This window comes from Heliconius melpomene, chromosome 17 (genome assembly GCF_056956725.1).
Source record: "Heliconius melpomene rosina isolate 202511_hmr_F chromosome 17, ASM5695672v1, whole genome shotgun sequence".
Classification (NCBI taxonomy): Eukaryota; Metazoa; Arthropoda; class Insecta; order Lepidoptera; family Nymphalidae; genus Heliconius; species Heliconius melpomene.
In genome coordinates, this window is record NC_140405.1 from 12,156,594 (window position 1) to 12,395,227 (window position 238,634).

Below are 238,634 nucleotides of genomic sequence, written 5' to 3' on the forward strand. Positions count from 1 at the left end.
TCCCCAGGTTCCCTCCGTCCACCCTGCTAGGTGCGGTATACAGCGTAAAACTAAAAAAAGAAAAACAAAACTTATACAATTATTATTATTACTTATCAAATTCTCAACCCGTGTGCAGCGACCACGTGGCGTATCCATTTTGTCGAAATTGCTGTTTAGGGCGCGCACATATTACAGGTTATTTATATCTGACATTTTTATATTTTTTTTATTTATATAATTAATTGTATTGATTTTAATAATATTTTTTTAGTTTAACAGAATATTTATAATTAAAATTATTTTTGGTTTTACAATATGTATAGATAAAGCGCAGTTTTGAAGTCTGTTTTATTCAATGAGTAATATCTATATTATAAGTGAAAAGTGGAGATCGAAGTGTCGTAACACTAGGTTCTCTTTGACTAGATATTTGACAATAAACTAATCCTAGGATATCTATCAAATTATATAACATTATATATCCGTACGGAGGTTTGAATTTTAAAGTAAGTTATTTTTAAATATAACTAATAATTACTACTATTACTTACTTATTAAATATCGAAAACGTATTCGTGATAATATGCTTCACTAGAAATAATTATAAACATCTTTAGTGAGGAGGTATTTATTGTTTTATCATTTATAATGAACGTGATTGTGATAATCTTATATTAGTTACATTATTTTTATTAATATTTGTATGTTTGTATATGAAATTAATAATATTTTGTATTATATACGAAATAATCTATAGGGCCAGTCGTGGCGCAGGGGCAGGTTGTGGGTTCAATTCCCGCTTGAGGAAATTAAGTATTTAATATTTTCATTTCTTCTCTCTGGTGTCAAGGCAAAGCGCGGCGTTAAGTTCCACTACTGAACACGCTTTGCTTCCAGAAAATAAGGAACGGAGTGTCTTAATACTAAGCTTTTTTTACTAGCTATTTTCATAAAGTTGAAGAGTTTCTTTGGTTGAGCGTGATAATCCCGGGAACTTCTGGATTAAATAGATTTTTTTTGTTGGATAGTTCATCAGTCAAGGAACCCTACAGGCTAGAAGCTGCAGGTACTAGTTACGTATATTTAAGTGTATTCATAACGAGTTTAAAAGAGAGCTTGTGGCTCTACTCTATGATTCTATTCCTTCTACAATAAATATATTGATTATCTTAAAAATAATACAAATACATAATAGATAAATATATTTTCCAAGGTATATGTATGTGTGACAAATCTACAACAAATTTTAACAAACAAACATAAAATCTATCGTATTTTTTTTCTATATACATTTTTTTTATTTAAAAATCAGTGGTACCCTATTTTTAATGCAGACAGTTACGTGTATGTTTAAATGATAACGTAAACTTGCATTCAAAAATGATTTCTATAAAAACGTAATAAGGTTCAAATCTGTTTAATCAATGTTTTAAGGAAACATTTGATTTTGAACTTTATTGAAATACAATTAAAGTTTCATTTTATTTATTATGTTTTGAAAATTATTTGAAAAGCGTAAATACAAGAGTGTGTGTAACTTTGGTCCACATTAGGCGAAACTTATGGTAATAATAATAATATTATTGAGACCAAGGCAAATGGACATGACTGTAAATGCGACGGTTGTGGGTTCGATTACCACCCGGGGAAGTGAAATATTTAAAATTTTCATTCTGCGCTCTGGTACGATCAATATTTTACAACCACTTCGTAAAAATTATAAAACAGTTTTTTATCTGTATTTGTGCAGATATTTCTCATGACCTTAACAACTTGGTAATCGCTGGATAAATACTGCTTATTGCTGAACAATAAAAATAGTTCATTAAATTAATATATTTATATATTATTAATAACGTATAAGTATACGTTATTAATAATATATACCTAAATATTTTTTCTTAGCTTAGGCAGATTCCTGAATTTTCGAAGCATTGCAGGCAATGCTGCACATAGTTTTCCATTTATATATCAGTATATATTTTTATTTCACTAATTTAGTGCGATACTAATTAATATAACCCACGGTCCGTTGTTTAACGCCGCGTGAAAAACGTATTTACTATAATATGTATTATATATAAAATAAAATTATTACTAAATTTTTATACGCAACTTCATAGCAGTTAGTGGCGGAATTCAATTCTGCTCTTTGTCTTTTTATCAGAACGAAGAAATGAAAACAATTTATTCTCCGCAGTAGGAAACAAACCTACAACCATCACGCTCGCATTCAGACGTTGTTCCAATGTGCTATCATGAACACATAATTATTTCTTACTTTAAAATATTTTTTTTATACGTAGATATGTAACAAAGAAACACCTTTACAAACTTTTCAAGTAAACAAAAAAATATATAGCCATCTCTCATTTCGTCGTGTCTCTTTTTCTCCTTTTCACTTATTTACTAAGAATTCAATAAAATATTTAGGTGTAATACACAAACATATGCAATTTAAACATTTATATATTAAATTAATATTTATATATATATATATTATTTTGTTTAAGAAACTTTACTCCCAATTCCAATTAAGACACCCGTTTGCCACTTTTCGACGAATTCTGGCCGCGTGTTGAGTGGCGAAACTCAAGATATAAAAATATAAAACTTTTCATTATCGAACCCACAACCGATGCGTTGACAGTCGCACGTTTGCGCCACTACTGGCCTTATTAATATAATTAATTATTTTAGCTAAATAGTTATTTTAAGTTGAAAGTATTGAATAAATATTACAATAAGGATGTATAACCGCGAGCGGATGCTAGTTTAAGTATAAAAAAAAGAAAAGAAAAAAATCATATAAATACAGTTTATTATACTCTTGCCTTTATATTGTTTGAGTGTTAGGGTTGTACATCTATTTATTGTATTATTTTTTAAAAATATTTATTAATTAAGATATATAGATTATATATTATTACTATTACTATTATTATTATATAGTGTTTGTTATTATTTGAAATGTTATATCTATATAGATACTTTAATAAATATGCGAATGTGTTGATTAGTTATTGTTTTAAGTTACGTTTTGTCAAAAAAGTCATAAATATTTAACAAAATACTAATTTAACTGTTAAATTTCAATATGCAATGAAAATCTAATTTTATTTAGATAGAGATAGAATTTAGATAGAGATAGAATTTTCTTCACATTAATAAAATTATAAAACGATTTTGTTCTTCTAATCAATAAAAGTTTTTAGCGCTCAAATTTTTTTTACTAAATGTCTTAAAAATTTACTAAGACGCGTACTTTCATAGTCAATTTAAAAAATTACAAAGACACCAATAAAGTAATTTTCATCAACATTTTACACTAAATATTAAATATAACAACATTAAAAAAATAAATAAAATAAACTATGCCCAAAATATATACAGCCCTGCGATCGTGTGAGAGGGTGCGACAGATACGGCGCGACCGTCCCTAGGAGCGGACGTTCCCGCGCTTTTACACGTCAAATGTAACGTCAAACCGCCATATTTATATATTTAAAAAAAAATCATTTTTCAAATATTAATAATTATTATATTGTTATTACAATAAGCATTTGTTTTTATAATAATTGTTTTATGTGTGTTTGTGTTTAATTATGTTGTTTTGATTAAACAAGTTGTGTTTAGAGTGATGTGAGTGTTGTGTTTGGATTTTGCAATGGAGAAACCATCTTATAAGGTAATTTTAATATTTATTTTATGTTTATGTTTAAACAAATTTATGTATTAATTCTGTTTTATTAAACAATTTCGCAGATTATTTAAATTTGTTTTATATGGGATGACGTCATCCATTGTCTTGAGAAAAAATAATAGGTATTTAGGTATTATTGTTTTTTTTTATTCTATTTCAACTTTCATTTTAATTTTTTTTTAATTGAAACTGATGAATTATAAATTGTTGAAAATCTTTGACTTTGATTAGTTTCTAATTACTTTATTACTCATATGTCTATTATTAATATGTTTTATATATAAATATATGATATATATAAGACATATTAGTTGTTATAGTAATATATATTATATTAATAATACATTTGCCAATGTAATATTAGATTAAATTTTAGTTTAAATCGAATCATCGAAGCGTAACATTGTTACTAGTCCAACCCTGTACGCCATATCAGCAAAATATTAGTGATGTGACTAATATCGACGTCGATGTCGATGTCTTTTAATTATTTAAATTAATTATTTTTTTTGCCGTAGAACGTTATCTGTAATCTTTATACATAATCTTTATATACTAATGATACGTGATTTATTGAATATATAAGTAAAATACAATGATTTTAATTTAGAGTAAAAGTTATTTAATTTTTGAGTTGGTTATTTAAATTTTGGAAAAGTAAAAATTGATTGCTTATAATAGATTTTGATAGTAATTATTCTATATACATACAAGTGGCGATGCACTCGTCGTCTTCCTGACTACATTAAACTGAATTAGAACGTCTATTTATATAACACCTCGCGCTTCACCGGTTTTTTTATGATCGCTTAGTCAAATTTATAGCTTGATTGTTTAAAAATCGTACTCAAGATTTGACTTAATTCAAGATTTGACTGTCGATTGTGTTTATTTTTTTATTTGTTATTAAGTTTATTTTAAGTTTTGTAATTCGATTATTTTATATAATGTGTAGTTTTAGGAAAAAATGGATTAATAAGAAATTGTTGATAGATTTTTTTTTTTTTGTTTTTTTTTTTGTTTTTTTTTTTGTTTTTTTTTTGTAATAAGTATAAAATCTTTAGATTACAATTACATTTATATTTTTTTGAAACTATGTTACAAACTACGAAACAAACATTGATTTTTAATAAAATTTTACTGCTCTTACATTGTAATGGACAATCGATACGGGTTGCGATTCAGAGTGTTATCGATTGATTAATTTGAGTTTACTTGTATTGAAATAACCATTAATTAAAAATGGAATTTATATTAATATTTTGTGCCTACACTAGTTTAACCGTAATTAAGATAATGTTGAATTAGTTTATTTCTGCAAGTTGATAGCCAACTATAATTATTACAAGATTCATCAATAATATAATATATATTGTAATATATTATTTATATTAAAATTAGTAATACTAAACGTATTTCAGTATTAATATATAATATTTTTATGCAGTTACTGGGCAGGGGAAACAGTGATAAAATATTCCATTCCCACTTTCCGTCCAAATTTCGAGACATTACGTGTTGAGTGGCGGCCCTCGGTGTCGTGCTTTTTCATGTTATCAGAGTTAGATAATGGAAATAATTCATTCGCTCAAAAAGGAATCGAACCCAAAACCATAGCGCTTACATTTTACTATTAAAAAATCTCTTTATATATAAACGATTCTTATACACACTCTCCTTTTTTATATGAACACAGCAAATAGTACTTAATTTGAATATCATTAAGTATTTAATAAACCCTGAAATTAGTAGGTTCATATATAAGTATATAATATATTGAGTTCTATGTTACATGAAATAAAATTTAAAATAGTTTAAAGTAGTCAACGAACAAAACAAATAAGTAAATGTAAGTCTTAATTAGGTCAAACGTATCCGAAATGGCTTCGCAAGTTTTCCAAAAATAAATATACGATTCACGAGTAACGCAATTTTAACATTTCACAAGTTAAATTGAAATTATAATGTATGACCATGCTATGTTGGTCAAAATAGCCATTCTTCTAGTTTTTCCTGGGTAGTTTTCTTGATTGATTTAATCATTATAATAACTCAGTAAGAATAAGTAATATTTAGCATCTAATCAAAGTGATTTTCCAAAATAATTCCAGAAGATATATATATCTTCTCTCAATAAACAAAGATTACAAAGTAACAACAAATTAATAAAATTCAATGAAACGAAGGGTAAGACAAGTTTTATTTAACGACTCCTTAGAATTGATATCGGTGCATAATAATAAACGTGTGTAGTGTCCGTGTGTTTTTTTAATAGTTAACTATTATTCTAGGAGTTAATGTCAATACAGTTATTTATTTATTATAAACCTAAGTATATTTTGTTGTAATATTTCATTATATGGAAGACAAATTATAGTGAAATATTATTCCGTTGTCCTTTTTTGCCATTTAAAGTTTTGTGGTAAGTTTTGATACAATCTTATATTTGAATATTAACATTCTATTAAATTGTATATTATTAACCTAGTATTACTATATGCTATTTAATAATATCTATATTCACAAAAAATATTAAACAATACCAAATTATATTATATTTCATACATATAATTTTTAAATATTATTTAAGGAAGTCAACATGATTATATGCTTGTATGACATAAACCTAACATAAAAACAAAAATAATAAAAAAAACACTAAGTAAATAAAAAAGTTTACATGAAAAAAAATTACATATCGATAATATATAAATTGTAGAAATAACAAACAACACTACGGAAGCCATTCTTTGGCATTATGGAGTTTAATTTTTTTTATTGAGGCCTGAGTCCTTAGAGTGGCTTAGAATAAAAGTGGTGTCGAACATAATAATACACAAAAAATGGTTAAATACAGTGGATAAACGCAACTGTCATGGGTTCGATTTCTTTAATATTTTCGAGGCCAAACGCGGGGAACGTAAGTGTCTTAATGGGAGAACGGAGTGTCTTAACATTAAGTTTCCTCTGTCTACAGTGTATATGCGAGGTACAGCGTGAAGAGTGATATAAAAACTAATTTAGGTGACACATATAATTTTTACTTATGATTTGATTTAATTGACCTTTAACAGAAGCTACCGATAAAAAAATGCAAGTGCAAAAACTAAGAGGAAATTATTGTTTGAATATCTTAATGCGAATCATTGGATATAAAATGGAGGTCACAGATTCAGTTTTTTTCATTGCGCTTTTTTATATGCTGGTTTTATTTTAAGAAATATGAGAATTAATATTTATTTGGTTTTCTAACTTTTATTAGGTCGATATGTAACTATGTAATAAAATCAAAGAAACTGAATTTAACCCACTGGTAATAATTGTTTTTCGTTTTGTTCTTTTTTTAGTTTTTAATTTAACACACAAGGTAGACAGAGGGAACTCGTGTTAATACACGTAGTTCCCGTTAAGACAATTCCATTCACCATTTTTGATGGAACTGAACGCCGCTTTGCCTCGGTACTAGAGCGAGGAAATGAAAATATTAAAGATATCATTCCCCCGAGAGGAATCGAAGCCACAACTCTCATGCTTACAGACACATGCTTGTGCTACTAAAACTAACGAGAACGATCACGATAGCCTCTTACAGCTCAAATCTTACAATTGTTAAATATTTAGAATATATTACAATTACCTATTATAGTTTGTTTATTATAGTTTCACTTGTGACATTTCTACATAATCCCACATCTGTCCTCAAGGTACAGTTGGCCGTATTTTTTATGTTAATTAAGTAATGGCGATGTGTTCTGTATACTTATGATATTTTTTTTAGTGTATGCCTTATTCACAACAAAAAACCCTCCGTTCTCCGCTTTGCATTTAAATTTGAGATAGTGCGTTATGAGGGGGGAAACTTAACGCGACCGACACTTTGTTTTACTAGAGGGGGAGGTAAAAATAATTCATATTTCTGAGTGGAAATTGAACCCGCAACGGTCGCACTTACAAAAGCTGTCCCACTGCGTCACAACGGTCTAATTGACTAATTAACTTAACAAGGTTTTTTTAAATTCAACCCGTATTTGGCACACACATACATACGCTTCACAAGGAAAGTAGAGGGAACCTGGGAACCTACTGATAAGGCACCTCGGTCTCATTAAGACACTCTTGTTTCTCACTTTCCGCCGAAATTTTCGAGTCTACTATATAGCTGAAAAAGAAGTTTGTATGCTTGAGCGCGGTAATCTCAGGAACTACTTGTTTCCGTGCAACTTATAAAGGCTAAAGCAACCATATTGAATTCTTTAAAAGAATTGAAATTGAATAAAGATGCTAGTTTTCAACAAAAATAATACATTTAACTAACAATAATAATAAGTATAAAAATCTTATTTATATCCATATTTGGCGTGTTATCAAAACACTATCTGTTACTGATAAGAATTGATAAAGTAACACGATAATTTGACAATAATGTTTTATTAGGGATCCTTGTGAGGTGAACCTTTAGTTTAGAATAGTGTCTCAATCTCAATACTAGAGTTTCCATGTATCCCAATGTTTATCAATAAAAATGTGTAAAAGATTCCAGGTTCACTTCCGTGTACGGAAATTTCTATAATCTACTGAACTTAAATGTAATAAAAATATTTTACTGTTTTTTGTACTTAAAATTTATAGAATATCTGTTAAATTATATATTTTGTTTTATAAAAAACAAAATAGAACTACCGATCACTTAAAAACAAAATAAAGCCACGCATTGCACTCACAGGTACATTCTATATCTAAAATAGTTCACAGAGCTCATGACGAAGAAGTTATTTTTGTTCGTACAAATATAACTATGTTTTCTTTCTTATATATAATGGAACTAGCGACTCACGCACGGCTTCACGCGCTTTATTGTTATACTATAGACAAATTATACAATAAGTTCAGTAGTTTTTGCGTTAAAGTGGAACAAACTGCATCCTCACAAACTTTCATATTTATAACGGAATAGGACCGATACCGGAAGAGGTACGATAGGACTGTAAGATGTGCATTTCTATGTTTGAACACTAATGCACACGTAAGTAGTTATTTTCGTTAAAATTGGGAATTTGTCAGTTAGAGAGAGATAGAGATATTTATTTTGGTTCACGCTCATAACATTGTAGGTAGATGGAACTTCTCATTAAGACACTGCCGTCCCCGTCCACTATCCGCTGTTGTAAAAAAATATATATTTATTTCCCCTGAGTGGGAATCGAACCCACAACCGTCGCGTTTACAATCAACGCTGTTATATTTATTTTGTAAACCCTCTGTTATCAGTTTGACATGTATGTATATTGTAGATATGTGTATGTGTGTGATAGAATTGGCTAATATTTGAATTTTTTATGGTTTTTAAAGAAAAGAATTCGAAATTCGAATTATAAAAATTTAAACGTACCGGAAATCAAACACGTAGGTACTACTCGTAATCGTACGTCTGTTTCGATTTAGCACGATAAGAAAGTTTTCAGCTTATTTGGGCAAAAATAAAAATACAAATTATGAATAGTATTAAATTCTACCCTTTCTGTAGTTTTTAGAAATAATTGATTGAATAATTGAACCGACTATCCTCCTACCACTAAACCAATATAAACATGTCTAATTAAATAATAATAAACTTTAATATCTAACAATGGGAAGTCGCCCTTAACTATTGCCGTGTCGTTCTAACATATCAACTAATGTGTTGCCATCTCTATCGCACACGCCGAGGTTGTTTCAATTTTATACTTATTGATTCCGTGCTCGTCCTGTTTTGTAGAGTTGACAGAATAATTTTTATTTAGTTTTTTTTGTTTGTTATTTATATTGTGTATAAATATATATTTTTTAATTATTAACATTTTCCTAACATACAGTATAGTATTTAATATATGTTATAGGTTTAATAATTATTTTATAAAATTAACTAGTAATTGTTAATAATTTATTCTAATGTCGTGTTTTTTGTTATTGTGCTTGCCCGCTTTTGTTGATCGATAAATAACGCAAAATATTTTAAATATATATATTTTTTATTTCATTGTTCATTTCTCTATAAAATAAAACTCTTTCGTTACTGAGTGACTAACAAAAATGTACAGAGGAAAATATTGGACTTTCAAAGCTGAATTATGGCTTTGAATTTCATGTTATGTAAAAAAAATTGCGCCTGTATGCAATTTGAGTTAATGATTTGTTATAATGCATATAAATTTAAATATCGGTTTCCTTATTGCCGTACCTACGAGTATCTTATACCTGGAAAATAACAGAAACGATGGGTAAAATAAACCGCTTTGAAATAATGATATGCTACTCTATTTTCATTGCAGATATTTTCATTTTAGTTATACTAGTTAGTTAAACTCATTTCCGCCCGAATTGTAAATGTATTTTTTGATTCTTTGTCTTCCACAAATCAGCTATAAAATGAAACTACGCTGTCTCCCGCACACAGGGTAAGCAGAGAGCAAAGCAAAGCAGTGTACTCAAACTTCTAGTCAATTGTTTCAAATTATCAATAACTTATTGTAAATTTAGATTGTACATGTAATATCAGATATATGCATATTATATTTTATTTTAAAATAAAATACCAATACAAAACGTGACATTTGATATAATTAAAAATTTCAACACAAATCGCCAACACATTTCGGTGTGAAGCGCACGTTCATTACAAAATGCACAAAAACTAAATTATTTTTACAATACATTAAAAATGTGCCAATGTACAGTCTAGCTTTTTTGTTGCCAACTATGAAATTCTTCAACTAGTGCCAATAAGAAGTTGTAGCAAAACAGTTTAGATTATCTATCAGAAGGGAAGTTAGATTCGATTTTGGATATAACTAGTGGTTAGTAACTCCTTTTGCTAAGCCAAAAATTACGGAATTGATATCCATATAAATCAGGTATTTATATGCATAAAAAAATTAATGTACTTAATTTATATCTAGGTATAATATATCTATTATTTATCATACAGTAATTAAAAATATTATATTTAACAATATCTTTTATTAATATAAATAATATTGCCTGATTGTTGTATGTTTTCAAATAAATATTTAATTTCCCAAATAAACCTTTATTTAACTCTCTTTTTCAAATTACATAGGACATAACAACTACCATATGTCATGCGCAAGATAGCGAAAATATGTGAAAAATGCTATGGCATTATTTACACAAGGTTGTATTTAATAAAAAACCAGACAAGCGCGAATCGGGCTTGCCCACCGAAGGTTCCGTACAGAAATTCGAGCTTTTTCTGAAATTGTTGAAGCTGAGCTTAGCCCGAATTCTTTCATCTAATACCTCACTTAAACTAACGGCTTTAATACCAAATTTTGCTCCTTTTTAAGGCTATTATTTTTTAGGATTTAACTACAAATATAAGGTTTTCAGATTTTTCCTCAATTTGTACTATCTGTCGATGCAAAATTTATAATTTTAGGTCAACCGTAAGTACCCTATTAATTTTGATTCCCTTTATAGTGTCGAAATACGCATTTATTGCGATTTAAGCGGCTATGTCTTTTGTTAAGTAGATGTAGAAATACGAATTTTTTCCGGAAATCAAGGGGATCTAAGGAAGAATTGAGTATATGGTTTGAATTTCCACTCGATATATCCAAGCGTTCCTGAGATAAAGGCTCTTGACAGACAGACGAACGGACAACAAAGTGGTCTTTTAGAACGGAACCCTATAAAGACTACTTATCTAATTTACTCTTTATATCGTAGCTCCCACGGAAACAAGTAAATCTGCATTCTATGTGGTTTAGATAAAAATAAGTGTATGTTTTAAAATACTATAACTTTTCACACCTTTGTTTTAAAACGTAATTAAACGTATAATTTTAACGAAATTATACATTAATTAATAATAAGCACCGTCATAGCGCAAGGGCATAAGTGTGCGACTGTAAACGCAACGGTTAGGAGTTAGATCCCCACTAGGGGTATGAATTAATGTTATGTCCACGTTCTGGTAACAAAATAAAGCGCGGCGTTAAATTCCACCACTCAACTCAAGTATTGGTAAAGTATGTCGGTGGTAGCTCGTACATTATGATAATAAATAAATTGCTTTCTGCAATCCTTCTCCATATCAACTTTATGTATACGGATATCCGCATTACGTTCTAGTGTTTCGTTTGGTATTACCAAACGCTTCTTCATATATACACAATTTTTAAATAACAAATAGATTAATTTAACTAACGGTACAATGTGATGGCAACGTGATGATTACCTTATTTTTTACGAATATTTACACTTTTTCAAACACATAATATACAATATGTAAAATATAGAAAGAAACAAATTAAAAAAGAAAATAATAATGTTGATTTTATTGTATTCTGTTTTTTTTTCTAAAATCGCAACAATTAAGTAAAGTAGAGTGGTGATCAAATATTTTTTTGCCGACCCTACACCAAAATGGTTATATCCGGCGTCAGAATTGTGCGTTCATTTTACTTAACGTAACTTTGTTATTATTACTATAAGACACTAATATGCCGCTAATGTTGAGAGAAATTGATGGCGGGATAGTGATTAATTATTATATTTAACTATTTTTGCAGTTGCTAGGGTTAACACGTGAATATATGTATGTATGTATGTATGTTTGCAGTTGCTTAACGTATTTTCTGAACGGGCTCGAACTCACGACCTTTGTCTTAGTCAATCATAAATTACTACAGGAATAGGCAAATAATATAGTTTACAGTACTTAATTAGCAGCTATTACACTCTAAGTGTTAGCGGTAGTATTCATTATGAGTTTATAGTAAAAATGTGAATATGATTAATTAGAATGAAACGAAATGTGTAAGTTGTGTATTTAAATAAAGAGAAGTTGTTATGATATTATTATGACTGAAGATAAAAATATAAATGAAGTACTTTTATTAATATATAATAATGTTAGCGGTAGAATTCATTATGAGTTTATAGTAAAAATGTGAATATGATTAATTAGAATGAAACGAAATGTGTAAGTTGTGTATTTAAATAAAGAGAAGTTGTTATGATGTTATTATGACTGAAGATAAAAATATAAATGAAGTACTTTTATTAATATATAATAATGTTAGCGGTAGAATTCATTGAGTTTATAGTAAAAATGTGAAAATGATTAATTAGAATGAAACGAAATGTGTAATTTGTGTTGAAGTTACTATGTTATGTTATGTTATGTTATAAATGATGGCAGCACTGAAACTATCTTTATTGTGAATTATGAATATGAGATACATCCGGTAAGCTTAGTTTTGGAGGGAAATTGTAACCTATAAAACACCCCAAAAACAGAAATGAGCACAGTCTTCCCGACGTTGTAATACTGCCAGCAAGCTCTAAGCAAACGTTATTAAGTGATAGTTTAAGTGCTGAGTGTTTAAGTGTCAGTCTTAAGTAGAAAGTGTTCATAATAAAGCGATTTAAAAAGTGAAGGTTTATAATTGATCTACCCAGTGAATAGATGTTTTCTTTCACTTCAGAAGCGGGACGCAGGACTAAATAACGCCCATTAAAGACTGAAGGTTAGAAGTGTTATATATTGTATAATATTATTATTATTTTTTTTTTCTATTGAATTTTGTTGTTCACAAGTGACTATTGTTCTTCTTATTATTTTTACTTTTGTGGTTACTTTTATTAAGTAATTGTTTCTTATTAGGGTATTTGTTATATTTAAATTTATATGCTGGTTTGAATCACTATAATACTACATTTGTAAAGACTATAGGATTTGCTTATACTTAAAATGGGGAAACATAAGCGAAGTTGTACCGTTACCTACTAGTAATAATCATGTGCGAGATATTTACCCTCACAATAATTTTCCTGCTTTATGTAGTGTTTTAATCCTAAATATCATTAAGGCAAAAAAAATGAACGACAAGTGGTTCAAAGGATTACCCACATTGTTATTTTCTTGGGAAGAATTGACACAAACATTAAAATTAGTGTTTTTATTAAATGAAATTACGGTGATCTTTTAACGGATATGCTAAAAATTAGGTGTAAAATTGGTCAATCTTTAGAGAATTATTATTATAATAAAATGATTTTAATAAAAAAAAAAACGTGTAATTAAGGATATTAAGGCGGTAGGATGTTAATACATGCCATGATAAATTTATAAGAATGGGAGCGGGAACTTGCACATTTGAAGAACCTGAACAAGTTTTAAATTATTGAAGTACTTTATCTCAATGACTTTACATAGTATAACCGGTTGAAAAATATTGATAACAATACAAGTAACAGAGCTTCAAATTGTAGTAGTATGGGGAAATTTTCAAGGATTAAGGTGTTTTAATTGTAATAACATTTTCATTATCAAATGCTATATCAGTATCAAATGTAATCGACTAATTCAAACAAGTAACTATTATTTTAAATTAGGCCATGAAACAAGATTGCTATAAACGAAATTTAGTATATGATTCCAATAGTAGTATTAATAATGATACTTATGATAAATATTACAAACGTTCACGTTAATGGTGTCAATACAACAACCTACGTTGACTTAGAACTAAATGTTTTAATTTTATAGGTGAAGGTAGTACTTTGACTAGACTACTTCTTGACATGCATTCTCTTAATGTGTGATATAGTCTTTTTTTTACTGTACAATCTCCTTCGTGTGTTCTCCATACGTGACATTGACGATGTGATTGATCCTCAACTTTCACGCTCGAAGCGCCGTTAGGTAATTTTGTTGCAAGATTGCAAGTAAATAAGTGCGGACGTAAATTTGTTAGTAGTTGGTGTTTTCTATTTAAAAGTACCTACCTTAATTGGACATACTTTCTGTAAAAATGTATATAATGATTTACAAAACAAATAAAAATTTTATATTCGTTGAAGTCCCTAATATAAATTGTGGACAGTGACAAATTTAAACTTCATACGGTAAAATATCGAATTATTGAACCGCGAAGCACTATACCTGTAGACGTTGTTGTTATTGATTACTGTAGTTGTTAGTGTTAGGTAAAAGTAATCACTGATTACTTTGCAATTCGTAGCGTTATGGGACTTATTACCTACAAGTGCCCGGTGGTATATTATAATGCAAGAATGTCGTCTTATTGTTGAACACCGTAATAGCCGAGCGGATGATGCATGTTGATGCTTTATCACGAAGTTCTATTTCAGAAGAGAAGTGTAGTTAAATTAGAGATATATTCCTAGCGGACACGGACGCGGTTTCGCCTGCTTGAACTATACGAATATTTAGTAAATATATTTATGAAATTATTTTCAGTTAACGATAGACATAGTGAGAAAATATAAATAATCAAGAGAATAAATGGAGACTTATTTGTATATTATATTATATTATATTATAATATTCTCTTTCTAAAAACAAAACCTACAAAATAAACACTGTCATAGTAAAAATAGTGACGGGAACGAGAAATAAAGATAAGCTTGTTACGCCAAGTTTTCGCCTCCAAAAAATTAATAAATCTTTTCTGGGTCTGAGTATACGTGTATATAATAAAATTCCGCAGTGTATTCTAAGTTTGCCACTACCCAAATTTTAAGTAATTGTAAAAAAAAAAAGGTCTAATAAGTAAAGCTTATTAAAGCACTGTACAAGAATATTTAGAGGATAAGCGTGTATGGAATTAATGTCTATTAAATGTCAGGCAGGATAGATGTCAGCTAATGTAACAGTAAACTATATCATTGACTTTGAAAAGAGCAACTATTGAGATTCTTGCCAGCTCTGCTTAGCAGAACTGCCTTCCGAACCGGTGGTAGCTTTGTGTCTATATGTTCAGTCGAAGATTCAAAAGTGCTTGTGATAGTAAAAGTAGAATTTATTATTAGAATAAAAAATCTTGAAATTATTGGTTAGAAGTAGAAATAACTAAAGGATATTCTTAGTATTGGATAAAGTACCTAAATTCCGTGCGTGCGTACGTACATATATATCGATTCTATGAAATAACTAAACATTTTTCTATATTAAATAGGATAATTTTTGTGAGCAATATCAGATAAAATAAGAGAACCAAAATGTAGATTAGATTAATTATAAACAGCGAATAATTACATACAAGTTAACAATAGTTCGAAAATGTATGAAAATTTATAAAACCGTCAACATCGTCTGCCCGTTTGCGTCGGTCATACCTAATGTGCCGCCAGAAGGTAATTTTTAATCAGTGACATCTCCTTAATTATTTATTAGAATGTTATACAGTAAACTATAATCTCGATTTAGATAAAATGCAAAAAGTGACTATTATATTTATTTTCATAAGGATGAATATCAAAATATAAAAAAACTATACATTAACAAAAATCCAATTTTAAAGTAAATTAATCAAAATAGTTATTTTTGTTCAAGCTTCAGAGATAAACATTTAACATCGCGGAGTTTACATTATGTAGAACAATATTTTTGTTAAACATTGTTTGTATGCATCTCATAAGGTTGAGTCAGCACTCGCCATATATGAGTTAAGCAAGATCATTTTGGGTGACGTTTCCTTAAAAACAAACAAGCGTTGCAAACCGTTGCTTAGCAAAAGTCGCGTCGCGACGGTTATTAACATAGAGGAATAACTTACATGTCAAATTATAAAATATTTTAATATATTAGTATATATGTGTAATGTAATGTAGCCTATAGCACTTTGAAGAATGTTTTCGCAGCTTTCATACAAAAACAAAGTAAATCGGACCAGTAGATCCAGAGATCTTAGCGTTCAAACAAACAAACAAACTCTTCGCTTTATTATATTAGTATAGATTGTTATTAGACGAAAACACGTGGTTAAAGTCGTTACATAGTCAAGATTCTGAAATACAATGTAAAGATTTAAAAACGAAAGATATTACAAAAGGTTATAAAAATGATTTAGAAAAGAATGGTAAATTATATAGAATTATAAACAAAAATGAACCCAGAGATTTAGTTCGTGTGGAAGAAGTTGTTCGATCAGAACCAGGTCAAAGTAGGAAGGTTGTGCCTAAATGTAGTGTAGACCTTTCTTTCGTGCGACTAGGGTACATAGGGTGATCGCCATTAAAAGAAGGGAGTTCTTCTTACAAAGGGATAATATATAAGTGGATAAATTCCACCCTTGGTTAGTTTTTAATAACGATGTAATATTTAGTGATTCGGATAATAATAAAATTCATAGGTGTATAAAATGGTGCTTTTTTCTAATTCATACTTGATATTGTATTTATGATATCGAAATGTTCATCAGATATTTTATTAGTTGTCAAATTTACATATTTTTAATGATTTATTGAAAGTAAATATAATATAATATTACATTACGTTCTATACAGTGATGTTGAAATGTACTCGTATGAAATATACTTTTAGTGATTTATAAAAATAGAGAAAATAATAATGTTTTTCTAATTCATTTAAAATATTATACTTGATGTTGGACTTAGGATATTGAAATGTTCATCAGATATTGTTTTTAGTGATCAAATTTACATATTTTTAATGATTTATTGAAAGTAAATATAATATAATATTACATTAGGTTCTATACAGTGATGTTGAAATGTATAAACATGTATTTGATTAATTGTACTCGTATGAAATATACTTTTAGTGATTTATAAAAATAGAGAAAATAATAATGTTTTTCTAATTCATTTAAAATATTATACTTGATGTTGGACTTAGGATATCGAAATATTCATCAGATATTGTTTTTAGTGATCAAATTTACATATTTTTAATGATTTATTGAAAGTAAATATAATATAATATTACATTAGGTTCTATACAGTGATGTTGAAATGTATAAACATGTATTTGATTAATTGTACTCGTATAAAATATACTTTTAGTGATTTATAAAAATAGAGAAAATAATAATGTTTTTCTAATTCATTTAAAATATTATACTTGATGTTGGACTTAGGATATTGAAATGTTCATCAGATATTGTTTTTAGTGATCAAATTTACATATTTTTAATGATTTATTGAAAGTAAATATAATATAATATTACATTAGGTTCTATACAGTGATGTTGAAATGTATAAACATGTATTTGATTAATTGTACTCGTATGACATATACTTTTAGTGATTTATAAAAATAGAGAAAATAATAATGTTTTTCTAATTCATTTAAAATATTATACTTGATGTTGTACTTATGATATGGAAATGTTCATCAGATATTGTTTTTAGTGATCAAAGTTACATATTTTTAATGATTTATTGAAAGTGAATATAATATAATATTACATTAGGTTCTATACAGTGATGTTGAAATGTATAAACATGCATTTGATTAATTGTACTCGTATGAAATATGCTTTTAGTGATTTATAAAAATAGAGAAAATAATAATGTATTATGGTGTTAATGTTATATTTATGTAGTGTAATATGAATGTAATGTGTCAAGTGAATTTTGTACAGTCAATTGTATTGAATAGTGAGTAAAAAGCGAGTCGTTTGCAGAAGTTGCACTCGATATAAGTGAATAGTGAGTCGTTTGCAGAGTTGCATTCGATATAAGTGAATAAGAGAATCGTGTGCAGAGTTGCACTCGATATAAGTGAATAGTGAGTCGTTTGCAGAGTTGCATCCGATATAAGTGAATAGTGAGTCGTTTGCAGAGTTGCATTCGATATAAGTGAATAAGAGAGTCGTGTGCAGAGTTGCACTCGATATAAGTGAATAGTGAGTCGTTTGCAGGGTTGCATTCGATAAGTGAGTCGTTTGCAGAGTTGCATTCGATATAAGTGAATAAGAGAGTCGTGTGCAAAGTTGCACTCGATATAAGTGAATAATGAGTCTTTTTCAGGGTTACATTCGATGGTCGGTGCCGGCCGAGTGGGTCGGTTGCAGTGATCTGCAATCGATATTAGTGCGTTGATTGCAAAGCATGCAATCGGCGTACATTCATCAAAACCAGGGAAAAGTGAAAGCCTTGCAGAAGGCTTCAAGTCGGTGAAGAGTCAGTGTTAGTAGTCAGTGTTAGTAGAGTCAGTGTTAGTGAAGAGTCAGTGTTAGTAAAGAGTCAGTGTTAGTAAAGAGTCAGTGTTAGTAAAGAGTCAGTGTTAGTAAAGAGTCAGTGTTAGTAAAGAGTCAGTGTTAGTAAAGAGTCAGTGTTAGTAAAGAGTCAGTGTTAGTAAAGAGTCAGTGTTAGTAGGTACGTATGGCGGTTAAAAATAGTAATAAAAATAGTAAAAGTGATGAAAACTAGTGATTTGACTATAAAACTTAAAAACTCTAGTGTTTATATTATTTTATGTTTAAATTATGTATTATGTATTAATTATTAGTTTTGTTTAATCGCTACTAAACGCGAGGGCGCGTTTACGTCAGGATTGGCCGAATGTTAGCGGTAGTATTCATTATGAGTTTATAGTAAAAATGTGAATATGATTAATTAGAATGAAACGAAATGTGTAAGTTGTGTATTTAAATAAAGAGAAGTTGTTATGATATTATTATGACTGAAGATAAAAATATAAATGAAGTACTTTTATTAATATATAATAATGTTAGCGGTAGAATTCATTATGAGTTTATAGTAAAAATGTGAATATGATTAATTAGAATGAAACGAAATGTGTAAGTTGTGTATTTAAATAAAGAGAAGTTGTTATGATGTTATTATGACTGAAGATAAAAATATAAATGAAGTACTTTTATTAATATATAATAATGTTAGCGGTAGAATTCATTGAGTTTATAGTAAAAATGTGAAAATGATTAATTAGAATGAAACGAAATGTGTAATTTGTGTTGAAGTTACTATGTTATGTTATGTTATGTTATAAATGATGGCAGCACTGAAACTATCTTTATTGTGAATTATGAATATGAGATACATCCGGTAAGCTTAGTTTTGGAGGGAAATTGTAACCTATAAAACACCCCAAAAACAGAAATGAGCACAGTCTTCCCGACGTTGTAATACTGCCAGCAAGCTCTAAGCAAACGTTATTAAGTGATAGTTTAAGTGCTGAGTGTTTAAGTGTCAGTCTTAAGTAGAAAGTGTTCATAATAAAGCGATTTAAAAAGTGAAGGTTTATAATTGATCTACCCAGTGAATAGATGTTTTCTTTCATAAGAAAGTCCATATGTTTGTTAAAATGTTAATTAGAACTAGGTAAATATTTTATATAAATCGATTTGTTTGTTTATACAAATATAAACTTTATGAGCCTAAAATTAAATTATATATTACAATAACACTGTTAGGTAAATTTAATACGTGGGTATATTTGAATCAATAATATCAATTTGTAGCAGGCTTTATTTATTTTTTCAGCTTCCTCTATTTAATGTTCTACTTTTCTATTATAAATTCGAGATATTGCGTGTTGAATAGCGGAACTAAGCGCCGCATTTTATCTGACCAGTGTGAGAAAACGAAAATAATTAATTGCCCCGAATCGAATGAATAACAATGAACGTTTTCAGTCAGACTTGCTGCGCCACGATAGTCTCTAATTTTACATTTTCCCCTAGTTACATTATAGAATATTTAACTTTTATTTTGTTAAATTAAGTACTATTACGTCATTGTTGCACCAAATGAGCGATGTATTCTTTATGGAATTTCACCATTGTTTAATAATAAACAAAAAATCTTACCTAATTTGTCAAAGAAGTAAACTAAAAACAATAAATATGGATATATTTGTATTTTATAATACTACATTTTTATGTCAACGCTACACAAAAATATCTACATCCGCTCGTAACTTGCGTTCAAATGTTCTTGATTTATTTAAAAAAAACTCAAAAAGCTAATTAAATTTATTCAAAGACTGTTTCAGACGATTCCGCTCATTCGCATATTTCACTAGTATGACTATGCTTTTTATCTTTTCGCTCAGTAGACAGAGAAAACCTAGTCATGAGACTATTCTGGTCAGTAAATTTTGCTTCAAAGTGGAACACGCATCCATCCTCAGTAGTAGTAGTATTAGTAGGTCGAAATACACTAACAATATGATGTCAGTTATGTCAGTCAAGTCAGTCAAAGTTGCTTTTTAATTCCAGCTCGTGGGCGCACCATGCGGTCATCACGGGCAGTACACGTTCTACAAGGCGATCAGACTGACCGGGCCTAAAGAGAAAATTGTGGCTATAGGTGACTTCTTCTTTGTCAGGATATGGCAGGACTCGGAGTTGGTTTCTATTGGTAAGTAGAGATTGTAGTAGCGGAACTTAACGCTGTTTATCAGTTCATTTGCTCAAACTTGGCAATTATACGTAGCTTCGGTGACAATACAATATTATGGTATCAACGAGCTGGTGTGATGCTGGAGCCAGGACTCGAATAATGGAAGTTTCAGGGGTTATTAGTAAATGATTGGACTTTAGGCTCATACAATTTAAAGCTCCGAGCACATTTTGTAGCACTTACATTACTTGGTGTAGAAAAGCGAGATTTTAAAACGATGTATTATTTTTGTCCACAGGTGAACTTCAATTGCTTTGGACAGACAGAGTATCGGATCAAACGCTAGTGTCATTGCGGTTATACTTCCTACCTGAAAACACTCCTGATGGCAGGCACATACATGGCGAGGTGAGAATTTTATATTTTACCAGCGACCTGCTCGCGGCTTCGCCCGCCTGAACTACACTATTATTTATTTACTAATCTTAAGTAGATACTTTCGTGTTCTAATAATATTATGACTTTAGAAACAATATCTATACGTCTAAAACTAAAGTTTTAGACAATTCTATTAAAAAAAAGTAGCAGTTTTGTTGAACTGAATACTTTGAATTGACTTAACTTTCTTATTTATGAACCGATGAAAATAAAACAAACACTATGTTAAAGGAAGCTTCTCAAAATGCAATAGTGAAATCTAAACCGGGGAAGCCCTTCCTGAGATTAACGTGGACAAACGCACAGACAAACAATTTACAAAAATCATTGTTTTGGGTTCTATTACAGTAATAAATCCATTCGATAATACTTTTTGTCAAGTCGGCCATCTTTCATGTACAGACAGAAGTTAATGTATATAGACTAGCGACTCAAACGCGGCTGTACTCGATAAATTTATTGTTATATTATAGCCAAATTATACAAAATGCTTACATAAATCGTAGCCTATGTGCTATTCTGAAGTATTAGCTACGTAACTGTAGAGTTTAATCTAAATTCGTTCATTAATTTTTGCGTGAAAGTGTAACAAACATGCAAATTATAAACTTTCATATTCACAATAATTATGTAGAAGTTAACGTGACGGTTGTGGATTCGATTCCCACTCGGGCGAATGAATTATTTTCGTTTTATTGCTCTGGTAACAAGACAGAATAACATTGTGTTACGCTATTCAACACACAATGTCTCGAAAATTGGGTGGAAAGTGAGAACGAAATGTCTTAACCCCTCAACTTCCCCTGCTATATGCGAGATAGAGCGTGAAGAAAAAATAATTAAATAATCTTTAATTCCGTCACGTTTCGCTTGTTTTGTATAATTATATTGTGAGGTGAAATACGGAACCTAACGCCGTGCAATATCTTCTTTAGAAAAAATCGAAGCCGTTGCCATCTAATAGTATAGTCAAACATACAACTAAAAGACGAGATATATACGTTTATTACTATATACGTTTATTTAAAAAAACTGTTCTGTTGATAAACTGTTCTGTACTGTGCTTAAGCTAAAATAAAAACAATATTTCTTTTTTTATATTTTAATAAAAAAACTTAAACGTTTTGAGTAAAAATCATAATAAATTTTAAACACTAAGTAAACTCGTATAGCTCTGTCTCGCTCTAATACTATTCATCTGTCTCACTCTAATCCCTATTTGGTAACGGCAACTATTTCATGGATGAAATTACTTGTATGTCTAAATAAGAAGAGGTAGCGGGTTCGATTTTCTTATTTATATCGATTTTTTGATAATATCATTTCATATCATCATCATCATTAGATATGTGTTTATTTTTTACTACTCTATTCATATTTTGTTTTATTTCGGAAGAATAATAGTAAATAAATTTGTATTTTTTTTATCTTCACGTTGTATTTCGCATAAAGCAGAGTAGGCAGCAGGAACGTAGTGTAAGACACTCCGTTCCCCGCTCTCTGCCAAACTTTCGGCGTTTATATCCTCTACTCGATATGTAATGTTCTTTTATTTTATATATATTAATAATTCATTCCACCAAGGGGAATCGAAACCACAACCGTCGCTTTTACAATATATAGAAAATAAAAATAAATGTATATTTATAATTTTCTTTGTACCATACATCATAAAATGAAGAATCTAAATAGTATCTTATTACAAGGTAATAAAGTTGAATACTGTATGGGAGGTCGTTTCAGTAATTGTGTTGTACTTTATGGCTTTTGTAGCGTTATGTGGTCTTGATACTTTAGTTTTTTACCTTTTTAGGCTTAAGTAGTAGGTTCGATTCGTATTTGAAGGCTTTATACAAATGTTATTTTTGTATGTAATTAGTGAATAGATAACAGAGACTCTTATTTTTTTACTTTTATTTTTTTTTATATTATTTTACAAAATATGATTATTGTAAAAAAAACTCCTAGATAATTTAGTAAATTTCCAGGTTTGTATTATAAATATTACTAATTATAATTATTATAAACAAATATTGTACACATTAAAAATATGAAATAAACTTATAAAGAAGGACTTATATCTTAATAATTAGGGATCTCTTCCATACACCATATGGAAGTGGTTAAGCGACAAGCAGGTTTTTGTTTTAAGTTATACATATAATCGTACAAAATCACCTTGCTCTGGACTTGAAACTGTTACCACCAGTTGAGTTAAAACTCGAATTAGCTAACTCATGATGTTATTCCGTCGGCCTTGATGAACGAATGTAACTGGTAACTTGCCAAATTTATAATTGTCGTTTAATTAATGAGTTCGTCTTATCAACATAACTGTTCAGTGAAAGGATGGTGGTAATTACAAAACTTGATTTACATACATTTTTAAATATTTTTATAGTTTAGACAAAAATCATAGATCTAATGTTATTATAGATTATAGATGGGAAGTGTAGTGAAATGTTTTTATGCATTTTTATTAATATTCTCATTTTTAAAAAATAAATGTCAGCCAGTTATTGCCAGCCTGCTATCGCAATATTTTCGTTTTAATATGTATATTCGGTAAGACGTAATTTTATTATAAATTCACTTTTAACTTTAATACGAGCGGGAAATAAAGGTATATTATGTTTTTTAAAACCACTTTTGTCTTTTTTTAAATTTAACTTCACAGATAAATTAATCATTCAGTAATTATAATGTAAGTAAATGTTTTTATAATCAATAGCATTTTTGCTATATCACTTGATATGATCAAATTACTAAATTGAGATAAGAAATAATGACACATCCAAACTGATTTTATCAAAATTATATGTATAAGTTGTATAAGTTTTTGTCTATAAATCTACTCGACTATATTTACTGTTACTCTTCGCATATATTGTAAAACGAGTGGTTTAGCTTATAAATTTAAAGGTTTTTGGGTAAAATAAATAAATAAATGTCAATAATCGCTATACTTATATATAACATACTATATAGTATGTTCCATATAATGCGATTATTAACATTTATACATTTATATGGACTTATTTCAAAATACCAATATTTTTGTAACATTTCAAAAATATTGATTTATACTATAGTGTGTTAAACAAAGTTGCGCTTCACTAATAGATAGATTGATTTAAAGAGATAGCTTATATATAATATGCATGTTTGTATAACATGCATATTATATTGGTGTAGTGTAGTCTATGCGGAGTAACTGAAACAGTGATATACAAATTTTATTGTTTGTTTTTCCACATAGCAGGGTAGGTAAGGGAATCTTGTGATTAGAACTTAACACGACTTAACACTCCAATTCCCACTTTCTTCCCGATAGCCCAAGACATTGCTTGATAATTTCCGAAACTTAACGCTACATCACATATATTTGAACTTTCGTTATTCAGGCATCTAGAAATAGAAATATAAATACTATTAGAAAATTCAATAAATATAAGTGTCTCGATGTCAACTTGGAAACAACTTTCCTTTAAAGAAGTATCCAAATAAAAATAATAAATAATAAAAGATCAAAACTGTTCAAGCGTGTACACAATACATTCACGATGCGCTCAAACTTACGAACTAAAATATGTAGAGACGACTTGTACATACATAAATTTAATATTATTTTCTTATTATATCTACACATATAATAAAATTATAACTGATCGCTGTCTGTATACGGAAGATATAAGAGAAAATCTATTACATTTCATCCCTTGAACTCAAAACAATGATTTTAATTTTTTTTGGTTGTTTGTCGGTCGGCCTGTTTGCCTGTGCGCTTGTGCGTGCTAATCTCAGAAGCGGCACAACCATTTCAAGTGCAGTTTTCAAGATTGTATATTGACACGGAGTAAAAAATATTTATTATTAAAAATTAAATAATCAAAATCTATCACCGTGTTGTTATCTTAATAAACTAATTTTGTACTCGTAATAAACTTCTGAATTCTTTGTTAAAGCTATTTAAATAACGTTTATTGCTGATATTATGACAGTCACCGCTGTACGTTTAACAATACCCACTGCTATTGCAATATAAAAGGCTAATACTAAAATTCTTAATAATTTATTAATATTTGTCAGAAACTTGACTTCTTTGATTGGATTCAAATGATTTTTTGTCATTACACTTTTTTTTCGAATAAAACCGAATTCCCGATATTTTTCCGTGACATGTGACTCCATTTTAGATCACCATAAAAATTTAATATTCTAGAATAATTCTTTGGAGAATATGTATGCCTTGATATAATGTTTCATGTCACAATCTTCATCATATTATCTCTTATCTTTAATAGTTTTTTTGAGATTACGCAATCCCATACTCTGTTGTACAATTGTTTTTTTATCTTACTATTCCTACTTGACTATAGTTGTAAGCGTAACTGAAGCTGTAATGTAATCAATTTTTCCCAAATATACAAAAGTGAATTATTCTGTAACTGTCTCACTCCCTCCCTCTTTCTCTCTCTCCCTCCGTATTCGTCGAATTTTTAATAATAAAAATCTGCTCTGCGCAGGATTTAAATCTATAATATGCGTATAATTGTTGCAGATGATTCTTGTTTGTTTATTAAACGTGACATATTTAAGAAAAACAAAAATACTGTCTGTGTTTATAACCCTTTCTTTATTACACGAAAGAAGAGAGTACTGAGAGTACTCTCCATTTTTTGTTTTTGGATACTTGGCATGTTGGCTTAATGGAATCCAATAATTTAAATACGAACATCTTCTCACACGTTGATCAAACCCACAAATACTAATTCTAATACAGCCATATATATTTTTTTAATTAAAAACTAATATAGATGTAGTTTTAGAAATTCATATTAAATAAAATTAAGATTTCTATAATTTAATATCCAAACCGAATTGTCCTTATTGACAAGTTGGCGTCTATGTGTGCATGTGTGCATTTGTATCTTATCGCGGGTTCGCTTTGTATAAATAACTGATAAGGAATGAGTCGGTACTATCATGATCACTGGTGATTATATTATTAAGAATAATATTAAAATAAGAATTAAAGACATCTTAAGAAATTCTACTTGACACGAAAATAACGAAATGATGGACGTTTATCCATAGTTTCAAATCGTATTATTATAATTTACACTAATATTATATAAAATTTGTTTGGTTGAATCTCAAGAACTACTTGTTCACATTGAAAATATGTGTGGTGGATAATTAATTTATCGATGCAGGCCAATAGCTAAATTATATTACATTCATTGTTATAATCGTAAAATTTAATTCAAGGACGATATTAAGGACAAAATCTAAGTAATAACTTAACCTATTTTGACTTTATGAAAATTAAAACTTTATACAAATATTATTACCAATGCTACTGTCGCCTCGTGCGTGTGTTACCATAATAGTGCGGGTTCAAATATCACAGTCTGATCAAACGATTACATTTTATTAAATAAATATTTATGTTATTTTAATGATGTTTGCGTGACATGCAAAAATTTTATGATAATTCAGGAAATTAATGTATCGAATATTATGTTAATAGAAAATAATATGAAATACAAAAGTTGCCTAATTTTTATTATAAAGAAAAATAAAGGTATTTCTCATACATTTTATTTTCCCATAGGTGACGCAATTGCGTTGTATTTGGCATTATTAATGAGCAATAGTTACGGTTTCAATTTTGTTTAAATAAACTAGATTCTGTCTATCTATCTGTACTGTTTATATATAAGTATTAGAAAACTGGTGAGTATATTTGTTTCAAAGCGCAAAATTCAAGAACTACTGATTTAACAAAACTTTTTTTGGGATTGGATATTCCGTTTACCGAGAAAGGCTATATTACGTGACGTTAGTCGCTTGTAATACATTTTATTTAGGGTCAGTTATCTCTGGCACTTAGAATGTGTCGTGTGTCTTATACAATACTTAGTAATAATGATATGACGCGGGCGAAGCTGCAATTAAAAAAATGTATATATTATCTGCGAAAAAATGGGAGAAAAAAGAAGTAAAGAGTTTTGTATAGGACTGTCCAGAAAGTAATAATAACAATATTTTGTTGAGTCGAACGATGTAAATACCTTTTTTTATGTCCGTAGAGATAAGATGATGGGCAATCCTCAAACTGCTCGTATTTTTGTCGTTATTTCAATTAAATTATATGATTTTATTTAAATATATTATTTTTACTATACCGTTACTTTAAAATATTGAAATGTCTTGAATTTGTGGAAATTGATGTGTAAATCAAAAAGGTATGAGAAATTGTTAAGGTCATCATGTAGCAGTAGGACAGCGTATGACTGTAAACGTGATGGTTGCATGTTTGATTCCAGAAAATGATTATAATTAAATTATTTAAAAAAACCCTTAGCACACAATGTCTCCAAAATTTTACGGTGCGTGGGTAACACAATGTCTTAACAGTATTTTCCCACTGCCTACCCCACTTTGCGAGAACAACCGGGAAACTGTTTTTGTTTTGTTTTATATAAAATTGTGAATTATGTCGTTTTGTTATATTTATAAGTAAATACAAATAAATTTATAATTTTTGCTATTTCGAAACTAGGTACATTAAACTTTTCAAGAATCTGACCTTACGTCAATTCTACGTCACTTGTAGTATTTTACATATTATATTACTTATAAAATATATATTACCACTTAAAAAAGTATGGATTTATTTTTGAAAAAAGTACTGTTGTAACATATAATAATACAAACGCGTTAAATATTTACCGATAACTTTACGAGGTCAACGACATAATTACACGAACGTATTATATTACGAGAACGAGTGAAAATTTCAACTTAAATTACAGAAATCAAAACTATCATAAATTTGATTATGTATAAAAAATATATTTATATGTATGCAGTATAGCATAATGGGAATTGAACTAGCTACCTTCGCGTACAGACACATGATTGCGTCACAAGATGGCGTCACAATTTCACAATGTCATAAAATTATCTGTCTCAAGTAACATAGAGTCGTGAAAGGGAGATGGATATACAATACGATGCTTGTTCTAATTTCTAATGGTTTAACCTATTTATTCAATTTGTATGAATCATATAAATTATGGAAATTAAACTTTACATACGTGCAATATTTTTATAAATTTCACATATCAATTTAAACCTTGATTTAATACTAATTGGTAATTATTTATCTTTACTTCTCTACAAATATTACTAGAAAAACGACTCATCTCATTATTTTCCTATAATTGCGACAATCATTTATATCTAGCATTTATTAAATTTTATAAAAAAATAATAGACACAAGACACATCCACACACAGTCGCACACATCAACGCAGGCACACCAACACACAAGCACACACACACACACAAACACAAAGAAATCAATTAATCTATTAAAAAAGAAACTTAGAAAAAAAACAAAAAGCAACGTTCTACTCTAAAGCATCTCAATTCACCAATTATTTGACAGCGCACGGATGCCAATATTCATATTACATACACTCCTATACAGAGACGTAATGAAAATTTTAATTTTTTCTTCATTTTGCGTAGAAATGTGAAATAAAATAGTGTAATAAATAAACACTCCGTTGAACTCCATAAAAATATTTACTTTTTAAGTTTTTTTTATTTTCGCACTGAATCCCGCGTATACAGAGAGAACGTAGTGTTATGATACTCCATTCCCTACTCACCGTTCAAATTTTGAGACATTGATTGTTGAGTGGCGGAACACAGAGCCACGCCTTCTTTCTTCAGAGCGAAATGAGAAAAAATAATAATTTAGGTATTCAAAAGGAATAGAACCCATAACCGTCGCGTTTACAGTCAGTCGCCACGACTTAGAGATGAAATGGAATTATAAATTTTATTTTCTTTGTCATTTTACGACGAAATTTTTAGTTTTTCGCGAAAACAGAGAGAATCTAGTGTTTTGACACTTCTGTTCTGATCTGTTTTTGCATTTAACACATTTCGTGTCGAGTGACAGAACTTAACGCCATTTTTATTCTTGAAAATAAAATATTCGATTATACCTACATACTATTTTCTACAATCGGTTTGAAAACTGAAACTTCATGTCCATACATACATTACTTATTAACAAACGTATATGGTATATCGATTTTGCTACAAGAGTATTATACATTGCTTTTAGGGTATACGATTTGTCGTATCGTATAAAAATGTCGTGACATGTTATGTAAGAATCTATACTAATGCTATAAAATTAACGTTAGTTCGGTTGAACGCGCTAATCTCATGAACTATTGGTTTGAATTAAAAAAATATTTTTGTTTAGTTATAGTTCATTTATGAAGGAATGTTAATTGTGCGGTGCGTGGGAACGGAGTCTCCTATGACATTAGGTTCCCTCTGACCACACTGCTATTTGTGGGATACAGGGTGAAGAAAATAAAATAATATAAAGCAAAATCTTAATAAGTATGAAATTAAGTGAAAGCAGCATAAAAACCGCTATTCGGTTACAAGTTTAACTGAAAGAAAAGTTGTTGTATAATACCTTTACTAACATTATAAAATATGAAGAGTTTGTTTGGTTGAGCGCTCTAATCTCTGAAACAACTGGTTCAAATTGAAAATATATTATACCTAGTCCATTTATTGGGAAAGGCTATAAACCTCGTTAATCGTTTGGATGTAACCCTGCGAGTAGAGTTACTTCCCACACTTAAAATGTCTCATATGTTATATACAACGAGTAGTTATTTGTCTTAAGACTACTTACTAGGTTCCCAGGTTCCCACTACCTACAGCGGAATATCTCTAGCAAAAGAATACTTTAAATTTAAGTATTTGAAGCGGTATGTAAAAATTGGTTCTCCTATTAAGTGTACAGTACTTTCCGATTGGATATCGAACCTACAACCACCATAAGTGATGGCCTCGTCCATACATATATTTAAATTTAAAAAAAACACAAATTAAACACAAACGTACACAGAATTTTAATAGTTTAGGTATCGCGGCCAAGGACACTATACGATCGTTCTCTTAGAAAAATATTGTATGAAAATGAAATGAATTGAAGTGATACTTTATGTTACTAGGTATTTTTAAACTTAGTGTAGAAAAAACCCACTGTTTTGTTTTTTTCACTTGTAATAGAGTGTATCCCGTATATAGCAGGGTACCTACACAGAAAGAATCTACTTTTTTAATAGTAATACAATATTACTATGTCGCAGTGATATAGTATCTAACAGTAAACGCGACGGTTCTGGGTTCGCTTCCCACTCGAGGGAATTAATATTTAATACGCCCTGGATACAGCGTGGAGTTAAAAATACGCAATATATAGAATTTGGGCGGAATGTGAAGAGTGGTGTGACTTTCCATAAGTTTCTTCTTTCAACCCTCTGCTATATATCTGTATAATGATTAATATAGCTGATTTTTCCAGTAGTTCCTGAGATTAGGGCGTTCAACCAAACGAACTCTTCAGCTTCAGTATATGTATATTTAAAGTTTTTTTCTATACAAAAGTTTACAATTTAACCGATTTCAAATTAGACTATGTTTTAGGGCAATACACGCTTCACGTGTATTATCCCGCATATAGCAGGGTCAGAAGTACCCTAGTGTTAAGATACTCCGGTTACGCATCGCCCAATTATCAAGACATTGCGTGCGGAGTGGCGTAACTCAACACCGTAAGAATTTAAATATTATCTATTCACTGATAAGATTGAAATATCATTATTTTAAGCGGTTTTTCTTGCAGTTTGAGCAATTTTAAATCTTATTACTAATAATTTTAAGGTCGATTATAGTTCGTTGGTGGTTTTAGTATTCGTGAAGCATAAAATTAGTTGTACTTGTGTGTGTGTATTAAAGGTTGCCGGGTTGAGTGGAACAATATTGTAACCTTATTTGGATTTTTCATATTTTTTTATTTTCTTTTCCTCTTTGACGAGAATGTGGAGAGTTTTCTGTTTGGTTTTGTATTCTTAGTATGTTTTGTATCGTTATCACTAATAAGAAAATCTGAGTAGTAGACCAGTTGGTTATAATAATAATATATTAATATCTTTACTTAGACTGTTTAAAAAAATGTTATTTAAATTTTTTAAAATAGTTGATATAATACAATTTTCTTGTTTTTCTTAATCTTATACAAATATGGACACAGGTAAAGAAAACAAGTTGCAATAATATGAAGTGGAGCCACATAAATATTAATACACAATCGTGTAATTTCTTTGTCGTAATACTATACTGTTTTTATGGATTTGCTTATTTTTTTTTATTATTTTCATTTTCTCACTCTGGTAACGAGGTAAAGCGCGGGGTTGAGTTCCGCCACTCAATACGTATTGTTGAGATAATTGGTTCGTGGGGATCTTAACACTAAGTGAAAAAAAAACACTTTAGGAAGAAATTTAATGACAATTTACTTTAATGACATTTCCTACCCGCTTTCCGGTTTTAGAGACTGCGTGCTGAGTGGCAGGAATAAACGCCGCGATTTCTTCTTGGTACCAGAGTGGTGGTGGTACCAGAGGAAGTGAATATAATTAATTCCTCTAATCGAACCCACGACAGCCGCGATTACAGTCGGACGCTGTGCCACTGCGCCACTATGGTTAATATTTGTAATAAGAATAACCATTTAAATATACTTAATTCAATACCTACTTGTAAATATTGTATGCTTATTAATATTGTTAAACAGAATGATGTCATAAGTGTATTAAAAAAAGAATAAAACTTTTTTAATAGAATATTTTCCTATATTTTTTGTCTTTAAAAAATCTAAAAATCAGCTTCACGCTGTATCCTGCATACAGCAAGGTTGGAAGAGGGAACCTAGTGTTAAGCCACTCCGTTCCCCACTTTCTCCCGAATTCTGAAAGCTTGCGTGTTGAGTGGCGGAACTCAACACCGCACTTTGCCTCGACACCATTTCACTTCCTCGAGTGGGGATCGAACCCACAACCGTCGCGTTACTGTCACACCCTTGTGCTGCTACGACGGCGTCTTTTCTTTTATTTTCTTTTCTTTCTTTCTTGTTTTAAATTTTTTAAATAAATTTATTTTGATTATTTGTCATAATTATGGGACGAAACAGTCACATCACAGTCACGAAATATAAACGATATTTACGAAAAGTTTTGAATATTACTTAATTAGTTAACTTATCTTTCAGTTATAACCGGTTTGAACTAGACGTTTTGTGCCACTAAAATTGTAAAACAAACTAAATTATAAAGTGACAACTTTTTTTTATCAACTAGTTAAATAAATTAAGTGTAGATTCACTCTGTTTTTCGAGAGATTAGAGACTTCAACCAAACAAAATTTTCAGCTTATCAATATAAATAAGTATTGATTTTAATTCTAAATTGACATTTCTTAAAACACTCCATTCTCTATTCGGATATACGGAATTGGAGACACTCTGTCGTTTTGAAGCGATATGGAAGTAATTAATTTATTCATTCTAAATGGAAGTTAAACCACAGCCATCGCCTACAGACTGAGTGGGTAAACTGATCTTTCCCAGAAACATTTATTTCTATTGATTCCTAAAAAATAACATAAAGAAATAGAAAAAAATAATTCTTTTTAAATTCAAACAACTCCAAAAATACTGTATTAAAAAAAGGAAACAAAAAAAAAACAATTTCATTTGCATATTCTATAGTTTTCATTAAAAGAATTTCAATTCTCGTTTATTTTTTACGACTGTCCCCGTCTCGCTCTAACGTCGTTTAGTTATATGCATCCGAAAGAGATAGATATAGTTTCGTAATCTAATTCGCTCCGCTCTTACTAACAGTGTAAAGAAATCAATTTTACTTAACCGACTTAGAAAAATAACCAAAATGTTTTAATATTAATGTTAGGGATGTTCGCCTGTAAATGCGACAATTGTGGATTGGATTTCAATAAGGGGAAGTTAAGACATTCCTTTCTCATTAAGACACTTCTGTTTCTTACTTTCCGCCGAATTCTGGCATTGCGGGTTGAGTGGCGAAACTGAACGCCGCACTTTGTCTATTTGCCGTTACGAAGAAATGAAAATGTTAAATATTTTATTTCAGGGTATGAGTAATATTTACAATTATTTACAACTTGATTGAATTAATTTGATTTTGATTGATTATTACTAATTCTAATTGAATTCGTTACCAAGGTCTTTCAAATAATATGGAGAACAAATCATTCAACCTATATATATTATTTCACCTGTTTATTTTTTAGGTTCCGTACCCAAATTGAATAAAACGCACTCTATTGCTATAACTCCTCTGTCTGTCCGTCTGTCACCAGACTCTATCTCATGAACCGTGAATCAAAATAATTAATTCCTTTTCATGAGAATTGAACCCACAACGGTGATGTTTAAAGTCACACACTGTGCCACTATGCCACGAGGGCCCCAGATATAATATTTAAACACTTCATTGTATAAATGTGATAATTTTTAAGTTTCACAAATGATAAGATCTCGAAATTTTAACCTACTTTAGGTTCAGTGCTTCAAAACTTGTGTTTTGGCGCGGCGATGCTTACTTGAATATTCAAATTATTTATTGATTCCTTTTAATATTCTGTAGTCGTGGATTCGAATTTAATTCGTAATTGTTTTTTCGATCGTAGTGGCGCATGGGAACAATTATGCGCGAGAAAGAAATATTTAATAGGTAATATTATTTAGGTAATATTATAATCATTCCCCGAATGGAAATCGAACCCACAATCATTACATTTACAGTCAAACGCTGTCCAACTATTCCTAAATGCACTTACTGCACTTATTAATGCACCATACTAGTATTTTATCCTAATTTAAATATAGAACTCTTTGTTACTAATTCATAGAAATGTTATTTTTAGTAAGAAACTAAGAATGTAAATAAGACTTAGTCATATAAGCTTCTTGTAATAGATCCAAAGGCCCTCGTGTCAAAGTAGTACAGCTTCTGACTATAAGCGATGGTTGTGGGTTCAATCCCTTTGGTAACACAAAAACGTTGAGCTCCGCTAAAATAAATGTCCTAATAGAGAGAGTCTTAGTTATGGGGTCCAGTTTTACCTTTTGGGTACGGAACTCTCTGTCTGTCTGTAATATCTATTACATTGCATGCTATGCATATTTAAGATTCATCACAAAAAATATAATTTAGAGCCCGTTGTGGCGTAGAGGTCTGACAAGTGTCTGACTGTAAATGCGACGGTTTTGAGTTCGATTTCCACTCAGGGGAATGATTTATTATTTATTAATATTTTCATTGTCTTCGCTTTGGTACCAAGGCAAAGTGCGGCGTCGGGCTCCGCCACACAACACTCAGTGCAATGAACACGAAAAATTCGGGCAAAAAGTGAGAAACGGAGTGTCTTCTCACTAGGTTCTCTCTGTGTACCCTGCTATAATTATGTGGGATACAACGTTAGAAAAATTATTATTCATATAGCAATACTTTAAAATTTTAAAATTTATTATGTAATACATTATTTTTGCTCGAATACTTATAGAAATATGTTATAATAAGTTTTATAAAAAAAATAATCTAAATAGTCACAGCTACAGCTACGTTCACGTGGAAGTGAGACAGAGATATAATAAAAACGAGACAGCAATACTCCTAGTTATGCTATGGAGTCGAAATGAATATTTAAACAAAAAAATATAATTTTTTTACGTAAATACATATATTGTTTTTATATTTTTTTTAATAAAAGATTTTTTTAATTATCTTATTTTCTTTGTTATGTATAATTTGATATTTATACGACACGGCGCAACGTTGGTTCATTCGCGCGTGTCATTGAGCTTGGTAAGTGAGCTGTCGGCGCCCTTGTAATATATTAAATTTAACTCATTACATAAATGTACATATAGTAATTATCTTATTTTGCCTTTTATATATATAAAAAGTAAAATATTTTATAGAAAGTTTGAAAACTATTTATATAAAAGCTATACCATCGCAAACTATACGAATATACTCAGCGTGTGATTGTAAAGACGATGGTTGCGGGTTTGATATGGAACAAGTGGGAAACCTCTGCCTACCTTATGGAATTAGGTGTTAAGTGAAAATGGTGATAAAATATACCTACATCTGGTATTTTTTTGCTTCACGTTGCACATAGCAGGGTAGGAGAGGGAGCCTAGTGTTAAGACGTTTCCATTCGCACTTACATTACACTCTAAATAAAAAAGTTTAGTACTTAAAAGTAAATTTTTCAGTTAATTATATATTTGCTAATAAAGCAGTAGATCAAATATAGCAATTATATCTTGTTTTGTTATTTTTAACATTTAAAAAAACATTAATTAATTAAAAAGAAACAAATAAACCGCATCTTTTGCGTCATCAAGCCGAATGTAATGAGCGCTTTTTAGCTGAATCCGGTTATTAGCTTTGAATTATACATATTTGTAGGATGCATTCAAATTTATGTTCAATAAATAACTTTTTTTTATCATATTTAAAGTGTTATTTTAAACTAAGATTAGAAAAATATTAATTGATTTAAACATAGCGGAATTCGAACTCACGCTTCTCAGAAACCGTTCAAGCGCTCTTACCACTAAGCCATACGTTCCTAAGCCATCTTTCCAAAAGACGCCGGCTTAGACCTACGCATAATTTTTTATACGTATATCTATAACATATAACCTTTTGTTTTAATTTTGGTTAGAATTATGAAATAGAAGAGACACTTATAATTAATTGTACCATTAACATAAATTATGTATAATTAAAAATAATTCACACATACTTTACTTCATTTTATATTCAAATAAGAACATTGTAATTTTATAATATACTAGAGGACTCAGCCGGCTTTAGTTTTACGATGAAATTTACTAGTAAAATTAGTATAAAATAAATATAAAAGGAAGATTTTTTTCCCATTTGTAATTTTCCTAACAAAACAATATTTTATTGAGCCATATTGTTAACATAACTTTTTCTAAAGATATTTATAAAAATCTATTTATAACACAAATGTAATAATATATAATGTTTAAAAAATGGTACTTAAAAAATTACATATATATAATTTTAATTCGACTCGTCGGTTTCCTGTTCTTGAGTGAAAAAATATCGGCCGCATACTGAGGGGTTAGGGATGTCGACACAAATAATAAAATATATTTTATTGTTATTTCATTATTTATTTAATTGTATAATAAAAAAGAAATCACTTATATAAAAATGGGTATTTTAAAGTAGCTATTTGTAGAATGTTGTAGGATGACTACTAATTATCTATTCAAATGATGATGACTTACAGCGGAACTCAACGCCGCGCCTTGTTCGATTTATTTCATTTAATAACATGGTTTTTGAGTAATAACAAAACTCATTACCCTCAATTTTACTATCAAATATTTGCCAACTATGGGTGTGTCTATATATGTATTTGAATATTAATGTAACGCTACCCTGTCAAATACTTAATAAATCCAAATTTAGAAATCTTGAGATTGTATTTAATTTTATCTACTAAAGTTCTTCAAAACAAAAAATATGTGATATATTTAATATCTTTAATTTTTAATTAAAAAAATTACGTCGTATATGGTTGGGTAAAAAATAAGAAATTATAAGAAAATATAATAATAAGAATTTACTCGACATACAAACAATAACGTGACGAATGTGAATTTAAATAATTATCTATAGCCAAAGAACACCTGTTCAAATTGTACAGTCAGTAAAAACTTAGCTATAAATTAATTTTTCTTAAATAATTAACAGATGTTAAAATATTTTAACAAGTATTAATAAATATCTTGAATATGTATTATATATTATAAGTTGTGTAAAATACAATATTGATATTGTTCAACGCTAACATATTCACATTTTTGCAAACATTGTTTAAAATAAAAAAAGTTTTAGTATGTAAGAAAATAGAAACACTTATATATATGGAATATTCTTTAATACATAACAAAATGTGCAATATGTATATTAACCGCAATAATAATAATAATAATAATTAAATTTTATATTTTTTTAATATATTGTGTACAGCCCTGTGCCCTCGAGTTTGCTTCGTTTGCTTGCTTTACTTAGCACACAGTGAATGTATAAAGTCGCAACTGAAATGTTTAAAGTTTTATTTTATATTATTCCCGACTGCTAAGGAAGGGTTATTTATTTAATATAATATGTAAGTAAGAAGAAATAAGTTATGAAATTAACTATATTATTATAATAAGTACATGTAAATGATAATAAATTTTACCTATTATAAGATTAGGAAAAATTTACCAACATTTTTTTTTCTTTTATAATTTATTCGTATATAATATAAATACTAATATATATCTAACAATAATAGTAATAGTTTATATTGATTAATAAATTATAATAAGTAAAGTCATGTATGTACTAGTGCTTTCACTGACGTGGTTTGGTTACGGAAGCCTTTTTTTTCCTTTAAAAAAGGCCTGAATTATGAAAAAAGGAAAGAAATGAAAAATACAGCATAATATGACATACATATATCCAATAAAATTTTATAACACTTTAAAAACAATAATAATGATAAAAATAACAATAATTAAAACAAACAATATAATAATATATAATAAAATTTTCACATACACACATATGTTCGTGTACCGTCGGAACATTTCGTAAGCGACGCGCGACGGATTCCGCCCGATGTACTGCAACCGATAATGTTTGATACTTTATACACTAGTTACCTAGCCGCGGCTTTACCCGCCTAAATTTAATGTTATATTATAGCCAAATTTTACAAATACTTACGTAAATTGTAGGCGGGTATATGTTATTCAAATATATAAGCTATGTTATTCTAAAGTTTCATTAAAATCGGTCCAGTAATTTTGGCGTGAAGGTGGATTAAACATTCATCTTCATAAGATTTTACATTTATAATATTGTCGTCGTGGTACAGTGGTACAGAGCCTGATTGTAAACGCGATTGTTGTGAATTCGATGTCAATTCAGGGCAATGAACGTTATACACTATTATATTCGAAAAATAAAAAACTGTACGCGACAGTTGTTTTTTCGATTATCATCTATATTTGAATAAAGAATACTTAAATTAGAATTTAATTTAATCAGGTAGGTGTAGCGCAGTGGCACAAGCGTGCGACTGAAAATATTTAACATTTTCATTTCTTCGATCTGGTAACGAGACAAAGCGCGGCGTTAAGTTTCGCCACTCACCACGGTGTCTGTATGGGAACAGTGTATCTTAACATAACCTAGGATCCCAGATTCCCACTAGATGCCCTATGAGCGGGATGCATCATTAAGCTAAAAAAGACTTTATTTTACTTTATTTTTAAAGATTAAATTTGCAGATATTTTAGAACAGCGAAACAATAAGAATAAAAATAGAATTACTTATTTACGTTTACGTTATTACAAATAACCTGTATATTAAAAACAAATTAATTTCAAGTGTTTAAAAAGAAACTTAAATAACAAATAACACAACTGTCTGTTGAATCATAAGGGCGATGTTTCAGTGTCCTCAAAATAGTTTTACCTGGATATCAACTATATTTATATTTAGTTTCTAATGTATGTCTTAAAAATGGTAATATTATTAAAATACGAAATTAATTCAGTTTAGTAAACACGTAATAATAATCATAGCAAAAATTTCAAGCGGACGAAGCCGCGAGAAGGTCCTTACGATTATGAAGTATTTATGACATATATTAACATTTATAATACTTTCTATTCGTTAAACGTTATAACATATCTCTTAATGTAAACTGAGGTAATGTTTTATTTCCGTCTGGACACAAATATTGAACGAGTGTACTGCTACTGAATCTCGTGACGTCCTGAATTCGGGCGAAAAGTAGAGAACGAAGTGTTTTGACACAAATTTTACTAAGTTATTAAAACTTTATTCTTAAGTCCATGCAGATATCAATTTACATAGAAGTAATTGTTCTGTATATCAATAAAAATATTTTATAGGAATATAAAAATTGCCCTACACGGAATAGAACTTGTAACCTCCTATACAAACTTTCATTTACCTTATAATAGAAAGTCAAAGAAGATAACAATCTAACCCGTAGCCAAATATCCGATGAAGCTTGAATCAACTGAAAACGGCTTTAATCCAGTTCATTCTGGCTCTAGCCGGTTTTAACAGCTCATTTTATAAGCGTTAGCGATTTTGATGTTCATTATTATATGACTATTGTGTGATGTATATCCTCCTTATCTTAATTAATATTGATTTTTAATATTTATAGATTTACAAAAAAGGATAGATTGACATTATCAATATCTATTTATAATGACATACATATTAGGTTAGGTTTTTTACTTCACGTTCTATCCCGCGTAGAGCATGGTGTTAAGACACTCCGTTCCCTATTTTCGGCCCTAATTTGAGACATTATACGTCTTTTTACTAGAGCGAGGAAACCAAAATAATTCATTCCGCCGAGTAGCAATCGAACCCACAACCATAGCGTTCACAGTTAAACACTATGCCTCACGCTTATATATATATTTTATTTTAAAACGTAATCTAATTAAATCCATTGCTTTTCAACTTGGACCATACGACATCTGTTCTATTATTAGTTTCTGTCCAATCGATAAACTGACTTAAATGTGACATTATATGTATATAACGCGTTCGTTCGTTTGTTTTGTTTAGTTTTAATGAATGTATCATACTATTATATATATGAACTAGTCGTCGCCCGTAGCCTTCGTTGTGGGGACTTTAAGTATGTATAGTTAAAATCTCTTTACAAGAGAAACAAATAAAAATAAGCAAGCAAGCGAGGGCATAAGCGTGTGACTGTAAACGTCGTAGGTTGTAGGTTCGATTCTCACTCGAGACTCTGACTCCAAATTAAAAAGCCCGGCGTTGAGTTCCGCCTCTCAACATGTAATGCCTTCAGAATAAGGTAGAAAATTGGGAGTGGAGCGTCTTAACAATAGGCTTTCTCCGCCTACCCTGCTTCACACATCCTTGCTTCACCTCGAGATACAACGTGAAGCTGAAAAAAAATTGAAATTCTTTTCATTTCCCTTCTGTAGTAGGTAAACAAAGCGCGGTTTTGAGTTCCGCTACTCAACACCTAACAGTTTGCCTTTGCATATTCTGCTATATGTGGGTTATTATGACCATCTAGTCAAAATAACCACATACTGCTTAACAAAAGGATTAGTCTATTATTTCCCCATAAGCAGAATTGAACCAACACCCCTATCTTTGTGTTGCTATGAAGAGTCGTACCGTAGCCGTTGCCATGGCAACCGTTGTGATTTATTAATTGCCACGAGGCAGCTGTGTTTATTGGAATACGTACTTGTTATATAACTGGTTAAATATTGTAATAATGTTTTGGGTTTTTATTGTTTTTATATGGCTTCACGCTGTATCCCGCACGTAGCCACATAGGCGGAGGGAACCTGGAAACCTAGTGTATATTCGTTGCGTTTTGAATTGCGAAATTCAACGCCATGCTTTGCCTCTACCAGAGTTAGGAAGTAAAAATATTAACGCTACGACGACTTTAATTTTTTTTAGTTTATATATTTGATGATTGTGAGTACGATTTCCTCGGGGTATAAATTATTTTATTATTTAATTTGTCCGCTCTAATCTTAAATTTAGGCAAAAATGAATTAATATTATTAACAATAGGATTTTTCTGTCTATCACTACGGGATAGTGCGTGAACCCAAAAAAAGAAATTGAACATATTATATCTACAATAACAAGCAAACCCTCAAAACTTGTGTAGTTTAAATAAATAACGTAAAAAAGGCAAAAAAACATGGTTTCCTAATCTTCAAAATTCTATATAAGCCAGCATTAATAAGTTAAACAAACATGTATAGAAAATTCGCCATTATTGTAGTACAAATAAAGTTTCTTTTAGTAAAATATGTTTGAACACATAAGCCCTTTTTATATTAAAGCTAGAAACTTCGTGAACTGTTGTTCAGAGGGAACGAACAGATTTGATACTTTGGAAAGTGATCATTTGTTTATTTTGTTTTGTGTGTTTTGGGTAATTAATAATACGAAACTACTTAATTGGTTATTATTCTTTATTTTAATTTCTAAGATAAACACTTTTTTTTTTGTATTTTTGAAAAAAAAATTCTATTTTTATTAATTATATCCCGTATTATTTTTTTATTTCAATTTATTTTTTATGCAAATTTCTTGCAATGTAATCGTAAAAACTTTAATATGATTATGATAAAAATATATTAAAACTTTATATAGTAAATATGATTACATCTGCTACAACTTTATGTCTACTTAGAATTCTGTTAGAAAAGAAAGGAGTATTTTTTTCTGTTTTCTATACTCTTTTTTGACAGCAGAGGGCTCTGTTTGAGTTTAAAAAGAAGTAAAGTGGTGGGTAACAACTAGTCTTAACATTTGTATGCACAACATAATATGTTGCGGTGCATATTGTATCCGTTTTATTAGTTTTTTCCGGACTCATGACCGTCATTGCGAACAGAATTTATGTACACATTTTGTATGTAATACTAATTTCCTTTTAGAATGAATATTAAATTTTATAAAACTTCCATGTAAATTGTGTGTTGTTTTTGTGTCACTATCAGCTCAATATTAATCTTTGGTTTACCTACGTACATGTTTTTCTTTTTCGCAATGAAGTAATTGACGTGTTTGACGTGTTCTGTAATTGAAATGCGTAACTATAGTATATTGTCTACATATGTAAGTATATGTGACATCATTTATTACAAGCGTATGCAGCATTAAAAACAATTCAGAAATTATTTTAACTAAGAGGTAAGGAAAATGTATGTCATATGCTGGAATTCTTTATAAACATAATCTAGGAATTTTCCTTGTTACATTAACAAGAACACTAAAGCACACCACACAGGATCGTAGATTCAATTCCGATCCAATATTTTTTTTACCATTTGATAATAGCATTGTCATCAATTACAAATATATATATTGTCAGTTAAAGCCATTACGGCCTTACTACATATCTCTTATGTCAAGGTCAAGAACCGTGACTTAACTAGTTTTTGCTTCGGCAACTATGGTTTAGTTGAATTCCAAACTACTGACATAGACAGAGCAGCTATCCTAAGCTAACCACTTGACTGTTGGTATATAGGTTCTTATCTCAACAAAGTTGCATATAATTAAAAGTAAATATATCCGTTTACAGTTTATTTCTCATTGACTCATTAATTAATCATCTCATAACGTTGTTTGTACGTATGTATAAAATACCTGTTATTTGTTAGCACATCTATATTTGTACCTATATATTTTTTATATACCATTTTGTATTATCTTTGTATGTCTTTATGTTTATTATTAAATAAATAACTATGTATCGAACCTTCTATTTTCTACTCATATTGCTGCTTTAAATTAAAATGTGCTTACAATATTTATTTACAATTTCTATTTATGTGTTAATATAAGCTGCCCCTACAATAACTAATTTTCGTTGATTAAAGTTATCTCTATCATACCTATCATTAATCCTTTTATCAATACCTAACACTGAATAATCAGCGATAGTTTCGCGTACTTTTTTAAATCATAGTTAAAATCTTAAGATTTTATTATGTTTTAACGTTTAGAATTTTACTATGGTTATATAAAAAGCTAGCTGTTCGCTAATTAAAATGATATAGCATCAGAACTTAACTCAACTCAACAAAATTAATTTCTTAACTTATTCATACGTAAAATCATAATACAGTTTTATGAGTTATTGTTATACGCCACAAAATGCGAAGTTGAGTTGCGCGATTGAATAAATTGAGAACGGAGTGTCTTAACACTATGTTATATCTGTCTAAACTGATATATACGGTATACATCGCGTAATATAAGTTACAAATACAAAATGAATATAACTATATATAATATATAATAATATAAACAAAATAAAGTATCAAAATTGTCTCATCACTGTGTTGACCCGCTCTCATCTTTCACTGCTTTTGCCAGGGCCGCATTGTGCCACTATTTGATAGATTTTTTTTTTCTATACTTTTTTTTTACCAATGATAGTATACGATATTGTCTCTAATTTCTCTCTTTATTTGATTAAGAACTTTGTTTATATAAAAAAAATGTTAATAGAGACTCTGATATCTAATAAGTTTCTTTAGTTTCATAGTTTTAGTGTTGTATCCCGCACATCGCAGGCAGAGGGAATAGAGCTAAAACATACACACATTTAATATTATTTTTGATATAATTCAAGCATATGTACATACATACGTCCGTAAATTAAGGTCGTACAATGATCTATCTTTATATATGTATAATAATATGAAAAATATTTAAAATTTGTTTCATTTTCCTTTGGCATTTTTAGTAATTGCCAATTAATTTTGAGCTAAAGTGTATCTCTACAAGCTATTCCAGTTGCAATATGACGTCATTGTTAAATCATCGTTTATAAGTTCTTTATATCATTGATAAGAGTGAATTAATCAATACTATATGCATATATATTATATATGCATATAGTATATCTATAAGTTATATTTTATATATAAAATTATAGTCAAAGATAGAGTTAGTGATAGTCTTAAGACTAGGTTACCTCTGGATACTTTGCTATATGCGGGATACAGCGTAAAGCTAATAAAATAAGGAAAAAGAATAAGAATATTTATAAGTAAAGCCGTTGTGCAGTAAAAGTTCTAATATACTATAATATTATATAAATAATTCGTAGTTTTGAATCATAATTGATTTCTCGGTGGTACAACAGCGCACGTAGGTACTTTGTTAATTCATTTGTACCAACTAACTATGTGATCCACGTGACTTTACTTATAACCATAATGTTAAGTATAAACTTTATTGGTTAGATCTTTTTCTTTCTTTTTTATATTACTTATCGTTATAACTATATCGCTAATGTAAACAAAACATATTTTTGAAATAGAACTTGGTTTTGATTTTCACACATCATTAATTTATGCTACATACATTGAACTTTACATTTACAATATTATTTTTTTATTTTATGAACATTTAATTAATATTGTTATCTCAAAAATCAACAGAATTATCTTTATTTTCATAATTTCATGATGTTTTTAATACTCCATCATTTGGTTTAACTTATATAATTCAAGAAATTTATGTCCTTGACTTTGTTTGTGTAAAATATAATGCAGATCGATAATGAGGTTAGATATAAGGCGCTTTACTAACTTGTAATATAATAATATATAAGTGCAATTTTTGAGATGTTAAGTGGCGGAACTCAACCCCGTACGTTTTCTACTAGAGTGAAATGAAAATCAAACATATACATTCCCCGTGTGTGAATCAAACACACAAAAAGACAGACGCTATCACGGTATTTAACATAAACTAAAAATAGACACATTTTTAATTATCATTGATTACCACCACTTAATGCCGTAATAATTTGCTTATTTATTAATAAAAATATATTTAATTGGTTACTAAATTTTACCTTACGTACCTACATATTTCTTATTTAAAACATTATATAATAAATTATGCGTATATAATAAATATATTAAATTATTTAACATACAATAAATAACTAATTAATTACTATTTTTTTTTATTTCCTCGTTCTAGTAATGGAGTCATGGAACGAATAATTATTAAATATTTATTTAATAATATATATTTATGTAATATTAATAATTATAGTAATAATATAATATATTTATATTATCTAGCATTAGGTACCCGAGTACGCTCCCCCCTCTCCCCCGCGACGCGCCGCCATTTTGCGTTATTGAGAATTTATGTCGCTTAAGCGGAGTACACACGATACGATTGTTATTTTATTATTGTTTCTATTACATTTAATATATTATTGCATTATTTAATATATTTTTATATTTATAAATATAATTAAAGATAAATAAAATTATTACAGTAAAGTAATTTGAGTTATATTTTTATGCTTTATTTTGTAGCGCAGTAAGTAGGTTCGATTCCCACTAAAGAGAGTAATTACGTTTAATTATTTTCATTCCCCCGCTCTAGTAAAAGAACCGCGGCGTTGAGTACTGCGCTGCTCAACATGGAATTTCGCGAAAATTGGGTGCTATGCGAAAAACGGAGTGCTTTAACACTAGGTTCCTTCTGCCAATCGTCTTGCGAGAATAAGTGTGAAGTTGCTATATTTTGTTTATCTTACATGTAATACTAGCGGACCCGGACGCGGCTACGCCTGCTTGAAATATAAGAATATAATTTCTATAGAAATATAATTTCAATCTATATGAAATGCTAAAAGTGACTATTATATTTATTTTCATAAGGATGAATATCAAAATGACGCGGTAACGAACGCGGTCGCGTAGCGACGACGGTTGTTATTAACATGGCAGAATAAATTGCATGTCAAATTAGAAAGTATTTTAATTTATTAGTATATATGTGTAATGTAATATTATATAGCCTATAGCACTTCTGCAGAATGCAGCTTTCATACAAAACAAAAACAAAGTAAATCGATCCAGTAGATCCAGAGATCTTAGCGTTCAAACAAACAAACAAACAAACAAACAAACAAACTCTTCCGCTTTATTATATTAGTATATATTTATAAAATAATAATTTGCCTAAATTTTTGCTTTAAATATAGTTCTTATGAAATCATTGAATTATCAATTTGCTTCAATCAACTTGAAAATTAAACACTGTATAATATCTATAGAAGCTATCAAAAATTATATGTACAGTCGTACGTCATTTAATCAAAATGTTAATGTAAATTATATTTAGTTTAAAAGTGACTTTGAAGTCTAAAACATAAAAAAAGTAATTGAAATCATTTGCGAAATTTTTAAAATTCTTATAATTTAAAAGTAGATTATACTTCCGGTACATGTTGTCAGGAAGTGATAAAACGGTGAAAGTCCCATCATAACCTGTCCAGTCCTCAAAAATGTTAACAATAACTGGTATCTTATGCATAATTTATAATACTAGTACTGTTCGTTTGAGGTTGTCATTGCGTGAGCATGAGCATGAGCTCTTACACAAAACCCTCTGTCTCTCTTGCTGGAGGATAAAGCGTGAGGCTGCTTTTTTTACTATTCTATCTATGTTTAATTTTATCTTGCTGATTTTTTTTACAGCTTCACACTGTATCCCGCAAATAGCATAGAGTCGTAGAGACTGCAAATTCTGCGGTGTGTGGGAATCGTAGTATCTTAACACTAGATTCTCTCTGTCTACTGCCAGATGCTAGCAGCTAGATACTGCGTGGAGGTCGAAAATAAATTAAAGATTTTTACAAATTCTCTTGCTAACCAAAAGATTCACACGATTTAATTTTACTAATATTATTATATTAAATCGTCACCTGACCTACATATTCACGAATAAAGATTGTTAATGACGGCTATTAGAATCCGGTTGTATTTGGTTTTATTTTTTTTATGTACCTAGTAAAATTTACGTTTTTTTTAACTTAATTTTTTATGAAAATTTAAAGGTCAAACAATAGCAACCGAAAACAACTTTTACTTAACATTTAAAATATATAAATAAAAACAATTATAATTGATTGTTTAGTATATCCATAGTCAACTGCGTTTGGATCTTATACATAAAAAAAAAAACTTTACGGTAATTTCTTAAAGTAATAGTTTCATAAAATATTTACAATCTGTATATCATATTGCATAAATAACATTCATTGTCTACTTTCTTAAACAATGGCGTAAAAAATTCTAAACATGCATATACATAAAAACAATAATAGTATTTATTTTAAACACTGCTTGTCTACTATACCTATAAATAAAAAAGTTCCCAAATTATTTCTTAAGCTCCTGCTCCTGCTATATTATTATTTTTTTATAATATTATGTAAATAATAATATTTCACTAATTGAAAAAAAAACCAGTTCTTTCTCTTTTTATAAAATTTCCGTATATTTGTTATTAAATAAATACTTTAAATAATCCCCCGCTGGTGTGATCGCGCCCTGTCGCCGGGTTGTTGCACCGAACAGATCGCGCGATCAATTCCGTTTGCATTTGTGTTTGTGTGTACATGTATGTGTGTGTATACGTACAAGACGTTATACAGCAAGTTACTTTTAATTGAAGGATTTTAGTTTTATTGTTACATAAGTATTCATTTTTTTATTGTTATTTTTTTGTGTTTTTCCTTTTCCCTCATCTTAGACTTTTGTTATTTCTATATATTTACAATTAATATTATAAAGTCGTCGTAACGCAGAGCCACAAGCATGCGTCTGTTAACACGACGGTTATGGGTTCGATTCCCATTCTTGAAAAATTATTATTTAGATTTCTTCGCTCTGGTGTCGAGAAAAAGCGCGATATTGACCTACTCCACTCAATATGCATTGCCTCCAGAATTCGGTGGACAGTTTCACAAAGCCATTTAGTACCAAAAAGGCACTGTTTTTAATATTTAATTTCGAAGATGTCCCAATTTTCACGTTATTTGAAGTTTCTACTTAATAATTCTAAGGGACTGAGGATTTAATCAATTTTAAAATTAAACTTCGATATAAATGTTTTAGTAAATTATAGGAGTAGATTATTAGAATCAGAGGTTGGCTATAATTTTAGAGTCATCTGGCGCTAGAGAAAGAGAAGAGTTTATTCACTTTGATTTCTTTTATATATTTTTTGCTTCCCGTTGTATCCCGCATATAATAGGTTAGGCAGAGGGAACCTGGCATTAAAACACTTCGTTCCCCATGCACCGTTTGTCAAGATATTGCGTGTTGAATGGCCAAACTCAACGCCTCGCTTTTTCTTTTTACCAAAGCGAGGAAAGAAATATACTTCATCCCCCTGAGTGGGAATCGAACCCACAATGGTCGCTTTTACAGTCAAATGAAGAATAAACCAATCAGAATTAAATGAAGACACGCTGTATAGCTAGCTATGTTTGAGGCAAACAACACATTGACATTATTACGTATGCATGTGTACTGTATACACACAAACATACATAAGAGCATTTATTTCTAAAATAATAATATGTAATGTTGTTTGTACATAAATTATATATTATATTAACTTACATAGAAATTATGAATTTAAATATTAATAATATATTTAAATTCTTAATTTCTATTAAAGTAACATCGCTTTTTATCTATCGAGAAGCACTTACGTATTTTTTGTCCTTTTTACCTCTGGTATTAATGTTTAATTAAAAAATATTAGCAGCTGTACTATGTCATTTATTAATGGTAATATCGGTCATACATATATGTATACATTAAAACTAATAGTTAACTTCGGGTTTACGCGCTTGGTTAATTGGAAATAACTGTAACTGTGCAGGTACAGTGCGTTACATCGACACTATTAACGTTTATAATACAGCCTTTCTCTAGAAATGGACTATTTTACACAATTTACATAATTTTTTTTAAATTTCTAACCAATAAGTAGTTGCTGAGATTAGCGCGCTTAACCAGACATGCGTCGTTAACTTTATGATAATAGTATAGATATATGTATCTACTCGCAAGTAGTGATTCTGTCAAGATACTGCTCAACTTTTTTATTATAGAACAAAATGAATTTTGACTGGTCTACATCTTGCAAAATTAATTATATTTAACCAGAAATGCCAAAATACTCTGCACAGCGCCGAACCTGGAGCATTCTCTATCTCCATACTATTATTTATACACAAAGCACTAGCAAATTCTAATTACATTTACAAAGGTGTCTCGGGCAGTTGCTATCGAAGGCTTTTTCCAACAAAGAACTTTGATTATTTTTCATTAGGAATGTACCTACTTTTTGTTCTTATAAATAAAACTATTAGTGGTGGCCGTAATGGTGCAGCGGCACAACGTCTAACTTTAAAAGCAAATGTTAGTTCGATTCCCACCCAGTGAAATGGATTAGGTATAATAAAGTTCCTCGCTCTGGGATTAATATACTTCGGCTATGAGTTCCGCCACCCAACACAAAATGTCTCGATAGTTGGGCGGTGTGTGGGGAAACGAGTGTCTTATATTAGTAGGTTCCTCCTGTCTATCCTGCTACGGGATACAGCGTGAAGCTAATAAAAAACAAATAAGAATCTGTATCCGTTCATTACATTTATCCATGATACATATCCCTACGGGATAAAAGTTACATATCAAACTAAACATTAAGATTTCAGTACAAATTATTGTATAATGTCGAGGGACACTATTTGAGATGTTTATCCCGAATAATTATAATAGGAATATTGTCCCGCGGGATAACCAATTATAGGTGGAAACAAACGGGATAATAATAGACATTTAATTTGATGCCTCGATGATCGATGCCAACCTTGGCTAGACACAAGCGTGACAGGTTGTGGATTCTATTCTGAAATGCTTAATATTTTCATTTCCTCGCTCTGGTAACGAGGCACAACGCGGCGTTGAGTTGCGCCACCCAACACTCAACGTCTCCAGAATTCGGTGGAAATTGGGGAACGGAAGTGTCTTAATGGGAACGGAGTGTCTTAAAATTAGATTCCCAAGTACCCCCTGCCTACCCCGCTGAGTGCCGGATATAGCGTGAAACTAAAAGAGCTAACTTTGTATTTACTAATAAATGCAGTAATCGAACCCACGCCCTGTTATGAACAACATACGGTAACAATTAAACAAAGTAACAAACACTATACATTTTTATATATACGGAGTTAGATGAGATTACTTTTCAACATTCACAGAATGTCGACATAAATTGCTGTACGTATTCTGAGAATGTTTGGAATAGATTTTGTTGGCTTTTTGTCTATTTTTCTTTTGTTACTGTTTTTTTTTTCTATAGTCAATATTTGAAAAGAACACGTTGATGCCGTCTGACTGTAAATGCGATAGGATAATTAAAAAAAATTGGCTGATAAAAGTTTCGTCGAAATTGTTTCAGCAGCATATTAGGACAGCCATTTAATAAGAAACCTTTTAGTCATGTAACCAGATTGGTTAAACAGAAATAATTTGAACATATGTAAGCTCTCTCCCAAATAGTGATCGAATCCACGACCATTAATTGCAGTTATGGAAATAATAACAACTGAACAATGACAATTTTCTATAATATTTAATAAAAAGAGTAAAGTCAGAATTTAATTGTAGTTTATACTCAGAATAAGCCGGTCTTGTTACTTATTTGAAAGCAATTTTAGTTCGCCCCCTTCGTTTAGAGTTACACAGGGTGGGATTTTGAATTATTTTATGTTTATAATATTAATATTTTAATCAAGGCGTAACAGCACAACGTCTGACTGTAAATGTGACGGTATTGGGTTCTAACCCCATTAGGGAGGACGAATTACTTGGATTTTCCCGTTCTGGTAGACAAAGTTTTGGTTACTTTGAGTTTGGCCTCATAATAATAATAAAACTTTTTACGCGCTTTTCTATCGCTACGAATTTGATACTCAAATGGAAATAAAAATAAGTATTATAATCGCACACATTAAGAGTCAACAAACACCTATAACAATATCACATATCATCTGAATTATCCATATTATTAATATTATAAGCTCTCTGATTGAACATCTTAATCTTATTTCCGTTTAACAACAGCCAAAGCCGCAGTTAAAAGCTTGTATAATATAATAAAATATAATATTCCCTTTAAAACACCCCGAGTACGCTCTCACCCCACCCCCTGCAACGCGGCATGAATCGGGTGGATTTATTCGTTCTAATTATATACATATATACATGTGTGGCTGTGTGGCTTTGTCTGTCGTTTTTGTAATTTTTTTTAGGTTTTAAGTTTTTCTACTTTTATAAGTTGTACTTTCCGTTGTTAAGATCATTCAACCAAACAAATTCTTCAACCTAGAAGGTTATCTAAATTTATAACACTTGAACTGTATAGTTTCTTAGAATTGAAACTTACTGTAACGTTATATGAAGAGAATTTATATATTTTTTAATTTCTTTCCAGGATGAAGTATTAGCAATCAACGACAAAGTGGTATTAAAAGCTGAAGATCTTTTAAGTTGGGTATGCAACGGCGCTGGCTGGACATGGGGTCTGAGAGCAGTATGGAGGGGGGCTTGTGCACCTCCATCAGATCCGCGACTCACCGCACCGTTACATCACACGAAACTGGACTTTAGCGATGTGGAACGGGAGAAGAGTGCTATAAGTAAGTGAAAATTTAGAGATAAAGTTTTGTGCGGTGTACGTATCCCGCATATAGCATAGGCCAAGATAGGCCAAGGGAACCTAGTGTTAAGATATTTCGACCCCAACCTATCACCCAGGTTTCGAGACATTGCGTGTTGAATGGCAGACCTCAATACCACGCTGTCTTATCACTAAGATGAAGAAATAAAAATAGTCAAAAATCTTAGATATTTACCTCAATTAGGATTCAAGTATACGATTTCTGCTTCTTTCGTATAGAATTGTTAAAAACTATTAATCTTTTCTTATTTTATAATGAGTATCGAAACTATTTCTCTTCCAGCGGTGGACGTAGACGACCCAGGTGTAGTAGTCTTCTCTTACCCCCGTTACTGTCGGTACCGGGCATTAGTGGCCAGGCTCGAAGGGATCCAGGCTGACTGGCTGAGAGATTCCCTCGTGGCAGCCTTAGGAGGATACGCCGCACCTACAAAACACACCAGGATATTATATTGTAAAGTAAGTCTGTTGTAAAATTCTCAAATGTCAAATCTTCTTGACATTTGAGTGTTTTTTTTATATTTTAAAGAAATCTTCTAATATAACTTCTAGTATATTTCTCATTTCTTAACTCTTATGAGTTCTTAACTAACCTTAGTATTTACTTTTCAGGATACATTTGAATATCCAGAGCTCGAAGGTCACGAGTTCGTCTGCAACCACCTAGCCCCTAAGCTAAAAGGACGGCCTCGAGGAAGGCGGAGGAGAGCAGCACAATCCCGAGACAGATCCGCAGATAGATCTCCAGATTCAAGATCTAGTGATAGTGACAGAAATACTCCTGAAACAAGGGTGGGTCTCAACTTTAAATTGTTTCACATTTCTGAGATGTTTTAAGTTTTTATTTTATTACTGCCAATTAGAGAACTAGACAAGTTAAATATAATAAAAAGATTATAATTAAAATTTAGGCCAAGGTCGTGGTGGCAGTGGCGTCACGGGAATTAAATATTTTATATCATCCTTTCCTCGCTCTGGTAACGAAGCAAAGCGCAGCGTTGAGTTCCGCCACTCATCACATGGAGACTATAAGGTGTTGGGATCGGGCTATTTAACACAAGGTTCCCAGGTTCCCCTGCCTACCCTGCATGTGCAGCATAAGTAAAGTTAAATAAAATTGAAATTTTCCATTTAAATAGGTAATTTAGGTACTTAGATAAAAATTGCATAGAATTCGTAGTAAACTAGTTGTAATTTTTTTATATTACCTTTTTTTACCTTAGAAAACGAGGTGATTGCGGGTTCGATTCCCAATGAATTACCCCATTGTAGATTTTACAAAGTGGATTACAGTGAGTTGGAAGGCAAACCCAGGCCCTAATGTCAGGCAAAAGAAGATGCAAGATATGTACGCGGATATTATTTTATTTATATTATGCATGTAGGTATATATTTTTTTCTTATCTTTTAAGTTTTCTTTTCAGACACCAAGAAGGCTATCCCTCCGAAACGGCGCAGAGAAACAGAGTGAGGAAGAAGAAGAAGTAGAGAAAAATCCGGAAGAACTGGCAAAAGACGAGGCCTTCTTACAGCAACTTAGAGACTTTCTAAAACACAAAACCGACATTAAGATATCGCATAGTGTTAAAAATGGTGAGTTTTGTAAAACTTAAATATTAATAATTATTTTGGAGAATAAAGTGTCTTAACACTCTTAATATTTAATCTCGTATTAAATATTTGTAAAAATTGAATTAAATTTGATGGGTTAAATAAAAGAAGCTAAAAGAAAATAACCAATATTTTCTGGATGGTATCTTTATGAGAATTTTCAACGTTTTTGATACAAATGTTTCCAGTGTCGCTGCGCTCGCTGTACGCGTGGGTGTCGTCGCTGGGCGGGCTGTGCGCCGCGCGCGACCAGCTCTGGCGGCGCCGCTACGCCGAGCGCGCGCCGCGTCTCAGGCGCATATATGAGAAGTTAGTATACGGGGCTTCAACTTATTCTTATATCATAGCTTAATTGTATAAAACGCTAACATTAATTGTATTCTGGTGTCTAAGCAATATTACTGAAATGTTTCATCTATCGGGGCGGAGGCCGGCTGTGACGCAGGGGCACAATATGTGCTGCAAAATCGACGGGTTGTGCCTTGCCTGCGTTGATCCCGAGTCGAGGAAAAAAAAATATTTATTTAAATTTATATTTAAATATTAAAAAATCTTTATTTTACCAAATAATACTTTTAAGTATTACTTATAGATATAAAAATTACTTATTTTACAAAAAAATATTCCATAGATATCTCCTACAATACGAAAACCACGAACGATGGAACGGCAAAAAATATCCAAAACTTGCAAACGGCAAGCTAGAAGAACCAAAGACAATAGACACGATCGACGTAACAGACTCCCCGATAAGAGAAATAGAAACAAAACACGATCTCCCAGAAAAAAGATTGAGAACTCCATCCCCAAATATGGATAAGAAATCCGACAAAATGAATAAGAAGGACAAACTAATTTTGGACAATGAAACCGGGGAACTGACGAAGGAAGAGTTAAATATAATTTCGAAACCCGCTGAGGAATTGAATAGAGAGTTTTTAGAGTCATTGCAAATTCCCGACGAAGAGAAAGGAAAGATTTTCGTCAAACCTGTCGAGAAGTTGATAGAGCCAAGTTTGGGGGAGAACGAGAAAGACAGTAAGAGTGAAGGCATATTCTTTAATGAATTGGCACAGAAATTGAATTTAGGTAAGGTATTTTCGTGTTTTTTTTAAATTAATTTAGTTTATGCAGTTGGGTTTTTTGTTTTATTTATATTTCACTTGTTCCTTTTTGCAGGCAATTCAGACACACGTTTCTTACACCACCTATCTCAAAAACAAGACAGCCTCTCCTCTTTGTCCTCAATGCAGGAAAAATACACGAACGGACACACAACTGATCTGGTAAGTATATATAAGAAAAGTATTTAAAAAATCTTTCAAGTCTTCAAATCTTTAAGTTCCAAGGGCGTTCTAATCCCCGAGTTTTGTCATTCGAAGTTTATGGTAGATTTACTGTATTTTTTTTTTGTTTAACGCTGTATCCCGCATATAGCATACACATACTACATATATGCGGAATACAGGCAGAGGGACCGTTAGACTTACTTACTACTTACTTTTCCCTTAATTTTCGCGAGATTGCGTGTTGAATGGTGGAACTCAACGCCGTGCTTGGCTTGTTACCAGAGCGAGGAAATAAAAATATTGAATAATTCATTTCCCCGACACGCTTGTGCCACTGCAACACAAAGGGATCATGGATGAATGATAATTTTAACTAATATTTTTTTACTGTAAATATGATGGTCCTGGGTTCGATATATACTCGAGGTAATGATTACATTGCAAATATCTTCATTTACGCCTTTTGGCCAAACAAAGTGGAGGTTTAATATGTTTAAATAAATCGTCTTCGTTATCCAAATTTGTAGTGGATTCATTTTCCTTTCATTTATATGAAAAATATTATTATATATATCAAGATATTTAAATAACATTTGTTTTTTTTTTATAAATATTAAAAATACGTGGCTTTACAGCAAAAGACACGTCCGGCGGGTCGCAGCTCCCTCCGCGCGGTGAGAGTCAAACCCACGAGGCCGATATCCGCTTCAGCAACACGTAAGTATAAAAATATCCATTGTTTCCCAATACATAGAGCAGAGACAAAACAATCAAATATTTTATTCGCGGTAGTTTTTTCCTTTCGAAGACATTTTACATTAAATATGAGATTTGAATAGGGCAAAAGAAAATAAAACATTTGCAAAAGTTATTATTGTGTTAAAATGTTGTGTTTCTAACATTTTATTAAAGAGTTACTTATATGGAATTTTGTTTATTTTTTTAGTTAGTCGTCTTCTCCCGTAAATAATAAGTAAAGCAGAGGGAACCTTATGTGAAAATGTTCGCTTCTCTATACACCTCAATTATCGTGACATTGCGTGTTGAGTAGCGGAACTTAACCACTTCAAGGAAATGAACACATTATTTATATTTCATTTCCCCGAAAGGGAATCGAAGTCACAACTGTAGCGTTTACAGTTGCACGCTTGAGCCGCTGCGCCATGACGGCCTCAGAGGTTTTAACTTTATTTATCTTTCCTAGCGGCCCCACCACCCCGTACGGATTCTTCATCATCACCGACGCTCAACAACTTCGGCATTCATCACCCTCCACCCGCCAGTCACAGCGATGATGAAATTGTAGAAGTAAGTACCTATAAGAAAACCACTAATCGATTGATGGATTTTTAAGTACCCACTTACTAGATTTATATAGAATAAAAATCATAACATCTGAAAGTTCATATAAATATATAATAATAATACTTTATTGCACTAAAAAACAAACAAACAGTAGAGTAACAATATTTACAAAAAGACAATAAAAAGTGCAATGGCGGGCCTTATCACTTTCTTACAGGCAACCATTTGAAAGGATTAATTACCTAAAAGACAGCAGAAAGGTGCAAAAAGTAAAAATAAATATAATATTAATAAATATAAATAAGATATTTATCATATAAACACACATACACCGATAAATAAATATTTTAAAAAGTATAAGCTTCTTAAATAATATTAATTTATATAGATGGAAATATAGATTCTCTCAGGAATTACATACATACGTATGTGTGCAGCATACCTATGTATACAAAGTCTTAACTAGAAGATAAAAAAATAAACAAATATAGCTAATAATTTTGAAAAAGTTTATAATGGGTACGAACCACGTGTCCGCAATTTTAAATAAAATAATAAAAACAACTTAAATCACTTCAATTCCAGGTTCCATACAAACCAAAAAGTCCAGAAATCATTGACCTCGACGAGTACCCAGAAAGCCCTCAAGGCATCAAGAAGAAGAAACTAGAAATCCTCAAAGAAAGGGGACTCGAAGTAACCGCCGTACCCCCCGGGCCCGTTTGGCCCCATCCTCCCATTACCCCTTTAATAACCCCTAGCCCTATTATCCTTAACCCTACAATACAACACCAAATTATGACCCAAGCGCAATTATTCCAAATGTACAATATAGTCCCACCGACCTACCCCAATGGTGCACAAGCTCCCAAAGTCATACAAGCGTCTAGCGCTTTCGGTACATCGGGCCCCGAGAAAACAGTGTACGGCAACCCCAAAGACCCTTTTATGCCACCTCCACACGTGTTACAAGGAACCCCAATTAAACCTCTAAGAAGTATTCAAACTCCCACTAACCCTCAAGATATTTTAGACCTGACTTGCAAAACCGAACCTTCTCTGATACAAAAGCCTGCCGTAGAAATAGTCCGAATAGCCTCAACCCCCTCCCCATCAAAGACCCCTAATCCTTTAAACACTCCCCAGAATTTAAGTAAAAACTACACCCTTATCGATGGCAAAGCGGTTGTGGGTTCCAATCTAGAAATCACGCTAGTTAACACCAAATCCCAAACACCCCCAAAAAGACCCCCACAAAAACGCTCCTCCAATGGCAAATTCATATCCGCAAAGACACCCACTCCCCCAAAAGACTACCCCAAACCGTTTGCTTCCCCCAAAAAACCTCCAATAACCGTTCCCAGCTATCAAATTCCTAATCGTGAAGAGTCCCCCACTAGTTCAAAAGACCCCAACGCTTTTAAAGGTTCAAATTTGACCCAAATGATGGAAATGCAGAAAAATGTACCCAGTTTGAACCCCTTCATGGACCCCCTGTATATGAATGCGTTATATAACACTCTCGGTCCAATGGACCAACGTCAACTCGCGATGTACCGGGATCTAATGTCCAATCAGTTTAGGGGTTACAGCGGGTTGTTGAACATAGGCACACCGACAACGAAGAATTAGTGATCTAGTCTAAGCTTTTTTTGCAATTTTAATGGTTGGGTAATCATTTTTAAATTGGGTATTTTGAAATATATGTTTATGAAATATTTTGAAATGTACATTTTATCATGGTTTTAAAAAAGAGAATTTTGATACGATCTTAATTTTTATATTCAGATTTTTTGTCCAGTTTAAAAATAATTTAAAATGTAAAAATTTTTATGAACATTTTGAAAAATTGAGTTGAATTTCACAAGTTCACAGAAAAACTACTTCCCCATTAAAATTGTAATTGTTAATTTTATTGTGATATGGAAATTAATGTTAAGTCGATCTCGGGATAATTTAAAGGGATTCGGGAGCAAATTGTTTTTATTTCGCCCATTTTTTATGGAGAAGTTCAATATTATTAATATGCAAATAACTTGACTTGAATTAAAACACCCTTAACATTTAATGATAGCACACACACACACACACACACGGATCCTAGTGTTAAGGCACTCAGTTCCTCACCTAAACCTGATTTTAGAAAGATATTACACATTCAATGGCGTTATTAATGTATTTTTCAGAAATCTAGAATTGAAAATGTATTGCATTTAAAAAATATATTTGATTATTATCAATCATGAATTTTTAAAATTACTTTATTTATATTTTTTTTAAATTTAACTGATCCTTTATATTTTATTAAAAGTATTTTTTTAATGGTTGGAACAAAATAATTTTTAAATTGGGTACATTTCGAAATATATGTTCATAAAATAATTTGAAATGTAAATTGTATCATAGTTTTTAAAAAGGAAATTTTGATATGGTCTTCATTTTTTACATTATTAAAAGTTATTTTAATAATGTTGTCCACGTAAATTGATCTTTTAAATTCTAAAGAAATTCATTTAAGAATTCCATTTCATTGAATAAGTTTGTTTGTTTCTCGTCGTAGTCTCAGCAAGTACTAGTTGAATTTAAAAAAATCTTCCATTTTTCGAGGAAGACTTTATCTTTAGATTATATCTATTATACATAACATCACCAAAATAACTGAATTAACCTACTAAGTGAAGTAGGTGACAACTAGTATATAATAATAAATTCTTAACACTGCCTTCTGTTACGCTAATCCCAGGTTAATCCCTATTTAAATCAACAAGTCAAGTTAATTGCAAACATTGATCTCCATTTTAGGTGAAAATTAAGTCCCTTAGGCGATTTTTTTCTTGTAAATTGTAAATATTGCGGTATTTTTTCCTTTTTTTTTGCTGCCGATGCTGTTGTGTGACGTCACAAATTTCATATTTTACAATGGAACTTTATAGTAAATAGATTGTTTTTGTCTTTTTTGTTATAGGTGTGATTTTTTTTCATTATTATCATATTTATGTGAGATATTGATGTTTCTTTTTATTCAAATGACGTCACACGGTCAAGCGTGATCGGTTAGTTAAATAGTAGTTGAAGTTTGAAACGATGGATGTTCTAGGATAAATACACTTTTTTTAATTAATTGTAAATATATTGTGAGACGCCGTCTCTGTTCGCTGTACAAAAATAAATAATTGAAAACTTTGTTTCTCTAGTTTTTTTTTGTCTTCTTTATAAATAGCTGTAGGTAGAGAGAGTAGTTTGAATAGTCAAGTTACACATAGTCCTACAAGAAGCTACCACCGGCTCGGGAGATTTCTAAAAAAGTATTAGAATTTTCTAAATGTGGAATAACACTTTAAAAGTATTAATTAACCATTTAGACTGCTTGTTAATATAGCTTACTTTGATAAAGAGTATTTTCTTTTTTATTATCTTCACACTGCTTTCGAAACATATTTTTTATGAAAAAAATAAGAATATTTAGACACTTGTCAAATTATAGAACTTTGTTGATGTCAAAATTTCTTGATTTTTGTGTAAATTTGTAGTGTTTAATATATTTTTAAACAAAAAAATGAACGGAGACACTGAAGCGTGGAGAATTAAGGTAATTAAAAGCAGCAGGTACAATAAGTGAGATGACAGTTGAATACTCATCAAAATTATTATATTTTAGGTATTTTCATTTCCCCGCTTTGGTAGACATAGAACGGCGTTAAATTCTGCCACTCAACACGCAGTCTCCAAACTTGCATGGTGCATGGGGAACGAAGTGTCTTAGCACTAGGTTCCTTCTGCCATTTGAGAAGAGGCGATAATAATATTTTGTTCTTTTTTGCATTTCCATCCTTTAACATAAATTGCAGATACCATCAAGAAAATCAACACCCACCCCAACACTATGTTGCAAGATAAAACATTGCAAGAGAGACGTAAAAAGCGAGAATTTCGTCAAATTCGATCATACAGTGTTATCCCTATCCAAGCTTTTGGGCAAGAATTGTTGTCATTGTTGTTGTTTGATCGTGGAATTGTTCAAACAAGTGTTTAAAATGGTGCAAGGCGATAAGAATGCAAGAATATACGATTTTTTGTGTAATTTGAGCGATATTTTGGTCACAATAGCTAAAGATAGTGTGTTATTATTAAATCAGATTTATAAATGTATTATTACTGGATTTAAGTAAATAATTACGAATATTGCAGATTTTTTATAGTATTCGTGAAAATATTTTGTTTTTATTGTTTAGATGTTTGTTTTGTTTTTACTTTTTTCAAAGCCATATATATATAATTTACTCATAAAATTTATTTATTTTAAATGAGTAGAATAAACTATATAAAAGAATAAATTATATTCTTTTACTAATGTTGGTCATGGCGACTCTGGCAGGCACGAATATATTTTAAAAAGAAAAAAAAAGCAGTTGTCAATTCTAAAATTACATGAATAAGATAAGGGTAGAAAGAATTGATTTTTTGTATTTGATCTATTGTAATATATGTCTGTTTACTAATAATATCATTTCCTTACGAAATTAGTGATTGGAGAACCAAGTGTTAGAACACTCCGTTCATATACCTAGCAATTGAAGTTCATATTATTATATTTATGGAAGCTATGTCCATAAGTCCTATAAATATAAAAAAAACGTTAAACTTCACAAATCATATTTTTATCATTAATTGATCTAATAATCGTAAATAAAATAACTTTTTTATTAATTCAATTTTATTCAACATAACAAATATACAATTATATCATTTATATTTATATATAAGTATATACAATGTAAATTAAAGAAACATGAACCTGTATCAAACCTGTAATAAGAGATTATATTATCAATAGCCAGTCGTGGTGCAGGCGCAGGTCGTGGGGTCGACTCCCACTCAGGGCGTGGAATATTTAATATTTTCATTTTTTCGCTCTCGTGTCGAGGTAAAGAGCGGCGTTGAGTTCCGCCACTTAACACGCAATGCCTCCAAAAATTTTTTTTTTTTAATTGCTGCTAATAAATGCATTTTATTAAAAATACACTTTTGATAGAAAAATTGAACAATGTCGCATAAGTTTATTATACATGTATGTAATATAATATAAAATAAATATTATTTAACACTTATTTTATAAATTTATAAAAAAATAGGTATTCAAAAAAGTCGCTAAATATTTTAAAATTAAAATTTTTAAATTTTCATTCATTCACATAATATTAAATGCATAATTTTTTATTTATTATTTTGTTTTTATATAAAATTAAGACAATTTATTGTCATATCACTCTTCTACTTCTATCTATATTGCCTTCTTACTGGAGCAGGGAAATGAAAAATATTAAAATCCCCGAGTGAAAATCTAACCCACAAACTCCTACACACACAAACTTAGATCTTATTTCTCATTACAGTCTAGGCAGAAAGAATCTATTATCAAGACAGTATTTTCCACTTTCCTTCCTATACCGAGGCAGAGTGCTGGAACACAACGCCATTCTTAATAAAATGACGAAATAATTTTTTTTTTATATATTTATTATTCCTCCGAACGTGATCGAACTTGCAACCATCGCATTCACACAAACACTGTCCAAATACACCACAAATGGTATCTTATACATTTATTTCGAGTACTAAAATAAGATATTTCCATTCATTTTATTACAAACCAGCTTTCACCTGAAGCTTCACCCATATAGTAAGTTATTTTAAATAACTTCTTGTTGTGTATGACACACATGACACATGACACATTCAGCAGGTACAGTGGGTTAATTAGAAACGATTCACCTCGATAAATGAACTGTAAAACACAAAAACAGCTGTTCCTGAGATTAGCGCGTCCAACCAAACAAACTTTTCAGCTTTACAATATTAGTACATATTTACATATTATGTTGTTTTAAAGCGTCTCTCATTAGTGTCATAAGTTCTTGGTACAATAAGCAATGTCGGCTCGAAGGCTTGCATATCTCTCTGTGGTCGACTGAGACACCGCTTAATACTCCTATACCTGGATCTAGGAGAAAAAAAAGAGTTAATAGAAAAATAGAATAAGAATTTAAATTGTATGGAAATCGGGTGAGAATTGAACAGTATTTAGGGTTAAGCATTGCGTGTTGAATAACAGAGCTAAACCTCGCGCTTCGTTATTGAGTTCGTATAACTCATAATTTCGATAGTGTTTGTGTGTCCATGTGATCTAACTCGCCACTGGTTTCTTTGTTAAATGTGTATTTATTACGACCAAGCTTTATGAGATGAGAATAAATATTTATTATTATTATTAACTTACCAGCGGAGTGCACGCTCACAATGCGCAGGTACAGCACGGACATGAGCGTGCGGCACGTCTCCACGAGGCTGCGCACGGCGGGCGCGGAGAGGCGAGTCGCCCTCTGCCACCTCTCCTGGAGGGTCAGCACTAGAGGGCAATCTGGATAAAAAGAGGCAAACACTGTAGGTAAGAAAATCGGATGTTATGGATAAACACTAGAGGACAATCTGGAGCAAACAGAGGAGTTAAAAACTATAGGATGAAAATTCGGATGTTAAAAAGCGAATTATTAAAATTGATATCAGTTTTAAATTTGTTTATAATTATCTTTTAATGGACCTTGATGGCCATATACTTTTAGGCTGAACTCAACGTTTTATAATTTAATCTAACCAGATTGCTATCGTATTATTTTAAACGTAAGTATTTCCTAAAATAGGAATCAATTTCAAAACAGAAAAAATGTATCATTTTATAATGAAAACACAAATTTTTATCATTATAAAGAGAAGAGAAAGAACTGTGAACGCGATGGATAGGTTCGATACCTGTTCGGGGAAAGATTTGTTTATATTTTCCTAGTTTGGCAAGCCTGAGTACAGCGTTGAATTCCGCCAACACACAAGGGAGTCGCTGCCTCCTACCTTTATTTACAAGATAAGCCATAAATAAAGGATTTTCAATTTCATATGCGTGGTCAAATAAAAATAAGTACAGATGGCACCCTGTAAATGCCGGAGGTAACACTGGCAGCAGACACAGTGTATTAAATGGAAATTCCTTCAAATCGCAGTTATTCCTGAGATAAACTCTTCAATTTTATATTAATAGTAAAGAAGTATTGATTGTTACCTTTACAAATCTCCATAAGTTCAATACTCCTCGCCGTTATGGGAGTTTTAATATCAGCGAGTGGGGAACCTCTGTGTGGTACAGAATAGAACATAAACCCTGAGCTATAAGTCCAGAGCGCTGCCCGTTTTTGTAATTGAGTGTCTGAAATATTAAAAGTTTGGTATATAACTATGTATAATTAGTATTGTCGCTGCATCCCACTTTCCGCCAAATATTCAAGACAATTACTGTTGTAGTAATGAAATTCAATGCAGCTCTTTTTATCTTGTGATCACAGCGAAGAAATGAAAGTGTTAAATTTTAAATTTCCCACACACGCAAAGTTATCATCAATCATAAATAGATAAATTCAAATTATTCGGTATATTTTATAGAACTTACCATTCATTTTCAAAGGTACTTCGTTATTCGTATCATTATTATCACTATTGTTATTTATCACACTATTATTTAAAGCACTATCAATATTCCCATTTACTTCATAAATTTCATTATCATTAGCTTCATTATCATTAATATCACAGTTCACGTCTGTTCGATTATCAATACAATGATTGATAATATTATCGTTGTAGCATTCGGTTGTATTTTGTTCGTTTTTGCCATTCGGTTTTTGTATTTTTAAATAAGCTTCATAAGCTGGAAAACAAATAATGATTGTCATAATTCAACTTTCACCAGTAAATGAAATTTATTTATTATTTTACTATACTTTTATAAATATCACTAATAAACACTAATAAACAAAATGAAAAATAAAATGAAATACTAATTATAATATTTTTTTGTATAAAAAATAGGCTCGGCTCGAAGGACCAAATATAAAAATCTCACCTTCACAATACATTTGCTTTATAAATAACCCTCCTTTCGAATGTCCCACCCATATAATAGGTCGACCACCCACCCCCAAGTCTAGAAGTTGTGACATCATTTGTTCGGCTCGTACATGGAGACGCAGTCTGGAAATTTATATTTTAACAGATAGACTATAGACATACTATACTATAGACTTTGGGACAATAAACCTAATAGTCAGTTAGTAAGTTTAATTAAACTTTATTTAGTTGTAGTTATTAGACTAAAAACGTACAAATCCTTTACGACAGGGTGTTTTACAAATAAAATTTTAGTCTTCACCGCATCACCACGGCATTTAATTAATTAAAAAACTTTTGCGAAAAATTGTAAATAGATAATAAATAAACAGTTTTACACTTTTCCCCGTAAAACACGGTACGGCACCTAGTGTTAAGACACTGCGCTATGCATTCATTACCTAAATTTAGAGATATTGTTAAGTAGCAGTAAGTAACTCAACGCAGTATAAATAACTAAAAAAGTTAATAAATAAAACATAAAACTCACCTTTTAATCTCCTTCACCCATAAAGGTCTCCACAAATAAGGGTCACTAGTATAATTAATCGATATTATCCTAGCTCCAGGGTAATCCACTCTCACCCAATCTCTGGGCCAACATGGAGAGTAACATTCATCACAAACACACCCGCACCCAACACAATCTGTACAATTACACTCCGACACATTTGATGTCACATCACTATCATTAGACTCTTCACTAGTTTCATTAGCTTCATTATTTTCATTATCTTTCATATCACTTTTAAACAAATCCTGAACGAATTGAGCTTGAGTTTCATAATTTTCGTGATTCAAAAATGGGTTTGTGTAAAAATTTTCTGTAATAAATAAGTTGTCTTTTGGCAAAATCTTTCTGTCACAGTTATCTTTATTTTTTTGTTCATTTTTCTGACCATCAGACTCCTCTTCTAGAAGTGTATTATTATAAAACTTATCAGTTATAAATATATCGTTATTAGGAAGTATTTTTTGTATATCATTGTATATATTAGACACTTGTATTTCAGACTCTTCTCTTGTTAAATTATCTCTCGCTTCATCGTTTTCTCTCTCTTTTTCATTAATTACATATCTATCATTATTTTTATCATTATCCTTATTATTTTCTCCACATTCTTCAGCTTCATCAGCACATTTGCAAGTAGATATGGAATGCGGTCGACGTAAAGGCACTTTGTTCGGAGATTTTCCGTATCTCGGCATCCATTCTCCTTGTCTCCATGTGTTTGCTAGTGATCCTGAAAAGTAAAATTTTTAAAATTATATAAGTGGTAATTAGGAGAATGAACCTGAATTATGTGATTCTGAACTATTATTGTTTTGGAAAATCCCACTTTAACTAGCACAAAATCTAATGACATAAATTATTTTTATTTCCGCGATCAGGTAACAAGGCAAAGCGCGGTTTTGAGTTCCGCCACTAAGTACGCAATGTGTCGAAAATTAACGTCTAGAACGGATGGTCTTAACACTAATCCTCTGCTTTTATTTTTTATTTATTTATTTATTTATTTATTTATAACAAAGTACATTAAAATTAATTATTCTTCGCGGTCTTAAGCCCGATACCCTTGCGAGACTATATACGTGATAAAGCGTGAAGATGATGATATAAAATAAAAAAATACACTATTAGCTGGTCGAATTACAACGAATATCGTTGTCCGTATATTTCTCTGACAAAAAACATTGCTTTGATACGAAAAAAAAACCGTAAGTATTGCAAAATTTACCTTTATGTCACAAAACGCTAAAGTTCACTTTCCCATAACATGTCCTCTACCACATTTGGAACAATGAAAGGATGTTATAAGTAATGAGTGATATAATTTCTCGATGGTTATATATTTATATGGACCTTGTCCTGATACGTAATATTTATCTAATAGAATAATTCTATATATATATGCGACTGGCTTTTCAATTACTGAATTTAGACTTTTAAAAACCAGGAAAAATAAATGCAAAAAGTGCAGCTTCTCGCTGTATCCCGCGTATAGCACGATAAGCATAGGGAAACTGGTACTCTCCGCTCCTAATGCAACGCCCAATTTTCGGGACATTAACAACCCTAGACCAGTTTTCATGTCAACGAGAATTTCAAAAAGTAACTAGTGCCTAGACTTCGTTAATTTAAGACATTATAAACGTCTTAATCTTTTCACCCAAGAGAGTCCTAATTCTTCATAAGATCAATTACCATATTCGATGATGGAGTGACACAAGAAAATCTTCAAAATTATCTGCCTAAGCCTAGAGGTTTTGGACTTTAGATATCAATTACAATTTTAAACCGATGTCTCAGATCGAATCGATCCTATGGTCTTAACTAAAATTTGTATATACCAGATAGCTTAAGCCGTCCATAATAAATGGACTATCCAACAAAAATTGATTGATCAATTCGAAGCACGTGTTCCTGAGATTAGCGCGTACAACCAAACAAATCCTTTACCTCTATAACATTAGTATAGTATTATTATGTATATGTATATAAATAACACACAGACGGTCGAGTTAACCCTGACATTCGATATTTGCGCAGCGTGTACGGCTTCGATTACGTGCACTTGTAATTTTATTACGCGTGTTGCGTTACTTAACTCTTACGTTGGAACTATTTATATATTACTTAATGGATACCTTGACGTGTCTCCTGGTCCTACATTATTATTATGTGATACAGATAGAAAAAAGCCGCTTCACGTTGTATCCCGCACATAGCTGGGTAGACAGAGAGAATAGAGTGTTAAGATGTTATGTTCCATCCTTATTTTCGTCTAGTGTTTGCTTTCAACCGACTTTGCATAAGTGCAAAAATATGGAGTTATATTAGTTAGGTTTACTTAAGTAAATAAATAATTATTATTTATATATAAATTAAATTAAATTATATAAATATAAATTAAATTATATAAATATAAATTAAATTATATAAATATAAATTAAATTATATAAATATAAATTAAATTATATAAATTAAATTAAATTATATAAATATAAATTAAATTATATAAATTAAATTAAATTATATAAATATAAATTAAATTATAATAATTTTATAAATACCGTCGCGTTTAGGATCTTCATCGTATAGTTCAAACAGAAAAACCTTGCAATAAAACTCTAGGGCTCCGATGGCGCCATTTGCAATATGTACTTAGGTATGTTATAATAATAGAATTACATACAATATAAACAATAATTTCATATGGGATTTGAGATCCATTTACCATTAAGTATATAACTATATAGCTAACATAATACTGTCCAATTGAGCCAAGATAATTTATAATAAGTATATACGTATAATAGTTGTGGGTTCGATTTCTACTTTGGGGAATTAATTATTTGACACTGTTCTTCACATCATACAAATCTTACTTACCATACAATCCATGGACAAATATAACATCGATGGTCGGATGTTGGGGCTCGTGTAACACTACGCACTCCACACGAGGATCTGGATGTAGATGATCAGATGTCGCTGGTCGAGGTTTTGGAGGTTTTGTACCTGGAACACATTAAAAAGTTGAAATATTGTAACCCCAGCGTATAGCAGGGTAGATTGTAACAGGTTAATCTAATTTAAGTATGCACTCATTTTGTATGAAATTCGAATCTTTTGATTCTGAAAAGAAAATACTGTTCCTGAGATTAGCGCGTTTAGTCCACAAATAGCGGTTCGCATAAAGAAAATATTTTTGCCTTGGATAGTCCATTTATCCAGGAAGGCTATAGACTATATCACCTCAGGCTAGGACCAAGAGAAGCGGAGTGACAAGAACGGGAGTACTAACGGGAGTAGCTTCCATTTCATATTCTGTAAGTAGTAGGTATACTCGTATAGGTTTAAGTTATTCCATTTGACCAAGCAGAATCCGCCGGTAATAGCAAGTATAGTATTTTATTAGCTTCATGCATATATTTCGCATCAGTAGTCAGAAGGAAACTGGGAACCTAATGTTAAGACACTGTGTCCCCACTAAGACACTTCCGTTTCCCACTTTCCACCGAATTCTAGAGGTATGGCGTGTTGAGTCGCGGATGCCGCGCTTTGCCTCGTTATCAGAGTGAGGAAATGAAATTATTAAATATTTAATTCCCTCGAGTGCGAACGGACCATCGGACCCGCAACCTGTCGCGTTTACAATCGAACACAACATAGCACACCAAAATAACCAATAAAAATAATTTATTTTACCCGTGTTTGGTGGTAGAGGTGCTGTTATAAGTCTATGCAAGATGACGGTGGCCGTTGTCCAGAACGATGACACGCACCAGCGTCTGTAATTAGAGAATAAGATTAAGATCCTTATATTCAATGTGCGGCGTTCAATTTCGCCTTGCATAGTCATTGTAGCAGCGGCAGGATAGTGTTTGATTTTAAGCCTGAAGGTTTGTAGGCATGACTCCAACTCGGGAGAATAAATTATTTTCATTTATTCGTCCCAGTGATAAGACATAGCGCAGTGTTGATGTTCGCCGCTAAGCACGCAGTGTCTTAATTATTAAATTAGCTCTGCCTTCCCTGCTGTATGCGGGAAAAAGCGTGATCTCTTTTATCTATTACTTTTTCACTTACTTCATACAGAACGGGTACTTCGATTGGTCAATAGGCCAAACCTTATTAATATTCTCTAAACAAGTTACACAGCCTTGGTATAAAGAGGTCATTATGTTTAACTTAGGTATTTTAAAGTTTAAACACCATCGTGGTTCAGTGGGATATTATCTTACTGTACATGACAGTTGTGGATTCAATTTCCCAATTTATTATTATTTTTGTGGTAAGCTCACTCAAACTTATATTTCATTTAGATTAGAAACAAAACTGTTTAATCAAAATTCAAATTACTTACTTCAAATTCCGAGAGATTACCGCGCCGCGCTTTGTTGTTGGGAATCGAACCCATAACTGTCATGTTTACAGTACGAATATTCCTCTACGCCACGAGGGCCTCAAAAAATCTAAAAGCTAGTACTAGTATAAAACAAAAAAGTTGATTCTCGCCGTCTGTATATAGATAGCGCTTTTCACTAACGTTTGTTGCTAGTACCAGTATTATATAAGTGTAGTCCAAACAGACGAAGCCGCGAGCGAAACACTAATTCATTACTCTTCTAAACACGTAGGTATATAATAGGAACAATCATATCCAATTGAGACAATCTTATTCATACATATGTACTTGTTACTACAGGGGGTTACAAGTTCAAAGTCATTTCTATTTTTGTACCTGTAAAGGTAGATTTGGTATGACCTACGCAGATAACAGTGTAAGCAGAGAGTATGTAGTGTTGAGACACTTCGATCTCCATACTTGGCTCAATCTTTATATTAAACTAGCGGACGCGCGCAGCTTCACTTGCGTATTTAGGGGTGAATTCTAATAAACCATGAAACATGTGTTCGATGAAATATTTTTAAGTCTAAATTTCAAATTTTATAAAAATCGATTTCAGATTTTTCCATACAAACTTTTAACCCCTTATTTGCACCCTTAGGGGGTGAATTCTAGAAAATCATGAAACACATGTTCAATTAAATATATTTAGGAGTCTAAATCTAAAATTTTATAATAATCGGTGGCGTTTTAAAGATTTTTCCATACAAACTTTCAACCCCTTATTTGCACCCTTAGGGGAAGAATTCTAGAAAACCATGAAACATGTGTTCAATTAAATACTTTTAAGAGTCTGAATTTCAATTTTTACAAAAATTGGTGTCGATTTAAAAAAAAATCTATACAAACTTTCAACCCCTTATTTGCACCCTTGGGGGGAGAATGCTAGAAAACGACGAAACACGTGTTCAATTAAATACTTTTAAAAATCTAAATTTCAAATTTTATAAAAATCGGTGCTGATTTAAATTTTTTTCCATACAAACTTTCAACCCCTATCTCACCCCTTTAGGGTTAAAATTTTTAAAATCCCTTCTTAGTGGATGTCCAGATTACAAAAGTAAACATCTGTCCAAATTTCACGTTTCTACGCACAGCGGTTACGGCTGTGCGTGCGTCTTACCTCAGTCAGTGAGGACAAGTCCTTTTATATATATAGATAAGTACTCTCCAAAAATATGTGAATGTGACTCAAAAAACTAATGGCTATATCTCAAAAACTAAGTAACTTTACGAAAGTTAGCACACGTGCTCGGAAGCCTAAATAGGTCACTATCAAACAATATCCAATTCCAACAATATGACACACATACACACATGTCAAACTTATAATCTCCTTTTTTGTAGTCGGTTAACAATATTGTACAATATACCTACCACAGTAGTCTATACTGTAAACGCAGTCAATTGATTAACTCTAATAAAGCACATGTGTGGACACGTGGAATGTAAATAGGAATATGATCACATTGTATCCCTCGTATACCAGGGCAGGCAGAGGTGACCTAGTGTTAAGGCTCTCCGATCCCTCGCCCCACTCTATTTTAGAGACACACTTGTTGAGTGGCGAAACTCAACGCCGCTTTGTCTTCTTTATCTGCACCAGATACGTAAATAAGTTGAATCAAAATCTATGCTTATAATAAAATCCCTACTGATCGAAAGATGTATTAGAAAATATATTTTTTTTAGAAATTTAATTTTTAAAGTTTTGTCGGTTTGTCTGAGCCTGTACAAACACAGGCTAATCTAATGCAGTTTTCACAACCGTATTTTGGCAAACTTCCTTTGACATTTTTTTTTTCGTTTAAATCGGTCCACAAATAAAAAAGTAATGTCAATATAAATTATTTTGTTCAACAAAGTTACTACAAAATAACAGTTCTATTCAACTAACAATGTTACAGAATTCCTTTTCATTTTGCCCTGAGTGGGACCCGAACCCACAACCGTCTCGTATACAGCCAGATCCTGTGCCGCACAAACATATTTATATAAAATATTATATAAATATGTTTGTTTGTATGTATGTATTATATAATACATAGATACATACAAACATTTATAAAACATATTATATAAATATGTTTTAAATATTATATAAAACATATTTATATAATATTTTTATATAAAATATTATATAAATATGTTTGTATGCAATAAAGTGCATTTCAAGGGCGAGAATTCCCACAAGTACTCTCAATGTAAAGTATTAGAAAATTGTATTATTTTATTTACATTTTAAAGTGTTTTATTTTTTGTTTGACACCATCTTGATGCAGTGGAACAACGTCTGATTGTAAAAGCGATGTTCGTGGGATCGATTCTCACTCGAGGAAATGATAATATTAATAATACTTTAATTTCACGGTGTGACGGTAACAAGGCAAAAAGCGGCGTTGAGTTTCGCCAAAGGTTGCCGTACGTCCGGAAACATATGTCTTGTGTATGCGGAAAATAAAAAAAACCAAAACCAAATTACATATTAATTATTTTTATTATAATCCAAAGCATAATACAATTAAAACTTTTTAACTGACAACACCATTCATTTTTATAACAACATATCTTTTGATATTTAATGCTCCCAGAAATATTGTTCAACACTTCCCAATCTTTAATAATAGTTTCGCAAGCCATATTTTTTAATTATACAAAAAAAATAAAAGCCTCTTTCTTTTTATTACCATTGGGTTCCCATTGGAAAAGACCTCAATGGACTTCAACATTAGCATTTGCGATAAATATGTAAGAACATGTCTTAGTTTAATAAATATAAATAAAAAAAAAATACAGGCGAATTGATAACCTCCTTTTCTTACAGAAGTCGGTTAAAAAGCGTGAAGCTTAATAAAATAGTTTTATTGTGTAGTTCAATTGTTATGACGATTGCCAAATCAATAAAATATTTTATTGAGCTGGAGGACCTGTTGACGAGTATAATTCACGTTGAACACGTGGCTTTACGCTGTATCGCGCATATAGCAGAATAGGCAGTGGCAACGTAGTGTTAAGACACTCCGTTCCCCAAGACCACCCAAATCGGGCCTTGTCTTATGACTTGTGCGAGGAAAGTAAACTAATTTCATCCCTCGAGTATGATCGAATCCACGATAGCACCGCGACGGTCTCTAAATAACATGAATCACATAGTGAGTCACCTATTGGAAGTTCAGAGTTCAGTGATAGATATTTTCTTATCTCATAGTCAATTACGACATGCGTAAAAAGAGCTCCTAGATAAGTTTACAAAATTGCAGTAATTTTCTTTTTACCTATAATATAAGCATATTTTTTTGAAAATTATAAATTTATAATTTTCTTGTACAACTTGTATAGTTCAGAACGAACTGATATGGTCAGGAGTAGCCAGGAGGAGTATCCAGTTTGTTTTGGGTTCTATTTCATTGTTATATGCCTCCAATCACATTTCTTCTTATGTCTTTCATGTACGGACTGGCATCAGTTACGATTTTATTGAAAGTATACATGAAAATTATAAATCAGGAAAAAGGCAAAGACGCAGGGCGACAGTATACTCGATGTTATGTTGCCAATAATAATAAAAATATAACGGAATCCTTGTCTGTGTTTCCGTCCACCCCTCCGTTGAGTCGGGGAGTGTTTGGGCAGTAAATGCGAACAACACGAACTAAATGCATTGCTATGATTGATTTGCGCAGTAATGGATAAACTAACACAAATATATACATATATCGTCAAACATTGGTAGTGTATGTAAATAATTACAAACATATTTTGAAATTAATGTATAATATGAAATATGAATCACTAATGAATATGAGATACATTATGCTCTTATAATGGAGTGTCTCAACACTAGTCTCCCTCTGCTTATCCTGCTATATTTGGGATACAGCGAGAGCTGGTGAAACCAAAATTAAATGAAATATATAAATTTTATCGACAAAGATGAATCACATTACAATTTCAACACAAGATATAAGATATTACTTTATTTATAAATACACAACACGTGTAGACTACAATGCAAGATAAAGCGCGTTTTCGAAGATATTTATTTAGTTTTGATCTTCACGGTGTATCTCGCATATATCAGGGTAGACAGAGGGAACCTAGAGTTAAGAAACTTCGTTCCCACATACCACTATATTTTCAAGATATTGCGGAAAGAGTGGCGCAACACATTTCTCCAAAAGGGAATCGAACCCACAATCGTCACTTTTACAGTCAACGCTTGTGCCATTGTGCCGACGACGGTCTCGTTCTAAGATGTTCAGATGATATGGAATGGTCCATGTTATTTGAGCAAAGCCAGTTGAGCAAATATCACTTCTCCAATGTCACGTTGTATGGAGAAGACACGAAGGAGGTTAGATATTCAGATATTCATTTATTTTTCTAATACGTCAAAATATTGAATAGTGGCGCAACGGTTGTGAGTTTGATTCCCACTCAGGTGAATAAATTATTTAATATTTTCATTTCCTCACTATGGTAGCAAGACAAAGAGCGGTGTTGAGTTTCGTCACTCAACACACAATGTATCCGAAACTCGGAGATGCGTGGGGAATTAAAAACTAGGTTCACCTCTGCCTACCCTGCTTTGTGCGATATACAGCGTGTAATTATGAAAAAAAGGAATGTAATTTTTTTTCTTTCCTAATTGTAGAATAACATTTTAAAAATGTTTAAAATAACTTCTTTATATGCCTTTTTTTCCTTATTTTTTATATTGTTGTCTCAATATGTAGGTATCCATTACTATCTTTATTAAGCCTAAACATATAAATGTGACTCAGAAGTATTGTGTTATTGTCCTAGATATATTGCAAAATTTTATTGTTTTCTTATAAGATAAAACAATACCTAAAGTGAAGTTGTTTTTTGTATCTACAATCTCCATAAAGCTTATAAAGCTAGCTTGAGAATATAGGAAAACAAGTTTTTCGCCTATTCGTCCGTCATGACCAGTAGACCAGTAAAAGTTAAGTTTCTAAGTCAATCAAAAAATAAGAGTAAATTATAGTTCGTGCTGCATTTTGTATGAAATTCGCCGCGTAATCAAAACCTAAAATAGGGTATAAAGTACCCGTGGATCTACAATTACGAAATTAGACAAGAAGTGGGAACTTACAGTAAAAATAAAGAGAATTTGAAATATGGAATTTATTAAATATCACAGGAAAACCATTACACTCACAATATATGTATTTGTAGTTAATTTCGAGGGACACGAGTCCAAATCGCACTTGACAGCTATTTTTTATTATATTCCCGTAGGTTTAAAACAAGTTATTTTTAAATAACACTATTAAACTACATAACGGCCATTTTGGTTGAATGACCTCGTGACATTGAAATGGCAGCGGGCCAATTACTACACGTGATACTCTTTTGAATGAATGTACATAGTTTTGTCTAAGGAATTACGTTATAATGCCTTGTAATTATAGATCTTATAGAAACAAAAATAAAACTATATTAAATACGGTATTTATGTTCATTTAACGTTTGTTAATTATTGTTATTTTTTATTGTTTTATTTTTTTATTATAGTATTTTTTATTGCACACTAATTAAGATTTGCAAGGTGATTAGAGCTAAACTTCAAACGTTATATAAAGGTGAATAGTCATAAAAAACGATCCTATAATATATTTTTTTTATAAATTTTATAATTCATAAATTACATAGTCTACAATATATTGTAAAAAAAAAGAAAAGTAAAAACAAGAAAAATAGAAATTACTATAGTCTGTGTTATTAAAAAAAAATATTTTTTGACAAGAATTTTTCATCCTCACGTTTGACCACACGTGTAGTGATGAAGTTTATTTGAACAATTTTAATTTCACTTCTAACTTACGTAATGTGAAGGTCATGATTTTTTGTGTCAAATACATACATATATAATATTTGTACAGCGTGACTCTATTTCCCACATATAATAGACTAGGGAACCTAGTGTTAAGATACTCCATCTCCATTGAGTGTTATTAATAATATTTAAATACTGTATTTATATCTGATTGGAAGCTGGCTTCAAATACTAATAAGGGGAATGAGTTATTTTTGTTTCCTCACTCTGGTAAGACGACAAAGCGTGACGTTGAGTTTTGCCACTCAATGAGGCGTTACATGTCTTAACACTAGATTCCCTCTACCTACTCTTCTATATGCGGGATACAGCGTGAACCTATAAAAACATACCTAATTATTATGTCTCATCTCTATACAAACCACGCACTACGCAGTACAGGCAAAGAACTAAATATATGTTTTATTAGGTTTAGGTAGCAGCAGGGAAGGAGAAGTAGCAGAGGGAGCCTGGGAACCTAGCGTTAGGACTTTCCGTCCCCATTAAGATACTTTTCGCCGTATTCTGGCAGTGAAATCAAATATTTAATTTTCCCAAGTGGGAATCAACCGCACAACCTGTCTAGTCAAGTCTTTACAGCAGCACGTTTGTGCCTTTGGGCCCGCCGCCACGACTGGCCTCTACCTTCAACAACAAAGCTTTTAAAACACTTATTTCGAAATGGACGTTCCGTATTCATTGGCAGAATTTAACGCCGCGCTTCTCAAGTATATAATAAATATTAAATACTCACACTAAAGCGAGTAAGTAAGGATGCTTGAAGTCTTGGAATGTGATGTCGGATGTCGCCATTTTGAAATCAATTGAAGATTATTACTGTAAAGGAATAATATTATAAATAATAATAAAGAGACTATTATGTCGTTGTGGGAATGTTCTTGAAGTAATCCCAATGTTCGTGGGTCTTATTCCCGGAAGGAATCTAAAATTACATCCATTTCCCTATTAATTAAGTTTAGAAAATTATAATTTTACGATTTATATTCCAATTATGTGTGGTACATTTGTATTTACCTATGTTGCTTACAACCGCCTCGGAAACTAAGAATAATAATGAGATCCTCTTTGATTTTAGTAAGGTATCAATCCAACTGCAATCTTCTTCTTCTTAATATTTGCATTCCTCCGCTGTGGCCACTCAATACGCAATGCATCGAAAAATTCGGCGGAGAGTGGGAAACGGAGTGACTTAACACTAGGTTCCTTCTGCCTACCCTCTTATGTGCGGGATACAGCATGTAGCCGATTTATTTTTTAAGCGGGGAAAGCTGCGTTTCGCTAGTTACTGAATAAACCAATTATGGGCAATTCAGACAAAATTATTGGAATGTCGAAATGAGGATACTAGGTTGAAATATGTCAAAGATCATAATGTCAATTCTATTGTACAAAGTATTTTAAAATACATACATTATCTATATTCCATACGTATAATATAAAGCAGAAGAATTTATTTGTTTGAACGCCCTAGTCTCAGGAACTACTGGTTTAAATTGTTTTTTTTTTGTGTTGGATAGTTCGTACATCGAGGAAGGCTTTACCTAAGGCATTATATTACATCTCGTTAATGAGACCATCGTTACCACCAGGGGAATGAAATATTTATAAGAATTCCGCGACACAACAAGCAATGCTTCAAGTTGGGAACGGAGTCTTTTAACACTTAACATTAGATTCCCAGGCTCGGTCTGCCCTCCCTCTACAGCGTGAATCTGACCGTAAAGGCGTGGGTTCGATCACCACACGAGGTAATGATTATACTTTAATCATTCCCTCGAATGCAGTTTTTTCTCGAAAATTGAGCGGTGCGTGCAGAACTGAGTACTACATATAAACGACAAAGTTAATAACAGTGTCGAGTCACCTTCACGGTTTAGTGGTCAGCTTGTAAAGTGAATAAAATCGTTTTTTTTTCTATGCATACAATTTATATTACAGTACTTTCGAGATAGTACGTGTTGAGTGCTGGAACACAATGCTGAGCGGAAATACAACGGCTGTGGATTCCTACTCGAGGAGTATGAATTATATTCATTTACTAACTCTAATAATAAGACAAAGCGCTTATCCCGCCTCTCGCACCACCAAGGCGGTAAAACTAATTGTAATATTATATCCAAATTATTTAAAATCTTTACAAAATTGTAGCTTATGTATTATTTTGATGTATAAGCTATATTACTATAAAGTTTCATCTATATCCGTTTAGTAGTTAATGTGTGAAAGTGGAACAAACATCCTTCCTCATAAACCTTCACATATATAAATTATTAAATGGAATATTCTCCTGAACACGATTTGAATCCATTTCATTGACCACAATGAACTAATAATAAGTTGTTATTTAAGTATGTCACAGGACTATTTTAAGCGTTTCAGTTATAAATGACTGTCAATGAAGTTTTTTTTAAAGCTTCACGCTGTATCCTGAACATAGAGGGATAAACTTGGTTCACAAGAGTTAAGACACTCCGTTCTCTGCTTCCTGCCCGAATTTGAGATATAAAGTGTTGAGATATAAAGCTGGAAATAGAGACACATTTTGTATACCACAGCTTGGAAATAAATAATCACCTGAGTGGGAATCCAACCCACAATCCTCAACCTCAGAGACCGACGTACCACTGCACCACGACGTTCTAAGTAAGTACCTACTTAACTGTGGTGGTGGTGTGTTAGGAACCTTCATGCTGTATCCCCATATAGCAGGGTAAGCAGAGGGAACCTAGTGTTAAGATAATCAGTTCCCATCAGAATACTTTCGCTTCCAACTTTCCGACGTTTCCATTTTCGATTTTACTTCTTAAACATAGTTGTGGGCGAAGACTAGTGTCTATATATAGTTGTATGGACGTATTCTACTAGGAAGATAGGTTATCTTGTCGTTAGGCGCAATAGATTAGGTACAAACGTTTGAAAGAGGGGCAAAGGCATCATTTTATACGGCCCCCGCGGGATGTAATTTGAATTATAAAATGATTTATTAAATTGTGGAATAAATGTTATTTTTGTAATTAATGATACCTACTCAATGTAATGAAAGTTAGTATTGATATTATTTTTAATTATCACATTAATTCGTTTTTTATTACGTTTGTTTTGGCTGTCTCAAGAAAATGTATAATTTTATTAAGTTTTTTTAATATTTTTTATTGAAAATAAAAACATAATATGATAATAATCACTTTAGCAATTAATTTTCAGAACTACGTAAAATGAATTATTTGAATATGTGATTTTAATAAAACCTTAATCATAAAACAATACAAATAAGTTTTTTTTTAATTTGAACCAATAGATCCTGAGATTACACGTTCAATCAAACAAATATTATAGCTAGTAATATAACTTAGTATAGATACTTATATATAGATATTGTAAACAAAAAATGAGACCTTCTATTTTGACACCGATAAATAAAAAGCGATTTTATTACGACACATGTCTACAAACTATGTAATATAACAAAGGATTCACCTTTACACAACGCCATATTACATTCAAACTGACATACATAAAACTATTAAAATTGAAAAAACACTTATTTAATAGTTATTTTTATAAAAAAAAAATTGTATATGCACTTTTCTTTGACAGTTTTATCTTTTTTTCAACGCGTCCACCCAATACGCGATTTCCCGCGCTACTGATTGTCAAAATGAAACGATTACTTCAAACATAACCTAAAATTTAGAAGAAAAAACAACTTTATTACAACAAAATAAGGTATATTTTCTTTAAATAACACTTTCGTTTGCGCCATTTTATAACTCTTTCTAATATTAAAAGTTTTTATAGTAATATAGACTTTAAATCATACGTTATAATATCAATTTTACATCAATAGTGTAGGAAGGTATTTTCATCTCATACAAAACGAGTTTATCAATTTAAAATGAGGTAACGTAATAAGGGAATTTCAGTTTTATTAGTAAAGGGCTTGGTTTTATATTTTGTTTTAACGTTCTTTATCGAGAAGCTAAATTATTTCGTTCATTGTTAGTTGTGAATCATAAATAGCATGAAATGAATATAATAAAAATTAGTAACCTAATATTGATTGTTCCCTTATATAAAATTTGTTAGCTTCAGGCTGTGTTCCGTATATAGCAGGGTAGGTAGGGGGAACCCGGGAACGAAAGTCTTAATGGGAAACGTAAGACATTCTTAACACTATGTTTCTTCTCCCTACCATGTTAAAATTCCAAATGAAATAATGTAAATTAGTGAAAAAGATATTAAATTTTCTTAAGTAAATACAAAATTTTTGATTAGCTTTGAACTAATCTTTTTTAGTAAAGATATTTAGATTTTTCAATCTCATTTGTTAGTAAAAATTCTTATATTACCCCATTCTTACGTATAATTTTTTAAGCTTAATTTGTTCTATCTTGCCCATAGCCGGGTAGGCAGAGGGAACCTGTGTACGTAGTGTTACAACACTTCATAGTCCATATTCATACCATTAAGCCAGTGTTTCCTTAAAATACACAGAAATACTTAAGTCTTTCATTGAAGACGAAACAAAAGTGTTTTGTGTTCGATTTCACACATGATCGTCTTCTGGTGAATAAGCCAATAAAGTTTTTTTTTCTAAAGAAATGAATTATTTATATTATTAAAATGTAAACTGATTTATTAATTTAATTTCAGTTAAATGCTAATTAATGTTTCCGAGAGATTATTATTTTTATATAATTAAAAAATACAGGTACATTATTTAATTTTATAAAAATAATAATACGCGATACTTTTATAGTTATAATTATTCACTTACTCTTTACTTGTTTGCCTTAACAATCATTTGCAGAAAAACTTGGGTACCGTCCAAACGCTTTGACCACTCAGTTAGAACAGTGTGAATTCTGTACTAAGTTCACAATCATGAAATTAGTACAGAACTCACACTTGTTGTTTTTAGTTCTTTCTCCATACACATGGACATATCGAATATTATTCTAGAATATACAATAAATACTTAAAGATTATTATAATTAGATTATGTTTTATTCTAACACCTTTTACGTAAGTTTGTACGTAATCGATATAAGAGGTAGTTAAACATACACAGCGTCTCCCACAGTACGTGGGTTGTGGGTTCGATTCCTACTCGGGGAATAAATTATTTTTCTTTTATCGGTATGATAACAAGACATATAATAGTGCGACGTTAAGTTCCGCCACTCACGCCATCTCACGAAAATTGGGCGTTGCGTGGGAAACGGAATGTCTTAATATTAGGTTCTAGGTAGGTAGATATATATATCGTATATAGCGTGAAGCTAAATAAATGTTATTTATATTGCTTGGGCTTGATTTTATTATATTATTCTAAAATATTTACGTAACCTATGTAATACTTATTAAATATTATATTTTATTCCATTCGGTTTTATCTTAGACTATTAATCCTCAAAATTTCAGCTTCGCTAAAATGACGAAGGTCTGGAAGCCTTGGAATCTCCGTCTATTACGTATATGTACAATTTTTGAGGAAATGATATTTACCATATATAAATATTTTCTTTCCTCGACTGGGGATCGAACCCACAAACAGTCGATTTTGCAGCACACATTGTGCCCCTGCGCCACGACTGGCCTCATATTTACCATACTATACTACGTTTAACTATCAAGTTTTATGAGGATACAATTATTATTACAAGTGGTTACAGTATATTAGATTTTATTACATAGTCACAAGTCAACTTAAGTTATCGAAATCAGTTATAATTGTTTTAATTTGACCACGCGTAAATAAAAAAGTAACTCCATATTTATTTAAGTTAATAGAATATATTGTAATAATAATATTAGTTACCATATAAATATTTTTTTACTAATTTTATAAATGCATGAAAAGCATTTGTTCGAATGACATTTCTGAACGTAACATACTTGACATACATTATTTAAAATTGCCATTCTAATAAATTTAATTATCTTCAAGGGTAAATACGTTCAATTTTCTATTTATTTATATTGAAAGGAACATTAATATTATTTTAAGCATTTTTCAATATTCAGGCCGTCATGGCACAGCGGTGGACTCTAAGCGCAACGGATGTGGGTTCCTATAGTCATTTTGGGGAACTAATTATTTTCATTTACTCGCTATGGTAACACGACAAAATGAAGTTACGACTGGTCTCTATTCCACTGGCCATTGTGTTTAAGTAAATCCCAAAAAGTACTTATAAGATATTTTTTCTGAAAAATATAGTTGGAGAACAAAGCCTTAGAATGTTATAAAATCAGTTTTATAACTTTCACAAAAAAAATATTGATAATAAAATTAAAATAAAATATAGGGTAAAGATTCTCTCTACATGGCAGCACCAACAGCCACCAAAGTCCAGTCACGCGAGAAAAAAATGTGAACAGTGTTTTATTATCATTCAGTTTTTAAAGAAAAAAATAGCTCTTATTATTATAACAATTTAAAAATACTTTAAATATATCTTTTTCTTATATATAAATTAAAAATCAATTAATTTTATATTAAAAATGCTTGTTCCTGTGTAAAAAACTGTGTGTTGACGAAAACTTCTTTTTTTCTGACGGCCGTCGTTCAAAAGGTGTTTTTTTTCATATCGATTAATTTTTACTTGACGCAATTGTACTAGGCTGTCAACCTTCTACCTATCTAAATTGGAAAAATTGCTCTTTTCATTCAATATAACTTTGAAATTACTTAAAATTTAAGTTTAATTTGTTTGTTTTGATACTAAAATTGTTGTAGTTGTCATTCTTTTGTTAATATGTAAGCAAGGTGTACATTATTGTGAATTGTTAAGTGATTTTTAATTTTTATTTTGTAATAATTAATATAACAAGATTATAATATTAATACAAAAATTAAGGTTGTTGTGACACAGTGACACTTTGTCTGACTACGAACGAACGAACGGTTGTGGTTCGATTCCTACTTGCGGGTAAGATTTATTATCATTTTCCTGAATCTGGTTAGAAGATAAAGTTTAATGTTAAGTTCTGTCACTCCATATCCAATATCTCTACTACTTATCCCAACTACTATATGTTTTTTTAGAAATTATTGTGTAGGTATTTGTTACAGGTTAAAAATGAACAGCAATGCAACAGAAGTGGATCCTTTAAGTTCACAATCACAATATAGTTTAAATAATTTCCACAATTTTGAGAGTTATGATAACTTGCATTACCCATATACGGTTAACGTAGAACAATATCAAAATGCTTATAATTATTATAACAAACCCCAATCTAATATGAAAAACTCACAAGAAAATACAAATAATGAAAATAGTGAAATAAACAAAAATGATGTCAAAAAAACAGATAATAAAGATATATCAATACCAAATATTGGTAAACAAAAGATTAAAAAAGAACGAAGTAAATATTTTTCTGAAAAAATAACAGAAAAGGATTTTCCATTTTATGGTTGTGCTCTGTGCAATTTATCGTATCAAACATTACATGAATTAGATACTCATGTTCTTATACATAAAGAAAGGGTAACCAGTTACGATTTAAGAATTAAGAACCAAATGAAAAAACGGAAATTAAAGAAGGAAATGAAGAAAAATAAGAAATTAAAGAAAACAATTAAAACTGAAATTGATTTAGAAATTGAAATAAAACCTGAAGATGGCTATATAGGTAATAAAAAAGCTACAGAATTCATAAATAATGGTGAATCAGATAATCAAAGTTTGAAGGAAAATAAAATAGATATTAAAACAGATAAAAAAAAAGTCACAGATAACACAAAAGCAACGGATAAGGTGAAAGATGATGAATTACAGAAAATATATAAATGTTTTGCATGTCAAAAGCAATTTACTCTAAGTTATTATTTGAAACTTCATGTTAGATCCCATACAGGTATGTATATTTTTTGCTATTAAATACTGAAATAATAAATGTGTAAGGCTGTGAAGATGGATATAAATGAGGAACAAAATTTTTTCAGGCAAAATCAACTAACCTGATTTTAATAAAACTTGAATAATATAGCCTACACAACAGATTTTGAAACAACATATAGGTTAAATTTTAACTGTCATGGCACATGGGCACAAAATGTGACTATAAGCGCGACTGGTTGTGGATTCGTTCCCCACTCGAGGATATGAAATATTTATTTAAAATTTTTATTAATTAAATTAAATTTTAAATTCATATTTCCATTTCTTCCCTCTGGGGTCAAGGCAATGCACGGCGTAGTTTCGTCAGTCAACACACAATGCCTCCTAAATTCGACTGAAAGTCCGTGGAGGAGTGAATGGAGTGTCTTTTCAGTAGGTTCCCTCTGACTGCCTTGTAGTGTGCGGGATACAGCGTGAAGCTGATTGTATTTGATTTAAAAATACACTTTATTGTAATTAATTATTATTGTTCATTGTAATGATATATATTAATGGTCATAAGTATTTGTAAGATAGCATAATAGGTGGCCCTATTGCTAAGTGAGCTATCACAGACATTGCATATTAAATGGCGGACCTTAGCACCGCATTAGAAAATGATATATATATATATATATAATATATATAAGCATTTTGTATAATTTGACTATAATAAAACAATAACTAAGTGTGCTATGCCGCGCGTTAGTAGCTAGCTATAAATAAGCAGAATACAAAGAATATAATATTTTAATACAAAATTTTTCTTGCCTGCCCTGTTATATGCGAGAAACGCAAAAAATGAAGAAAATACCGGTCAAGTGCCACTTAAAATGGCGCACCGAGGGTTCCGTACCAATTTCACGATTGTAGGTCAACAGGAAGTACGACTATAACAAGTTATGAAAATTCACAAACAGAAGTTTGCGGGCGCTTGTGCGCTCATCATGTATGAAAAGAATACAATTATAAGTTTCATATTAATTTCAACTTAATACCTCCACATAGAGAGGAAAGGGTTTGACTGATGACAAAGTAATCCTATAAAGCTTCTGATTTTCCTTTTATTTCAAAAAAAAATTGTGTCCGTCTTGGTGCAGCGGCGTCGAACCCGACAGTTGTAGGTTCGATTTCTACTCGAGAGAATGAATTATATTCATTTCCTAGTTCTGGTAACAATATAAAGTGCGGTGATGATTTTCACGACCCAAAATGCAATACCTCAAAAATTGTAAAGTGCGTGAGGAACGGAGTGTCTTAACACTAGTTTCCCTGTGCCTATTCTGCTATATACAGGATATAGAGTGAAGCAACAATGTTTTCTTTTATTTTCCAGATGAAAAACCGTACACATGTCCCAGCTGTGGACAATGTTTTATAACTGCAAGTAAATTAGGACGCCATAATAAAAGATTTCATTTAGAAATAAGATATCAATGTAGGATATGTTATAGGTATTTTTCTAGGTAAGTTTTTTGCATCGTTTTTCTTTTTAAAAAAAATTATGGTTGTTAGAAGATTTTTGTTTTATCTTTTGTTAATATAAATTATTGATATTATTAGCACATAACGTCGGCCTTATTAACTTGTAACTGCTACTATTGCTTGTAAATTTTAAAAAAAAGGTTAATCTTTAAAATGATTACTTTAATATATTATATAATATTTAATATATATATGATGATTAGCTCGTACGCATGGCGGATCGATAAAACACTACAAATATGTAGTAGGTACCATTTTGAAGTATTCACATTACTTTAAAAACATATTTTTGCAATACGAAGGTTGTACAATGACGCCCACGATATTGTTACTGTTACAGTTTTGAATAAATATCTTTTAAGGTTTTATTAAAAAATATGGAGGCCAATATATATATTTAATATTTTCATTTCCTCGGTTTGGTAACGAGACAAGTGCGGCGTTGAGTTCCCTCGCAACATATCACGCCTCAATAATCTTAGTAAGTTAATCTTAGTCTTATAGGAAGGGAGTGTCTAGGTTCCCTTTGCCTACCCTGCTCTGTGCGGGACACAACGTGAAGCTAAAAAAAATACAATGTTATACATATCCCCATAGAAGATTTTTTCATAATCATTTGTATAAACTTTTACAATTATTTAAATAAAAATACCGTTTTACAGATTCGAATTCTTAACACGACATTTTGATAAAAAACATCCGGATGATAAATTAGAAGGAGAACCGTATGGTAAGTTCAGTAAGATGAAAAAAATGTAACATTTATATATTATTACTAGCGGCCCGCTCGCGGTTTCACCCGCGTGAACTATGTTATTATTAATTTCTGTCTCCATGGCTACGTCCTAGTGACGTTATGCAAAATTTGAGACTCCTAGCATTTGTAGTAACGAAGTTTCATACAAACTTTCGACCCCAAAAACAACTCCTTAGAAGTCGAATATTGTAAATTCCCGTCTTAGCGAGCACCTACGTCCTATAAGTAACTCCTACGCAAAATTTGAGATTCCTAGCACTTGTAGTTTCTGAGATTTCGTGATGAGTGAGTGACCTTTCGATTTTATATATATAGATTATTTTTTTTTTAATTAAACTAATTTTAAATTACTCATAAAAATTCCAGATTACAACGCAATACTGCCATATTTAAAAGAATTAGAAGAACAAATGCGTGAAAAGAAAGAGAAAGAAGCGGAAAAAAAAACAGAAGATGTTTGGGCTGAAAATAATACTAATAAAGAATTTAATATACAAATAGAAGAAGTCAAAGTCGATATGAATATAGAAGTTAAGGAAGAGAATGATACTTATGACGATAATGATGTAATTAATGAAGTTTTTAATGATGATCACGATGAAAATAAAGCTGATATAAAAATAGATGTGGTTAAAGAAGAGGATGATGTGAAAGAAGAGGATAATATGAAAGAGGAGGATGATGTGAAAGAGGAAGATGATATGAAAATGGAGGATGATATGTAAGTTGCTATAGTTGTGGGTTCAATTCTTTTTTGGAATTTTATTTTTTTTATTTTACGGAATGTCTTAACATTATGTTGCCTGCACCCTGCTATATGCAAGATACAGCAAAAATCTAATTACTTAAAACATAATATTCGTATTAATAACTTAATTTTAATTGCATTTCAGCCAGTCAGACGACGACTATTTCCCATCAAACACGTGGGCTTCCACACCTAAAATCGAAACCCCACCGTCTCCCCAACAAAAGCAGGACAAACTAAACTGTCCACAATGTGGCAAGAGAGTGTCCACGGTCTCCTACATGAGGGTTCATATGAGGACGCACACTGGGGAGAGGCCCTTCAAATGCTATATATGTAACGCGGGATTCATTACGAGCAGTAAGATGCATAGACACGTGTTGACTCACCCTGAGTCGTGGGATGGTGAGAAAAAGTGCTTTTTTTGGCGATAATCGATATTTAGAATGGTTAAATGAAATGTATTCGGTATAAAGTTGTGAGTTCTTATGAAAAAAAAAGATACCAAAAAATCACAGTATCTTTGAAATATAAGCTACTATTAATCGATTCTATGAAATGATGCAAAATTAATTGGCTTATAGTTATTACTTACACAATATAATTGAAGAAAAAACATTATTTTATTTTATATATTTTTAGCTTCACGCTGCATACCGAAAACCTAGTTGTCAAGACATTATGTTCCCCACTCAAACCGTAAATACCGAAATTCAAGCTTAAGACATTGTGTGTCAAATGGCGGAACTCAACGCCGCGCTTTGTCTATTAGACACGAGATTCAAACATAATCATTTTTCTTAAATTTCACATTTACAGTTTGACTTTGAAAAATATTTATTTTTATTGCAATGTATATTTTTGATTACAGAAGATGGAATAAAACCGGAAAAGGAAGAAATAAAATCGGAATTAGAAAAAGATGGCGACGACGATGATGATGACCCCGATGATAAGAAACCGTGAGTATTACAAGAGAATTATAGTTTTTTAGAAAATATATAAAAAAAATTACGTAGAGGGATTTATACTACACAAGCGTGCGAAATATTTAATATTTTCATTTCTTCACTCTGGGAACGAGGCAAGACGCGGCGATGAGTCCCGCCATTCTAGTGTCCGGAAGTATTTTAATGGGGAATAGAGTGTCTTTAACACTAGGTTCCCAGGTTCGTTCTGAAGCTAAAAAATGAATGTAGTGAAATTTATAGAATAGTATTTTTCTTTCTGAAGTGAGGAGTAACACTTTAAAAATGTAAAAAAATATATAACTTATTCTATATGTTTAAATTATATGAAAAATGTATATATATATATATTTTAATAATGATAGTATTGTTATAAATAAAAAAAATAGTTAAAGATTTTCTTAAAATGTGTAGTAAAGTGAACAATAGTTATTGAATGCAAATAGATTTCATTTACCGTGTTTATATTATTAAAAAGGTTACAAAAAATGAAGGAAGCCCTAGCGAAGTTCTCCAAAAAACCAAAGAACACGGAGAAGAAGAAGAAAATGTATCAAAAACGACCTCATGCCTGTGAATTTTGCCACAAACGATTCTTGCATTTGGAAACTTTACAGGTAATTTGTATTATTATATTTATTATTTTATATATTTTTAGTTTCACGCTTTATCCCGCATAAAAAAAGTAATAATTTGTTACATATTTTCAAAATTATACATTTTAGATATCAGCTAGTTGCAGCAGGAAATCGTGTGACTGTAAACGCGACGGTTGTGAACTCGATTCTCACGGGGAATGAGTTATTTGATATATCCTTGCTCTGCTAACAAGGCGAACGGCGGCGTTGCGGCCAGTCAACAATCAATGTCTCGAAAATGTGAACAGTGCATGGGAACGAAGTGCTTATCACTTAGTTCCCTATGCCTACGCTGATATATGCGGGATATAGCGTGTAGATAAAAAAAACCTTATATTTTAATTTATTATTTCTCGTAAAAGGTACACAAAAACTGTCACGAGGGTGAAGAAAGAAAATACAAATGTAATTTTTGCCTCACCGAGTTAGAAAATGAAGCTGCACTTAAAACTCATGAAGCCACCCACGAGGGACCAAAGCCGTACTTGTGCACTATATGTGGGAAAAATTATAAGAAACGTGAGACTATGGTATGTATTTTTTTATAATTATTATTAGTATTCAAAAATATTTTGTTTGATGACGGATGACGGGTGATTGCTTACTTATCACCAATATCTTGGAATGTTTTTTTTTTTAATAATAAAATTTCAATGGATCCTTTTTATTGTGTAAAAAAGTTTCGTACGCGTTATTTTTTCTAATTTTGTAATATAGTGATATTGTGTTGTGTTGTGTGTTGTCCTTTGAATAGTTTATTTTGTTTTGTCACTACAACGAGCTAAGCAAGCTGAAGTTGGAAAATTATAACTAGTAGCGATCCAAATGCGGCTTCGTATGCTAAATGTTATTGTTATATAACTAAATTATATACACAAAAAAAATTCAAATTTATAAATGCCTCGAGCACTCGGTGTGTGAGTTTGGAATTATTAACAAATTTAAATTAGTTCTTAATAACGTAGTGTTTTAATACTAAACTCCCAGTTCCGTACCCTGCTATGTGCGGGATACAGCGTGAAGGTAAAAAACGAGATTTTTTTTTAACTTTTCCAAAAAGTAATATAAGCAAACATTGATATCTCAAATAAAAAAATATATTTTTTTTATTTCTTCCCGCAGATATACCATAGAAAAAATCACAAGCCCGACAAAGAGTTCATATGTGACATATGCACAAAATCTTTCAACGCACAGAACAAATTGCAAAGGCACATAATATCACATAAAGTTGATAAATTTATACTTAGATACGAGTGTCCTGTCTGTGCGCATATGTTTAACACGAAATATCATGTGCAAATGCACTTGAATACTCATCAGAAGGAGGGGCTGTGAGTAGATTTTTTATTTTTTTTTGATGGTCATTAGTACACTAAGAAATAAATAAGAAAAGATTAGCTCTAAGGTCAGTTTCACATTGTACTTTTTTGTAACGAATGGGTACATGAAATTAATTAACAATAAAAAACAAAGTAGAAAGTAAGATTGTAAACACGACTGTTTGTGGGTTCGATATATTCCCCCACTCCTGTTAATATGACTTTTGATCTCATATAAAGCTTTTATTGAGTCATTTTCAAATCAATTTCATTTGCGTTATATTTTAATAGATGCAGATTATTTAAATGCTAATTGTGAATACATATATTATTAAAAAGATAAAATGATTTCTAAATATTATAGAAAAATTATAAAAAAATCTCAATTTGTATTGGAATTTTTTTTTTATATGTTTTGTTTAATTTATTATTCTATCATAAATGTATTAATCATAGCAAACCAATATATTTATGATATTTTATTCGATTTAATTCACAGAATACAAGAGGAAAATCGAAACGAAATACTAGCGATGGTGTTACAAAATGCTCGTAAAATACCCAAAAAGTCAGATACATCGACCTCCCTAACTGAAATAGTGCCTTCTGACGAGCGAAGTCGCGTATGCAACATATGTGGAGAAATGTTCCAACATTTTTACTATTTAGAAGAACATTTAAAAAGCCACGGCTCGAAAATCGCCATAGAAGATAACGAGAAAATCGAAGAAAAAAAACATATATGTAAAATTTGTAATAAAGGATTCAAATTACACTATTATCTGAAATTACATAGTTTCACTCATACTAAAGAGAAACCGTTTATTTGTCAGCAATGTGGTAAGGGGTTCATAACCCGGGGAAAGTTAAAGAGACATTTGGAAACGCATACGGGGTTGAAGAAATATCAATGCCACATTTGTTATAAGTTCTTTACAAGGCCCAGCTATTTGAGGATTCATGTTAGAACCATACATGGTACGCAAGATTATAATTTCAGAATGGATAAGCGTTATGAGTTTACAGTTCCGTTGGTTAACGAATGAACAATTGAGTAAGTTTTGAAAAATTTTAAAAATTATTTAGAAATTTATCATGGATTATCGTTTTGTAAATTTAAGTGTGGTAAAGCATTTAAAAACGTATACGGGGTTGACAAAATATCAATGTCAATTTGTTACAAGTTTTTTTCTAAGCCCATTTAAAAAATTAAAAAAAAATAGTAGATTTCCAAAATTTTAAATATTGGAAGTGATTTTTTTCAAAATTTAAAAAAAAAACATAATTGTGTGTTTATATTATCTGTAATGTTTTTTTTTCTATTGTAATATTCAAAATTTGAAATGTTAGTAGAAATTTTATGAGGGGCTATCGTTATATAAGTGATAACAAAAGAATTGTGATTTATTTTATATCTCTTTGGTATTTTCTGTATATATGTGTAATTTTTTAAAAAGGTGAACTTACGTAATTCATAGAGTATTGAATTTGTATATAATTTTTCAAGATGAAGTTTTTGATTGAAAGATCTTAGAATTGCATATGTTATTATAAATTTTTAATAAAAAAAATAATATAATAACGAAAACCAAGTTTAACAGTCTTAGAGAACATTGTATCAAGGTACTCTGTTCTCCACTTTTCGGACCACTTTTATTTACCTTCACGTCGTATCTCGCACATAGCGAGGTAGGCGGAAGAAAGGAAGGAGTCCTGGGAACCTAGTGTTAAAACACTCTGTGCCCATTAAAAAAACTCCGAATGAAATGAAAAACATTTTCATTTTCAGAAACAATTTCCCCAAGTGGGAATCGAATCTACAACGTCCGCATTCACATTCGGTGTCCCAATGTGCCTCGAGAGTTATAGAAATATTTATTATTTAATGGTTTCGTTATTATATTTTTTTATGAATATATTAAATGTGAATGAAGTTAAAATGAATAATTTTTATAGATTATGAATGAAATTTTAATTTGTAGATAAACTAAGAAAAAGGGTACCACTATGCGGGTTTATAGTTTTTTTTTATAATAAATAGAATAGATATGGTTATGGATATGTTAGTTTTTAAAATAAAAAAAATATATAAAATCAACGTCTTAAATTTTTGGCAGTTGTGGTTTTTTTTATTTTAAAAGTTAGTATTAAGAGTAGAATTGCTTTTACATCACAAGGTGTTGGTGAAATATTTTATTTTTATTAATGTGTTTTTTTATTATACTTAAAAAATATATTGTTTTCAAATATTGAATTTATGAAAATAATAAAAAAAATACCAACATTTTAAAAGGTTTTATAGTCAATTTAGATATTTTTATGGTTGAGATTTTTTTTCATGATAATTATTTTCATGTTTGAAAAATTTCTGAAAAAGATTTTTACAATCTTTTCTAGAAAATATTTTTAAAATTAGTTCAGCTTTTAACTGTTAATAGTTATATCAATAATATTGTTTTTTTTTTTAATGAACGGTGCATTTTTTAAAATCTAGATAATAATAAGTTTAGGAGAATAATATGTTGCTGGATGGAAAGTCCAAGATTCGAAGCCATAGTTGATTTTTTATTTTACAATTTTTAAAACAACGGTTGGTGTGAGCAATAATCACAATTGTGACCATTTTACTTGTAAATTTTCTTGACATTGTTGATTTTGTATAAAAGAATATATGGAATAAAAATAAGTTTTGATTTATTCTTGTACTTTTATTGCGAATATAACTTGTTAGGCTTTCATTGCAGAAAAGGAATCGTATTGGTGGTCAAATAGGCTATGACAGGTACGATGGGTTGTATTGAAACAATTAACGTTACGTAAAATACTACTTTAGTCTTTCTTGATTAACTATCAAACAAAAATATTTTTTATTGGAACCAGTAGTTCCTGGGATTAGACGTTTAACCAAATTTACAGCTTTATTAAGCTGAAAGTTAACATTAAAATATGTACTTTTAAGAATCTCTTAATATTTAATTCCACGGCGATTATAACAATTCGTTAAATCAAATCGGTTTTTTAACCTCATAAAATTTTACTTTCAATTTTTGACAGTTTCTACTGTTACATTCCTTCAAATACATTAAAATTTACCACAGAATAATGCGGCGTTAAGTACCGCCAATAATACGCAATATCTCTGAAATTGGACAAAAACCGGAGGGCGGAGTGTCTTAACACTAGTTTCCCCCTGCATACCCTACTAAACACGGAAAAAATATGTAAAAACATTATAGAAAGTGCATTAAACTGATAACCTTTCAAAATGTTACTCTGACCGGGAACAGAAGTGATAACTTCCGACGTTGACGTCTGACACTGACGAAATTAAAACGACCTCTAACTCTCTTATTTTATATAAACAAACCAAGAATAACTTACATAAAAAAACTAGAGACCCAAACGCAGCTTCGCTCATTTTTTATACTATACCCAAATAAACTAATGATTATATTTTAGTATGGGCTATTTTGATGTACTTTTTACTGTAAAGTTTAATCTAAATGCGTTCTGTAAATTTCGCGTAAAAGTGGAACAAATATCCATCCTCACAAACATTCACATTTATAATATAAAGATTCCTTCGATGATAAAACACTAACATAGAAATTATTTGTAACGTAATATGACTAAACTTCCCCGAGGAGATGGAAACTAGTGTTAGAGATAGGTACTCCATAAGTTCATTGAAGAGGCCTTCGTGGCGCAACGGCCTAGGGTCGCGTCAGTTGAGAGTTCGATTCTCGAGAATTCGAATCATTTCATTTCATCATATTCGTTACAAGAGAACTCGATGTGTTGAGTTTCACCACTTACCTTACATGCAATGCCTCCAGAATTTAGAAATACGGCGATAAGTGGAGAACGAAAGTAGTCTTAACGCTAGTTTCCCAGATTCAATCTGCCTACCCTACTATGTGCACCATACGGCGTCAAGCTAAAAAAAGTATTTAAAAATTGACAATTTTGACATATATTTTCAGTTTTTCTATAAATAAATATATAATCGTTTTTTTTAAAGTTTATGGACTACTACTATCGGACATTGCTTGATGTGTGTCGGAAAACAACGCCGCATATTACTATTCGGGAAATTTATTATTAAAAATTAATTCTCCTGAATGTGAATCGAATCTACAACCATCTCGTTTACAGTCACACTCTGCTCTAAATAGAATAAACTATAACCATTACAGTAATTTTGTTTGAAACATTTAATTTATAATGTAATATTTAGCGAAGTCTGGAATATAGCCAAGAGAATGAGATGTTATAAACATATGTCTACATATACTTTGTGGTTGATGACTAAACTTACAGTACGGTCAACGAGCAGTGGCCATCCTGAAGTTAGCTGTAAATGGCTGCGCAGATTTGATTTTTCTCCATAATCCACAACTCCTGTCGCAACTTGTGCCCCTGCGCCACGACTGGCCTGAAATTACTTGGCTTTTTAAATACTTTTACTTTTAAAAGTACCTACCAGTCTTTATAGAAGTTTAATCTTATCTACAAAACTTAATATACCCGTTGAGTTCTGCCACTCTACTCCGGAAACGGATCGAAGGGTCTTAAAACAAGGTCTGCTATGTGCGGATAAAGCGTGAAGCTAAAAAATAAATATAATAAACACGATATTAACTATTGAACATCGATTAAAATGAATTTTATGACAGAACCGCCATTTTATTGATCGTATTTTTTGGGAACGAAATAAAAATCTATTTATGTTTTTTTTTATGTTCTGTACATAAAAAAAAGAAAAATAGATTTAGAAAAAAAATTACATAAAACTTCCAGTAATTTTAGTTTCGTGGATAGTTTTAGCTGTGGAAAAATACTACTGATTTACTGTTAGACAATACTGAAAGGCTATATGAAAAAAAAACCCGCCTCTGTAACCCGCATATAGCAGACTAGGCACAGGAAAAGTGTTAAGACACTCCGTTCTCTGTGCCTCTGCCATATTTTTTGAGTCCCTGCGAATTGAGTGGTGGAACTCAACGCCGCTCTTATTATGATAGATATCTTAATAAAATTATTGTAATCAAAGATAACTTTTAAGTAAGCACTCAAAATAACCAAAGCCGCCATCTTGCTTTTCAATCATTAATTTCCCGCCAAATTGCAAGCTGTCAAACTATGACGCCAGTGGTAGGTCTCGGTGATATATTTTATTTTATTTATAGTGTAACACTAAAATAGTTGTTTAATCCATAAATATTTGTAAATCACGTTAAAAATGTTTTAAAATGAACAGCTGGACTGTTTTAATGAAGTATTGATATTTCAATGGATAAAGGCAGCCTATAAATGCGACAAAGTATAAATGCGACACGGGTTTCATTCCCGGTAGGAGAGATGGAATATTTTCATTTCCTCAATACGCAATGATCGAAAATTGGAACTACGCTGTTACTTGCAAAATACACCATATAGATGAAAAACACCTATTAAATTCTTGATTGATTGTACCCACCAGGTATAGCTGTAATGCATCCATCTCCTTTTTTGAAGTCGGTTAAACCTGGCGGAAAGTCCCCTACAGAGGGAAAAAAATATAGATATAGGAGGGTAAGCTGCTATATCTATACTTTTTTAGCTTCACTCACTTCAAAAGAAAACCTAATCAATTCAAAAATACACAAACTGCGTCACGATTTCTAGAAGAGAGTAGTTGAAAGGATAATTGGTTCAATTCCAAATACATAATTGAAGTATAAACAAACATTTCAAGATGAATCGATCATCTAACAAAATTATAGAATAGGTATTTATTAAACTTGTTGATTTCTCAATTTCACGCTGTTTCACGCTAGTGTACCTATAGCAGGATATGCATAGGAAATCTAATGTTAGGACTTAGGACACCCCGTTTCTTCACTTGGCGTCTATTTTAATAACTTAATTTGTTTGCGTTGATTTTTAAACTTTTATTGATAAATCCCGATTATTCTTTTTAAATTTTGGATCACACTGTATCCCTCCCATAACGTAGAGGGAACGTCCCCTTGGTATTCTTAAGGGATTGCGTGTCGAATGACTCTACGCCGCGCTTTGCCTCGTTACCAGAATGATAAAATAAAAGTGTTAAATAAGTAGATATGTAATACCAAGTTCAAATTGAACCCAAAACCACCGCTTTTACAATCCCACGCTTCTGCCCTTGCGCTATGACGACCTTGAAAGTAAAGTTCACTCTGTTACCCACATGTAGCAGAGTGGACAGATTTAACTTAGTGTTAAGACACTACGTTCCATCCACCGCACAATTTTCAAGACTTCGTGTTAAGTGAGGAAAGTCTTATAAGCAGAGCGTGGACATAAATATAATTCATTCTCTCGATTCGGAATCGAACCTACAACTGTGCGTTTACAGCCGCACGCTTGTGCAACCACGGACTCGAAAGTAAAGTTCGACTAACCAATAATCTTTTACTATTCAAAATAAACACACTATAAAGACAGACTTCATATAAATCACGAGGCGCCTTAAAACGCCAATAACATTTAATGTGCAAACAAATGAAACCATTTTAGCGTTTGATTTTTTTTGTTTAAACAATAAATATTGCAATAAATCTACAAACTATTTACGCGTGAGTCATTTAGTTGTTTCTTTCATTGGAGACATTATGTGTCGTGTGGCGGAACTCAACGTCGCGCTTTAAATTTACACTTAGGTGTGTTATGCTTATTCAAAATATTGATGTATAGCTTCGAGCAAAGCACGCCGACCAACTGTTTTCAACTCCTACTACTTTTAAAATAACGTATAAAATTTTAACATAGTAGTATTTGAACCTGTGCCTCTTGTGTACCTAGTCCAAACCTAGTCTAAGTGCTCTGATCAATAAGGCATATGTTAATTTCAATCTACGAAATACTTATATAAGTATCTGTAGGGCAGTTAACTTACAATTCCTAGTTAAGTATAGAAAGTCTCGTTACCAGAGCAGAGGACAAAATGAAAATAAATCATTCTAACGATTGGAAATTGAACCCAAAACTATTGTTGTGTTTACAGTAACACACTGTGCCGCTGTGCCATGACGGTCTCAGTATAAATATATAGTTCTATAATAAAACTTTGTATAATCTTAGAATTTCAAGACTCACCGTCTGCCCGCTCCAGTATACTGGAACACCCCGCGCTTGACAGATAGCGTTCCCGCCAAAAGTTGACATTCAAACTTTTTAATTTCTTTCACAGTGATTAAACTGTTATAATTAAAAAATATATATTAAACATTTTTGTTAAATAATTATTTTTATGTAATAAATAAAAAATAAATTCTGTGTTCAATAAAATGTGTCGAAAGTTATTTGTGTTTGTACTACTTATTTTATGTGTTGAAATTTTTGCTAAGGATGACAAAAGTAATGCAAGTGATGAGGTTAAGTCGGCTGCAAATAAAATGGTATGTTTTTTTTTATACCTATAGCTGGGTAGGCAGAGGAAACGTCGTTCCCGACACACCACCCAATTTTCTAGACATTGCGGGTCTTGTGACGGCTCTCAACATCATGCTTTGACGTCTCTGGAGAGCGAGAAAATGAAAATAATTTATTGCCACGAGTAGGAATCGAATCGATCAACTGTCGCGTTAAGATTTAGATGCTGTGCAGTTGCACTACGCGGTCTTATTTATTTTAAAATAATATATAACATTTTATATGCAAATAATGTTTTAACATAAAAGTATTGTTTTATGTGAAAAAAAAACAGGTCAAACTAGAGACTGACTCGCCCATCGATGGTTCCGTACCAATTTCGCGATTGTAGTTCAATGGGAACGTGACTTATAAAAAAAAGTTGACAATGTAAATTTTGCGGCCGTATGAAATGAACCACAAGTATAAGTTTGTATTTATGTTTTCAGTGATAAAGCAATAAAATTCTATGTTTCAGATTATTTACTTAACTAACGTATAAACAGACAGACGGACTACCGTTCTGATTTTTTTCTTTTAAGGTATGGAAATCTCAAAATATTATTATTTTCCAATCAATTCGTAAACATTTTGGATTCGATGTCTACTCAAAGGAAATAATTGTTTCCATTTCCCCGCTCTGATAGATGAAGTGCAGCATTTGCATAAGAAGCATAGCATTGAATTTCACCACCACACCAGATTCTCCCAACCTACATTTTTGCCTTTAGAATTCGGCAGAAAGTGGGCAATGAAATTGTCTTGATTAGATCGGAGTGTCTTAACACTAGATTCCCACGTTCCCTCAGTCAATCGTACTATGACACTGCATGAAGTATAAAAATGTTACTTTTTATTTTTCTAGAACCAATCGATTTTTGCTTATTTGAACCTTTGTCCTCTCGCGCACGAAGGTTTCCGTTTCATTATCTATATAAAATACTTTTCATGATAGACGGAAAGACAGACATCGCTGTCTAAATAATAGAGTTGATGTAAGGAACCCTAAAAAAGAAAATGTGACATTCCCGCTATTATATTTTCTACCCACCACCCCAGCTCTATAATAATACAAGTCGTCACAGCTGCGTCAGTCTTACAAACTTTTTATAATTTTTGTAGCATTTATAAGTCTACGTTGGCAAATTACTTATATTTTATGTTGTTTCTTCTTATAATTTGGCAGAATGTGTGGTTTCTTGAGATCATAGTTGGTCAGTGGGTCAGCTTGGACTTTAAACGTGACGATAGTAGGTTCAATACCCACTGAAGGGAATTATATTTTCTTTCTGGTGAGCCAAAGTGCGGCGTCGAGCTCCACTCAAAGCGTCTTCAATGTCGCAATTCTGGTGGAAAAGGGAACACTGTCTTGATTGTAGATTTGTTTCTATTTATTCTTCTATTTGCGATCTCCACTGAAGATGGGCATGAAATATTTAGTATTTTCTTTACCTCGTCCTGGTAAAGTGCTTAAAACCAGGTTCCTAGGTTCCCTCTGCCTACTCTGCTGTGCAATAGTTTCGATTGTATATTGTCTGTCAGTAACTCAGTAGCGTAAGAGCTTTAAAATGAAAAAAATGAAATTTACTATTATATGAAGATTTCTTTCTGCACACAACAATATGTAGACGTGTGAAGAAATAAGAAAAGCAAATTCCAAAGAAAACAATGAAAAAATATTTTAATTTTTCATTATAGTAAATTGTGGTAATAAGTACCAATTCTTACATATTTATTAGAGCTAATATTATGAGTGTGTCAAAAACATTCATAAATATACGACCGACGAGTGTGCCAGATTTGCGAACAAAAATTTATATTTCACACCAAGGCCTGGATGGAATTAAAATTGAAAATATCTAGAAAAATCTTTTGTTTTTAGGGTTCCCTAACTCAAAGGAAAAAAAAGGAACCTTTATAGGATTTAATTGCTCAGTATATCACAAAAAAACAGTAGTATTTGTACTTCATTTCATACAAAATGAATACACCTGCTAATTTAAAGTTGTAAAAATTTTATAAGTAGTACTTCCCGATGAGTTACATTCATGAAATTGGTGCGGTATCCTTGGTGGTTGCCCAACGCGCACTTACCACTTCTCACTTAACGTGGCATACCTAGGTTTCAGTGGTAGTTTTACAGTAGTTTTTATGTGGTCTCTTAATGTGGAATAGCTGTAGCTGGGTAGACAAAGGGAATCTAGTGTTAAGACATTCCGTTCCCCAAACTCCCCCCAAGTTTCGAGATATTGCATATTGACTGCCGTGAGCCGTGACTCACTGCCATGCTTTGCTCGTCAGTGCAAGGAAATGAGAATACATCTCAACTATATAAAACCAGATCAAATTTATAAATAAATCTAAAAATATATCGATGGCCATTAAATTTAGCATAAACTTATTTACGTTGTGCTTTTTCGCCCACGCGTTTGTTGCGAATATATCCTCGCTGTGGATTTGATTGGGAGTGAAATGTTTTTAACGATGCTTATACCTACTGAGAATTTTCTTATTTAGTTTTTGAGTGATTACCTATAATATAAATGTTATCTTTTATACATATATAAAAAAGAAACCTCTTCCGTTGCTGAGTGAAACTACCGGTGCTAAAAAGCTGAAATTTGACAGGTATATAAAGGTTAGACTTCTATCCAAGGGAATAAATATTCATAAAGATTTTTCCGAAATTCCTATAGGAACGAACAAAAAATAACTTTTTTCGTGTTACTTTTTAATGTCCACGCAAACAAACTTGAGGACCATGACTAATATTCAATAGACGTAATCAATCAAATTCCTTCGACCTACAAATACGAAATTTGGCAGAAAGTGAAAACTGACAATACAAAAATGCTTACTTTTATAATAGTTTATTTGTTACAAAATTAATGCAAACTTAAATTTGTAAATTTTTATGAGTTGATTTTCAATTTTAAAATTGTCATGTAACTCTCGGTGGGCGAGTCCGAGTTGCTCTTGACAGGATTTTTGTCAAAGGACGAGCCTTTAAATCATATTCCTTCACGCACTGAAGTAAGGTAGGTAGATATTAGAAAGCGTCCTACATCAGAACTATACAAAAATCAAAATATTCCTCGATAACTAAACTACAAACACAACACAAAAAGAAATTTTCAATTCGAACCAATAGTTCCTGAGATTAGCGTGATCAAATTTTTCAATTTTATAATATTAATATATAGGTAAAGAAATAATTTCTAAGGAAGCTATAAAACGGAACGTGGAGGCGCGCCTATTAAAAATTACATATTACACAAATGTATTTTAATATGCACGTTATAATGTCGCAAATCAGTTGATGACGCATTTCGTGGCTAATAATTTTTGTTGCTATGGATTTTTTTTATAGAAATCTTGAAAAATAAAAGCAGATTGACACTGTATCTCGTATATAGCAGGGTAGGCAGGGTTTTCGGGTATTGGGTGTTAAGTAGCTGAAGGAAATTTTGCGATATTATACCCAGAGCAGAAAAATAATAATAAATCAGGATTCAGGTGCACAGGTTCCCTCTACTCACCCTATTATGTACGAAATAAAGGTTACTAAAAAAAAATCTTAAGTCATGTCCGAACCTACAGCCATTGATTTACACAAATGGTCAAGGTCAAAGTCTTTAAATAAATAATTGATTAATCATTCGAAGTCATTGAAATTATGAATCAACAACTTGAAATCAATTTAAAATAAAATAGACATCATAAATCATTAAAGAACGGATTTTACCTATTTCTAAATCAGTTTCGTAAATATATATTTTTTTACCTTCACACTGTATCTCGTATTATATAGCAGTGCTTGAAAAATTGTGAAGGTGCCGCTGAAACACGACGATCGATGGTGCGATTCGATTCCCACTCAGGGGAATAAAATATTTAACATTTTCATTTCCTCGCTCTGACGAGACGAAGCGCGGCGGTGACTCCCACCAACACGCAGTTCCTCGATAATTCAACGGAAAATGGGGAACAATTCTTAACACTAGGTTTGCGGAATATATTCTCACGTATGAAGCTATAGGCTATATTCTCAAGACTCTTCTTCCTTCTAATTATGTCGACGTAACACGCAGACGAAGCCGCATTTAACAACTAGTATAGCATAATGCATCAGCCGCTTGTTTTATCAACCAAAATAATCTAAATGGTTTCGAGTTTTCGTAACACTTGTGAATAATATTGACCGCCTGGCGTTAGTCCAATGCGGATTAATGTATCGATGTTTTGCTTTCAATAGTTTTGTTTACACTTTTCTTTGGTAGGGTGTTCGAATTTAGAGAAGAAATGTGTTGTAAATCTAAACGCGACAGGTTTGGTGTCGATTCCCATTCGGGGGAATTAATTATTTAATATTTTCATTTTTCTCGTTCAGGTAACGAGGCAAAGGCTTTAATCTCCTTCAATTAACAATGTCTCGGAAATTCGACGGAAAATGAGCGATGGAGTGTATATAATAAAGAATGTAATAAAATTATTTTTTCATATGTTTTCTAAAAAGGGGGTTTTTTTCAGATTAACAATGACAGTCCAGCGCTAATTTTTGCGGACGAGCTGAAGCAAGTTATCGAACGGTACATGTTTGGAATATGTCCTCAGTCTTACAAGGTAAATGATTGTTGTTAGTTTTAACTGACTTAATTTAGATAAGTATGAAATATCTATACATTTTCACTTTTCGAATTTTTTCCTTTATTTATATTGTAAGTTCTCAGCTCATGTTAATATTTATAAGTGTAGACTCATGGGAAGTACTAGGGTACTTTCCGGATACGCGGCAGATGTCATACAAAATTTCAATCAAATAAAAACGGTAGCAACAGCTGCAAAAGTCCTTAAGAACACTACGCTAATCCACATCATGTGTGACATACAAATGACGTATATTTGTTTACATATTGTATGACATCATAATCTAGCTAATTTTCGCCGTTGTATAAATATGTAAATACTGTACAAAATATATTTATTTATTGTATGACATCTGTATATACTACTCGTATGTTGACACAGTACCGTTGGTCGCAGATAACGAGTAAGAAGAACGCGACACTTACATGCGACCTAGATGCAGACCAACAAGATCTGGCTGGAAGGTAATGTATCTAATATTCTTTTTTTTGAGCGCCTTTTTCAATTCAGAAAGTTGGCAGCACCTACCCAAACTCTCTCTCTCTCTCTGTCTAATGCCACGTCCTTTTCGTTCAGAGCGTCTTTGCCGTTCACTATATCTATTATAATGAGGTGAACTAAAATATATTTATAAAGTGCCAGACATTTTTGCAAGATAAATAGATACCTCTATTTTATGCTTTTGCATAGGTACGAGCTATAAAACTTTTTGAGCTTCATTTTTGTTACCAGCTACAGTTATCGTTAGGTCTAGGTCTCTATATCTGTTCAAAACAAAAGCTTGCTGGTGTTAATCTAATACGTTATTCTCTGATTGTGTGTTTTTTTTTAGATTATTAGATGATATACTATTTCAGATTGGCAACACTGGCGCTACGTGTACATACAGTATCAAGAACGGACTGCACGAGGTTCAGCTCCGCGCTCGCCAACACTCTCGGTGAACTCGCTCGGACCGCATCTAATAGACAAGTATTGGCTGCAGGTGAGACATTAACATGTTTTTTTAGCTTCACGCTGTATCCCGCATATAACAGGTTAAATCCACCCCCCCCCCCCCCCTAGCCTACGATAGTCTAACTTTCTTAAAATAATAAATAATATACCTGTTTCCTTTTACAGCTGCAAACGAGAAAAAGAGAAAATTGTCCAAAAGTCAAAAAGCAAAAATCGCGGCGAAACAACGCACAGCGCTCGCCGTCAAGAAGAAGGCCGCCGCTGTTGCCGCCGCAGCCGCTGCCAAGATGGCCACCCCTTAATGTATAGATAATAAATTATGTGTTATTAAAAATATATAATAAATTAATAGGATGTTTTACTCAGCTTCACGCTGTATCCCACACACAGCAGAGTAGGCAAAGGGAACCTAGTGTTAAGACACTCTGTGCCCCACTTTCTGCCAAATTCTGGAGGCATTGCATGTTGAGTGGCAGAAATCAACACCGCGCTTTACCTCGACACCAGAGCAAAGAAATGGAAATATAAACGTAAATAAATATTTCACTTTCTCGAATGGGGATCGAACCCGCAACCGTCGCGTTATATACCTTGAGTAGGTATCGCACCCACAACCTGTCGCGTTTACAATCACACGCTTGTGTTCCTGCGCCACGGATGGCAACGACTATATTTATATATAAATTATGTTAAGGTAAATTTTTTTTTTTTTTTTTTATGGAAGAAGGACAAGGCAAACGAGCGTTCGGGTCACCTGATGATGATCACCGCCGCCCACGACCCCGTGCAGCACCGGAGGAGCTACAGGTGCGTTGCCGGCCTTTAAGGTGGAGATAGACGCGCTTTTTGAAGGTACCCATATCGTACCGACCTGGAAACACTGCCGCGGGTAGGCCATTCCACAGTTCGGTGGCGCGTGGAAGGAAATTTCTACGAAACCGCACAGTAGTGGAGTGCCACGTATCCAGGTGGTGTGGATGGTATTTAAGTTTGTAACGTACTGTGCGGTTGGAAAATTCGGCGGCAGGTAACAGGTCGAACAGTTCTTCAGAACACTCACCATGAAAAATGCGATAGAGAACGCACAGCGAGGAGACGTTTCTACGCAGAGCCAAAGTGTCAAGCCTTTCACAGCTTACTGGGTCCTTAATGATTCGAACAGCTCTACGTTGTATGCGATCAAATGGGTCAAGCTGATACTGGGGTGCACCAGCCCAGAGATGAGAACAGTACTCCATGTGTGGCCGAACCTGGGCCCTATATAGGGCCAATCGGTGTTTTGGCGTGAAGTACCGTCTCGCTCTATTGATGACCCCTAGTTTCTTCGAGGCCAACATGGCCTTGCTTTCCAGATGATCGCGATACTGGCAGTCACTCGAAACATTAAGGCCCAATATGCTGATACTGGGCGCGGCTAAAAGGGGAGTATTCTGAAAGACTGGCGATACGATAAATGGGGTTTTTTTAGTGGTTAACGCGCAAACCTGTGTCTTCAGGGGGTTAAATTGGACCAGGTTCTTTTCACCCCATGAAGAGACAATCTCGAGGGACGCCTCAACAGAAGACACAAGTTTATTTCGGTACTGTTCAGCGTTTTCCCGAGAAAGACTTGCGCGGCCGGAGTAAACAGCGTCCACTGTGCTGTCATCTGCATAGCAATGAATGCTAGAATCTTCTAGCATGTCATTGATATGCAGAAGAAACAGCGTGGGGGACAGCACGCAGCCTTGGGGAACGCCAGCGTTCACGGGCATATGATTGGAGCAAAAACCGTCGACAACGACCTTGATGCTGCGCCCAGTGAGAAAGCTGGCGATCCACCTGCATAAGTTCTCGGGAAGCCCATAGGATGGAAGTTTGGCAAGGAGCGCTCCATGCCACACTCGATCAAAGGCCTTCGCCATGTCCAAACTAACTGCCAGGCCCTCTCCCTTGCTTTCAATAGCCGCAGCCCAACGGTGGGTAAGGTAAACCAGAAGATCACCGGTTGAGCGACCATGGCGGAAGCCATATTGACGGTCATTAATCAATCGGTGATCCTCTAGATAAACCAAGAGCTGGCTATTGATGATGCTCTCCATGACTTTTGAGAGTAGGGAGGTGATGGCAATAGGCCTGTAGTTAGATGGATCGGATCCATCGCCCTTCTTCGGGATCGGGTGGATAAGAGCGCTCTTCCATGAATCTGGGACTACGCCGACTGAGTACGAGTGCCGAAACAAACGCGTTAGCACCGGTGTCAGCTCAGGAGCACAAGAACGAAGCACTAAGGGGGAGATGCCATCTGGTCCGCTCGACTTATGGATGTCCAAAGAGGACAGAGCTCGCCTTACAGCTTTTTGGTTGAACTTAACCTCAGGCATTGAGCTCTGGCACCGCGGGATGGACGGTGGCGTTGATCCTTGGTCATCCAAAGTCGAGTTCGAGGCAAAGAGAGCGCCCAGGAGATCGGCTTTCTCCTTCGCCGTATGGACCAAGATGTCATTCCCCTTGCGTAAAGGCGGAAGCGAAGGCTGGCTGAAGTTGCCGAGTGCCGCCTTTGAGAGCGCCCAAAACTGGTGAGTTCCGGACGGGTAGCTCTCAAGCTTCTCGCCGATTTTGGCGATATGCTGGGACCTTGCTTTGGCAATTTGCCGCTTAAAGGACCTAGAGGCCCGGTTATACTCTCTTTTTGAGGCTTTCACCTTCGGATCCTTAGTAACCAGTGCCTCGGCCCAGATTTGATATGCCTCGCGTTTGCTAAGGGCAGCAAGTTTGCAAGACGTATCAAACCAAGGCTGTGACTTGCCACCGATGGGCACTACAGTGCTAGGAATGTAAAGTTCCATGCCCTGCAGAACCACGTCGGCAACAGCAGCGGCACAGGTACTAGGATCATCAGAAGAGAAGCAAACCGGTCCCCAGGGATAAGATGAGTAAAATGTACGCATCCCATCCCAATCTGCTGACTTGTAGTGCCAAACGCGACGAGTTGCGGGTGTTCTGCGACTGCCGCGCTGAACGGGCACGACACTCCGTACCAGGCAGTGGTCAGAAGACCCCAAAGGAGCATCGACGACCACCTGGTACTGTTCCGGGTGCGAAGTCAGCAGAAGGTCCAATAAGGAGGCATTGTGGTTGTCCACGTCCGGGAGTCGCGTAGGCGACTCGACCAATTGGGACAATCCATTCGCCGTAGCAAGGTCAAAAACGGCCCTCCCAGCGTGGTCGGTGGTGCGTGATCCAAGCCAACTGGCATTGTGCGCGTTAAAATCGCCAAGTATCACGACCTCAGCAGAAGGGATCTGTGAGAGCATATCGTCGATGGCCGATTGCATGTGCTCCATGAGCCGATCCGTTTCCGCATTGCCACTGTGGGACCTGTAAAGGCATGCGTAGACTCGGGTTCGATCGTCCGAGTCAACACGGAGCCAGATAGTCGACAGGTCTCGACCTTCAAGATTAGCAAGACGACGGAAACTCAGGTCCTCCCTTACGTACACAGCGACCCCGGCATGAGGCATAAAGTTGTGTTCTATTTTATAGCCGGGGTATTGGAGGTAGGCTGTGTCGCTCGGTCGGACAATTTGAGTCTCCGTCAGAAATAACAAGGCCGGCCGTGCCGTCTCAAGATGGTGGTGGACGGCATTCAGATTTGAGTGAAGACCCCTGATATTGGAAAAGTCCACGTTTAGTGTGGTAGGGGTTGCCGTGGGGCGTACGTCTCGTTTGCCTTGTTTGCAATTTGGTCTTGTGCGCGGTACGTTGCCCTCCCCAGAATTCGAAGGGCAGCCTGAGCTTGAGGACTCAGGGAGGGATTCTCCAGCACCGGAGGTGCTGGTACCCTCCTGGGGTAGATTCTCTTTATGTGCCGCTTTCATATTCCAGGGAGGGGTGGGGGTTGGGCTCCGGAGCCCGGCATTACCTAATGCGAAACGCAGTGGCATAAAGCCACTACTTAACGCCGGTTTTAAATGCCGGGGGTGGTATTGATCCGGTCGAGTCTGCCCAAACGTGTTGCCATTGCTGGCGACGTGACTCTACCACACGTACTTTAGTCGCCTCTTACGACACCATCAGTACCAGGGTGATCCTATTCTAGGCCGGGATCACACGGCCAAAATAAAATATAATTTATGTTTCTAATAAATAGACTAAATACATTTAAATGGTAATTTAATTTAAATAAACCTAATATTTTTGTAATTTCTTTTGTGTTTCTTTTGTGTCTAGCTTTTAAGTTTTCCCAACTTGATAGACCCACATAACATTAAAAATAATTTATTCACCGAGTGGAAATTGAACCAAACAACCACCATGTTGACAGTCAGATGTTATACCACTGCGAGACCGTAGCCTCAGAATGTAAATTGTTAATTACATAAATAATTTTCTTTTGCTTAAAAAAACAATATAAACGAGAATAAAGAAATATTTTAAAATAGGATAAATAAGAAAAATAAAAGAAAAAGAATAGATTCTCAACTATATTTCATAAATACAATAATTATAAAGTTGGAATTAGACCACTTTTATAATGTTGCCATAATAATGAAAAAAATCTTAATTAAAATATTTATTACTGGCAACATTAATAATTGGTATATTAGATGTTCTTCACTATTGCCTTAAATAACTAAATTTGATCTTGATTTTTACTTTTTGGGTGACACCATTTCTTCAAGGGCTTTGATTTCAGCTGAAAACAAATTAAAAAAATATTAATTTGATAACCATCAAGTACTGTAATTGGGATTGTATCTCAGAAAGTTATCGATTTTTTTAATTTGTGCTGCATTCTGCATATACCACACTACATCCCGCATATAGGATAGTCAGTAGAGGGAACCTAGTGTTAAGATACTTTTTCCTTACATACCGTCCAATTTTCAAAACATTGCATGTTGAATGGCAGAATTAAATGTGGCACTTTTGTCTACAAGGAACAAAACCTTTCACAGCAAGGAAATTAATATAAAAAACATCTTTCTGTGTATACTTTTGACTGGGGCTCAAATCCACTAATCATTTTATCAATTTTATGTATGCTGACCCATTGCGACATAATGACTCCAATAATATATATATATTTTTAACTCAATGCAGTCAATCCCTCACAGGGTAGGCAGGGGGAACTGAGTGTTAAGGTAATCTGGTTTCACTACATACTCCCCATGTTTGACCAAATGTTACAATGGCTTCAATAATTTTTATAAAGAATTATAATAGTATAATTCCTAACAATTATTGATAAACAACTGAATTGCATCTTACATCATTTAAAAATGAAAATATTAGTTTAAGATTTTATTTTTTAGCTTTACTCTGCATCCTGAACATAGCAGGGTGTACAGACTGAACTTGAGAATGTAGTATAAAAACAATCTGTACCCTTTGACAAATTTTCCAGACATTGCTTGTTGAATGGCAGAACAGAACACTGGACTTTGCATCCTTACCAGAGCAAAAAAATGAAAATATTAAATATCCCCCAAGAGAGACTATAAAGGCTTTAACTAAATATATCACATATAAAATAGAAAATAATCCTAATTCTCTATACCGGCAGCAGCGATAGCTTTCTCCTCCTTAAGCTTCGCATCTCTGATAACCTTCTCCTTGGCTTCAATCTCGCGGAACTTGGTTTCCTTCTTAGATAATCTGTTCTGGTGGAAGGCACCATACAGAATTCCCACTGATAGGAATGACCAGCGGCCAAACTGAAAGAGAAATAATATTTTTTTGTCAAATACTAGCTTTCACTTAAAGCTTCAACTTTCTTCGATAAATGGACAATCTAATACAAAAAGCTTGTTTCAATTTATACCATTACTTTTTGAGATTAGAATATTCAGCCAAATAAACTCTTCAGTTTTATAATATCAATTGATTTTTTTTATTTACAGTCAATGGGACTGTGCCAATTGAGCACAATTGACAAAACCCATGAAGGAAATTTGTTTTTATAATATTGGTATAGTATCAATTTAATAAGTTGTGACATATTAAAAATCTTTTTAATATAAATATTTATTTCTATTATATTAAAAAGATATTAATAAATATTTATTTATATTATACTAGCCAAATTTTTTTATTTCTATTGTATACTTAAACGATTTTAATTTTTAATCAAATCTTGATATTTTTACTGTGTATTGGCAGTTTTTTAAGTTTATTTTAAAACACTTATTACTAAAAGAACCCTAGAAAGTGCAAAACTTATACAAAGTATACTAATGATGAAGAATGTGTTTTAAATTATAATTGTTTATATTTATACAATAATTATACATGGTGTATATTTAATAATTATTACCAAAAGTAATATTATCAAGTAAAAAACACTGTTACATAATTATATAAGGGTTATTTTGAAATAAAAATCTAACTTACTCTGATCAATGGTGATACTCTAACTGGAGGTCCATAAGGTAAATCTGCCATTTTGATTAGTTTTTAGTTTAATTTGCAATCCGATTAGGATTTTTTAGCAAAATTTTAAGACAGTTAATGTAATTCTGCGCTGAGGTTATGATAGAACAATGTTGCTATATATAAAAGTTTAAACTTTTAAAATATATTTTTAGTGTGGTGCGGTGCTAGATTAAAAAAATAATATTTATATAAATACATAACAATATTACCGTATTATCAAAATCACGAAACATTTATTACAAATTATGATAATAAATAAGACATAGGTAAAAGAATTAAGAAATAAATTGAATTTAAAGAAATGGACGGGTATATAATTCGAAATTTCTAAGTTTTCTTCTCTCATTCCCCCCGATTCGTGAGTAAATGTGTTCTGTGTTCGTGAATGAATGAAGATTTTAGGATGGTTTTGCAGTTTGACGCTTGACTACTACGTTTAAATTTTCATACGTTTGCCATTTTTTTTAATTTGTTAAATAACAAATGAATACCGTAACTATGATGTGGTATGGTTCTTTAAATACCATTAGTAATCACACCAACGCAAAAAAAAACGGCAACACTGTGATATTATATGATTATATGATTATATACTAACTTTGACAGTTGACATGACAATTGACTATGACGTTTCACAATGAAATTGACATTTCACCTTCCTTTACCAATCAATCAGTGCGTAATATGGCGTTTATAATGTCGATCGTGTCTGTCGCCGCATCTATTTTATATACTCCGTTCCTACTTCTTATATTATGCGTTATTTTCTTAGCTTCAATTGGTAAATCATTGGGCGTAAGGAGGCTCTATGTGGATATACTGCTTAAACTTTTCGAGGTATGTTATTTAACTTAAGCATTTCATAATTAGTAAACGCCCGCATTTTGTTACTGAAATTGATTTGAATGTACTTAAAATAGATATAATATTGTGTTATTAGAATAGTTTTAACTTGTTCTTATTGAATTATTCTTTCCTGGTAGTAAATTATACGTAATTCTTATATTTATGTCGCAGTTATAGCGCACCGGACCTATAGTTTTATTGGTTATCAGTTATATATCTAAGGATTTTTATGTTTATAACCTTCAGAATCCATAATTATACGTAAATAATGTATGAGTAATCAATATTAACACGTCTATATAAATTTAGTCGGCAGACACATTATGGACACTAATAAATTTTGGTCCATGTGACTTGTCAAATTAAACATTAGTCATATTTTTTATGAATGTTGTTATCTAAATTTCACAATTCAATAATATTTCACTGTGTATTTACCTTAAATACATCAAATTGTGTTAGTAACAATTATCAGATAAGCCGGCAACTTTGAATTGATTGTCTTCATATATATAAAAGTTTGTTACTTAAAAAATATATTTTTTCATTTATATTAAGAAAATGCCATTTAAAATGAGAATTTATGAAGTTTATTTTTTAGCATTTATTTATTTTTATCATGAATATCCTTATTATTGTTGTTATATTTTTATACATAATCATGTTGTAGCCTACTTTTTAAGACAAAAATAACCACCTACAACATAGCTACCTGTATATAGAAGGTAGCGAGAACATAATGTCAATATGCTCCATTCTCTGCTTTCTGTCCAATCTTAAGACAATCTAAATTGCCTGACACAAAACCTAAAATTTCTAGAAATCAAATTTCTTATACACTAACAATACAATTTATTGTTATATTATAACTAAATTAATCCATACTTTACATAAATAACAGCCTATGTGTAATCCTGATGTATAAATTATATACTTGTAAAGTTAAATCCATTCAGTAGTTAACTTTCACATTTATAATATTAGGAGGATATTAGTACTTCCCTTAATTATTTATTGACGGCAATCTATTTTTATTAATATTACTAATTACTATTGTTTATAATCATAGAGGTGAATTAGGAATTGTATAGCTATGCTTAGTAAGTCAATTGTAATTATAAAAATTTAATTAAAATATTGTTAATTCAGTTAGGCCATTGCAAGCACTTTTGAATCATCAAGTTACATAGAAATATAAATAGTGTCAGTCTTACAGACTACTACTGACTTAGATGGCAGTTTTAAAGTTCTTCTAATTTTTTGTAACATTAAAATAGTAATTTCAGTCTCTGTAATTGACTAAGGCTGGCATTGAGTTACAGCACTCAACTCACAATGTATGCAATGGAAAGGGGAGAGCGGAATGTTTTAACACTAGGCTCCCTTTGCCTCCACTGCTTTTAAATTTAACATTAATTGGCATTTCTAATTGCAGCTATTAGAGGAAATATTATTAAAACTTTCCTAAAGACATGCTTATGTACTATTTAATTGGTTTCATCTCTTTCCTCTTATATATTTAGATTAGAGGTCAACATGTCACAGTGGAACAGCACCTGACTGAATACAATGCTTGTATGTTTTTATTACCGCTTGGAGTAATGATTGATATATATATATATATTTTATTTCCATATCATGAAAGGTAAAGTGTGGTGTTGAGATGACTCAACATGAGTTTCTTAACAGTTATTACTTTGCTCCCTCTGTATACCCTGCTATGTGCGGGATACAGCATACAGCTAAAAGAATATGTAGATTGCTTGCTTGATTGATTATCTATATCTATATATATATATAAAATCGAAAGGTCACTCACTCATCACGAAATCTTAGAAACTACAAGTGCTAGGAATCCCAAATTTTGCATAGGAGTTACTTATAGGACGTAGGTGCTCGCTAAGACGGGAATTTGCAATATTCGACTTCTAAGGGGTTGTTTTTGGGGTCGAAAGTTTGTATGAAACTTCGTTACTACAAATGCTAAGAGTCTCAAATTTTGCATAGACGTCACTAGGACGTAGTCATGGAGACAGAAAATAATAATAACATAGTTCACGCGGGTGTAACCGCGAGCGGGCCGCTAGTATGATATATTTTAATTAGCAATCTCCATTTTTTATTGTATAAAAAATGTATGTGTTATTTTTGGAACAAAAAGTCGTAATTTTCCTCAATTATAATTAAATAAATAATTTCAAACAAAAAATACTATAGGGCAATGCCTTAGCTAAAAGTACATATTTGGTTTTTATGAAAAAAAGTTAAACATTATGAGTTGTTAAAAGAAAATTCTATATATTTAAAGATAAAGAAATTATCATTTATTGTTATTTTATTAATGCAACATATAAAATTGACTTATAAGCTTATATGGATATTAAAGAAATGTGTCATTTGACATTAACTTTTTTTTCTTTTCTTAGGCATACAATTCCTAAAAGAATCATAAATATTTGGGTTGTCCTTTTTCTATGTAACTAAAGTAACATTACTGTAATATACCAAATTTGTTATATCAATCATTCAGCCAGTTATAGCATTTTTTTAACATTATACTGTATCCTTATATAGTAGAGTAGGCAGAGGAAATTTCGTTTTAAGACTCAATTCTGCACCTTCCACCAATTTTTTAAGACATTAGCCTAGACACTAGCCTGTTAAATGGTGGGATAAAAATCTAACCCATATTCATGATATTTACAGTTTAATGCTATGCCGCTGCAACATGAGCTATCTAGCTATATGAGCTAATTTTACACAGGATTTGCTTATTTACATTTCACTGTTTATTGTTTATAAAGTATTTTTTATTTCTTATAAAAAATGCAGACTAGCAATAAAAACTCATATCAGTTAAATATAAAAAATCTCAATATTATCAGACGTTGTTGCAATCTGTATTAATCCATAGATAAGAAATATTGATAGTAATACATATTTTTATTTTTATTTTAAATATTTATTTTAAAGCTCTGTCATAGTATTTTATGTTTTTATAATATTATAGTCTCAAAGACAAAGGCCTTTGTCATATTCAAATTTTGTTGTGGCATAAGATTTAAGGCAGTTATGGTGCTGTGGCACAAGCAGCACAAGCACAACACAGCGGTTGTGGGTTCGATTCCCACTCGGCCGAATAGAATATATTTAATATTTTTATTTTCTCGCTCTGGTAACGAGGCACACCACGGCGTTGAGTTGTTGTTTGGCGCAAAGTGGGGAACAGAGGTGTCTTAATAGGGAACGATTCCTCTGCCTACCCTGCTATATGCGGGATTTACATATGCGGATATACTAAAAAAATTTCGTGGACTTTGAAAAATTCAATAATTTGACACAACATTGAAAATGGAAACCCGATGATGTGGATTCGATTTCCACACGGGGGAATGAAGCAATATTCAAGGTTTAAATTTTAATTGAATACGCAACCATCGGAGTACCTACAGTAAAACACTACTACTGCGATACAATATTTAAATATTTTTGCAAACTCCTGCGCACATATCAATTTAATATGTAATTCTTTTGTCCTTACTCTATTCTAACAAAAGATTTTTATTTTAGTCGACTCCTTTGTTTTCTTTGTTTCGTATGTTTATGATTAAATAGTATTTCTTATCTGTACGATTGTTATGACAACTTCACGTTTCTTTCCATAAGGAGGTTGGAAACTAGTGCTAACCCACACCCCACACACCGCCCAATTTTCTACCGTGTTGAAATGCGAAACTTAACGCCGCGCTTTGCCTACCAGAGCGAGGAATATAATCATTCTCCAGTGGGAATCGAACCCACAATTGTCGCGTTTATAGACAGAGGCTGGCCCACTGCGCCGATATTGGTCTCGTCTTTTATTTATTATGGCTTTGTACAAATAGTTAAATGTTATATCTAGTAAGTACCTATATTACTGACACGGAAGTAGATTTAATTTCCTTTGTTTTTTTGGCTTTTGTTACAAATTACATTGACGTTTTAGACGACTTAAATAACAAAGTTGTGGTGCGGGGTTCACAAGCAAGCGTGCGTGACTGTAATGTCGATGGTTGTGGGTTCGATGCCTAGTCGGGAGAGTTATATTTAATATTTTCTGCTCAGGTAACAGAGTAAAGCGCGGCGTTGAGGTCCGCTACTTAACACGCTTTGTTTCGAAAATATGGCGCAAGGCGAATGTGCGGGATACAGCATAAAAGTAAAAAAAAGACATCAGTTTTACTTAACAAAAATACTCAAATATGATCTAAAAATCTATTTGGGCTTCCAAGTACGTGTGTATTGTATGTATGTTTGTTGAACAAACTATTTACAAATTTCTCGAAAAATTTGAATTCAAATATTCTATATATTTATAAATTTCAGAATAAAATTTATGTAAACTTGGCAGGTTATAGGTTCAAAAAGTTGTTGAGATTACCGTTCGACTTGATTAAAAGTAGGTATATTTCAACCTAAGAAACAGTCCAAGTCTTATTAAAATCGATTTAGTATTTTATGAAATAAGAATGATGATGTTTTAAATGGGAGAAAATTATTTTTGTATTTTATTTCTTATTGCTCAAATGAATAAGTATGTATATTATAGGTACTATACTATAACCTTGTACGTGCTGAAGAAAAAACCGCGCGATTTTTATCTCGTATCATGTAAACGTTTAAAAACAAAAAAATGTATACATTATATTTAAATATTTGTTTTGTACCATCTTTTAAAATATAATTTACCTAATTACTTTTTTTTAGAAAATATATAAAAATTAAACAGCTGGATTTGAATCCGCCCCTTTTTAGAAACACTTATCTCAGGAACTGCTGGCTTGAAATGAAAAACTCTTTTTATGTTGGATAGTCTATTTATCTATATAGGCTATATCACTTTATTACTTTTTTGTTCCCATGTAACCAACTGTCCCTGCTTTCAACGTTACTTTCCCAACTTAGGTCCGTATTTGTAAACCACTCTCAACTTTGTGATCGATCTTGAGATACCGAGATCTGCTCTGATATATGAACCGCGACGTTAATGTCTCTAAAATTGATGATATACTGTTATGCAGGTAAAAGCGTGTAGCTGGTTCTATAGTAGGGTACTAATTAGGTACGTCTAATACTTGTTATATTAATAGCTTTCCTTATTTATCACTGATAACATGCCATTTGACCTTTTAACCTTTTGGTATGGAAACTTAGGAAACTCGATAATCTGATTAACTCAAATAATAGTATTTGCTTTAGTTACGTACCTACGTACGATTAATGTGGGTTCAACACCAATTTGGGATTGTACGAGTCAGTGTACGCAGATGGAACATCAGTATTTAGTGTTAAGACACTCCGTTCCCATAGAGACACTTCCGTTGTTGACTTCAGTTTTCCATCGAAAATATTAAATATTACATACCCCCGAGTGTTACATGCTGTATCACTGCGATACAAGGATTTCCATGTTAAACAAGGCGTAATAATTCAAAGTAACAACCTGACGCATCAGTTTAATATATAAAATATACTTTGGACTTTGCTTTAACTAAATGATTAGCCATACAGCCGTTGAGGCCATACTAGCTTTTTTTTTAACTTCACTCTGGTGGAAACTTAGTGTTCCCTACTTGCCGTACAATTTTCGAAAGCATGCGTGTTGAGTAGCACCTCAATGCCAAGGCTCCCATATCTCTCCCATACATTTTTTTGTCGTCTCGCACTTGACCGGTTTTTTTATATATATTTTTTATTCTAATCTCTAATTTCCCGCATACCAGTGTAGGCACAGGGTACCTAGAATTAAGACATTCAACTCCACACGCACTGCCTAATTTTGGGCTTTGTCTCGGTATCATGGCGAAAAAATGAAAATAACACATTCCCTCGAGGTGGAATCGAACCGACGCTTTTACAGTTTAACTAAAATTATAATGAAAGAGGTTTTTTCCTTTAATTATTATATAGCATTATCGCGAGTTATTTACTAACTACCTACATTATTAAAATCACGTTTCCTGTCGTGTCGGTCCATGTCAAAGGTTAATTATTTTATAATATTTAAAAGTGCTGTTGACACAATGTCGATATGATTAAATAATTGTAAATATTAATTTAAAAATGTATTGAGGTCGTCTGGCTTTTGTGGGTTCACCGCGTTTTTCGGTGTGTTCGATTTTCATTCTGGGGAATTTATGTTATTGGGTTCCGCCACCGCCGCTACTGTATTATTGTTTTTTTTTTTTTTAGCTTCACGCTGTATGCCACACTTAGTAGGATAGGCAGAAAGATTCTGAGAAACTAGTAAGAAACTCCGTTCCCATTAAGATATTTCCGTTCCCATCGAATTCTGCGCGATTTGGGGGGTCTGATTCTGGAAGCTGATAAAAAAAAATTCTCGGTTGGCAATCGAACCCTCAACCTGTCGCGTAAGTTTCTTGGGTCTATGCGCCACAACTGACCTCAAGCCTCTATGCTGTAAGATAATATTTAGATTTAATAACAAAAAAAATATCGTTCTTAGATATAGCTTGATTATCTTTATCTATTACTTACTGATAGTATGGAGAGAAAATATTTTTTTGTTTTGTGTACCTATGTTTGTTTTGTATAGATAATTGTAATCACTCATTAACGGATTTTATATGAAGCTACGTCATCAATAGCTAGCTTTAGTTTTTGAAATATTTAAATCTCGATTGCTTCAAAAATAATGAACTACAATTATTTATTATTTTTTTTAGGATTAAAAACTCTATTTAATTAATAAAATAAATTTAGTATATTTATTTTTCTTAAGTTTGTAGAAAGGGAAGACAAGTATTAACGAAAATACTATAGGCTCTTCGGGTGCAGTGGTACAGCTTGTGTCTGTAAACCCGACGTTTGTGGGTTCGATTCCCCGATTTTCTTAAGGATGAATTGTTTTCATTTCCAATAGAATGTCATTACACGCAGTAACAATGTTGACGGTATCGGTGAAGGTAATTGCTTTGTACGATAACGTTTTAAATATATAGTGATAATTGCCTTACCGTGTTATATATAACCTTTGAGCGAGCGCGATTATAAAATTGTAAATTAAAATTTAAATGTGAGGTTTTGTTTTTTTATATATATTTTTTTATAATTTCAACGTTTGAGGTTCCGTCGATTCCGTCCGTTGAGGCCAGTCGTCGCGCAGGAGTACAAGCGGCCGACTGTACTTGACAGATTTGGGGGTTCGATTCCCGCTCGAGGAAGTTAAATATTTAATATCTTCATTTAGTAAGACTAATCGCGGTGTTGAGTACAGCCATTCAACACGCAATGCCTCCAGATTTTGGCGAAAAGTGGAGAACGGTAGTATCTTAATGAGAATGTATAGTGTCTTTACACTAGGTTCCCAGGTTCAGGCTTTGCATTGATTTTTTTGTGTAAAGGTGTCCTTAAATTTTCAGTCTTATTTTTTGGTTAGAAAATTTCTGGAGAGGCACGGTCACCCCCCCATCCTCGTACCTACGCCTATTTCTCCAGTTCAAAGCCTGATAACGATAGCAATTTAAATCCACAATTCCAATCAAAAACAAGCGTAATCTCGTAAATCTGTAAATAATCCCATTATAGTCAACAATTTTGCAATCCAAGATATGATAGCTGTCACCTTGGCTAAAGGTCGACGGTTGTTGATTCATGTTTATCTAATACTAGCGTTTAACTACGGTTTCGCTCGAGTCGTCAAATGGCAAAGACTAACATTGGTGTATGACACATGACACATTGTACCTAAGTGCGGAAAGTACCTCTGACCGCAAGTAGTGGCCAACCCAATCAGGATAGTTTTCTCGATAAGTGAACTGTGTAATATATTTTTGTAATTCGGACCAGAAGTTCCCGAGATAAGCGCACTTAACCAAACAAACTCTTCGGTTTCATAATATTAATATATATAAGTAGTATAGCTATAGCCCAAAGTTTTCCTTCATAAATGTACGGTCCAAAACAAATATAATTTTTCAATTCGAGCTCATACTTTTAACAAACTCTTCAGTTATATAATATTAGTATAGAGAGGTAGATACTAACCACTCAATGATTTTCTATACATGGATTTCTATAGAATACAATATACTGTTTGAGGATGCGCGTGCGCATAATTTATGTGCAATTAACGGAGCGATTTTTTGCTACTTCGTTAGAATTTGGCTATTAGTCAGACTAATTATTCTGAGTGAACTCTTTGACCTGAATTTTGAACAATTACAGCATATCTATACATTTTTATGGTTCCGTTGCCCAATAGCAAGAAACGGAACGAATAAAAATTTCGAGGTAGCTCGATAAGAACGTATGGCTTAGTGGTCAGAGCTCTTGGATGGTAAGCTAGAGGCGCGAGCTCAAGTCCCGATACATTAAATTTTCTATTTTCTAATATCATAGTTCCAGAGTGAAAAAAATACAATTATTTTCATAGAGTGTTTCACAACCGTCGCGTTTAAAGTCTGACCCCATGGCCGTATATTATAAATACATATATAATTTTTAATTTTTCTCTTTCTTTCACAGTATGGCCGACAACACATCGAAGTTGCCAAAAGACTGCAAAGAAACGATAGTTCTGATGAAGAAGAGACTCCAACTCCTGAGGATAGGCCGCCGTCAGCTATCATTAAAGAGAATGGTGTTAATGGTATGTTACTTTTATTTTGTACCACTTTTATCTGCGGTTCCGCCTGCATTGTCAAATGGAAATAACAAGGGTTCTCTATATTTTTTTGCTTAACATTGTATCCCGCACATAGCATAATTCTGTTCCCCATTTCGGCTGAATCCTAGAGGCATTGCGTGTTGGGTGGAAATATTCAATATTTCATTTCTATGTTTGTATGTTTGTCCATATCGAAATGAGCCTTGATGATTTTAATGAGGTTTATCCTTACTCGAGCATTTCAAGTTTTATCTGTAAAAATGAAAATAATTCATTATACCGAATAGGAACCAAACCCACAACCTTTACGTTGACAGCCATTCGCTGGCTTCAGTATTAGAATGTCTCTAATATAATTGTATATAACTTCACAGGTACTAAAACGAGTGTAATAGAGCGCCAGGAGATATTGGGACCGTCACCAGAATTGAATTATAAGCGGAGTTCTAGTCAAGAGCGTGTCCAAAATGGACATCGAACGGAGACTGGGAAGGAGGAGGTGAGGCTTGGTTTTCTTTTTTCATATATTATTTTTGATGCAGAAAGCTTTATTTAAATCTACATCTTTCCATAACTACTTTACAACTGATTTCTGTCAGATTATTAAAGTGGACGACAAGAAGAAGCTAATAAAAGCTTTTTTTTGGTTGTTCGTTCGTTTGTCATGCTTTCGATATATTCGTATCATATTACAGGGTTTTAAAAATTGTATGAGAGTAGAAAAGTATGAGACATTTCGTTCCCCACTATTGCCAATTTTTTCAAGACATTGCTTGTTGAGTGGTGAAACTAAATCAGGCAACAAAATCGGGGCTTTTCAGGCCCCCGAGTGTGATTTGAACCCACAACGAAGCTGCAACCTTCTTTGAATTTATAATTTTCAATTACCATAATTTTTTACCAGACTAACCTCGAGTTCCACCTCCACCACTGCATGGACTTGGTGAAAGCTGGTATGGAGTCCATTATAGAGGATCAGGTCACGTCAGTCTTCGAAGCTGAGGAATTGAGAAGCTGGAACCTTCTCACCAGAACTAATATGTAAGAAAATCTAAATATTGCTTATTGTTTAGGCCATTACAAGAACTTTTGCATGTGAAAGTCTGTAAGCATGGACTTTTTATGGTTTACCCTTTGTTCCGTATATAGCAGGGTAGGTAGAGGTAACTTAGTATTGGGTTTGTAGAGCTGATGATGTTGTGCCTTGTTACCAGGGCGAGCAAAGGCCTGTATTTCATACCCCCGAGTGAGAATCGAACCCACAACTGTCGCCTTTACAGTCGACTGTGCTGCTACGCCACAACTGTTTCGTATTTCTTTGTTTTTTTATTTATTTGTTTTAATGTTATTTCAGGCAATATGAGTTTTTAACATGGCGTCTTACAATAATATGGGCAATGGGTTTCGTGGTACGATATTTCTTCTTGCTTCCTCTCAGGGTACTAATATTCGTTATTGGGGTAAGTCAACTTAGATATTTCTATTTATAATTAGTTCATTTAAAGAATATTCTAGAAAATTTGAATTCTCAAATTTTATAAGTTATGAGAAAGAGGGAAACTATGAAAAGAATTACTAATTTATTTTTCAGCTCTAAAATATGGCTCATATTCAGTAGAAAAGAGTATGAATCAAATGAAAATGTAAATTAAAGTGTATAAATAGAAGCCGTGTCAAATTTGGCCAGTGTCTGGCTATAATTATTGTGGGTTTGATTCCCACTCAGAAAATGTCTTTAGTGCTCTTTTATTCCTTTTTTTAAAATAAGAATTTAACCCCTTTCCTTCTGAAAAGCACCAATGTTAAGTTTTATACACTATTTAATTCATTGTGTAATGGCGGACAGGTATTCACAATGATATCGACGATGTCCCTCATCGGACTATTACCAGAGAGCAAATTCCGTCGTTTTCTCGGCGCTATTGCATACAAAATCGCAATAAGAACATTAATGCGAAGTATGTCTTGTGTAACAAACTTCCACGACACAAAATACATGCCGAGGTCCAATGGGTTCTGTGTTGCCAACCACACGAGCCCCATTGATGTGGGCATTTTGAGTGTCAACACCTGTTTCTCTTTGGTACGACTTGTTAAAGTGTTGCCAGCCTTGGGGTTAATGTGCTTTGTTTTTAAAATGTATCATTGTGTACGTCTTTGCAGCGGTTGTTTTTGTTTGGATTTGACGTTTTTTTTATTGAAAATGTGTGTTTTGGGGCATAAAAGTTATAACGCGACGACAGTAAAAAACGTCAAAGTCAAACGATATCCATATAAACCCCAAATCAGACCCAAAAAAACTCATTACATTATTAGGTATGGTGGCTAATCGTATGTACAGCGTGTGTTGGAACGTTGCCCGATGGTGCTTTTAAACAGAGAGTGAACAACTCACTTTCTCTTATTTGCTTCAATTTCTTATCACGGTGCATATCAGCCGTGATAACGTATCACAATAGTGATGATAAGCCCCGGAGTGGCATATGTGTTGCGAACCATACAAGCCCCATCGATGTGTTGGTGCTTATGTGTGATAGCTGTTATTCGTTGGTAAGTTTGGGTTCGATATAATAGTTTTTTAGGTTAAGAGTAATGAAATGAAAAGTTTAGGCTTATTTTATTTTCTCACGCTCTGGTAAGAAAAATATGGCGATGAGTTACGTCTAGTAGAGTGTTCATTAAAAAAATGGTGAGTTATTCGATTTAAATAATTTTATGCAAATTTTGTAATATTTGTTCGATTTCATTTTCATGTTATTAATTTGGGCTCTATATCTAAGCATGTCAATCATATAACATTAGCATGGAAATATTAGTCACAGTGGGGCATATAATTAGACCGTAACTGCCCCATGTTTTATTTTTGTATTGTATAATAAATGGGATTATCATGTTTATAAAATATTTATTTGGGGCTTAAAATATAGAATAATTTTATGTTAAATTTTAAATTACATACATTTATGGTAAATCATTTGATTATTTAAAAAAGATTCACACTGTTCTGTATCATGTACGAGGTGTGTTCAAAAAGTAAGGTGACTTTTCAAATTTGGCGGGCAACGTACTTTCGATTATCGATTTTTTTATTTTGTTATGTTGGTACCCTCTTCCCGAACATCTGTACCAAGTTTCAAGTGTATAGCATTTTTTGTTTGGTTGGGAGAGGCGTAAAGGTTATAAGTGTTTTGCGTGCTCGGCGATTTCTTGCTATCGAAAAATATGGATCAAAGGATTTGCATCAAATTTTGTGTAAAAAATAAAATAAAGTGCTCCGAAACACTTAAAATGTTGACAGTGGCATACGGTGAAACTGTTCTGAGTAAAAAAAATGTTTACAAGTGGTACAAACTCTTCCAAGATGGCCGGGAAGATGCCAATGACGAGCCTCGCTCTGGACGCCCAAGCACGTCAACAACTGATGAAAACGTTCAAGCAGTGAAGAAAATTGTTCTGGAAAATCGTCGAATCACTATCAGAGAAGTTGCTGAGGATGTTGGTATATCGCTTGGCTCGTGCCTTGAAATTTTTTCTAACGTTTTGGGCATGAGACGTGTGTCAGCGAAGTTTGTTCGGAAATTGCTAAATTTTGACCAAAAGAACCGTCGCATGAGCATCGCTCAAGAACTGTTGAATGACGTCAACGACGACCCAGATTTACTCAAAAGGGTCATAACTTTTTCTTGTGACTTTTTCTTGTTCCCAAAACTAAAGAGACCTATGAAAGGACGGAGATTTGCAACGATTGAAGAGATAAAGACTGCATCGCTGGAAGAGCTCAAGGCTATACCGAAAAGTGCTTATGAGAAGTGCTTTGACGATTGGAAAAACCGTTGGCATAAGTGTATTGTATCTGAGGGGGATTACTTTGAAGGGGACAATATAAATATTGATAAATAAATAAATATTTTTTCTTAAAAATACAAAGTCACCTTACTTTTTGAACACACCTCGTATATATTTTTATTGGGTTTTTTAATGTTTGTGATTTTTTTAATAAGTACACAGATCCGGTAACTGAAACTATAATAAGTTTATAGACCATTGTTAATAGACCATTTTCTTTTCTATTAAAAATATAATTTATATAAAAGATTATAAATATAATAAATAATATTAAAATTATATTTTAAAAATTATTTATTATTATTGCAGCTATTCTTATTATTAATTATTAAAAGTGAATATAAAATGGTTTTACGAGATCATTCACGTAGTTATGTGCAAAATTTATTGCTTAGTTACAGTTTCCTTTGAACGGATGGTGTGGGATTTCATTTTATTAGGAACCATATATCATTTTAATTAAAAAAAAATAATAGTGTTTATTTTCATTTCATAATCTGTTTTATGCTTAATATTTTACACTTAAAAAATATATATATTTACAGATTGGTCAAAGACATAATGGTTTCTTGGGACTTTTACAAAGAGCATTAGCTCGAGCATCTCCACATATTTGGTTTGAGAGATCTGAGGTGAAGGACAGACATGCGGTTGCTAGACGGTTGGTTATATTTAATATACGTATCATATAATGTTATCAATTTCAGATATGATGATTTAATAATGAAATAGTTTTCTATTAAATTGTATGATAACACTCTGTGAGTGTCTGCTAATTTAATCGATAAGTATCACATGGCAGCATCTAAATGCAAATACGATGGTTGCAAGTTCGTTCCCAATCGAGAAAATATGTAATTTTCATTTTACTGCTAAAAAAAGCGTTAAGCCCTGCTCTCTACTCATCACACAGTGTCTCTAATTTGGGTTGAAAGCAGAAACGGAGTGTCTTAACAAAAAATATATCATTATGATTGACGCAAGTTATTAAACAAAAAAAAACCTGTTTATTATCATGCAATAAAATATACTAAGAAGTTATTATCGCGATTATTGCCGATATAAGATAATTAAGTATATATAAATAGACAAATTAATTAATATTACGCAAATTATCGGTTATCATTTAATTTATAAGATTATTTGATATAAATTAAGATATGGAAGCTATCGTTCACAGTTCTTTTGCTAACTACACATACGTGAAATTATCTATTAACATTGAAAAAGAGGCCGTAGTAGTGCAAAGGGAAAAGCGACTGTATACGCCACAGATTGTGGGTTCGATTCCCACTCGAGGAAATGAAATATTTAATATTTTCGTCTTCGTGCTCTGGTAAAGAGGCAAAGCGCGGCTTTGAGTTCCGCCACTCAACTCGGAATGCCTCCAGAATTCGACAGAAAGTGGAAAATGGAAGTTGTTGGAACGGATGGAAGAAGTTATGGAAACCGAGTGCTTAACACTAGGTTCCGAGTTTACCCTGTGCTTCCTTGATTTTATAATTTTTCCTTTGATATACCAAACCCGACAATTAAATACGAATTCACTGATTGAAGTATTACTAAAACAAACAACAATTATGTAATTTACAGATTAAAAGAGCACATCTCGGTAGCGGACAACCCGCCTATACTCATCTTCCCTGAAGGCACTTGTATTAACAATACGTCGGTGATGCAATTCAAGAAGGGTAGTTTTGAAGTTGGTGGCACTATATATCCTGTTGCTATTAAGTGAGTCTTTTTTATTTGTTGTTAGTTATTGAAATATGGAAATAATAATTTGAGACCGTCGTGATGCATTGGGACAACGTCCGATCGTAAATGAAATGGTTGTGGGTCCGATTTCCACTTGGCAAAGTGATTTTTTTTTGCAAGAAGAGAATGAAGTGTCTACAACCCAAGTTCTCCTTACTCTGTTACAAAAAAGAACTTACATTTTAGGTACGACCCGCGTTTCGGCGACGCATTCTGGAACAGCTCTCGCTACGGCATGCTCCATTACCTTCTGAACATGATGACCTCGTGGGCGATAGTCTGCGACGTGTGGTATTTACCCGCCATGCACAGAGATCCTGACGAGAGTGCCGTTGATTTTGCTAACAGAGTGAAGGCGGTTATAGCGAGGCGCGGTGGACTTGTGGATTTGATGTGGTGAGTTGGGGCAGAATGGGTTGTGTTGTATTACTAAATGCACCTTCACTTAAATTACATACAGCACGCCAAAATTACAAAATTTCATGTTTACATATAGTTTTGATTCACGTACAGTTTATTTACAAATTCTTTAAACAAAAATACAAAAGGAATATACATTTAAAAAAATTGGGCTGATTAGGTATTGGGGCAGAAAGAGTTCGGTCACACAAAGTAAATATAATGGACAAAAATTGCTTTTATATAAGAAAAAAAGATGGATCTGTATTATCAATAGAAATATATATATTTTTTATTGACAAGTATGATTGAAAGTGGTACTGAAGTGGCTTACAATATCTTTAAACTTAGTGTTTCGAATTCAAGTGGAAAGCTGAGGACGGACTGTTTTAACACTACATTATAAAGAATAAAGCTTGGAGTTAAAAAATATATCCTTTAGATGAAAGTATTTTAAAAAAACTGTTGTTTAGTATTACATATATTAAAGTGCTTCGCGCTTATAATTATTATCATACTGAAATTGTTATTATGGATTTTTAAATGAATCAACTATTTTTTTTAATAACAGGGACGGACAATTAAAACGTATGAAAGCGAAGAAAGAATGGAGGGAGTTACAACAAGAGGAGTTCAGCAAAAGATTAAAAGGAGAATAATATCAAAAACAGAGAAAAGAAAGGTATTTTTTTTAAAAAAAGTGAAAGTAAAGTGTTAAAGTGATTTAAAAACATGTTTTAAAGTGAGAACACTTCACTTCAAAAATGTGGGTATAGAACGATTGATTGACTTTTTAAAAAAGGAATAAATACTTTAAAATTTAGAATGTTGTATTCTTATTATAATATCACAATTATGGTTATTATTATTATTAATATAATAATAATTATTGTTAATAAGTGAATTAAAAATGGCAATAATTTATTGGTCTTTTTAACTAGCATTGTTTAGCATTTATTTTTTTAAGTGTTTTTTTAGAACTGAGGCAGCTTCTTAATAGCATTTGTATTTAAGATTTTTTTATTTTAATATATTGGAATGTACGTTTTATATAAATGTAAAGGGAGGATCATCAGTTCAAATCCTGTTAAGGAGAATATTATATATGCATAATGTCTATTATGCTCTTTTTTAGTTTGCATTGCAATAGTTTTAATATTAAAAAACAGCTTAACGCAATATCTCCCATATAGCAAGGTAGAAAGAGGGAACCTATTGTTAAGACGCTCTGCAGCCCAATTTCGAGACATTGTGTGTTGAGTGACGGAATTCAACGCCGCACTAGGTCTATTAGAGCAAAATATAAATATTTTGTACCCCAGAATCAAACACACAACCGCCGCGTTCACAGCCAAATGCTATGGCACTGCAAAACGACGGCCTCAACATTTTCTTATTTTTAACTTAACTTTTACATTTACCTATTTATTAAATCAATCTGTATCAATTATTATCATATATTTTTTTGAATAATTGTTTAATAATAAAGAGAAATAATACTGAAGGTATATGTTAGTGTCCAATCACAACGTATTTTTTCTGCCCAATCGAGACATTGCGTGTTGAGTGGCGGAACTTAACTCCGCGCTTTTTCTGTTAAGGTCGTGATTTATAAATAATTCATTTCTCCGAATGGGTCTCAAACCCAAAACTATCTCTTTTAAAATCAGTTACTATTTTTTCCTTTTATTATTAAACATATTATTATGTAGATGTAATTATTTAAACAGTTTTTATTAAATTGTAATAAAAAAATATAAACTGTGTAAAAAAATAATCTTTGTATGTATTTTGTAAATGGTCAGTTGTAAAGTGGTGTGACTTGAATGTAATTTTTTTTGTGGGAATTCTTGATTTAAATCCTCAATATTATAATTTTATTTAAAAAATATTTTTAATGTTTCAGCGCTTGTATATTTGTAGTAACAATGTGATGGTTAAAGTTATATTAAAATTGGTTTGATTTTATCATCATGTTGATGATTATGAATTTTGGTTTCAAATAAAAAAATCAACTAAATAGATAAGGGGCTGAAGGTTGTCACACAAAGTAGGTGAAAAAAATGAGACTATATTTAAAAAATGAGGCATTATTATTTAATAAATAAATTATCTTTTATATAACATAAAAAGAACTTTTCGATTATAACTACTAGTTCCTGAGATTAGTTCGATCAATCAATACAAACCCTTCATTTTAATTTTAAATATGTTCGATACATATTTCGTAAGTTAGACCGACGGAACTTACTCGTTGAAACATATATTTACAAATGTATTTTTTTAATATATATAATTAACTTAGTAATCACTCACATTATGAATAAAACATAAGTTATACGATTATATATGTATAATTTAGTCTAAATTAGTAATAGTGAGTCTAAATTAGTCACCATTTAGTTCAGTCACACCACTTAGCTCTGTTATCGTGTAATTTTGAATCGGTGATATAAATGTGATGGATGCTATATATTTTTTTGTACTCAATTTATGGCTTAATTGTATTTATTTATTGAATAAATAATTTATAGAAAAATTGTATTTTTTTATTAAATGGACATACATGTCTATATGTTATATCTAAGGTTATGGTGTCCCCACTCGTCGCTTTTCGCCAATTTTATTTTGGCAACCTTTTTTATAATAATTGATAAATAAAACACATAATACATAATATATAAATCTTTTATTTTAATACAAATGTGTATAACATACTATATAATGTGAAACAAATATAAGACTTTTAAATTAAAATTCATCATTCTCAAACGGATGATATTTGTGTCCGAGAGATCTGAAAAAAACATAAAAAAAATGTTTTAATTAAATTGATTTTTTCATGGTTGTAGAAAAAAGAAGGAAAAGGACAGTATATTTTATTTTTACGACGCTGCGCAGAGGTGCGATCAACTGTAGGCACGAAGGTTGTGTATTCGATTTCTGCTGAGGGAATAAAATATGTCCTTGCACTGGCAACAAGGCAAAGCTAAGCGTTGAGTTCCACCACTCAACATGCACGAATTCGACAGAAAGTGGAAGTGGAATGGAGTGTATTAACACTAGGCTCCCAGGTTCTTTCTACCCTTGTAACTGTTGAAAATTAAAAGAACTAAGAAATATATACTATACTCACGCAAGCATCGGCACGAATCGTCCATTACAATCGAATGAATCGATCAACTCTACATCCTCCTTTGAAAGAGAAAAGTTAAAAACATCAAAATTCGATGCAATTCTTGATTTATTCACTGATTTAGGAATAACAATGTTGCCGCGCTCTATTTGATATCTGCAAAGAAAGATAAAATGTATTAAAAACAACAATAAAATGGCTGCCAATGTACTTTATCTGTATACTAGCTACAAAAAGACCCACTTAAACTTATTGTTATTGTTATATTATTGAAAATGTTCATCTAAATCAGTTCAGTTGTTTTTGCGTGCAAGTGTAATAAACATCCATCCTAACAAACTTTCACATTTATAATATTTTTATATGTACATATTTCTGGACACTTTAATTCTTTTAATATTATTAGTATTGATAGTATAATCTAGTTTGTTTTTGTGACACTAATAGTTTTTTGTGTTGGTTAGTCCATTTATCGGGAAAGCTTATAGGTTATATTATATGTATACTTTTGTATTATTATTTTGTCTTTGTCTTTTAGAAAATCTAAGAGATCTCAAAAAATTTATTTTTTTTATTTTTTTGGGTAAGCAGAGGGAATTTGTACCCAAGGCCGCACGTGGTCTTGTCAGAGCAAAGAAACGAACATAATTCATTACCCTCAAATGTAAATCGAACTCACAACCACAAGATATTAGTATGATATTATCCAACATAATATGTACATACAAGTTCACCTTTAAAACACTTTTTTAACTAAAGTTTACCAAAACTTACCTAATAAGCACTTGAGCGACGCTTTTACCCAATTTCTGAGCGATTTCCTTTAGTTTCGCGTCATCCATCAGTTGTGGTTCGTCAGGCTTCGCCCAGGGCCTGTCGGGGGAGCCCAGGGGGGAGTAAGCTACCATTTTGATTCCGTGTTGGGCACAAAACGATTTTAGCTTAGATTGGTTGAGGTACGGATGGCATTCCACCTTGACATTTGTGAAAAAACAAAAAATAGAAAAGTGTGTTTTTGTTTGTGGCATGAGATTTTTTAAATTTGAATTGAGTATTTTATTGTTCAATATTTTTTATATATTTATCTGTCAGATCATATATTTTCTTTATAACTTCAATTGATATATAATAGTCAAAATAATCCAGTCATATACATTTTTGGTATTTTTTCTAATTTGGTTTGGTTGTGAATCAATTCATCTTTTAAGAAATAGGCCACGGCCATTTAATTTAGTGTGAACAATATATTTTAATGTATGTATTTAAAATATTTGTATGGAGATTTGCATCATCATTAACATATAACACTTACACAGTTCCACCTTACAACATTTAAAAGAGGAAAAACAAATATTTTTCAAAAATTTAAATTATGGATATAAAAAAAACACAAATCCCACCTGATTAACGACTGGCTTGACATTGGCATGTTCGAGCAACCTCTCCACTTGTTTTGCATTAAAATTGGACACTCCCAAAGACCTGACGAGACCTTCGGAGACGAGCGGCTCTAGAGCCTTCCAAGTGTCCAGATAGTCCACGTCGGAGTAGAGGATCTTACCTGATTCATCGGCGGGGAAGAGTTCTCCATCTTCCTGATGGAAAAATGGGTAAAACTTTAATACTTTTGTATTGTAAAGGGATGTACGTTACCAACCAAAAGTATAATACCATTAATATCAAAGGATAATGAAAATAATAGTTTTTGCTTTATTTTATACATTGTAAGTTAAACTTTAATTTTTTAACTTTACGCTTTATCTTCGTAATAGTGAAGCATGTGGATACCTAGGGTTTAGACACTGCGCTCTCTACTTTCCGTCAGAATTCTGGGGGCATTACGTGATGTGTGGCTGAGCTTAACGCCGCTCTTAGCCTCGTTACCAGAGCCAGGAAATGAATATATTAAACATTACTAAAACTATTAAACGACGACGGGATCCAGAGTTTAGACACTCTATTCCCCTCGCAACGCCAATATTTTCAATACATTGTGTGTGAAGTAGTGGAACTCAACACCTTCTTGTTATTAGAGCGAGGAAATGATAATATTTAATAATTTATTTCTTTGAGTGGAGCGAATATCGAACCCATATCTGTGGCGTTTAGTCATACCATGTGCCACTGCGCCATGGTGGTGTCATATTTTTTAGGTTTTATTTCAAATTATTTATTTATTTAGTACCACACTGTATCCCGCTCAAAGTAGGCAGAGAGAACCTAGTGTTAAGGCACTCCATTCCTTTAAAAACAGTGAGTTGGCATTGAATGTTGAGTTGCAGAACTCAGACGCTGTGCTTTGTAAATATATAATACATATTTAATTTTTCCATCATACTCTTTTTATATACACATTAAAAATTTTCAAAATTTTTAAATTAAATAACCAAAAATTGTACCTTATAGCCCTGTGGCCAATGTATGAGGTAAAGATCCAAATAGTCCAGGTTCAAATTCTGGAGGCTCTCTAATAAAGCACCTTTTACTAAGTCTGGACGATGGAAAGTGTTCCACAGCTTAGATGTTATGAATAAATCCTCTCTGTAAATAAAAAATATATATTTTATTATTTATTTTAGCTTCATGCTGTATCTCACATATAGCAGAGTATGCAAAGGAAACCTGGTGTTGACACACTCTGTTCCCCACGCACCCCAATTTACAAGTATTTTCATGTTCAGTCGTACATCATTCAGTGGTTTGGCTAAATGCCAAATTTTGTTTTGTTATATGACGAAAATCAATAACTTCCTTGAGTGAGAATCGAACGAGTAGCCGACGCGTTTTCAATCAGACACTGTACCATTATGTCACAACAACTTAGTAACTATACTTTAGTAACTTTAAGAATACTTTACAATCTTTAATAATAATAAATTTGTGAACTTTTAATTAAATATTATTAGAAAAAGTATACAATAATACTACTATTATTATTAATATAAATATAACATGACTTGTAACAAAGAAAATTTTATATTTCTATTTCTGCACTCTGGTTAGTTAAACTAGGTTTGCCCTACCCTGCTGTGTGCGGGATACAGTGTAAAGTTGATTTATTTATTTTTAATTAGTTCACAAATTCATATAACTTCAAAACTTCAAAAATATCTCCTGTATATCTTGACATATTGAAATCTCCAATTGGCAGAGTTTTTACAATGTAATAAATTTATATTTGTATAATTCCACACTTACAAAAGAAAAATATTTATTTAGAAAATATATAGAAGTTCAAATTTTGCTGCATTAAAAAAATCATAATTGTTTAAGTACAAAATATACCTTTTAATAGCCCCTGATTGAATTTTATCCTTAATCGCTTCCCCTACTTCCTTCTCATTGCCATACACATAGGCACAGTCAATGTGTCTGTAACCAATATCGATCGCATCTTTCACTGCTTGAGTCACTTCGCCTGGTTTTGACTGTAAGTAAAGTAGTTAAATTGAACCCTTTTTTTCAGCGTCACATTATATGCCACACATATCGGGATAAACAGTAGGTACCTGGGGACCTAGATTTAAATTAAGACACTCTGTTCCCATTAAGATATTTCTGTTCTAGATTTTCTGCCAAATTCTTGAGGCTATGCATGTTGAGACATGGAAATTACTGTTGCGCTTTGTTTCATTGTCAGAGCAAGTAAATGAAAAGATTAAATATTTCATTCCACCTAGTAAGAATTAAGATGACAACCTTCATATTTACAGTTGCAGGCCTGTGGACCTGTATATATATATATAGTGTGAAGTTGAAAAAGTCAATTACATTTTGCTGGTACATTTAAATAGATTTATTATCAATAACTTTCATTTGTTGTGTAATAAACTTAGTTATTAAGTACTCTAGTACTAAAATCAATAAATCAACTAAAAACTGAACAAATTATACAATATATATCTTTTAAAGTTTATTAGCATTTTAAACTTTATTTCTATATGAGCATAAATATGATTTTAGTTTGTATTATCAATAAGGACTTGTTAACCTTGTAGCTTCATTATGTATGTACAATACGCTATCTACCCATAATTATCTATTATTATAGGTGCCTAAATGTGCTTTGACGACATTTTAGCCTTAATAAATATGTAGTTACCAGTTTTATTATTATTTTAAATGTATATCTTGAGGCCGGCACGGCATCTGACTGTAAAAGCGACTTTCTGGGTACGATTCCCACTTGGAGAAACAGATTATTTTCATTTTATCGTTCTGGTAGCAAAACAAAATGCAACGTTGAGTTCTGCCACTTTATAATCAACGTCTTGAAATTCGGGGGAAAATGGAAAACGAAGTGTCTTAACGCTCCGCCTATCTTGTTAAACGCGAGACGTTACGTGAATTTATTTATTTTTAAGCTCTGTTAAAAAGTAGGATATAACAAAAAAAAGCAAAAATACCTTCCAAGTTCCGATACCTAAAATTGGACAGTCATAGCCGTTTGCGAATTTAACCATGGGGACTATCGAAGCCATTTTAATGTTATATTTTATTTGTTATTAATAATAATAATAATCAAAACAAATCATACAATATCGTATCGGTGAAGAGCCGGCGCAAATATTTTACGATTTGACGTTTTGGAATTTTGACCTTTAACATTGACAGTTGCTAAGCGTTCTAAAATGGATGTCAAAAATTAAATATAATACAAAAAAATTAAATAAAATCTGCTTCACGATGTATTCCGTGTTGAGTGGCAAAGCTCAACGCCGCGCTTTTCCTCATCACCAGAACGAAGAAATGGAAATATAAATGCAAATAAATATTCCACTTCCTCGAGTGGGGATCGAATCTACAACCGTCGCGTTACAGTCACACCCTAGTGTCCCTGCGCCACGACGGTCTCAATCACCGCGTGTACATCTCCAGCATTTTAGAAAGGCCTATACCTATATCCTATACCTATTACATTATTTTAATATTTTTAAAGTAACCTACTGCGATCGGAAGAACATTAGATACGTAGGATGTGTCATTTGTCATACACAACTCTAAAGCTCGGTTTCCTTTAAGGACTAAGTTGAAAATGCAACCGTAAACTGCATGCTTTACTGTCCACCAATAAATACTAAGGTGGAAAGGACCGAGCGAAGTTAAATAAACACTGAACTCGATCAGTTCTAGAGGGAATGGGATGAAGTAATTACAAAACTCTTTGTTAGTGGCAATGTATGCCGATTTTATTGAAAAAGGAGTCCGTTCCACTTAAACATTTCCCGCTGATTTCTCTTTCGCAGTGGAATCCGGGCGTAGGTTATTTCCATTTAACCGTATGGGAGATTTTTTTATCAAGCTTTAGATTATACCGCTTCGTTAGAAACACTTATCGTTTTGACACAATAATACTATATGTACTTACCTGATAGTATATCCGTCAGCGGCAAATGTTTTCTAGATAAGAAATTAATATCAATGTATGAAGAGTAAGTAAATCCAGGAGATATAAAGGATATATAAATGATATTGATATAGTTGCCTTATTTAATACAAACCTTCTCCTGTGGTTTCCTTCGCGTGGTGAAAATTAAAAAAATAAGAGTTGTATATGACGCTGACTGTTACCTTACATCGAAACTTTGAACGAGTAAAAGATTAATGTAGAGTAAACAAGGAGAACCTACTAATCAAGATTTTTCATTCTCCTCTTTCCGTCTGAATTACTACGTAACACCGTGTATGGCGTGCAGAAGAATGTTGCAATAAGTTATTAATGAAGGTACAATTTATATTTTAAATTAAATCAGCTTCACGATCACGCAGTAGCCCGCACACAACAGAGTAGGCAGAGGGAACACACATTAAATACTCCGTTCCCCACTGTCCGCCGAATTTTTCGAGACATTGCTTGTTGAGTGGCGGAACTCAACGCCAGGCTTTTGACTTAGTGCCAGAGCGAAGAAATGAAAATATTCATAAATAATTATTAATTCCCTCGAATGAACTCACGACTGTGAGTTACAGTCACACCCTTATGCCCCTACGCCACGATGGCCTCAATACTTTATAAGCTACAAATATTCCTTAAGTTTTTAAATACGGATAATCTATTGTTTTAATTTTAAAGAGATACTCACCTTCCAAGTGCCTAGGCCGATTTGCGGTATGCTTTTGCCATTATTAAATTTGACAGTTGGAACTTTTGACGCCATGTTTTCGCGCGTTTTCCACCAACGTCGAGTCGATACTAAATAAAATTTTATACTTGAACTTGCGGGTTATCGTTTATCTTCATTTAACGTTTACATAAATGGACAAATATTATGTATGTATATATTTTTTATTGTTTCTTGTGTAATTGGAAATAAGTATGTTATGTAATAGTTATTATATGGCTGATATCTATAATTATAGTAATTTGTTTCATATATACAGGTTTAAACGGAGTAGAATTTGTAGTCGCGTCGTTCGGGTAAGATATATAAGCGCGATAATAATTAAAGCGTCTGTTTGTATTGAGTCAGAATTATTTGGCTTGTTACCTGAGTAGGTTAACGCGAGTTGTTATCGTTGTTGCCTCGATAACTACTCAAGGAAATTAATTATTTGCATTTTCTTGCTCTGGTAAAGGAAGGGGGGTATTGAATTCCTTCACATATTGTGATGTACATACATACTACCATAGCTTCACGCTGTATCCCTGATGGGGTAGCCAGAGAAAACGGAGTTTCAAACGCTACGGTCTCTACATATCTCTTTCACCTCGCCTACGGTCTTCAACATCTTCTTATACGTCTGCCAGGGAATCTTCATGCTTTTTATATTAAGAATCTAATATGCTATAATATGTTCGTGTAAATTACGTTTTAAAATTAAAATTAAAATTTCCTGGGGTGGGCACCAGACTATTCTGGGGTGAGCACGGCCCACCCGGCACACCCCTTCCTATCCCCATGAATCTAGAATAAGGACACTCCGTAGTCCACTTTGTACCAAATTCAAGACACTGCGTATTGAGTGGACTCAACACGAACTTAACGCCACTCTACATCTAACAAAGCGAAGAAGCAAAAATTATTCATTCTTCTTCAAGGGAATTGAACCCACAACCATCGCCCTTACAGTCAAGTCGTTTCAAAGCGGCACGACAGCCTTACTTCACTACATAGATACTTACTTTAATAGTTAAATAATATTATCAATTATATCTTAAAGAGACACTCGTAACTGATAAGAAAATAACAAACATTTTATAAGTGTGATAAAACAATCATGATCTTATATCCAATACCTTGACATATTACATACTAGCGACCCAACTGGCGCTTCGCCCGCTTAAATTTATTAACCAAATTATACAAAATTTTAATTAAAATTTTATTACTGTAAAGTTTCATCTAAATGAGTTCAGTAGTTTTTTGTGGAAGAGAAATAAAGATCCATCTTTTTCAACAAGCATTCACATTTATAATATAAGTTGAATACCTATCGAACCGGTCACGGCTTCGGTTCTAGCTGCATTCACACAAGCATTCATATTTAAGTAAGAAGTCACTTATATAGAAAAAAAACCCGACAGCATAAACTAAATGAATGTATTCGGTAACATTTTGATCATTGAGACAAATCCAACGATATATCCAACAAGGGAGCGAACATACGCGGCAAAACATAACCTCTTCTTAAGCTGCGCCGCAGCCAGGCATTGAAAATAAACTGCTAACATTTCTTTTAGTTGAAGGCAGTCATGGAGCAGGGCACAAGCGTGCAGCTGTATTACGTTAGATTGTGGGTTCGATTCCCACTCGAGGAATAGAAATGTTTAGTATTTTCATTTCTTTGCTTTGTCTTGTTAGTTGATACTTTGTCATTCATTGATTATTAAAACGGCATCTCAAAACTGATCTCAGAGTTAAGAGCGGTTTATAAATATAGGCCTGAGACAGAGGGAAAAGAAAAATAATTCATTCCTCCTCGTGGGAATTGAACTTGCAACCGCGCGCACGCTTTCTGTCAGAGACTGCCCCACTCTGACAAAATAGCCTCGTAATTTTCGGTGTGGTCGATATATTTAATTTTCAAATAATCACTACTGTAGTAGCATATAAATCTAATAACCATTATAAAAGTAAATAAAACGAAACGGTGTTATAAATAATTTATTCGATTACAAAAAATCTCTCAACATTAAATATTTTAACTTCCTCACATTTACATTGCTGTTTCCCGCATATAGCAGGATAAGCAGAGATAACCTAGTGTTAAGACACTCTGTTCCCAACGCACCACCGAATTTCCGAGACATTGAGTGCCGCGCTTTATCTTATTAGTGGGGAAATATCCTTAAGAATATTATATAAAGTAAGAACTGAGCCGAAACCCTAATAATGGAATGTTATATTTCTCTATATCGACCTTAAAGTAAAAGCTTGACTTTACAAAAAAAAAGCTATTCCAATATTCTATAGATGATCAATCACTATGATTTCCCATAAATTATATTTTTGAAGTTATCTCACTTTCACTTTGAAGTTCCGATACCATATTTTATAATATTTTTCCAATCTTATAAATGAGTTCAATGAGTAATCTCCATGACATTGTTGTATTTGACGTTGCACATTGAAATAGACTATAACTTTTGTATTTATCCTTCTCATTGTGTCACTAAAATGACAAATAGATAACATAGTGTCTCAACACTAGGATTTCCCTACATATTGCATAAAATAGGAGAACCATGTGTAAATAAAAAAAGGTTTATTAAATAATGCCACAGATTTTAACTTACTTATAAACTGATATTTTTAATATAAAACTTTAGTGTGCTTAAGAATAATGTATTATTATAAAAAAGGACAAAGCAGTGAAACAGATACAGATTGTAATAAGAATTTCTAAGTGACATAAGAAATAAATATTGCGTCTTTAAAAAGCTACCACATTTTTATAATACAAGAAAACGCACGGCCATGTTGAAACGCAAATACGCACATATTGCAACGACTGTTAGCTGCTATATATAAAAGTGGTGCAACCCATACTAATACATATTCTAAAGATGTACTATATTCAAAAAAATACCTATACAAGGCCAGTCGTGGCTCAGGAGCGCAAACATACAACTGTAAATGTAGGACAGGTTGTTTGATTCTTAATTCGGAAATGATGTATTTTCCTTTTTCTTCCTCTGGAATGAGTCCTAATGTCTTAATACAACGTTCTCTCTGCTTACCTTGCTATGTGCGGAATACAGCGCAAAGCTAAAAAAATATAGCAACAGTGGAGACGTTCATCCATCGTGAATATATAATTTAAACCATGTATTTTAGAAACTTCTATTAAATACTTTCGATTATCTGGATTAGGTTTACCTGAATGCTTAAAAGCAATAATTAATCCGGTTAATCGGGTTTCTACAGTAGTTTTTGATTGAAATAAAAATGTATACATTTTTATGTAATGAAAACTAACTCAAAACTATCTCGTGGTTTTCATTTCGGAATAGCTTTAGTAAATATATTTATTCAACAAAATGATTTTATACTAGCGACGATATTGTCGCATGCGATATTTTATATTGACTTAACTTTGTCGTTAAGGAACTGATCTAAATAACATTATAATTCAATGTTAAGTTTGCCAAAATAAAACAGCGAAAATTGCATTTATATCGAGTAAGCCATTTCTAAGAATAGCATTCACAAACGCACAGACAATTCGACAAACTGACAAAATTTTAAAACAATTGTTTTGGGTATTATTACCTTTATAAATAGATTTTCCAGTACAGAATAATTTAACCTTCACTTTATTAATAGGTAGAATCTAACGCCACATAAAAAAAATATTGTGCATATTTTAAAAAAAATATTAAAAAAAACATATCAAGCACAGATAAATAGAAGATATTACATTCTATGGAAAAGTAACCACTTTTCCATAGAAAGTAATATCTTTTATAAGTCTTTATTTTGTTAGCATTTCAATTATACCACATTTTCAAAATTTCAATTCAAAATAAAAGTGTCCCAACTCAAAATATTTGTAACTTTTTTGAAAAATTCTTCAATACACCCAATTTAATTTTGAAAATGCAACATAATGATATGATATAAGCTATAATAAAAATATTCTTAAATATCATATAGCAAGTCCATTTAGGATTGTCTGTTTCAAATTTCCTCTTTAAAAAGCCTAATTGTCTACATTTTTTTATGAAAAATGTATAACTGACAACCCTATTTAACTTATAAATTACATATATAATAATATTTAAAACGTTTTGCGATGCACAGCCCTATGACCCTCTTCATCATACTCTCTCTTAGAGACCCACATCTTACGGAATGTGTCTAGGGAGGCCAGAATCGAACCTCCTATCCACGTTGAGTATAGACGCTCTTGCGGAGCTGAGATCTAAAAAAATTGGATAAAAAATTTATATCACCAAAAACAAGATAAATATATCTAATACGTATACTAATATTACAAAGTGAAGGTGTTTGTTTAATTAAACGGATTTATCTCAGGAACTTGATTATGCAGACAAAGCCAGGAAAAACTAGTTAGGTAGTTTTATGAGGCTGAGTATACGACGGATGTGGGTTTTCCCTACTTTTTTTTCTAGGTATTGATTCTTACTGATAGGAATTATTTTCATTTCCCTAAAGAAAGATAGACAAAACGAGGCGTTGAGATAAATTGACAAACAAACTATTCAACGCAAAAAAACACAATTCAAACCTGCTTACGAGGCTGAGTATACGACGGATGTGGGTTTTCCCTACTTTTTTTTCTAGGTATTGATTCTTACTGATAGGAATTATTTTCATTTCCCTAAAGAAAGATAGACAAAACGAGGCGTTGAGATAAATTGACAAACGAACTATTCAACGCAAAAAAAACACAATTCAAACCTGCTTACCCTAATTTTCATATCCTTGGGCGCCAATCGTCTTATTTCCGCCAGCAACCTGTCCCCAAACCCTCGGAAGAGAGTTGAACCTCCACTCAGTACTATATTTTGGTATAAAACCTTTCTAAGATCCATATCTGATTTTTGTATGGCAAACATTAATACTTCGTGGAGACCTGGAAAGGAAAAATAGGTATTTTTTCGGTAAAAAACACTTAGCACTTACATAACATTGTTTTTTATTTCCCAAATAAAAAAAACGTTTTTATTAATAATTATTATTAATTAATTATAATTTAGGATTGTACGTCAATGGAAAGTATAATATATAAAAGGACGCATGTACTCATTTTGTATCAAATGTACTACAATTATACACTTATAATAGTTTTTAAGTGTAATAGAAATATCGATTTTCATTTTTTGGATTCTTTTCTATACTTGTACTAAGACTTCTTATTTCTTACAAAATTTATAATTGTAGGTCTAGGGAAAATACCCTATAACATATATGATTACGCGCCGAATTTCATACAAAATGCATCAATGCTCGTATACTTTGATTCCATTGGCTTCAAAGCTTGATTTTTTTTGTGCTACAAGGGACCGAAATATGAATAATTAATTTTAATTTCAATTAGACGCGTGGAGGTTTCCGTTTTTACCTTCACACTCTTCTCCAATCAGATCTGGTCTAAATAACACTTCCGGTGCTCTGAACCGCGCTGGGCCGATCTGAAATAGAAATGGGAGACAAATTTATTACATCAGAACACTTAATACCTCTACATTTCAGACTTGAACTCCTGATAACCTGAGTGCTAGATATTAGTTTCATCTCAATAAGTTCAACGAGAATGAGAATGAATAAAACATATAACAATACCTCAAGTTGAGTTCCATCAGGTAAACTATATTGAGCCCTCTCAGAGTCCATCGTCTCTTCTTTCAGTGGGTTGGGAGAGAGATAGCAGGCTCTCTCTTTTATAGCTTTGACTATTTCCAGTTCAGCGGAGGTACGCAGATTCACACCCTCTTTACGGAGGAGAAGTCTAGAAGTTAAATAAATAATTTCAAAAATTAAAAAACATTAGTAGTACAAATGTATTGAGCACAAAGTCGATATGTCTACTAGAAGGCAGTCCAAGATTCGATCAGCCATCTTCCAACTTCATGATCAAATCAGCTTGATGGTAGCATAATATTGTACTGTTACAAACACTAACCCTGTACACAATAACCCTGCGTGAGGTCCTCGTGGCGCAGAGGCACACGCTTGCGACTATAAATGCAACACTTGTGGGTTCGATTCCCACTCAAAGGAATGAAATATGTATTTAATACTTTCATTTCCTTGCCCTAGTAACAAGTGTAGGGAGCTGTTCAGTTCTTTCAATCAATAGTCAATACCTCAAGAGTTTGGTGGTAAGTGAAGAAAGAGTGTCTTAACACTAAGTTCCCTCTACCTATCCTGCGACATGCAGGATACAGCATAAAGCCTTGCTAACTAACCTTACCTATTTAAATAAATAAAGTACACAGTTTCACACTCAAAACTCACCTCAAATACCGTGTAACATCTCTACCAGCCACATCAACCCGCATAATACTGTGTGGCATTGCGAAGCCTTCGTAAATGGGAACTGAATGTGTGACCCCATCCCCTGAGTCTAGAACCACCCCAGTTGTACGACCTGTTGCGTATCTGTAATATTAAAATGACAGAAAAAGCTTTAGAGACCAGTTGTGGTGGGAAAGTGGGGAACAGAGGTTCCCACTGCCTACCTAGCTCAATTCATTCAATACTAATAGATACTCACAAGCTCAAAACAGCCTGCATTGATAAAAACAATGCTGGCACATTAAAAGTTTCAAAGAATACTTCAGCTGCCTTCTCTCTATTTCTTCTGGGGTTCAATGGTGCTTCAGTCAAAAGAACTGGATGTTCCTCCGAAAATGTTGATAGTTGATCCTGTAAAATGAAATAAAATATAAATAAACTAGCCTTTTAACTGTGGGCTTGCTTGGGTAATCAATCCATATTAGAAATAGCAAAAATTTTGTATGACCCAAGAAAAAACTAAGTGATGGAGGTAGTTCTGACCGCAGGTTACATTCGAACTAATAATGTGTTGTAGTACCTACTGTCTTCCTTGATAAATAGTCCATCTAATACAAAAAAAATGACAATTTGCACAAGGTCTTCCTGAGATTAAGCTATTCTGATTTATAATATTAGTGTAAGAGTATCAATTTACTTTATTTTTGAAGGAATCTCAATAATTAAAGAATAATTAAAGAAATAAAAATAATAATAATTAAAGAATAAAATAAAGAAAGACCTATAAAATTCTCACAAGTATTTGATCTAGATTAGATAAATATATTATGTTTATTTCTCTGCTCCGGTATAAAAAGCGCGAATCAGAGTATATTAAAAATATCTTTAAGAAAAAAAAAACCAACTTAAATTAACCAACCTTACTATAAATATAATTCCACACTCTCTCCATGTCGTTCCAATCGGTCACTATTCCGTGTTCCATTGGATATTTGATGCTCAACAGGCCTCTGTGTTCCTCGGCTCGTGGACCTACAAATAGCTCTCCTTCTAGAGCTCCTGCCATTACACGGATATGTTTTGGGCGACCGATGCTGTAATAAAAAATATATATGTATGTATTGCTACTACTATTGATTACTTATATTTATTTAAGTTACTTATATTTATTTAAGTTACTTATATTTATTTACGTTTATATTTCCATTTCTTTGCTCTGACTTCAAGGCAAAGCACGGTGTTGAGTACTGCCACTCAGCACGCAATGCCTCTAGAATTCGGCAGAAAGTGAGGAACAGAGTGTATTAACACTAGGTTAATGCCACTGCCATAATTGCTCTAAAAAGTCATCACATATAATGTATAAGGCCATTGTGGCATAGCAACAGCAGTGTATGACTCTAAGCATAATGGTTGTGGGTTAGATTTTAGGGTTAGTCCATTTAGCTGAATGGGTTATATCATACTTTTATTTATTTGCTCTGGTTGCAAGGTAAAGCACGGAGTGGAGTTTCGCCACTCAACACGCAATGCCTGTTTCCTGCAAATGCAGTAGAGGTATTATAATTCCATTAAATATTAAGATACTTACTAGTTGGGAAACCTGCATTTTGGTATTTGATCACCAGCGAACCCAGCTTTGATCACACCTGAGCCCTGTCAACGAAAAAACGGTGTCAGATGTAAATTATTCATAAAAAATATATGTATGACTCATTTTACTTATAAACTACTATATGTTTACACTTTAAACTATTTACTTATCATATAATAAGTGAGAATCTAGTTTTCTTTAAGCTTTTATAATGATTATATCTTATATTACTTAATGAAAAGAAAGAATAGTGAAAATTGTGAACGCCAATACGACAAAAAATCGATCGGTAAATGTAAAATATAAGTATATTTACATTGTCTATAACGACTGGTTGATTCACAATGACGTCGTTGAGTTCCATATTTTATAAATAATTGGTTTAATTGGTTGTTTTTATTGTATTTTCGGAATTTATTTCATATTAGATGATAGATTCTCATAAGGACTACTTTCAAAAGTGACATCAGAATGTGAATGTTGCCACTTGCCATATTCTTCGGTTCGGTTCGGTTCTTTATTTATGGCGCTTCGAGCGTGCCATATTCTTTAATTTTGTTTTATTTTTAGCGCTGGATCTCGTTATGACATCGTTCTCCACTTTTCACCGAATGCTGAAAGCATTGCGTGTTACCACCGTTGCCACCGTACCGTATTAATTTAATACAGTAATATTGCGACTGCAAATAAATTATAAATAATATAATTATGTAGCTTATACTTGGTTATACCGTATGGTACCATGTAATACAATAAAATAAATAATAATTTCATTTTCGTAACTAGCAACATATAAAGCTTTTGTCAGTAAAACGAAACGGAGGATTTGACTGGACGATTTTATTTAAAATTGAAATTCAATGAAAGTACAACTATATTTGTTTTCTTTAATAAAAATTTGCACGAAATGTTTAATTCTGGCTGTGCTATCAAAAGATTGTTAATTTATAGTTTATTCATTTACTGTTTTACTTTAGCGTATACAATAGAGGAAGGCATAGCAAATGGCTATTGCGATACAAAAAAATGTTCTACAGAGGAAAATAACGAAAAATATCTGCTATTCGATGTGAATCCACCAGAAGGTTTTAATTTAAGACGCGATGTGTATATGAGATTCGCTATAATGGTAGCTGAAGCTAGGAAAAGGGAACATAAAAGAAATTGGAACTTAGTACTACCTCCTTGGTACAATCTATTCCATTGGAAAAACGATGGTTATATGAGTAAACCTATGCCGTGGAGGAAATTCTTCGATTTAGATTCCATGAGAAGTTTTGCCCCAGTTATTGATTTATATGAAATGTTTCAAAAAACTGATGCTAAAAAGCTTCATATAGACAGAGTATATGTTTTACAGAACTATGAAGACCCTTTTGGACCTAATGGCGAATTTATTGACAAGTGGGAGGTCAATAAAAACTGTAAATACAATGGGTATTATTGGGATTATAATAATATAACAGTAGGTGAAGTAGTATGCATTAAATTTCAAGGAAGAATATCTAAATTATGGGAGATTGTTATGTTACATCCAAATGATAAATTCATTATGTTTGATAATGGAGAAATACCATTGCATGACAGATATGGTGACAAACATTTTTGGGATTGCAGAAAAAGTATGAAATACAATAAAAATCTTACAGTCAGATCTAAGAATTATATTGAAAATATTCTAAACTGCAATAAAGAAAAATGTAACAATTACATCAGTGTACATTGGCGTAGACGGGACTTTGCTAGATCAAGGAAGAACGAAGTACCTTCAGTTCAAGGGACTGCAAAACAAATCAACAACACTATTAAAAGACAAACCTCAGACATTATAGATATATTTATAGCTACTGATGCTGAAACAAATGAACTAAATAGCTTAGTAAAACTATTGGAAAACATGAATTTGAAAATACATCTTTTTTTACCAACAGAACAAGATTTTCTTAAATATGGAGATGGTGGAATTGCAATAATTGATCAAATTATTAGCTCACATGCTGCTTATTTTATAGGCACCCATGATAGTACATTTACATTTAGGATTTATGAGGAGCGAGAAATTATTGGATTTGAACCGGCAACTACTTTTAACAGATTATGCCCAGATAATGGAAGATGTGAGAAGCCATCAATATGGAGAATAGAGAAACAATAAATTACATTTTATTAATATTTCACATTAGACCAAAAATTTAGTCATATTATTAAGTATACAATTAAGTATAGAATATATAAATATATCGTTATTTAATTTTTAAGCATGACTTGTCCCTATTTACTTACTGTGTTTTATATATCTAAATTGGATGAATGAAAATAACTTAAATATAATCATTTTGTTTTGAGACTATCATCGCGCGAGGTCATCAATCAATCATGCCATTGTGTGAATTGAACACACAACCTCATATTTGAGGTGACGCTCATAAAGGGGCGCCAAATAGTCTGCAAAACTATTTAAACATAGATATGAAATTATATAGTGTTAGCCTGGGAGGCGCTGTAAAAGTATTATGTACGCCACTGGTGTTGAGTAATGGCTATCAACACCCAAAACGTCTTCGAACTTTTTGGCTTTTATATATTACTTACTAATAATAGTGTACACTGATATGGCACCCTTAGGTTCAATAGGTCAAGTTGAAACGTTTTCAAAAACATGTAGTCTACATTATGAAATATCTAACGCAAAAAGATTTAAAAAAAATCATTCGAACCGGAACTTTCTCAGATTAGTGTGTTCTAAATCATTAAGAACTATAATAATATTAATAAAAATAGAACAGACCACTGTAAATATTATTATAAATATTAATTTACTTATTATTCTTTTATCAAATATTATTGTTATTTTTTTTACCAAAATAATCCATATACCAAAAAACAAAAAATCTGGCAACATTACAAACAAAAATTGCACTGCATTACATTGAGTAAATGTGTTCTGTGTCTGTCATTGCAGCTAAATATTTCAATTTTAAACTGAAAAGCTATTTTTCTTCTATTATTTAATATTAGTAGTACGTAAAGCATTTAATTAAATAATTTATAAATAAGTAGTGTCTAAGCTAAAATTCAGGTTTATTTAGGATATGGACTTATATTCGTCAGATTTTACCGGCAATGGTCAGTATTTATACATCGTACGTTCATAAATTTTACATTTTATTTCAATATTTAGCTTAAGTTCTTGTAATTTTGACAACAAATGTTACATTATAATATCTGATGTGAAAACATCATAACCTATTAAAGAAAGTAAATAAATTGTATTATAAGTAGGGATGCCCGATGATCATCGATGTTAGTAGACAAAATATCGATGTTTTGACATCGGGTTTGCATTAAATAAAACATCGTAACATCGTGGGAACACATTATAGAAATTTGGTCGCGTACACGTCATAAATTTACGCATACACAGTAGACATGGGCGTTACGTAGCGTCACTAGTTTCAGAAACTGCTTACAAGCCAAATCACGGCATAACTAGTTTCGGGCTGTCCTCGAAACTAGTGATTGTGATGATTCGGAGCTACGCGGTGATTGTGAGCTACGCGGTTATTCGAAACTACATACATGTTGCGTTGTGGTTATGTGTCTGTACACATAGCCATTATTTCACATACGTAGTTTCATGAGAGTAAGCAGTAACCACTAATCAAGTTACATCGACACTAGCACGGTTGTATCTCGCTCTATTATAGTACGTACCGCAACAAAAATAGAGACGAGAATAGGCGAATTTGATTGAAAAGCTACAAACATCGTACTTTTTTGTATTATACACCCAATGAAACGAAAAAGCGATTCTAAACTGTAAACGCAGAAGTTAAGCTATATTATTTATAGTTTTATGAAAATTCCAAGAAAAAACCATATTATTTTTATTAGCTACATTGACACTTATGTAGTTGCATCTTGCTCTATTTTAGTACGTTCCGCAAGAAAAAAAGAGACGACAGTAGTTTAATATGTATGCATTAATGCAATTTGATCGATTATTATTTTATATCGATAATTAAAAAATAAATTCTGCCTCGCCACCAGTGCGAAGAAATGAAAAAATAAATGTAAATAAATATTTAATTTCCTCGATTGGGGCTCGAACCCGCAACCGTCGCGTTACAGCCACGCCCTTGTGCCGCTGCGCCACGACGGTGGATTTTAACCAATTCCGAGTTTTTTTTGTTTAGCGTGACGTAGCTTTCCTAATGTTTATTATTTATTAAAAGAGGTTCGGTTACAATGGCTTGCGACGTTCACTTCACACTTGTATATCTTAAGCACATTGGGATTTTTTATGCGATCTACTAAGACTTTTAAGAATTCCGAGAAACGAGGTTCGCTACAAAAAATTGAGGCCTACACCCATCACTTAATAGAACTTTGAATGTTGATAATAAATTAGCGCAAAAATCTGAATTTGATGTTTTTAATGATTCCTTACGTTTGTATAAAGCTCAATAGAAAAAATATTTTATATACGTAATAAAGAATCCATAACTGAGCTTACAATTTTTATAACTTTTTTTAAGATCTTAATTTTGGTTTTGTATTTTGTTATTTTTTTTGTTTTATGTTTAGCTATATAGCAATAATGCAGGCTGCTAAAATTAATTACTTTTTAAATGTTTTTAATTTTAAGTCTTTTAAATTTTTATTGTATATTTTATTTTAATTATGCAAACAAAAATTCTGAAATGGTCAGCGAATAAAGGCTTTATTTATTTATATTCAGTAGTAAAATTTTAAAATTTAATTTTAATTTAAATACTAGATAAATAAATCAACTTCACGCTGTTTCCCACACACAGCAGGGTAGGCAGAGGGAACCTAGTGTAACACTCTGTTACACTAGGTTCCCCACTTTCTGCCGAATTCTGGAGGCATTGCGTGTTGAGTGGCAGAACTCAACTCCGCGCTTTACCTCGACACCAGAGCGAAGAAATGAAAATATTAATTTAAATAAATATTTCATCTCCTCGAGTGGGGATTGAACCCATAACCATCTGGTTTTTACCTCAAGTTTGGTCTCAAGTTTCATCCAATTTTAAACCATAATATTTTGCTATTACGTGTCAGTTTCGCGTTTATGTTTTATTTTTTGTATTTTTAAATTTCTTTTTCCATTCTGTAAGTGTAAAATTACTCTTTTTGAATGTATTTTGTGTGTAAATTTTTTGTTTTCACTTAATTTGGAATTTTAATTTCACTCCGTAATGAAATATATCAAATATTATTAAAAAACGATCAGCGAAAAAACTATATAAAATTCTACATATTAAGAATATATAATATAATAAAGTGTATATAAAAAAAATATATAAAAATAATTGTATATAAAATAAATTAATAAATGATTACATTTTAGTAGCAAGATATTGTAATTTAACCTAAAACGTTTTCAATCATAACTATAAAAGTAATCGTATTAAACTTCCAACTGCTTATGAAACATTTGTAACTAGCTACAGAAATAACTAGTTTCTGAAACTAGCTACGCGTAACCCCGAAACTAGTGATCACCGGTTATGCTTAAAAGACGTTACGGCCCATGTCTAATACACAGTATTTATTAAATTCTGAAGACCACCACACACCACAGATTAGTTTTCTACCTAGTTTGTTGTCTATACCGATGCCGCCAACAGCAGCCAACTCTGTGTCGTTTTATATAGATTACTACGTATTTTAAGCATTTCCAGCAAACCAGATAAGAAATATAGAATATTTTTTTACCAAAACTATTTAAATTTGCAAAATCATATGTCATTAGATTAAACTTAAGTTAAAAAATGTTAAGATTCTTACTAACACACACTTGCCTCGCTACTCAACTCATTGCGACATTAATTTTAAAAACGAAATTTCCATTCCAATTTCCATAGAACTGTGACTCATGTGTTTGGCTAAAACCGAACGTCTTAAATCTTAAAATTAAGACGACTTTGTCATAATAATACATCGCGTTATAGTGTACCTCTTAAGTTCTTTACCTAAATACATTTCAAACTTGTATTTCGAAGAAGTTTTTCCTTTTTAATATTTTACAACTTGGAGAAAGAGTGTTACTCTCACTCAAAAAAAAACTGTATTATGAACAACGAGTGTTCACGTGTTAATTTTAATTAAAAAAGAAATATCGTAAGCAAAAAATAAACATTACTACTTTAAGAGTCTTATAAATTGTCGTTTTATTAATTTTTATATATCCTCCATATTTTTCATATGGAAATTACTATTTCTCTGAATTTTTCTTATCTGGCCTTCGTCTTTTTCAAAATCCGAGTTGGTTACTTGGCAAAACTGGCGTTCACTTCGTAGTTCGTACTTCACAATCGACCTGTGGTGGGTTCGATCCCCACTAGAGCAAATGATATATTTATTTAAATATATAGCTGAAGCGGAATGGATGCAGGGAAATAAAAAATGGAAAAAAAAGAAGAAAGTTAATACTAACATCGATGTTGTTCTTTCGATTTTTATCGAACATGGATGTTACAGCTTCGATGTTGACATCGATGTCAACATCTATGTTTGTCTAACGTCGGGCATCCCTAATTATAGCTTTATTATTATTATTACATTAAAAATTTGTTTCTTTGCAATAATTTTATGTCGCATGTGTAACTATGTTGTCCAATCTATACATATATTAAAATATATGTCACTGATCGCTGTTGGTATATACATGAAAGATTTATGAGAGAATCTGTTATTCCCTCATTGAAATGGTATGGTAGAACCCACTACAATGATAATTATGTTTTTTGTTGGCTTGTCCGAAACGATTTAACCGATTTAAATACAGTTTTCACTATTGTATTTTGGCAAACAACCTTTAACATTTAATGTTTTTGTTATGTTTCATTTAAATTAGTAAATAAAAATACAAACATTAAAGAAATGTAAAGTAATTTATGTAACAAAATTGTTACAAATTGCTGTTATTGAATTGGTTAAAACTTTTTGGGGGTGGAACAGTGGGATATTTATTTCTGGAATAAAAAATATAATAGTTAAAAAGAATTTTAAAAGTGAGTGAGTGTGTTCAAGATATTCTTATGTCTATGATTTTATTAGTACAGGCTTAAATAACAAACCTAATTATTTCTGATAATTTCAGATTTCAATGAATGGGTGAGTGCTTTAATGTAGATGTATCTTTGAGCTTGAGCTTTGTAAAAGACATTTTTTTAGCTTCACATTATATCCCGCATGAAGCAATTGATCTAGTTTTCATCTCAAAGAAAGTTACTTAAAATTTATGGGACATACATATATTTCATAAAATTTCACAAATGATTTTAGACTTATTGCTAGAAATATTTAAAATTAAAGTAAAAAATATATTAAGCAAAACTTACTATTCCATCTAAGACTACTATAAAGATAAGTGTGTGGAATTAAATGCTAGCCTGTGGGATCTTCCTTTAAGACTGACACAACTGACATTTCTATGTAACTTGATTCAAAAGTGCTTGTAATGGTCTAATTGAATAAAGAATATTTTACTTTGATATTATAAAGCTGAAGAATTTGTTTGAATGTGCTAATCCCAACAATAATGGTTGTAAATTCAATTCCTAACTTAAAGGCATGATAATTTGATATTTTTCATTTTTATTGAACCACTCTAAAAAGACAGTAGGACATCAAGTTCTGCTCTGCTTTATTCAGACTTCTTTGACAGTTAAAAATCTATCTTTTCAATAAATAGTTTATTGAGAAATTAAAAAAATATTTTGAGTTTTTCTTTGTTTTATTAATTACTATGTTTACTTTTGTTTTTGGGGGTTCCTATTATATTATTTTCTTTTTCATTTGTTTATGCAATTTTATTTAAAGTTTATTTAATTGTGTTTCATTTGTCCAAAAATTATCTAAATAAAAATTATTTCTAACTGTTTATTATTTTTATGTTTGCAACCCTTTTTTTTCCCATACTTAAGTCTTAAATTTGCATACCTACTAGCAATGAGTGTGCGGCAAATGAAAGATTAACTTAATAACCTGCCAACCTCTTCGGATTATTCTTTTTGTATAGGTCAGGAAACACTTCAAAGTTTGGTTAGGTTATGGGGTCCAGTTGTGGGATCCGGTTAAAATTGAAGAAGTAAATTTTTTTTATTAAAGATTATATTTATTGGATTTCAATCATTACAATACATAAAGAAAGTTTTATAATTTTTTTCTTCTATTCATGCTGTATCCCTTGTAGCCTGGAGGCATTGAGTGTTCAGTGTCGGAAATTCGGAACTCAACGTCGCGCTTAGTCTCGTCACCAGAGCGAGGAAATGAAAATATTCTAAATTTTGATTACATCGAGTGCGAGGCACTGAAATATTTAACAATCGAACCCACAACCTGTCTCGTTTACAGTGGCACTGGCTTCAATAATTGTAATTTTATGTATTTTAGATATTTTTGCATGTTGCAAATAATGAGTTAGTTATAACGTTTTTTGAACTACCACACCAAAGAAAGAAAAATATTTAGCTACATAAATTTTTTTGTACATTCACAAAAAAAAATATGTAGCGGTACTTGATATCACACTTGTAAATTATTATACGATCTTAAATATTAAAACTTATAATTAATAAATTCATCCATCTTACTTTTTAAGTTTATTCTTTTAGTGCTATATATATACTCTTATTTTTAAATAAGAGTTAAAATACTTAATACATTTCCCGCCAAAGGAAACAAACGATTCCATAAATTTTTGGGCCCAGAATGTAAAGAGATGAAAATGGTATGTTAATACGATCAGATTCATCATTCCTTCCCTGAAAATTCTATAAATTTTGGCAATCTGAGAACTGAGTTATTAGATAAAAGTGAGGTTGTTGTTATTGCTTGTTCCAAAGGATGACCCTCTCGGTTTCTAGGTATTAAGAATGAAGTATTGATACACCGGCTCCGCCTGTCGAATCTTCTACCAGGCGATACCTCGTTCGATGTATTTGATATTCTCAGAATTCAACAAGAACAAGAAGTACAAAAGTGAAGTAAAAAATGCAAAAATCATTAGACACGGTGTCGTTTATAATACATTTGTCTATCATTTAAAATATAATTGAATTTAATCGGTTAAGGATCTAAAACTCACTTTTTTTTTCATTTTATCATCCATCCATCCATCAACCTTTTAAGGTCCACTGCTGGACATAGGCCTCCCCCAATGCTCGCCACTCCGTCCGGTCCTGCGCCCTTTGAATCCAGCGGTTTCCCGCTGTCTTCTTAAGGTCGTCGGTCCACCTGGTTGGAGGGCGGCCTGTACTCCTTTTGCCGAGACGTGGTCGCCATTCGAGGACCTTTCTTCCCCATCGGTTGTCGGTCCTCCTAACAATATGGCCTGCCCATTGCCACTTTAGCTTGCAGATTTTGAGAGCTATGTCGGTAACCTGCGTTCGTCTACGGATTTCATCATTTCGAATTCTGTCGCGTAGAGAAATACCAAGCATAGCTCTCTCCATCGCTCGCTGAGCGACTTCATTTCATTTTATATAATAATTTAATTGAGAATCTGGAAATGAAATGAAATGAATTTCCAGATTCTTAATTGAATTATTATTTGCCATTTTAAAAAAAAAAAAAAAAATTTTTAGACTACATTTCAACTCTTTACGGTTCGGCCTAAAAGTTTCAGGCTAAATCTAAATAATGAATATTTAATAATATTCATTAGAGAAAAAACAGATTCCTGCAGATTTATGAAATGGTATCTTAGATCATATCGTGTGACAGTGACTGACTGTAAACGCAATAGTTGCGGGTTCAATTCATTCGGGAAAAAAAAATATTTTACAATTCCCCGCTCTGACACGACAAGTGTCATTCACGACACGACAATAAAATGAGTGGCAGAATTCATCGATGCCTTTTGCTTCCATACCAGAACGTAGAAATAAAAATATTGAATATTTATTTTTTTCGGAATAGAACCCACATGCTGCGTTCACAGTCGCACGCTTGTGCCTCACGACTGGTCTCATATAGTCCCATAATTATGTACTCATTGAATATCTGAAACGTAGGACTCAACCGGCGTCAGCTCAACGACAGATGTCGAAATGCCGTCGATGGAAATTAAGAGAGATAAGAAGGCGGATTTTGAACAAAATGTTAAAACTGGCGACAAGCGCCATAACCGAAGTAAGGGTAAGTTATATTGTAAAGTGCTTTCACAAGGCCAATACATAGGTGTCCCATATGTGAATAAATAATCTTGAAATACTTCATGGGAGACTTATTGGGGACTTAAATTAACTAGTCTGTGAACTAAAGCTAGAAAAGGAGTGTCTTAACACTAAGTTAACTCTCTCTCTTTCTTATGTGGGATATAGCGTGAAGCTCATAGCCATTAATATTTTCGATCTATTGCATTTTTTATTTGTAATAAGTACACATTGCTTCTTTGCTCTTTATTGTTTTAACGGCACTACTTTTGTTGTAAGAGCCCAACGTCGCACAGTGGAATGGCATCTGACTAAACACGACGGTTGTGAGTTCTATCCCTAATCGGAAGAAAGATTATATTTAATTATTTTCATTTCCCCGCCGGAAGACAGTGTGGCTGGCACGTTAACACGACATGACTCTTAAATTTGACGGTGCGTGGGGAACGAAGTGCCTTAATACCAGGTTCCTTTACCTTACGGGAAAAAGACAAGTTGCTTTTACATTTTTTTACATTGTACTTAAAATAACATTAGAAGTATATCTAAAATATTATTGTTAAAATAAAAATATATTTTTTTATTGATATCCAAATAAGAATTAATTTTCTTTCCTTTGAATTTAATTTTTAAATTTCATTATCTTTAAGGTTTCAAAGCATTATGGTGTCAGATCTTCGTCAGATTTCTATTAATATATTTGTAAATAAGAAAAAAATATAAAATATATACATGGCGGTAGTTGTAAAACTTTCAACAGTTACATTGAGACGCCGATTCTTCTGTCACACAAGTTTTGTCATTTCTTGCATTAAATTTGTTATTTAGTTGAAAGTGATCCAAAATATTGAAATTTCTTAATTTAAAAAAAAAATAACGAAAAGTGTGAGTTCCACATTCGTGCTAATATTTAAGGTGCCTCAAAACACTTATTGATTAACTTTTAAAAAATCAGTGAAAAATACAAGACTTTTTAATATATTGGTAGGTACTTACTATATTTTAAAAACAATATACCTATACTCAAATATTACATGAAAAATAAACTTAAACAAATAACATAAATATAATCTTATATAACCTTATATAGGTATTATTAACCCTTGCCTAGATGGTGAACCACCAACGAAAAAACTAATGCCGTCAATACAACTGGATGCCGGCTTCAAATGGAATCTTCATGTGAGCCAGTTTTTTATATTTATTTATGAGTTGAGTTGTTAGTGACACGTGACTTATTCTGAGGATCGTATTTCTAAACCGCTCTCTACTCTGAGATCGATCTTGAAAGCGATCCTTGAGATGCCGTTTTTCATAGGCCCGTATTTATAAACCGCTCTGAACTTTGAGAGGAATCTTCATCTTCATCTTCTTATTCATAAATTATAATGTATAGATGGAAGCGGCATCTCAAAATCCATGTTAGAGTTGAGAGCGGTTCATAAATACAGACCTTAGCTATTTTCATTTGATCACGTGGGCGAACTGCGAGTAAAAGATAACCAGTTACAAAATTTCTTGGTGTTCAAATCCAGGCCCTTGCAAAAGCGGCAGAATCTGTGGAATTCGGCGGTAAATCTCCGGTGTCCGCATTGAATGAGCTCGGCGTGCGCGTCGCGTACAGTGTGCTGAAACAACGCGGGCCCGCGCATTGCCCGAGTTTTACAGTTGCTGTAACGGTGAGTTATGTTTTTGTATGTACTTGTTTTTATTTTCAGTGATTGAGATTTTTAAATATTTTGTTACTTTAGAGACTTTGGCTATATATCTTTTTTTCATTATATTTATAGTTGTGAAGAGCGAGGTGTTTTGTCACATACACTTGTGTCCTTTCGCCACGACGGGCCTCAAATACTCTTCATGATCTATATACTTAAATTTTTGATAGTTATGAAGGGAACTAAAATATAAAATAAAAGCAAATAATGGTTCCATAAGTTAAGTTTAAGTTAGTTTTTATACGTTTCCTAAATAAGTATTTTTCTTTCCTATGTGTGGAGTAACACTTTCAAAATGTTAGAAAAATGCTCTCTTGCCAGATAATAGTTCATAGTAGTTATCTTTGGGTAGCGGAAATTTGTAAAAATCTCCCTACAGAGATGCTAACAACAAATAAGTTGTAACAAGCATATAAGAGTTTCGACGTTGCTTGATGTGAACGTACCTATGGCTTAGTGGTCACAGTGTTTGGACGTTCAAATTTTCATACGTTTCCTAAATAAGTATATTATTACTATTTTATTAAATATTTTAATATATAGCACCTTGTATAATTTCAATTTTGATTCTTCCTAACTTCGTCATAAAAAGGTTAAAACTGTGAATCTGGAAAGGCCACAAGACTAAATTACTAGAGTCTACGCTTGTAATTCTATAAAAAAATATCTATTAGTAAATACTAGTCTTAGTCTATACTCTATTTATTTGAACTTTTGAACCTTTAAGAATGGAAGTTGTATTATAACTTTGTAGATTTTCTAGTTTTTAATTTAGTTCTTTTAAATTTTCTAAAACTTTATAATTTTTCTAAATTTTCTAAGTCTATATTTGTTTTAATAATATAATTTATAGTGTTTTAAAGTGATTTTTAAAATAATAATAACATGTACATATATAAACAGAGTAATCCAGATTAGTATATTAATAGCTAATTGGTGTGGTTAAAAAATAAATAACAAAATGGTTGATATAAAAAATATAACAAAATTGGAATTGAAATATAAGCATCCTATATCTATACTAAATGAATACTCCAAAGGTTTTATATTTAGGGACATTGGTAGAACTGGCAGTGAACATTTACCTAATTTTTGTGTGGAGGTCATAGTAAGTTCTGTTTTGATTTTATTACTCATCTACTTGTACCTAACTAGTGTTAAGGCACTGTTTCCCACGGACTGTCCACCAGAGCAGAAAAAAAAATTATAAATTTTCATCAAAAGAAACATGATTAAAATTCAAAGTTTTGAATGGAAAGTGGGGAATGGAAGTGTCTTAATAGAAACAGAGTATCTTAACACTAGGTTGCTTCTTACCTTGCTATGTGCAGAATACAAAACATATTTTGACCTACAAGGAATTTTCACTCCTTTTTCTGGTTTCTGTACTAATTCCAAATATTACATGTTGAGAGCTTGACCTTGATACTATGCATTATCTTTCCTTAAAGGTAAACAAATAAATATAAATAAAACCATTCCTTCAAGTGGGTATCGAACCTACACCAAACATACATAATTACATTAATTAGACTACAATATCCCACCCTTAGTAAATTACACAAAAAAAATGTTGTATAAAAATCTAACTATATACCACCTCTAAACAATGACATCATTCTGTTAACTGTACCAATGATGTAATTTTTGCACTTATACTTAGTTTGTCCTATGTACTTTGTTTAAAGTCGATTATAAGATTTCCTGTGTACCTGAGAGGTATGAAATAAAGATTATATTTAGAAAATCAGTTTGATGGTGTCTCGTCACAGTGGTACAGCGATTGATTGTAAACGCGATGATTGTGAGTTTGATTCCCACTCGAGGGAATGATCATATTTTAATTATTTTTATTTCTTCACTCTTATAATCAAAAATCGTGTTTGTGTTTTAACACTAGATTCTCTCAGCTGACCTCCAAAAATACAAAAAAAATAAATAAATATGCTATGTTTTCTTTGACAGGTGGCCGATATGTCGTTTGAGGGTTGGGGTCACAGCAAGCGAGAGGCTCGGGCAGCAGCAGCCAAGACCTGTTTGAACGCACTGCTGGCGCGAGCTGGACGTGTTCTCCCCAACCCTGGTCCAGCCCCAGACTTCACAAGCGATGAACCACCCAAATATCCTGGTAAATATGTCATGGATGAGAGAGTGGTTACTAAATGTTTTAGTATTGTTTTTGCAGGAATGTTGGGATATATTTTGTTCTTATTTGATTGTTCGATGCGAAAATGAGCAGATGTGTCGGTATTTTAATAATATTACACAATATTCAGTTCATAAAAGTGGTAATTTCAATAAACATTGTTGTTTTTTTTCATTTTAGTGTCGGACTTTCAATGTGTGGATACTAGAATTCAACCTCCCGATGTCAATAAATCGGCACCACCCCCAGGTGAGTTTACTAGTTTTTCAGGATGTATTCATTCAAATTGAAAAATCCTTAATATGTTTTCTTTTAAGCCCTTTATATATATGCTCTCAAGTCTAAATTGGATCTTGAAGGCGATCTTGCCGTTTTCATTCATAGATTATTAAAATTACATCTCAAGATCGATTTCAGAGTTAAGCTCTGTTTATAAATACGGGCCTAAATGAACACATTCAAAGTAGAAAAAACTGTTTAACAATTTCTTCTTCGTTACTTTAAAATTTATGGTAATCTAAAGATTGTAATATTATTATTTTATACCAATCTAAACTAAGGACTATATGGGACCGTTGTGTCCACACAATATCTGATTGTAAACGTGACGATTGTAGGTTTGATTTGCACTTTGGAGATTGAGATTTATTTTTATCACCTCCCTCTGGTAACAAGATTTACTGCGGCGTTGAGTTTCGCCACTCAACACAAAAAACGAGAAACGGCGAGTCTTAACACTAGGTTCCATCTGCCTACGCTACTATATCCGGGACATATGTATATGTTTTAAATAATTCTATAACATGAAAATATTTCAGGTCTCTTTGGTTCAACAGTTTCACCGATACACAAAAGTCCTATAAATACTCTATATGAAAATTATCCAGGATTAACGTTCACCTGTACGTTCGGAGACGGAACACCCTTGGAAATGCTACAAGGTGAGCATTTTTATTTATTAATAAAATTATTGCTTTACATGTTTATATTATATGAGAACAATGAGTGAAAATATTGACATTTTTGATTGTAAATATTTTCACATTCTGTACAAACAGAACAAATTAATAACGTTAATTTCACTTAGTAAGTAGTTAGTTTAGTAGAATTTATCGTAAAAATAAATGACCCTTTTTTTTATTTTTGTTTTATAATATATGTATTTTATTTGTTATTTAGTGTTCATTAAAAAACGAATATGATTATGAAAGAATGACAGTAACAAGTGACGTCACAAGTGTTTACCACCAATTTAGGGCCCATATACCTACACTAGTGGACCCGGACGCGGCTACGCCTGCTTAAACTATAAGAATATTTATTAAATATATTATTTTCAGTTTTCAATAGAATTAGTAAGAAAATATAAGCTTAAATAATCAAAAAGAATAATAAGTAGAGACATATTATTAGAAAAAATAACTGAGAAATTGAAATGAACCAACATAAGAAGTAAAAGTAACTAAAGGATATTCTTAATGTTAGAAAAAGTACCTAAAAACTACCTAAAAGGATAATTTTTGCCAATAATATCAAATAAAATAAGAAGAGTGAGAACCATAATGTATTTTAAATTAATTATAAACAGCAAATAAAGTTCGAAAATTTACAAAACCGTCAACGTCATCTGCCCGTTCGCGTCGGTCATACTCATACTGTGCCGACCGAAGGCTAGGTCATTTCGAATCAGTGACATCTCCTTAATTATTTATTAGAATATTATACAGTAAACTATAATTTCAATCTAGATAAAATGCTAAAAGTGATTATTATATTTATTTTCATAAGAATGAATGTCAAAATGTGGCGGTAATGGTTGCGTAGCAACGCGACGGTTGTTATTAACATGGCCGAATAAATTGCATGTCAAATTAGAAAGTATTTTAAAATATTAGTATATATGTGTAATGTAATGTTATATAGCCTATAGCACTCCTAAAGAATGTAGCTTTCATACATAACAAAAACATAGTAAATCGGACCAGTAGATCCAGAGATCTTAGCGTTCAAACAAACAAACAAACTCTTCCGCTTTATTATATTAGTATAGATGAAAATCTGAGATCGATCTTGAGATATTATTTTTATTCATACATTATAAATATGAGTTTAGATTTGTTTTAAATCTACCAAAGAATTGTTAAAATACTATTTATTCTTTACAAAAATGTTCTTAGATACCTCACAATATAAGCCTTTCAATATATTTATTTACAAAAAATATAACAAGGAACGTCATAATTTATTATTGCTATCAAATTTGTTAATTATTATATTATTTTTAAAATAAACGTTTCAACATTTTGTAAGTAATAGGTATGTACAAATCTTCCTGAAATACGTGGATATCGTGAAAGCTCTCGCTCGAAAGTGAAAAGTAAATAAATAAAAAAACAATTTTCGCGAACTGTACATACATACATGTCAAACTATATGTTATTTTTTGAAGTATGTTAAACATATTCCATACAAATACATATGTTGATTTCCCTATTTCGTTTGTTTTTTCCGTTTCTTGTAGCACCGACACAACTGAGTCATAGCATGCGCTTCAAAGTGGTCGTCCAGATAAAAGATCAAGTTTTCGAAGGTTTTGGTGAGTATTGAATGAATGAACGAATGATCTAAATGTATTATTTCAGATTTATTATATCAAAATAGGAAACTAAACTAAACTGTTTAGTGCCTTTCATAGCATTCAGAGAAAACCTAGTGTTAAGACACTACTCCGCTTTCTAGTTGAGTAACGGAAATTATCATCGCGTTTTTCCTTGTTACTAGACTAAGGAAATGAAAATATTCAATAATTCTTTCCCTCGAGTGGGAATTGAACCAACAACCCTCGTGTTTACAATCAGCCACACGCTGAGCCAATGCGCCACGACGGTCTTATTGACTTGATTAATTTATATACAATTCTATTTAGTACCATATTTACCGTAAGAAACAATACCTAATATCAGATACAAATTTTTAAGAATACCTTAACTATTAACCTAAAATTCATTAATTCATCAAATGAATAAAAATATATTTTCCAGGTTCAAGTAAAAAATTGGCAAAATTAGCCGCAGCCAGAGCTGCCTTAGGAGAACTGAGTGATAAAACACCGAACCTTCTACGGCCTGCCTCGGACGATGTGCTTCCACAGTTACTTGCCGATCATATTGCTAAGTGAGTGTCTCATTAGATGTCTGCCTTTTCAGGTTCACGCTATGAGGGTAGGCAGAGAATATTTTATATTTAGACACTCCGTCAGACATCATTGCTATCATCATACATGCTTTTTTGCCGTTTATATACGAACCCTTACGTAAGGAACCCTTAATGTGCGAGTTCGACTCGCAATTGGCCGCCATTTTACTTCCATTCTTACTACCTAACGTTATCATCGTGTGTAGATCAATAAAAAACCGTCTAAGCGCTCTGACCACTAATCCATACGTTCTCATCAAGTTACTTCGAAATTCTTATATATATATATATAAGATGAGATGAGATGTTATAACTTATTTATATTGTTAGCATATGTTATTTAAGTTACTTAGTATACTATCATTTGGCTAGAGAGAATGCTACTTGTTAAATATCTTTGACGGATCAACTATTTAAACTAAATTACACACAATAGCTTAAAATTACTTAGATCATTACTTTAAAGTATGTTATAAGTTATATTTTTGCTCGTTCATTTTGTATTTCATTTATTCTTCCAGATTAGTGAATGAAAAATTCAATCAACTCATGCGTGACGACTTAGTTCATTCTAAACGAAAAGTGCTCGCCGGCATTGTTATGACTATAGATAATAAAATAGAGGGGGCTAAGGTATGTCCTTTTTTTTTATTTCATATATATTTTTTAAAATTGTTTATAATTTTTTTGAGTATCTAATAATAATTAAAATATTATTGTATCAATTTAAAAAAAAATGTCTGTAAATGAAATAACATTTTGCAATTTGTGTTTTTTAAATGTTCTATTTATTTTCATGTAATCAGTATTTATAGACTTTATTTTTATAAATAAATGTTGATCTGTCTGTTTTTTTAGTTTTACGCAGTTTCCCGCACGTAGTAGGATAGGCGGAGGAAACCTGGGAACCTACCATTAAGTAACTCCGTTCCCCTTAAGACACTTCCTCAGTTTCCGCAAAATTTTTTGAGCATTGCTTATTGATTGGCGCAACCCAACCCCGGCCCTGCCTCGTTCCCAGAGTAGAAAAATGAAAATTATTTATCTATATTTTATTAAATTCTCTGTGTGTGGATTAAACCCTCAACCCGATGGTGCTCAACACTAGTGTGTTTCACAGATCATAGCAGTAACAACAGGTACGAAATGCGTGTCCGGCGAACACATGTCGGTCAGAGGACGTGTCGTCAACGATAGTCACGCTGAGGTAAGAATAAAAAAAATGTGGTATTTTTTTGCAGGAGAATCTAGTGTTATGAATTTATGACACTCTGTTCTCCACTCATCGGTTGAATTAAAGATATTGCATGTTTATTATCGGAACTGAATGCCGCACTTTGTCTCCGACTAGAAGCTACGAAAACAAAACAATAACTTTTATAAAATATATTTTTATGAATAATTAATAAAATAAAAGATTAACATAAATATGTGTATCTGTGACTAAATGAACATTTGTGTTAAAATATACCTATTGGCGTAGTGAGGGGGTGGGGGGCAAAGGGGGTAATCATGCCCCGGGCGCCGCTCGTAAAGGGGCGCCAAATAGTCCGCAAAACTATTTTAACATACATATGAAATTATATTGTGTTCGCCTGTAAAAGTATTTTATCCCGGGCGCGAGTTAAATTTGCTACCCCACTGGTTTCATGCTGCGGTATACCGCATGTGACAGGGTAGTCAGAGGGAACCTAGTCTTAAGACATTTATATAGACGTTCCCCATTCTACGACCGATTTTAGAAATATTGCCAGTTCAGTGCTAGACCTGAACACTGCGCTTTATTTTTGTTACCAGAAAGAAAAATTTAAATAATTCATCCCACGAATAGGTATCGAACACATCCACATCCACAGTCAGATGCTGTGTCACTGCGCCACGACAGGCTCTATATTTTGTATTTGTATAATTTGATATATTTAAATGGATAAATTGAAGCCAGTCGTGGCGCGGTTGTGCCCCACAAGCGTGTGATTATGCTACAGGTTGTAGGCTCGATTCCCTCTCGAAATAAAATATTTAATGTTTTTATTTTCTTGCTCTGGTGTCGTGGCAGAGCGCGGCGTTGAGTTCCTTCACTCAACACGCAGTGCCTCTAGAATTCGGCGGAAAGTGGGAAGCGGAATGTCTTAACACTGGGCTCCCGTGATACAGAGTGAAGCTGGTTTAGGTTTTTTATTTTTAAATTAATGTTGAAAACTGTTTATGATAATTTTATCTATATTATCATATCTATATCATATTTCTATCTATATCATATTTCATAAGGTGGTGGCCCGCAGATGCCTACAGAGACATCTCTACGCACAACTACTCATGTATGCGAGAGCTACAGGTATGTTATATTATTTTATTTATCAAAATTGGTTTTTAAAACATAATATTTAATCTAAATAAATGTTAATAGGTAAAAAAAATATTTGAACACCAGAGCGAAGAACTTAAAATAATTCACTCTTCCGTGTGGGAATTGAACCCACTACAGTCGCCACGTATTGTTGGGCCTATAATTTTTAATTTTTAAACTAATTTGTGATTATACTTTATATATTTTTATTAAATATTGTTTTCCTTCAGACCCAACGATACCAATTCCGGAATCGGATTTAGAACCCATACCGGGCGGTGGTTACCAACTGCGTACAGACAGACAGTTGCATTTGTACGTGAGCACGGCGCCGTGTGGTGATGGTCGTATATTCAGTCCCCATGATAAACACGAACTGGAGCCAGATAAACATCCTAATAGGTGAAAGAATACTTGGTTTTGTTTTTTAGTCCATCGTTTGGTCCATAAATAGGGAAAATGACATATTTTTTCTCAATTAAGCATATTTTATAATGGGAAACGAATCCACAACCCCCGAGTACAGGGGATTTGCATACATGAGCACTGCACCATGTGGCGATGGTTGTTATTCAGTTCCTATAATAAACACGAGCTTGAGCTAGATAGACATCCTAATAACACTTACACTTCGTGTTATCCAGGATTATACTTGTGGTAGTCTGCCTTGTCCATATTGTCTGAATCGACAAATCTACATTTTTAGTAGATTTTTTTGCTTAGCCCATAAACTTGGAAAAATAGTAATATTTTTCTGTTAACATGTTCATTTTATTTATCTATTTATTTAATATATATTTATGTAAATCATTAATTCATTAATTCAATCGTTGAAATCAGATTAGCGCGAGGTCAGCTCCGTACAAAGATCGAGTCCGGTGAAGGTACCATTCCGGTCAAGAATTGTTCCAATATTGTCCAAACATGGGATGGAGTTTTACAGGTGAGTTAAGAAAATTTAAATTTTAGTGATTTAGTATCCGAATATTCCGTTGTTTTTAGGGTTCCGTACCACAAAACGTAATATGATCCTATAGAGGTTCTCAGGTTCCCTCTGCCAACCCTGCGGGATACAGCGTGAAGTTAAAAATAATAAAGTATGATAATACTAATATTCCATAACAACAGGGCGAGAGACTTCTCACGATGTCGTGCTCGGACAAGGTAGCGCGCTGGTGCGTGGTGGGGCTGCAGGGCGCCCTGCTCGCGCGCCTGCTGCGCCCCGTCTACCTGCGCTCGCTGGTGCTCGGATCCCTGCTGCACCACCACCACATGTACAGGTGACTGACGCGAACACATAAACTCACAGACACGCACACATTTACACACACACACACACACACACGCACCCACACACTTACATAAAAGCCATGAAGAGATAGCGTTTGCTAATCGTCGTAAATCGTAAGAAGCCTGAGGGTCTGACATACGGGGTCACTGATAGACTAGACCTTATGATACCAAACACCCATTTCTTTGAATATTTCTTTCTGTTATTGGGTTTCTGTTCTTGGGTGAATGTAATTGTTACATTTCTTTACATGAAACAAAATGAAAATTTTATGTTTTTCTAAAATTTATTAACATGTTTATTTTACAATCTAATATTATAATCTATGACTTATAATTAAATTGTTAGAATCATTATTAAATTAATAATTTATTATTAAAAACATACTATTCATTCAATAGAAAATGGCGACTGTCTGTTTGTTGTTAAGAAGAAATTGCCTCTAGCCCTGAAAAATTAATTGAAAATGTTTCAAAATTTAATTATATGTATATGTTAGAGAATAATCAATAAGAGTACTTGTATTGACTGATATGACATTTTTCATATGATTTATTGAGTAGGTTACTGGTGGTACTTGACGTGACACACTGACCACGGTATCTGCGAACTACGCTCTAACATATATAAAATTATTCGTTGTGGGTTCGAGACACACTTGAGGGTATTTTTTTTCTTGAATTATTTTTCTTCAATCTGGTAAGACACAACGCGGCGTTGAGTTCCACTCAACATGCAATGACTGGAATTGAAGTGGATATTGGAGAACAGTCGTGATACTAAGATCTATCTGCTTATCCTGTTTTACTATACTAAATGCGATATGAAAAGTGAAAGATGTTACTAGGAATGATGGGTATCAAATATTTCATTTTCAAATCGAACTTACAACAGACGCATTTACAGTGCACGCTTTCTCCTGCGTTACGACGACCTTGTTAGATTATTATATTACATACATATATACATAAATACATATTTACAACCATCTTACTTTAAAATATTCAAAAGACTTACCTATTTAGTAGTTATACTTAAATTTTCTTGTTTCAATCCGAAAAATTTTCTCAAAATCGATTTAATCTTAGGCTCACTACCCACGTTGATATTATAAGAGACCGGTTGTAGTACCGGGGTAGCCCCTATATAATTATTTTGTTCTTTTATGTAATTATTGAATTCTCCGTCACCAGTCTTTATCAAAGTGTTTATCTCTCTTATAACTGTTATCACTGGGATGACTTTTTTATGATGTTTCAATAGAAAACCTAAGATTTTGTATACCATATTGTCGTTTGATTGTGGCTTGAAAAAGGATATGAATCGCCGTTGTCTATGATTTTTTTTCGTTTTTGGATTCAATTTTTGTTCTATTATTATAGGTATTTTGAAAAAGTTTTGAAAATTGACGTTAGTTTGGAATTTTTTCATCGTTGATGTATTTTTTATAATTGAAGCTATATTTCGTATCGTGTTCAAAGATCTTGCTAAACCGATTATATTTCGGATTGTTATTTTTGTTGGTTTATTCTTACTGAATTGAGGTGCATTTGGTTTTAAATAGTAAATGTAGGTTTCGTTTGGTTGCGTTTTATTCTCACCTGCAGAAGAAATACAGTGCTGTACAGATTTGTGCAATTTTATTCTAATCTACTTAATATTTTCGGAACAGGCAGTGGGAATAAGAGGAGGAGGTAATTAGTGTAAGACTTTTAATACTCTTTGTCTCCTCCTGCGCGGCGTTGAGTTCCGTCACTCAATGTCTCGAAAATTAATCTGACAGTGAACAACGAAGATTAACACCATACAACGATAATAACTGCCATATACGATGTGATAAGCATAGTGCTATTTAGATAAATGAATGATTTTTCTGAAGTATTGCTGCTTTAAAGTAATGAAGAAATTATGATCTTTATAGTGAACATGACTTTATACAAATGAACGATTAACAGCCTGATGAAATAAAACTGTATTATAACTTTAATAATGTAAAAGACAGACTTATATTACAAAAGTGAAAATACCTACCTTAAAGCAAAACCTAAAATTAAAACTAACTACTAAGTGAAACAATTACAAAATCGTGCCAAAATCCCCAAAAATCTCACTTCAAATCGACACCATAGCCCATGTGGGTAGTGTCTTCTCTAGCACAGTATCCTTGCGAGAACTCCCGCCACGAGCTACACTGCGTAGCCGTGAATGAGGACGGGTGGACCACTGACTCGCTAAAGAACATGTAGGAACGCCAGTGGCTGCAGAAAACTAAAAAATATTGTTAGTATATATATGAACTCTCTCTCTCTTCTTTGACTACCCCCCCTAAGGTACTCCGCTAAAAGCTACATGAACTAGCTTTTAGTATTCCAATGGATATAACTAAATTATTTCGGAGTTATAAATAGCCTTATAGCCTTCCTCGTAACATCCTTAAAAAAAAAAATTTGTTTGAGCCAGTGGTTTCTGTTATTATCGCCTTCAATCAAAGAATTTTTTCTGCTTATTAGGTACATATTAGTAAAAAACTATAGATAACCGGTCAAGTGCAAGTGGGACTTGTCTACTGATATATCCATTATCGTAGATTAACGGAGTATAGAGGGAAGATTTTGATATTAAGAATTTGATATTAATTTTAGCGTGATCCTCTACGCTATCTTAAGAAATATAGTTTTGACTGATGGACAACAGAGTAATCCTGAAACGAACCCGTTTTTACTCTCGAGTTACGGAACGTAAAAACGTAAAAATGGATGCCGAATCGCCCATTTTAAAGACACTTCAGAACTTGGCTCATCATTTAGAGTAGTCATTTAATAAACCAACCTAGACAACTGAAGTAAATCAAGAAAAAAAACTATTTTTATTTTCAAATAAAAATAAACAATAAAATAACACCTGTAGAATGAAAAAATGTGGGAACTTACATTTATTCAGCAATTGATGTTGCGGTATAGTAACTTCTAGTTCACATCCCGGCTGAGGACTGATGCCGCCGTTGGGATAAAAGTCCACGTGGCCTACTTGATGATTGTATCCTGTAGAGATAAACAAGTTTAATATTTCTAAACTACAAATTATAAGGTATAACTTTCGACTGGGAACTAATATCAGTACAACCAATTTACCCAAACTTTTTACTTACCAAATATCCCAGCGTCAGTATGTATAACATCTACGAATTCAGCGTCAGTAGGATCCAATCGTTGTTGTATGGGCAGCTTGTTAAAAAGTGGCAACGCGGGATCCAAACCCGTTATACGTGCGACTCGGCCTGTAAGTAATAGAGAATAGATTATGAAATGTTCTTTTTTTTTATTTTCACGTTGTATTCGCCTATAGCAGGGTTAGGTCAAGCAAAACCACAGATATATATTGTAAAAAAAATATATATTGTAAAAAAAATATTACCTTAATTTAATTTTAATTTTAAAAATTATTTATTATTAAGTGTCTTTTACCTTAAAATATTAATATTATTGTTTTTTTTTTCGTACTTGTATAACAAAATTGAATAAGTGAATAGTTTATTAATGCATAGGTATATGAATCTGTTTTTTATCTTAATAATGTATAACTTGTGTGTAATTTATTATTTTTTGTGTTGTGTTTATTTTTAAGTTGTTGTTTATTGTTACCGTTTGCATGTGGAGCCCACCTTTAAGTAATTGAGCAATTAGAAATAATTTACTTTGTTTTTTCTTTAATGGCATGTAATAATTGTATCAATTGTTGCTGGGCCTTATAAATAAATAAATAAATAAATAAATTACCTTGCTTTTAGTAAAGATTTAAATTTTCTAAATTTATTCATCGTTCACCAAAACATTCATTCAACTATTCATTCATTCATATCGTTCATTTCATTCTTTCTCACTTACCTTTTATTATATTAAAGTTTTTAATCTAAACCTAAACTCACCTGATCGTATAGAACTGCCCGCCACTCCAGCAGATTGTGCGCCAAGACTGTGACCCACTAAATGAGTCCTCGATAAATCTAAACCTCTGAAATATTAAAAAGAATTGTTGGCATTGGCATCTATTTAATTGTAAGTATGTTTAAACGTTTGCCCACATATTTCTCGAAAACAAATGTCACATTGAGTTTTTTTGATAGACAATTTAAGCAACAGACAAAATTTCACCAAAATCATTTTTGGCAGTTTTTAAAATATAAGCACTCACGCATTTATGTAGGTGTCATATAATTATTAATATATACGATATATAGATATAATAGATAAATAAAAAAATCTGCTTCACGCTGTATTACACTACATTTTCATACACTAGATTCCCTCTGCCTATCGTGAAAGAAACTCAATCTTCTTTTATATATTATGCCATTGAATACGTAGGACTAAACCTGCAGAATGCTGGCCGTTAAAAAATAATTTAAAAGCTGATGATCTTTTTCTCCACTCTCTACATTGGTCACTGAAATATATTTACCTAGACACTAAATAATCAATGAACTGGGCACCGGTGCGCCCTATGTACCAAGTGTTCTCAGCGGCCTTGAAATACCACGGCCCCGCCTCCAGGCTTTGTGCGTCCACCATTATTAGGTTTGTGTCGCCACGGTGGGTGAAAGCTGGAATAGATGTTATTTTTAATGAAGCCAGTGGGACTACATGAGTTAACACTAAGTTCTACCTGATCACCCTGCTAAATGCAGGATACAGCGTTCTTTTTAAATTTTACCTTCTCTTATCATCAACGCGCTGCCATCATCAGGCGTCTCCATAAAAGCATGGAAGTATATAACTGTAGGATCATTGAAGTCGATACTCGATGCGAATAGCCGTTCATCATCGTCGATGACTAAATTGTGAGGTAGTAGCGGGTTGTGTCTGAAATATTTGAGCTTAATTTAGATAATATTGTCAAACTCTTAAATTGGATTAATGTTATTAATGTATGTTTGTCCACAAATTTCTCGAAAACTAAAAGTCATATATTGCGTAATTTTTTATGTTATAAATATACAAAAAAAATGTGTCAATTATACCATAAAGTCAAATTTAAAATATTTTTTTTCTTGGATTACGTTTTATTTTGTTATTTACATTATTTTGTATACCTACCTGTTAAATCCTTCTTTAATTTTGAAAGTGTAAAAAAATACAAAATTGACCTTTATTTTATTTCTTATAGAATAAAATACAAATCAATTTTCGAAATTGAAAAAACCTGATATTATATGTATACTTACTCATAATTTTTTAAAAACATTTTGTATCTTCTAATAATTTGCTGGATTCGCTGTTAGTAGGTTTACACTATAAACTGACTGACTGACTGATATGTGGGTAGTCTTTTTCACTACCACAGCCATCGTATTAGTACTTTTATTGGCCGAGAATCAAACTACGTACCTGGTGTACAATTGAAACACGACGTCTATATTGTCTCTAACGAAAGGGCATTTTCCTTTGTTAACAGGCGCTATTTGTAGAAGGCTGTTTTCGAACTGAATTCCTGGTGGACCTGACAAATAAATATTTTTAATTTTTTTTATTTACTACGATACAATTATTTAGTTACCAATCTGAACTATCTCTACAGCTCTGGTTAAAATTCGGCAATGGCAAATAATAATGGCAAATTCGGATTTGAGACCGCAATTCAACGGAAAGCGTGGATCGGAAGTGTCGTAATGGGTATGGAGTATTTTACACTAGGTTCCTAGGTTCCCTGTGCCCACAGTACTGTGCGCGGAATACAGCGTGAAGCAAAAAATATATATTTGACTTTATCTTTGAATATAGGCTTTTTCGATAAATGCACTATCCAACTCAAAAATAATATTCCAATTTGAACCAATAGTTTCTGAGATTAGCGCGCTCAATCAAACAAAAAAAAGCTTTGTTATATTACTATAATAAACCACAAATGTAATGTATCCCACTTTTGATACATTTTACTGCCTTTTAAATTACTAAGGGCTATAAGGAAAACGCTTAAATTATATCTACATACATATATCACAACGAGTTTTCTCGTTACATGATTGTATGGAAAGCTCCATAGTGCGGTTTGTGTAGCCGCGATAGTAGCGGTAGTGTGGGTTCAATTTCTAACTGCGTATTACGTATATTATGGCTTTAACTAAGAGTTCATTTTTATAGTATTATTATTGAGGTTTTGGTAAAATTGTAATTTTATATTGTTATCAGATAATAACACACCTACAGATGTCTGTTGGGAGATTTTTACAAATTTTCGATTTGCCAACTTATTGATTTGCACGACATAATTATAATTCATTAAATACTTTTTGCATTTTTACAGTGTTATTCCACACTTTTTGAGAAAACATATAAAAGTCCTGCTACGATCAAGCTTATATAAATTTTCTAAAAGAAGGAAGCCATAAGTGTCGCAATGGCGCAAAAGCCTGCGAATTAACGTCGCGACAGGATTCGTAATCGAGAGAATGAAATACTTATCTAATATTTTCATTTTTCGCTCTGGGAACTGTAGAACTCGAAGAAAAGTAGGGAACGGAAGTGTCTTAATGAGAACAAAGTGTTTTAACACTAGGTTCCCAGGTGCCTTCTGCATACCTAAATAAAATATAAAAATCCCGTTTCGTTCAAATTTATATAGGATTTCTAAAGAAAGTATTTTTTTTCCAAGTGTGGAATAGTACTATATACTTTGAAAATGTTAACAAAATACAATTCCTCAAGTGGAGTGGTACCCATCGAACCCGCAACTGTCGTGTTTACAGTCAGACACCGTGCCGCGATGGCTTCACTATACTCGTATAATCTCCTAAAGCCTGTATAATATATTTCCGTCACATTTATACATAATAACCTGTTTTACTGGTACAAACGTAACTAGTTTCTATTTAATTGAAAATTTTACAATTTATGTACGGCTTTGTAAATTTTTTTCCTGATATTTATATTAAAGTTCCCATTTAGTGCCAAATTTCATATGTTATGTGTGTTTTGATTACGGGGCAAATTTTATACAAAATGCAGCAAAAGCTTTTGATTGCGTCGACTTGCAAGCTTGATTTTTTCTGTGTTCTAAGGAAGCATAGGCCTGAATGCTCCACACAATCTCGAGATAATGGTCTTGACAGACGGACAACACAGTGATCCTATAAGGGTTCCGTTTTTAACTTTTGAGGTACGGAACCCTAAACATCCCAAAAAAAATTAAAAATGGTATTTGCCATAAAGAAAAAAAAATCACACAATTTGAACCCCAAACAAGCGAAACCGCGGGAAATTCCATTGCACTTTATTTTTCGGTCTATTTGTCCCTAACATCGCGTGTCGAACTTATGAAATTGAAATTTCTCCGCACTGAAAACTTATCATGTCGCTAGCTATTGCGATCTACTAACAAATTGCATATTTCATAACTCATTATGGTTCTAGTATGAGGCCGTCATGGCGCAATGGTACAGCGCCTGACGCCTGTAAAGACGACGGTTGTGGGCTCGACTCCTACTTGGGGAGTAAATTATTTTTATTTCTCGCCTCACCTGATAACAAGACAATGCACGGCGTTGTACCACTATTCACCACGTAATGTCTCGATTGTAGACGATGCGCGGCGAACAGAGTGTCGTAACACTAGCTTTGCCTACTCTGCTGTATGGGGTACAGCTTGAAGCTGTTGAATTATAGTTCAAATTTGTACAACTCGGTTATTGCTAATGTCTGACTGAAGAAAAAAAAACCGAATTATTAATATTCTCATATAGCAGGGTAGGCGAAAAGAAACTAATCAAAAGCGGAAAGAGACTCCGTACTTCATTTTCATCCCGTATCATGAGAAATATTTTTTTTTTCCCACACTAGCAAGACTGAAGTGCGAAATGGTAATAATTAAATACCCACAATCATGGTGCTAAAAAACACATTATTAATTTCATAATTATATTTATAGGATTTTTTTCTAATTTCTATTAACGAAAGAAAAGAAATACTTACGTATTATGGACAAAAAACACGCGAACGGAACTGTCGCTTGCATTTTGAACTCACCAAAATCTTATAAAATGGCTAAAATTAAAAAATGTTTTTTTAAAAAAAAACTTAATACCTATATTAATAAACTCCTTAAACCTTTAAAAATAAATATAAATCTTAAAGTATTAAATAGCAAAAAAAAAAACAAAAGTGGCGATTAAGCAGAGCGTTCACTTTCGCGGTAAAAGATGAAATGGCGGGAAATCATAGAAATGGCGGCGACGTGTTTCCCGCCTCATTTCCTAGCGAAGGAGTGTTACGTCATTTAGTCGTTTTTTCTTTATGTAATGGGCAATGACTTAATATTATGAGACTTTAAAATTATATATTATAATAGTAGAAAAAAAAAGATTTTTACACAGCCGTGGCGCAGGGACATCAGCGTGTGACTGTAACGCGACGGTTGTGAGTTCGATTCCCTCTCGGGAGAATTAATTAATCTTTTCATTTCTTCGCTCTGGTTCCAAAGCAAACAGCGCGGCGTTTAATTCCGCCACTCAACACGCAATGCCTCGAAAATACGGCAGAAAGTGGTGAACGAAGTGTCTTAACACTAGATCCCCTCTGCCTAACCTGCTATAAGAAGAAGCTGAAAAAAAATAGAAAAAAAGTGACAACTATACAATTAAGAATTTCGATATGGGACGATAACAACGTTGAAACTTGATAGATTTCATTAGACACTGGTTGAAATCCAGTATTTTTTTAGAATTACGCTGTATACCGCATATAGTAAGGTACACAGAGGAAACCTAGTGTTGAGACACTTTTCACACATTTTTGACGCATTATTTGATGACACTGGCAGTTTTCATCATCATGTTTTGTATTTTATTAGAGCGAAAAAATGAAAATACTTCATTCCCCCCGAGTAAGATTCGAACTCACAACATTCGCATGTTCAATCAGACGCCGTGCCACTAATTTATTTTTATGTTTTGTGTGCACTATGGACTATGGTATATTCTATCTATTCTAATTTATTGTCCACAGAGCTATCTGCGGTCGTATAGAATCGTTCATATCTTCGCTGCCGCCACCATATGAGTTGCAAAGGCCGTTATTAGCAAGAGCGGCGAGTACAGAGGCGCGCACGCCCGCGAGGACGCCGGCCTTTAGTGTTTGTTGGAGTGCCACAGCACCGGTAAGTGTGGGGTTCAGTTAATTTTTTTTTAAGATTTAAAAAAAAAATAAAGTTGAGATTCGAATGTTTTTAGATTTCGAGATTTACAGTTTTAAAATTATGAGATCCTCAAATTGTTTAATTGTTTGTGATAGACATTAAAATAACATTAAGCTGAATATGTAGCAAAAGGCAATCCAAATATCTGGAATCTCAGTAATTAAATAGTAGGAGATAATTATGTCTAGCCCGAAGCCTAATTTAAGTAACTCAGATAAAAGCTAAAATAAATAACTTACGGACCATGTGTGTATAGTTAAAATATAAACAGAAAAAAATTAGAGACTTAAATTTTGATTAATTACAAATTTTGAAATCTTACATTTTCGTAAATTTATATAAATTTTTAACTTTTTTAAATGTTCAGCAGCATTTCATTAATTATATTCTTGGTAATCTTTATTCCACGATAAGAATAACATACCATTTTTAAAAAATTCTGTGTTTTGATACTTACAACATATTTCAGCATCCAGAGGTGATAAACGCCACAACAGGCAAATTGGAAAGCGGTCACCCATCCCTTCTTTGTAAGCAGAGTATGTTCGCAAGGTGGCAATATTTGATAAAATGCCTTCCCCTATTACCAACGGTAAGCTACATAATTGTACACGTTCGTGGATTCGATTTCTACTCTAGGAAATGATATATATAATAATTTTATTTCCTCGCTTTGCTAACTATGCAAAGCCCTGTGACTCGAGCGGTGAAAAATGGAGAATGCAGTATCTTAACACTAGGTTACCTCTGCTTACCCTACTATGTGCGAGATACTGCGTGAGGTAGAAAAAGAAAAGAAAATAAAGTGTTATACTTAGGAAAGAATAATACTAAATAAAATAAATAATATATGTACTTACTCATACGCTTAAATAATACTTATTATGTATTTTTTTTAAAATAAAAAAACTAATTAACATTAGAGGCCGTCGTAGTGCAGGCGCACAAAGGTGTGACTGTGACGCGACGATTGTGGGTTCGATCCCCTCTCATGGTAATGAATTATTGTTTCTTGATACATTAATTCCTTCGCTCTGGCAGCAAGGCAAAAAAGCCCGACGTTGATTTCTGCCATTTAACACGCAATGTCTCGAAAAATTCGGCGGAAAATTGAAAACGGAATGTCTTTACACTTAGTTCTCTCTGCCTACCCTGCTGTATGCGGAATAAAGCTTGAAGCTGATTTAATTTTTTTAATTTTTCACAGGAGCCTTCTGGCCCAGAATTTCCCGCTTTGCCCGAAGATTTGGAAAATATGCCATATAATGAAGCCAAGAGCCTTTGTACGACTTATCAAGTAAGTATTAAAATAAAATATTACAAACGTAATTTTTCAAAACCTATTTTGTAAAGATTAAAGAATAAGAAACAAAAACTTTGTAATATTTTACAACAATTTTATAAAGACTAAACAAAAATGATGTCAAAGTAATCTATAAGATTCTCTCTGTATCTCTGTCTTAGTTATTCATTTATTTTTATTTTCATAATAATAAGATAAAAAAATGAAAATGTTATCTATTAATTTTAAAATAATTGACAACCTAATTCTTAAACCGATAAAACAAAACATTTTTAAACTAATAAAAACAAATCTATTTCTACTCCACAGATTGCCAAAGAACGTTTAACGAAAGCGTTTGAAACTGCTCAGCTCGGTAGGTGGATAAAAAAACCTATAGAGCAAGATCATTTCACTTGCGAAATACTCGGGGCCGATCCCAATATACTGTTCATCTAGGCAGATGCTATTCAAACCTGTAATATTGTGCAGAATTACGTTAAAATTTTTAAAAAGTTTGGAAACTGTGCTCATTTTGATGGTGTTGTAATAGATTTTGAAGATAACTGTGGGATAGGTGGAGATGATAGAGATTTGCTTAGTTTCGGTCGTGAAATTATTATTTATTCAAAATATTGCATGTTGAGCCCCGGAAAACCTGCCCTTAACGCCGCAAAGTTATTTGAAGTAAAGATAAATAGATTATTCATTAAAAAAAATTGGTTGTGTTAAGGCTTCGATAGTAATTCGATAGTTTTATTTTTTACATATATATATATTCTAGTATTTCACAATAAAAGTAAACAAAATAAAGAGAATTTGATCACTAAGATTTTTCGATGTAGCAAAGAGGTTTTAACTTAGATATTTAAGTGAGAATCTGCTAGATTTTAGTATTAAAATGAAAAACGTTTAATATTTTATGATGTACTTATATTATTGTTATTTTCTGCACTTTGATACAAAGTTTGGGTTTCATCTTTTTAGGTGACAGATAACGTATCTATATCTTTGAATTATTTTTTTTTTAAATAAAAAAAATTCTGAAACTAATCATTTAATTTGATTGTGTAACGTAACTATCCATATAATAATGTTAGTCTAAGAAGTAAGTTTATAGAAATAAGAAGAAATAATAGAATTAGGTTAATTTTTTAAAATATTTATAAATGTATGCAGAAAATGTTTCTTCATTGATTATATAAATATATTTTTAAGTAATTTAATTTAAAGTCTTGTTGATATAAATTGAAAAATTCACATGTTGTTTATTAAGTAAAAATCTTTTTTTTTCTATGAAAGGAATGGCAATTTATATGTATTTAATAAAATCTGACAAAAGAGAGGCTAGATTTGTATAGTAATATTATTAAAAGAAATATTAATATTATTTAAAATATATATATATTATTTAAAATTTTAGAGAAAAAAATTAAGCAGCTTGGCGTCAGCCTGTAAGCGCTATGGTCGTAAATTCGCTTTCCGCTCCGGTTCCGGCTCCGCTTTCCATTTCCTCTCATTGGTAATAAATACAACAAAGTTGAGATCTGCCACTCGTTATATCACACAATATCTCAAAAATTGGGCGATGTATGAGGAACGAAGTGTTTAACACTACGTTTTCTCTGCCTACATTTGCATTTGAAGCTGTAAAAAAAATTTGTCAGAGTTTGTTAGTAGAAACTGTGTTTTATTTTTAAAATTTATTTTTATTGATTATATTTGATATTATATTTAAATACTTTAATTAAAGTCAATAACCTATTTACATTAGTCTTATAAGAGGTACTTTGTAATTTCTGATCGCACAATAAACAAGTTTAGTTTATATATTGTTTTATTTCAAAATTTTATGGAAACATGATGGAGAATAATGAACCTGCTTCAAATATAGATATCTTTCATATACCCTGGAAAAATGCATGGATACTCATATCTTAAAACCTATTTTAGTAAAAATTGGACCGTTAACTTAGTTAAATTTTAACTCATCAAAATGGAAAAGGCTCATCTTAGTTAGGCTCAACTTAGCTTCCGACAAATGTGTCGTCAAACATAGACATCACACTCAAATATTATCCAATTTCATTTATATCACATACATTAAACTGATAACTTTTTTCTACTTTTTCGAAGTTGGTCAAAAAATATAGAAATAAAAGAATTAAATATATAGTTTAATATTAAGTAAATAAAAATTATTTAACTTTTGACTATTAAATAATATTTTTTTAGTTTCATCGCACATAACGCGGGTAGGCAGAAGGAACCTAAGAATAAAATGTTAAGACACTCCGTTTTCCATTAGGACTCGTCCGTTTGGCACTTTCGAATAGCGGTACTAACGACGCGCTTTGCCTCGTTACCAGAGCGAGGAATTGAAATTATTAAATATTTTATTCCCCCCCGAGTGGCAATCGAACCCATAACCGCCGTGTTTACGTAATCGCTCGCAATCGTGCCCTTGCGCCACGAAAGCTTTCTTATATTTGACAATATTATAATACGTTAAGTCCATCCGAGAGTACACACAATACAGTATTAAACAGTTAAATAATAAAATACTTAATTTATACTTAAATATTTATTTTACAAAAATAATAACTTAAACAATAATTAACTAACAAACAAAAATAAAATACAATCACTGTTTCCCTGATGGCTTTTTGATGAATGCTGGAAGAAAAAAAACATCATAAAACTATTTTTTAAAAATCAACTAGCTATTTATTTAACACTAGTGGGCCCGGACGCGGCTACGCCCGCGAAAATATAAGACTAAATCATTAAAATAAGTTAAAAAATAATAATAAGTGGAGATTTATTATTAGAAAAAATATCTGAGTAACCGAAATGAACAAACAAAAGAAGTAAAAGTAACTAAAGGAAATTCTTAATATTAGAAAAAAAACCTAAAGTTTGCTGTGCGCGCGTACTTAACATTTTTCTATATTAAATAATTATTAATTTTTGCGAACAATATTAAATAAAATCTCAAATGATTAAAATTACGATATTTTAAGTGTATAACTTCGGTATAGATAACCGAACTGAGATAAATTAATTATAAGCAGCAAATAATTACATAAAAAATAATAGTAATTCGAAAATCTATAAAAATTTACAAAACCATCAGTCATCTGCCCGTCCGCGTCGGTCATACTCATACTATGCCGCCCGAAGGCTAGGTCATTTGGAATCAGTCACATCTTAATTATTTATTAGAATGTTATACAGTAAACTATAATTTCCATCTAGATGAAATGCTAAAAGTGACTATTATATTTATTTTCATAAGGATGAATATCAAATTATAGAAATCATCTAATTTTTGTTAATGTATACAAATCTATATCGGCGCGCGCCATGTATGCATTAAGCAAACTCACTTTGGGTGACGTTTTCTTAAAACAGCAAACTTTGCAAGCTGTTGCTTAGCAACGCGTAGCGACGATTGTTATTAACATGGCGGAATAAATTTCTTGTCAAATTAATTATTTTAATATATTGGTATATAACGAAAATATATATTTGTAAATATGAGAAAAAAAAAGTATCCTATGTTCATCCCGGGACCCTCATGTATCTCTATATGAGTATTTTATCACAATTAAATTAGTGGTTTGGCCCTGATTGCGTAAAAGACAGACAGACAGACAGACAGACAGACAGACAGACAGACAGACAGACAGAGTTACTTTCGAATTTATAATATAGGTATGGATTATAAAGCTGAAGAGTTTTCAACCCGCTAATCTCAGGGGCTACTGTTATAAATTCAAAAAATTTTGCGTTTTGTGCTAGATAGTCTATGTATCGAGGACGACTATCTTAATAATGTTATAAATTTGAATGTTTGTCCCATTTTCAATCAAAAACGAATGAACAAATGAAATTTTTACATGAAAATGAAGTAAACATACATCTATCCTCATAAAGTTAACTTTTATAATACTAGCGACCCTCGCGCGGCTTTGCCCGCTTATAACTTATTACATTATAGTAAAGTTATACTTAATCTTTACCTAAATTGTAGCCTCTGTGTTATCTATATATATAAAATCGAAAGGTCACTCACTCATCACGAAATCTCAGAAACTACAAGTGCTAAGAATCTTACATTTTGCATAGGAGTTATTTATAGGACGTAGGTACTCGCTAAGACGGGAATTTGCAATATTCGACTTCTAAGGGGTTGTTTTTGGGGTTGAAAGTTTGTATGAAACTTTGTTACTACAAATGCTAGGAGTCTCAAATTTTGCATGGACGACCTCACTTATAGGACGTAGATACGCATAGAAATTAATAATAACGTAGTTCACGCAGGCGAAGCCGCGGGCGGGCCGTTAGTTATAATATATAAGCTATATTACTGTTTCATCTAAATCCGTTTTTGCGTTAAAGTGGAACAAGCATCTGTCCTACGAACATTAACATTTATAATATGAACAAGTTTCCCCCAAATGGGAATTAAACCAGTTAAAATTATCTATTAAACCAGTGGGGTGGCAGTGGCGATTGCAAAAAAATACTTACTTTATATTTTATTATTCAATTCCATTTATTGTTTTCTTTTTGGTATTTTCGATATAATTTTATTCCTTTCTTTATTTGATAAATTACTATAATTAGTTAGATTTGTCTGAATCTTCTTATTTCTGTCTATTTCAAACGTTTTCCCGCTTATTTTTGTTTTGTTTCCAATCTTTTTTATATTTATTTCTTTGTTTTGTAATGTATTGTTTTTTGTTTTCAAATCTTTGCTAAATTTTGTTTGAATTTTATATTGATTTTCATTAATTATAATTGTTTTAGGTTTGTTTTTGTGTGTATTTATTTTATTTTTGTTTATTTCATTATTTGGTATAACATTGGTTTTCGATTTCAAATCGGTAACAGATATTGTATTACTTTTTTCTGTATTATTTTTGTTCTTAGTATTATTTTCAATTATTTTGGAATCTATTTTATTTTTTTTATTAACTTCCTCATTGAGCCTTAAATTTGCTTTATTTCTTTCTTTATCTGTATTCAAAGTTTCTTTATTATCTGTTCTAGACTTTCTTTCGTCTAGTTTAGTTTTCTTTCCTTTTAAATCAATTTTATTTTTATCAATGCTTTTAGTTTGCATTTTGTTATTTGATTTAATATCACTGTTAGAATTAGAAGTAAGATTATCTTTCTCTTTATTTTTCTTATTTAACAGTTCTTTTTTCGCTTTGTCATTTATATTCTGCTCATTTGTTCTTGGTTCATAATTTTTTTCATTATTATTCTTCTGTTCATTTGTTTTTTGGTAGTTATTTTTTTCTTTATTATTCTTGATTAATTGTTCTTTTTTATCTGTTTTCGTTGTTTTATCAATATTCTGTTCATTTGCCGTTGGTTGATTACTTTTATCAATTTGTTTGTTTGTTGATTCTTTATCAACAGATTTTAAATCACTTTTTAATGTCACTTTATAATTTATTTCTTTATTTTTCGTATTAACAAATTCTTTTTTATCTGTTTTTCTTTTATTTTCATTTTTTTTCTGTTCATTTGCCTTTAAATGTTCATTTTTATCAAGTTTTTTATTTGACAATTGAGTATTACATTTTTCTTTATTATTGTAATTTGAAATCGGTTTGGATTTATTTTCATTGACTTTTGCCTTATTTTTATCAATCTGCTTAGAAGTTGTTGAATTATCATCAAAATTAGAACTTATATTATCAAGTCCATTATTATTATTACTAGAATTTTCCTTATCATTATCAACTTTAGCTCTTTTAGCATTACCATTATCATCTATTACTCTTTTTTTATTCTTTTTAGGTATTAATTTAGGTGGCGCCATTATTTCACTATCTTTATCGTTAATATCTTTGTTTTTATCTATATTATTATCTATATTTGAGTCGTTTTTAGTTATATCTGTTTGGTTTTTCGCTTGGAGGCATGTATTTATTATTTTTGATATTAATAACGTTCTTTCATCAGTCTCAACTGAGGGGTCTGATAGTTGTCGGTGCAATTGTGCTATTATTTTTATGTAGGATTCATCTGAAAATTAAAAATTGATATATCAATATTAGTAGGTAGAGAGAAATAGAATAGAGACAATTATGTTCTGAATGGCGGAACTTAACGAACTTAACGCCGCGCTCTGTCTGGCCATAACAGAAAAATAAAAAATAGGAATAGAACGTACAGCACAGTTTACAAATAGACGGCGTCCCACTATGCCATGATAATTACGTTTTGTATTTATAATTATCAAAATTGATTTGCTATTATTAATGTAGTTGAGTTTTATAAAACATATAAATGTTTTTGTTCTTGAGAATATTTATAACGTCTTAAAATAATTGTATTCTAAAGCAACTTTGTCTATCATAAGAGTTAAGAGTGTAAATCTAACCAAGATTTCCGTTGATAGTGGCGAACAGAAATACCTTAATGGAGTGTTTTAACACTAGGGTTCGAGGGATACTAAGCAAAATCATAAACTAACACACTTCCGTTGCCCAGTCTGGGTCGAATTCTGGACACTTTGTGGGTTAAGCAAAATTGTATATCGCGCTTTGTCTCGTTATCAGAGCAAGAAAATTTGAAATAAGTGAAAAAAAATCACGAGTGGAAATCGAATCCACAACCTGTCGTGTTTACAATCGCACGCTTGTTCGCTGCACTACCACTGGCCTCAATAACAATTTATTTACCCATATATTCAAGGTCAAACTTCATATTATGATGAAACGGTGCAATGGGTGACCATTTGTTTTGTAAAGTCCAAGAAACCTCCAAAATATCAGCGCATTTTAGTATGTAACCACCTTCAGGCTGTAATAAAAAAAATACATACAGATTTTTTTATGATATCACGATATCTTAATTCGCATAGCAGCAGCATCTGTATTAACTTTCAAAACACCCTAAAAAGGCATACATAGCCTAGTATATTGTAAAACAGACCACTGCTTAAAAAAAACATTGATGTATATTATTTTTAGCTTTATAGATGTTTAAAACAATCATCTTTTTTTGCCCTTTTCGTCTTCATGGGAATCGAACTCACATCCGTCGCTTTTACAATCAGACACTATGCCCCTGCGCCTAGATCGCCTTAAAATATTTAAGAAATTTACATATAATAATGGTATGGTTTAAATTTTGATAAATATTTTTTTAAAAGCGTAAGACTAATTAAAAGATATTGTTTTTAGTTTTACGCTCTATACCGGACTTAAAGTTTGTTAAGTGGCACTCAACACTGTACTTTGTCAACACTTTATCCTAATTTTCTCTTCTTCTTCTCAAATGTTAATTTATGCCTTGAATAACAAATTTATTCGTAATCAAACTTTACACTGAGGCCGCCGTGGTACAGGGGCACAAGGGGGTGACTGTAACGCGACTGTTGTGAGTTTGATCCCGACTCGGGGGAATTATTTTTATTAATATTTTCATTTCTTCGCTTTGGCACCAAAGTAAAAGCTCGGCGTTAGTTCCGCCACTCTACAGGCATTGCTACGAGAAATGCCTTATTCAATGGAAAATGGGGAACTGAGTGTCTTAACACTAGGTGCCATAAACATCATAATATAAACTATATATATACCAATGGCTCCATAAAAAGTGTATGTCCGTATGTTTCAGCCAACTTCGCCAGCGTGGATCTTCTGGAACGATGGGCTTTTGCATAATTCCTTAGAACCTGAAAATTAAAAAAAAAAACCTTTAAAGTGTTATTTATACATTTTATAAGAGATTTGTATTTAGAAAAATATTTAAAAAAGTACATATTTTGAATTACATAACTTGAATTACTTATTTAAATTAAAATAATTATAAAAACGATTTCAAGTTATCATGATAGTGTCTGAGTATTCATAAGCGATGTGAGTATGAAAAATATAAAATAAAATAATATCTATATAATGATCTTAGGAATTATTAGTAATGAAACTAGAACATAGTTTCATCGCGTGCGTGCGTGTGTGTATGTTTCAGAGTCGTGGTATTTCTTATTTATTTTCTTATCGAGCGCCAGTGGGGTAGCGAGATTAAGTCCCGCCCGGTGCAAAATACTTTTACAGCGCCCCCCAGACAAACCCAATATAATTTTATATGTATGTTTAAATACTTTGCGGACTATTATGCCCCTTATGAGCGGAGCCCGGGGCATGATGACCCCACTTGCCCCCCCACCCCTCATTTCGTCTCGACACTCAACCTAACTTCAGATCGGCCACAACTTTTTTCTTTTTATGAAAAAAAGAATATGTTGCGTTTTCACTATTAAATTTTCCGCTGGTAAAAGTCTATCAGTCGCTAACAAAGAGAATATTTTATATAAATGAGTGGGAATTGAATCCACAATTCATAATTTTATATAAGAAGTGTTTATATGAAATTAACTGAAAAACATTATCATGATAAATAATAGAATAGCTTTTCCCTTCACATGTTCCCTTACTACTTTTCCCTTTTTCTGTCTCTTCCTCTTTTACCCTCATACTTCCTTATACTAACATTTGTGTGATCTTTTCTTCCTCTCTCCTCCCCCTTTTTCCTCTCTCCCTTTTCCGATTCCCTATTAGAGTGTCTTCCCCTTATTACGTACCTCTACAGCGTCGCTCGGTGTTTCCACAGTAGATAATACGGAAATTCCAAGCTCTTGTTTGTGGGCACTCTTAACAGGATCCACTTGTAGATTTTTATAGAGGAAAGATTTGAAGAGACATTTCTGGAAAAACATATATATAAAGAATATAGCTACTAAACTTTAAAGTTACTGTTACCACACACAGCAATGTAGGCCTATAACCTAGTGTTAACACTCCAATTCCCATTTTACATCGAAATCTGGAGGCATTGTGTTTTGAGTGGTGGAACTCAACGAAGCGCTATGCCTCGATATCAGAGCTGAGATATGAATTTATTAAATATTACATTTCCCTAAGTGAAAATGGCACCCTGCACCACTTCTCTGGCCTCTGGTTTCATTCTAATTGGTTTATAAATATAAAAAGTTATATAAATATATCATGATAATTTTATTGTTTTATGTCTCATACCAAAAAAATTGTTGGCAGTTATGGTTGGTGTAGTAGCTTACATAGATCTATCATTTTATACTCACAGGCTGATGGACATAAAAAATCATTGAAAATGGTACAAGATCAATTCTACACTCTACAGTAACTTCCCTCCATATACCTTCTTCTTTGGTTGGGGGGTCTCTGAAAAGAACACAGTAAAGATTGAAAACTGCGACAATAATTTTTAATATATTTAATTAGAAATTTATATCAGTTAAAATCATCAATGATATTTCTTATGTAAGGCTGTTGTGGAATACATACACATAGGATATATCACTGTAAACGCAACTATTGTGGGTTCAAGTCCCACTTGGGGAAACAAAAAAATAATATGTTTATTTCATTGAATTGTGCCATTCAAAATCCATTCAAGAATTCGGCGAAAAGTGGGAAATCGAAGTGTTTTAATACATACATGCATAGCCTCACACTTCATCCCTAGAGGTGTAGTCAGAGAGAACGGAGTGCCTAACACTACGGTCTCTACATATCTCTTTTGACTCGTCCACTGTCATCGAAAGCGCAGCTGTGCTGATTATTACTTTTACCTCTCAAAAACAGGTTCGCTAACAACATTAACTTCCGATTGTAAAATTTGTACGCCTGTCAACTCTTGTGTAGCACAGAGACGTGTTTGTAGCATAGATTTTTTTAATTTCAGTTCCGCTATGGAAGGTTCCAAATTCACTGTGAGTTCTTGCTCAGAGTCTGAACTGAAAAATATGAAAAGATATTTAAGTTTTAACTGTTTATTGCATATGATATTTTTGTAGTTTCACACTACAAAAATATCATATGCAATAAACTTGGGTAAAAAGTTTAAGTTTAAAGTAAAGTAGTTTAAAAGTATTATAAGTATTGGGTATAATACTTATAATACTTTTTACCCAAGTAAAAAGATTTAAAAATCTAAAGTATCAAAATGTCAATAAAATTTATTATTTGGTGTACACTATAAAAACTATTGATAATGTATAAAATAATGTACTACACTTTTATAACAAAATTACAAAATTGAATAAGGAGCTATTACAGTATTATTTACCTTTCATTATGAAAATGTGAATTTGCTTTTTTTCTTACTTCATCAATTCTCTTTTCATAATATTTCAATTCTTTTAACAAATCTTCCTTTCTTGCCAGTAAGTTTTGTTTGATATCACGATTTCTTTTTGCCATTCTTATGTATTTATATGTGAATAAAAGTTTTAAACATTATCTTTATATAAAGTTTTTGCCTCAAAACCAAATTCGAAATAACGCTTTTCAAATGTCACTTCAGTTGTCACTTATGATAGTGTTGAATTGTTGCTATATAATAAAATAAGAAAGAATAAAAAGTTTAGAAAATTGTCATGATTTTATAAATAAATCAGCTTCTAGCTGTATCCCTCCCACACGCACAGGTAGGCAAAGAGAACCTTGTGTTAAGACACTGTACCCCATTTTCTGCCCAATTCTGGAGGTATTGCGTGTCGAGTGGCGGGATTCAACGTCGCGCTTTGCCTCGCAACCGTGGTTTTGTTTTATTAAATTATTACATTCAAATTTAAACTTTTGCATTTTTACATTCCTAAACTGTAACAGTAATATAATTATTAGGAACACACAGATGTGTGTTCCGTATTCGATAACATTATTACTAATAGAATACGTGAAGCATAACATTATACTTCACATATTCTTATTTAAAAAAATAGAATCCAATAATACAAAAAATACATATTTCTCAATATTTTTCCTTAAATATTTTAATTTTTTTAATAATTAACAACACCATGTATTTTAAAAATGTTTATGAAATATGTATGTACAATTTGTTATAATTATACAAAAATTATATATTATGTAATCTATTAGACGATAATTAAAGTTATAATAAAATCGATTATCTCATTTCAATCGATTAATAAATTGATATAAGAATTGCAAATTACAATTCCTAACGTCAAACGTCAATGCCACATCTAGATATTAAATGTAAATCAATGTAAATGTAACAAAAACATTATAGCAATTATTATAAATTAATCATAATGTATTATGTTATCAAACATATCGTGTGCAATAATTACTAATTTTTTATTATATTTTTGACATTTTATATTATTAAATATACTCAACTTAGACAATAAGTTAACAAGATTCCAATTAGATATATTACCGTTCACATTAATAAAACGATATCTAAATAAATAATCTTTTAATACGTAAAATAATGTCTATAATTCAGTCGTTATTGTAATGTATGAATGGACGGACATACGCTTTGTTTTTTTAATTATATCGTGATAATTTTTGATCGAGAAAAGTGTGAATCCTATTGAAGAAGAAATGGGTCAAACGGGGAGTGCTATGCCAGGTAAGTGTACTAAACAAAAATTATTATTATCTAACAAGATTCTAATTAGATTCGTTTTCCGTATTAGCATAACCTTAATTTTATGTTCATACAAACATGTGATAGAAACGTTTTATGTATACATATATATAACAATGATATTGTTTTTATTACTCACACTAAGTATACTAAGATTACAAAGCTGAAGGGTTTCTTTGGTTAACTATGCTCATTTCAGGAAGTATTAGTTCTTATACATTTTTCAAATTACTTTTCTTTAAAAGTCCATTCGAGGTGAAAGATTATATTAGATTACATGAATTATTTCAATGTAACAACCTATACCTATACCTGTACCTGCTGTCACAGTTGCCTCAGACACTCTGTGTCATGTGTCATACACAAGTAATATTTCCAATTGACTATGGAGGCATACCAACAGGTGAAAGCTAGTACACTCAGATATAATAGTGATAATATTTATATTACTTATATTATCAATTATAAAGCTATTTTCAAGTTCAAGGAGTATGTTTAATTAATATAAAGTGATCAAACATAACTGTTTATTATGTTTTAATCAATCTACAAATATTAATAGTCTAGTTTGTTTTTCATTGACCATGTGTTTTATAAATATAGTGTCACAATGTAGAAGATATGTTATGTAAACTTACTTTATGTTCTATTTGTAATTGTTTGATAAATAGATGCATATATTAATTTCCTAGACACATTGTGGCATATGGTGTGGAAATTAAACCCACAACCACTGCACATACATTTACATGATGGACCCCTGTGTGACAATGGCCTCAACGATTGATGTAACTTACAAATTGTATTATCTAAATCAAAAGAGAAATTATTTTTCTTAAATATAACAATAGTAATAATAGGTTATTTGACACAATATTTTGGAATTTTTAGAATATAATTTTTAATATTATAGCCCAAAGTGTGACTGTAAACACAACAGGTTATGGGTTTGATTCCCACTCAAGAAAAAATAATTAATTAAGTTAAGAGTACAAGGACAGAAGACAAAAAAAAATTTAAGCTATTAGCATGTAAATTAAGGAGGGTAAAAGAAACATTGCAATAAGCTATAGGTTTATAGCAAATTTCAGATGACAATGACTCATCAACCATACTGCTCAACACCACAATTTGTGTTGTTACCAGAGCGAAGAAATGAAAATGTAGGGAACAATTCATATTCAAAATTAATATTACCATAAACAATTATATGTTTATTAGAATCATCCGCAATATTAAATAGCGGTCTCACATATTAACCGCAATAAAAATATTAAAAAATAATAATTCATTAACCCAAGTGGGAGTGGGAAGATGTAAGATTATTTCTTGCATGAGGAGTGGTATTTTTTTATTATTAATATTATCAGTACAGATGTATGTTACATATTTTTATAGATTATTTGTCATGTATTTAGTTACATTTCTTCTGCCACTAACGACTAAAACTCGTCTTAGAACTAAGAATGTCTTCAGATAATTAACTCTTAAAAGACTCCAAAAGATTGTTTTTATATCTTCACATATGTTCTGCATATAGCAGAGTACCACCTTAGCAGACAAAGGGAACCTAGTGATAATACATTCTGTTCACTACGTACCTCTGAATAATCAAGATATTGCGTATTGAGTGAGAAAATTCTGTGTAATGTTTTTGTGGTACAAGAAAGAAGAAATAAAAATATTAAATGATTGTTACCCCGAGAACGAATTGAACACACAACCGTCACGCTTAATGCCACGTACTGCGTCACGAAGGCCTCTCTGTTTAGAAATATTCACCTGTATAAGAACCTATATTGTTCTACCTTCGTGTTAGAACAATATGTGGGCAATTCTTGTCGTCTACTGATTTGTTGTCGTAGTTCTATTCATTCTTATGACAAAGCAAATCAGCTGAGCCAAGTTAAAAAAAAATAGTGCCTTTCTTCACTATTACCATTGCGTCAGCTGATTTCATGAAAAAAAAACAAAAACCTCTTTGCATAACCGAACTCTTTTATTTAAAGTTTATTGTGTTTAACATAATTGCATTATATACTTTATTTTTACTAAAAATAAGGTCGATTTTTATTTAAATGTAAATTTTAAATGTCCATTTTGCATTGTCCCTTATCGCTAAAAACACGTGCGTTATAAAAAAACAAGAAAAAAAATAAAAGAATGACAGGTAGACGTCACAGCTGATCATCAGCTGTTCTGTGGATCGAATAGGAATATTTTGTTGTAAGTCCTTTTGTGGAATATATAGCGTTTTTAACCTTATTTTTGTATTAATTAGGTAAAAAGTTAGTTGAACTTGGCCCGAGGATAATATTTTTTGGAATTTCATGTTTTTTTAGTATGAATGTTAGTTTAAAGTTAGTTAGTTAATGGGGTTGAAGTAAGTGAATAATAATTTGTGTAGAAAATTGAGTTTTACGTCTTTTTAAATATGGTTGCTTGTTCTAAATTATTTCTAACATTGAAGATGTTATAAAATTGGACTTTTAATTTTAAATTTGAAACTATTTTTCGATATAATACTTAATGAAATTCAGGCAAAGGCTCTTGACTATAAAGCTTATATTTATTTGAACTCTGTATTTAATTTTTTTTTCTCACTTTCTTAGGCCTTGATTTATAGATATAAGTTCTATGGGAACTTTTCTGTAAGAATGATTTTTTTTTATTTAGATTATTTCACTTCCACAATGCCTGCAATCTTTCTGATGGTACCTGCACCTATAATTGTATAGATTTTCATTTCGTAGATTTGAACTGGTGGACATTTTTGCGTAATTAGAATATTTGCTTAGCTTCATGGTGTAGCTGCCCCTCATGTAGCTGGGTCGGCAGAGGGAACCTAGATTTACGATACTTCGCTACCCACTTTACCGAATTTTCGATGTTTGTATTGTAAAAATATTCGATTCGAGTGGAATTTGTATAATCTATATATATAAAATCGAAAGGTCACTCACTCATCATGAAATCTCAGAAACTACATGTGCTAGGAATCTCAAATTTTGCATAGGAGTTATTTATAGGACGTAGGTGCTCGCTAAGACGGGAATTTGCAATATTCGATTTCTAAGGGGTTGTTTTTGGGGTCGAAAGTTTGTATGAAATTTCATTACTACAAATGCTAAGTCTCAAATTTTGCATAGACGTCACTAGGACGTAGTCATGGAGACAAAAATTAATAATAACATAGTTCACGCGGGTGAAACCGCGAGCGGGCCGCTAGTACAACTATACAACTGTCGCATATACACTTACACCGCACCGTGCCACTGCTGGGCCACGACGGCCTCTTATTAGAATATGTAGAAGAAATAATAGCGTAGTTTTTTTAGCTTGCCTTCGTATACCGCACATTAGCAGAGTAGGCAGAGGGAACCAGGGAACCTAGTATTCCACAATGCGTTCCCATTACGACTCTTTCTACCGGATTCTGGAGGTATTGCGTGTTAAATGGTGGGTCTCAACGCCACATTTTGCCTCGTTACCAGGCCGAGCCAATGAAAATATGAAATATTTAATTTCCTCGAGTGGGAATCGAACCCACACCCACTTATCGTGTTTACAGTCGCACGCTTGGGCTAGCGCCATACAAAGATGATACAAAGAGAAATACATAAAAATACATACCAAAATTAAATACAAACCAATCTTATTGCAAATAGCAATCTCCGTCCGACAACCTCTGTAAAGAGGTAAGAGGTAAAGAGGAGTTTAGCCGGGAAAAAAGAGATGCTGGCTAGTGCACATTGGGAACTTTAAAATGGAAGTGAACCCGCGGTTGAAAGTAGTGTAATTTGATTTACGTAGATCGAATATAATTTATTTGGAATGTCGAATGTAGATTCAAATCTCAAACGATGGAAATTAGGATTTATATTCTAGATTTTTCTTTGGTGTGGATATCCACAAAGAGCAGTACTATAATATGTACGTAATACATTATGTTTATTCTTTAATTTTTTTAATAGTTTTGTAACAACGTACAACAAAAAAGTAAGAAACAGTAGTTCCTGGGATTAGTACGTTAAACCAGGCAAACTCTTCAGCTTTATAATATTAGTACATTCACAAGGATTCTTCGATGTCTGACAATATTACAAAAGTTACATTTGTAAATTGGTTGGAAATTATTCCTTACACCTTGGTTAAGAAAAACTCGCGTCGAAAGAGCGCAAGATGTTAAATGCCTCATTGTTTTAACGACAGATGCCCTTTTACTTTAAAAGTCGGTCGAAATTACTAAAAAGTTCCCATTTTGTATCAATTTTCAAACAAAATTGAACTCGCGACCACCGCAATAGAGCTCAAATTGACATTGCCGAGCATTTTAACTAAGCATCTGTCAATCAGCTGGTTTTTTGAACTTTATTAAAAGGAATTTCTACTGAATTTTGCTAAAAAAAATATGTGTAATTTCTTATGTACATTGGGATAAAGTTGAAAATGGTAGCGAATTAACGGTTGTGAAGGTATGCAGACCTTTTACGTGTACCTATTGAAAATTGAAATGTCAGCTGAGGCCGTCGTGATGCAGCAGTACAGTGACTGACTGCAAACGTGACGATTGTGGGTTCAATCCCTCGAATTGGGCGAAAGTGAGGAAAGGAGTGAAATATCACGTGTGGATATTTGACTCCTCGGCGGAACTCAACGCCGTCTCGGCCTCGTTACCAGCGAGGAACGGTTTCCCACTCGGTGAAATGAATTCACAGATTGGGAAACGAACAAACAACCGTCACGTTTCTAGTCGTACACTTTTGCCCCTGCGCCACGAATGAGTAAATACCTTACTTTATATATTGTACAAACGAAACGCATTAATAGTAGTTCAATGTAATCAGAAACTGTATTTTTGTTCTGTAACTTGGGGTTAATTCGACCCATATTCAATCCACTACTAGAACATATAAAGTTTTAGGACGTCAATCAAGGGTAGGTAGAAAGAACCTATAGTGTTAAGAATCGGCGGACAGTGGGGAACCTAAGTGTCTTATTGCAAAACTGTATGTCTTAAAACTAGGTTCCCAGGATTCCTCTGCCTACCCTACTATGTGCAGGATACAGCGTAAAGCTAAAAAAAAATCAAAAATTAAAGTGTCATTATATGTATATTCAAATTGATAATAATTAATAACCTACTTTTTCTATGTATTAAAATAAAAGTTATACCTACTATAGAAAAAGAAATGTTTCTGTATAATTTTCTTAGTGCTATTTAACATATAATATAAACATAAAGAGTTTAATATATATTCTATATACATATTAATATAAGTAATACCGCCTGCGCCTGCGCCTGCGCAAGGTCGGCTTTGAAAGGAAAAAAATGTAGCATCTGTCCCGCGGCACGCGAACGTCACGTGTCTTCACTTACCTGGCTTTGTAGATGTTATATGTTCAACTTATTTATATATTTATATTATACTTTATTTTAATATAACTTTTTTATTATTCTCACGATTTAAATAAAACACACACTAAATGTAAAGGGAAGACAAAATTAAATAGTGTAAACTATATTTAAATCACTTAAGCTGTTTCTGAGATTAGCGTAAACAAATACACAGACAAACAAACAAAAATAACGAGTAGAAATTATTGTTTTGGGTTCTACTACATTGATTAATGATGTCCCCAATAGATTTTCTCATTTCTCATGTACAGACAGCAATTAGTTACAATTTTATTACATTTATCTATATTTAAATTAGTTACTTTTATCTGTGGCTTCGCCTCCGTTGTCAATAAGAGTTGTATATGATATCATTATGACACATCCTAAATACCAGAGGTAAGTTTGACCGCAGGTACAGTGAGTTATATAGAATCGATGAATGTTCTGAAATATATTATAGTCTATAGCCTACCTCAGTTTAAGGACGTTTTAGCAAAAAAGGATTTTTCAATTAAAATCAATCATTCCTAAGATTAACGCTTTTAACCAAACTAACTCCTCAGCTTTATAATTTTAAATAAACATATTTAGATAGCTTTTGTAATTTTAGGGTACGTAGAAGAGAGAGAGTGAGTGATGCATATCTAGAACTATTTTTCAGGGTGCTTGGCCTTCAGTGGTTATATGACTTAAAGATAATGTGGCACAAAATTTAAATGGGCACGAACTATCCCTAGACGGTTGCGGGTTCAATCGCTTCTCGAGGGAATGGTTACATTAAAATAATTTTTATTCTTCCGCTCTAGCAGATAAAGTGCGCTTTTAACAAGCAATGTCTCGAAAATGTAGGAGTGCATGGGGAATGGAGAATGGGGGATGGATGTCTTAACACTACGTTCCCTTTGTCCCCCCTGCTATAAGCGACATATAGCGTGAAGCTGTTGTGTACCCTATTATAAAATCAAACATCCTACTCAACAGATGCGCACGCGCCAAATGCCGGAAGCTATTTTGCTTTGAAAAAAATCATATGGCATATACCGTTTGCTGCTTTGTACACCTTTGATTTGATCCCAATTTTTAATACTTGCATGTTATATTGGTGATTGGGATGCTGTTCTGTAGCGATGGTTACAGGCTCAACTACGTTTTTTGGACTTAATCTTGTAAGTTCAAGTTTAGTTTAAAATTTAAATATATATTATAATTAAATATAATTATTTGTACTGTCAGGATATTAATATAATGAAAAAATGAATAATAGGTGCGTTTGAAGCACAATCAAAAGATTCTAAATTAGACATCATACGAATCGTCTAATAATCACTAATGTGTTAAGTGGCCGAACTCAACGCCGCGTTTTGCCTCGTTACCAGAGGAGGAAATGAAAATATTAAATATTTCATCTTCTGGCATGGAAATCGAACTCACAACCTGTCTGTGTTTATCGTATCTCGCTTGTGCCACTGCGCCTCTACCCCACGATGCCTATCTTCAAATTGTGAGACCTAACCCATCTATATGCCAAATGTCAAGTTTCTCAATCCAATACATTTACGTTTGTGCCTTGTGTGTCAGTTAATCAGTTAATAGTAGTGTTTTTAGAACCCACTAACAAACCTATGTACTCCTTCCCACTTCATTTACTAATCCAACCATTAATCCATAAGGTGTTCAAATCTTGATACCGTGTATTTGCAATTTCTAAATAGTGAACAGATGTGTAAGCACCTTGCACTTGCCATCTGCGCATGCGCATACGCAGACGACCGGGGGCATTCACTTATATACGTGTACCTTTGACCATTTCACTGTCTTGGATTATAATAAAAATATATGGATAACTAACAGTCACACTAGCGACTGGTTGTAGGTTCGATCCCCACTCGAGAAAATGAAATAAGTATATATTTAAATTTATATTTACATTTCATCGCTCTGGTGTCGAGGCAAAGCGTGGCTTTGATTGCCACCACTCAACACGCAATACCTCCAGAATTCGGCGGAAAGTGGAGAACGGAGTGTTTTAACACTAAGCTGCTATGTGCGGGATACAGCGTGAAGCTGATAAAAAAATATGGATAATGTACCTATAGCGCAGTGGTTGTGTGTCATTTTTTAGAGATCAGGTTGAACAAAAATGAATTCTAAAACACATAAAAACTGTTCAAAAGTAATGGAAAGCCTCCCCTGGAAGGTGAAAAGAAAGGAAAATTATCACACAACTCTCCGCCTCATATTCTCCGCACAATGTGCAGGTGTTACAAAAATGCCACCCATCCAAATAAAATCCGAGTCACCACCACTTGACCCCATTGTCACAAAGGAAGTCGTCGACGCCGATGTAATCAGTTAATTGTTCTTATTACTTAAATGACTACGAGCAACTCTTATTTAAATATGCTATGTCAATTTATATTGAAGTAATTTGTTAATGTACCTATATATATCATGGTTTAGGGGTAATTAACATTAGTGCTAATAGATTCGATATGATAGTATCGATAAATTAGTTATTTCGATGTATTTTTTTTATCTCTTCTTATTTTCTACTAATATACTAATTTTGAGAGTTGCCTATGGTTTTCTACGCCGTGTCTACCAGAGTGAGAGAATGAAAGAAAAATTTAATGCTTACAAGTTGTATGTTTTTATAGCTTCACACTGTATTCTGCACATAGCAGAGTAGCCAGAGGGAATCTGGGTGGTGGAAACCTAGTGTCAAAACACTCCGATGTTGTTTTAACATCATTGCGCCATGCCGGCTACAACGTTCGTTGTTACCTCACGTTCTTTTTCTTTGTCTCCGTCTTTTTTTAAAGCTTCACGCTGAATCTCGTTTACAGCAGGGTAGGCGATGGTAGTGGGTTCGATTCGCAGATAGTTGCATTAATTATTTTAATTTATTTATTATTTATGAAAAGGAGATAAATCGCGGGGTTGAGTCCCGCCAGTGTCCACCCAGCTTACTTCTTAAGAAAAGCCCTAAACCGTTTCAAGGTTTCTAGGTCACTCAATAACTGACATTATTCTTGAGAATAATAAAATATTAACATCTTTCAAATGCTAACCTAATTTTGTAAGAAAGGAGCTAAAATTAACATACGTACACACAGACCTACAGTTGCAGTGTTCTTAAACAATGCCATTGTGTCTTAATATTTCATGGTCACTTATTTAAGGTTAAGAAGTGTTAAATTATTACTTTTTTTTTTGGTTCTCGCTCTATCCCGCGCATAACATTGTAGGCAGAAAGATATATTGTTAAGACACTACGTTTTTCAGCCATTCTAGAGACATATTATATTTCTCTGCTGTTCTATTTTCATTATGAGGCCGTCTTAGCACAGTGACACTGTTATAGTAATAAAGTACGGTCAACCTGTCCTAGCCACCTGAAGTTAGGTTTTCTACATTTTTGCTCATCGTTCACTCGGTAAGAAAATAATCGAAAGTAAGAAAAATTTTGATATCAAATCTGCGCAGCTATTTACAGCAAAGTTCAGGGCGGCCACGACTCGTTGACCGTACTGTAGAAATAAACACGAGGGTTGTACATATAATAGCTACGATTTTATTTTCATTCAATTCAATTCAGATTTGTGCGGTAAGTGGGGAAGTGCATTAATAGGAACAAAGTCTCTTATCACTTGGTTCCTAGGTTCCCTCTGCCTACGTGCTATGTGCGGGATACAGCGTGAAGCTTACCAAAAATCCTCGCTGTGGCAATAAGACAATGCGCGTCGTTCGGTTTCATCTCTCGACGCGGTAGAGGTGGAAAATGAGGAACGAAGTGTCTTAACTAGGCAACTGCTATAATTATGCGGAATACAGCATTAATTGAAATAAAATTTATCTGTACATAAATCTATGTAATGCATAATAATATAAATGCATTTTTTTAAACTACTTTCACCGTGACCAAAGCGAAGTTCACAAAAGGTTTTAATTATAACCTAACCCTATACGTCTGCGGCCATCATCTGTTACCCTGGTAAAAAGTTTCATTTTTTTTCTTATTAAACATCTTTGCCCCGAAACCTGGTTATTATATTCGCGCGTGCACTTTTGAATTTTTGCCATACAATAAAAAAATCGACACCGGTTTAAGAATTACACAAAGGGACCCTAATCTAACCCTCTTATTCGATCTCTCTTTCTTTTTTGATGGAAATGAAAAGAGACAACAGATGCATAGGGGCTGTTGTGCGCGCGCATCTGCCTCTTATATTATTAAAGTCATATGGAATTAAAATTTTCGTTTGATTCTCAGCCTTTAGTGAAGAAAATATAGCTGGTTTCTGGTTGCTTGTGTGGTATATCGCAGATGTTAAAAGCATTTCGGTATACAGCCCAGTGTTGTACTGAACGCCGTCACTCCGCCGGTAGGCTTCGTGGCGTGCGGACGTCTTCGCGTTGACTTCGTATAGGCGTTTAATTTAATTAATAATAAAAATATTAATAAAACACGCGTCAAGTGTTAACGTGACTGAATAGAATCGTGACTGTGAAATGTATTGAGAGTTCTAGTTGTTGTTTTTTTTTACGACCTTTCTGGAAATCGTTCGGCCGTATAAATGATGGGTGTAAGCAGTTGTATGAGCCTCAGACAGGCTAGGGGCTCCTGTCATTGTCCCGCGTGCCCTAGAGCTTCGGGCCATGGGGCTCCCATGCCACCCCAGACCTTGGTACTTCCACCAATGGCTTTGGAGCCCGAAACCACGCCAGTAAAAGACAAGAAAGGATCTAAAATGAAAGTTCTTAAGAAAATCAAGAAGAAAATTGGATTAGGTAAGCTTTGGAAAGCTTTTCTTTTTCTTTTTAATTAGTGAAACGTGTGTATTGGTGTTTTATAGTCTGTGAAATGTATATTTTTAAATGAATATGAATAATTGAACATTTTCAGTTTAATACACAAAACACAGGCGGTTTCTAACGGTTTTTTTTATCTAATCTGCAAAAGCTAACATTTGTTACGTTTGCACATTTTTTTATTAAAAAAAAACAATGTTAGGTAATAGTCTACCTACTATTATATATATATAAACATCATCTTAAAAATGTATAGTTCTATTGTACTTTTATAATCTGTTTAATATTAAAAGTTAATGAAACTCATTAAAGCTTTGAAAAAAAATCGTACTGTTCTTTTCTATTCTTTGATTATGGCGTTTTGAATAAAAATATACATGATTTTTACTTCTATTTGTACTACAGATGATATTTTCTAAAATATCTATGGAATGAATATTTTTTCCCTTTACCTTCCATTAAATGTCAATTGTGTTTGAATATAGAAGTAATTCGAATTTAGAGCGTCATTTCAAACGGTTTTTGCATTGCCAGTTCAATTTTCTTGAATATTTAAAAATAAACACGTTATATTTATTATTATAAAGTGAAACAATGTGATGGACGTTTATCTTAATAGAAAATTTGGTAAGCTTTAGTTTAGTTTTATTATTTTAAATTATAATTCAATTTGTAGATAATGTAGGTATTATTCTTAGCATTTTTTCGCTTTAGCTTTTTTGACTACGATTCACATATTTTTAATTCAATCACTTATGTATGAATAGAAAATTTAAATTATTATTTGGAAATAATAGTTCTGTATCAATTTTTAAAGTAATAGTGAAATTAGTACTGTCGTCATAAAAAGTTAAAAACCGACCAATATTTTTATACATTATGTTATGTTAAGATAATTGAAAGTATCTACAATCTACATACATATGAGTTTCTTTTGACTTTTAGTTATTTTTCAATCCACAGATAATAGCTTGAAATAACAGTATGTAATTAAAATGTTATTTATGTTTTATTAATTGGTCGCGTGCCACCTGTACCTACCTACATCTGCCAAACACCTTGCGTTAATCAATAGTTATTATGTAATTCAAATTCAAATTCAAAATATTCTTTATTCAAATAGGCAATTATTATAAGCACTTTTGAATCGTCGAATGAACATATGAACAAAAAGCTACCACCGGTTCGGAAGGCAGTTCTGTTGAGTTCTGTTCTGTTGAGTATAAGACGTCAGTTAATGTTCTGACGTCTTATACTCACTGGTTGTCACCAGTTCAAATACATTCTAGAGTGTTTGTATTGCGAACACGGTGGGTGTGGGTTCGATTTCATCTCGTGAGATGCCAAACATGCAAATTAGTAAAATTCATTTCTTAACAATTCTGATTTTAATGTGGATTTCAATAACAAAAATAGTGATAGCGATTTACATGTATAATACACGCATATAATATTAGTATTATTGTAGTACATGTGGACGAGCACGACACTAGTTCTGTTATTATTCAAGTAAAAATGTTAGTGATATAACTTGTATCTATATTTAGTTTCATTCTTTTTCCTTTTACTTGTAACGCATCGTTGAGAGGGGTGTTTTTTATTATCGGTCTACGGTCGTTACTTCTATTCTAGTTGTATGATATAACAATAACTAGAAATATCTTTCACCTTAATTAGAAACTAGGATATTTATACAAAATGCACGCAGAGAACCTAATGTAAAAACAGTAGCTTTTCTACTTACCGTCGAATTTTCCAAATATTTTGTCTACTTGTAGTAAGGATATAGTTAGGTAAATAATATATAGCATGGTGAGCCAGGAAAACTGGTGTTAAGACACTCCGTTCTTACGCACCGCCTACCTATGTCTATGACTTTATTTTAATACGGCTCTAGTTATCTTCCTTATTTTGGTCACAGATTATTAATTTATAAGAAAGGTTTAAAAACAAAAAAAACATTGTTTAAAAAGAATAAAGTTATTGAATTTGTAAACAATGCTTTTTTTGTTCATAGATTAAATAAGACTAAAGCCATTTGGTCATTAAAAAAATAAACTAAGCGCACTTCTAAAGTCTTTGCCTAAAAGTTATGAACAAAAGTCCTTTTTTTGAACAATGCAAATTATATTGGCATATGGCGGCCGGATGTTGCAACAGATGTAGATAGTTTCCGTGTTGCGTGAATAGTAGGCTTTAGCTTTGGGGTCCGCGTCAGGAAGTAGGGGTCGTCGAAGCCGAAAACGTACATACAGTACGGTCGACGAGGATTTTTCTTAAGTTTGATTGTTTTTCTTCAGAGCGCGAGTGAACAATGCGCAAAAGTTCAGAAAACTTCGCTTTAGCCGAGGCCACGACTCGTTGACCGTACTTGAATATGTACGAGTACTATGAAGTATCACTCAACACGCTAAATTAGGCGGTGCGTAAGAACAGAGTGTCTTAACACTAGTTTCCCGCTGCCTTGCCTGCTATATGCAGGATAAAGCGTGAAGCTAAACAAATCATATACATTATATATATTGAAATCGTGTGCCTGATCGATCGTTACGGTTTTATTTTTATGGTAAATTTATACTAGCCTTTGGAAAGCCGTCTCACGATTCTTCTATTGTTTTTTAATTGAATATAGATAGGTAAATGATTATTTTTGTTGTGAATTTAATATTTATATGTTCACTTTGATATATAAAGTTAAATACAGTACAGTATACATTCTGCCTTGTAAGAATTTCATAGGTGTGCCCAGAAACAGATGATCATAGTTTATCGTATTTTTTTTTTTCAAATTGCATAACAGTGCATCCTTGCAAGGTTTTTTTATGTCGTCCTTATACGGGTCTTTGCCTCGAGAAGGTCGTTTTGGAAAAAAAAATTCTAAAGACAGCTGTTCCAGCAGCTGACTGTATGAGGCCTGTTTCAAATGGAATGTATTTTATTTAATGTTATTTATTATCTAGAGTATAGAAGATAGATTTAATGTTGTATCTTTTTGTTTGCTTCACGCTGTATCCCGCATCTAGCAGGGGGTAGGTAGAGAGAAAATATTAATTTTCGAGTTACAAGCGACAACTTGTACGTATCAATAATTCCTTTTTTTGTAAGTAAGGGTCAAATTTAAAAATTAAATAATATTAAAAATTTATTTGTCATGAAAAAACTAATTTACTTTTTTCTGTCAACCCTGCCCATCTGCTCACGCGCATGCTCCAAGTACCGTTTCAGAACAGCTGGTGTGTGAAAGAGTCAGCGTGCGTTAGTTCATACGTTAGACGGAGATAGCATATAGATATTAGACATGAAGATATGGCGTCAAATACCACCTGGGTTTACTTAGTTTTGGTGTACTTTATGATAAAATTTAAAGTATTCCGAGTAAATATTATATGATCTAGATAAATTGAGAAATAGGTTATTTTTTATATAAAATAGTAACAAAATTTATTATGTTAATAGGTTATATTACTATCATTTTTTTCTCAAGGGAAAATAAATAACACAAATGAACTTTACCTTTTGAATGTGCAATATCATGAGTTCAGAGATGGAAAATGAAAAATATGTAAATAGAGGTAGGTACATATATATGTAATACATATTATATTAATTTACCTCATCCTGGACTCGAACTTGAAAATAAATAATAATCTTTTAATATTTTTTCTTATATTTTATTTCTATTCTGCTTTAGACATGTAGGTATCAATAAAAGTAAAAAAAAAAACGCATCAGCTGTTGTCTGTCTGTTCTTTGTTACATACAGACATTATATCTTGCGTCCTTGTCTAATATTATATTGTACCAGCTGCTTTATGTATTTTTTTATTAAGAAAGAGATAGCTTTAACAGATGCTTAGAAAGAATATTGTAACTTTATTGCGATTATGATTTTGTTTCGCGGGGTGAGCAGAGGGAACCTAATTTCAAGACGTTGAGTGGAAGAACTCAACTTCTTACTTGCATTGGTACCAGGGCGAAGAAATGAAAATGGTACATTACTCTGAAAAAACGACTTATTAAAAACCGATGCAAATAATAATTTAGATTAAAAGTGTTCATACAATACATATTATAAAAATATTTAAATAATCGACTAATGATCTATTTAGTATTTTAAATGTCAGTATTGTCAGTCGCAATAACTTCTATGGTTTTAGTTTACTATCACTTGTAAGATTACGAAACTTCGGCAGCATTCCTCTATACTAAGAGTTCCCACGGTAGTTAGTTGGCTCTTCCATTTCGAATCGTGCGTTATCTGGACGTTGCATTGCTTTACGGCGTTAATCCACGTTAACTAATGCCAATTAAAGTTTAATTAGAGTTATTTTTTAAAACGAAGAACCTTTATCCTGTATCCCGTAATCAGGGTTAGCAGGAGGAATCTAGTGTTAAGATAAAGAAATCCACTTTCTTGCTTGTTAGCGGAACTAAACGCTGCATTTTGTCCTATTTTGAGCGTAAAAATAATAACTTATTTATCCGAGTTGTCTTTAGGCAGATGCGTAAAGTATATCCATATAATATAGAATAGAAAGGCAATTTAATAAATGTCTCGACAACCCAATGTACTGGAAAGCGCGCAAACGTTGAGGTCGGGGGTCGCGGGTTCATGTTCCGGTTAGGTTTGCATAATGTATGGCTGGCGTTTTAGTTGCATTCGATGTGCACTTTCAATTTTCATTATATATATATATATATATATATATATATATATATATATGTACGTATGTATTGTCTTTAGTGTTGATGTGTGGATAATGAAATTGGAGTTAACTCATGTTGTTAATATAAGTAATTGTAATCGCGTCGGTTTTGGGTTGAATTACCATTCCGGGGAAATTATTTTATTTATTCGCTTTGGTCTTGAAAATTAAGCAGAAAGTAAGAGTGAGTGTCCGAGTGTCTAAACACTCTGTTTCTTCTGCCCACCCTGCTATATGCGGGATACAACGTGAAGCTAATGTTGATTAGTTACATTGATAATTTTTGAAGTAAACATTTTTTTTATTTGAACTACGAAAGCGTGTTTGCATAACGTCTTAGTACATATAATAGTAGAAATTAACATGTAAATGTTTTCTTTACTAACTTCAGAGAGCAAACGGATGCAGGAAGTTACTTTTGTACTTAATAAATATAGTGTCTGACAGAAAACGCGATGGTGGTGGGTTCCATTGTTACTTGGAAGAATGGTTGCATTATTTCCCCGCTAAGATAAACTACGGTGTTGAGTTACGCATCTCAACACTTAATGTCAGAAATTTTTCACTTTCCACAGAAGTGGAACGAAAGGAGTCTTTAACGTACTCAAAAATAAGTGTAGCAGACAGGTGAATTTCTTTTTTTTTTTAATTTCCCGAAATAGTAACCGAACAACACCTTTCCAATTTTGTGTCCATTTTTTTTCCAAAATTTTCTAGCAACAGATGTAAACATATTAAACCCTTTTGAATTTTAAAGCGTTTCTCAGTACTGCGTGGGAATGGACAATTTAGATACACCCTCGATTATTTCCCTTAAAGTACGACCTTATTGCTTTACAATAAAAGTGATTTTCCACTGATTTTATGCCATGCAAATTATAATACAAGCTGTGAATGGTTAATTTCTTTTATAGTTGTATGTATAACAATGTAAGAAGAGTTTGTTTCCGGTAATATGTAAGTTTATACATTTTTTTTTGGGGGGGAATGATGATTTTTTCCTGTCTATTTTGGATGCATCTGGTCGTTTTTGCGTTTTCTTTTCGATTTCCTATGGGAACAATTGGTGTTTTGCACCTTTTTGATTATTTTTAAACGGTTTTATTTAGCTCACCCCGTTTGTTTATTTGTTTGTTTGGGTCAAATTTAGTAATTGAAATTTAACCCTCTTCCCGTTAACCGATTGATCTGAAATTTGGTATACGCCTTTGATTCTGGTGACAATACAATTATCCATATTCAATATTATTGTGAATCCAAGATGGCCGCCGCTACAAGATGGCGGACAACTTCGTTTTTTTCAATCCCATCAATATGGGTATCAAATGAAAGGGCTTGTCAATTAGAATTCAGTGGACTATACAAAATTAAAATCCAAGATGGCCGCCGCTACAAGATGGCGGACAAGTTAGTTTTTTTCGATCCCATCAATATGGGTATCAAATGAAAGGGCTTGTCAAGTAGAATTCAGGGCACTATACAAAATCAAAATCAAAGATGGCCACTGCTACAATATGGCGGATAATGTAGTTTTCAATCCCATCAATATGGGTATCAAAATAAAGGGCTTGGTAAGTATAATACAGTATACTATACACAATTACAATATGAATCTCCCACCTAAGTCAAGATCTGGTATCCTGTCGAGGACTGTGTGGCTATAGGGTGCCTAAAAATGAGACGTCGCTAGGGGTACACCACCCAAGGGAAAAGGTAAAAGCGCGCCGAGAACTGTATGGCACTAGGTGGATAAAAATGATATGTCGTTAGCGTTTTCCCCTCAAGATTCAGGCACATCTTGTTGTACATAGCCTTGCTCCTCTATTGGACCTCTGGGGGGTCGATCGTAACATTCTCCATTAACCTTGCAATAATGAGGCACTCAACGAATTGAATAGTAGGAGAAATAAAAACTAAAAACTTAAAAATAAAAAAGTAAAAAAAAAATTTTAAGTTAAACGGTTTTATATTGCAGATAAATGTACTAAAAAATAAAAAATAATTTCATGGAAATTATGATTACTAAAATAAAATCGTGGGGCACGTCCAATATCTACAATCGAAAGACATGGCATGAGACTTCACCCACCTAGTGGTAAGTAGAAAGTGTCCCCACGATTTTATTTTAGTAATCATAATTTCCATGAAATTATTTTTTATTTTTTAGTACATTTATCTGCAATATAAAACCGTTTAACTTAAAATTTTTTTTTTACTTTTTTTCAAGATCTATTAATACGGTAACGTTGTAGTTGGAGAAGTGGGTGGAGGACAGTGGGTTAGCGTCGTAACTCTAAGCGAGAAACCTATGTGGATTTGAATCTGTCAATACCAAGTGCGGCGTTGAATTACGCCACTTAGCACGTAATGTCTTGAAAATAGACTAGATTATCTTGACATAAGGTTATTATTGTCCATCTTTAAAAAAAAAAATTTTTTTTACAAAGTTCAAATAAGTTCTTTATGCCTAATAAACTAAATGCGAGCATTGCGTGTAGATAATTAATATACTTATCAGCTAAATGTATTCCCAACTACAACATTCTTGAGAATTTTTCTCAGTAACTTTTCGAATTGATGAAATATTTTCTTACTGTTCACACGCTTTCGTTTTAACCCTTATATGTAACAAGGCGCCGATAAGTAACTATTTATAGGAAATCAATATATTATATAAAATACTCGCTTTGTATTTGGCTTCGTTCACCGCCGTTCATAGAACCTAGTGTTAAAACACTTCCGTTTCTTACTTTCCGCTGAATTCTGGAGGCACTGCGTGTTGAGTGGCGAGTTCTACCATTTGCCTCGTTATCAGAGTGAGGAAAGGAAAATGTTAAATATTTCGATTCCTGGAGTGGGAATCGAACCCACAATCTTTCGCGTTTACAGGGACAGGCTTGTTGCACAATATAGTTAGTTTATATATTCCTCGATAAATGGACTATTCAATACAAAAAAAAAAATTAAATTCGAACTAACAGTTCCTGAGATTAGCGCGTTCATCCAAAGAAACTCTTCGGCTTTTTAATATTAGTATAGATGATGTCACAAGGATTCCACGATGCCCAATTGAGGCAAAGGATCAGTTTTGCCATGAAACACTGATATCACATCACATAATGATGATTGAGAAATACACTGAATACCGAGGCAGCCGTGACATAGCGACATAACGTTTGTGGGTTCGATTCTCGCTCGAGGAAATTAACTATTTTCATTTGCTCGTTTTGGTAAAAAGACAGCGCGGCGTTTAAAAATACACTTAATGTCTAGAAAATGGTGGCGGCACTTGGGGAACAGAGTGTATTAACACTAGGTTCCCTCTGCCTTCCCTTCTAAATAAAAAAAAATTAGAACCAAAATCGGTATGACAAAATAAATCGATACATCGCACAGAAAGGTGACGTTCCCACGATCCGTGAGAGTGTTGGAGTGAGATGGAACGTGCAATAAACTATACGTGCGAAAGAGACAGAAATAGTAACAATTACGTTAACAGTTATATAGTATGGTTAAAGGTAGCTTATTTGTTTATAATCTGGAACGTGTTTTAGGAAGTTTTTTAATTGTCTTTACTTTGTAAAATAGATAATAAATAATTATTTATGTGTTTCTTAGTTGCACGCTGTATTCCGCATATAGCCAGGGTAGGCAGAGGGAACCTAGTGCTAAGACACTTCGATTCCAATTTTCCGCCATTTTTCCGAGACATTACGTATTGAGTGACGGAACGAAGATATGAAAATAATTCATTTACCCGAGTGGGAATCGAACGCACAACTGTCGCTTTTACAGTCAGAATAAAATATTATTTAATATTACTTATTATAATTTTAATTCTGTGAAATTAGGAAATATTTTATTTGTAACTGTATACTTTACTTTTTAAATTTTCGTTGGTCACACTCTAATATTTTGATAAAAACCCATGATTAGGACAATTAGAGTGCTCAGAATGGTGGTAGCTTTCACTAATTTAGGTATAACACGGTAACTTATTGCAATAAAGATTAATTTAAAGGCAACATAAATTTCTCTTCTCTTTTTTTCTCTTTCTTGCTATGGCTGTCCGTCGTCAGTTCTTTGCTTGTTGAAAGAATCGTTTTATTTATGAGCCTACCGTTTTAAATATGAAGTATTTTATTTATTTGTAATATACCTACTTAGTCTTAAATAAAAGCTTATTGCATCATTTTTGAAATCTAATTTATCTGATCTATAGATCATTCATAACCTTGATCCAACCATATTTGGTAACGCATGACAGCTAACAAAGGTGCATTAACGAAAGTGATGCTCCCACGGTGTAGATCGTTTATACTTGTTTTTTGTTTTCTTTTTAAATATTATGTAGATGTGATTGTTGTTGTGGTACATCACTAATTGTTTTTTTAAATAGAGGATATCTAGTGACAGAGTATTTTTTAAAATTTAGTTATGAAGACTAATAAAATGCGGAAGTTATTTAGCCTAATTTATGTTTAAATTATTTTTTATTTCCTCTCTTTGGTAGCGATAAGCGCGGCGTTAAGTTTCGCGACTCAACACATGAAATCTCAAAAAATTCTGTTTGATAATATGTTGATGTGACAAATCACTCTGAAAAGAAATTGCTGAATTAAACGCCGCATTTGTAACAATAAACCACAAAAAAAATTGTGCGTGTACAACTGTTATTCACGAATTATACGATGAATTAACAAACATACATACAAAATACCTTTGCAATTATAATTTTGCTGTTTTCAATTAAAAATAATAATCAATTATACATGATTGCTATAGAATGGAAGTAAAAATAAAAGGGCAGTGACAATTGTATCGTGGGATAGGATATGAGACCGTTAGTCCAGTTTTTATCCTTCGTTTTGCGTGAAACGTGTATGCGCTAGCGGGTTTGTGTGCTTTTTTAAATAAAAAAACAGGATAATAATATTTAATAAGCTGGATAAGATGATTATAACAGCAAGAAAGAAAATGTTATTAAATATAATCGAGCCCCCAACCATCGCGTCTACGTTCAGACATATTGGTACTGAGCCTATCTTCCTTTCTTCTAAAAAAATTTCCATATTTAAATACGTTTATCTTTTTTTTTCTTACGTTAGTTAAGAAATAATTATATTAATAACAGTATAGAAAGGCTGCCATTATTTCTTTATGATCGAAATCGTTCTTGTTATATGACCATTACGTTACGTGTTAAAGCTATATTTATAATTTACTAGCGACCAGCTTACGGCTTCGCCCGCTTTACCACAAAAATTTTTTAGGAGAACTAGTTCCTGAGATTAGCTCGTTCAAACAAAAACACTACTTATTATATTTCTATTCTCAATAAATATTGTATATACAAATACACTTAAATCCGCATATAGGAGGTTAGACAACCTATAGTTAAGACTCTCCGTTTTCCGCTGAAACAGTGGCGGAATTAAATGCTGCACAATAAATTTTAAAATGTCATAATTGTATTTAAATATTTTATCATACAAAATATCAACCTATTACATATTAATCGTGAAAAACATTTTTTTTTCTAATCCATGGAAGCCTAAATGATTTTGTTTATGGGAATTCTTGGTGTGTGTGCTACTTTATAAATAAACGGAACACTATAGAATATGTTTAAATTATTTTGGACCATATGTCCTAAATAATAAGATGCCTTTTGCTATATTAGTTTATCTAGCGATTCATTTCCCACGCTATCGTCGGTGAATCATTAAGTATCGATAAAATGTGGTCGTGTTTTTAGTTGTATTTTTGTGTTTTGTTTGGTTGGTGTGGAAAGTGTAGGTTCGATTTTTGGTTGAGGCTTTTTTTGGGATTTTTGTAGGTGAAAGGCTTAAGAGTAGTTGAATTTCTAGTTAGTCTAAAAACACATTTTTTTTTTCATTTTCTTCAGTAGGATTGATTTGTACTGACGACTGTCATCATATACTTCCAAGTTAGTTACATGTTATCTGTAACACAAAGGTCTTTTAGTAAATCTTTTGTTCACTAGATGAATAGCCTGTGTCAGTTCATAACGCTTATTTGTCTCATTACATAGAATGACGGTAAATAATAAATTAAGTTTTTAACTTATTGTTTTAAATATATCTTTTTCTTTTAACGTCACAATGTATCCCACATATGGCGTGGTAGACGAGGGAATATAGTGTTAAGACACTCCGCTCTCCGTGCACCATCCAATTTTCGAGACATTACGTGTGCATTTGTTTAGCGGAACTCGATCGTCTTTCTTACCAGAGCGAAGAATTGGAAATAATTAATAGCTTCGAGGGGAAACATGCTTGTGCCTCCGCACCACGACCGGCCTCATGGTTTTCTGATTTTAAATAAAAAAAACCCACTATCTCTAGATAAGCGAGAGGAAACGGATGTACAAAGTATCCACTATCCACTGGCCGCAACCAGTAACTTGTATCAAGTGTCCATGGGATGTGAAATCTGATACGTTTGATAGCTTTCCCGTTTTGTGATTAAAAAAAAAAAAGAAATTTTTAATCAATTAAAAAGGCCTTAATTTTATATTATATTATTATATTGCATCTTCACGCTGTATCCCGCACTTAGAAGGGTGGACACGGGAACCTGTTGTTAAAACACTCTTTTACTACTTTCGGAACTCAACGCCTTGGTTCACCTAATTTTTCGAAAATTTTGCATTACCTGGGGAATAGAATATGTTAACATTAGGTTCCCTCTGCCTATCCTGCTGTATGAGGGTATCCCGCAGCAGTGTGAACCCTCAACCATTGGGATAAAGGCAATGGTTGAGGGCTGACGATGGTCTGACTTATTTTTAACCCCCTGCCCCAAATATCGTTGCACATTGAAAATGCATTTAATTTATGTCTCTAACTAAATCCCCGTGGGTCAGTGCCATGTGTGACAGTTGTGCATACGGCTAGAGGCGACCCCCGCGTTGCTCCCGCCGTGTTATATTTTGTATTGTCTGGAGAATCGGAATAACTATGGTTTTAGTGTATTTTAAGATATTTTTGTTGTCCAGATTTTAAAAGGTAGTTGACTTGAGAGAAGTGTTAACTTATCCATCTATTAAAAAAACTATGGTTTCCGCCACCCAATACGCAACGTTTCGTAAATTTAGTGACACGGGCAACGGAGTGTCTTAACACTAGGTTCCATCTGTCTACCTTACTATAGAGAATAATATTAGAATATAAATAATACTAATTCTAAATCCTTCCACATATTATATTCCATTTCACTTGAAAAGAAACGAAGCGTGACGTTCTAAAAACTCACCGTGCATGAACGTGTGGTGTGCGAGCGAGACGCAAACATTCATTGGGTAATGTTAGAAAGATACGGCAATACTGGATAGTGAGGGAAACATTGTAATAAAAAGTTTATATCTATTGTTTTTAACTACATATTAGATGTTTTTTTTTTAAATAAATGTGCTGATTGACTTCTTCTTTTTCACTTTTTAACCAAAAATTAAAAACAAGTGAAAAAGATAAAATATCTTGAAACTTATTTTTATCTTCTAGGGTAGGCAGAGACAATTAAAAAAACCTACGAAAATCTTGCGCACCTCCAATGGGTGGTGTAATATAGCCTTTCTCAATAAATGGACTATCCAAAACAAAAATATTTTTTAAATTTAGAGATCTGAGATTAGTGTGTTCAACCAAACAAACTCTTCAGTTTTAAAAGTATAACGCGTAGATAGATATTTTCTACGTATCTTTGAAATGACTCATGCAAAATTCTAAAATAACCCCCTTTGTGCTCTCCCCTCAAAGGCCTTCTTTGTTTTTGTATTATAATTAGGCTAACTAACTCTGTTTGTCTGCATGTTTGAAATAACTCCGAGACTTTTTTACTTTTTTGTATAATATAGCTTTAGAGATTAGTTAGAACATGCCTTTGAATAAATATGGTTTTTGTTTTCGCTATGGATATTCTGCAGAAGAAATTTCAAATAAATAAAAACTAGACTAAGGTATCAAAATATACAGCATTTTAATGGAAAATGCCTTTTCGTTTTTTGTAATATGCATTTATATAAAAATTTCTAAAACATTTAACATGTTTTTTGAGGAAGTGTTGCCATAATTTTATTTTTTTACAATTAGTAATAATTTGCTATCTATCATATATTCATAGGATATGTTAAAATAAAGATTTACGATAAAAAGCAACTATCCATGGCAGAATGCAGTGTTACACTCCGCCAACCACCAGGTCATGGACCGCGGCGTGACCGAACCGAGTAAAAACCGATTGGAAATAATTCACAACCAATCATGCTATTAGATACGGTTTTAACTGGACCGTACTTAAATTTTATAGTGGAAATTATGGTTTTTATTCACCGACCTAGTAAAATGAGGTTATCCGTTTGACCTGTATGTCTGTATGTCTTTATGTATGTGATATTGTTGGAATTGCATAATATTTTAATATAATATCTGTTTAAGCATTTTGTTTCTATGTTGATCCTGCCTGAAGCTAATTAGACAATTCTTCTTCTTCTACGTCCTGGCATTAATCCCGGCTATTGCCAGGGTCTGCTTTCCTACTCAACCTACTTCACTTTGCACGGTCTTTTGCGACAATGTATAACTAAAATTTATAACTCATAATGTGTACAGATATCTTTACAAATGAATGCCCTAAAGATTATTTATGGTTTCAAGATTTCTATTCTTGTAAAATCAACAGAATAGTAAATAAAACATGCAGAAAAATAGTACACGAATAATTAGTTATATTTATAATATTATATAAATGTTTAGAACGTGTATAAACAAGGGAATAACTACACTAACATACCACAAACTCTGAAGAGTTATTTAAGGGAGATCCCCTAATGTAAGGGCAGATGGGGATACTTAAATTGTACGGTCCGTTATGTTTCTGGGTTAAATTTTGATAGATATTGTGGAGTGCATAAAAATTTCAGATCTTAGAGAGAAATATGTTTTTTTTGCCTCCGCTTTACTCTGCATTCCACATATTACATGTAGTTTGGTAAATCACTGTGAAGGTGTGTTCATTTTCTTCTAGATTATCTCTCAGGAGTGCCTTCCATCAGAATCCCTCTACCTATCTTGTTATATGCGGGATCAAAGAAAATACCACATCGTCCTCTTTCAGCTTTAATTAATACGTAATTTCAGGAAGAACGTTCTTATTATAGTAGCTTATTGTTACTTTTAAAATTCTAAAAATAACTGTTTAAAACGTTACTTTGATTCAGTTTATGAATTTTATAAACAAAATAACACAAGGTATGATAAACATATGGAAAGTTTGTTTAATTTAAACATCTTTTAACTGACTTCAAAAAAAGAAAGTTATCAGTTTAATAAATAGTAAACTTAGTACATAAAGTAATAGTTATTTTTATTTAATCCAAAATCTTATATCATTTCTGAATTAAGCCCGTGACCTTCAATAAAGACAACATAACAATGCCCTATTCGTCGAGGGTAAGTTAGAGGAATCGACAGCTGCGCTTGTAACTCACTTGGGGGTTTTGAATGAAGTGGTTTTAATCCTTAGGGATTGGTGTGGGGGTGTGTTCTTGATAATGTATCGATTTCTGTTATGTTCGAGGGTAGATTGAGAAATAAATTGGAAGATGGACAAGACACTCTGTTTTACTCAAAAAATTGCAGCTTCATTAATTTTCTAGCATTGTATATTTGTGTTATCTTTTTGTTATTTTTTAAGGTTGATTAAGAAAATTTAATTTAAATTCTCCATTTTACTAAGAAACTGGCGTTTCACACTTTTTTGCGAATACTTTATATTTAGGCAGAGATAAACTAGAAGTTAGACTCCCAGATTTTCTCCTTTTGCCCAAATTTGCGACTACTCTTTGTACGCCGCCGCCGGGGCGGACAAATAAAAATAATTCATTTCTCCGCGGCTTTGAGAGCTGCGATCGATACTAAGCTAAGAACTCCGCTATATGGGACACAACGTTAAGTTTTAAATAAACGTTCCTCTCGTAAGAATCGAATCCGCAACCATCGAATATTTAGTCAAGGGACTTGCTCCATTTTTATTATTTTTATCCGTTAATTAACATCACCTAATTGCTCTATCCCGGAACTGTCGGGATAGTTTTAAAATTATAAAGAAATCTTATATGCAGTATGGTTCATACTTTTAGGAGATACGCTCGGAAGGACATCCTGTTCTTTTCTGAACTTGGGGTGCTCAGTGGATAGTGAAATGTTATGTTCGCTTGTGTTGTTTTTTTTTATTAAAGTACCTTTTAATGATGTTCTTGACATCAAATGCGGGTATGAGTGCGTATTTTTATCTCGTATAACGAGACAGCATCCGGGGTTGATTTCTCTGGCCTACCCTAGTATATGCGGGATACAGCGTGCTGCCCATATCAGTATGTTATGATGTTAACCTTAAATATTTAATTGTTTCTTTAAGATATAAATATATCTGTATGCAATCGATTTTAAAATAATACACGCAATGGTTGATGAACATTCATTAGTACATCAATCAACAATAGTTATATATCTGCCTTGCGACATTAAATCTAGTGCAACTCTGACGTCATACTCCCAATATTAGCGTCCACCAGGAAGCCTCTGACGCAAAACGTGACATTTGCTAGCTAGTCTGTTTTCGTTTTTTTTATTCTATGGTAGATTGTCTTTTTTTTTCTTTTTGACGTTTAGGTAATTGTTTTTTAGTCTGTATTTTGTTTGACTTTTTTTGTGATATGTATGTTACGTTTCGGTACCCAACGCCGCGCTTTAGCTTATTACCTAATCGAGGAAATGAAAATAATTAATTCCGTAAGTGATAATCGAACCCAAAACAATCATCAATAATGCTTTATTTACAATCTTAATCTACTCAAAAGTTATCTTATATTTATAAGTATTTTTTTTGTCCCCTCAGAATAGTACCCTCTCAAGCCACCCTCGCCCTCCCGCCAAAATGACAAAACCGAAATTAGGGAGACTATTTATATCGTAAATTAATTTGGGACACGCGTCGCAAATAGATTGTAAGCGTTGCAATAATAATTGTTTTACATACGAGTGTTGTAACGTGACTTGACGTAGTCTAGGTATACTGGCTGTTTATATTTTACTATGACAGTATTAGAAGACTTTACTTGGTCTCTCACAAAAAATATATAATTTTGTAATTTTACACAAAATTGCGTCTCGTCTTACACAGAAATCTGATCTGAACATATTCGGAAGTACTTAAGCCCACCTTCCGCCGGAAACCATCCCCCAAGTGCAACCAACCCCTTGTAAATAACACCTGGTTTGTTGATAAATAGCTTTTTTTAATATTAAAACTCCATGTGAGGAGAAAATAGAGAATCTATACTTCTATACTATTATTTTTTTTATGATGATGACATAATTTGTATACAACCTTGAATTCTTTTTTTGGAATATCAGCATATTATATGACTGTATAATTAGTGTAATCCAAACACGTTTTGTTTCTATAAGATTATAAAATGTAAATATTATAGAAGATATATAAAATTTACGAGTGGCCGCATAAATTTACATTTGATTTAGTGTGTTAATAAAGGATTAATAATATAGTCTTATCAATGGAATGTTGTATTCTGCACATAGTAAGGTTAACAGAGGGAACCTAGTGTTAAGACACTCCATTTTATTTGTTTTTTTACTTACAATTAATAATGGGCTCCAACTTAAATTAAATTATATGAAAAAATGTTCTTATAATTGTGCAATTTTCATTCACTGCGTGCTTTTCAAATAATATTATGTTAATACATCACTTTTTTTTTATTAATTTTCTAAACGTGACAAGAGTGAAAACAAAATGGCCCCGCATTGTTAAACACTTCCGTGTTTATCATTAAGTGCTTAGCACACGTGCAGGGGCTTATATTGTAATGTTACAATTAACGGCGAATCGACAGACTTCCTCTTGCTTCCTTCCTCATTTTAACCACGTATAATAAATTAGTTCCACTACTCAGGTTCTGGCTCCATCATCACACCAGCTTGATAATAGTATGTTATTGTAAAGTCCCAATTATTACAACCTAATAAACGCGTTTACTAAAACAATATTATCAAATATGGAAAACTGAGGCCATTTGACTGTAAACTCTACAGGTTGTGAGTTCGGTTTCCACTCGAGGAAATAAAATATTTAATATCTTCATTTCCTCGCTCTGGCAACGAGCTAGCGTCGAGTTCCGTCGCTCAACACCAATGCTTACAGAATTCGGCGGAAAATGGAAATGGAAGCCCTTAACGCTAGGTTCCCAGGTTCCCACTGCCTACCCTGCTATGTGTGCGATATAACGTATAAAAAAATTGGAAAATTATTTTTTGTTTTTAAATACCATTTTCCTGTTTTTTACTCACTTTAATGTGCTTATAAATTTGAGAAACAGCCTTTTTTTTTAATATAAAGAATCCAAAATTTATTCTTATTATCAGCAAATTAAAATAAATTGAATTGCATAAAAATCTTATGAAGCATTTGTTTTAGTATATTTTAATAAGATTAATAAAACAAGTTTAATTTATGGATTTTGTTTGAATAGTTATCTTGTTTTAAATATATTTTTTATAGCTAGTATAGCGTTACCTGTACCTCGTATATAGCATGGTAGGCGGAGGAATCCTAGTGTTAAGACATTCCTTTTTATTTGTTTTGTTACCACAGCAATGGAATGGAAATAATTCATTCTTCCGAATGTTCGACGTCCCAGACGTCCTCAAAAAGCAAAATTAAAGAAAAAAATTATATAAATATTTCTTAATACATATTCAAGATGTAGAATATAACAGTACATTAAGAAATTAATAAAATTCTAAAGTACAAATGTTAGAGCAAGCTGCTATGCATCTGTCGCGCAGGTGCCTTTTAAATAGGGGAGGCTTAGACACCTGTGGCTCTTATGTTGTTGTAACAGAGTTCAGCTTGCTTTGGCACGTAATGTATACTATTCTTAGTTTATATATAACTTGGGGATATAATTTTTGGTGTAAATATAAGATAATTGGACAAGTTTTGCTTGGTTGTAAATATTTTATAATCTTTATTGTATATATATAAAACTCTTCCGTTACTAAGTGACTGACAGACAAAGCACAGACAAAACTACTGGACTTAGAAACGTTGACATTTGTAATGCGGCCTAGGAATAGAAACATATAGTGGATACTTTTACTATACATAGAAATATATAGATACATAGAAATATAATATATATATCTTTTATACAAAATATCAGTGTTTATTACGACTTATTACGTTAACTTTTCGTAAAGAAAACTTACTTTAACACAATTTTTTTCTAAAGTATGTTCTTATTTTAGATCTAAAGTTATATACACTTTACTCAATATATCCTCCCTTGTTTCAGCACCTCGCACCTCCTGTACTGGTGGTACCCCGAACAATCTTCCACCGCTCAGCTTCCACGCGGTCCATGGTGAAAATGTACGCGTCTCCCGCGACGGTGCTACGGCAAGACGTGTCGAGTCCTTCTGCAAGGGAGTGGCTTTCAGCGCTAGACCTGTTAGGGTTAATGAAAAGGTAAAGAATTCCTTTAAGTTTAAATGTATGATTTAATGTATGTAAACTTAATTAGTTCATAATGTATTATTTGGAAACACCTTTGAGGATAAAATCTAATAATAATATCTTTTTTTTCAGGTGTGCCTTCGTTTCCTTGAAATATCGAATAGCTGGAGTGGTGTTATACGTATTGGATTCACCACACACGATCCAACTACCCTAGCACATGCACTTCCAAAATATGCCTGTCCAGACCTCACGAATAAGCCAGGAAATTGGGCCAAGGCTTTAGGTGAAAGATTCTGTGAAAAGGATAACATTTTGTATTATTACGTGAATTCCGCGGGTGATGTCCATTTCGGTGTTAATGGAGAAGATAAAGGGTTGTTCTTCTCCGGAGTTGATACAAGGAGTCCATTATGGGCCTTAGTTGATGTCTACGGTAACTGTACAGCAGTTCAGTTTGCAGATCCAAGAGCTCCCAACCAAGTTAGAAGATGCACACAAAGCCCGGTTGCAGAAGAATCTGATAGATTAGCTAGTAGCATGAGGTCGTTATCCGTTGAAGAACCTCTTCCACCGCCCAGATATCAGAACCCACTGGTGCCACTAAGTCTCCACAGGACGAAAGGCAGAAATGTACAATTTATTAATGATAGAGGCGTCGCTGCGAGAATTGAAGCGGAATTCTGCCAAGGATACGTGTTCACAGCTCGTCCAATGCGCCCAGGACAAACGATTGTAGTCCAAATATTAGCTACGGAAATAGCTTATGCGGGAAGCTTAGCTATTGGCCTGACATCATGCGATCCAGCTATCCTAAGATCCTGTGATCTACCAGATGATGCCGAACAGTTGTTAGATCGCCCTGAGTATTGGGTAGTGAGACGTGACGCCGCGAACGGGCTTAGGCGAGGCGATGAATTAGCTGTCACTTTGACATTAGACGGCGAAGTGCGAGTCAGTAGAAACGGATCGAATCCAGTGACAGTTATGCATGTAGACCATACTCTAAGATTGTGGGCGTTTGTGGATATATATGGAGCTACTCAGAAAGTTAGGATGTTAAGTTCTCAAGTTCTTCAAGCTCAAACTCCCCCTCAACAGTTGAGGGTTTTGACGGGATCAGCAGCACCGTTGGCAGCAGGTGCTGGGGGTACAGTTCTGGTTGTCAGTCTACCACCACAAAACGGCGCCCAGAATATAGCTAACCAGCAGGGACTGACGTTGGCCAGTGCGCATTATATTGAGGTGAGTTTATGAAATGATTTGTTTGTTTTTATAGCCAGCTAATTTCGTATATATAAAACTTGTTAGTCTTACATATCTATAACAGACATCGTATTCTTATTTATAGGCAAACTCAACATGTATAAAGAAATCAAAATTTTAAAAAATACTAAATCAATACAGTTTGTGTTGTGCAATTTTTAAACCTATACAAACAAAATATTCAATATAAAAGAAAAAAGAAACAATACATTTTTTTTATTGTTATTAAATTACACACTAATAATTGTATCCTTCTTTTACAGCCCATACAAACGTCGTCCCAGCTTTGCCTAGCTAATCTCCAGCCTATCGCTCCAGCACCTTCATGCTCCAACCAACCACCCTACCGTCCAAGAAATGAAGGTCAATGCGTTTCCACTAGCCAGAACAACTCCAACGAACAACTCCAATTGCCAAACGGCCACGAGCCTTTGAGGATCGAGAGGGTCCCTGGACCTTCCACCAGTAGATCTATACCTTCAAGCTCCCACCATACTTATTCAGTGATAGGTGAAGGTCTAACTGGAACAGAATGTACTATATGCTATGAGAATCCCATAGATAGTGTGTTATATATGTGTGGGCATATGTGCATGTGCTACAGATGTGCTGTGCAACAGTGGAGGGGCAAGGGTGGTGGGCAGTGCCCATTGTGCAGAGCACAGATTAAAGATGTCATCCGTACCTATAAATCTTGATGAGTAAATAATTAATGGGTGAAGCGAGAGTGTGTAACGATCAGATTGAATGGGAGCGATAGTGTGTGACATATGTTTAAGATTATAAAAAATATGCCAAAAATTCAGATACTCGACTCTGATGGTGTTTGATTGATTAATTAATTTTTAATATATTATATATGATAATAATGCTAAGCTAAGTTCCCAAAAATATATATATTGTATTGTATTGTATTATATATTATATTAATATTATGTTAGTGTATTCAGTATGTAAATATGGCGGACGATTTGAAAATTGGGATTGAGATGATTAAAAAAAAATTTTTTTTTCCTTCACTCATTTTGCAAACCGATCATAAAACATTATAATGACATGGTTAAGAAATGCTTCGGAATTAATTTGGCTGTAACGTTGTAGATGTATATGTAATATAAGAATAACGTTAAATTTTTAATAATATATACGTATTGGTTAGTCTATGATAGTTATGTCCCGTGAAATGAAGAAAAAAAGTAATTTATCGATTGAATACCGATTTTTAATGGAATGATATTTTTCTCTACAATGATAAAAAATAATATTGCTTCACCAATATGTTAATAATCATATATTTTTGAAGCAATTTACAACATCGGTCTTAATTTTCTTGATTTTTTTTATTTGATTCGTATTGACGTATTAATTAAGCGTTAATTAACTGCGAGGCTCACAGCAGTAGTTTTGCTAGATGATTAAGATATAGGGTTCCTGAGAATAGAATTTCTAAAAAAAATGATTATTAATAACTATATATGACTTAAAAGTCTTACACTGGTAATTTATATTTAACTTAAAATCGATTTTCGACTCACTTAAAATTGATATAAATTAATAGTGTAACAACACTCGGCTTCCAAACATACGTCCACAGATAATGAATGATAGATTCGATGCATTTAATTTTTTTCTTGTAATACTTACTGACATTTTTAATTTGTAATATTTTGATAGCAGTTCCTATAATGGGCGGTTTTCAAATATATATGCATATTAGTAATCTTCATTTATCTTTTTTCTACATATTATTGAGTTGATTATTTTTAATAGATATATTTATTATTTTTCAATTGGATCGAATATTTAATTAAATTCGGCCCGTAGATCAAGCGCTATGGCGCTGTGTTGCTAAAGTTAAATATTACGTATCTAAAGTTAATGTAAAACCGCCCAAAGCATCACAATTTTTTTAATTTATAATCTATAAAATTATATCACCACAGGTAAAAATTCATTAAGTAATTTAATAACAACTATAATTTAACTTAACTCATCTATTTTTCTTCGGAGGCAGAGAATCTAATTAGATACTCTGTTTTCCCACTTTCCATCTTTTCAGAGTCAACAAGGGTTTTTTAAATAATTTATCCCGAAATGGGGATCTGATCCCCAACTATCGCGTTTACTGTCAATAACTGTCAAATCTAACAATTTCTTTGCTCAATTCTAATCCTGTACATATCATTTTATACTAATATCTATACCTATATTAGATTATTTGAAGTCTGAGTATTTGCATTTTCAATTTAAAATCATTCCTTTCTAATATATTTCTTTAAGAGCTATATATTGATTACCAATTTTCGTACCAAAACACTTGTAGCCAGTTTTTTTTTATTTTAGAATATTTTTAAGATTAAGACATCAGATTTTGTATAATGTATGCATAATGTAATGAGAAGTTTTGAAGTTAATTTGGTTAATTAACAAAAATAAGCAACAGAATCTGTACATAAAATTATTTTTTATCGAATTTTCAAAAACAAATGCTATCAACTCAATTTAAGTATTTTTTTCGATAATTATGTTTTTTTTTGTAATCTGGAATGACATTTGTTATATCATTAAGTAGTGATCAGGTTTTTATAAGTCTTATTGATATACTCGTTGCTATATAATAGTCCAATTTGTATTTTTTATATTTGCTAAAGGAAATATCTATTTTTTTGTACAAAACACAAATAGAATATTTATGTTATGATACTCTGTTTTTGAGTAAACATATTTTTGTTGTATAATTTTATTTTTTCTGGTCAAATTGGACTATATATAGCCCAGAGTTTAGTCTAGTTTGTGCAATTCTACATTTGACAACAAATTTATATGTAGAATTATTATTATTATTAATTTGTAATTTATGACATGTAATTTATTTTAGTGTTTGTAATTTTTATACCAAAACTGTGACCAGTTTATTTAACTTGTTAATTTTAATACAACATTTGTAATATTGATATATGTTTGAAATTATCTTTTGTATTGTTCTTTTTTTATTTTTTAAATTTTTGTCCATTGATACATTTTTATCTGTCGATTTAATAAAGTACATGATATATTAATTATATTATTAATGTATGCACAAAGTATCTAATACAGGCGATAGATTAAAAATATATAATTTTGTAATTTTATAATTAATTCAATTTCAAAATTTCAAGCATATATAAATACCATTTATTTATGTGATAATATTCTGCGACATTATGTTTATTCCCATGGTCCCTGTTGTACAGCGTTCTTCATCTAGTCGTTAATTTATTTTGAAAAAAACCTTCATTTGATTACGATGTTGGAGTTTAGATAAGTTTTCAATTAAAATGGTTATTAAAAGTACTTGTTTTTTTATCCTTTGATTATTGTTTTATTCCCTTAAATAATACAATTTTGCAGTAAGAAATATTATAACATTGCTATCAGCATTTCATTGGTACATAAAATAAAAAATGAAACTTTAATTTCAATCTTTTTATATCTATAGTTATAAATAGTTATTTATTCTATTACAATTACAAATTGAGCTTTTGTGGCGTAGTAGTATGTCTGTAAACGTAATGGTTCTGTATCGAGAAGTGAAGGACTGAGTGTCTTGACACAATCCTTCTGCCACCCTTGTTATATGCGAGGTAAAATATGACAGAAAAAGATACTCAATAATTCTTAAATTAAGCGCTAAAATTTATAAATAATTTAGTAATAAGTACTTACATCACATTAAAGCGTTTTTCAAAGAGATCTATATCTGGTAATGGGGGCCCCAAATAATAAAACTATTATAGAAGTTCGATGAGCTATACACATTATATCAGACATGACATTATACCAGATGAAATACATTATATTATATCAGATGAAATACTTTAACATATTAAATTATTAGGAAATTTAGAATCACATATAATAAATATTTAAAAAAAAACAGCATAAAAAAGTAATAAAAATAACCGTAAAAAATAAACAATTTTTATGTTTTACAAGATTCAGATATAACATATAATATTTACAATATGTAATTGATGAAATCAATCTATAAATAATTAGAAACCTTAATTATAATAAAAAAAAAAATATAAAAGCAAAATTTTTAATATAAATTAATTAAAATCACTAAATATTTTTTAATTTATACAAAACTTTTGAGAATATTTTTAATCTGTGCTGTATTTTTCATGGCAAGTATCCGATCGTTAGATTTATTTATTTTATTTTATACATAGCGTCAGGATACAAAAAGTATTGTTATTGAAATTACGTTAACTTATCATAACCTTTTTATTATAATTTATGATTTAATTATATTATTTAATAATGAAATAACAGAAGTTTTCTAATATTTAATGTGAGTTTTAATACAAAATTCAGCGTAGATACGAAATAAACGACAAAAGGTGAGTTGTTCATTCAAAACAATAATTAAATTAAATTAGTTCATTACACCGATATCAATTAATAACATGTGCTTAATATTGTACAAACTATAAAGTTTCTTATTAAATGAGACAATAATTACGTAGTAAATGTATTGAAACTAAATAAATTGATAATTTGTTAAATAATGTATGAATAATACTTTCTTTTCATTTGTCATTTTAGTATATAACTGTACTATAGTGTGAATGGCCTGGATATAATACAACATGTTTATTGTTATTACTTTATTCTGTACTAACTTTGCCGGCGACTCTTGCGTAGGAATGTAAAATATTTTTAGACATATATATCTATATCCATCAATGATCATTGTGGTGTACTGGCTTTTGACTATGACTAACATTTATCTGTTAACATAATAATTGTAGATTCAATTCCCTCCAAGAGGAATGAATTATTTCCATTTTCCTCTACCAGCCATTTTCCTTGCCAGAGGGCAAGGTGATAGTGCCATACACAAACAGTGTCAAGAAAATCAGTGCATGGGGAAAGGAGTGCCCTAACTAGATTTCCTCTGCTTATACTACTATGTGGAACCTAAAAAAAAATTACATATAAACCTACTGTTACTACTACTACACTTGGATTTATTTATAATTCTAGTCTTAAGATTGAAAAAATGCAGATAATATATTAAAATATTTGTTTATTATTGCTGTATCCTGAGTTGAAAGATGAAGTTAAGACAATCTTTTCTCTATATTTTTGTATTTAGTGGCGAGTTTTAACATTTAATTTTGTCTTGTTACCAGAATGACAAAATGAAAATAATTAATTCCCCCTGAGTGCAATAGAACCCATAAACATTATGTTTACATTTGTGATGGCAACATTTTTTAACATATGAATACTGCATTTCACTAATTCCTTCTTTATGCATAATACCTTATTTAAAAATAATGAATAAAATTATCACCCCTTACAGATGTTCTGTGTACAAGAAAAGGAATCACCTCACTCAGAAACCTTCAGAACAACTGACAAAGACCCTCTTAACACACAATCCGACTCAAGCGATGACGAGCCTGACCCAAAACGCTTAAAATTTTCAACCCCTGACTTAAAATTACAAGTTTATCAACTACCCTCATTCAAAACACAGAGTTCTTTATCAATATTTCCATCTACTCCCACTTCGACGTTACCCAAATTTGTAAATAATCCCTTAAACTTAGCGAATCCTCTAGCTTTTGCCACATCAAGTCTAAATAGTAATAATTTAGTTAAAAGTTTACAAAATAGATATTCTTTGCCGTCAAAGTTGACTATTACACCTGTAAAAACAGTGAGTGATGGTGAAATAGTTAGATATAAGAAGAATGGTGAGGTAGCCAAAAAAAGAGGTCCCCCGAAAGGTTATAAAAGGAAACCTAAGGATTTGTCACAGAGTTTTACTAATGGAGCTTTATTACAGGTGGGTATTTTTGTTTTTTTTTAGGCTGTATCCTGCATATAACAGGGATACAGTAAGATTCCTTAGTTTCATTAGGTTTCTCTGACTACCCTTCTTATAGCAGGGTAAGCAGAGGGAACACAATTGTTAAGATACTAAATACTTTTTTCACTTTGCCTTAATTTCTAGACAATATGTGAGTTAGGGGAACCCAACACTCGAGTTTTGTCTTAGAACAAATGAAATGAAATTAATTTATTCTGCCGAGTGGGAACCAAACCTGCAGCAATCTCTTAAAGATCGCGCGATGATTCAAGAAAATGCTATGTTCAGTAGTTTGTAGATTTTTAGCTCTTTTTTCTATTTGTTTGTTTACTTTGTAGAATATATTGTGTTGGTTGATGTTTTTCATTATCACTTTTATTTTATTATTTTCTTGTTTATTCCAGGCGCAAAACACAATATTAACGAGTCTGTTAGCAGCGAATACAACGTTAACCACAATCACGCCCCCACCACCTCCAGAACCAGTGCCAGAAATTAAATTACCCCCAGGTAAGTAATTTACCCCCTAGTAATAATACATCCTAAGAAATTTACCCCTTTGTAACCACACCCTAACGCAACCAACTGGAATACAACCAGTTTTATTGATCAATAAATACATTTGTCGGCGGCGTTGAGTTCCGCCACTCAATATGCAATGCCTCAAGAATTCGGCGGAAAGTTGGAAACGGAAGTGTCTTAATGGGAGTCTTAACGGAATGTCTTAACGCTAAGTTCCCAGGTTCCCTGTGCTTACCCTGCTATGTGCAGGGTATAGCGTGAAGCTTGTTAGCTTCACGCTATACCAGAGAGATAACCAGAGTTTGGTGTTAGCACCCTAATTTAAATTATTTTATTTAATTGAATATAAATATACATATGTATAAAACAAATATAATAGTCATAAAAAAAAGAAACTGACGTTTCTTAGTAGTTTCACACTAATTTCCCACATATATCCGATCTGCCTAATATTTGAGACAATGCGCGTTGATTGACGGATCCCAACACCGTCTTTTGTTTTGTTAACAGAGCAAGGAATTGAAGATTATTAATTCCCCTGACCGAAAATCGAACCCATGACCGTCAGACGGTCTCAAGCGTAGTAATAATAATTGAATGATATTCTTTAATTGTGTTTAACTCCCGATGAAAGCAGAGGCGTTGAAGCTTGTCGTGTCTGTATATGTGTGTATCTGTATGTTCATTTGTGGCATTGTACCTCCCAAATTAATGGTAATAAGTAGTAAGTCAGTAATGGTAAAAATTGCATTGAAAGATTGCTTTCTCAGAAATGATTTACAAAAATATATTGTTTGAAGATTATCAGCTCATTTCTAGTTGTTTGTTAATTTTTAGAGCTTTTATGTCGGGTGTTTTTAAGTATCAATTTTCTTAAAATTAGGTACGGAATTAGTAGAACTTCACTTGGACCCCGATGACTGGTTCCCAACGGAACCCTACAAAATGGTTTTCAGCAGGAAAAAGAACCCCAAGTGGAAGAATTTTCCCTACAGATGTGAACATTGTTTTAAAGTAAGCCTTTTTGATTATTCTTTCCATTTATAGCCTTAATTAAACAGATATATCCTTTTAAAAAAAAAAAAAATTTTAAATTTATAATAAATCATTTGCATATAAGCATTAACTTTTAGTCTAAATTTATCAATTTTGTTATGTATTTCTCTATATAATTTATTTGATATACAAAAATACTTTATTGTACTAGCGTTAACTATTTCTCAACCCGCATTGCCTGCAGAATTCGGCGGAAAATGGGGAACGGAAGTGTCTTAATGGGAACGAAGTGTCTTAACAGTAATTCCCAGTCTTCATCTGCCTACCTTGCCATGTGCGAGATAAAGCGTGAAATTAAGAAAAAAATACTATTATTAAACAAATTCTTCCAAATTTTTCAGGGTTACCGCGTAATATCAACCCTCGTCAGCCATTCCGAGACCCGCCACGGTTGTGCGCCGCGTAACTTAGCCCTGCCGTGCCCGTGTTGCCCCCACGTGTCGCTGAGACGGAAACAACATAAGAAACACTTGGAAGTTCACGAGGGGAGGAGACATAGGATCTTTTGCCTTTATTGTTTACCACCAGGTGGGTTCAATTTTTTTATATTTTTTGGTCAGATTATCATTGTATTTAGGTAGGTAGAAAATCATTATATTTTTATGGAGAAAGCTTTAGAATTAGAAAATTTTGAATATTAGAAGGAACATATTATTTTGTCGTTATTTATGGCACTACCAGGTGGAAAAAGGTTCAGTTTTGGTTTCCAGGTGGGGGTACAGGTGACTTATTTTTTTTTTATCTTATTTTATTTTTATATGGCCTCAATATATTTTATTGTCTTGTTATGAAAGAAAGACCCCCTTATGAAGAAAACATTGCAAGTATTTGTAGGTTTTTGGCCGTATTTTATGGCTTCATTATATCTTGTAACAAAGGAAGTGTTGATAGTTATTTTATAAATATTTGTTATCTTTTTAGGAAGAAATAGGAGGATCTTGAAATTTCATTTCATATTCACCATGATCACGATCTTTATTTATGTACATAGCAAATTCGAATATGTATGACTTGTATAATATTCTTATATAAACTATTAAAAATAAAATACTAACGTCAGAATGAATATTATATAGACTTCACTCTGCTGAACTACATCACGACACGAGTTCAAATACAAAAATTCTCTTTAAACAAAATGTTTTTAATAAAATATACCATTTTTTTTATTTACAGTGGACCCAAAAGAGGCTTACGTAAAGGAATCCATTAAATACCCCTTCGATAAGTTCCCACAATATTGGTACGCATCAGAGGAGTCGTTGCGTTTACACAAAAAAAGAAAACACCCTTATGCCGCCATGTTCAACTACAATTGGTATTGTACGTGGGGTGAGAACACGCCGAATAGTTAGAGGTGGAAGGAAATAGTCACAACCATTATAGGTTTTGGTAGAATTGTCTTTACTAAAAGAGAAAATAATCATACATTTGAAGACTTGCATAGATTCAATAATCTAAAAATGCAATCATTTTTTTTTCTTATAATATTTGTTAACAATTTTTCCCTAATAAGTTTTAATCGATTTTTTTTTCCACCAAAAGAGAAAATAACAAAAAGCCTAAAAAGCATATTTAGTTATAATTTGTATTATACGTGAATTATCAATAATTATGTTGTATAGCTATAAATGGTAGAAATTTTCTACTTATAGCGGCCAGAGTACGTTATACGTTTTTAAGACGTGGTGGTTCTCTACTAAACGCTTAAATGATTGATACAAAGTGATAGTTTTTTTTTATTAATATGGATGAATGTAGAATATTTGTCAATTTTTTTTACAAAATCGAGGTCAAAACAATTTAATAAATAAAAACCACTTTTAATAATTCTTAAAATGAAAATAACACCTTTTTAACATATTAATAAGAAAAATTCTAAAAAAATAAAAAAAAATCCAATTCTTTATTGGCTTTTTGAAAACTTTCCCAAAAGTCCGTGAAAGTAAATTGAAATTTACCTTCATTCATTCATTTTTCAATCATTTAGTCCATTCTTTTTCATAAATGTACATACCTACAATAAATCACAAAGCATTTTTTTAATAAATAATTAAGTGAGATTTTTACAAATAAATTAAGTATTAAAAAAAACGCCTGATAGTTTGTAATTTTTAGTATTTTTTAACGATGGCAGCACTGGACATTGTACTTACGTAGTGTTGCTATATAAGTAATTGAATTAAGTAATTTTTAAGTAATAATTTTAATAATAATGTGTATATTTTTGTAAGACAGCTTTTTAAAGGTATTTTAATTGTAGAAATGTGCCTTGGATACATTCCATTGTATAATAACTGTACTGATATTGTTGTCACTACAAAACACTCTTTTGTACTGACGATTTAATGACAACTCTACATTATATGCAAAAAGTTGTTTTAAAAAATTTAACTGTTTTAATCGATTATGATATACTTGGACTGTTCCCTAAGTTGAAATAAACCATATTTAAATCAAAAAGGATAATCTAAATATGACTTGGTTTCCAAGTAATTTGTGGACAAATTACTCGGAAACCAAGTTCTGTTCCCCCGCACTGCTATATTTTCTAGATATTGCATGTTGAGTGGCGGGACTTAATGCCACGCTTTGCGTCGTTAACAGAGATAGAAAATAAAGCCACTGCGTTATAATATATTTTTTATCTATATTAATAATAATAATTGGGACGGAGTGTTAGGTGGGCCTAGGTACCCAGGATCAATCTGCCTATCCTGCTATGTGCGTTAAGCAGCCAGAAGCTTAAAACAAAATATTAATAATACAGTGTTGTTAATTAAATTAATTATATAATTTAGTTTTAAAACCTATTTTTATACTATCTATATATAAGATTATTTGTAAATATTTTTATATTAGAAAGTATATAGCTTAGTGATTGACATGATTATTCCCTGAGAAATCGATTTGAATTTTTCTTACAATTGAATAAGTTTAATTGATTTCTAAGTATTGATTTTTTTATAATCAAAAAAGGATAGTCGATTTTATAAAACCGCTTTAAAATATTTTTAATAGTAACTTTCTTAGCTTTTGATTTCAATGTAACTCTAAAAATATGTATTTTTTTACTTTTACCTTTTGTAAGGTAGTATATTAGTTATATGAAAAATAGCATCATATTTTAATTGTTAATATAAACGATGTAAAGTGTTTTTATATCTATGTAAATAATTCTATTAAAATCTCTTTGATCTCAAATATCAACTTTTGCACACCGCCATAGTAGTCTATTTTCTTGTATTATTATTATATTAGCTTTAATCTTCAATTTCGTCTGAGGGGGAGGTAACTCTGACAACAAGTATAGTGGGTTACATCAGAATGTTTAACGTGATGTAATATAGACTATAGCCTTCTTCGCTAAGTAGATTATACAAAAATGGTTTTTCAATTCGAACCAACACTTACTGAGATTAGCGCGTTCAACCAAACATACTTTGTAATATTAGTAAAGATAATTAACACTAAGCTATATCCTTTTTTTTTAAATGAACAAACGTACAAATGATTAGCAGTATTTTTTATATACATATTTGCATTTAAATCTAGTTTTTAATGTCCATAAATTTGTAGAAATAAGTGCGGATTCAATTCCCGTGTGCATATAGTTTTTCAATAACCAAATACGGTCAGTATTATTTTTTAAAGTGTTTTTTTAATTGATTTTGAGCCATCCCCGTCGTGTGTTGAGATTTTGTGTTCCAAGTTGTAGGGAAAAATGGGTATTCAAAGATTGAAGTGATTTTTAGTATTCCCTTCAGAAAATAGAAGTTACTGACACATTTTTCCGTTCCCTGTCTTTTCATTTAATTAAGAAAGAACTAATATTTAAATATATAACATTTTCTTTATACTTTCCGCCTTACAAATTTTTTATTTGATTTTTTTTACTTAAATTTATTGCTTTATATTTCAATATTATATGGATTCTCTATATAATATTGAAATGTAAAAATACTTCTATTGCGTATTACATTTATAAACGTTCTGTATAATACTTTAAAGAAAACACTTTTAGTATTTTTGTGTAAAATTAATAAGAAACAAGACGTCAATAGTTCGATGGTGGCATCAGAGTCATTATTAGTATTCCTAATGCGGGTAGCTGTAATTTTTTTAACTTAATTCTTTTTTACAATTTCGAATGAGCCAATAATAAATTAATTTATTTTTTAACATTTTTTATACTTTTATAATAATACTCGTCCTAAATGAAATGTTTGTAATTTTTGTAATTAAATATTTTTTTATGTATTGTTGTTTTTTTTATTTATTTGAATCTAGGGTCTATATAAATATTCTAGTTATGATTATTACAGCCTGACTAAAAGCGAAACTAATATATAAAGTATAAAATTAAGTATAATCGTCTCGAATTAGTATCACACCATATTTTGTCTAATGAACCATTTGTTGAAATATTTAATATTTTCATTTCATCGATCTAGCAACGAGGCAAAGCGTGATACTGAGTTACGTCAGTCAATACGCAATGCCTACAGAATGCCTACGGAAAGTGGGGAACGAAAGTGTCTTAACACTGGTTTCCAGGTTCCAATCTGCCTAACCTACTACGTGCGCGATACAGCGTGAATGAGCTTGAATGAAAAATGGCTTTTCTTTAGTTGGATACGTATGACTATTTACTAATTTCGATTTGAACTGAGGACCATCCAGTTGGCAGTTACTTTTAAATATTGTCCGGCTGACAGTGTAAATCTGCTAACAGGCGAAATCAGTATACGTATATTATCCGAAGGGTTTTACAATTTCGAATGTTCATTTGTATTCTCCAATATATGAAATAAAATAAAGGTCTATAAACATGTACGATTGCATAACGACAGAAAACGGATTTAGCCGCTTTACACTCTAAGCTGACGATAAATAAGCGTAGACAAAATTTCAAATAGGAATAGCGTTTATGAAATAGTAAACAAAACAACTAATACTATTAAAATGTCATTTATTTTATTATTTATATGAAAAACACACGAAAAACACAAAAACCATTAAAAGTCATAAAAAAGTCACAAAAACACAAAATACTACAAATTCATGTAAAAAATAAAAAATATTCAAAAAAGTACACATTTGACATAATCACATAAAAATCATATTATAAAAAAATTGTCGCTTATTTTTTATTAAAAAAATAAAGTAACCTTAGCAATAAAATACAACCAATATTAAGTAGCAATAAAAAAGTACACCTTAGGCTAATAATAAGTAAAAAAAAAGATATGTCAAATTGACATTTAAAAAGGCGCGAAGCGGCCATCTCGTGCGTCATATTTAAAACGCATTTTTGAAGGGATAGTTCTTGTGAGTGTCACCCATTCTAAAAAAAAACAATTTTGTTAAAAAACTTTTAAAAGTAACAGATTTTTTTCATCTTTCAGATTCAATATTATTTATAGTAACTTTAACTTGAGTGATCTCAATTTCTTTTATTTACCAGACCGAGAAAACATCGGTACCGATACGTGATGTAATAGCGCATATAGTTTCCCTACTAGACCACAACACAGAAATAAAGTTCAATTCTAACCAGTAGTTTCTGAGATAAGCGCGTTCAACCAAACAAACGCTTTATAATACATGTATGTATAATACATGCATGTATTTGTCCAATTTAAAATAGGACGGCCATTTTAGTCTGTGATACCGAGGAAAAGCGCGGCGTTGAGTTTCGCCATTCAGCACGCAATGTCTAGTATTCAGCGGGAAGTGGAGAATAGAAGTATCTTAATAAGAACAGGTTCTTAACCCTAAGTTCCCAGTTTCCTTCTGTCTATCCTGCTATGTGCGGGATGCAGCGTGAAACTAACAAAAACAATTGTTAATATTTATAGAAAGAAAAATAAAATCAAAACTTAATGCCTTAATATTATGTTATTTCTGCATACACTACATTGCTACCATCTCGTTAGTTCAAAATATTATAAAAAGTAAGGAAAAAAATTACCCCTTAAAGGTAAAAGTGCGTTTATTCTTATTGAGAGCGTCCAAAGCTGATACTTGGGTTTGGTCTAACGTCACGTTCAGCGCCTGCAGGTTGTCCCACAAGTGGGCGCCGGTGGAAGACTTGACCACTACGTTGCGATTATGGAAGAGCTGGTAGCTGTGGAAGGTTATATAAGAACTATAGTAATTAGAAATATACTTTCTACCACCTAGTCCTTATAACTTGAAGTCTTAAATCTACCACTCCAGATGGCAAGATACAGTCAACTCATTTTGCAAGAATCCATGGTCTACTCCAAGATGTTGTTTATTTTTTATACAACAGACTTTGATTGTTCGTGCATTTTTTGTGCCTGTTTTTTTATTTACTTATTTGTTTTGTGTAAGGAGGAGTTTAGTCGATCTCAGTAGGTATATTGATCATAAGTAGGGATGTTACAAAACTTCGCCTTCAGGCCCGATAGGTCGGAACTTCCGATTAATATAACATCTCCGATTCCGACTCGGTTCCGACATTATTGAATCGGATTTTACAATCGAAGGCCAAGGTCAAGGTCAGTGTTTCTAAAAAACTGTCACGCGGGTAATGTCTCTCTACACGCACTAAGGTTCAATTAGATTACTCTGTCAATTTACTTGTTCACTGGGCTTCTGTGGTATACATACAGATAAATAAAGAACATTATTAGATCTAATTTGTTTTTATTATCTATAAAAAAATGGTGTTAAAATCAATATTCAACTACGAGGTACAAAATTAAATGCTATACTCACGCAATAAGCAATTGTGCTGGAGTGACTCCTAAACCTGCAGCCATCACCTGTACCAATGGGTCATCGATCACCGAGAAATTTCCACTTTTCAGTTCTAGAGGAGTTCCCTTAGATCCAAGGACACTGTAGCAGCTCAGTTTTATGTTGCGATTGGCGCAGAAGTCCTCTAAATTGTGCTGGTTCAGGTAAGGATGGCATTCCACCTGTTTTTTTTTGGAAAAAATTATATCTTAGATCCTTTATTAGTAAATGTATAAAACTTCTACGCCGCGAGATTTGAATTCGCGCTTCTTAGAAAAAGTTTTATTATTTTTTATTTTATTAAGTATTTTCCGATTCTGAGTGTGGAATAATACTTTGTAAATATCCAGGAGTCCTAATTTATTCAGTAAACGTGACGGTTGTGGGTTCAAATGAAATTCAGTGGAATCAATTATTTTGATATCCTCGCTTTACTAAGGAAAATTTTTAGAAATTCAGGCGGTTTGTTATTAACGGAGTGTATTAACAGGGGATCGATTAGGATCCCTCTGCCTACCCTGCTGTGCAGGGGTACCGCGTGATTTTTTTTTTTTACCTGATTAACTACTGGCTTGAACTTCGCTTTATCCATGATCCTGTCAACTTGGGCGGAATTGAAGTTGCTAAAACCTATCCGTTTCGCCAAGCCCTTGGCAGCAACCGTCTCCATGCCGTACCAAGCTTCCAAGTAGTCATGTTGCGAGTATTGGAGTACGTTGGCGATTTTTGGTATAGGATTCGGTCCCTCCTGAATTTTAAATTGTTTAATTAGTTTTTAGTTTTTCACTAAATATAAAAGCGACGTTTGTTCGTCACTAGTCACTTATCACTAGTGGAAATAATATATTTTATGTCTACTATTTAATTAAATATCTAAAACTCACCCTAAAGGACATAGGGTTGTGTATCATAAAAAGGTCGAAGTACTCTAACCCCATGTTCTGTAGAGAGTTCCGGCACGCCGTCTCCACCAGGTCACGGCGGTGGAACGTACTCCAGAGCTTGGATATGATGAAGAGATCCTCTCTGGATAGATTTTGTTTAAGTTTTACAAAAAAATTTTAGGGCATATAATCACACTAGTCCTAGTAACATTACAAATGTTTGTGAGGATGGCTGTTTGTTGCACTTTGACGCAAAACTACTAAATGTATAGGCAACTATAGTAATAAATTTTATGTTTAAAATATATTATTTCCCTCGTCGCCAGAGCGAAGAAATGAAAATATTCTCTCAAGTGGGAATCGAGTGCCACTATAAGCGCTGTATATGTCAGGATCTGTAAAAGTGTAAACATTCTACACTTAACTTACCTCTTGACGGTGCCATCTTCTATCTTACTTCTGATAGCTTCTCCTATCTCTTTCTCATTCCCATATATGAAGGCGGTGTCGATAGCTCTGTATCCAAGGTCGATCGCTGCTGACACTATGTATTTGATGAGTTTAGGATCGAGCTAAAAAAAAAATTTTTTTAGTGACCGTCGCCGATGATTGATTTATACTTATTTGGAGCAGAAATTTAAACCAATTTCAGGATTCTGTACCTCAAAAGAAAAACTGGGACCCTAATGGATCATTAAGGCCGCGTTCAGGTATCAGATGAAATTAATATCAATTAGCTATAGGTCTACGGTCCCTTAGAGCACAGAAAAAAAGTAAAAGTTTTAAGTCGACAGCGACGACGCAGACAAAAGATACGAGCATTTATGCATCGTGTTTACTTCTTTATGTATGAAGTTCGCCGCGTGATCAAAATTTACAGGGTATTTCCCGTGGACCTACAGTTGTATAATTTGGAAAAAAGTGAGAAAATACAATACAAACAAAGGAAAAAAGTAAAAATTTTAATCATAATTCAAGAAAATATGTCCAGCCATTTAAAAATTATCATTGGCGTTTTTCTAATTGTATGTTTACTTTGTAATTCGATAGTTTTTTATATGTCCATAGTTTATAATGAATACATGAAGAGAAACTAACATGGAACACGGAAGTTTCTTAATGGGAAACGGAGTATCTTAGGACTAGGTTCCTAAGTTCCCTCATTATTATGTGCAGGATACAGAAAAAGAAGCTAAAAAAAAAGAAAACATACCAAGGCTGTACCAACAGCTATCACGGGCATAGTGGACCCATCACGTAACTCAATATTGGGCATATCCTCCCATTTGCCATATTTAGTTTTTGCTAAACTCAATTCTTCTATTCTATTCTTTAATTCTTCTTCACTGATCGTCGGGATGATTGAGGTGTTCTCATTCTTGGTCACATTTTCTTCTGTTTTTATAGGGACGATTTTTTTCTGTAAAAAAAGTAAATATTTTGCTTAAAGTACATTATTACGGCCAGTTTTGGCCGCTGTGAAGTTATTAGAATATTTCTTTTCTATCTATTTGTGTAGGTCGAGCGGGCGAAGCCGCAGGCGGGTCACTAGTTCTATACTAACTATAATTACCTACTTGTAAATCGTTACATAAAAAATATATTTGTAACGCCGTTGTAATAAATTTGAGGCGATTTTTTTGGAACATGAGGGTATGTTAAATTGAAAACGAATTATATTACTGAAGCCGTTATTCTATAGAAAGTCAATGTAACACATAGGGGCAGTACTTTATGGAGAACAAAGTGATCACTAGATTTTCTTTACCCATAATGAATGGAAATAAAGAAATATTCACAAAATAATCTGAATATTAAAATAAAACTCTTCTGACAGACAACAATTGAATTAGAAGTGAACGGGAGCACTAAGAAAGAGTTTCCAGAAATACCTACGGCAACGGGAAAAGAATATATATTCCTTTTATATAGTCCATTATTTAATTGAAAAAACATATAGATGCAATTTTATTAGTTATTATTTACTTTTATTCCATACTTTTTACAAAATCAAAGCAAAAATAGATAGGTAGGTATATAAAAAGTATGAGCACTCCTTCAATGGAACTTAAATACTATACTATATACTTCCGCTTAATTAAACACGTATTTTTACGTAATAGTTAATGATATTAAAAATGATGTCATCATTTTACACAGTTTATGAAAGAATAAACCTAATTTATAGAAGAAAAGGTTAATAAAACTGTGTGAAAAAATTCCACGTAATATTTTACACGAAAAATATGAAAAAGGTACACAAAAAATGGAATAACATAAAAAATATACTCACAAACAGAAAATACACAATAAATAGTATAATAATCTTCATTTTCGACAATAATTGCACTAAAAAATTGTTAATCACGTCCACCAAGTACATCACTTTGAACATAAATGTGGGTACTTTAGTTTAATTTAAATTTACGAGAAAAAATATAAATCTGCGGGTAGAAATTACTTTGCGTTGAATGATAGATGCTTAAAAGTTTAAATAGGGTTACTATTATAAAAAACGATTTTTGATTTTATGGATTTCAGTAAAAATTAACAAAAATGTTTACTAATAATATATTAACCTATAATTATAATTTTTTTATTCCAAATAATATTTTTACAATTCAATAATAGTTTTTCACGACTTGAGCTCCGCCACTCTTCATACAATGCTTCGAAAATTTGAAAGAGGTGTTTTAACATTAGGTTCCGTCTGCTTAACCTGCTATTTGCGGGAAACAGCAGGGGCGGCGACATTAAAGGGTGTTTTATGTTTACTTATGAATCATTTACCCGAGTGCGAAATAAATCCACTACCTTTGCGTTTAAAGTTAAAAACAATCCTGCGACTACACTATATAGGTTTCTTCGTAAAATGCGGGAGATGAGTAATGATAACAATAGATCTATCAATTAAAATGTATTCAGGTTAATACTAGATATTCATTCAGGTTAATTCGTGCGACTGTAAAGGTGACGGTTGCGGGTTCGATTTCCACTCGAGGGAATTAAATGTTTAATATGATTATTTTGTTCGCTCTGGTAACGAAGCAAAGCACGGCGTTGAGTTCCGCCATTCAACATGTCACGCGTCAAGATTTCTAAGAAGTCTTATTTTAAGTTACTTGTATTTTGAGTGACGGAAATTAGCGCCGCCCTTTCATAAAGATATCAAGTAATTAGAAATATATGTCTATATTTAACAGAATAGTTATTGATAAGTTATTTTGTTCTCCATATTCGTAGAAATTTCTTTCAATAATATGTTGTTAAAACAAACGGCCAAGTGCGAGTCCGTACCATTATCTATAAATACGAGCAAAAAATCACATTTGTTATATGGAAACCCTCTTTAATATTTATTTTATTCTGTTTTTACAGAAATATTTAATAATTATCTGTGAAAATTTTAGCTAATTATCATGATTCATGAGATACGGCTTGGTGACAGACGAACGGACAGCGGAATCTTAGTAATATGGTCCCGTTTTGCCCTTTGAACAGTCTGGATAGTGTCGGGTCCACCATATGTTTTATTATCACAACGAGTGGGAACTGAACCCACAACCCTCGCGTCTACAGTCAAGCACTTTATCATTGCACGACGGCCTCAATTAATAATAATAATTTGGATTTAATATATTATATGGCGTCATCAAATTAATGACGTAATTAATATTTCAGACAGCTATTGTTCAAACAACCTTAATTTTCTGTTCTTAATAATTGAATAGAATTATTCTTCTAAAAATTTTTTATTTTACACGACACTGTCATTGTTTAAGCGATGGGTGTAGATTAAGGCTCCAGTTCTTATATGTAAAAAATATTTTATATTCTACGTCTGGCAAAACGAAGCGCGGCGTTAAGTTCCGCAAATGTCTCGGCAATGGGCAAAAAGCATGTGGGAATATTTTTTACATTTTTAAAGTGTTAAGCCACATTTATAAAAGCAAAATATTTATTCAGAAAACGTTTTCTAAATGAATCTACAAAAATACACACTATTTTTGTAAGGGATCTTTGTGGCTGTGTCGATTTTGGAGTAACAAGTAGTAGTAGCAGGTTCAATGCAAATATTCACCTCAAACACAGCAGCTCTTGATAATATCGTTCCTCTCGACCGACTCCTTTCATAAACTCTCCTTTCTTTACTTTCCTTCTCTATTGAATTCATTCTCATCACCATTTGTCTAACTCTCCCTTTCACTACATCTCCTAAATCTAGCTCCGCCAGCGACTTAGCTCTCCTTTCTTCATTAAACTTCTTAAATTTAATATCGAAAACGTTTTCGTTATTACTATTTATTTCATTAAAATGTAATTCAGCTAATGATTTTGTTCTATTATAGGTATTAAATGATTTTTCTTTAAACACTTCATGAATTTTATCTTCTACAAGTACAGCTTCTGATTTTATTAATTTATCTTCTAATTTCGATTCTTGTAATTTTTCTGTTTCATCTTCTTCATTTATTTTTGTTGTTTTCACTTCTATTTTACTTATTTTCATGTCTTCTTTTTTGACTTCATCATTAAAATTAATGTTTGATTTAGTTTCTATACTTTTTAATCTTTGTAGAACAGAGGAGTGTACTCTATTATATACGGAGTAATAATCAAATGAATTTTCGCCCTTTTTAATATCATTAAATATTTCACGTTCTTTGATATTGACATTTTTATTCAATTTTAGAATTTCATCAACTATTATAGGTTTTGTATTGTCATTTTGTATATTTTGGTCATATGTATCTTTTTCAAGCTTTTCTGGTTCATTTCTCTGTAAATGTAAAAACATGTGTTTTAACTCAATATTTAAATGAAATATAATAAAAAAATAGTGTATTATATTAACATTAGTGTAGTATATTAAGATTGTTTTTTATTAATATCTTTTCCATTAATTATAGTAAAATTGAAACCATGATAATGTAAGTAGAAAATATTTGTCTCACGATGGTTTTTAATTCAATTTTCTAATATGGATAGAGAAACGGGAATGATAAATCGTCTTAAATAATTTTGGAAAATAAAAAAAAGGAAAGAAAACTATGTTTTAGAATTTTGAAATTTTATATCAAAATTAAAAACCTTACCTCAAAAATAGCTACTTTAGAAATAACTGACACATTTCTTGGTATATCATCTTCTGTTTTCTCTATTTTAACTTCCCTTGAGTCTAATCGACTGATAATTCTGTTTACTTTACCTTTCAAAATAATTATATCTTCCTCCTCTAAATCATTAATATTTTTAATTTGAGATGAAATTGAAGACTTACTACTAACATTCACTGTTGCATTATCTGTTTCTAGATGAGGCTTCTTACTATCATTATTTATGTCAATTATTTCAGTATTCTTAGTGATACTATTTTCTTTTATAGAATTTTTACTTTCTTTTATTCTTTCTATAATTATTTCTTTTTGAACTATATTTGATTCTTTATTTTCTATTTTAGTATTATTAATTGGTAAGTTTTCATTTTTATTTATTTCTATAGCTCCGTGTCGGTTTATATGTTCAATCTGATTTTTGTCATCTCTGGTTGTCTTTTCGATAGTTTCTCTATTTTCAATTTTACTCCAGTTATTATTTTCTTCACTAATATCAATTATAGAAGTGCTAATAGTTTCAATAGATTGAATTCTCTGTACAGTATTAAGTTCAGCTGATTCCTTCTCATCAAAAGCAAATTTGATTTGGCTCTCATTAGATATAACTAATTCACTTTCGCCTACTTTCATATTAGAATCAATATTCTTTTCTTTACTTTCTTCTTTATTAAAATCTTTATTATTGACTGTAAGATCATTTTTATTATTTTCAAAAACATTAGATGCATTTTGTACTTTTCTTTGATCTTCATTTAAACTTCCCTTATTTGAAACTTTAGATTTTAAATCAGTTGAAGTATTATCATATTCAAGACTGGTCAAAGTTTCGATTCCTTTGGTTATTACGCTATTTTGAACTTGTCCATCAGTCGATGAAATTTCAGTTACTTTTGTTTCATCTTTAGTCGATTCTCGTATTTTCACGCTATTACTTTCATCAGAATGTTTACTGATAAGATTTACATTTGAGGTTGGTAATTTTTCAGATTGTGATAAGATGCTTTTTGATTCAGAACTTACTATTGAAATACTCTTTTCACTTGTTAGAGTATTTATATTTTGACTCACTTCTTTAGTTTCAGTAGAAGTAAGTAAACTTGAACTGTTTGAATTAATAGTAACATTAATAGTAATTTCGCTTGCTGTAGTGGCTGATAACTCGTTTTCTTCTTTTATTTGTATAGTTTGTTTATTTGTTAACTTTTCCTCATCAATATGCATAATGTGCGCATTTGCAGTACTTTTTAGTTCATCAGTTGACAATTCTCTGGTTGAATTTTGTGACATGTTATTTTTTTCAACTTCTACACCTGTTTCACCAGTACTAACTTTCTGACTTGATAGTTTATTTAAAGATGCTGAGCTCAGTTTTGACTCTACTTTATCCCTCATATGGGATTTTATAGGAATTTTACACTTTGGTGTTTCAGATTTGTTTTCTGATTTTATTGCAATTACTTCTCTAGAGGAAATATTAGTATGTTCAGTTTCAATGCTTTTCTGATGCTTGATAGTTTTATACACTGAGCTAGTTTCAAGTGATTCTATTTTTTTGTCTGTTATAGATTCAGATTTATTTATTGCATTACTTTCAGATATTTTTCTGTTTTTAACCTTCGTAAATTCCAAATCTTTTACATTAATTGATTTTGATTGCGTAGGTATTTTAGAATCATCAATAGAATTACGTTTCTTGAGAGAGCCTCGTCTGATACTCGGTACTAATATATCTTGTTCACTCTTACGTTTTAGTAACGGTATTTTACTTTTAACTTTTTCTGAACTAGATTCTTGTCTCAATGTTTCAACGTTATCATCATACGCATGAATTATTTCTTCAAATATAGAGTCGACTATCTCAGCGTCTCTTAAGCTTTCTGGTGTTGGAATGCTAACATCGGTGGCATTATCTTTAATTTCTTCATATATTTTGTCAAATTCATCGTCTAGTTTCTGAGAATCTTTATTCTTTCCATCTCCATTCTGTTCTATCTTCTGTGTGTTTTGTTTAGCTTCTTTAAGTCTTGGTATTGAAGATCTCACTTTGATACCAAGGATTGGCTGAAAAATTTAAATAGATTTTATTATTTCTTGTCTTCAACTTAATCCTTACTCCTATATCCTACTACTAATAAGAAAATAAAATTAAATTTCTACTAACCTCGTGAACAGCTTTCTCATGTGTAGATCGTTGTTCTCTTTTAATTCTGTCAACGGCTTGCTTGAAATTAAGCTTTGGTATCCTGGTTTGCTTGGAATTGTTATTTATATCATCATTTTCACCTTCAAAATGAAATAAATACCACTAACATTTTATATGTTATTTTATAATACAAGCTGGCTGGCTGAAGCCGTCGTGGCGCAAGGGCACAAGAATATGACTGTAAGGCGACAGTTGTGGGTTCGATCCCCACTCGGAGTAATTCGGCGGAAAGTGGGGAACGGAGTGTTTCAACTTTCAACCCTAGGTTCCCTCTGCCTCTGATATATGCTGAATACAGCCCAGTGTTTGACTGTATGCTTGATGGTTATGGGTTCGATTGTCACTCAATGGAATGAATTATTTTTATGTCAGAGGCCCTCAAACTTGTTTTGTTGTATAAAATATCAATTATTACCTTTTTCGCTACCACTTAAGTAAATCGCCTCCTCTTTGGTTACAGATACAACTACTTTACTACCATCGCCATCAGTGGTAATGTCCTTAGATTCTGCTGTCTTTATGACTATTCTATCCTAAAATAAAATAATAAAATATATATATATATATATATATATACTCTTGAATGCTATCAATAGGTTTTAGGCAATTATGAGACTTTTAAGCTTTTACCCGCATACCAGGGAGACAGTATTAAGACAGTGATCCTTATGAAAAAAATGACAATTCTATGATACTCTCAATGTGCTCAAACAATTACCGGTAATTCTTATAAAATTTTATATGAACTAGTTTTCTCTTGCGGATTTACCCGTGTGAAATATATATGAAAATAGCAAGGAGTTTGGTGTGACCCAGGACAATTCGAGACATGGCGTTGTTGACTAAAACAAAACATATGAATCACTCCTGAGTGAGAATTGAACCCATAATCATTGCGTTTTCAGTCACAAACTGTTCCACTGCGACATAATGGCCTTATTTTTAAATCAGATTATCGCTAATATTATGTTATTTCCTATTTAAAATTGTTTATCGATGTTATTAATGAGATAAGACTGATGATGACAATTATGACATACTATTAAAGTTATTTGTGAACATATATCAAATTTTCCATTTATAATTTTTTATTAAAGCATACAGCAAGGTAAGTGAGAGGGAACCTAGTCTCGAATCCGTTCACTGCGTGCCGTCTAAATATAGAAACAGTGCGTGATGAGTGGTGAAACTCAACGCGGTGTAATATTTTGTTACGAGAACGAGGAAAAATAATTCCTTTCCCCGAGTGGGAATCGAACCCATAACTGTTAACTTTACAAACAAACAATACACTTTTTTTTCATATTTTCTGATAAGCTTTGTTATTTTTGTTTTACCCTTGCGAATGGAGTTATTGAAAATCGTTTATTCTTCATATTCTCATATTCTTTCTTCATAATAACATGGTAAAAAGAAAACTATATATAATCCAAAAGATAAATCATTTATTCCAAATCATTTCTTGTACCCATATTCGAAGACTTGAACTTGTGACACAACAGTTTTACCCGGCATTGTCTGCTTTTTAAACAAATGTTGAAATCTTACCGAGACATTCTCAGAAACGACCACTTTTTGGACTTTCAAATCTTCTTTGGTCAAAGTGGTTTCTTCTTTGGTTACAGTTAATACTGGAGAATATACAGCACCTTCTTCGTCACCTCTTTCTACATCATTTAGGTCACCTCTTAGTTCTTGATTCTTTGGTACGTTTGATTCTATTTCTTGTTTGGATTCGGACATATTTGATCTGGAATATGTAATTAACGGATTTAAACTAAAAACTAATTTTTGAAAATTTCAATTTTTTTATGATCGGCATGTAAACTCTAAAGTTATTCTATCAAAAAGGAAACACCTAAGTTTCTGAAGTCTTCATTTCTATCTGAAATCTAGATGGATCATTAATTCCATGTGATAAATTCTGTCCCCCAAATGGTTATCGACGGCCTCAAGAGTTTCTATTAAAAAATTGACAATTAAATGCTAATAAATATCTATTAATAATACTTACGTATCGAGGAAAAATTTCAATAGTACACTGTGTCCAATATCTGCCATATAATTAGGTGTTAACTCCAGCGATAAGCTATCATCTAATATGCACTTGATAAGTAACGTTTATCTAAGTCGTGTGTGGATGGGTGCCCGTTTTGTGATTGGTCACTCTTGTCTTTGTTTTAAAGGAAAATAAAAGTAAGATTTAGTTAGGAAGGAGAACTAGAATTGATGTTTAGATTTTTTGGAATTATGAAAGTGGTAGAATTATTTTTTAGCCATAATTTTGGTTTTCGATATATTTACAGATAAAAAAATATTAAGGTTATGTAATTTTTAGTTAACTTCACTCTGTATCCCGTATACGACAGGATAGCCGGAGGAAACTCAGTGTTAAAACACTCCGTTCCGCCTACATCTCGAGACATTACCAGAGCGGAGAAATATAAATCATTCATTGGAATGTCCTCCGAGTGGGAATCAAACCCATGACCACCGTGTTCACGATACCACCACTTATGCAAAGAATATATATATAAACAAGGGTTATAAACAAATAGAATATTTAAAACTACTTAGTGGGCATCGCCCTATGCTCGAACATCAAAACGATGGTCTGTACCTAGTAGTTACGAAGAAAAACTCATTGAAAAACAAGTAAACTATTCGCACTGCTATATAAAACAATAGTCCACGTTATTTTTTTATATTATAGAAATTTTATTTCAAAATTTAACGAAATGTCAATATGTATGCATTTTTAAAATAATCTCTATTTAAACACCTTCACTGTGTGCTGCGGCGTTGTGTTCCGATACTCAACACGTCTCATTAGTTGGCCGTTGCGTGGGGATCTGAGTGTTTTAACAATAGGTTTCCTCTACCGACCCCGCTTTACCGGAGAACGAGTGAAGCTGCTTTAAAAAAAAAACACTTATACCAAAACTAGTTTTAAAAAAACTCAAATTTTGATAAAAAAACAAACGGCTCAGAGGAAAATCGCGAAAATACTGATATTTCATACCTTTTATCGGAAAATGATAAAAACAATGATAACTATTGATTGGTGATAATAATGTTGACTGCTTTATGACGCAGTCGTAATGTCTTCATAGCGGTTATGGGTTTCAATACAGGAATATTTATATTGATGAAATAATTGAGACAAATAAGAAAACCGTCGTGGCGCAGGGGCACAAGCGTGTAACTGTAAATGTGACAGGTTCGATTACCACTCGAGGAAATAAAATATTTAATATTATAATTTCTTGGCTCTAGCAACGAGCTGGTACCCAGGTTCC

At 32.1% G+C, this 238,634-nt stretch overlaps 15 protein-coding genes and 1 long non-coding RNA gene across 45 annotated transcripts; 8 read left to right on the forward strand and 8 right to left on the reverse strand.

Moving 5' to 3' along the window:
• The first annotated feature begins 3,416 nt into the window (after window positions 1-3,416).
• Window positions 3,417-58,830, forward strand: LOC146530321 (uncharacterized). The gene is made up of 13 exons (XM_085200815.1): window positions 3,417-3,670; window positions 20,701-20,842; window positions 21,123-21,232; window positions 51,195-51,399; window positions 51,724-51,899; window positions 52,053-52,232; window positions 52,865-53,033; window positions 53,240-53,360; window positions 53,683-54,140; window positions 54,231-54,337; window positions 54,976-55,057; window positions 55,545-55,648; window positions 56,231-58,830. Exons 1-13 carry the CDS (start codon window positions 3,650-3,652, stop codon window positions 57,275-57,277), a joined length of 2,922 nt encoding a protein of 973 aa, XP_085056941.1. The 5' UTR covers window positions 3,417-3,649; the 3' UTR covers window positions 57,278-58,830.
• Window positions 58,831-60,342: 1,512 nt separating this feature from the next.
• Window positions 60,343-79,242, reverse strand: LOC146530322 (uncharacterized). Of its 3 annotated transcripts, none has more exons than XM_085200855.1 (10): window positions 79,194-79,242; window positions 75,150-75,232; window positions 67,851-67,933; window positions 67,032-67,160; window positions 64,128-64,881; window positions 63,594-63,721; window positions 63,141-63,398; window positions 62,757-62,900; window positions 61,923-62,063; window positions 60,344-61,646 (listed from the first exon to the last, which is right to left on the reverse strand). In XM_085200855.1, the coding sequence occupies exons 2-10, from the start codon at window positions 75,206-75,208 to the stop codon at window positions 61,513-61,515; spliced, it is 1,830 nt and encodes a 609-aa protein (XP_085056981.1). In that variant the 5' UTR covers window positions 75,209-75,232; window positions 79,194-79,242; the 3' UTR covers window positions 60,344-61,512. The 3 variants fall into 3 exon arrangements, with proteins under 3 accessions (XP_085056982.1, XP_085056981.1, XP_085056980.1); XM_085200854.1 differs by lacking the exon at window positions 79,194-79,242 and adding an exon at window positions 77,894-78,075; XM_085200856.1 differs by lacking the exons at window positions 75,150-75,232; window positions 79,194-79,242 and adding an exon at window positions 73,739-73,877 and having other exon boundaries at window positions 60,343-61,646.
• Window positions 79,243-80,762: 1,520 nt separating this feature from the next.
• LOC146530323 (uncharacterized) lies at window positions 80,763-90,923 on the forward strand. 5 transcript variants are annotated; one of them, XM_085200820.1, is made up of 12 exons: window positions 80,763-80,994; window positions 81,185-81,351; window positions 81,482-82,285; window positions 83,645-83,774; window positions 84,456-84,523; window positions 84,917-85,271; window positions 85,444-85,703; window positions 86,170-86,260; window positions 86,745-86,883; window positions 87,267-87,434; window positions 88,027-88,238; window positions 88,726-90,923. In XM_085200820.1, exons 3-12 carry the CDS (start codon window positions 81,502-81,504, stop codon window positions 89,270-89,272), a joined length of 2,754 nt encoding a protein of 917 aa, XP_085056946.1. In that variant the 5' UTR covers window positions 80,763-80,994; window positions 81,185-81,351; window positions 81,482-81,501; the 3' UTR covers window positions 89,273-90,923. The 5 variants fall into 5 exon arrangements, with proteins under 5 accessions (XP_085056946.1, XP_085056943.1, XP_085056944.1 ...); XM_085200817.1 differs by having other exon boundaries at window positions 81,495-82,285; XM_085200818.1 differs by lacking the exon at window positions 81,185-81,351.
• A 4,431-nt stretch (window positions 90,924-95,354) lies between these two features.
• LOC146530324 (uncharacterized) lies at window positions 95,355-103,114 on the forward strand. Of its 2 annotated transcripts, none has more exons than XM_085200891.1 (5): window positions 95,355-95,647; window positions 100,191-100,283; window positions 100,689-100,771; window positions 101,165-101,292; window positions 101,430-103,114. In XM_085200891.1, exons 1-5 carry the CDS (start codon window positions 95,537-95,539, stop codon window positions 101,564-101,566), a joined length of 552 nt encoding a protein of 183 aa, XP_085057017.1. In that variant the 5' UTR covers window positions 95,355-95,536; the 3' UTR covers window positions 101,567-103,114. The 2 variants fall into 2 exon arrangements, with proteins under 2 accessions (XP_085057017.1, XP_085057018.1); XM_085200892.1 differs by having other exon boundaries at window positions 95,356-95,647; window positions 100,704-100,771.
• A 2,603-nt stretch (window positions 103,115-105,717) lies between these two features.
• Window positions 105,718-107,800, reverse strand: ATPsynE (ATP synthase, subunit E). The gene is made up of 3 exons (XM_085200895.1): window positions 107,640-107,800; window positions 106,807-106,963; window positions 105,718-105,942 (listed from the first exon to the last, which is right to left on the reverse strand). Exons 1-3 carry the CDS (start codon window positions 107,688-107,690, stop codon window positions 105,899-105,901), a joined length of 252 nt encoding a protein of 83 aa, XP_085057021.1. The 5' UTR covers window positions 107,691-107,800; the 3' UTR covers window positions 105,718-105,898.
• A 533-nt stretch (window positions 107,801-108,333) lies between these two features.
• Window positions 108,334-125,737, forward strand: Gpat4 (Glycerol-3-phosphate acyltransferase 4). Of its 3 annotated transcripts, none has more exons than XM_085200864.1 (10): window positions 108,334-108,518; window positions 117,054-117,177; window positions 117,570-117,694; window positions 118,100-118,236; window positions 118,550-118,655; window positions 119,042-119,278; window positions 121,587-121,702; window positions 122,635-122,775; window positions 122,986-123,195; window positions 123,770-125,737. In XM_085200864.1, the coding sequence occupies exons 1-10, from the start codon at window positions 108,366-108,368 to the stop codon at window positions 123,855-123,857; spliced, it is 1,437 nt and encodes a 478-aa protein (XP_085056990.1). In that variant the 5' UTR covers window positions 108,334-108,365; the 3' UTR covers window positions 123,858-125,737. The 3 variants fall into 3 exon arrangements, with proteins under 3 accessions (XP_085056990.1, XP_085056991.1, XP_085056992.1); XM_085200865.1 differs by lacking the exon at window positions 119,042-119,278 and adding an exon at window positions 119,512-119,745; XM_085200866.1 differs by lacking the exon at window positions 119,042-119,278 and having other exon boundaries at window positions 108,335-108,518.
• A 131-nt stretch (window positions 125,738-125,868) lies between these two features.
• On the reverse strand, window positions 125,869-132,706 carry LOC146530327 (aldo-keto reductase 1B-like). 2 transcript variants are annotated; one of them, XM_085200880.1, is made up of 7 exons: window positions 132,418-132,706; window positions 129,620-129,762; window positions 128,734-128,875; window positions 127,735-127,929; window positions 127,109-127,308; window positions 126,335-126,490; window positions 125,869-125,995 (listed from the first exon to the last, which is right to left on the reverse strand). In XM_085200880.1, the coding sequence occupies exons 1-7, from the start codon at window positions 132,490-132,492 to the stop codon at window positions 125,950-125,952; spliced, it is 957 nt and encodes a 318-aa protein (XP_085057006.1). In that variant the 5' UTR covers window positions 132,493-132,706; the 3' UTR covers window positions 125,869-125,949. The 2 variants fall into 2 exon arrangements, with proteins under 2 accessions (XP_085057006.1, XP_085057007.1); XM_085200881.1 differs by lacking the exon at window positions 132,418-132,706 and adding an exon at window positions 130,741-130,924.
• A 1,720-nt stretch (window positions 132,707-134,426) lies between these two features.
• On the reverse strand, window positions 134,427-140,831 carry LOC146530328 (alpha-centractin). Its single transcript, XM_085200874.1, has 9 exons — window positions 140,670-140,831; window positions 140,351-140,415; window positions 139,679-139,853; window positions 139,019-139,170; window positions 138,760-138,903; window positions 138,085-138,250; window positions 137,864-137,933; window positions 137,208-137,374; window positions 134,427-136,699 (listed from the first exon to the last, which is right to left on the reverse strand). The coding sequence occupies exons 1-9, from the start codon at window positions 140,715-140,717 to the stop codon at window positions 136,556-136,558; spliced, it is 1,131 nt and encodes a 376-aa protein (XP_085057000.1). The 5' UTR covers window positions 140,718-140,831; the 3' UTR covers window positions 134,427-136,555.
• Window positions 140,832-141,147: 316 nt separating this feature from the next.
• On the forward strand, window positions 141,148-142,611 carry O-fut2 (O-fucosyltransferase 2). Its single transcript, XM_085200872.1, has one exon. It carries the CDS (start codon window positions 141,261-141,263, stop codon window positions 142,506-142,508), a length of 1,248 nt encoding a protein of 415 aa, XP_085056998.1. The 5' UTR covers window positions 141,148-141,260; the 3' UTR covers window positions 142,509-142,611.
• Window positions 142,612-143,275: 664 nt separating this feature from the next.
• LOC146530330 (double-stranded RNA-specific editase Adar-like) lies at window positions 143,276-173,533 on the forward strand. Of its 14 annotated transcripts, none has more exons than XM_085200830.1 (20): window positions 143,276-143,479; window positions 147,483-147,496; window positions 150,400-150,523; window positions 151,631-151,722; window positions 152,076-152,219; window positions 154,224-154,386; window positions 154,585-154,653; window positions 155,223-155,345; window positions 156,926-157,000; window positions 157,446-157,578; window positions 158,121-158,232; window positions 158,720-158,806; window positions 159,868-159,934; window positions 160,177-160,348; window positions 160,787-160,889; window positions 161,075-161,226; window positions 170,234-170,384; window positions 170,893-171,015; window positions 171,631-171,720; window positions 172,036-173,533. In XM_085200830.1, the coding sequence occupies exons 1-20, from the start codon at window positions 143,446-143,448 to the stop codon at window positions 172,162-172,164; spliced, it is 2,157 nt and encodes a 718-aa protein (XP_085056956.1). In that variant the 5' UTR covers window positions 143,276-143,445; the 3' UTR covers window positions 172,165-173,533. The 14 variants fall into 14 exon arrangements, with proteins under 14 accessions (XP_085056956.1, XP_085056958.1, XP_085056957.1 ...); XM_085200832.1 differs by having other exon boundaries at window positions 151,652-151,722; XM_085200831.1 differs by having other exon boundaries at window positions 150,400-150,517.
• On the reverse strand, window positions 161,505-169,427 carry LOC146530331 (pancreatic lipase-related protein 2-like). Of its 3 annotated transcripts, none has more exons than XM_085200867.1 (9): window positions 169,202-169,427; window positions 166,622-166,733; window positions 165,948-166,096; window positions 165,696-165,837; window positions 165,163-165,248; window positions 164,386-164,514; window positions 164,168-164,278; window positions 162,255-162,838; window positions 161,505-161,685 (listed from the first exon to the last, which is right to left on the reverse strand). In XM_085200867.1, the coding sequence occupies exons 1-8, from the start codon at window positions 169,242-169,244 to the stop codon at window positions 162,255-162,257; spliced, it is 1,356 nt and encodes a 451-aa protein (XP_085056993.1). In that variant the 5' UTR covers window positions 169,245-169,427; the 3' UTR covers window positions 161,505-161,685. The 3 variants fall into 3 exon arrangements, with proteins under 3 accessions (XP_085056993.1, XP_085056994.1, XP_085056995.1); XM_085200868.1 differs by lacking the exon at window positions 162,255-162,838 and adding an exon at window positions 163,349-163,505; XM_085200869.1 differs by lacking the exons at window positions 161,505-161,685; window positions 162,255-162,838 and adding an exon at window positions 163,345-163,505 and having other exon boundaries at window positions 169,202-169,426.
• A 737-nt stretch (window positions 173,534-174,270) lies between the features above and the next one.
• On the reverse strand, window positions 174,271-182,084 carry LOC146530332 (uncharacterized). Its single transcript, XM_085200829.1, has 8 exons — window positions 181,840-182,084; window positions 181,343-181,507; window positions 180,833-180,932; window positions 180,314-180,436; window positions 179,309-179,404; window positions 178,410-178,530; window positions 176,242-177,750; window positions 174,271-174,381 (listed from the first exon to the last, which is right to left on the reverse strand). Exons 1-7 carry the CDS (start codon window positions 181,971-181,973, stop codon window positions 176,267-176,269), a joined length of 2,223 nt encoding a protein of 740 aa, XP_085056955.1. The 5' UTR covers window positions 181,974-182,084; the 3' UTR covers window positions 174,271-174,381; window positions 176,242-176,266.
• A 718-nt stretch (window positions 182,085-182,802) lies between these two features.
• On the forward strand, window positions 182,803-216,249 carry LOC146530333 (protein neuralized-like). Of its 3 annotated transcripts, none has more exons than XM_085200849.1 (4): window positions 182,803-183,156; window positions 211,493-211,665; window positions 211,786-212,898; window positions 213,183-216,249. In XM_085200849.1, the coding sequence occupies exons 1-4, from the start codon at window positions 183,129-183,131 to the stop codon at window positions 213,615-213,617; spliced, it is 1,749 nt and encodes a 582-aa protein (XP_085056975.1). In that variant the 5' UTR covers window positions 182,803-183,128; the 3' UTR covers window positions 213,618-216,249. The 3 variants fall into 3 exon arrangements, with proteins under 3 accessions (XP_085056975.1, XP_085056972.1, XP_085056973.1); XM_085200846.1 differs by lacking the exon at window positions 182,803-183,156 and adding an exon at window positions 192,933-193,366; XM_085200847.1 differs by lacking the exon at window positions 182,803-183,156 and adding an exon at window positions 193,874-194,014.
• LOC146530334 (uncharacterized) lies at window positions 210,855-216,869 on the reverse strand. The gene is made up of 2 exons (XR_014878935.1): window positions 216,625-216,869; window positions 210,855-211,645 (listed from the first exon to the last, which is right to left on the reverse strand). It is a non-coding gene; the product is annotated as an uncharacterized LOC146530334 (long non-coding RNA).
• Window positions 216,870-217,079: 210 nt separating this feature from the next.
• Window positions 217,080-224,625, forward strand: LOC146530335 (uncharacterized). The gene is made up of 6 exons (XM_085200876.1): window positions 217,080-217,304; window positions 218,273-218,761; window positions 219,190-219,295; window positions 220,191-220,321; window positions 220,705-220,891; window positions 221,540-224,625. The coding sequence occupies exons 2-6, from the start codon at window positions 218,273-218,275 to the stop codon at window positions 221,716-221,718; spliced, it is 1,092 nt and encodes a 363-aa protein (XP_085057002.1). The 5' UTR covers window positions 217,080-217,304; the 3' UTR covers window positions 221,719-224,625.
• A 693-nt stretch (window positions 224,626-225,318) lies between these two features.
• Window positions 225,319-238,344, reverse strand: LOC146530336 (uncharacterized). Of its 3 annotated transcripts, none has more exons than XM_085200808.1 (14): window positions 238,118-238,344; window positions 237,350-237,508; window positions 236,884-237,085; window positions 235,751-235,868; window positions 235,294-235,415; window positions 233,112-235,193; window positions 232,097-232,795; window positions 229,229-229,435; window positions 228,445-228,587; window positions 228,016-228,157; window positions 227,688-227,879; window positions 227,111-227,313; window positions 226,338-226,493; window positions 225,319-225,710 (listed from the first exon to the last, which is right to left on the reverse strand). In XM_085200808.1, the coding sequence occupies exons 2-14, from the start codon at window positions 237,394-237,396 to the stop codon at window positions 225,665-225,667; spliced, it is 4,359 nt and encodes a 1,452-aa protein (XP_085056934.1). In that variant the 5' UTR covers window positions 237,397-237,508; window positions 238,118-238,344; the 3' UTR covers window positions 225,319-225,664. The 3 variants fall into 3 exon arrangements, with proteins under 3 accessions (XP_085056934.1, XP_085056935.1, XP_085056936.1); XM_085200809.1 differs by having other exon boundaries at window positions 238,232-238,340; XM_085200810.1 differs by having other exon boundaries at window positions 238,222-238,305.
• Between the last annotated feature and the right edge of the window lie 290 nt (window positions 238,345-238,634).

Coding starts and splice junctions, on each gene's coding strand:
- LOC146530321 (XM_085200815.1), top strand. CDS start 3,650: ATGGAGAAACCATCTTATAAG. Junction 20,843..21,122: donor CTCGGAGTTGGTTTCTATTG/GTAAGTAGAGAT, acceptor TTTTGTCCACAG/GTGAACTTCAATTGCTTTGG. Junction 51,400..51,723: donor ACGGGAGAAGAGTGCTATAA/GTAAGTGAAAAT, acceptor TTTCTCTTCCAG/CGGTGGACGTAGACGACCCA.
- LOC146530322 (XM_085200855.1), bottom strand. CDS start 75,208: ATGGCGACATCCGACATCACATTCCAAGACTTCAAGCATCCTTACTTA. Junction 62,901..63,140: donor AGTACCTTTGAAAATGAATG/GTAAGTTCTATA, acceptor TTAATATTTCAG/ACACTCAATTACAAAAACGG. Junction 62,064..62,756: donor ACTTATGGAGATTTGTAAAG/GTAACAATCAAT, acceptor CTTTTTATCCAG/ATTGCCCTCTAGTGCTGACC.
- LOC146530323 (XM_085200820.1), top strand. CDS start 81,502: ATGAACAGCAATGCAACAGAAGTGGATCCTTTAAGTTCACAATCACAA. Junction 84,524..84,916: donor ATTAGAAGGAGAACCGTATG/GTAAGTTCAGTA, acceptor TAAAAATTCCAG/ATTACAACGCAATACTGCCA. Junction 85,704..86,169: donor TCACCCTGAGTCGTGGGATG/GTGAGAAAAAGT, acceptor TTTTGATTACAG/AAGATGGAATAAAACCGGAA.
- LOC146530324 (XM_085200891.1), top strand. CDS start 95,537: ATGTGTCGAAAGTTATTTGTGTTTGTACTACTTATTTTATGTGTTGAA. Junction 100,284..100,688: donor TATGTCCTCAGTCTTACAAG/GTAAATGATTGT, acceptor ATGTTGACACAG/TACCGTTGGTCGCAGATAAC. Junction 101,293..101,429: donor TAGACAAGTATTGGCTGCAG/GTGAGACATTAA, acceptor TTCCTTTTACAG/CTGCAAACGAGAAAAAGAGA.
- ATPsynE (XM_085200895.1), bottom strand. CDS start 107,690: ATGGCAGATTTACCTTATGGACCTCCAGTTAGAGTATCACCATTGATC. Junction 106,964..107,639: donor GAGTATCACCATTGATCAGA/GTAAGTTAGATT, acceptor TTTCTCTTTCAG/TTTGGCCGCTGGTCATTCCT. Junction 105,943..106,806: donor GAAAGCTATCGCTGCTGCCG/GTATAGAGAATT, acceptor ATTTGTTTTCAG/CTGAAATCAAAGCCCTTGAA.
- Gpat4 (XM_085200864.1), top strand. CDS start 108,366: ATGGCGTTTATAATGTCGATCGTGTCTGTCGCCGCATCTATTTTATAT. Junction 118,237..118,549: donor CTTCTCACCAGAACTAATAT/GTAAGAAAATCT, acceptor ATGTTATTTCAG/GCAATATGAGTTTTTAACAT. Junction 121,703..122,634: donor AGACATGCGGTTGCTAGACG/GTTGGTTATATT, acceptor TGTAATTTACAG/ATTAAAAGAGCACATCTCGG.
- LOC146530327 (XM_085200880.1), bottom strand. CDS start 132,492: ATGGCGTCAAAAGTTCCAACTGTCAAATTTAATAATGGCAAAAGCATA. Junction 128,876..129,619: donor CAATCAGGGGCTATTAAAAG/GTATATTTTGTA, acceptor TTTTATTTACAG/AGAGGATTTATTCATAACAT. Junction 125,996..126,334: donor CGATTCGTGCCGATGCTTGC/GTGAGTATAGTA, acceptor TGTTTTTTTCAG/ATCTCTCGGACACAAATATC.
- LOC146530328 (XM_085200874.1), bottom strand. CDS start 140,717: ATGGAACTCAACGACGTCATTGTGAATCAACCAGTCGTTATAGACAAT. Junction 139,854..140,350: donor AAATGCAGGTTTCCCAACTA/GTAAGTATCTTA, acceptor TTTTTATTACAG/CATCGGTCGCCCAAAACATA. Junction 137,375..137,863: donor GATTGGAGAAGAGTGTGAAG/GTAAAAACGGAA, acceptor TTTCCTTTCCAG/GTCTCCACGAAGTATTAATG.
- O-fut2 (XM_085200872.1), top strand. CDS start 141,261: ATGTTTAATTCTGGCTGTGCTATCAAAAGATTGTTAATTTATAGTTTA.
- LOC146530330 (XM_085200830.1), top strand. CDS start 143,446: ATGGACTTATATTCGTCAGATTTTACCGGCAATG. Junction 155,346..156,925: donor ACCCTTGGAAATGCTACAAG/GTGAGCATTTTT, acceptor CGTTTCTTGTAG/CACCGACACAACTGAGTCAT. Junction 157,579..158,120: donor CTTGCCGATCATATTGCTAA/GTGAGTGTCTCA, acceptor TTATTCTTCCAG/ATTAGTGAATGAAAAATTCA.
- LOC146530331 (XM_085200867.1), bottom strand. CDS start 169,244: ATGCAAGCGACAGTTCCGTTCGCGTGTTTTTTGTCCATAATAC. Junction 165,249..165,695: donor ATTGATTATTTAGTGTCTAG/GTAAATATATTT, acceptor TTAATATTTCAG/AGGTTTAGATTTATCGAGGA. Junction 164,279..164,385: donor TACTGACGCTGGGATATTTG/GTAAGTAAAAAG, acceptor TTATCTCTACAG/GATACAATCATCAAGTAGGC.
- LOC146530332 (XM_085200829.1), bottom strand. CDS start 181,973: ATGGCAAAAAGAAATCGTGATATCAAACAAAACTTACTGGCAAGAAAG. Junction 181,508..181,839: donor TCACATTTTCATAATGAAAG/GTAAATAATACT, acceptor CATATTTTTCAG/TTCAGACTCTGAGCAAGAAC. Junction 179,405..180,313: donor CACCGAGCGACGCTGTAGAG/GTACGTAATAAG, acceptor TTTAATTTTCAG/GTTCTAAGGAATTATGCAAA.
- LOC146530333 (XM_085200846.1), top strand. CDS start 193,153: ATGATGGGTGTAAGCAGTTGTATGAGCCTCAGACAGGCTAGGGGCTCC. Junction 193,367..211,492: donor CAAGAAGAAAATTGGATTAG/GTAAGCTTTGGA, acceptor CCCTTGTTTCAG/CACCTCGCACCTCCTGTACT. Junction 212,899..213,182: donor CCAGTGCGCATTATATTGAG/GTGAGTTTATGA, acceptor CTTCTTTTACAG/CCCATACAAACGTCGTCCCA.
- LOC146530335 (XM_085200876.1), top strand. CDS start 218,273: ATGTTCTGTGTACAAGAAAAGGAATCACCTCACTCAGAAACCTTCAGA. Junction 220,322..220,704: donor GATGTGAACATTGTTTTAAA/GTAAGCCTTTTT, acceptor CAAATTTTTCAG/GGTTACCGCGTAATATCAAC. Junction 220,892..221,539: donor CCTTTATTGTTTACCACCAG/GTGGGTTCAATT, acceptor TTTTATTTACAG/TGGACCCAAAAGAGGCTTAC.
- LOC146530336 (XM_085200808.1), bottom strand. CDS start 237,396: ATGGCAGATATTGGACACAGTGTACTATTGAAATTTTTCCTCGATAC. Junction 235,194..235,293: donor ATGAGAAAGCTGTTCACGAG/GTTAGTAGAAAT, acceptor TAAATTTTTCAG/CCAATCCTTGGTATCAAAGT. Junction 226,494..227,110: donor CCAGCACAATTGCTTATTGC/GTGAGTATAGCA, acceptor AACCTTCCACAG/CTACCAGCTCTTCCATAATC.